At 40.6% G+C, this 288,358-nt stretch overlaps 5 protein-coding genes across 8 annotated transcripts; 1 reads left to right on the top strand and 4 right to left on the bottom strand.

Annotated features, from left to right (window-relative positions):
• Positions 1–57,275: 57,275 nt before the first annotated feature.
• kcns3a (potassium voltage-gated channel, delayed-rectifier, subfamily S, member 3a) lies at positions 57,276–73,685 on the bottom strand. The gene is made up of 2 exons (XM_072278819.1): positions 73,442–73,685; positions 57,276–59,026 (listed from the first exon to the last, which is right to left on the bottom strand). Exon 2 carries the CDS (start codon positions 58,961–58,963, stop codon positions 57,494–57,496), a length of 1,470 nt encoding a protein of 489 aa, XP_072134920.1. The 5' UTR covers positions 58,964–59,026; positions 73,442–73,685; the 3' UTR covers positions 57,276–57,493.
• A 46,863-nt stretch (positions 73,686–120,548) lies between these two features.
• On the top strand, positions 120,549–146,661 carry zpax1 (zona pellucida protein AX 1). Its single transcript, XM_072280610.1, has 41 exons — positions 120,549–120,717; positions 120,804–120,896; positions 122,166–122,290; positions 122,672–122,812; positions 122,916–122,996; positions 124,151–124,318; positions 124,443–124,539; positions 124,954–125,171; positions 125,767–125,920; positions 126,548–126,762; positions 127,275–127,389; positions 127,459–127,661; positions 127,740–127,857; positions 127,935–128,101; positions 128,189–128,265; positions 129,089–129,216; positions 129,430–129,619; positions 129,692–129,836; positions 129,915–130,008; positions 130,077–130,175; positions 130,255–130,396; positions 136,494–136,607; positions 139,335–139,396; positions 139,647–139,774; positions 140,239–140,385; positions 141,769–141,936; positions 142,022–142,118; positions 142,438–142,661; positions 142,750–142,888; positions 142,957–143,165; positions 143,870–143,987; positions 144,059–144,264; positions 144,348–144,465; positions 144,544–144,710; positions 144,805–144,902; positions 144,988–145,097; positions 145,403–145,453; positions 145,536–145,725; positions 145,804–145,942; positions 146,058–146,312; positions 146,584–146,661. Exons 1-40 carry the CDS (start codon positions 120,636–120,638, stop codon positions 146,292–146,294), a joined length of 5,574 nt encoding a protein of 1,857 aa, XP_072136711.1. The 5' UTR covers positions 120,549–120,635; the 3' UTR covers positions 146,295–146,312; positions 146,584–146,661.
• Positions 145,557–160,223, bottom strand: LOC140194022 (protein ref(2)P-like). Its single transcript, XM_072251341.1, has 5 exons — positions 160,119–160,223; positions 151,698–151,815; positions 150,121–150,183; positions 149,622–149,758; positions 145,557–148,219 (listed from the first exon to the last, which is right to left on the bottom strand). The coding sequence occupies exons 2-5, from the start codon at positions 151,766–151,768 to the stop codon at positions 148,143–148,145; spliced, it is 348 nt and encodes a 115-aa protein (XP_072107442.1). The 5' UTR covers positions 151,769–151,815; positions 160,119–160,223; the 3' UTR covers positions 145,557–148,142.
• Positions 160,224–166,604: 6,381 nt separating this feature from the next.
• On the bottom strand, positions 166,605–182,667 carry ttc32 (tetratricopeptide repeat domain 32). Of its 2 annotated transcripts, XM_072251340.1 has the most exons (4): positions 182,483–182,629; positions 179,579–179,742; positions 176,524–176,657; positions 166,824–166,911 (listed from the first exon to the last, which is right to left on the bottom strand). In XM_072251340.1, the coding sequence occupies exons 1-3, from the start codon at positions 182,599–182,601 to the stop codon at positions 176,533–176,535; spliced, it is 408 nt and encodes a 135-aa protein (XP_072107441.1). In that variant the 5' UTR covers positions 182,602–182,629; the 3' UTR covers positions 166,824–166,911; positions 176,524–176,532. The 2 variants fall into 2 exon arrangements, with proteins under 2 accessions (XP_072107440.1, XP_072107441.1); XM_072251339.1 differs by lacking the exon at positions 176,524–176,657 and having other exon boundaries at positions 166,605–166,911; positions 182,483–182,667.
• A 351-nt stretch (positions 182,668–183,018) lies between these two features.
• On the bottom strand, positions 183,019–273,088 carry wdr35 (WD repeat domain 35). 3 transcript variants are annotated; one of them, XM_072278788.1, is made up of 27 exons: positions 272,925–273,088; positions 271,597–271,714; positions 270,786–270,857; positions 260,080–260,172; positions 259,633–259,761; positions 259,042–259,175; positions 258,460–258,625; positions 256,648–256,793; positions 254,705–254,830; positions 251,185–251,370; positions 245,570–245,630; positions 232,332–232,476; positions 230,584–230,653; positions 226,988–227,041; positions 223,325–223,434; positions 222,468–222,678; positions 219,787–219,867; positions 210,046–210,182; positions 205,735–205,938; positions 205,206–205,352; positions 204,426–204,558; positions 203,003–203,113; positions 202,607–202,771; positions 200,568–200,708; positions 200,196–200,352; positions 196,459–196,699; positions 183,019–183,372 (listed from the first exon to the last, which is right to left on the bottom strand). In XM_072278788.1, the coding sequence occupies exons 1-27, from the start codon at positions 272,946–272,948 to the stop codon at positions 183,222–183,224; spliced, it is 3,513 nt and encodes a 1,170-aa protein (XP_072134889.1). In that variant the 5' UTR covers positions 272,949–273,088; the 3' UTR covers positions 183,019–183,221. The 3 variants fall into 3 exon arrangements, with proteins under 3 accessions (XP_072134889.1, XP_072134897.1, XP_072134907.1); XM_072278796.1 differs by lacking the exon at positions 203,003–203,113; XM_072278806.1 differs by lacking the exon at positions 271,597–271,714.
• Between the last annotated feature and the right edge of the window lie 15,270 nt (positions 273,089–288,358).

The raw sequence follows: 288,358 nt of genomic DNA, 5'->3' as shown, positions 1-288,358 counted from the left end.
GTAAGAGATTTGAAAGTGGGAGGGGGAGGGGGAGATCTGAAATGATAGGAGAAGACAGGAGGGGGAGGGATGGAGCCAAGAGCTGGGAAGTTGATTGGCAAAGGGGATATGAGAGGATCATGGGACAGGAGGCCCAGGGAGAAGGAAAAGGGGGAGGAGGGGGGAAAATACCCAGAGGATGGGCAAGGGGTATAGTCAGAGGGACAGAGGGAGAAAAAGGAGAGAGAGAAAAATAATGTGTGTATATAAATAAATAATGGATGGAGTACGAGGGGGAGGTGGGGCATTAGCGGAAGATTGAGAAGTCAATGTTCGTGCCATCAGGTTGGAGGCTACCCAGACGGAATATAAGGTGTTGTTCCTCCAACCTGAGTGAGGCTTCATCTTTACAGTAGAGGAGGCCGTGGGTAGACATATCAGAATGGGAATGGGATGTGGAATTAAAATATGTGGCCACTGGGAGATCCTGCTTTCTCTGGCAGACAGAGCGTAGGTGTTCAGCGAAATGATCTCCCAGTCTGCGTCAGGTCTCGCCAATATATAGAAGGCTACATTGGGAGCACCAGACGCAGTATATCACCCCAGCCGACTCACAGGTGAAGTGTCGCCTCACCTGGAAGGACTGTCTGGGGCCCTGAATGGTAGTAAGACCATAGACCATAAGACCATAAGACCATAAGACAAAGGAGCAGAAGTAGGCCATTCGGCCCATCGAGTCTGCTCCGCCATTTTATCATGAGCTGATCCATTTTATCCTATTTAGTCCCACTGCCCCGCCTTCTCACCATAACCTTTGATGCCCTGGCTACTCAGATACCTGTCAATCTCTGCCTTAAATACACCCAATGACTTGGCCTCCACTGCTGACTGTGGCAACAAATTCCATAGATTCACCACCCTCTGACTAAAAAAATTTCTTCGCATTTCTGTTCTGAAAGGGCGCCCTTCAATCCTGAAGTCATGCCCTCTCGTACTAGGCTCCCCCATCATGGGAAACAACTTTGCCACATCCACTCTGTCCATGCCTTTTAACATTCAAAATGTTTCTATGAGGTCTCCCCTCATTCTTCTAAACTCCAAGGAATACAGTCCAAGAGCGGACAAACGTTCCTCATATGTTAACGCTCTCATTCCCGGAATCATTCTAGTGAATCTTCTCTGTACCCTCTCCAACGTCAACACATTCTTTCTTAAATAAGGAGACCAAAACTGCCCACAGTACTCCAAGTGAGGTCTCACTAGTGCCTTATAGAGCCTCAACATCACATCCCTGCTCCTATGCTCTATTCCTCTAGAAATGAATGCCAACATTGCACTTGCCTTCTTCACTACCAACTCAACCTGGAGGTTAACTTTAAGGGAATCCTGTATGAGGACTCCCAAGTCCCGTTGCATCTCAGAACTTCGAATTCTTTCCCCATTTAAATAATAGTCTGCCCGTTTGTTTTTTCTGCCAAAGTGCATAACCATACACTTTCCAACATTGTACTTCATTTGCCACTTCTCTGCCCATTCTTCCAATCTATCCAAGTCTCTCTGCAGACTCTCTATTTCCTCAGCACTACCGGCCCCTCCACCTATCTTCGTATCATCAGCAAATTTAGCCACAAAGCCATCTATTCCATAATCCAAATCGTTGACGTACAATGTAAAAAGAAGCGGCCCCAACACTGATCCCTGTGGAAAACCACTGGTAACCGGCAGCCAACCAGAATAGGATCCCTTTATTCCCACTCTCTGTTTCCTACCAATCAGCCAACGCTTTATCCACATATGTAACTTTCCCGTAATTCCATGGGCTCTTATCTTGTTAAGTAGTCTCATGTGTGGCACCTTGTCAAAGGCCTTCTGAAAATCCAAATATACACCATCCACTGCATCTCCCTTGTCTAGCCTACTGGTAATTTCCTCAAAAAATTGTAATAGGTTTGTCAGGCAGGATTTTCCTTTGAGGAATCCATGCTGAGTTCTGCCTATCTTGTCATATGCCTCCAGGTACTCTGTAACCTCATCCTTGACAATCGACTCCAACAACTTCCCAACCACCGATGTCAAGCTAACAGGTCTATAATTTCCTTTTTGCTTCCTTGCCCCCTTCTTAAATATCGGAGTGACATTTGCAATCTTCCAGTCTTCCGGAACCATGCCAGAATCTATCAACTTTTGAAAGATCATCGCTAATGCCTCCGCAATCTCCACAGCTACTTCCTTCAGAACACGAGGGTGCATTCCATCTGGTCCAGGAGATTTATCGACCTTTAGCCTATTCAGCTTCCTGAGTACTTTCTCTGTCGTAATTGTGACTGCGCACACTTTTCTTCCCTGCCACCCTTGAGTGTCCAGTATCCTGGTGTCTTCCTCAGTGAAGACTGATGCAAAATACTTGTTCAGTTCCTCTGCCATCTCCTCATCTCCCATTACAATTTCTCCAGTATCATTTTCTACCGGTCCTATATCTACTCTCACCTGTCTTTTACTCTTTATATACTTGAAAAAGCTTTTAGTATCCTCTTTGATATTATTTGGTAAGGGAGGAAGTGTAAAGGCATGTGTAGCACTTGTTCCACTTACAAGGATAAGTGCCAGGAGGGAGATCAGTGGGGAGGGATAGGGGGGACGAATGGACAAGGGAGTCGCGTAGAGAGCGATCCCTGCGGAATGCAGAGGGAGGGAGGGAAAGATGTGCTTAGTGGTGCGATCCCGTTGGAAGTGGCGGAAGTTACAGAGAATAATATATTGGACCCGGAGGCTGGTGGGGTGGTAGGTGAGGACAAGGGGAACCCTATTCCTAGTGGTGTGGCGGGAGGATGGAGTGAGAGCAGATGTGCATGAAATGGGGGAATGCGTTTGACAGCAGAGTTGATGGTGGAGGAAGGGAAGTCCCTTTCTTTAAAAAAGGAGAACATCTCCCTCGTCCTGGAATGAAAAGCCTCATCCTGAGAGCAGATGCGGCGGAATCGGAGGAATTGCGAGAAAGGGATGGCATTTTTTCAAGAGACAGGGTGAGAAGAGGAATAGTCCAGATCGCTGTGAGAGTCAGTAGGCTTATAGTAGACATCAGTAGATAAGCTGTCTCCAGAGACAGAGACAGAAAGATCTAGAAAGGGGAGGGTGGTGTCGGAAATGGACCAGGTAAACTTGAGGGCAGGGTGAAAGTTGAAGGCAAAGTTAATGAAGTCAACGAGCTCAGCATGCGTGCAGGAAGCAGCGCCAATGCAGTCATCAATGTAGCGAAGGAAAAATGGGGGACAGATACAAGAATAGGTTTGGAACATAGGCTGTTCCACAAAGCCAACAAAAAGGCAGGCATAGCTAGGACCCATACGGGTGTCCATGGCTATACCTTTAGTTTGGAGAAAGTGGGAGGAACAAAGCAGAAATTATTAAGAGTAAGGACTAATTCCGCTAGATGGAGCAGAGTGGTGGTAGAGGGGAACTGATTAGGTCTGGAATCCAAAAAGAAGCGTAGAGCTTTGAGACCTTCCTGATGCGGGATGGAAGTATATAGGGACTGGATATCCATGGTGAAGATAAAGCGGTGGGGGCCAGGGAACTTAAAATCATTGAAAAGTTTAAGAGCGTGAGAAGTGTCACGAACATAGGTAGGAAGGGATTGAACAAGGGGGGATAAAACCATATTGAGGTATGCAGAAATGAGTTTGGTGAGGCAGGAACAAGCTGAGACAATAGGTCAGCCAGGACAGGCAGGCTTGTGGATCTTGGGTAGGGGGTAGAAACGGGAAGTGCGGGGTGTGGGAACTATAAGGTTGGTAGCAGTGGATGGGAGATCCCCTGAGCAGATAAATTCAGTGATGGTGTGGGAGACAATGGCCACATGATCCTCAGTGGGGTCATGATGGAGGGGTAAATAAGAGGAGGTATCCGCAAGTTATCGCTGTGCCTCAGCAAGGTAGAAGTCAGAGCTACTGAGCTCGTTGACTTCATTAACTTTGCCTCCAACTTTCACCCTGCCCTCAAGTTTACCTGGTCCATTTCCGATACTTCCCTCCCCTTTCTAGATCTTTCTATCTCTATCTCTGGAGACATCTTTCCCTCCCCCCCCCCGTCTGCTTTCCGCAGGGATCGCTCCCTACGCGACTTCCTTGTCCATTCGTCCCCCCATCCCTCCCCACTGATCTCCCTCCTGGCACTTATCCTTGTAAGCGGAACAAGTGCTACACATGCCCTTACACTTCCTCCCTTACCACCATTCAGGGCCCCAGACAGTCCTTCCAGGTGAGGCGACTTCACCTGTGAGTCGGCTGGGGTGATATACTGCGTCCGGTGCTCCCGATCTGTCCTTCTATATATTGGCGAGACCCGACGCAGACTGGGAGATCATTTCGCTAAACACCTACGCTCTGTCTGCCAGAGAAAGCAGGAACTCCCAGTGGCCACACATTTTAATTCCATGTCCCATTCCCATTCTGATATGTCTATCCACGGCCTCCTCTACTGTAAAGATGAAGCCACACTCAAGTTGGAGGAACAACACCTTATATTCCATCTGGGTAGCCTCAACCTGATGGCATTGTGACGACAGACCAAATTATCAGAAGATTGATGCCGATAAGAGGACAATGGGGGAACATTCAGAAATGTTAATGAGAGACGAGAGGGATTAACGAAAAGGAGACACAGTTCCGAGTATTGTCAGAGACCGGTTGCTTTGAACCCTGAAACTGTTTGAAGTTTGATGGACAGGCGATACCCCAGCAGGGGGATAAAAAGGGACAGGTTCGCTAAGGCAACAGACACACAACTCCACAAGGTAACGAGATCCTGGAAGTGGTGTGCCCCCACAAGTCGGTGGGAGTTTTGGCGATCTGATCACGGGACCAGCCATAGACGCACAGGGTAGAAAGGTACGGGTCGGCGGGAACCTGGTGTGTGTGTGTGTCCGCCCCTGCCTGGGTGCCGGGTTCACCGCAGAAGAACGATCGTATCTGGAACGGAGGGGTCACAGTCGGTGACCTCAGAAGACATTACAAAGGGCTCGCTCGAAAGCTAACTGCGAGGAATATCGAAGGTCTGTTTGGAATCCAATTTGCATATTCATTCATTCTCTCTCTCTCTCTCTCTCCCCCCAACGGCACGACGGCGATTACTGCGAACTGAACTAAACTGAACTCTGTGTCACTTGTGACTGATCATTTTACCCCTAGACTGCGATAGAGCTTGATTGATCCTATTATCATAGTTCCATGTACATGTGTGTTTATTCATTGCTAACCTGTTGCACTTATATCCTTACTATTAGAGTACTGTGTTGCTTATTTCTTTAATAAAACTTTCTTAGTTCCAGTAATTCAGACTCCAACTAAGTGGTCCATTTCTGCTGGTTTGGCAACCCAGTTATGGGGTGCGTAACAGCATGAACATTGACTTCTCAAACTTCCGCTAATGCTCCACCTCCCCCTCGTACTCCATCCGTTATTTATTTATATACACACATTCTTTCTCTCTCTCTCTCTCCTTTTTCTCCCTCTGTCCCTCTCACTATACCCCTTGCCCATCCTCTAGGTTTTTCCCACCCTCCCCCTTTTCTTTCTCCCTGGGCCTCCTGTCCCATGATCCTCTCATATCCCTTTTGCCAATCAACCATCCAGCTCTTGGCTCCATCCCTCCCCCTCCTGTCTTCTCCTATCATTTCGGATCTCCCCCTCCCCCTCCAACTTTCAAATCTCTTACTAGCTCTTCTTTCAGTTAGTCCTGACAAAGTGTCTCGGCCTGAAACGTCAACTGTACATCTTCCTAGAGATGCTGCCTGGCCTGCTACATTCACCAGCAACTTTGATGTGTGTTGCTTGAATTTCCAGCATCTGCAGATTTCCTCGTGTTTACATTTTGAGATTACTGTGCAAACCAGCTCAAACACTCACTCTTCTATTTTTCATTTTAAGCTCATTTCTCCACATCTCCTTCAATTCATTATCCAGCTACAGTTTAAACTATTGAAATAAAAAGAAGCTCTAACCTCACTGTCAAAAATATAAATGTTGACACAATTTTAAGCTTCAACAGTTCTGCAGTTGACAACGGGAGACGGTAGATATCGGGTTACTTTTTCAGTAGCATTCCAAGCAACCCAGTTACTGATTTAATCTGGCTGGAGACCTAGCTTGCTGATTATATGGCTCCACCTAGTCCAACTGGAGACATTTGATTAAAAAAATATTTATTGTTCAACCTAACATGAAGAATTTTTCAGGTGGTTCCTATCCCTGCAATACTCTTAAGCTGGAAAATTGGAAGCATATAACAATCTAATCCAATTTCCACAAATCGACATGAATAATCTGATGCCCTAAAGTGACACTGTAATCATGATTATGTAGGATACTTTACCCAGTTTAAACATAATCAACAACCCCAGTATGCAGGTGTTGTGCCCTTGTTCTCTGGAGTGTACAATCTCCTGCCTAATATTTTGATGCAGAGATCACCAAACGTGTACTCTCTTCTGAACTGCTCCAATGTATCATAAGTCACTGCACAATTCTAATCTTCTTTTAAAAGGTGAATTGAACACAAATTTATCAGTTATGTTGCAGATATGATGTCAACTACATCCCAAGTGTAATTAGAAAAGGACATCTTAAAAGAATAACTTAGATAAGATAAGGAGAAGCCACTTTCCTTCTTGCTGCAGTCATAAACCAGCAGGTTAAATCCAACAAGTGAATCCGTAGTGTTGGTGAGGAAGTCATTGAGAGCATTTTCACTAAGAGCATTTTAAAATGAGCATTTGCTGGATTGGGGCTTCTGCAGCCCAGAGCAATCTGTACAAGGCTCCATTCCATTTGCACAGGAGACACTAAGTTACATTAACGTATTAGATTTCCAGAGGGATACAGGTTCCTTATAGGAAGTTTATTGGATTGGGAGTGCAAGATCTAGCAGAGCAGCAGCTGCACTAAATACCTAAAACAAGAGAAAATTTGCAGATGCTGAAAAATCCAAGCAACACCCTTCTCAGCCCAAATCATCAACTGTACTTCTTTCCATAGATGCTGCCTGGCCTGCTGAGTTCCCCTAGCATTTTGTGTGTGTTGATTAAATATCTGAAGTGCTCGAGTTCAAAATGCCCCCACAGCAGCTAGAAAGATTGAATTCAGCTTCAAAGTCTTTGTGAGAGCCTAAATTTTTTCTTCAATCCACTTTTTGCAAATGATGCCTCAATCTTCTTAGCTGTCCTACTGTGGTTGTTAGATAGTTGTTATTATCTTATTTTCTGAGGCTCTTGTGTAAAAGCCATTATCACTATGATTTGTATCTCATCTATTGCAATCATCTAACATTTAACGCATGCATTGATTAAACACCAACTCAGACACAAACTCAAAATACTGGAGAAACTCAACAGGTCAGCCAGCATCTATGGAAATGAATGAACAGTCGATGTTTTCGGTGAGGTCCTTCTTCAGGATTGGAAAGGAAAGGAGGAAAATGCCAGAATAAGAAAGTAGAGGGGGTGAAACTCAGGCACAGCCTGCATCAGTATAGGAAATCAAATGCATGCTATTTACTACCAATATTCTACAGCATTCATGTGAATTGAATACGTGTGGATAGAGATCCATATTAATAATACAAAACAGAAAATGTTGAAGATGTACAGTAGTCCCATTATCACCAGAAAACAGGGGATAGCAAAGCATTCAGAATCTCTGCAAGGACTTCATTTTGCCCAGATAAAAGAAATAGTATACCTGCAAATATATCTTCAAATGGCCATTCATCTTCTTTGCCTGTTTTGAATCAATGGCATTCAGAAATGATTGTTACTACAAAGAATAGATTTATTTTATTGACAAATTTCTATTGATTTGTTTCATGCATTGCTATGTGTGTTATTTTCCATTTCTCCCAAGCAAGGCAAATTACTTGAGTCATTAGTCATCCTGCAGGCTAATGGGTTGTCCTATTTTTTTTCTCTCAGACAGAAAACAGTAAAAGTGCTACTGATGCTGCAGAGGATTGACCAGGCATGGGACTTATGTGCCGAAGGATGATTTTTGTTTTTGTTAATTTGGAGGAAGTGAAGTTATCTAACAAGTATCTCCGGTGCTACAATAGACAATGTCTGCTGAATTAGCACTGGAAATAACTGGTCTGCTATTTAATATACTCTATTCTAATTTAACTCCTGGGCATGGAATACAACAAAGTGAATTGGCTTGCTATTTAGGAGCAGACTACCAAGTATAATTGCCAGGCCTTCCATACATGCCATTTACAGACAATCCAAATTAAAGCAACTGAAAAGCCATCTGGCGGTGTCTCCCTGATGGAGTTAATAAAATTTTATCCTTCAGAATAATGTGCACAATGGCAATATTTCATTATTACTTAAATTTTGGTTCAGAAGGTGTTTGCAACATCCTATTGTTTTGTTACACCAATGTTGTTTCTACTTTAATATTCCGTTTTGTTCACAATGCCCTCACTGCTCTGAAAACTATTATTAATTTAAAGAAATTAAATTTCTGGTTATTCTCTGGTTATTTCACATTTTCTATCCATCTAAGCTATTACAGTAAGAGTCCTTAACTAAATTGATCAGGACACCCGTCCGCAATTACTCTCATGGAAAGCTGCAAACAATGTGAATGGACAATGAAAAATCCTCAGCGAGTGAGACTAAGGAGACTCCTAAGTCATCCTAAATGTACAATAGAGAGAGCAAGAGGATAACTAGGGAGAGAGTAAGATCACTCAGATAAAGAAGAGGTCTTGGTGGCAGAGGATGTGAGAGTGTTAGGCCTGCACGGACACTCTCTACCCAGTCACAGTCTCTACCCAGCTAACAGGAGTCACCTGCCACATGTTCCAACTCATCACCTGCAGCCAATTTAAACCCAGCATTCATCCACAGTCTCTGTTCACCCACTGAATCAGCCAGCGGCTCCTAGCCTTTGGTTACCTTGTTGCGTTAAGTATTTGTTTTCTCTTGTTTTGTGGCTCCTTGTGGCTTGTTATTTTTCCCGATTATTAGTAAAATATGATTTCATGCTATATTATCCCTGCTGCTCTGCTTTTGGGTCAAGCATCTTCTACATTTGCTGACAGAGATGTCCAAATTGAGTCTTTGCATCAGTATTTACAAAGGAGAAGGAAGTGGAGGATAGGGAGATCAGTGTGGAGTATGCTGATGTGCCATAAGAAAAGGGTTGAAAAATTTGTGTTGTTTTCTTTAGAGGAGAGAAGGCCAAAAAGAGATCTATTAGGCATTATAAGAGATATAGATAGAATCACTTGTTTGTTTGTTATTTGCCTTGCTGTAAAATATGGCAATCGTGGACTTTCCATGACCATGATTGCCCTTGGAAAATTTTTCTACATAAGTGGTTTGTCATTGCCACTTTCTGGGCAGTTGCCTGGTGTCAATGGTCTAATAACCAGGACTTGTGATATGCAACAGCTGCTCATAGGCCCATCCACCACCTGATCCCATGGCTTCACATGACCTGATCGAGGAGCTAAGCAGGTGCTACACATTGCCCAAGGGTAACCTGTAAGCTAGCTACATGAAGGAGTGCCTTACACCTCCTTTAGCAGGGTATATCTCCACCCCACCACCCCAGAGATAGAATAGACAGCTAATATATTTTTCCCCAGGGTCCAAATATCTAATGCTAAAGGGCAAACATTTAAGGTGAGAGGGGCAAGTTCAAAGGAGATGTGCATGGGTGCCTGGAAAGTGCTGCCAGAGATGGTGGTGCAAGCAATTACATAGATACAGAGAATAGTACAGCACAGTACAGGCCATTCAGCCCACAATGTTGTGCCAACCCTCAAACCCTGCCCCCCATATAACCCCTACCTTAAATTCCTCCATATACCTGTCTAGTAGTCTCTTAAATTTCACTAGTGCATCTGCCTCCACCACTGACTCAGGCAGTGCATTCCACGCACCAACCACTCTCTGAGTAAAAAACCTTCCTCTAATATACCCCTTGAACTTCCCACTCCTTACCTCAAAGCCATGTCCTCTTGTATTGAGCAGTGGTGCCCTGGGGAAGAGGCGCTGGCTATCCACTCTATCTATCAAATAAAACAGATATTCAAGAAGCACTTGGATAGGGACATGAATGTATAGGGGAAGGAGGGATATTGGCATTGTGTAGGCAGAAGGGTAAATTAATTACTGTTTAAATAGGTTGGCATAACATTGTTGGCAGAAGTACCTATCCTTTATTGTACTATGTTCTATGTTTTACCTGATTTGTGCTTTTAAAATAACAACCTTTAAATAAAGTTATCTTGTGATGTTACTGCCAAAAAAGTGGAAGATACATTACATTATATAATCAAGAAGCATCAAGGACCAAATTATGGTTCTTGTATATAATAAACATGATTTTTTCAGTGGCCCAGGTGGGAGGAGTACGTGTTGGTGTCAGGGCCCTATGGAAGTCAGGACAGAGAGGGAAAAAAGAGGCCCATTCAGGCAAAGCTGGTCTTTTTGGGCTGTGCAGGGCGGAAAGTGTTCTTGTCAGAGGCCCAACTTCAGCTGCAAATACGGAGGGTAGGCTCAAGTTGAGCGGCCATTGTTAGACTGAACCAGTGATAGAGTATGAAGGCTTTGCCTTAACTGGCTTCGACGTGAACAGGCAGGGGCACAGTTATGAAGAAGGAAAGATTTTGTCTTTTCTGATATAGAGTAATCAGGGTGGAATGCTCCTGCTGTTAGATGATGGAATTCAGGATAATTGACAATTTCCCTGATGACTGCATCTGCGGGAAGTGCACCTAACTTCAGCACCTGACACTAGGTTAAGGAGTTGGATGTAGTCAGGATTATTCGGGAGGCTGAAGAAATTATAGATGAGCCTGTTGAAGAAGTGGTCACTTTTGAAGAGTGGGTGACCACCAGGAGAGGTAAAGAGATTAAGAAGTCAGGCCAGGGTTCCCCTATAGTCATTCCCCTCAGCAACAAGAACACTCCTTTGGACATTACTAGGGGAGGGGCAGGGGGAAATGCCCTATCAGATTATGGCAGCAGCTGCCAGCCTGGTAGCACTATGGCTGGTTCTGAGGCTTGAGAGGGAACAGTATAGTCAGGCAGTGTGGTAGTTATGGGAGACTCATAGTTAAGAGGACAGAAAGGAGATTTGGTGACCACAAAAGAGACACCAGGACAGTGTGTTACCTTCCGGTTGCTCTGATCCATGAGATACTGGAGCAGCTGCAGGATATTCTCATGAGGGAGTGAAAACAGCCAGAGGTAGTGATGCATTTTGGCACCAATGACTTAGGCAGAAAAGGGGAAGAGGTCCTACACATTGAGTATATAGAGTTAGGAAAGAGGCTGAAGAGAAGGACCTCCAAGTCAGTAACCTTAAGATTATTCCCTCTGCACCGGGCTAGAGCAGGTAGGAATAGGGGGACAGCACTGATGAATGAGTGGCTGCAGAGACGGAGCAGGGGACAGAGTATCAAGTTCTTTGATCATTGTAGCCTTTTCTGGTGAAGTGATAACTTGTACAAGAGGGATGGGTTGCACCTGAACTGGAGGAGAACCAATATCTTGGTCACAAGGTTTGCCAATGTTACTCTGGAGAGTTTAAACTGGTTTTGCAGAGGGCTGGGAACCAGGGTCCCAGGTAAGTAAGAGAAGGATCGGATCAGAAGGTAGATGCCAGGGAAGGTATTAAGAGGCAAAATCGAAATAACAAGTATGATGGGTTGGATAGTTTGAAGTGTGTATATTTTAACGCAAGGAATATTATGGGTAAGGGTGATGAACTTAGAGTATAGATCTGTAATTGAACTATGATGTTGTAGCCATCTGAAACTTGGTTGAGAGGGAACAGGAATGGATGATTAATTTATCTGGGGTTTTTGATTTTTTAGAGAAGATAGAGGAGGAGATAAAAGAGGGGTTGGAATTGCACTACTAATCAGGAACAATATCACAGCTGCACTCATTGGAGACATAATGGAGGGGTCAGACAGTGAGTCCATTTAGGTGGAACTCAGGAATGAGAAGGGTGCAATCACACTGATGGGATCGTACTACAGACCCACCCTCCCCCCTTAGCAACTGGGACATTGAGGAACATGTAGGTAATCAGATTAAGGAAATGTGTGAAAATAATAGGGTTGTTGTCACAGGGGATTTCAACTTCCCTCATCTAATCTGGCACCTTTTTAGGAGGGGCTGAATTGGGTAAATGTATCTAGGAAGGTTTCTTAAATCAATATGTGGACATTCCAATGAGAGGAGGGACCATACTGCACCTAGTGTTAGGTATGGAACCTGGCCAGGTGGCTGACTGGGTGAATAGTTAGGGAACAGTAACCATGACTCCTTAATTTTCAAGATAGCTATAGATAAGGATAGGTATGGTCCTTGCCAGAGAGTTTTAAATGGGAGTAGGGCATAAAGCAGGAACTAAGAAGTGTTAATTTTGAACACCTTTTCTCTGGCAAGTCCACATCAGACATGTGGATAGTTTTTAAAGAACAATTGCACAGTACAGGAAAGGTATGTTGGTGTCAGAAGGAAGGATGGGGATGGAAAGATAAAAGAACCTTGGAGGTCCAGAAAGATGGTGTATTTAGTCAAGAAGAAAAAGGAAAAATACGTAAAGCTCGGAAGTCAGGATCAAACGAAGCATGTGAGGAGTATGGACAAGGCAGAAAAGAATTAAAGAAGAGAATTGGGAAAGCAATGAGGGGTCATGGAAAGTCCCTGGCAATGAAGATTAAGGTGAATCTCAAGGCATTCTGTACATAGATCAAGAGTAAGTGGATAACTAGGGAGAAGGTAGAACCACTCAAGGATGGGGGGAGGGGGGCGTCATTTACTTGAATGTGGAGAATGTGAGTGAGATACTTAATGAGTACTTTGCTTCAATATTTACGAAGGAAATGGATATGGAGGACCCGGAGATCAGTGCTGCGTGTATAAATATGTTAGGGCATTTAGAGGTCAAGCCAATGAAAGCATTGGGCTTCCTGATGAGTATTAAGGTGGATAAATCCCCAGAGCCGGAAGGAATTTACCCCAGAGTATTGAAAAAGGACTCAGCTGGTGGCGTAGTGGCATCAGTGCCGGACTTCGGCACGAAAGGTCCCAAGTTCGAATCCAGCCGGCTTTCCACCCATGCTGGGTTACGAGCTGGTGATCTCTATAAAACTCACCTGGCAGAAGGCAATGGCAAACCATTGCTGTAACCTGCCTCGTACGCGGTTCCCCACTATGTCAGAGAGGCGTGGAGAGAAATCGGCCACTAACCAGATGCGACGTACCTTTCCTTTCCTATTTAAAAAGACAAGAGACAAGATTGCTGGGCCCTTGACCAGTATCTTTGCGTCCTCTCTAGTCATAGGCAAGTGCCGGAGTACAAGCCAGTGGCCAATGGTGTACCTCTATTTACGAAGGGAACAAGGAAAAATCCTGGGAGCTAAAGACCAGTGAGTCTCACATCAGTTGTAGGGAAATCACGGGAGAAAATTCTTAGGGATAGGATATTTGAGCATTTGGAAACCCATGGCCTAATTAGGGAAAGTCAATATGGCTCTGTGTGTGGCCTTACAAACTTGATTGTGTTTTTTGACAAGGTGATGAGAGAGCTTGATGAGAGTAGGGCAGTGGATGTTCTCTGCATACATTTTAGTAAGAAATTTAACAAAGTCCCTCATGTGAGGCAAATCCAGAAGATTAAGATGCATGGGATCCATGGAGAATTGGCTGTTTGGATTCAGAACTGGCTTGCTTTTTAGAAGACAAAGGGTAATGGTTGAAGGGACTTATTCAAGCTGGGGTTCTATAGTTAGTGGAGTTCTGCAGGGATCTGTGTTGGGACTTCTACTGTTTGTGATGTATCTAAATGACCTGGAATAAAATGTGCAGTAGGTAGATAGGTTAATGAATTTGTGGATGATATCCAGATTGTTGGAGTTTTGGACAGCGCAGAAGATAGGCAAAGAATGCAGCACAATATAGATCAGTTGCAGATATAGGCTGAGAAATGACAGATAGAGCTTAACCCAGATAAATGCGAGGTGTTGCACCTCAGTGTGGCAAGGTCCTTAACAGTGTTGCTAAGCAGAGATATTTGGGGATCCAAGTTCATAGCTCATTGAAAAAGGCTACGCAGGTCGATAAGGAAGTTAAGTAGACTAATGCAATACTTGCTTTTATTAGTTGAGGCACTGAGTTTCAAAAGTCAGGAGGTAATGTTGCATCTTTATCAAACTGCTTAGGCCACATTTGGAGTATTGCATACAGTTCTGGTCACCCCACTATAGGAAGCATGTTGAGGCTTTGGAGAGGATGCTGCCTGGTTTAGAGGGCATATGTTAACACCAGAGACGGGATAAACCTGGATTGTCCGGAGGCTGAGGGGAGATCTGACAGAGGTCTACAAGATTATGAGAGGCATAGGTCAAGTGGACAGAGAGTATCCATTTCCTAGGGTTGAAGTGTCTAAAACCAGAGAGCATACATTGAAGGTGAGAGGGGGTAGGTTCAAGGTGGATGGAAGGGGTAAGTCTGAGTCATGGATGCCTGGAAGGTGCTGCCTGGTATGGTGGTACAGGCAAATACAATAGGGTCTTTTAGGAGATATTTGGATAGGCATGTGGATGTAAGAAAGATGCTGGGATATGGACGTGGTGTAGGTAGGAGGGATTAGTGTTTGGGCATTTCTGATTTGCTTTTTAGCTGGTTCAGCACAACATTGTGGGCCAAATAGCCTGTTCCTGAGCTGTACTCTTCAATTGTTCTATTAATAACTTTATTTATATGCATTAAGATGCAGGCTCAAAGTGCTTTGCATAGATTGTTATAAAAATATTTGTCTTTACTTATGAAAAAATCATAAGTAAGGAAAAACATCACAGAGAATACAATGTAATTGAATATTCCAAAATTATATAAATAGGCATAAGAGCAAAACACCACATCACCAGTTCTTACATGTTTGGCTCTAGTAACACGAAACAAATCATTATTCACAAATCTAAGATTATGATTAGGGATTTAAGGGGATAGACACTCCAATATATGTGGAGGAGCAAGATTATCCAGAGCGTTATATACAGTTAATAGTATTTTTAAAGGGTGCAGGCAATCGGTGTAATGATCCCAATCTGGTTAAATGTGCTCAGATTTTCTTTTTTTGGTTAAGATTCTTGCTGCTGTATTTTGAACAAGCTGTAGCCAGTTTAAATCTTTCTTAGGCAGTCGAGAAAGGAGGGCATTACAGTAGCCTAATCAGCTAAAAACAATATGGCGTATCAATTTTTCTGCATCTTGAGATGTTGTGAGAATCAAACTCTTGCTATGTTCTTTAAATGAAAGAAAGCAGTCTTAATAACACGGTTAATATGTAATTTGAAATTTAGTTCAGAATCAATAATAATACCTAATATTCTTTATTTGTAAGGCCAGATGATCAGGTTTATTTCTAAGATTCAGATTTTTTTATTGCCACCGATAACTCAAATTTCTGTTTTATTTTTCCTTATGTAGTTTAAGGAAAATCAAAGTCATCCATTCTGTAAAGCTATTAAGACACCAGACAACAGGGTTTAGAGCCTCAGGGATATTTGGCATAATAGACAAATACAGGTAAGTGTTGTCTGCATAGCTGTGGTAATTCACCTGGTGTTTTGAAATAAGCTGACCTAATGTAGAGTGTGAACAACAATGGCCAAGAATTAATCTTTGTGGCACACCAAGCACATTCAATATCATGGATTTTGGACACACAAACACCACAGCTAATAAAGAATTTTCTTCCTGTTATATGAAATTGACCAGCTAAAGGCAGTACCAGAGAGACTGCCTACAGCAGTTTATGAGAATGCTGTGATCTAAGGTATTAAATGCTGCACTTAAATCTTAGACCACAAAAACTGTATCGACATTAAGCCGTAAGTCTTAACATAAACAAATCACTCACTGAGGACCCATGGATTACAACCAAAGGTCAGTATAGCATAGAAACAGGCCCTCCAGCCCACCGTCCATGCTGACTGTGATGCCTATGTATGCCAATTCCATTTGCCCTCATTAAGCCTGCATTCCTCCACTTAACGTTAACTAGCTCATTGAACAACCTGAATACAAGACCTTGGTCAGACCCCACTTGGAGTACTGTGTTCAGTTCTGGTCACCTCACTACAGGAAGGATGTGGATAGAATAAAGAGAGTGCAGAGGAGATTTACAAGGATGTTGCCTGGATTGGAGGGCATACCTTATGAGAATAGGTTAACTGTGCTTGGCCTTTTCTCCTTGGAGAGACAGAGGATGAGAGATGACCTGATGGGGCATTGATCGTGTGGATAGCTACGGGCTTTTTCCCGGGGCTGAAATGGCTAACATGAAGGGGCATAGTTTTAAGGTGCTTGGAAATAGGTACAGAGGGGATGTCAGGGATAAGTTTTTCACACAGAGTGGTGGGTGCGTGGAATGCACTACCGGTGATGGTGGTGGAAGCGGATACAATAGGGTCTTTTAAGAGCTGCTTAGATAGGTACATGGAGTTTAGAAAAATAGAGGGCTATGTGCTAGGGAAATTCTAGGCAGTTACATGGTCAGCACAACATTATGGGCCGAAGGACCTGAAATGTGCTGTAAATTTCTATGTTCTATGTTCTAATCAATGACAATGTTTTAAATCTCTTGATGTAACCCAGCTTGTGCATACATACCTTCCGCTATTTTTCCATCTTGCAATCACCATCAAAAAAAAACTGAGTTGAATTTAAAGCTGGCTGGCCAAGTTTCCCAGGTTCAGAAGAAACAGGAACCATGCAATTAGGCATTTGAGTATTAATAGCTCTGCTTCTGAAGCAGGAGGAGCTGAAGCACTCCATGCCAATCAACCTTTCACTGAACATAGCCTTTCCTGCCTGCTGCAATCTTACAATCAGCAGCCTTTATATAAATAATTACCTCCTCATTGTTATGCTCAATAATTGTGACTTGGCCTTTGTTTCTATTGGTGTCCAGTTAATCAGCATGCCGAACTCGGGCCTCAGTTCTTTAAATCTATTTGAGTTCCATATGTTTCCAACCAAAATGAATTTTTAAAAATTGTTATAAGTTATTCTTGCTGGGATAACAAATCAAGTTACAGGTGTTTAGGAGATAGTCAAGTGAGAGTGGCCTTTAGTCAGAAGATAGTCAGATTAAGGAGAGGTGTAAAAACAATAGGGTTGCTGTCATGAGGGACTTCAACCTCCCTAATACAAACTGGGAAAGCTTAGTTTAGTTTGCCCATTTAATTGCTAATTGATTTGGTTCAGCACAGCAGTGAGGGCTGAAGGGCGTGATCCTGTGTGCTACTGTTCTATGTTCTACGTGATATGGAAGTGTAGTCATACTTCAGGGTGGCGCAATGGCACAACTGGCCGAGCTGCTGCCTCGGCCCCAACGATCCAAGTTCAATCCCGACCTCCGATGCCGGCTGTGCAGAGTGGAGCTTGCACACTTTCCCCGTCACCATCTGAGCTTTCTCCACGTGTTCCTTGTTCCCTCTCAGGTCCCAAAGACATGCTGGCTGGTTGATTAACAGACCACTGTAAATTGCCACCGGTGTACAGACGACTGGTGGAAATGGAAAATAGGTTAGAGGAAATATTGGCGTAGGTTTGTTCTGTGAGCCAGTGTAAACTCAGTGGGCTAAAATAATCTCCTTCTATGTCATAAGGAAATAGTGAATATAGAAATTGTTACTTTTTAAAGCATGTTGAATCTCCTTTACGAGGTGATTTCCCTACACATGGTGATAAATTCTGAACATTCCTCCATTTCTTTATTTACTGCGGGGTTTTTGTCCACTCCTCCTCACGGAGATGCATATGATATAATTGATGAGCACTTAGGATGATTCCAGTAGTTCATTAAAGCTTTGAGTGTTATTCACATAATTTAAGGCAATATTGACAGCACTGAAAACTCCACAGGAACGCATAGTTCACTTCATCAAAAAGCTGCTCATCACTTCAGTGTTTACAGAGGTCTTGCTCAATACTTTTTTTGTAAATATGCTCTTTACTGGCCATTATGTCTTTATTTTCCCTGCAGTATTATTTTTCTGATGAATTAAAAATCTTTAAGCAATGAAAAGTGAAGTGTGCATTTACTGTAATTCCCTTTTATTTCCCAGATCTAAACATGATTTCAGCATTTTACCTACTAGCCACAAGCTTTATGATTTAGATATGGGCCAGTAGCAAGTGGCCAGCAGACTGTTCTTATATAATGGCAATCCTTTTCCCATGGATACATTGAGATAGGTTCAAGAAGTAGTCACCCCAGGGGTGAAAGTGCTTAAACAGTTATGGCATTTCCATACTGCTGGCCTCTAGGGAAGAAGTAACTGTAGAGGGAAAGACACATCAGGTGGTGGAATCTCATTAAAGGTTGCAAAAATTGTGAAGGATAGGTTGTTGAAAGTGGAGTGGAAAGTGAGGACTAAAGAATGCTGTCCTTGCGCTGGCCAGAAGGAAAAGAAAGAACAAAAATGGAATTGCAGGAAGTAGGTGAGTTATCAAAAGGTGGAGAATTTGGTGAATTCAATATTAAACTCTCCCGCTCCATCTCCCTCTCCCCCTCTCCCTGCTCCCCCTCTCTCCCCTGCTCTCCCTCCCCTCTCTTCAACTCTCAACTCTCTCTCTCTCTCTCTCTCTCTCTCTCTCTCTCTTTTCAACTCTCACTAATTCTGAATCTAAACTGACCATTTTTGCCACATCATCATTTTGGATCAGACTTTCAGATTCTGTTCATTAGTCTGACCTGCCACAGACTCAGTGGGATGATTTATATCTCTCTCTGTCTCTCTCAGAACTAGCCATTTCTATCAGGTCATTATTTTGGCTCAGATGTTTTTATTCCATTCATTACTCTAGCCTACCAACCAAATCGTACTGTCTCACCATTTACAAAATGTTAGACAGGCAAAAGAAACCTTCATGTGTGATTACTGCTCCATTAACCCAATTCAAAACTCCAATTCCAGGTATCCTGGTCCCCTCTGACCCTTTCTCTCTCCTCCTGATCTATCAAGTTCCACCTATACCCACCTGAGACCCCATCACCCTGTTTCTTTTTTTCCCTCCCTCCACCCACTCTATCTGCCCTTTACTCACACACTGCTCTGACTGGGCACCTAATCCCCACCATTCTCATCACCCGCCTCACCTCTCTGACTGAATTTGATTCCATGCTCTATCTTCCTTTCCAAACAGTTTCCCATCATCCTCCACCTTTTACTGCTTCCATCAATCACCTCTCAGCATTTCTCACTATTTCTATTCTCCCCACAGCCATCTAGCTATTCCCCCCTCCTTGCCTGGATCCACATTTCACTTGCTAACTCTTCTCTACCCTTCCTTTTCACTGAGTTCCTCCAGCATAATGTGTGTGTTACTCTTGTTGTTTTTTCATATTCTACTTCCTGACAAGGGGACTCAGATTTGAAATGTTAACCTTTTTGCTTTCAACAAACTTAAAGACCTGCTCATTTTATCAATGCAGAATAATTGAAGAGCGGTGCTGGGCCCAAAAGCAAAATACTAGAGATCATGAAAATCAGCAATAAAAAAATGAACGGTTGGAAACACTCTTGGCTAAAGAAGCTCACCAATGCCCCTGCTTTCTCAGGAGGCTAAAGAAATATAGCATGGCCCATCAACCCTGACCAATTTTTGCCAATGCAGACAGTTGAGGACATCGCTCAGAACCTCATGGGAACTTGCCTTCACTCCATGGACTCTGTCTATACTTCTCAGGAAAGCAGGCAACATAATCAAAGACCCCACCCACCCTGAACATCCTGTCTTCTCCCCTCTCCCATCAGGCAGAAGATACAGAAGCCTGAAAGCATGTGCCAACTTGCTGAAGGGCAGCCTCTAGCCCTCTGTGGTAAGACTACTGAATGATTCCCCAGTATGATTAGGCAGACTCCTCACCTCACAATCTAACTCATTATGATCTCACACTTTATTATTTACCTGCGCAGTGCATTCTCTGTAGCTGTTACACTTTATTCTCCATTCTGTTTATGGTTTTATTTTGCTGTACCTGAATGCATAGTGTAACGATTTGATCTGTGTTAACAGCATGCAAGACAAGCTCTTCACTGTATCTTACTACATGTGACAATAATAAACCAATTTCAATTCCAAATGTTGTAGGACCCATGTGCTGGTTTCCATGGCTATGGAAATGGACAGCTAAGGTTGTTCTGAAGCAAGTTTTCCCAACCTAGGGCCCACGGACCCCTTAGCTAATGGTAAGGCTCCATAGCATAAAAATGATTGGGAACCCCGGTTCTAAAACATACCTTGCAACTCCTGTAAGGTCCTACAGCGGCATAAATGTTCACTACACACATACACAATACCCTAGAGATGTCAGAACATACATTGTGTGTCTTTTGACATGACATTGAATATACAGATGATCTATATACTTGTGTAGCATTCAAATGGCAAGCCCAGAGTCAAAATGAGGTCCTGTGAGATTGTGTGCTAAGTGCCTGATCACAAATATATACAAAAAGTGCCATGTCCAATTACTGGATTTAATCCAACAATAAAAGAGTAAAGATCACTTATATACGCAAGTGTGCAGTGCCAAGTTAATGTCTCCTTATAACTATTAAGATATGTCAACTGTAGGCATAAATCTGTTCACTCAGACATTAATTGTTTACAACATTCTACCCAGTAGAAAATCTATAATATTCAGAGATGTCACTTCAATACAAATCATTTCCATATCCTTCATACACCCTCCATTAAATGTAACATATTAATTAAATACAGCATGTCTTGTAATTGTGAGTCCCAAAGTACCCATTATCATCCTGAATGAGCAGAATACATCAATGAGCATATCAAGGGAAGGAATGGCACACAGTCAGTAGCACTGTTAATCAGAACTTGAATTACAGTGGCAGCTCTGATTTTGAAGCTTGCATTTTTTCCCTTTTAACACTACAACATCACTTTGGTTAAACTGGCTGGCTTTTGTTGACCATCCTGCAAGCCAGGACAGAGGCTAACTTAAATTTCCTACCTACCTATATGAATTTATAAATGGACATTACATTGAAGCTAGTTAGACCAGCAGGAAGGATTTAAAAGGTAGACAACTTTATATGAGACTATCAGGCATAAACTTGGAAGCATAAACTGGGAACAGATGTTCTCAAGGAAATGTACAGCAGAAATGTGGCAAATGTTCAGGGGATATTTGTGTGGAGTTATGCATAGGTATGTTCCAATGAGACAGGGAAAGGATAGTAGAGTACGGGAACCATGGTGTACAAAGGCTCTTGTAAATCTAGTCAAAAGGAAAAGAAAAGCTTAGTAAGATTCAAAAAACTAGGTAATGATATGAGTCTAGAAGATCATAAGGCTAGCAGGAAGGAGCTTAAGAATGAAATTAGGAGGGTCAGAAGGGGCCATGAGAAGGCCTTGGTGGACAGGATTAAGGAAACCCCAAGGCATTCTACAAGTCTGTGAAGAGCAAGAGGATAAGACATGCGAAAATAGGAGCAATCAAGTGCGACAGTGGAAAAGTGTATACGGAACCGCAGGAGATAGCAGAGGTACTTAATGAATACTTTGCTTCAGTATTCATTAAGGAAAAGGATATTGGCCATTGTAGGGATGACTTGCAGCGGACTGAAAAGCTTGAGCATATAGATAGTAAGAAAGAGGTTGTACTGAAGCTGTTGGAAAGCATCGAGTTGGATAAGTCATCAGGACCAGACAAGATATATCCCAGGCTAGTGTGGAGGCGAGGGAGGAGATTGCTGAGCCTCTGGCGATGATCTTTGCATCATCAATGGGGATGGAAGAGGTTCCAGAGGATTGGAGGGTTGCAGATGTTGTTGCCTTATTCAAGAAAGGGAGCAGAGATAGCACAGGAAATTATAGACCAGTGAGTCTTACTTCAGTAGTTGGTCAGTTGATGGAAAAGAAATTGAGAGGCAGGACTTATGAATATAATATGATTAGGAATAGTCTGCATGGCTTTGTCAAAGGCAGGTCGTGCCTTACGAGGCTGATTGAATTTTTTGAGGATGTGACTATACACATTGATGGATGTAGACCAGTAGAAACATAGAACCATAGAAAACCTACAGCACAATACAGGCCCTTCAGCCCACAAAGCTGTGCCGAACATGTCCTTACCTGAGAAATTACCTAGGGTTACCCATAGCCCTCTATTTTTATCAGCTCCATATACCTGTCCAGGAGTCTCTTAAAAGAGACTCCATCACTCATCTCAGCAAGTGGAGAGTATTCCATCACAGTCCTGGCCTGTGCCTTATAGCAAGGGTCCCCAACCTTTTTTGCCCTGCGGACCGGTTTAATATTGACAATATTCTTGCAGACCGGCCAACCCCGGGGGGGGGGGGGTAGGGTTGCCAACGAACAAGAGTAGCAGTCAAATACATTGTGTTTACCCAGAGAAAGACTACAATGACCATGAAGCCTTGCACGGGCACCAGTGCGCATGCCTAACCTGCACAGATATGTACCAGCTGATTTTCTTTCTGCAAACCGTTTTTGGCGACTCTGTTCATGGGGAGGGGTTAATCACGACTGGAATATAGGTGGTAAGTGGCTAATACACTCAATTTTGTTTCTAAAATGATTTATCTAACGAATTTAATATTAAACACACAGCACATATTTCCTCGCATGAATATAGCGATAAGTCAATTATCGGGGAGGACAGGGGAGCTGGAAGTAAGTGTTGAACGAACTTCCAGAAAAAGTGGTAGAGGCAGGTTCGATATTATCATTTAAAGAAAAATTGGACAGGTATATGGACAGAAAAGGAATGGAGGGTTATGGGCTGAGTGCAGGTTGGTGGGACTAGGTGACAGTAGCATTCGGCACGGACTAGAAGGGCCGAGATCGCCTGTTTCCGTGCTGTAATTGTTATATGGTTATATAAGTAAGTCAATAGCATCATAACATTTTAAGTAATGTTTGGATATTAAACACACAGTGCATATTTTCCCCATATGAACATATAAAATCATTGCAACACACCAATATCGCCGAATCAATGGGAGCCCTGGGCTTGTCTTCCTGCAACGAGACGGTCCTTTCGAGGGGTGATGGGAGACAGCAATACTCGAAGGGGGTTTCTTATGTCCAGTCTGTTCTGCAGTTTAGTTTTCATTGCATTCATTGCAGAGAACTCCGCTTCGTAGAAAAATGTTGGAAATGAAAGCAACGTTTTCAGTGCTTTCGTGTCTATGTCAGGATACTTAGCCTTGACTTTGATCCATAATGCCGGCAGAGATGTTATATCAAACATACTTTTCAGCCCGCCGTCATTTGCAAGCTCGAGGAGTTGATCTTCCCGTGCTGACATGGATGACGCGCGGGTAAAGACCCCGTGTAAGTTCAAGCTCAACAGTGGGCATGTCAGGGAATGAGGAAAGGTGCAGCTGACTCATATCGCCAAATCATATCATTTCCTCGCGGCCCGGTAGCGCATGCTTTGCGGCCCAGTACCGGTCCGCAGCCCGGTGGTTGGGGACCGCTGCCTTATAGGTACTGGAAAGTCTTTGGAGTGTCAAAAGTTGTGAATCAGTACAAGATTTACAGTCACTGATCTGCTCTTGTAGTTACAACATTTATGCCGCCGGTCCGATGCCAGCTCCCAAAAATGAATTAAAATAATGACACGTTGGAATTGCCATTATTGAGGATGGGATATTCTTGAAGTCTTGTCCTCCCATTAGCTATAATAGCCCACCACCATTCACAAGATAAAGTAAGACTGCAGAGCTTTGATTTGACTTTGTAGGTCTGAGATTGCATTGTGCTGACTGTTATATGCTGTTCCTCATGGTTCAGGATGCATGCTGTCCTGTGTTCACTAGGATGACCACCACTGTGAACATTATAGTGTAATGGAAAGCAGGGTTGCAAGTCATTGTCAAAGAAACAGATATTTCCAAATAAATAGTTACATTTACTGCAAAATATTTATGTAAGGAATAGACAATAGACAATAGACAATAGATAATAGGTGCAGGAGTAGGCCATTTAGCCCTTCGAGCCAACACTGCCATTCACTGTGATCATGGCTGATCATCCACTATCAGTATCCAGTTCCTGCCTTATCCCCATAACCTTTGATTCCGCTATCTTTAAGAACTCTATCCATCTCTTTCTTGAAAGCATCCAGAGACTTGGCCTCCACAGCCTTCTGGGGCAGAGCATTCCATATATCCACCACTTTCTGGGTGAAAAAGTTTTTCCTCAACTCTGTTCTAAATGGCCTACCCCTAATTCTTAAACTGTGGCCTCAAGTTCTGGACTCACCCATCAGCGGGAACATGCTTCCTGCCTGCAGTGTGTCCAATCCCTTAATAATCTTATATGTTTCAATAAGATCCCCTCTCAGCCTTCTAAATTCCAGAGTATACAAGCCCAGTCACTCCAATCTTTCAACATATGTCAGTCCCGCCATCCCGGGAATTAACCTTGTGAACCTACGCTGCACTCCTTCAATAGCAGGAATGTCCTTCCTCAAATTTGGAGACCAAAACTGCACTCAGTACTCCAGGTGTGGTCTCACCAGGGCCCTGTACAGCTGCAGAAGGACCTCTTTGCTCTTATACTCAATTCCCCTTGTTATGAAGGCCAGCATGCCATTAGCTTTCTTCACTGCCTACTGTACTTGCATGCTTGCTTTCAGTGACTGATGTACAAGAACACCTAGATCTCGTTGTGCTTCCCCTTTTCCTAACTTGACTCCATTTCGATAATAATCTGCCTTCCCGTCCTTACCACCAAAGTGGATAACCTCACATTTACCCACATTAAACTGCATCTGCCATGCATCTGCCCACTCACACAGCCGGTCCAAGTCACCCTGCATTCTCATAACATCCTCCTCACATTTCACACTGCCACCCAGCTTTGTGTCATCGGCAAATTTGCTAATGTTACTTTTAATTCCCTCATCTAAATCATTAATATATATTGTAAACAGCTGCGGTCCCAGCACTGAACCCTGTGCTACCACACTGGTCACCGCCTGCCATTCCGAAAGGGACCCGTTAATCATTACTCTTTGTTTTCTGTCAGCCAGCCAATTTTCAATCCATGTTAGTACTCTGCCCCCAATACCATGTGCCCTAATTTTGCCCACTAATCTTCTATGTGGGACTTTATCAAAGGCTTCCTGAAAGTCCAGGTACACTACATCCACTGGCTCTCCCTTGCCCATTTTCATAGTTACATCCTCAAAAAATTCAAGAAGATTAGTCAAGTACGATTTCCCCTTCGTAAATCCATGCTGCCTCGGACCAATCCTGTTACTACTATCCAGGTGTGTCAGAATTTCATCTTTTATAATTGACTCCAGCATCTTTCCCACCACCGACGTCAGGCTAACCAGTCTATAATTCCCTGTTTTCTCTCTTCCTCCTTTCTTGAAGACAGGGACAACGTTAGCCACCCTCCAATCCACAGGCAAGGCTGTTGTCATTAAATTGGAGTATGCACATGTAATTTCAAACACTATCATCTGCAACAATGACTTCAAAAAGAATGAAGTTATCCTATCTACATAAAAGGGTTTATATTTAGGTTACATGTTCATTTATAAAGTAGGAGATTATGAAAATGCAGGAGGAATATTAACTCTCCCCTTCCTTCACCCCTGCGATGGACAGAACTAAATACTGTGATCTCAGCTGTTGGTTTAGCCTTTTACATGAAATTATCAGCCCAGATGTTCTGGTTAGTCACATAGGTATAATAGTGCCAGATGTTGCTGTCAACTTTATGGAGTCATGGCAATGAACATTGAGAGTTTCTCCGTCATTGCAAATGCAAATTTCAGTACATTATTTTTTAGAACAATTAATATAATGACTAATATAATATTCAAGGAGATATTAGCAGGAAAATAATGCAACAGACAAGGGAGTGATGGATGCATGGAATTCCCTGGCAGGGGTGATGGTAGAGACAGATGCATCAAAGACATTTAAAAGCTCATAGATAAGCTCATGGATGACAGAAAAATGGAAGGCTATGTACAAGGGAAGGGTTAGATTGATCTTAGAGTAGGTTAAAAGGTCAGTAAAACATTTTGGACTGTAGAGCCTGTACTGTGCTGTAATGTGTGTTTTATTCTATATATTTAACCTACTGTACATTTATCCACACGCAGTATATTTAGTGACTACAGTATATTTATCCTGACTCATTCCTTTAAAGTTACATCCCTTTGTATTAATCTTCAAATATTGCTTCTGTCTTGGGGTATCTAGGTTTATTATGAATCTTTGCTCTGGGCTAAATAAAATTAAGCTTCATGAATAAACAGAAGTACATGGAGAGGTCAGTTTCCTATAGAAACTGTGCTGATGTAACCAAGTCCTTTAAAAGTGGACAAGATCAGAGCTGACAAAAATAAAAAATAAAATTCTGACATATAAGCTGTTACTTACTGCATCTAAAGGTAATGTGATTAAGCAAAGGCATCAGATGTCACAGCTCGAACAGTATGGACCACATGGGAGGCTACCATCCTTTCCTTGCTTCATTGGGATAAATCTGTCGGAACCCTATACAAATCCTCCCTAAATAACCTCCACACTTCCACTGTGCATTTCCCTGAGTTCATCTGTTCCCAATTTACACTCTCAGTGTTTCTGTCTAATAGCATCATAATTCCCCATTCTGTCTGCGCCTATGCCTGTCTAAGGTAACATAAATGCCAGGAAGTTGTGGTCACTGTTTTCAAAATGTTCACCCAAGTGTTAGACATTAAGACCATAAGAAATAGGAGCTGAATTAAGCTATTCAGCCCACTGCATCATTGCTGATTTACTATCCTTCTCCATCCCATTCTCCTGCCCTCTCCCAATAACCTTTGACACCCTTACTAATCAAGAATTTATCAACCTCTGCTTTAAATATACTCAATGACTTGGCTTTCCCAGTTGTCTGTATCAATGAATTCCACAGGTTCATCATCCACTGGCTAAAGAAGTCATCTTTCTATTCTGAGGCTGTGCCCACTGGTCCTGGACTCCCTCAGCAAAGCAAATGTCCTTTCTATTCTACGCATTTTCAATGTTCGATAGGTTTCAATGAGATGACCACCTCCCCACCCCCATTCTTCTAAACTCTAGCAAATACAGGCCCAGGGCCATCAAACACTCCTCATACGTTAACACTTTCATTCCTGGGATTATTCTCGTGAATGTCCTCTAGACACTCTCCAAAGTCAGCACATACTTCTTAGATGAGATGCCCAAAGTTACTCACAACACTGCAAATACAGTCTGACCAATGCACTCTGAGTGAGTGAGGTCTCCGTAGGTCAGGGTCGACCATGGATGTTGTATCCTAGCTGTCTAGATATGCCAACCTAGGCAGTATGATACGGACAGCAAGCTGTTTCAATGTAGCAGGCTCCCCCTCTTCGTGCATCTGATGAACCCAAAGGAACAGCAGGGACTGATACAGTTTGGTGCCAGTGGTGTCGCAGGAGTTGCCCGTCAGTGTTGAATTCAACATAGGACTGCCTTAAGGAATTCAGCTCCAGAATTTTCCCTGGGGGTTTACTCCCGAAACCTTCCCTATCGGTGGGTATAGCTGCAAGGCAGTGGATGTTCGACATCAAGGTTTTCTTTCTCCTAGATGAGCTACCAACCACGGCTGATGAGCTCCATCTGCCCAAAGCCTTATAAAGCCTTAGCATTACATCCTTGTTTTTATATTCCAATCCTCTGACATTGTATTTGCCTTTCTTACCACTGATTGAACCTACAGGTTAACTTTTAGAGAAGCCTAGAAGAGGACTCCCAAGTCCCTTTGTGCCTCTCAATTCTGAATTTGCTCCCCATTTATATAATAGTCTATCCCTTTTTATTCCTTCTACAAAAGTGCATGACCATACACTTTCCTACACTATATTTCACCTGTCTCTTCTTTGCCCATTCTCCTAAACTGTTTACGACCTTCCACAGACCCTTTGCTTCCTCAAAACCACCTGCCCCTCCACTTATTTTTATATCATCCACAAACCTGGCCACAAAACCATCAATCCTATCATCCTAATCATTGACATATAATGTTAAAGAAGTGGTCCTTTATCAAAAAAGTGTTTCTTTTTTGTGGGAGAAAGAAGAAAGATCAGAAGGAGAAATCAATTTCTCTGCCATCAGGTTGGAGGCTAACGAGATGGAATATGAGGTTTTGCTCCTCCACCCTAAGAGTGGGCTTATCATGGCAAAAGAGAAGTCCATGGACTGACATATTGGAACAGGAAATGGGATAGGAATTTAATGGTTGGCCACTGGGAAATTCTGCTTGTGGTGGATGGAGCAGAGATGCTTGACAAAGTGGTCTTCCTATTTAGGTCATGTCTCGCCAAAGTAGAGGAGGCCGCATGGAGAGCACCAAATATAATAGATGAGCCTAACAGATTCGCAGATGAAGTGTTGCCTCACCTAGAAGGACTGTTTGGGGCCCTGAATGGAGGTAAGGGAGAAGATAATGGTCAGGTGTAGCATTTCTGTCGCTTGCAAGGATAAATGTCGGGAGGGAGATTAGTGGGAAGGGATGAATGGACAAGGGAATTATGGAAGGAGTGATCCCTGCAGAAAGCGGAGAGAGGGAGGAATGTAAAGATGCATTTAGTAGTAGGATCACATTGAAGATGGCGGAAGCTGAGGAGAATGATGGCACTGGACGCAGAGACTCATAAGAAGGTAGGTGAGGACACAAGGAACTCTATCCTTGTTAAGGCAGTCGGAAGATGGGATGAGTGTGAGGTCCAGGAAATAGAGGAGATGTGGCTGAGGAAAGCATCAATGGTGGAGGAAGGCAAACATTGTTCTTTCGAGAAGGCAGGCATCTCATATATCCCAGAAATGAGAGCCTCATCCTGGGAACGTATGCAGTGGAAACAAAGGAACTGAGAAAAGGAAATGGCATTTTAACAGGAGACAGGGTGGGAAGAGGTAGTTCAAGAGTCAAGAGGTATAGTCGACACCCACTGATTCTCCATTTCTATTCTGCCTATCATTTCCTTAAAGAATTCCACAAATTTGATGATGGGATAATGGAAAGGTGACGAGAGAGTGCTTTCAGAAGGTCAGGGGATTATGAACAGATGGATCAGGAGGAGCAGTCAATGGAGGTACATTCGTCATGCAAAGGAGTTAAGATAGTTTCCTAGACCATAACCAGGTTTTCCTGGCAGAAGATGATTAAGGAAAAACTAATGTAAAATTAATATTAAATAATGTAATCTATGAATATCAGTACTTTGGGAAAATCTGCCAAGCAGTCAAGTGCAAGTCCGTGCAAGCTCTGTCTGCCTCTTTAGGTGGAGGTTAAAGAGATCATTCCCTGATCCTTGACTGCAACATTGAGTGACTTCCCTGACATTGCAAAGAACAGCAAATTGTGAGAGGAACAGCAGTAGCTAGAATAAACTTGGGATGATGAGAGTGATCAGGACGCTGACCTCCATGAGAGAAACAGACAAGGCAGACATGTAAGGTTATTTTTGGTGTCACAGAGTGTTACAGATCTCAGTGAGGACAAATAATATACTTTGAGTATCAGCCATTTAAATAACATCACTTCATGACAAGTCAGATTAGTAAACAGCTGGCTCTTCTATGAGTAACTAGGCGCTGTCATTCTTCACATCAGGGAGACAAAAATCTCATTGCAGTTGAGATTAATGTCCTACACTCCTGTTGGTGCCAAGTTACATCAGAAAAAAAGTGCAAGGACAAACAAAAACCCCACCAAAAATTGAGGAGGTGACTTTCCCAAAAGGCACCAAGGTACTCAGAAATGTGCAAAACTTCCTCAATTCTGTATTAACTCTATCTTCAGCTATGCTGTGCGATAAATTTCTAGCTCAAAATCAATTTGTCCTGAAATTAGAGGGCATTGCAAATAGAAATTGGGATAGGAACCACTGTAATTTATCCCAATAAAGATAAGGTAATTTATTCTGAAAAAAGGTAGGATAGTTACATATAAATTGTGTACTGCAAAATATTCAGTGGGCTTGATCGACAGGGGAATTACTCAATCATTCCCATGGTAGCTGGAAATAGTTATTATATACAAAAAACTGCAATTGTTACAGATGGGTCAGAGGTGCCCTTTGATATCTAAACAATACACTGCACATCAGAATTTTTAAATGCTCCCAAACTGATATCCATGTAAAGAGCCAACCTATTTAAGATAATGCTTCCTGTACAATTCATTCCCATGAGAATGCATTCAAGGCAAGTGGCCAGGCAGAAAGTTAATGTAATGATATAACTTCATTAATATCAAAATGGTTTTTGCCAGTCTTAAAGCCATAAAATCGTGCATTCCATCTTTCTGATAGTCCAAACATTAGGAAGATTTACTGTCATAAAGAATAAAGGAAAGGTCACAAAATATCCAAGTATTGCACGTATTACTAATAAAATGTGTTTTGGCAGTTAGAAGTTTTCCCACAAGATTAAAAGAAGTTTATGGGAAGCTGGATTCTTTCTGACAATAGTACGTTTCTTTTTTTATCTGCTCGGCCATTTAATTGGAATTTTAATTTCCAAATGGGGCAGCCCATTGATGCAGCAGATAGCACAGCTGTCTCACAGCACCAGAGACCTGGGTTTGATCCCAATCTTTCATACTGTCTGCTTTTGCACATCCATCTTCTGGCCATTTAGTTTTCTCTGATGTGCCTTAGACATAATAGGGTCAATTAGCTACTGTAAATTGCATCTAGGTAGGAGGGTAGTGAGAGAATCAGGTGGTGGGGGTCTTGTGAAAGTGGATTTAGAAGGTAAAACGAGTGTTCAAAGTTGAAATTTCAAAGTAAGTTTGTTAACAAAGTACATATATGTCACCATATGCAATGCTGAGATTTGTTCCCTTGCGGGCATACTCAATAAGTTCAGTGAAAGACTGCACCAACAGGGTAGAAAACCAGTGTGTAAAAGACAACAATCCGTGCAAATACCAAAGAAAAAAGAAAAAGAATGAAATCATAATAATAAATTCAGAGAAATAAGTATCTAAAACACAGATGAAGACCCCTTGAAATTCCGTCCATAGGTTGTGAGAGAAGTTTGGTGATGAAGCAAGTGAAGTTATGCCCTCTGGTTCAAGAATCTGATGGCTGTGGGTCATATCTGTTCCCGAGCCTGGTGGTGTGAGCTCTGAGGCTCCTGTACTTTCTTCCTGATGGCAGCTATGAGAGGGGAGCATGACCTGGGTGATGATGGTCCCAGATAATGGATGCTGCTTTCCTGAGACAACACCCTGTAGGTGTGTTCGTTGGTGGGGGGGGCTTTATCTGTGATAGACTGAGCCACTACTGTTTGTAGGATTTTCCATAAATGTGCATAGATGCTTTACAGTTGATGAAGCCTTTGCAAGCAGAAGAGCCTGTATCTATGCCTTACAATTCCTTGACTCATTTTTACTGTGGTGCCAAAATGCTTAAAGCAGATTTTTATTTGATGCTACTTGTGGTAATCAATGTATTTTGATGTCCAGGAATCATTTTAGTGAATCAGGCTAATGCACACTATTGTTTATTGATTTGTACATGTGATTCATTTTAATACTTTATGAGCTATGCTACAGTGATCTAATTCAATGCAAATAGGCAGCATTGATCATCTATGAATTTCTGCAAATTTTTGAGGACAAAGTAACAGAGATACATTCAATTTTTTCTCTGCAAGGCATTAAAACCTACAATAAGGACCTTACAGTTCAGAGTAAATTTTATTATCAAAGTACATATATATCACCACATACAACCCTGAGATTCATTTTCTTGCAGGCATGCTCAACAATTCTATAGAATAATAACTATAACAGAATCAATGAAAGACTGCCCAACTAGGGCTTCAACCAGAGGACAGAAGACAACAAACTGTGTAAATACAAATGTTTGTACAAAAGGAAGGAACAATAATATTAAATAAGCAATTACTATCAAGAACATGAGATGAAGTGTCCTTGACAGTGAGTCCATTGGTTGTGGGAACACTTCAATGATGGGACAAGTGAAGCCAAGTGAAGTTATCCCCTCTGGTTCAAGGTTGAGGGATGGTAACTTTTCCTGAACCTGGTGGTGCAATTCCTGAGGCTCTTGTACCTTCTTCCTGATGGCAGCAGTAAGAAGGCTGCCTGTCCTGGGTGGTGAGAGACCCCGATGGTGGATGCTGCTTTTCTGCCACAGCGTTTCATGGATCTGTGCTCAATGGCTGGGAGAGCTTTACCAGTGATGGTTTGGGTTATATTCACTAATTTTGTAGCATTATGTTTCCATGTGGACAACACAGACTATATTTACAAGTGCTCAGAAATTACAGCTCCATTAAATGAGATATTCCTGGGGTTTATTGAAGCATACTATCATGTTTTTGACATTTGCTGCTGGTTGTTTAAAAGGGAATGTGTTTTATGTCTCATCAAGTGGAAGATGCCTCTGTATGTTTCATTTTCATGTGGCTTGGGTATTGCACATCACACACGGACTTGGTCCTGTAGCAAGGATGTCCAAGGTGTTTGGAGATGGCCTTTGATAAGATCTTCATGGGCATTGGCATCAAGTAGCTATGCTTTGAGAAGATTAAGCTTTTTAATACTGATATAAAACACACTTCAAAGTGCACCAAAGGACCAACTCAACAGTGTCATGATTAGAAAGTAGTGTCATTGCCCATTAACTGGACTCTAAACACACACACTCATTCCTCAATCGTGCTCTATTTTACCTGTGCACAAGGAGAACAGCATGGTCCCTATCATCACACTTTCTGAATTATACAGAATTGGCTTATCAGTTATGGATAGTGACCATTTGGCAAACTGTGTTTACTTGAATTCCTTACTTACAAGATTAATTGTCGTTCACAATAGAGGTTAATAGAAACTACATACTAACAATTGATGATACTTTGAACTTAGTAAAACAATTGTCCCTTAGCTAGTGTGTATGTTTTGCGTCCTTCAATTGTATTTTTATCTTTTCTCCAGTAAGCAAAGATGGCTCTGTGAACCTGGTCTGCAAAGGGAAGCTATGTTCTTCAAAGACCTTCCTTACCTGGACTGTTTGCACTCTATTTGCTATTTAACTTGTCTGGACGTAATGTTAACCCTTGCCTTATGGCAATTTCCACAGCTGCACCCTAAATGCCAAACAAAAAGGCCTCAGAAAAAGCAAGGTAGTTACAATGAGTTAATTTTTGAGATTTTGGGAGCCACTAAAAGGCATCTATCAGCTTCATTAACTCAAGAAAATCATTACGATCAGTGCAAATTGGTCTGTTGCCACACAGCTGCTCCTTTGTTGAATGGCAATCACTTGGAGTCAATCGTTTGTTCTGAGACCCTTTAAACAGAGGGCTTGGATCTTGACTTATTTTTAGTTTGGCAAACTACATCAAAAACAATATATAATTATGTGACATTTTAACGCGGAAAATATTCAAAGACACTTCACAGAGGTATATTCAGAGAAAACTGAACAACAAGCCAAAGGAAGGTATGCATTACCAGGGTAATACAATCAAAGGCATACTGTAGCTATTCCTAAATTCTTGAACGGAAGAAGCCATTTTGTCCTTCATTCAGCCACTCAGTGAGACGACAGCCTAACTCTATTTTTTGGCCTTATTTAATATCCCTTACCAGTCCAAATGAAGGGTTTCAACTCAAAACATCTACTGTTTATTATTCCCACAGATCCTGCCTGACACACAATGTTCCTCCAGCATCAGTGTGTAACTTATTTGATAGATATTGATTTGCTTCGATCTTATAGGGAGTGTGCTCTAACAATGTGCATAGCAGTGACATAGTGACAAGATCAGGGAAGAGGCATTTATGTATTTATTTGGCACTAAAGTCCAAGTGTCTCAGATGCGCAACGTAACAGATCTAGCATTCAGTTATTGTATATGTACTGGGGAATTGAAGAGGCATTTGCCAAAGATTCTGAGCCTGAGAGGGCAGCAGTGGCAGAGTGTGCCAGCAATTTTAAAAGCACTGCTGATGAGATCCATTATCCATAGAGTAGTTCCTGCAAATATCAAAGTCATTACAGAATTCAATTGTTATGTCTTTGGCTCCATGAATCCTGGTGCAGAGGAAAGCAGAATCATCAAGTTTTCAGCCCACAGCTACATCAAGGTCACAGATTCATCAGGTAGATCTCAAAAGAGTTATTAAGCAAGGATGGAGATTCCTACTTCCATCGCCAGCAAACATAAGCAGGTGATTACATTATTACAGGAGACTGTTTGAGGCCTAATAATACTGTGAAATATTGTTTCTATTCACTTACTGGAAGTGAGGCGATGCCATACTGAAAGAGAACAAACTCAGGAGCAGCAAGTGAGGTTGTGGCTGAATGCCAAACCTTGCCTCTAGGCCAGCACGGAGATTATAGGCTGCATTTATAAAATCTGGATTGGTCTCAGATTGGCACTGGTTTTGTGATAATGAATCATTGCAAAAACACTCCATGAGGACTGAAAACTACTTCACTTTCCATGTTTGCACATCAGCAATTATGGAAAGAAAAACAGCTAACTTTTCTGATAAGGGATCCTTCTTATTTCTTTAATTCTTCAATAATTTTCATTTCCTGTTTTTATTGCATGTTGGCTCCATTTTTCTTTTATCTGCTTCTAGAAGACTAGCTTGCTGAACATCTTACCATTAATAACACATTACACGATGAAAAGCATAATGTATTAGTAATTGCTCCTATTACACCATTGCAACTTATTCTCTTAGAGGTATTCCCTTTGCTTGACATATTCCCCCCCCCACACACACATTAGCTCCTACTAAAAATAACTTACATTCCTCTCTTTCCTGGTTATGTCACAAACCAGAAACATTCACTGCTTTTCTTTCCACGGATGCTGCTTCATCTGCTGCACTTTTCTGGCAATTCCTGTTTTAGCTTCAAATTTCCATTGCCTGCAATTTTTTTTTTTTGATTTCCAAAAGTCAGCAGCTACTCTAGAACTTGACATTCAATCTGGGTTCCACTACGAGGTGACATTATGTTGCATGTAAGAGGAGCAGAAAACTACCATCCATCATGGTCAAGGTAGAGAACCAAGTTTGTACAGTAAAGATGGAAGGAAATGGAGCTGAAAGCATGCAAAATTTTTCTGTTCTTAGGCTGTCCCTCTAATCAAGGATTGATTTCTGCCTGTCTGGTCTGTAAGGTTTAAGGTGACTTAAGAACCTTCCACAGATGGGCTGGGGGTATTGGTAATTAGGGAGTTGGTGCATTCCCTCTGGGCTTCTGTCCAATCCAAGAACATGGACTGAGTTTAATCCCCATCGTTTCTTTTCCATTTTGAGCAGTTTTTCACCAGGGATTCCCAGGAATCAGTGGGGCTGCTGCATCTTTTCAAAGACTTATTGAAAGCACCTGTGTACAGTACATTTTGCAATTTCTGCCTGGATAATTCTTTCCCATGATACAACTCAGAATATAGCATCTGTGTAGCAGAAAACCCAGAGAACAGCTGCTGAGTATTTTTGATTATAAACTTTGGTACAAGAAGATGATTGCTGCCCTCAAGGAAGTCTCCAAAGATGCTACATGAATTGGAGTTCCAAGTTCTTACATTGTCCCAGTATATTTGGGTGCATCAAGCATCAAATATGAGAATGCTGTGAAGACTTGGAATGGTGCATTAGTAGGTGGTTGGCCATATTTTCTGTCAGTAGCTGTTCATGAACCTGGTGGTGTGGTACATAACGCCTCTGTACCTTCTACCTGATGAAGAGTAACAAGAGGACATGGCAAACATGCTGAGGATCCCTGACGATAGGTCCTGCCTTCCTGAAGCAGTGCTTCCTGTGGACACTATTAATAGTGGAGAGGGCTCTGTATGTGATGGACTGGGCTGACTTTATTACAGTCTGCAACTTCTGGCATTGCTATGCATTGGAATGGTTTTATATGCAATTTGTCAAATGTTCATCGGTCTACCCACCGATGTGATTTATCTTCATTCTTTTACAAATTAATGCCTCTCCAGGATTGCCATCCTCAGGAAGTGTGAAGTCACAGTCACTCACAAGCCTCTCCTTCACCCTATAACAGGACAAGCATCCAAAACATTTTGTGTTCCTCCTCTAACTTTGCCGTTGAAAGCTTCAGGCTGGGTGGTTATCTTATCACAAGGTTGTCAGTGTTATTTTGTGCTGGGAGGACACTAGCCATTGGAAATAAATTGATTTAATAATGGAGGCTTACTCTACAGCTCTGGAGGAATCCTTGGTACCAGGAATCCCTGTTTGGTGATAACTAAACAGGGAGATGGTCCAGTAAGTGTCACTGATGAAAGCATTTAAGTTACAATGAGATGACAATATACTAAATAGGTTAAATTGTGGCAAAATGCTGTATTTTAATAAGAATAATAGTGACCACCTTGAATGTAAAACAAAGAAAGCAGAGTACAATTTAAATACAGTAATGAAAAATTGGACAAAGTAGGGCTACAAAGTGGCAGGAAGGGATCCTTGAATTTAGAGCATTAGTACCTGTGGATCATAAGAGCAGAAGACCACAACAGAGACGGAAACAGAAAATAATCCAACCATTGAGTATGCTGGCTGGTTCATTATCTCTCTCAAGTCCATTCTCCTGCCTTCTCTCCTTTAACATTTGACGCCTGATTGACCAAGATCCTATCAACTTCCGTCTCAAATATACCCAATGACTTGGCCTGCACAGCCGTCTGTGGCAAAGAATTCCACAGATACACCAACCTCTGGCTAAAGAAATTCCTTCCCATCTCTATTCAAAATGGTTGTCTCTTAATTCTGAAGCTGTGCCCTTTGGTTCTAGACTCCCCCATGATAGGAAACACCCTCTCAAAGTACACTTCATGCAGACCTTTCACTATTTCATAGGTTAAAAGATTAACCCCCCTCCCCTATCCTTCTAAACTCTAATGACTACAGGCCCAGAGCCAGGAACCTCTTCTCCTTTATTCCTGGGATCCTCCTCTCCAATGCCAGCACATCCTTCTTAGATAAGGGACCCAAAATGGCTCACAACACTCCAAGTGCAGTCTGACCAATGCCTCACAAAACATCAGCATTAATTCTTTGCTTTTGTATTCTAGTCCTCTCAAAATGAATGCTAGCATTGCATTTGTCTTCCTTACCACTGACTCAACTTGCAAGTTAAACTTTATCATATCCTGCACGAGGACACTAAGTCCCTCTGCACCTCTGATTTTTGAATTTTCTCCTCATTTACAAAATACTCCACACCTTTATTCCTTCTGCCAAAGTGCATGGCCAAGCACTTCCCTACATTATATTCCAGCTGCCACATTGCCCATTCCTCCAATCTGTTCAAGTCCTTCTGCAATCTTCCAGCTTCCTCAAAACTATGTGCCCTTCCATCTATCTCTGTATCATCTGCAAACCTGGCCACAAAGCCATCAATACCTTCATTCAAATCATTAACATACAATGTGAAAAGAAGCAGTCCCAGTATCAATCCCTGTGTGGCACACAGCCAACCAGAAATGGTCCACTTTATTCCACTCTTTGCCTCCTGCCCAGTCAGCCAATTTTCTATCCATTCTAGTACCTTTACCGTAATACCATGGGCTCCTGTTTTATTAAGCAACCTCATGTGTGGCACCCTGTCAAAGGCCCCCTGACTACATCCACTGACTGGCCTTTGTCTATCCTCAAAGAATTCCAAAAGCTTTGTCAGGTAAGATTTCCTCATTAGAAAATCATGATGCCTTTGGTTTATTTTATCATGTGCCTCTAAGTACCCTGAAACCTCATCCTTAATAATAGACTGCAACATCTTTCCAGCCACTGAAGTCAGGCTAACTGGCCTATAATTTCCTTTCTTCTGCCTCCCTCCATTCTTAAAGACTGGAGTGATACTTGCAATTTTCCAGTCCTTTGAAACCTTGCCAGAATCTATTAATTCTTAAATGATCATTACTAATGCATCCACAATCTCTTCTGCTACCTCTTTCAGTACCCTGGGTGTAGCCATTCTGGCCCAGGTGACTTACCTACCTTCAGATTTTTCAACTTCTCAAGCTCCCTCTCCTTAGTAATAATGACACTCACTTTTTTCCCCTGACACTCTCAATTTTTTTCATTGCCTTCTGTGGGTTTTTAAAAACTTCCCAATTCTATACCTTCCCACTAAATTTTGCTATATTATATGCCCTCTCTTTTGCTTTTATGCTGTCTTTCACTTCCCTTGTCCACCACAGCTGCTTCAGTCTCCCTTTAGAATACATCTTCATCTTTGGGATGTATCTTTTCTGCACCTTCTGAATCTCCTCCAAAAACACCAGCCATTGCTATTCTGCCATTATCCCTGCTAGTATCCCCTTCTAATCAACTTTGGCCTGTTCCTCTCATGCCTGTGTAATTCCTTTTACTCCACTGCAATACCGATACATCTGATTTTAGCTTCTCCTTCTCAAGCTGTGGGGTGAATTCTATTATATTACGATCACAGTCTCCAAAGGTTCCTTTTCCTTAAGCTTCATAATCAAATCCCTTTCATTACACCACATCCAATCCAGAATTGCTGTTCCCTTACAGGGTTCAACCACAAGCTGCTCTAAAAAGCCATGTCATAGGCATTCTACAAAGTTTCTCTGTTGGGATCCAGTGCCAACTTGATTTTCCCAATCTACCTACTTATTGAAATCCCTCCTGACTATTGTAGCTTTGCCCTTTGGACATGCCTTTTCTATCTCCCATTGTAATTCATAGCCTATATCCTGGCTACTATTCGGGCATCAGAATATAACTCCCATCAGGGTCTTTTTACACTTGCATTTTCTTAACTCTACCCACATGGATTCTATATCTTCTGATCCTATGTCACCTCATTCTCAGGATTTCATTTCATTTTTTAACAACAGAGCCATGCCACCCCTCAGCCTGTCCTTCCGTTACAATGTGCATCCTTGGATGCTAAGCACATAACTATATCTTCTTTCAGCCATGACTCAGTGATGCTCACAACATCATAATTGCTCATCTCTAACTATTCTACAAGATCATCCACCTTATTCCGTATACTGTGTGCATTCAAATATAATACCTTCATTCCTGTATTTGTCAGACTTAATGATTTTGTCCCCCTTTTACAATGCAACTCATCCCACTGACTGCAACTTTGCCTTAATTTCTTCCTGATAGTCTCACTACACACTGTCTCTGTTTGTAAACAAACAAACCTATCCTCAGCCCTATCACTTTGGTTCCCATCCCCCTGCCAAATTAGCTTAACCCTCCCCAATGGCTCTAGCAAACCTGTCTGCACCTCATATGTTTCATCTTTGTTACAACAGTATGTTTCTCCTTCCCTTTACTGAGAGAATATCTCTCCCTCATTCTTCACTCGCACAATGACATATCCAAGGATTTATATTACATTTGGGTACACTGATGCCCAGTGATAGAAGCCTTTCTCCCTCACTTTGATGCAGCTCCTAGCTCCTTCCAATTTCCTCTTTGGATTAAATGTTTAGAACCCATCTGCTTCTTTATTGCCCTCAAAGGAGGAAATCCACTATGCCTAACAATTAAGTAACTCTAGACCTCTACAACTGCTGTTAATGCTTAATGCTCTCACTATTATAGTTCAGAAAAAGAATAAAACAATTCAATCCACCTGTTAGCAACTTAGGTATTCAAAGATGGCAAAGTTGTTCCCAGACTCAACCTTGAAGCCAGACACAGATTGAAGAGCAACACCTCATATTCAATCTTGGTAGTCTCCAACTTGACACGATGAATATAATTTTCTCTAGCTTCCAGTAACTACTGCTTTCTCCTCTCCCACTCTCACAACTTGCCCATCGCCCTCACACCTTCCTCCTTTTGGTTCCTCGTCCCCCTCGTTTTATTCCATGGTTTGCTGTCCTCTCTTATCAGATTCCTCTTTCTTCTGCCCTCTTCCTTCACCACCTATCTCTTCCCAGCCTCGAACATTATTCTCTTTCATCCACTCCCCACCCTTCTGCTTTTCCCCTCTTACCAGGACTCGCCTATCTCCTCTTCCCTCCTTCCGCCCTTCTATTCTGCCTTCTGCCCCTCTATACCACCATCTACTCCCTTCCTCCCAGACATGTGGAAGGGTCTTGGCCAAAAGCAATCACTGTTCATTTCCCTCCATGGATGCTGGCTGACCTGCTGAGTTCCTTCAGCATTTTGCGTGTACTGATAAACTATTCAATTGCAAGTAACAACATTTCAAAAGTCCCAGGAAATGAACATTTCCAACAAAAGAGAGTCCAACTATCTAACCTTGGCATTCAATGGTATCATCAAATATGCACATTAACACCATGAAGACCACTATAAACTGGAAACTCACCTAGAGCAGCCACCCTGGCTATAAAAGTAGATCACAAGCTGGGTATTCTGAGGCAAGTGACTTTCCTCCTTACATCTCAAAGCATTTCTACTGCCTACAAAGCAAATTAGGAGTACACGGGAACACCCTCCATCCACAAATGAGTGGAGCTACAACAACCCGAGATGTTTGACCTTCTAGGACAAAACAGCCCACTTTAGATTGTTACGATAAACATTCGTTCCCTCCTCCTCCAGTGCACAGTGCTTGCAGTGTGTACCATCTACCAAATACACTCTCCTCGTTCACTTTGTCTACTTTGACAGCACCATCCTAACCTATGACCGCTGCTACCAGGTGTAACAAAGATTTCAGGCTCATGGAAGTACCACCATTTGCAGGTTCACATCCAAGTCTCACATAATCCTAACTTGGAAATATATCATTACCACTGGGTCTAAATCCTGAAACTCCCACCTCATCAGCAGTGAGGATGTAGTTTCCCCAGATGAATTACAGGCTTCAGGATGACAACTCACCACCCGTTTCTCAATGACAGCTAGGCTTGGGTATTAAAAGCTACATTATTGGTGATGCCTAGATCCTGAAAGAATAATTTTCTGTGTTCAGAGGGCAGCAGGTGAGTCCACAACTCTTCTGTATTTGATGATAAACGTATAAGTGGAAGAATATTTATACAAAGTAAACTCATGTGAACATAAAACAGAGCTGAGAAGAATCCAGAAGTCAAGGCTTATAGTGCAAATCTGCTTAGGTGGCAAGATGTGGGAATATACATGTTACTACTGTACAGGCAGCGTGTGAGGAAATACTTTCTAGGGCAGAAGGTAGCTGCAGAGAAAATCATGTAGAGTATACACAAGTGAGTGGGCAGAGATCGTTGAGTCAAACATGGAAATACGTACATAGTCAGATCTACCTCATCAGTCAGGGTGAGAGGGGATGGTCGGAGAACATGCGTTTCCCTTACCAATACATTTGAGTTGGAAATCTTGATGCAGCTTTATAGGAGAAATTTGACAATGTGGCGACAATCTAATAAAGCCTTCAGAAGGAAGCATTGTCTTCTTTCAGTTTCATGGGAAAGAGATAGGTTCTGATCAGGTTTGGCTGAGATATATTCACAGAACTCAGGCCTTATAATCAATATAGTGTTCCATACTTAGCATGCAGGAGTAGGTAAACAACCTGATAATTCTTCAGATGTTGATAACAAAGGAAGACAGCACACTAGCACAACTAGCTTCAGTCCTGACCAGAGGTGCTGAGTGTGTGGACATTCTCTCTGTAACCACATGTACGTATTTCCTCAAAGTGCTTCAGTTTCCTCACACATTCTAAAGATTTGGAAGATTTGAGGATTGGTAACTAATTGCCTCTAATGTGCAGGTGACTGGTAGAATCAACAGGGGTTTATCTGGGGTGAATAATGTCGGGCTGATGTCAGGTGAGGCTAGCATGGGCACAGCTGGCTGAAGAGCCTGTTTCCAGGCTATATGCATCCATGACACTAACCAGTTGTATTATCTTTGTACAAATAAATCTATGTTCTCTTAGAACAAGTGTGGAGTTGAAGCATTGACTCTCTAATATATGATCAAATCTCACAGAGTCTGCACTATTAATAGTCATAGTCATAGTAATACTTTATTGATCCCAGGGGAATATGGTTTTCGTTACAGTTGCACAATAAATAATAAATAGTAATAGAACCATAAATAGTTAAGTAGTAATACGTAAATTATGCCAGTAAATTATGAAATAAGTCCAGGACCAGCCTATTGGCTCAGGGTGTCTGACCCTCCAAGGGAGGAGTTGTAAAGTTTGATGGCCACAGGCAGGAATGACTTCCTATGACGCTCTGTGTTGCATCTTGGAGGAATGAGTCTCTGGCTGAATGTACTCCTGTGCCCAACCAGTACATTATGTAGTACAACCAGTACAATGGGGGACATTGACCAAGATGGCATGCAACTTGGACAGCATCCCCTTTTCAGACACCACCGTGAGAGAGTCCAGTTCCATCCCTACATCATTGGCCTTACGAATAAATTTGTTGATTCTGTTGGTGTCTGCTATCCTCAGCCTGCTGCCCCAGCACACAACAGCAAACATGATAGCACTGGCCACCACAGACTCATAGAACATCCTCAGCATCGTCCGGCAGATGTTAAAGGACCTCAGTCTCCTCAGGAAATAGAGACGGCTCTGTCCCTTCTTGTAGACAGCCTCAGTGTTCTTTGACCAGTCCAGTTTATTGTCCATTCTTATCCCCAGGTATTTGTAATCCTCCACCATGTCCACACTGACCCCCTGGATTGAAACAGGAGTCACTGGTACCTTAGCTCTCCTCAGGTCTACCACCAGCTCCTTAGTCTTTTTCACATTAAGCTGCAGATAATTCTGCTCACACCATGTGACAAAGTTTCCAGACAGGATGTCACTGAAGTTGTGCAGGGTGATGTACTGAAATTGCTTTTGGGGGCTTCCATTCAATAACTCAATCCCCTAATCTGAACAAACCTCAGAGACTTTACTGTGGACAATTTTTTTTTATATATAAATGCTGAATACTTTCAACAGTTTAATCTCTCCACAGACATTTAGAACTCAGAACATACTTTAAACTTAGATATCCAATCAAAGATGACTAATATTGTAATCATGTGTTTAAAATTTTAAAGCTAAACACACAACATGGCTTCGGGATAAGCTATAATTGCAAAACAGCCAGAAAAAAAATGCCTTATAGCTATTATGACTGCAATGGATATATGCAAATCCTGTGAGATTTAAATAACTTTCTGAAGTCGAAAAGCTCTCCAGTAAACTCTTTGGAGAACAGAGACCAGAATGTGGGAATGGGTAAGAAATCAGAAATACAAATTGCCATTCGGAAATGTAAATTTAGCCCCAGACTGGAGGAAAGAGAAACGGAAATCCTATAGTGATCAATGTCAAATATATGTAATTTATATAGATGATCTGGAGACTTTAACATAATATTAACTTAAGAAAATTTACTACCAACTCTAAAATCAAGGCGGCATTGAGACAAAAGGGTTAGAAGGTCACCACTGGTTACTTTCTCTAAACGTAAAATACATTAGCAGGTACTGCACTTCAGTCCCACTGAGAATTTCAGACGCAGAATAGAATGAGCAGCCACTGATAAATTATGCAAACACAAGAGATTCTACAGATGCTGGAAATCTTAAGCACACACGCAAAATGCTGGAGGAACACAACAAGTCAGACAGCATCTATGGAGGGAAGAAAACAATTGACATTTCAGGCAGAGACCCTTCATCAGGACTGAAGAGGAAGAAGACAAAATAAGGTGGGGGGGAGGAGAAGGAATACAAGCTAGCAGGTAATAGATGAAACCAGGTGAGGGAGAAGGTGGGTAGGTGGGAGAGGGAAGATAAAGTAAGAACCTAGGAGGTGATAGGTGGAAGAGGTAAGGGGCTGAAGAAGAAGGAATCTAATAGGAGAGCACAGCCGACCATGGAAGAAAGAGAAGGAAGGAAGAAAGGGAGGGAGGAGATGGGTAGGTAAGGAGAAGAGGAGGAGTGAGAGGGGAAGCTGAATGAGGAACGGATAAAGATAGAAGGGGGAAGGGGGAGAAACCTTCAGAAGTTAGAGAAATCAATGTTCATGGAAGCTACTCAATGGAATATAAGGTGTTGCTCCTCCAACCAAAGTTTGACCTCATCGTAGCAACAGAGGAAGGCCATGGACAGATATACTGGAATGGCAATGGGAATGGAAGTCAAACGTAATGTTATATTAAATTTATAACACGAGAAATTGAGGATTAATTTCTGTCACAAAGACGGGAACTATAGTTTGCAGAAGAGTAGACTGATTAAGTAATTAAAGAAGTAAACGGCAACTGAAATGTAATACAGATGAATAAAAAGTAATGTACAGAATACTAGCAGATGTGTCCTACATCACCTGTACATAATAAATTGTTTAACTCCACTACATGAAAAGGGAAATGGTGACAATTTTATCTGTTTGTTACTTTGGGGGACATATTCTTACAGGCCTGTACTGCTAGATGCTGCTTTACTTGCCAACAGTATATGAAATTCTGCAAGGGCTCTCTGCCCACAATTTTCATATTATTAAATTCAGTAGTCAGAAAAATAAGAGATGTGGGTGCCCAAACTGTTTAACTGCTTAACTGCTTTCCCAGATCAAAAGGCTTTGCTTTGAGATTATCGACTTTGTTATTACCCAGCTAAAGTTTGAATATCATTGTGCGGCACTTTTTGCTTTAAAGAATATCCTGAAAGATTGAAGTCTGGAGCCATTTGCCTTTTCTCATAACCTTATAACTCTATTAAAACTTTCCTTGAACAAGCGAACCAATCAATTTCTTTCTTTCTTTCTTTTCTTTTTCAATCTTTTTATTAATTTCATGGAATGAAAACATAACAAAGCAAAAATACAAGTAGTAGGAGATACATTGTTACATTTAAAATGAGTAATTGTAAAACCAAATAGTAAAAATTGACGAAGCTCCCAATCGTGTAGAATAATAATGAATAATACAAAGCAAAAAAAAACTGAAGAAAAATCATAAAAAAGAAAAAAAAAGCAAACCCCATCACAAAAAAAGCTAAACTAAACAGAATTAGTCAACTAAACTAAAAGACTTGGGCAATACTAACAACTTGAAAATGGGCAAGAAGAAAATCTTAGTGTCAACGACTCCATTCCTCTCAACCAACAGTACAGAGAAATAAAACAAGTTTGGAAATGGTCAAATTACATCAAATGAAAATGCTGAATGAATGGCCTCCAAGTTTCTTCAAATCTAATGGAAGGGTCATAAACCACACTTCTAATTTTTTCCGAATTCCAACATACCATAGTTTGTGAAAACCAATGAAATACAGTAGGAGGGTTAATCTCTTTCCAATTCAGCAAAATGGATCTTCTAGCCGTTAGAGTAAGAAATGTAATCATCTACGTGCTGAAGAGGTTAGATAATTTCTTTCATTTCAGTGAGCAATAAATTATTCAGTGATGTAGGTAAGTACAAAAACACAAATTCCCTGGCCAGGGAATTCATGAAATAGCAGTGATCACAGGGAACACAAGGCACAAAGTATCCATTTTCTCTGATTTTGTGTCAATTGAAATTAATTGCAAATGTAAAGCTTAAAATCTTCACAAACAAGGGAAAATCTGCAGATGCTGGAAATCCAAGCAACACACACAAAATGCTGGAGGAACTCAGCAGGCCAGGCAGCATCCATGCAAAAAAAGACAGTCAACGTTTCCGGCTGAAACATTTCAGCAGGATTCCTCAGCTTTTTTTCCCCAATCCTGCCGAAGGGTTTCGGGTTTCGGCCCGAAACGTCAACTGTGCTCTTTTCCATTGATGCTGCCTGGCCTGCTGAGTTCCTCCAGCATTTTGTGTGTGTTGCTTAACATCTTCACCCCGAGCAAGAGTCAAGTAGTTTCTCTTCCTTGTGGATGGCTATAGCCAGACAATATACATATACAGTATATTGAGGAAATTTTTCAAAGCAGTGGAGAATGGGCTGGGAAGCAAATGGCCAGTTGCTTTGGTAAAAATTTGATGTGGATGGAAAGGGTGGAGAGGCTTCCTTCTGCACCGTAACAATTCTATAATTCTACTGTTTGCACATAGGCATTTTACAGTATTTGAACAGCAGATACTTAATCGTTATATTACCCACGTAATCACAGTTAATCATTTCTTCATTAAGAATATAACAATATTAATGCGCTTGGCATAGTTCTATACATAAACAATTCACTTACTTGTGGAGGTATTGCTTTAAAGATTAATTCTTCCATTCTTTACAGTGGAGGGGCATATCCAGGACATCAACAGTATATAATCTGCAGTCATATGGATTGTGTCAACCGCAGAATTTATTTTACTCTGATTAATGTAATAAATTTCAAACATGCACACACTCATGAGTGTACCAAATGATGGTAATAATTCCAAAAAAAAACTAACTACTGGAAGAACTTAGTGGGTCAGCCACATCTGTGGAAGCAAAAAGTCAACATTTTGGGTTGAGACCCTACACCAAGACTGTGACTGTAGAGGGAAGAGGGCTGATATATACTCATATATCTCCACAGCCATGTATTCTTCATCGGTTTATTGACACTCTAGAATCTCAGTTTTGAGACATGAAACAGCAACTATCCCTTCTGCCTCCACAGACGCTGCTTGACCTGCTGAGTTCTCCAGCAGGTTATATTTTGTGACAGGTTCTAGCATCTGCTGTCTCTTAGGACTCCATGGTAATCATCCCATTACGTCGACAGGAACCAAAACTCCCTGCCAGTTATATCAGCCCCACTCTCTTCATCAGCATTCTTTATTGTAACATACAACACAGCAGGGGATTACTAAAAGGCATGCAGGTTCTTCCACTTGTGATTCAGTTCTGTTTTCTGTCTGCTCTTCTTCACACAGAATATTTAAAAATTCTTTAAAGTATCGTGCAATGATTCAATGTCTGCTTATCCACTTATCCACATTTAAAAACACCAAATGTACCAAAACAGAGTTAGAATAATACATATAAAAATTCTTAATATGACAAAAATTTTTGTCTTTTAGCTATTATCTCATATTGGAGGCAGACCATAATTCTGTCCTCAGTGGCACATTAAAATAACACATTATTGAGTCAGTATGCATTTAGTAGCCTTTAAGGCATCAGGCACCAATATGTAGCCAAGAGATGATAAAGCATTTGATATTAAATTTCGTTAAATATTTTGCTTAAATTATAAGTTCAAAATTCCTTTACTAATCAAATGCATTTGTTTCTGTGGGGAGACTTTCTATATTAACCAGGAGCAGTGATACAATTACCACATCTCTTACTCTGAGACACCCAAGTTAGTTTTAAGTGTAGTCCCAACTCCCCATTACCTAATAACATATGTTTTGGAACCTTGCCAGTTGGAACAGCCAGGAATCTGGAAGCTTTCCGTGCAGAACCAAGCCGGTTCAGGGAAATTTGTGACGGACATAGACTGTGCCTTTAAAAGGGAGAGAGAGAGAGAAACTGACTACAGTACTGCTGCCTGCTTCTGGGTTGCTATGGTGACAGAGAGGCGGAGTTATGTGATGGACAGTTCGATGTTTACAGTTGCTTTGCATCATGTTTATTTAAGCAAGGTCAGATGACTCTCATGGATACAGAGTGGAACACCGGTTAAGGCGACCAGTCAACAAAAGGAAGCCAGTGACAGAAGAGTCACTAGGTGAAACTTTCAAGGGTGGGTTGAGGATTGATCAGGAGAATCGATCAGTGGCTATCACGGTGTGTAGAAGGGCTGACCCTGTGGAGGCTACCAGTGTGTCTACCCTTGCCTGGGTGGTAGCTTACCCTCGAACACGGTCCCCTTTGTGATAAGCTACGTCTAGCTAAGTCGAGAGTGGATTCAGGGTCCGACGACGGAAGACCCACGGCACCTGTTTATTTGTTCTTCTCCTATTGTGGATTTCACCTCAGCTTACAAACACCTCTCTTTCTCCCCCACCAACTCCATGCATTGAACTGAACTTCCTTCCATTGCCATCGTAAGACTTTAAATCTTGCCACCCGAGTTTGAATGAGTTTGGGAATTATATTTACACACATATACATGCATAACACTGCTAGCTTTGGACTTACCTGGTTTAAGTTACTATATTAAGTAGTTACTAATAAATAGTGATTTTAACATCAAAATCAGACTCCAGGTGTGTTCTATTGCTGCTGGTTCATTTAAACTGTTCTGTGTACGTAACATAATTGGTGTGTGCGTCCGGGATATGAACAAATTATTTGGGGGCTTAGTTGATTGATTAATGATCAATTTGATTGGAGAAATCCCTTTTGATTTACTTGTGTGAGGGAAAATCAGCAGCAATGGATGTTGATAAATTTCTGGAAACGCCACCCTCTGAGGCATTAGAGGACGCCAGAAGGTTTGAGTTGTTGAGTATTGCTAAAAAGTTGAAACTCAGTAAGGTGAAATCGACAATGAGGAGGTCACAGGTGCAGAGGACAATAGCTGAGTATTATGTATCTACGGGTGTGTTTAAAGTGGAAAAGTTGGAATTGTTTCCTGAAAGTAAACCAGTTAATCCTGAGCAGCAGTTACAGTTGGAACAAGTAAAGTTACAACAACTTAAATTAGAGGTTGAGGAAAGGCGAAGACAGCAACAGCTCAAGCATGAGCTGCAACTAAAACAGAGGCAGTATGATGCTAGAGAGGCAGACAAACAGAGAGAAGAGGCAAAAAAACAGAGGGAGGAGGCAAAAAAATGGAGGGAGGATGCAGAAAGATAGAAGCAGTTCGAACTGGAAAAGATAAAGAGATTGCGGCAAGGAGGTCTAGTGTTAGACCCAGGCGATAGGTTTAGTGTCAGTCGGGAGGTTAAGTTGGTACCTCCATTTGAGGAAGCGGAAATTGATAAATACTTTTTGCATTTTGAAAAGGTGGCTCAGAATCAAAAGTGGCCAAAAGGCAACTGGACTGTCTTGTTACAAAGTGTGTTTAAGGGTAAAGCCCAGTAAGCTCATTTGGCCCTATCACATGCAGAGACAGCTGATTATAACTTAGAGAAAGAGGCTGTGCTCAAGGTTTACGAGTTGGTTCTGGAGGCTTACAGACAAAAGTTTAGGAGTTTGAGGAAATCTAGGAACCAAATGTATGTGGAATTTGCCTATGAGAAGCTTGTGTATTTCAATCATTGGTACCTCAAAAGGGGTAAATGGGGATATTAACAACCTAAGAGAGTTGGTCTTGATCAAAGAATTTAAAAAGGTGCGTCGCTGATGAAATAAAGATGTACCTAAATGAAAAAGAGGCTGCAACTCCTTCAGAGTCCGCTAAACTAGCAGACGAGTTTGCTTTAACGCATGAGGTTAAGTTCTTCTCGAACAAGAGCTTCCAAAAGGGTAGCAGGGATAACCCACAGGGTAAATCAGAAATTAAATCGGGAACTAGTGACAAATGTAAGGATGAACGGAGGCAGTCGAAGGAGAAATCTTCCAGTCTTGCTTGTTACTTTTGTAAGAAGCCTAGTCATATGATGGCTAGTTGTTCCATTCTGAAGAAGAGAAAGGAAAAGGAACAGGAGGCAGTCCCGAATGCCTGTGTTCAGTCAGTTGAGGCACCGCTAAGGACAGAGAGGTCTGACTGAGTTAAGGAGGGATTTGATCGTTTTATATCAGATGGGTTTCTGTCCATAAAGGAGGGGTCAATCCGGGTCCCGGTGAGGATTTTTCGAGATACTGGGGCTTCCCAGTCCCTTATATTAGTCAGCGTTCTGGAGTTTGGTGACAAGACAAAAACTGGCGAAGTAAACATTGTGAGAGGTATTGGGAAAGGGGCTGTTTCCGTGCCTCTGCCTAAGGTGATTTTGGAGTCCGGATTGGTACCAGGACATGTTAAGATAGGAGTACAACCTGAATTACCACTGAAGAATATTTCTTTATTGTTGGGAAATGACCTTGCAGGTGGTGAAGTTTATCCAGCAGTGCAGCTAACAAGCAAGCCTGCCAATGATGATCCACACATGGATTGTGATATTTATCCCACCTGCGCAGTAACCGGAAGTATGACTAGACAGTTTGCCAATGCAGACAGTTCTGGGCAGTTTGATTCTGATGCCCATGATAGCCACAGTCGGGGTTCAGGTTATGATGATTTATCAGAGACTTTTCTACCTTCTATGTTACAACAGGATTCAGGTCATGACTCTGATGGGAAAGATTTATCTTTGTCCAGGAAGGAACTTATAGAGGAGCAGAACCGAGATCCTGAGATTGAAGCTTTAAAAGAAACAGCTCTCTCAGATGATGAGATTCAGAATGTGCCAGTAGGCTATTATCTCAAGGACAGGGTGTTAATGAGGAAGTGGAGACCACCTACTGTTCCCGTGAGTGAGGACTGGGCAATTGTGCATCAAGTTGTGGTCCCGAAGGTTTACAGGACTGAAATTTTAAACATGGCCAATAGTATGCCTTTAGGTGGACATTTTGGAGTGAATAAGACTGCATAAAAGACTATGAAGGAATTTTACTGGCCTAATTTAAGGAAAGATGTTGTGACCTTTTGCAGGACCTGTCACACTTGTCCAAGTTATCAGTAAACCTAACCAGGCCATCCCAGTGGCCCTATTTTGTCCGATACCTGCTTTTGGAGAACCTTTTTCCAGAGTCATAGTTGGTTGTGTTGGCCCATTGCCAAAGACTGCAGCTGGCCATCAGTACCCGTTAACCATTATGTGCACTGTATCTAGGTTCCCTGAAGCAATCTCTCTCAGTAATGTTAAGGCTAAAACTGTGGTGAACGTCCTCATTAGGTTTTTTACTCTGGTTGGTCTGCCCAAAGAGATTCAATCCGACCAAGGCAGTAATTTTACATCAGGAGTATTCCAACAGATAGTTTATGAACTGGGAGCTAAACAAATTACATCGTCTGAATATCACCCAGAATCCTAAGGAGCTTTGGAGAGAGTCCATTCCACCCTTAAAACAATGATTAAAACATACTGTGTTGAGAATGGGAAATACTGGGATGAGGGGGTGCATTTACTCTTATTTGCAGTAAGAGACTCAGTGCAGGAATCGTTGGGGTTTAGTCCATTTGAACTCGTATTTGGTCACAGAGCGAGAGGACCTTTGACCTTGCTCAGAGAGCAGTGGTCTGATGAGAAGATGCATGTCAGCTTGTTGAGTTATGTTTTGGAATTCAAGGATAGACTCAACAGGGTTTGTAATCTCGCAAAACAGAACTTACAAGGTTCTCAAAATAAAATGAAGGTCTGGTATGATAAACGAGCCCGAGAACAAACATATCACGTGGGAGACAAAGTGCTGGTGCTGTTTCCAATATTGACAAACCCGCTTCAAGCAAAGTTTAGTGGGGCGTACCAAATAATCTCTAAAATTGAATCTTTGAATTATGCTATTAAAACACCCAACCATAGAAAGCCCACTCAAGTAGTACACGTCAATATGATAAAACATTATTATGACTCAGAAACGGCACCTGTGAGTATTGTTGTGAGAACATATGGAACTGGAGAGCCTGAGAAAGGGGTAATTGACATGTCAGAGAACTTTAATAAGCCAAACATAGTCTCAGTGTGGCTCAGGAATTCTGTTATTTTGGGAATCATTGGTACCAAATGAAGCCATCTGGAGCCAGAGCAGCAAAAACAATGAAAAGGTTACTTCTTGAGTAAGAGGATTTATTTCCCGATGTGCCCAAACAAACCAGAGTTGCTGTGTATAATGTGGATGTAGGTCAAGCTGGCCCATTAAGTAGCACCCCTACTGGATGAATTCAGAGAAGAGTAAATTGGCTGAGCAAGAGTTTGAATACATGCTGAAAAATGGTATTATTAGGCCATCAACATCTGATTGGGCCTCTCCTTGTGTTATCGTGCTGAAGCCCGATGGTAGCGTGAGATTTTGTACCAATTATAGGAAGATAAATGCAGTGACAAAGACAGATGCTTACCCCAAATGCTAAACCCAAGGGTGCATGATTGTATTGATAAGATTGGAAAGGCTAAATTCCTTACGAAGGTTGACCTGTTAAAAGGGTGCAGGTGTGTTCCATTGATCGAGAAGGCCAGAGAAATCTCTGCATTCCTAACACCTCCTGGATTGTATGAGTATAATGTTTTACCCTTTGGAATGAAAAATGCACCAGGAACATTCCAAAGAATGAGTAACCCTGTGATTCGAGGGTTAGAAAATACGGCTGCCTATATTGATGATTTAGTCATAGGGAGTGACACGTGGGAAGGACATGCCTTGGCAGTAGAAAAGCTGTATGACAGGCTTTCTAAGGCCAGCCTTTCTGTCAACCTAGCTAAGAGTGAATTAGGCCATGCCACTGTTACCTATCTTGGCTACGTAGTAGGTCAAGGTCAATTGGCTCCTGTTCAGGCCAAGGTTCAAGCAATTGCTGAGGTTCCTGTTCTAACGGGTAAGAAGGCTTTAAGAAGGTTTTTGGGAATGGCTGGATATTACCGTAAGTTTTGTAAAAACTTTGTTGATATCGCTCTTCCCCTAACTAATCTATTAAGGAAAGGTGAAAAGCTTGTGTGGACTGAACCTTGTCAGGAGGCATTTGATCGATTGAAAACTATTCTACGTTATCAACCTGTGCTCAGAGCACCTGATTTTACAAAGCCGCTTTCTATAGCTATGGATGCCAGTGACGAAGCTGCTGGGGCAGCGCTGTTACAAAAGGGTGATGATGATGTTGAGCATCCTATAGCTTACTTTTCAAGGAAATTTAATAAACATCAGAAGAATTATTCCACTATCGAGAAAGAGTTGTTGTCACACATTTTGGCCTTGCAACATTTTGATGTCTACGTTTGTCCCGCGCAGAAACCACTTGTGGTTTACACTGATCATAATCCATTAGTGTTTCTGAGTAAGATAAAGGACAAGAATAGAAGGTTGTTAAACTGGAGTCTGATTTTGCAGGAATATGACATGGTAATAAAACATGTAAAAGGTACAGATAACATTATCACAGATTGTTTATCTGGGTGTTAAGTTAAAGTTTGTATACGCTTCTGTAATGTGTTACTGGGTAGTTACATATGTATTGCTTTACACTCTGTAATCTACAGTGAAAATTTTGCTCCTTGATCAATACTTTCCCTTTTGGAGGGAGAAGCGACAGACATAGACTGTGCCTTTCAAAGGGAGAGAGAGAGAGAGAAACTGACTACAGTACTGCTTCCTGCTTCTGGGTTGCTATGGTGAGAGAGAGGTGGAGTTATGTGATGGACAGTTCGTTGTTTACAGTTGCTTCGCAGCGTGTTTATTTAAGCAAGGTCAGATGACTCTCACGGACACAGAGTGGAACACTGGTTAAGGAGACCGGTCAACGAAAGGAAACCGGTGACAGAAGAGTCACTACGTGGAACTTTCGAGTGCCCACAGGGTGGGTTGAGGATCGATCAGGAGAATCGATCAGTGGCTATCACAGTGTGTGGAAGGGCTGACCCTGTGTAGGCTACCGGTGTGTCTACCCTTGCCTGGGTGGTAGCTTACCCTCGAAGAAGGTCGCCTTTGTGATAAGCTACATTTGGCTAACTCAAGAGTGGATTCGGAGTCCAACAATGGAAGACCCATCTGTTTATTTAACCAACATACATCCTCCCCCTCCCACTTTTAAATCTCTTACTAGCTCTTTCTTCTGTTAGTCCTGACGAAGGGTCTCGGCCTGAAACGTCGACTGTACCTCTTTCTACAGATGCTGCCTGGCCTGCTGCGTTCACCAGCAATTTTGATGTGCGTTGCTTGAATTTCCAGCATCTGCAGAATTCTTCGTGTTTGCACCAGTTTATTTGTTCTTCTCCTATTGTGGATTTCACCTCGGCTTACAAACACCTCTCTCTCCCCCACCAACTCCGTGCATTGAACTGAACTTCCTTCCATTACTTTCGTAAGACTTTAAATCTTGCCACCCAAGCTTGAACAAGTTTGGGAATTATATTTACACACACATACATATATGCATAACACTGTTGACTTTAGATTTACCTGGGTTACTATATTAAGTAGTGAATAATAAATAGTAGCTTTAACATCAAAACCAGACTCCAGGTGTGTTCTTTGTTGCTGGTTCATTTAAAGCATTGAGTGTGCGTAACAAATTAAAATGGGGAACATGGAGAGAAATGGAGAATCAACCAATAGGCTTGAGAAACTGAGAGGGGGAAAGGTAAAGGCAGTTGGAGAAATTATTTTTTAGATGTATTTAAATTATTTGCAAACCATTTTCCTCTTTTACTAAGATGCCTCTACTTAGGGTGTTTAATACGGTGCCACGGTAGCGCTGGGATATCACAGTAACATAGCAGTTAGCATGACACTATTACAGCTAGGGGTGTTGGAGATCAGAGTTCAATTGCAAGTGCCATCTGCAAGGACTTTATACATCTTCCCAGTGAATGTATGGGCTTTCTCTGGGTGCTCCAGTTTCTTCCCATATTACAATAACATACTGGTTAGTAGGTTAATTAGTCACTGGAAATTGTCCTTTTAATAGGATATGGTTAAATAGGTAGGTTGCCGAGCTGTGATGCTCGTTGGGCCAGAAGGGCCTGTTGTACCACATAATCTCTAAATAAATAATGCCCAACCGCAGTGGTTGAAGCATACGGGACACAAACTGAAACTATTGAGCATTCAGAATTACATCAGTATCCTATTTATACTATACGATACCATGCGGTATGGAAAAATTGAGATTCCTTTAAGAGTAACACCATTTAAGATGGTATGGATCTGGGAACCGAGAAGGAAGTACTGCACTGCTGGTTTACTCAATGTATGTTTCCAACCACACCAAGCAATGAAATAAATGAAAAATCTTTTTAACACCAGACATAATTTTAAATAGTCTTTTGTTCCCTCTCCTTTGCTTTTGGATTTCAAGCTTCCCTCTTTTTATTGAGATCTTAAATATATGACAATTGGACGGATTTTATATTCTTGTCTGGTTTCAATTTGCAATGAGGACAATGCTGAAGTGCTGTACCTACTGTACCTGCAATTGGGCTTTAACTCCATTTTCTATTTTGAATTTAAAAGTTATCTATTGTAGCTTAGTCATAAATGATAACACATTTCATAATCAACATTCAACCAGAAATTATATTTTCATTTGTACAAGAAAATGCAACCTTTATTTTGAATAAATTTTGATCTGCATGTTGCTTCCTATATTTCATTCTCATTCTCCTTACAGCTTTATAGATTTTGAACCAGCTACCAAGTAGATTAGGAGAAATGATCATATACTGAATTCCTGCATACCCAGTTCATTTTTTTTTCTGCTTGTCGGCTTAAAATAGGAAAGTTCATGTCAAATAAATTCTAAAATGTATTTCTTAACTACATTGAACTAATGCCACAAGCTGACTTTAGTATTTGACCGTGATTTAATCAAACTAATAACGGGAAACCAGAATCCAGGAACTAATATTGGACAGCTACGCTGTTTCTAATTTTAACCCCATGGTTGATATGGAATATCGTCAGAATGAATTGCATTTATTTTATCAAACTGAAACTTGTTTCGCACATTCACTCTTCCCAAAATTCTTTCCAATTTGAATTGGAATAATCCAATTTAAAATAAATTATGTAAATGAGAACATCAAAAAACACCATATTTATTATGATTCTCATTTGCTTGATTCACAGCAAAAGAGTTTTCTAATTCAGTGGGAAATTTAAATTTGAAACTTATATTAACAAAACACCAATTGTGGTCTTATGATATGTCAAACCACTATCACCCAACAAAGTTTAATCTCAATATATTAAAATGTCACAGTCAATTTGCTGGAGTAAGTTTCCACACACAGCAATAGGATAATTACCAGATTACATTTTAATCAGTTTTCAGACTCTGGGCGTCATTGGCATTAATTGCCAAACCTTAATTGCTCTAAAGAAGGTGGTGGCATATCACTGTCTCAAGCCACTGCAATCCATCTAGGAAACGTACTTCCATATTTCTATTTGGGAGGGAGTTCCAGGGTTTAAAACCATCCACAATAAAGGAGAGGTAACAAGTTTCCAAGTTGGGTTGGTGTACAACTCGGGGACGGTGGTGTTCCCAAGCACATGCTGCCCTTGTCCTTCATGGAGATAGAGGCAATGAACTGGGAAGTACATTCAGAGTAGCCCAGGTGAATAACAGCAGGATGTTTTGCAGATGCTACACAGTGCAGCCACTGAGCAACAACGAAGGAGGAAATAAATGCTTAGAGTGATGAATGAGTTGCCTTGTCCGGAATAGTTGAGATTGAAGTTGTTGGAGCTGCTCTCATTCAATTTCACTCCTGACTTGGACAAATGGGTCTAGATTACTTGGGAATCTTGGTTGGCATGGATCAGCTGGTCTGAAGGGCATGTTTTCATGCTATATGACTTGATGACTTGTGCTTTGTAGACTGTAAAAGGCAAGTGAGTTGATCACCACATGATACTTACCTGTGACCTGCTGAGGTCGGTATGGTTATGTGTTTGGTCCAGTTGGGTTTCACCAGACAAGTGAAGAGTAGTTGATTCATTGATGTTAACTGAAGGATAAACATTTGTCAGGGGTCAAGGGAAATTCCTCATATTTTTATGAACTATGTATTTTCCATCCTTTTGAGGGGGCAGACAGGGCCTTGGTCTAATCTTTAATCAGACAAGCAATTCCTTAATTCTTTGATTGCAAGAGTGGCTCATGAGCTCGCAGATTTTTGATATGAATTTTAACTCTTAATTTCAACCAGCTATTATGATTGGTCAATGGTGATATTTGTGACAGTTTGCTTGCTCCAAAAATTTTCCAGTTCCAATGTTGAGATGACTCTGAAAAGAAAATAAGTTTGCATTTGACTCATACAAATTGTGTTACAGATGCCAAACATTTTTGATATTTTTATACAATACTTACTTCTGTTCTTTTTAACTGCTATTGACAAACTGTGTTTGATGAGTTTAGCAAAATACTAAACATATTGTTATGTTTACATACTTTAACTACTATAATTTGGTCTAATTATTCTGTTAATTTTGGTGCACAATATACATTCTAGAAGTTGCCTCCAGGAAAGATGTCGATTCACACATAGAAAATGAAAATTATTACAGAAAAGATAAAGTCAGAATTTCTGCCAGTTTGCATCTCTCTCCTAAAATAAATAACAGTCAAATCATATATTTCCACAGGCATACAGTATAGTCTTTATCATATGTCTTTGATTTTACTGAATTTATAATTGCATTGACATTTCTTTTAGAAACAGACAAAACATTACGTACTTGCATAAAGTCGAAGTCAGTAAACTAATTCACATGCTTCTTTCATGTTCATGAAGATATTACACTCAGTTAACTAGATATTGTCTGTCAAACATATAATACCCTGAGTACTTTAAAGTGCAACAAATATCTGAATCATAGAACATAATTTTGTCAGGAAAGCAGAGATTCAAGCCAAAAAAAAATACATGTAAGTGTTCAGTTCTCAAATGTTGCTGTGTTATGAACAGTTTCAAGATCTTGGATGCTAGAAGCATCTGTGGTGCGATCACTGGCATCAGTGCTAACCATAGAAGAGATGCTAGCTATGAAAGAGTGCATGTTTTTGGCATATATGTCTCGAATGTTCACGTAAGGTAAATCAGGACAACTTTCTGCAAGTTCTGCATTGCAACGGTCAATGTCCACCATCTTATGCTTCCTGTAGTACTTGGAAAACTTGTTGAAAATGATAGTAATGGGCAGAGCCACTACCAAAATTCCACATATAATGCAAATGCTTCCAATGAGCTTTCCAAGCAGTGTGACAGGGTACGTGTCACCATACCCAACTGTGGTCATGCTAATAGTCGCCCACCACCAGCTCATTGGAATACTGTGAAGTCCTGACTCACTTTCGTCCTTTTCAACTGAGTAAGCAAGCACAGAGAATATAGAGATCCCAACTGTCAAGAAGAGGAGTAAGAGTCCAACTTCATGGTAGCTGTGCCTGAGTGTGGCTCCCAGCGATCGCAACCCCACTGAATGCCGGGCTAGTTTCAGGATACGGAATATCCTCATTAAACGCAGGATCTGAATCACCTTACCCACATTTTCTAACTCTTCGCTGTCCTCATCCATTGACTCCAAGGTCAATGTAAAGTAGAAAGGTAAGATTGAAATAAAATCAATTAGGTTCAGGGGTTTTTTGAAGAATTTTCTTAGACACGGTGAAACTGAGAATCTCACAATAAACTCAATGGTGAACCAAATAATACACGCAATCTCCAGTCCTTCTAGAGCAGGATCAACTATCACCTTATCATTTGCATCAAGTTGTTGGAACTCATGCATGCTGTGAATGCACATGGCCACAATGGATATCAGGACCACACCCAATGATATAATTGTGAAGATTTTGGCTGAGAGTGAATGTCCAGGATTTTCTAACCTGATCCACATATTCATCCTTAGTTTTCCACACCACATGTTCTCAAATTTATCTATATCTTTATCCAAGGCTGACAGTTCCTCAAAGGAAGAGTCAATACTCTCATCACTTTTCTGATCCCAGTCTTTATCCACCACATCCTCCTTCCTCTCTTGGTACCTGTTGCTGCAGCAAGAGTCAATAAAAAGTTCATTAATCCCCCAGTACTCAATCTCTTGACTGAAAGAAAATGCACAGAGCTCTTCCATGACATGCAATTTCCCTGTGTAGTAGAAGTTCAGAATGTACCGGAACAGGCACGGATTCCGATCAAAGTAAAATTCCTTGTCCACAACATTGTAATCATCGCAGAGCTCTAAAATATCCTCCTCGGTGTCACATTTCAGCAGTTTTCCTAACCTGGTGTGAGGAAATCGTAGCAGGGTCTGTTGGTCGATTCTCTGTTTGTATCCTCCCACATTTATGTTGATAAGTTCGCAATCAGTGACAGTCCTTTCAAACAGCCTCCCATAAATCATGGTGACAAATCCTTATCATTTAGTACTTCCATTTACTAGTCCCAAGTAAGAAACAATTGATACCTAAAATAAAGTAATGTTACATAGTCAATGGAGTAAATGGAAGAAAACTCTTTATTTTCTCCAAAGCACTGAAGCCAATGAATGTAAATTATAACTAAAACCATTACATTGTTTGTAAACACAAGTCACAGAACAATACTATAATCATTTACCTTTAATATTGCAGAAAGCAGTTACTAAGTGTTCTCATACTATTTACCTTCAAAATCTATCTACAATATCTGATTTTAGTCAAAGATTTTGTGAAATAATAACATTTCTAAATTCAAAATAATATTCTATAGTTTAGAAAGTTATCTTTTAAAAGTTTAAATAGGTCTTATTTGGTCTGATGTACTTCTAGATTTTTTTACTTGATAATTAATTTTAAGAAGTATGTTTGTATTCATTAGAAACACTGTAATAGTTTTTTGCTTTTCTACATCACTAAATATTTTTCAAATTTTTTCCCAAAACTACTAAAGAGTAAAATATAAATGATGAAAAATTATAAGATTTTATTTAACAATATTGTATGAAACTTTCATAAACTTACAAGATAAGCTTGTGTACACTGATATAAGTAGGTGTGGGCATAACGAAGAGTACAAAACAGCAAGCAAAATTTCATCACTGAGACATGGACATGATCCTATGTGAGAGTACAATCGAACTACCATTGCCATAGGTGGCACGGGAGCATAGCACTTAGCGTAATTCTGTTACAGCACCAGTGATCCGAGTTCAACCCGCCGTTCTTCCCATGACTACAGATTCCTCCCACATTCCAAAGACGTATGGTTAGTAGGTTAATTGGTCAGATGGGCATATCCAGACAGTGCAAGCTCATTGAGCTGGAAGGCCCTGTTACCGTGCTGTATCTCTAAATAAAAAAGGCAACTTAAAAACTATCGTGGAATTTAAATAAAACTGAAAATGTTGGAAATATTTGGCGTGTCAGACAGCAACTGTAAAAAGAGAAGAAGAGTTATAATATTCAAGATCAATAACTTCCGTCTAACTGATGAAAGAGATTATGAATAGACCCCCCAGAATATAAAGCATTAAATAGTCAGCCTTCATTTTCCTATTCCTACTAACACAACTACTGTAAAATTACTGTGCTTCTCCACCATATAAATCATGGTTTTTCTCATGCTTACCGCAGCATGCTTGATGTCTACCGTTCAGTGATGTTTACATTTTAATTAGTATTACTAGGGATTCACATGTAATTGGAATACCTGAGCAAAGTAAACAATCGTGGAAACTATTTTTACCTTAACCCCATTGGTCCCAGCAACTTTAGCTATCAATAAAAACACATTTTGAAAACTTTGTTCCAACCCCAAACATTTCCTCCTGTTTACTTCCTCATGTCAGTTTTATTCAGAGTCTATTTTCCCCTTAATCCACAGTGAAATACCTTTGATAAAGGGAGCTTTATTAGCGTCAATAGTGATTGATGTCACAAAAGATAGTTTTCAAATTGAAAGAAATTGTTAAGGAAATGAAAGTTAAAGAACTGTTCTATAGTAGGAGGAATTGGTGTGCGGGTGTTTTTGATTTGCTTTTTAGCTGGTTCAGCACAACATTGTGGGCCAAATGGTCTGTTTCTGTGCTGTACTCTAGGTATCATGCTTAGGTTATGTAACTTCCCTGTGAGTGACTAACATAAGCATTTACAGTACATAAGTTATTTGTCTACCATTCCATTCATGTTAGCATTTTACTTTGTACTTAGCATCATTGACCTGTTATAAAATAGTGAAGAAATGACTTTATGAAGAATTGGTAAAGCTTCAGACACTATCTAAAGCACCTTTTTTAAGATGGTGGTAAAAGAAAATACAATTGCAGTTACACAGATAAGGGAGTGAACTGGAGTCAGGTAACAACTGAACTGCTCAGATTTTCGCCTCAAGGACCACTGCATAAAGTATTTGAGCTGACGCAAAATGCTGGTCATTTGTGTGGTTATTGCAGAAGAGGGTATTCTGGAGTTCAAATTCACTCCACTTCATGATATCCATACCCTTCCTTCCCACTTTCCGTTGTATAGATTACAATTTCCAGTTGTAGTTGTTTCAAATGAGCTGTTCTCTCCATTTTAGTATGACAAACTGTGAAATATGGTACATAAGTACATACTGATTTGAATTTGTAATTTGTGGCTGAACTATAATGCATAGGATTTTTAAATAATACGTTCTGCAATGGTTAAAAACTTAATTTATTTTGTATCATTAAAATATTATCTGCAATACTATTAATATACAAACTACTATTCATTTTGGATACATTACCAAAATAAGAGCACAGGAGAGCACAATTGTGATTGAAAAGTAAAACAGTCATAGAAGTTTCAAGATAAACATGTTTTAAAAGTCATATTCAGGCAAAAATGCACATACTGTATACTGTACATGAAGAAGGGCTCACAGGTAAAATGAAAATGTAAAACTTTCCACTTAAATTTTTTGAAGAAAAATACTCCGCATTTTACTAAATTATTTGTATTTTTCTGAATTGTAATAATGTAATATCAAAAATAACAAATGGCCACCATTGCAAATTTGGTTCTATTATTGGAATATTTGTGAGGTCAGAGTATCAACTGGTTTTGAATGAATCCTAAGCATCTTCCTCTTTATGGGAGATGACCCACTATACTGAAGAAGGATCTTTGAGCTGAAACGTTAATTTTGTTTCTCTTCCCAGAGATGTGGTTTGACCTGCTGAGTATTTCCAGCACTTTTTGTTTTATTTTAGATTTCCAGCAGTTGCTTTTTTTCATTTTGATTCACGTTATTTAAGATGTGTTGCATGAAAGCTGAAACCAAGGTCATACCTGCAGAACCAGAGTTACTCAAACAAGTTATATTTGCGAATTGTCAATCTGTCCAAAAGTTGTCCAAGGCATCAGATTGAAAGAAAGCTTGAAGTGAATTGATAAAATATTTTATTTCATAGAGAGATGGTTAGAATTGAGCTCATGTAAGTTAAAGAGTGTGGTTTATCTTGCTTCAGTAGCACAAAAGAACACTATAGGTTGTCCTACTTCAATGAGTCTTCCTAAATTAAACATGGTAAGTTTTGATTTTCTCACCGCCCCTCCCTCAGCCTCATCATTTTGGATTTCTAATCTTGTTTTGTTGCTATATGGCTTTATTGTTACTGTTTTCTAGTTGAGACTGTGTATATCAGTGTGTTTCACTCTCTGTTCATACTCACAGAAAGCAAATCCTTCCAGCTGCGAGTCCAAGACTCAGTTTCATAGATGTGATATGTTTATTGCTTTCCTAGCCATCTTGACAAATTACTTATTGTTTATCATCTATGAATAAAACTGACTCCTTAGTGGCTTTATTACTGTTGGCACAGATCCCTTATTAATTTGCATGTAAACACCACATATAAAAAATAAAATTTAAAGTTTATTTTCATTGAAACTTTCCAGTGGAAAAATGTTCAAAGGAACTCAAAATGTAACTACTATATATTCATTATAATCATGCATGTTCTAGCAAGACAAATTCTCATCCATGTTTCAATTCTTCTCTGGCTTTCAACTTTCCAATCTCTTCATGTCTTCTATTATAGCCCTTAACCTTACAAATGCTCCTCAGACTCTGGTTTCCTGAACCCACAAAAATTTAACTGCTTCACAATTTGTGGTCAAGGCTTCAATTGCAAAGACACTAAGCTCTGAATTCCCTCACTAATCCTCTGTAACTTCCCACCTCTTCTTCTTTAAGCTGATCCTTAAAACCTATCCATTTGACCAATTTGTCTTGACTTGACTTCATATGGCTCCGCATCAATATTTATTTCGGAAGACTCTTGACAGCCACCCTGAGCTTTTCACAATGATAAAAGGTATTATTTAAGAGTATCTTGAAATTAATCTCATGAGGAGAACTCTCAGTATTTTGCTGGCAGTTTGATGTTTATCTTTAGAAGCTTTTGTATGACGCATGGCTCTGGAGTTGAACACCTAATGGGTTTTTTCCTCACTTTTTCTTGATCAGTATGGGTTTTTTTTCCTCTTTTTTTAAATCACCAAAAATTTTTTCAATCTTTATGATAATGTTTTTTTTTCTTCAGACATTGTAAGTGTTGTTTACTTCGATGTACTGTTGTAAATTATGGATAATAATAATAAAAAGATTTGAAAAAATGAGAACTCTCAGTAAAATTTAATAGTTATGAAAATCTAGGAAATATTAATATTTTAAATATGATTGCGCTGCTCCTGGGAAACACTGTCTCATTCTGCCCTGCAGAGCTGATGTACGGTTAGAATGAAAATAAGGTTTTTTGAATCTTTGAATCTTGAATCTTTGAATATTTCATTGTTTCCACAGAAGGTTCACAAATGAATCTAAAAGTGCTTCTGATGATCAGAGATTTTACAAGTTTTTTATTCTTAAGAGATTAAATATAATACTGATCATCATCATCATCATCAGGTGCCGTGCCCAGATTGAGCTATGACTGCCATGGCCCACTCACTCCTGTCTCAGGTCAAGTGGATCAATTCATTGATATTCATTTCCAGTTCTCTGGCTGCTGTCTCCATCATCATTTGTCCTTGCCTTCCTTTTGCTTTCTTCCCTTCAATCTTTCCCATAATTACTGTGCATTCTAACTCCTCTTTCTTAATCACATGTCCAATGAAGTTACATTGCCTTTTCACGATCTCATACATTATTTCTCTTTTTGTGCTTGCTCTGTTCTTGACAGATATCATCATCTATTCTGTCTTTTTGCAATTAATAAAAACAAAGTCATTAAATAAAATAACAGCTATGTTTCTCTTGCCATGTTTGCAACTTCATTAACTTTGTATTTCTGTATTTTCTTTGTTTAATTTTACTATTTGGAACATAGAATGTAGAACAGGGCAACACTGACAAGCTATGTCCTACTCTTGTGTATCATCCATATACCTCCATTCTCTTCATATTCATGAATCTATCTAAAAGCCTCTTAAACTCCACCAAACTCCCTGATTACACTATTGCCCCTGGTAATCTATTCCAGATGTCTACCACTCTCTGTGTGAAAAACTTACTTCTCATGTTCCCTTTGAACTTTCCCGCTCTAATCTGAAAAGCATGTCCTCTTGTGTTTGACATTGCTACCCTGGTGTAAAGATTATGACTGTTTACTCTATTTATGACTCTCATGATTTTAAAAACCTTTATCAGGTCTCCCCTTGACCTCCAATGCTCAATGGAGAACATCCAAATTTTGTCCAACCCTTCTTTATAGTACTTACCCTTTTATCCAGGGCAGCATACTGGTAAATCTCTTCTGCACCCTTCCCACAGTCTCCTCATTTTTCCTATCTGGGGCAACCAGGACTGCGCACAATACTGAAAGTGCAGTCTGACTAAAGTTCTATTCAGCAGCAGCATGATTTCCTTACTCTAATACTCAGCACTCCACAACATAGATAAACCAAGCATTCCATATGACCTTATCCACAGTATAGATAAACCAAGCATTCCATATGACCTTATCCACAGTATAGATAAACCAAGCATTCCATATGACCTTATCCACAGTATAGATAAACCAAGCATTCCATATGACCTTATCCACAGTATAGATAAACCAAGCATTCCATATGACCTTACCCACAGTATAGCCACCGTCGGTGAATTATGGACCTGGACCCCAAGATCCCTTTGTACTTCAGTGCTATTGAGGCACTACCATTAACTGTATACTTTCTCTGTTCTTTTGACCTTGAGAGTTTGCAACATGGCACATTTACCCAGGCTAAACTCCACTTGCCACTTCTCTGTCCATAACCATAACAGATCTATATCCCGCTGTATTCTTTGATAGCATTTTACACTCTTCACCATTCTTGGTGTCATTGACAAACTTGCTGATCCACCCAATTACATTTTCATCCAAAATATTGATTTACTGTATGTCAGAAACAAACATGGTCCCAACACCAATCCTTGGGGAACACAAACACGAGGAAATCTGCAGATGCTGGAATTTCAAGCAACACACATCAAAGTTGCTGGTGAAGGCAGCAGGCCAGGCAGCATCTCTAAGAAGAGGTACAGTCGACGTTTCAGGCCGCATCTCTAGGTCTCAGCCCGAAACGTCGACTGTACCTCTTTCTAGAGATGCTGCTTGGGGAACACCACTGGGCCGACAGGACCAGCCAGAGTAACTGGGCCAGATCTTTCCAAATGTGCATAAATCCTATCCCACAGACTCTTTTCCAATAGCTTCCAAACCAGAGACGTGAGGCTCACTGGCCTACAATTGCCTGGATTATCCCTATTTCCATTATTGAACACAGCATTCGCTACTCCTCAGTCCTCCAGGACTTTGCCATTTGCTTGTGAGGACACAAAGATTTTTGTCAAAGCTCCAGCAATTTCTTCACTTGCTTCTTTCAACATTCTGAGATAAATGCCATCAAGCACTGAGGACTTATCCACCTCAGTGCTTTTCAGAAGACCCAGCACTACCTCATCCTACATCTCAAAATATCGTAGCATATTAGCATACTCCATTCTGTTTTCACTGTACCTTAATCCTTGTCCATGGATTAAAAAAAAACAATGCTAAGTAGTCATTTAGTACCTCAGCCACTTGCTCTGACTTCAAGCACAAATTCCCTCCTCTATCCTTGAGTGCACCTGTCCTCTCCTTAGTTATCCTCTACTTCTTAATGCCTTGTGATTATCCTCTACTGTGGCCATGAAGGTCATTTTATTGGCCCCTTTTGCTTCCTAATTGTCTGCTTTAGCATTTTCTTGCTATGTTCATATTCTGATTTTAGCTTCTTAAACTTTATATGTGCTTCCTTTTGTCTTCCTGACTAAAATTAGAATGTCTTGATTCATCTAAGATTCCTTTATCTTATCATCCTTGTCTTCACCCCTTACCAGAAAATCCTGAACCTGAGCTCTGCTCTGTTGGTCTTTAGGAACGAGTCCCACATGTCAGACATGGACTTGCCCCACAGCAGTTTCTCCCAATCAGCACCCCTTGGTTCTGGTGTCATTCAGTCATAATTTGCCCACCCCCAGTTCAAAACCTTCCCACAAGGTCTTTATTTTTATTTATAAGTATCTGAAAACATATTCAGATATAGTCACTTTTTCCCAATTATTCATCATGATCAGATATGTCACCTGGTCTGACTCATTTCCCAAAACTAGACTCAATATGTTCTCTGCTTTAGCTGGACTCTCCACACACTGATTCAAGAACCTTCTTTTGGATACAGTAAAGATATCCCATGCCTTCTAAGATATTTGTGATAAGGAAGAACACCGGGGAAGTTCAAGATCCCTCCCCCAATGACAACCCTCTTATGTCTATATCTTTCCATAATCTTTCCATTTCTGTTCCTCCACATCTCTGGGCTATCGATAATGCAAATCTTCCACCTCCTCTGTTTTCCCTCTCTATCACAACTAAAACAACGAAACCAAGGAACGTTGAACTGCCAGTCTTGTCTGTCAAGTAGCCATGTTTTTACAATGGCATCAACATTATAATTCTATGTAATAATCCAGGTTCACTATGATATGCATCTCATCTAACATCAAATGCAGCTGTTGATTAAACACTTCAACTCAGACACAACACACACAAAATGCTGGAGGAACTCAGCAGATCAAGCCACATCCATGGGAAGGAATAAACAGTCGACATTTCTGGCCGAGACCCTTCTTCAGGACTGGAAAGGAATGGGGAGAGAGAGGAAGGCGGACAAGCTAGAAGGTGATATGTGAAGCCAGGTGGGTGGGAAAAGTAAAGGGTTGAAGAAGAAGGAATCTGATAGGAGAAGAGAGTAGACAACAGGAAGGGGAGGCACCTGGGGGAGGTGATAGGCAGGTGAAGAGAAGAATAAAGAGGCCAAAGTGGGGAGTAGAAGAAAAGGGGAAGGGACTACCTACACGGAACATGAGGTGTTGCTCCTCCACCCTGACAATGACTTAATCATAGTAGCAGAGGAGGCCATGGACCAACATGTCGGAATGGGAATTGTGATAGGAATTTAAATGGTTGGCCACAAGGAAATTTGTCGTGCTGTTTTGGGGAATGAATAGTGCCAGGAAATTAGGAGGGTTTCCAGGTCTTCTTTGAAAAAATACTTCAGATACTTTATTTGAAGTAAGCAAAAATCAAACTGAATTATGCATTCAGTTGTCCTTCTATATAGGGCAGATGCCTCAGTCTAGCACAAGATCCAAAATACGCACTTTCATCGTACCCGAACTGAAGCATTATTAAAATACTTAAATATCAATAATTTAATATTTTAGATCAGAACTCATGTTTAGAGTGCTAACTAATGACCTCTGATATTGATGGCATTAAAGTTAAACAAGACACAGCAGAAAGTTCAATGAACCTTTCACATTCTGTTGGAGAAACAGTTAATTTTAATATTATCAATGTTGTTCTCACAAAACAGATCCATCAAACACTTTAAGCGCCTCATTTTTCTTCTTTTTCAAAAACTGTTAGATGCTCCTGATTAATTTAGTGCAGCAAGCAGATGAAATGTTTAACTGACAAATTTGAATTTTGCACTATAATTCAGCAATCAGTGACCAGGATTGATGACAACTATTCCAACCTTGGAAATATTAAAAAAGTATAAAATGCTATTTTGAATAACACAAATGAATAAAATTGGTTAATATATGACAGCATTGTTACAGTGATAAATATACGTTCAAATCACATTGACACTATAGTGGTTTGGTCTGTTTTAGTTAAAATCTCAAAAAGAATTGCTGACCTATGAGGTACTGATCTCTCTGCCGGCTGTGATTCAGCAGTCCTACCTATGTTTTTAAAATCTTCAGTCTTCCTTATGACTAAACAGGTTCAATCAGTGGATACCAGCAGAGTTTTGTTTAGTCTGGATTGTTGACTGCATTTAGTCCTGTTAACAAAACTTGCTTCCAAAACTCCTGCTGTATAGTAAAATTAAAAATTCAAAGTAACAAAGTAAAAAAAAGTTTCTACTGTCTCTTAATAGCCAACTCTGAAAACAGTACATCCTTTCATCAATATCTCAGTGAAATCTAATATAGCAAATAAATTCTTTGCTTCAATGCATTTATTCATGATACTATTCACTGTCAAGAATATTATCAAACAACGTAATCTCTTCCTTTGTCAAGGCATTGCATTAACTAACACAATTACAGCGAAATACTGCAGATAATGGAACTGTGAAATTAAAAGAGAGAATATTCATCATGCTCAGGAGGTGAGATAGGATCTGTGGAAAGAGGAAGAGGGTTTAAGTTAAGAACCCAACAACAGAGCCAGCTTGTTTCATACTATACTGATGAAGAATTTGGTAGAGGAGGTTATTGTGAATATTTCCCCCTCAGCCTTCAGGTATAATTAATGAAGGAATTATAAGACTTTTATTATAGTGCAGAGAGGATAAGGGGTATATGGGATCTTGGCAAATGAGCAAACTAACTCTGGAACCAATTAAGTAAAAAAGACACAAAAAATAAGCACAGGGATAAACCTTTCAGCAGACAATGCCTTTATGCCAATGTAAGCTAATCTCACTGACCCGTACATTATTGATATCCCTCCATTCGTTGTCTCCTTATGTGACTGTCTCGGTGTCTCTGTACTTTGCTGTCATACCTGCTTCCACAACTTCACTCGACAACGCGTGCTGTGGGCACCTACTACTTTCTGTGTAAAAAAACTTGCTTCATAATCCTCCTTTAAACTTTCGCCTTAAAAATATGCCATCTAGTATCTGACATTCCACTCTGGGAAAAGACCCTGCCTCTCATAACTTGCCTCTTGTAACTTTATACATTTTTTCAGGTCACCCCACACCAAATTTGTCCAAGCTCTCCTTATAGCTAACACTCTAATCTAGGCAACCTCTTCTGCACCCTCTTCAAAGACTCCTTACTGTCATGAGTGACCAGAACTACACACAATATTCCAAATGTGGCCTAAACAAAGTTTTATATGGCTGCAATACTTATTTCTTAGCTATTTGTTTTTACCAGAACCTTGATTTTCTGGTATTTCTTCTTTTATGAAGATAGATGAGTACAGCACAGGAGCAGGCCAATCAGCCCAAAATTATTGTGCTGAACCAGCTAAAAAGCAAATCAAAACACCCAAACACTAATCCCTCCTACCTAAACTATCCCTCCATGTCCCTCCATCTTCCTTACATCCATGTGTGCCTATCCAGATGTCTCTTAAAAGCCTCTAACATATTTGCCTCTACCACCATACTAGGCAGTGCACTCCAAGCATCCACCACTCTCTGCGTAAAAAGCTTACCCCTCACATCCCCCTTGAACATACCATATCTCACCTTCAATGAGTGCCCTGTGGTATCTGACACTTCAGCACTGGGAAACAGATACCCTTTGTTCACTCTATCTATGACTCTCATAATCTTGTAAACCTCTATGACATCTCCCCTCAGCCTCTGATCTTCCAGAGAAAATAACCCAAGTTTAGGTAGCCTCTCATGATAGAATATGGTGTCTAAACCAGGCATCATCCTGGTAAAGCTCTTCTGCACACTCTCCAAAGCCTAAGTTCCTTCCTATGGTAGGGTGACCAGAACTGTATGCAATACTCCAGATGTGGCCTAACCAGAGTTTTATAATGTTGCAGCATAACCTCCCGACTTTTGAACTCAGTGCCTTGACTAATGAAAACAAGCATTCCATAAGCCTTCTTAATCACCTTATCAATTTGTGTAGCCACCTTCAAGAAGTTATAAACTTGGATCCCAAGATCTCACTGCTCAGCAACATTTTTAGGAACCCTGCCCTTAACAGTGTATTATCTCTTTGCATTTGCCCTACTGAGGTGCCACACCTCACATTTATCTGGGTTAACCTCCATCTGCCATCTCTCAGCCCATTTCTGCAACTGATCTATCTTGTATATGTTTCTTTGTGAAGACAGACAGAAATAGTTCTTTAATTTCTCTTCTGATATGTTATTAACCATTTGTAAATCTCCTGTCACTGTCTGTACAGGACCTACATTTGCCTTGACTATTCTATAGATAGTATAGAATAGTACAGCGCAGTACAGGCCCTCCGGCCCACATTGTTGTGCCAACCCTCAAACCCTGCCTCCCATATAACCCCCTACCTTAAATTCCTCCATATAACTGTCTAGTAGTCTCCTAAATTTCACTAGTGTATCTGCCTCCATCACTGACTCAGGCAGTGCATTCCACACACCAACCACTCTCTGAGTCAAAAACCTTCCTCTAATATCCCCCTTGAACTTCCCACCCCTTACCTTAAAGCCATGTCCCCTTGTATTGAGCAGTGGTGCCCTGGGGAAGGGGCACTGGCTATCCACTCTATCTATTCCTCTTAATATCTTGTATACCTCTATCATGTCTCCTCTCATCCTCCTTCTCTCCGAAGAGTAAAGCCCTAGCCCCCTTAATCTCTGATCATAATCCATACTCTCTAAACCAGGCAGCATCCTGGTAAATCTCCTCTGTACCCTTTCCAATGCTTCCACATCCTTCCTATAGTGAGGTGATCAGAGCTGGACACAGTACTCCAAGTGTGGCCTAACCAGAGTTTTATAGAGCAACTCTTAAACTCTATCCTTTGACTTATGAAAGCTAACACCCATAAGCTTTCTTAACTACCCTATCTACCTGTGAGGCAACTTTCAGGGATCTGTGGACATGTACCTCCAGATCCCTCTGCTCCTCCACACTACCAAGTATCCTGCCATTTACTTTGTACTCTGCCTTGGAGTTTGTCCTTCCAAAGTGTACTACCTCACACTTCTCCGGGTTGAACTCCATCTGCCACTTCTCAGCCCACTTCTGCAACCTATCAATGTCTCTCTGCAACCTTCGACAATCCTCTACTCTATCTACAACACCACCAACCTTTGTGTCATCTGCAAACTTGCCAACCCACCCTTCTACCCCCACATCCAGGTCATTAACAAAAATGACGAAAAGTAGAGGTTCCAGAACAGATCCTTGTGGGACACCACTAGTCACAAACCTCCAATCTGAATGTACTCCCTCCACCACGCCCATCTGCTTTCTGCAGGCAAGCCGATTCTGAATCCACCTGGCCAAACTTCCCTGGATCCCATGCCTTCTGACTTTCTGAATAAGCCTACCGTGTGGAACTTTCTGTTCCCTTTAAAATCCTTGAAAGCTCTTATGATTCATTTGTGTATTTGTCAGTTTGCTCTCAGATTCTCCCATGCCTTCCTTTCAAGGGAAAGAAAGATTGAAAGCTTGGAACAAAAAGTAAAAATTAAAGTGTTTAAAAAGTTTAAGGAAGAAGTTACTAACTACTTTCTAATTATAACTATTGTGGATCTCCAAAGCTTAAGGGCACATCCAGATCATAAATCACTCCAATAATAGGTGAAATCATGGAACATTATCCCAAACTTTTTACAATAGTTTATGGTGAAACTCAGTAATGCATTTAGATTCATTGAAAGGTAACCAGTCAGCTCCCTGTTTCACAAGGCAAACATCAGAGCATCATAAATCATTGTGTAGTTTGATTCAAAGGCCCGTCATCAGAAGTTACTTTTTTAAGATGGGCAATGAAAATGATGTTTACCTTGGCTTGCCATTATTTTTCCAGCATATTCTAAATTTTTATATATTAAATTAGATGGACTATAAATTGTTCTTAGAATTCACCATGCTAAAATTGTGCAATATTAACCCTTAGGTCATTCTCCATATGATCTGAATATCATCACTAATAAAAATTGAATTGTTTTGAAGCAGAAAACATCAATTATCTGAGAACTCAAAGGTATATTAATAGCCAATGAAACAAACATTTCCCTAGAAATAGTTCAATGTCTAACCAATCACATTATGAAGCTTATAAACTGTCCTGTTTCCAAAAGAAAAAGATTGTAAAGGAAGCATAATCAAACGAAATGTTGAAAAGTGACAAGATAACGCCGAAATAGGGGAGACCAGCGTCTGTTCTTCTGGCTTTTCACTCTTCTTTTCCAGTCCTGATGAAGGGTATCAGCCTGAAATTTCTACTGCCTGTACTTCTGTATCGATGCTGTTTGACCAGCTGAGTTCCTCCAGCATTTTGCTCTGGATTTCCAGCATCTGCAGAAACTCTCCTACTTTTTTGTTTCCGTCGCTACGTACCCATCAGTTCGATGGAAACTCATAAAACTCATCCTCGACGCATTACATCACTTGTACTGTAGATCCATGGTGTATACATGCAGAAATAAAGGTTGTAATGTCGCAACACTGAATTTCCCGAGTTATGTAACTAACTCTTAAAAATTCAGATCCGCGTAAACTACTGAAATTATATAATCGAAATCCAGTCCCCAGATTCTATTAATGAGGACGTAGAAGCTTATCACCTGGACATCACTGACAATATGGGTTGTTATTTGCCACCAACATATAATTTCTGTTGTGTCTGGCCTGCTGCTGAAGTACATCTAGCAAATTTTCGGTGGAAGTTAGTTGACAAGGCGTAATGCGTTAAAAGGACCTGTGTGGGCGCGTTGCAGAAGTTCAAATATTCGCTGCCACCGCTTTAAGATCACCTCTTGTAAATTCATTGCCGATAGAGAGCAGCTAAACCTTAATACTGAACTGAATGTCATATATAATAATAATAATAAATGTGAATAATTTAACATTTACCAAGTCTGAGTATGAAGCATTACCCGAGCTAACTTACTTAGCTATTCAGTGAAAGTAACCCATGCTCCAATCCATAATCATGCACACTGTGCTGACAAAATAACCTTTAAAGTGGTTTGTCGTATTCAACCTGGCAAATTAGAGGTTGTAAATATACTGCGAGACTTACAAAGATAGCGCAAATCTCGAAATATATAAATATATAGACAACTGAGGGGAAAATGTCACTCGATGGAAAACCAAAATAATTATGTGATTTACAGTATATAAGATGTGAACTGGAATTATAAAATCGGTCTCTAAGTGATATCTTTTTAGGAAGACTTTTAAATATTTTTTATCTAAATAATTCTGATGGACTCTAAGTGTTAACCCATCTGCAGTAAATCACAATTAGGTTTACTTTAAATTCTTAATAATGAGGTCCATCTAACATATATAAATTACAGTTGTATACTTAATAGGAAGTAGATGCAATACCCTTTCAAAATACGGTTATCTCCTCGGCATATATTAGTAGAAAACGCAAAACAAGTTAGCAGACCTTTATAAATCTTTTTTTAATGGAATCTGGTAACTTTGTTTTATAGCAGAAATCTGTAATATAACATTTTTCATGCTACGGGATGTCACAATTATTAAAAATAATCTACCGAAATTAACAATGCAAACTGACCACTAAATATTGAAATTGATAACTTTGAAATATAACAGTATATATACTTTATTACCTTGCACTGGCATTTGATGCTACAGACTTCATCCGAAAGTACACTTTCATCATGCAGATGTAAATATATATAAAATCTTTTGAAGTCCATCCTGTTAGCTTTAACTGAAAAAAAGCGTATCTGACTTGAGCTGGACGCTACCCAGGTAATGCCTCGGGCTCCCAGCTCTGCCGCGGTTGCAGTCCCAACACTGGATTATAAACGGAGGCGGGATTTCACTCATTCGCTCACTGGTAGGCTTGCTCTCGCCTTTCCTCTGGGTTTGATTGGTGAATCTCTTTCTTTCTCTCCTTCCAGATCGAATTGCTGTAGAAAGCTTTGTTGTTCCTTTCACCCAAACTGACATTTCTTGCAATGCGCCGAACGGCTATTAACTGAGCAGAAGAGCGGCTGGAATTTCGCGGAAGGGAGTGTGCTGTTATTGAAGAGTTGCTGGAGGATGTATCAGTAAGAACGGTGCCGTTGCCCTGATAACAGGACTGGATAAAAGTAATGGAACTGTCTAACTCCAACGCGTTTTCGCAAATATCCACCAGTCACCGATTCACAGACCAGCAAAAGCACGTATCGTTTCTACTTCCTTTTATATATACCGAATGTACGCTGAATGACAGTCTACAATGAGCTCACAATATGTGGAACAGTGTTCGCTATGCATGAATGAATTTCAATCATGAATTATCAGAAGTCGTCAAGTAATTTCATAACGGCATATAAAGACTTGAGAGTGCCCGCACCATTATACTAAAGACAGTAAAAAAAAAGTGTGCATTGCAGTTGATAACATAATTTATTTGCAGTTAACAGAAATTTATTTCAACTGCAAAAAAACGGGACGGTGCTGAAAATGATGGCCCAGCACAGAAAGGAAGTGATTCAAGACAAGATGGGGAAAAAAAGCACATTTTCAATAACAAAACCTTCTGGGTGGCTGGACATTCTGCATTGGCTCGTTTGGTCTATAACTAAAATAACTATATTTGATTCATTTATTTTGGATGCTAACTGTTAAACTACCCAGAAGCCAACACTCAGTAAGAGATCTTGCCTCTGACGCAATTTTCCGAACAGGTTGTGATGGTGTAATATGGCATCACGTGTTTACCTGCTCACACCTTTTCAACAGAAAGTTAAGGTTAGAGACATACAAAATGCAGCCTTGCTAAGTAGTTTGTAACTCCATCTGACTGTGGAAACCTGTTCCATCCCATTGCTCATTAACAGGCTAAATGCTCTGGGGCATCATCTGAAAGAGAATGTTAGTTCCAGAATTCAGCCACTTAACTATGCAGTATGTGAGCTCACATCAGAACGTTATAGAATTTGTGGGTTTCTTAGTAAATCTGCCAAAATCATAGAAACAGAAACATCAAATACAGAGCATGTCACACTTCCTATCTGGCTGTGGTATCAATATGTTTGCTTAAGAACCATTAAATTACCCCAGATTTTCCAGATGAGATAGCAGCAAACTTGCTGTTTCTTGTCGTTATTCCTCTAAACCTCGGACTGGGTACGTGGTCAAGTTAAATGCGAATCAGAATCAGAATAAGATTTATTATCACTGACACATGATGTGTTGTTTTGTGGCAGCAGTGCAGTGCAGACATGAAAGTCTATAAATGATAAAGTAAATAGGTAGAGGAAAGTACAAAAATAATGAGGTAGTATTCATGGGTTCTTGGGTGGTTCAGAAATCTGATAGCAGAGGAGAAGAAGCTGTTCCTAAATCGATGAGCGTGGGTCCTCAGGCCATCCTATTGTTGTTTAAAATACTCTCCTCCACAACATACCTGTTGAACTTAAGAAAATGAGTATTCCTGTTCTGCTATCAATTACAATCATGCTCATCTTTTTTGTTAGCCACACTTTCCTGCACAAAACCCATATTCCTTGATTCTCTTCCAATATCTCATAATCCTTCCATGAACTAGTAGCAAATTTGGATTAATTCCCCATTTTGGGGGTGATGGGGGGTTGTAAAATGGGATATGGGAGCGGCACTGAGCAGAAGTATAAAAATCTCAATAATTATTAAGCATGCTAAAAGATTCATGTATTTAAGATGGCCCTTCCAAAGCAGCCATGTTTAATTGATTTATATGCCCCAATGTCCAATAATTACAAATGTAAATATCCTGAAGTTTATAGAGTAAATATTAAGGACACTGAAAACTTGTTTACCAACCATGCATATCCAATCATTCCACAGGAAGAACTTTATGGAAGAAAATTACACAAATAAATAAGTATTGGCTTTTTAAAATCATTTCATACTTAAGTGACTTTTTAAAAAAACACATCTGCAAGGATTTTTCTGATTTTTTAAAGCCCATGCAGGAATTGCTTAAAGACTGTGAGGGAGAGAAATGAGTCTTCCATTTATGGCCACAGTGGTAGCAGATTTATACATAGTGTAAATCAGATTAAAAGATGGAGTCAGGAATCCATTAATGCACTTTCAAAAATGTGCATTGACAGTATCACTTTAGAAATTATATCAAATGAGCTGTGTTTGAGGTGACACACACAAAATGCTGGAGGAACTTAGCAGGCTAGGCAGCATCTGTGGAAAAGAGTAAACCGTCGACGTTTCGGGCCAGGACCCTTCGGCAGGACTGTGTTCTTCAAGCATTTTGTGTGTGCTGCTTGGATTCCCAGCATCTGCAGATTCTCACTTGTTTGTGTTTGAGGTGATGATGCTTTAGCAGAGTTAATTGAAAGCTTCCACAAAATGCTAAGATGTGCATTATATTTAGATTGCCATTAGCTATGATAATTGCGGTTCTCACATTTCATGCTTGTGGGTGATTTGAATTAGTGAGATGAGCAACATCATACATGGTGGGAGGACATTTACTCCTCAGGTTATGGACATCGAATTTACTGAAGTTCACTTCCACAACACATATCTTTCCTTAGGCATGTATCAGTCTTCAGCACTGACTTGATCCATATGGATTTCCAAATGAAAATCTGCCCCACACTTCAGGATGTATCTATAATCGTTAGGATATTAAGTGTTTCCCAAATCGCTGTATTTGTCACATCCTATGATCTTCCCTTAAAGTTGTATGACCTCACTCTCCAGCAAAACCAACTTGCACCTTTTCAGAGCTTCTGCACTTCCTCTGCTACTACATGTGGTACTTTAACAAGAGGCTATATTCCTTCCGTCCAGATGCCAAGCATCAAAAATGTGAAAAGTTCTTGAATTCGTTCCTTCGAACATTTTTTCTCTTCACTTTCTTCTGATCTGCATCTTATCCCTTCCCAAGTTATTCCTATCGTTTTTGCCTCTCTCCTTTCTGATCCCAATCAGTGCCAAAACTTCATCTCCTTACATCTCTGACTAAATGCATTCCATCCCAAACTGGAAGATTAGCTCTTCTGCCACCTTTACCCATTCCTTTAGGTAGAAGTCTCTACACCCCAGGCTCTTTTTCCTGATTTCAGAATCCCCTATCCATTTAGATCCCTTCCGCCAGATTCTTATTCTTTCTAAATAAGGTTAGCACAAATTACCAATGTGACATTAACTGTCTCATTTACTCATTCTAAAGTACCCACTTCTGAAACAGCAGCACTCCACTTACACGGGATCAAGCCCAACATTGTTATCAACCAGCTGCAACTATGGTGCTGTCGTTATTTGGCAAACTAATCATCACCTCACAAGAACTGAATGCTAACTCTCTGGTCACCACTCTCTGGGTCATGATTCTACTTTCAGTCCATTGTTTCCCAAGCAGAAACTGACCTCCTTTCCTCTGACCTGCACACGGACCATATCCCTCCATACACCTCCCATCCATGTATCTGTCCAATTTATTCTTAAATGTTAAAAAAGAAACCCACATTTACCACCTCGTATGGCAGCTCATTCCATACTCCCACCACTCTCTGTATGAAGAAGCCCCCCCTGATGTTCCCTTTAAACTCTTCCCCCCTCACCCTTAACCCATGTCCTCTGTTTTTTTTCTCCCCTTGCCTCAGTGGAAAAAGCCTGCTTGCATTCACTCTATCTATACCCATCATAATTCTATATACCTCTATCAAATCTCCCCTCATTCTTCTATGCTCCAGGGAATAAAGTCCTAACCTATTCAACCTTTCTCTGTAACTGAGTTTCTCAAGTCCCGGCAACATCCTTGTAAACCTTCTCTGCACTCTTTCAACCTTATTTATATCCTTCCTGTAATTTGGTGACCAAAACTGAACACAATACTCCAGATTCGGCCTCAACCATGCCTTATACAACCTCATCATAACATTCCAGCTCTTATACTCAATACTTTGATTAATAAAGGCCAATGTACCAAAAGCTCTCTTTACGACCCTATCTACCTGTGACGCCACTTTTAGGGAATTTTGTATCTGTATTCCCAGATCCCTCTGTTCTACTGCACTCCTCAGTGCCTTACCATTAACCCTGTATGTTCTACCTTGGTTTGTCCTTCCAACGTGCAATACCTCACACTTGTCTGTATTAAACTCCATCTGCCATTTTTCAGCCCATTTTTCCAGCTGGTCCAAGTCCCTCTGCAGGTTCTGAAAACCTTCCTCACTGTCTACTACACCTCCAATCTTTGTATCATCAGCAAATTTGCTGATCCAATTTACCACATTATCATCCAGATCATTGATATAGATGACAAATAACAATGGACCCAGCACTGATCCCTGTGGCACACCACTAGTCACAGGCCTCCACTCAGAGAAGCAATTCTCTACCACCATTCTCTGGCTTTTTCCATCGAGCCAATGTCTAATCCAATTTACCACCTCTCCATGTATACCTAGTGACTGAATTTTCCTAACTAACCTCCCATGCGGGACCTTGTCAAAGGCCTTACTGAAGTCCATGTAGACAATATCCACTGCCTTCCCTTCATCCACTTTCCTGGTAACCTCGTCGAAAAACTCCAATAGATTGGTCAAACATGACCTACCACGCACAAAGCCATGTTGACTCTCCCTAATAAGTCCCTGTCTATCCAAATGCTTGTAGATTCTGTCTCTTAATAATCTCTCCAATAACTTACCTACTACCGACGTTAAACTTACCGGCCTATAATTTCCCGGGTTACTTTTCGATCCTTTTTTAAACAACGGAACAACATGAGCCACTTTCCAATCCTCCGGCACCTCAACTGTAGACAGCGACATTTTAAGTATTTCTGCCAGGGCCCCTGCAATTTCAACACTAGTCTCCTTCAAGGTCCGAGGGAACACCCCGTCAGGTCCCGGGGATTTATCCACTTTAATTTTCCTCAAGACAGCAAGCACCTCCTCCTTTTCAATCTGTACAGTTTCCATGATCTCACTACTTATTTCCCTTAATTCCATAGACTTCGTGCCAGTTTCCTTAGTAAATACAGACGCAAGAAACCTATTTAAGATCTCCCCCATTTCCTTTGGTTCCGCACATAGCCGACCACTCTGATCTTCAAGAGGACCAATTTTATCCCTTACAATCCTTTTGCTCTTAATGTACCTGTAAAAGCTCTTTGGATTATCCTTCACTTTGACTGCCAAGGCAACCTCATGTCTTCTTTTAGCCCTCCTGATTTCTTTCTTAAGTATTTTCTTGCACTTCTTATACTCCTCAAGCACCTTATTTACTCCCTGTTTCCTATACATGTCATACGACTCCCTCTTCTTCTTTATCAGAGTTGCAATATCCCTCGAGAACCAAGGTTCCTTATTCCTATTCACTTTGCCTTTAATCCTGACAGGAACATACAAACTCTGCACTCTCAAAATTTCTCCTTTGAAGGCTTCCCACCTACCAATCACACCTTTGCCAGAGAACAACCTATCCCAATCCACGCTTTTTAGATCCTTTCTCATTTCTTCAAATTCGCTCTGGAATCCACAAGGATTCTCCTGGTGGTACCCACTCGTCTACATTTCAATCCATTCTTGTCCCGCAAAATCTTTGTTGTTCTCTCCACAGAGCCTGTGTCAACTGATGATAATTTTCAAGTTGTCTGCTCTGTGATGCATGACTTCACATTTGTGGTCTCGCGACATTTACTTGGCTTTGTGATAAACTAAGACTGTGGCCAGCTCCAGCTGCATGGCTGACTTTGTGTCTTTCATAAAGCTTCAGCTCTGAAGCTATTTGCTTACTTTTATCGCTGGCACAATTTGTTTTTTCTCTCTCTCTCTCCCTCTGTGTGTTAGGTGTTTGACTGTCTTCCTTTTTTTAATGGATTCTTCTGAGGATTCTTTGTTTTATGACTGCCTGTAAGGAGACAAAGTTCAAGATGCATAGTGTATACAGACTATGGTAAAAAATGTACTTTGAACTTTGAACTCCTTCTGAAGAGATTTGTTTACTATTTGTTGGTTCTCTGAGCAACTGTCTTTTCATTGAGTTCTTATTTGTATTCAAATAAGTATTTTTCTCACTTATTCTGGAAGTTCCTCTTTTACGCTAACTTGGCCTGTTATATATATATTTCTCACTCTTTGAATAATTCATATAGTTCGCACTCTTTGAATAATTCAAACCTATAGTCCTTTTCTGAAGTTGACAGTTTTTATGTTTTTCCCCTCTTAACGTTCTGAATGTTTTATGAACTATTGTATACCCAATATGTTTTGTTTTGGTTAAACAGCTATTTCATCCTGTGCAGCCACCACATACAAATCTAGTCATGCCTCTAGGATGAAGAGCTGAGTTTCTGACAACAGCACTCATTCTGAAGGTGATGGAGCGAAAGATGTTCAGTGTCAGGCATCCATCCTGTGCACTATAAGCTTGCTGATCCCAGAAAGCCGGTGTTAATCACTCCCTCCACACTGAACAGCAATCAAATGGTCTTCCCTGCCACGGCAAAAATAGTAATTTGTTTAGAAAGTTGTAAGCCTGAGTATTAAATTAGTCAACTAAAGCCACAAGTCTTCTCTGCTGCAGCAATATCAATGTCAACTGAAGATCAAAAGACAGGAATAATTGATGCAAGTCATAGCTGCTGCAGATATATCAATTGTAGAAAAAGTTGAAAATAGATAATTTACTGGCAATTTCTCTGATTCTATTCACTCTTTGCAACACTTGGTTGTATTGATTTATGTCAGGCACAATGGTGCAAATAGTAGAGCTGCTGTCTCACAGCTCCAGTGACTTGGGTTAAATCCTGAGCTATGGTGTCATCTATGGAGTTTACACTCTCTACCCGTGCCCTTTTGGGTTTCCTCCAGGTTGTGCACTTTCCTAGTATATCCCAATGGGCTGAGTGGTCACCTTAAATGGTTCCAAGTTGTATAAAGGAGCGGTAGAATCAAGGAAGAATTGATGGCAAACTGGGGGAAACAGAATGGAATTAGTGTAGGATCAGTATAAATTGGTATTTGATGATCATCTTGGACTCCGGGGAAAAAAGGGCATGTTTTGGTGCTTTCAATGACTGTACCTTGTGGTTTATGCAATGCAGTCAGATTGGAAAAGTGATATATTCACCTTATTTAGGAGAACAGAATGCCCAGCAGTAAATATGTTTCTATTTTCTCTCATGAACATAAGTCACTCAAGTTTATCACTATTCTATGTGCTCCATTTTGTGTGAATTATTAAGCAGATAATTAACAGCAGTATCAGAGTGCAGAGATGATTTATTAAGGTGGAAAATAGCTTAATAATAGGAAGTCACTCAAAAACAGTAGAAAAAATGTTTATTATATCAAGAAATACATTAACTTTACAGCAATCTTGTTATTCCAGTAATTTTTATTTACAAATGATAGTTATTCTACATTCAAGCAGGCTAAGCAGTAGAAACTGAAATGTTTTGGCTCCCTCTAGAGGTCAATACAAAGTTGACAAAAGCGAATCATGAATTGAGATCGTTAGTGTGGTGTACATAATATTTCAGTTATATTTGAGTAATCTTGTATATATATTGGTTGATTAAGCATTCTTGTTCTTTAAATAATTAATTACAGGTTATATACAAAAAACATTAATTACATACATCATCTCGCTACCACGTGATACGTGAACACTTTGCTTAAAGTAAACTTGAAGATAGACTCACATTTTCGGAGTCCTGTGTCTTCCTTTGAATTAGTTTAATGTTTCGAAGTTACAAAACATAACAATTAGTGTTCAATTAAACTAAAATACATAAAACAAGAGACTCTGGAAATCTTGAGCAACACACATAAAATGCTGGATAAATTCGGCAAAGCAGGCAGTATAAAAGGAAGGGTGAATAAATGTTAACTGTTTATTCCTCTTCATAGATGATGCCTGCCTTGCTGTGTTCCTCCTGCATTTTGTGTGTGTGGCTCATCTGGAATACACATCTGGATTTGAAATTGTATGGTGGAACTATAATAAATATAATCAATGTGGTGATAAAATAGTTATAATTGAAGGGAAGGTACAAAGGATTATAGCTCAGGGCATCGGGATTCGGAGTTCAATTCTGATGTCATCTGCAACGAGTTTATACAGCTTCCCCATGAACGTGTGGGTTGTCACAATGTGTTCCGGTTTCCTCCGACAGTCCACAGACATACCGGTTAATAGGCTAATCTGTCATTTTAATTTGTCCCATGATTAGGCGAGGGTTAATTGGTGGGTTGGTGGCAGCTTGGCCTGTTGGGCCAGAAGGACCTGTTCTGCAATGTAGCTCTAAATAAATAAATGTAAATACAAATACATGGAGTAGACTACGAGAAAGGCAAGTTAGTTGTTTCATAAGAATCAAAAAGAACTTGTGATGATTAAAAAAATAATTTAATGCAAAATCCTCATTGAAATTAGAAAAACTATTACATCCTTTTTTATCTCTCTCATCAAATTTCAAAGGTTCAAAGTCCAGTTTAATATCAGAGAAATGTATACAATATACATCCTGAAATGCGTTTTTCTGAAATTTTCACAGTAATATTGTAAATGAAGACTAATTAGTAATGAAGCCCTTTAAAATCACTATATCACAGCATCCAATTGTTTCTGATGTCCTTCCTGAAGCAGTGCTCTATATCTGTGTGAAAATCTCCACACTGGCCTTATATTTGCTTTTCATGTCTATGAATGTGACCAATGTGTTCTACTGTAAGAATCAATCTGAATGGACTTGCTTTCTGTTTATTATAATATGGCATCACAGTGTTGCTAGTCAAAATCTGTAACAAGACTTTCAGTCCTTCTTCACAACTCAGTCTTAGTAAAAACCAGCAACACTTCATTCTCCTACAAATTATTTCCAAGTTCTTCATATATTCATTTTTTTGTCTCAAAGACTGTAAAAGTGCTTCAAACTAAAAATCTTTTAAAGTTCCAACAAGCTTAAGTACTTCAGACATCCTCAGATATGTTCATTTTTTATATGATTTTCCTTTTAATTCTGCCTTGGGCAATTCCAGTTTTCAGCATCATGCAGAGCAAATTTATGTTATCCAATATATGATAATTTGTGATTATTATACAATGGATAATTTATTTTCAATGTATAATAATCTGTGGTTTAACATACTAAAGTTAATTAATTAATTTTTCATTCATAATAAATGTCATTTCATGCAATTTAGAATTCATGGCTTCTTCTGAATCAATAGTGCCTTCTAGTTTGGAATCACTTGCAAATTGATGAATTAAACATCTGAGCAATTAGTATTAATTAGAAATAGTACTCCAAAACTGGTCAATTCCACCTATTCATTCTCATTTCTGTCCAGCTTCCTATCTTTTATCTATTTGATTACTCTAGGTTTTACATTAATCGCCAACTGTTTTCAAACTGATGTTTTCTACCTTCGGTTAATTTATCATCCAGAATTTCATTAGCTGTGCTCTAACTTAAACCAAGTCTTGCTTACCAATCACTTTTCTGTTTCCAGTGCCTTCACTGTATAACTCTCATCTTTATTTTCACATTCCTTTAGGCCCTTAGTGTTTTCATTCCCTTATAATCTCTTGTGCTCTCACAAGCCTCAGAAATGTCTGTTCCTTCATTTCTGACCTTTTTAATTATTCCACTATTTACTCTGATTCCATAGGGGCAAAACTCTGTAAATATCTCCCTGAACCTTTCTCTCCTCCTTAAATATAATATTTTAGTCAAAGTCTTAACAGCCTAAATATTTTGTTCAATAACACTTCTGTGAAGTATCTTGGGAGCTTTTGCTAAATTAGGGCTACATAAGTACTAACTGGTATTAACAGTCAATGCTCATTCTTCATTCTTAACTCTTCTATATTCCCTTGTTCTTCAAAAGGTATCAGTGGTCACATAAACATCAACTTCTTTGTGATTACTCATCAAAGTAGCACATTTTTATGTGAGTCTTTGAGTGCTTGTGCAACTGGACCTCAATTTCCTCATTTGCCGACCACAGTCAGTTCAGATTAGCAACATCTCCTCCACAATATTCCCCAGCACCACAAGGTTGTGTGCTTAGTCTCCTGCTCTCTCGCTTTACATTTATGTTTGTGAAGCTAAGCACAGCTCCAAAGCCATACTAAGATTGCTGATGCCAAATCAAAGGTGGTGATGACTTTCAGTCAGATACCTTGCAATTCCCATACCAACTGGTCAGGACACACTCGATGGTGATTGGTTAAAATGGGGGAGGAGTGAATCCTCACTCACCTCAATCTCCACAGGAAGTGGAGACACTGCTATCCATTTTTGACCAAAGAGGTGGCGTTGAGGGACCACGTGAGATCATCCACATGTGCACTGCTAGAAACTTGCTGCTCCTAACTCTCTCCATGCATGTGCAGTGAGGAGCGGTCAGCCTGTACCTTCCTAAAGTCCACGGTCATTTCATGGATGTAGAGAGAAGAGAGATGAGTGTAGAGATAGTAGAGCAGTGAGTTAAGCACACATCCTGGGGTGTTGACTGACAGTGAAGGACCATGTTATTACTAATCTGCACTGACTGTGGTCTCCTGATGAGGCAGTCAAGGATCCAGTTGCACAGTGAAGTAAAGGTTTTGAAGCCTACTGATTTAAACAGCGTGGATAATGGTGTTGAATGGTGTTGTAATTGATAAAAAACAGCCTGGCTTAGGTATTGCTGTTATCCAAATGGTCCAAGGTCAATTGGACAGCCAGTGAGATTGGATCTGCTGTAGGTCTATTGTGCTTGTGGGCAAATTGCAGTAGGTCTCGGTCCTTGCACAGGCAGGAATTAATTCTAGCCATGAACAACCTCTCAAACCTCATCACAATAGATGTGTACACTACTGTCAGTAGTCATTGAGAGAGTTCATTCTACTCTATGAAGGGATTTCTGCTAAAAACCCTTCATATAGCAGATAAGGAGCTTGAGGATGAATACCAGCTGTAACTTTCTAGGGGATACCTCAATTGCAATTAAATTTAGGTACTTTATTTCAATATTGAAAATATTGATTTTAACCAATTAAGCCATGGAAAGATCATTTTCTGGCTGTCTGCTAGGGAGGATATTCACTCATAGTGAATGCCATAATTGGCACAGTTGGCACAAATTTGGAAAACCATTAAGTTTATCTGAAATGGCATTCTTCCTGGAAGTACATAATAGTTGTTTGCATTTCAGGGAACCTCCAAATGTGAAGTTTATAGATGCATGGTAACATTGAGAATAATTTATGGTAGAATAAAATGCATCATTTTCATGCAAATTTTTCTGGAATGGGTCCATATCAACAAATTACTGTACGAAGTTGTTGGTGAACTCAGAAATATTAGTCAGCTCTTTGTGAGTCACTGTCAGCTGGTGCTGCACAGTCACCAGCAACATATATTATTAAAACAATTTCTACTTTGCTTCTTCAAGAAAAATGCAATTAAGATATTCTGTTGCATGGAATAGTATGATAAAATTCTACAATAGTTCTCTTCACAAATACAACTAAAGAATACCAGAAATTTGAAATGAACCATTGCATAATATTTTGGTTGAGATAGACTGTGTAACCCATCTAGTGGGCTCCCTGATTTTACTGGTAGATATGTAAATTCATCTATTTCAACACGCTGGGTAAAAGTTGTTCAGAACTGACAACTTTTAGTATTTCAAAATTAAATTTCAGTTCACATATCAATCCAATTAACTGAAGTTTACCACTTCAGATGGTTCATATATGAGAAAACACTCATTTATTACAATATTTTATATTCAACAAAAAAATCACAGCCACAATAATAATTTCAGTACACTCAATATTCTATCCATATCTGTATTTCTAAGTCTTGCAATAATCAGCTTGTAAATCTTCACCCATGGCTCTAATTTTCCAGATGGCTAATTGATTTGTACTTAAATTAGATGAAGCTACAAACAAGTCAGAAAAAGTGATTGGCTAGTAGGGTTAAATGAATAGAGGCAGAAGTACTTGCCATAAATCACATTGCATTGCAGCACAATTTTGGATCACATATTACCTCAAATAAAATTTAGAAATCATGCCATATTCTCAGTTATCTTGATCTGATTATAGGTTGTTTCTGATCTGCTTTGCTTTATTCTTCAGTAAATCTCTGAAATCTCTTTGCCCCATCACCTGCCCGTCTTTCCTGACATCTTTACTGCTCACTATCTTAGATTTATTTTCCCCTTCCTCCGCTCTGTCATTCCGGTTCCCATTCCCCTGCCAAATTAGTTTAAAACCTCCCTAACAGCTCTATTAAACTTTTCCACCAGGATATTGGTCCCCTTCGGGTTCAGGTGTAACCTGTCCTTTTTGAACAGGTCATACTTCCCCCAGAAGAGATCCCAATTATCCAAGAATCTGAAGCCCTGCCCCCTGCACCAGTCTCTCAGCCACGCATTTATCTGCCTGATCCTACTATTCTTGCCCTCGCTAGCACATGGCACAGGTAGCAATCCCAAGATTACTACCCTGGAGGTCCTGCTTCTCAGCTTCCTTCCTAACTCCTGGAAATCTCTCTTCAGGACCTCCTCCTTTGTCCTATCTATGTCATTGGTACCAACATGTACCAAGACAACTGGCTGCTCACCCTCCCCCTTCAGAATATTCAGGACCGAATCGGAGACATCCCATGCCCTGGCACCTGGGAGGCAACACACCATGCGGGTATCTCTATCAGGCTCACAGAATCTCCTGTCCGTTCCCCTGACTATGGAATCCCCTACGACTACCGCATTACTCTTCTCCCTCCTTCTCTCCTGAATAAGCTAAGCCCATTGGAGATGGTGACATTACCCAGAGGTATTGACCCCAGAGAAGCTGTTATACACATAATGACAGACAGCCTAATTGACTACTGTGCGAAACGAACCCATGCTGTTAAATCTGGCTCTCAGCAGGTTTCTGCCACCTGGAGCAAACTGACAGAAGGAGAACACAGCTTGATTCCTAGAGTGTGGGTTCCCATAAACAAATCACATAAGGAACCATTAGGCACTTGGTGGGAAAGACCCTATCAGGTCCTGTTGATTACTAATTCAGCAGTAACGGTCAAAGGAAAAAGTAGGTCAACTCTGCTAGCCACGGTAAGTGAGTTAAAGTGGCATCAGGAAGTGAAGAAACAGCAGGCACTAAGGTTAATGTGCTAGCAACCCCTGACTCAGTGCCCACACCACTGGGTTACAGTGAATAAATCACTAACCAGCAAAAAGACATCGAAGTTGCTAACCACTGGACAGGATGAAACTCATCCTGATAGATTTTGTTATTGCTATGTTCATTTTTATCGGTCTTGCCTACTGAATTGAAATGACCCATAACATATCCTTATGTGTTTGAAGACTTTGTTATAGTCTCTTGTGGAAATGCCAATAGCTATCACACATCTCACAATAACCCCATCCCTGTAGACCCTGTATATAAACATGTACTATTTTCCCTGAATGAAGTTCAGCTTTAGGGTCTAACAATGATAACATTTGTCCCATCAAGTTTGCTCCGCCAGTTCATCGTGGCTGATCCAATGTTTCTCTCAGCCCCAGTCTCCTGCCTTCTCCCTGTATCACTTCATGCCTTGACCAATCAAGAATCTATTAACCTCTTCCTTAAATATTCATAAAGACTTGGCCTACACAGCTGCCTGTGGCTAAGAATTCCACAGATTCACCACTCCCTGGCTAAAGGTATTCCTCCTCATCTCCATTATGAGGCTGTGTCCTCTGGTCTTAGACTCTCCAACCATAGGAAGCATCCTCTCCACATCTACTCTATCAAGGCCTTTCACCATTCGATAGGTTTCAATGAGGACTCCCCTCAGTCTTCTGAATTGTAGTGAATATAGGCTCAGAGCCATCAAATGCCTGCACTGTTTTGTGCACTTTATGCAGTCCTGGGTAGGTCTGTAGTCTAGTGTAGTTTTGTGTTGTTTTACGTAGTTCCGTGTAGTTTTTGTATTGTTTCATGTAGCACCATGGTCCTGAAAAACATTGTCTCATTTTTACTGTGTACTGTACCAGCAGTTATAGTCAAAATGCCAATAAAAAGTGACTTGACTTGACTTCATATGAATGATAAGCCATTAAATCATGGAATTATTTTTGTGAACTTCCTTTGATCAATCTCCAGTTACAGCACATCCTTTCTAAGACAAGGGCCCAAACATGCTCACAATACTCCAAGTGATGCCTCACTACTAGTCACCAGCAGCTCCCTTTATTCCCACTCTTTGCCTCCTGCTAATCAGCCACAGCTTTATCCATGTTAGGATCTATCCTTGAATACCACAGGCTCATAGCTTGTTAAACAGCCTCATGTGTGGCACCTTGTCAAAGACCTTCTGAAAATCCAAATACACAATATCAACCGATTCTCCTTTGTCTATCCTGTTTGTTACTTCTTCAAAGAATTCCAACAGATTTGTCTGGCAAGATTTTCCCTTGAGGAAACCATGCTGACTACAGCCTATTTTATCATGTGCCTCCAGTACCCTGAGACCTCATCCTTAATAATCGACTCCAACATCTTCCCAGCCACTAAGGTCAGACTATCCGGCCTACAGTTTCCTTTCTTCTGCCTCTTTCCTTTCTGGAAGAGTGGTGTGGCAGTTTCAATTTTCCATTTCAATCAAATCCAATCGCTCATTGACTCTATTCAAAGGAAACATAGATATCCAAGGGTCACATCTCTGACACAAGATCTTAGCCTAGATCATTTGTACTGATAATGCCTGTCTTATCCAGTGATTCCCAACGGGGCGGTTACTTGTCCTAAGGGGATGTTAGGGGAAATAGAAGTTGTCTGGGGGTGTTCAAGATTCTTGGGGGGCAGTAAAAGGCACCCGAATTTAAGGCACGAGACCTGATTGACCATTAGTAGAGCAGGAACTTCCACAAAAAACAAGGATGAGGCACTGGAACACAGGAAGAACCATAGCTCTGCAGGCAGGGAGCACTCATCGTCACAGGGTATCTGAAACTCAGCACTCTAATCCAACCTTACCAACCAAACAGACATTATTGGGGATGCAAATATTAGTGACCAGGGTGCCCAACAGTTCCCCTTGACTGATGCAATTCAACAGGTGGTAAATCAAGTACACCCTCTCAACTTTCTCTACAGATCTATGGAAAACAGGTCACGCAACGATACAGCACTGGCTGGAACCAAACGGTGAAATAGAGCCAATCAGAGAACCTGCCGACCCCATCGATTCCTACTGAGGTGTTCAAAGTGACCTCGTTTCATCCAGTCAAGAGACATCTTTGGGGATTATAAGACCTTATGTGATTGTTCAATTGCACTAACTGGAATAGTATGGAATAGTTTTGAGCTTTGTGACTACACTGTCATACAAAGATTCCTCATCTTTTAAGAAAAGCCAAACTGTTCTTCATTGCATTTCCATCCTCCTACCTTGTTGAAAGAGGCTTCAGTTCGGTGAACCACATACTCACAAAAAACAGAAAGTGCTTGGACATTGTTACACGTGGGGTCTTAAGGCTTTTGCTGTCACAACTTGAGCCAGATATTTCAACTCTGCTAACAACCATCAAGCTCAAGGATCACATCAGTATTGAAGCTGCTGTACAGTGCACAGGTACTGTGTAAGCCAGGTTTAAAGACAAATAAAAATTCAAAGCAAAATCATTTTTCTCATGTTAGCATATGGTAGACATGTTCTAACACTATGGGGGTGCCAGAAAGTCTATTGTACCTAGGAGGGATGCTGATAATTATGAAGGTGCTTTAAGGGGGCATTGGCAGTATGGAAGTGCTTTACGGGGGCATTGGGCTAAAAGAGGTTGGGAAACACTAGTCTAAACTATTGAGTTATATCGAGTCTAATCCTGCCAATGTTTTCACCTGGGATATCTCTATACTCAAATCTGAGGTCTGTGGCAAGCCTGTTAAGTCCTTTCAGGTGTTCACTGTAAAGGCTGCCTTTTGCATGAGTTAATAATGTGCACCTCCAGTTGGGTATAGTTCATCTAACCATACATTACACTCTCCTAAATGGAATAATGATAGCAGTGTTCTCATTGACAATGTTCATTGTGTGAATATCACAATCCAAGAAGGTTCCTGTCAATCACTAAAAAATGGCTTGAATTCATGGAGCAACATGTACTTCATGTGTGGAGTTGGAATTTACCTCTCCCTTCCATTTAATTGGTCAGGATCCTTTTATTTGGGTTATGTCTTCCCTGCTATGAGACACACTCAAATCTTATCTTACTACCTGAATCCAAATATAAACATGACGTCTCAGAAGCAATTCTGTTTCCAATGTATGCTATTGCAATACCTATGAGGGAAATTAAAAATGTTGCTGCTGCTCTGGAAAGGATAAGCAATGACACTGCTTGTGCCTTAAAAAAGTAACAGCAGAAATGGATGCAATGTGTAAAATGGCTCTCCAAAATCATATGTTACTAGACCTTTTCTTAACTGTTTTGGGGGCAACATGTACAGTGATAGGCAAAGAGGATTGTACCTACATACATCTACTTGATGAGCCTGAAGGCATATCTGATTCAGGTATTTGACTTGATCAATCAGCCCTGGGGAGCCAAGGTTACTCCATGTTATGAATTGTAATGTTTACTCTGGTATGCCTTATCATTGTTTTTAATTCTTTCCCTTGTATCTTTAGCTTCTTCTACACTTGCTTATATGTTTGTATAATCGCCTGTTTTTTTCTGTAAACTTTTAGCAATTTCGAGTATATTTATTTCTTTACTTCCATAGTTTCTTTGTCTGCAAAGCTGATGAGTGACTCGGTCTGTACCTGTGCACTGTTTCAAATCGTTTTGTACTTTAAGCAGAAAGCGTAGCTCAAGTTCCTTTGATATTTCTTTACTTGTCTTTCTTCCTGTCTGATCCTGTACCATGATGAACATCTAATAAAACAACTTTAGCCGTGAGATTTTCACCTCATTCTTAAAGTTTGAAGAACCTCCTGGACAACACCATTTAACATTAGACGTCTGAAATAGATGAGAAAACTGGAAATACCCAACAGGTCAAGTAATATAAAACAGTATCAACATTTCAGATCAATGACTTATTATCAGAACTATCTGGGACACCCATTCTCTGGTTCAATTGCTAATCATGCTGTTAATTATATGGATATGGTTTGTTGAAGTTACCAAATGCCATTTTATGAACGAGTGTCTTTAGATCGGGGGATGTGTTATCAAGTTTGCAGATGACACATCAACAACAATGATGAGTCAGAGTACAGAGAGGAAGTGGAGCAGCAGGTGGACTGGTGTGAGAATAGAAACTTATGTCTGAGCGTGGAGAAGACCAAGGAAATTATTGTGGACTGCAGGAAGGTGCAGATGAACCCTTCCTCTCTGCAAATACATGGCTCCTCCATAGGGAGAGTTACGTACGCCAAGTTCCTGGGAGTTCACATCAGGAATGACCTCACCTGGTTCCTAATATCACCCCCCTGAACAAGAAGGATAGCAGTGGCTCCACTTCCTAAGGAGATTGAGGAAAGCAAGCACCCTCCCCCCAAAACATCTTAACTGCCTTTTATAGGAGCACCATTGAGAGCATCCTGACAAGGTGCATCTCCATCTGGTATGGGAGCAGCCAAGCATCAGACCAAAAATCCCTACAAAAGACCGTGAGAAAAGCTGAGAGGATCGTAGGGGACTCCCTACCATCCACTGGGGACATTTATCAGAAGCGCTGCATTCACGGGGCTCTTAGCATTATTAAGGATCCCACCCATCCATCCAGCATCCTCTTTGACTTTCTACCATCACGCAGGAGACTATGATGTATAAAAACAAGAACAGTCAGGATGAGAAACAGTTTCTTCCCCCAGGCGACTAGGCTTCTGAACTCCCTGCCACGTTCCCTAATATTGATTGGCACCTGATTAGTTTCAAGGGTTTAGATGGGGCAGAGTTTGTTAAGTGTGTCCAGAATAGATTGCTGCCACAGTATGTGGACAGGTCAATTAGGGGGAATGCCATACTAGATCTAGTACTAGGTAATGAACCGGGTCAGGTCACAGATCTCTCAGAGTGGGTGAGCATCTGGGGGACAGTGGCCACACTCCCTGGCCTTTAGCATTATCATGGAAAAGGATAGAATCAGAGAGGACAGGAAAATTTTCAACTGGGGAAAGGCAAATTATGGGGCTATAAGGCTAGAACTTGCGGGTGTGAATTGGGGTGATGTTTTTGCAGGGAAATGTACTATGGACATGTGGTCGATGTTTAGAGATCTCTTGCAGGATGTTAGGGGTAAATTTGTCCCGGCGAGGAAGATAAAGAATGGTAGGGTGAAGGAACCATGGGTGTCAAGTGAGGTGGAAAATCTAGTCAGGTGGAAGAAGGCAGCATACATGGGGTTTAGGAAGCAAGGATCAGATGGGTCTATTGAGGAATATAGGGAAGCAAGAAAGGAGCTTAAGAAGGGGCTGAGAAGAGCAAGTAGGGGGCATGGGAAGGCCTTGGTGAGTAGGGTAAAGGAAAACCCCAAGGCATTCTTCAATTATGTGAAGAACAAAAGGATGACAGGAGTGAAGGTAGGACTGATTAGAGATAAAGGTGGGAAGATGTGCCTGGAGGCTGTGGAAGTGAGCGAGGTCCTCAATGAATACTTCTCTTCGGTATTCACCAATGAGAGGGAACTTGATGATGGTGAGGACAATATGAGTGAGGTTGATGTTCTGGAGCATGTTGATATTAAGGGAGAGGAGGTGTTGGAGTTGTTAAAATACATTAGGACGGATAAGTCCCCAGGCCCTGACGGAATATTCCCCAGGCTGCTCCACGAGACGAGGGAAGAGATTGCTGAGCTTCTGGCTAGGATCTTTATGACCTCATTGTCTACGGGAATGGTACTGGAGGATTGGAGGCAGGCGAATGTTGTCCCCTTGTTGAAAAAAGGTAGTAGGGATAGTCCGGGTAATTATAGGCCAGTGAGCCTTACATCTGTGGTGGGAAAGCTGTTGGAAAAGATTCTTAGAGATAGGATCTGTAGGCATTTAGAGAATCATGGTCTGATCAGGGACAGTCAGCATAGCTTTGTGAAGGGCTGATCGTGTCTAACAAGCCTGACAGAGTTCTTTGAGGGGGTGACCAGGCATATAGATGAGGGTAGTTTAGTGGATGTGATCTATATGGATTTTAGTAAAGCATTTGACAAGGTTCCACATGGTAGGCTTATTCAGAAAGTCAGAAGACATGGGATCCAGGGAAGTTTGGCCAGGTGGATTCAGAATTGACTTGTCTGCAGAAGGCAGAGGGTCATGGTGGAGGGAGTACATCCGGTTTGGAGGGTTGTGACTAGTGGTGTCCCACAAGGATATGTTCTGGGGCCTCTACTTTTCGTGATTTTTATTAACAACCTGGATGTGGATAGGTGGGTGGGTTGGCAAGTTTGCAGACAACACAAAGGTTGGTGGTGTTGTAGATAGTGTAAAGGATTGTCAAGATTGCAGCGAGACATTGATAGGATGCAGAAGTGGGCTGAGAAGTGGCAGATGGAGTTCAACCCGGAGAAGTGCGAGGTGGTCCACTTTGGAAGGACAAACTCCAAGGCAGAGTACAAAGTAAATGGCAGGATACTTGGTAGTGTAGAGGAGCAGAGGAATCTGGGGGTACATGTCCACAGATCCCTGAAAGTTGCCTCACAGGTGGATAGGGTAGTTAAGAAAGCTTGTGGGGTGTTAGCTTTCATAAGTCGAGGGATAGAGCTTAAGAGTTGCGATGTAATGATGCAGCTCTATAAAACTCTGGTTCGGCCACACTTGGAGTACTGTGTCCATTTCTGGTCGCCTCACTATAGGAAGGATGTGGAAGCATTGGAAAGGGTACAAGGGAGATTTACCAGGATGCTGCCTGGTTTAGAGAGTATGCATTATGATCAGAGATTAAGGGAGCTAGGGCTTTACTCTTTGGAGAGAAGGAGGATGAGAGGAGACATGATAAAGGTGTACAAGATAATAAGAAGAATAGATAGAATGGATAGCCAGCGCCTCTTCTCCAGGGCACCACTGCTCAATACAAGAGGACATGGCTTTAAGTTAAGGGGTGGGAAGTTCAAAGGGGGTATTAGAGGAAGGGTTTTTACTCAGAGAGTGGTTGGCGCATGGAATGCACTGCCTGAGTCAGTGGTAGAGGCAGATACACTAGTGAAGTTTAAGAGACTACTAGATGGGTATATAGAGAAATTTAAGGTGGGGGGTTATATGGGAGGCAAGGTTTGAGGGTCGGCACAACACTGTGGGCTGAAGGGCCTGTACTGTGCTGTACTATTCTATGTTATGTTCTATCACATTCAAAGTGTCACTGGTTAATCTGTTCTGCATTTTACAGTGTTTAATTTATGCACTTTAGTTTGTTTATTTATGTGTAATCCATCTGTAGATTTCTGTCTGTCTGTATCTTGTTTTACGGCGGTCGGCATCCAGCTTAACGGTGCATTACCGCCACCCTCTATTCCAGAATGTGCACTAGACATATATTCTAAATCCCCCATCTGTAGATTTCATCATTATTATGTTTTTATGTGTTATCTGTGTTTTGTGTACTACAGTGCTTTACACCCTGGTTCAGAGAAACGTTGTCTCATTTGTCGGTATACATGTATATAGTTAAATGGCAATAAACTTGACTTAACTTGTCTCGAGTAATGTCAACTGTATATAATGTAGTGAGACAGCCCACAGGAAAGAAGAAGTAAGTGTATAAAAACCTGATCTTTTATTTATGATATTAGCAATATTCATTTACGAATTTGGCAGTTATAATTAACAAACACTCACTCATTTAGCTTTAATGTTCGCCTTCCAGCCCACATGATCTAAGTATTTAACCCTGTAAAGAAACATTCAATTAAATGTACCAAGATCACTAGAGAACCATTCAGGAATCCTGAAATTAATATTCCCCATTCATTCTAAAGATGGAGAGATAATTAATCTCTTTTACAGCTTTAGTCATATTTGCAATGTTTTGGTGTAGTCTATTGGCAACTGTGGGATTCTCATGCGCTCTTGCACTATTTAAATTACACACGCTGAGGAGATGTTGTTCAGTCTTGAACTAGTCTTTCCATTGATGGTCGTTTTGTGTGCTCTGTATATTTTCGACGATTATTCTATGAACAAACATGTCGATGTTTCATACACGAATTCTCCCGTTACTCCGCGCCTGGGTTCACTAGCCTGAGACATCGTTGCATTAAGACTGAGCCATCATGGACTGATAGGGTTTGATTAATTACGAATGGCAGTGACCTACTGAGAAGAGGCAGTCGGACGGCATGAACGCTTGCTCCAGGAGATACGAGCAGCATTGGATCAATCGGGTACGGCATTCGCCTTGTCAGAGACATGACCGCATGTTCCAGAAGATGCGAACCTCCTTGCAGAACTTCCGAGCCTGGCAGGCGGGATTTCCGTCCTTCCGAGTGGTTCTAGTTCCGAGCACTCGCCCTGTGCGTCCTGCCACAGATTTCCTTAACATCCGTGAAGGATCTTTAAACCTACTGGCCCCTGAGTGAGATAATGGCACTGACGGTATCCCCGAATCTTGCTGGGAGAGGGGTTGGAGTTTGATCTAATGCTCGTTATCAGTTGAGTTGACGATATCCTGGACCCTGGCACCCGGAAGGCAACATACCATCCAGGAATCTCATTCTTGCCCACATCTATCTGTTCGTCAACTAATCCACTATTTCCACAGCATACCTCTCTTTCTCCCCCACCTCTTCCCTTCTGAGTCATAGAGGCAGACGCAGTGCCAGAGACCCGACCACTGTGACACTCCTGACAGGTCACCTCCCCACACCCCCAGACGGTATCCAAACTAATATACCTGTTGATGAGAGGGATGGCCACAGTGGTACTCTGCACTGGCTCCTCAGCCCCTTTCCCCTTCCTGATAGTCACCCAGTTTCCTGTGCCCTGCACCTTGGGTGTAGCTACCTCTGTGTCCTATGTATCACCCCATCAGCCTCCCAAATGATCCAGAGTTCATCCAGTTCCAGTTCCAGTTCCAGGTCCAGCTTCTTAATGCAGTTTGTTAGAAGCTGCAGCTGGATGCATTTCTCGCAGTTGTAGTCCCTTGCGGCACTGAAAGTCTCCCTACCTTCCCCCGTCCTGCAAGAAGAGCATTTCACTATCCTGCCTGTCCCTAGCCGAGCAAGTATAAAGAGAATGAAGAAACTTGAACTTTTCTTTCCTTTGCTTTCTCTAAGTGAAACCTTTCAGAGCTTCAGATGTTGATCACAGGCTGTTTCGTGAAACAAGGTTGTAATGAGGTGATTTTAACTTTCTACATATTGACTGGGTCTCCCATACTGTGAAAGGACTGAATGGGAAACAGTCTGACAAATGTGTTCAGAAACGATTCCTTGATGCACAGAAATTCCAACCGGACAGAGTTTGATAACCAGATCTCCCATTAGGGAATGAGACTGTGTAGGGGAACTCTTTGTATCAAGTGATCATAATGCCATTAGTTTCAAGATAATTATGGAAAAGGATAGGTCTGTTCCTTGGGTTGAGAATCTAAATTTGGGATAGGCTAATTTTGATGATATCAGGAAAGATCTGGCAAGTGTGGATTGGGAAAGATTGATTTCTAGCAAAGGTGTCCTTGGTAAGTGGGAGACAAAGTGAAATTTTGAAAGCACAGTGTTTACATGTACCTGTCAGAATAAAAGGCAAGATAATAGGTTTAGGGAAATCCTGTGTTTTTGAGAGATATTGGGGCCCCAGTTAAGAAAAGGAGATGTATAGTAGGAATAGGCAGGCAGGAACAAATGAGGTAATCGAGTATATGAAATGAAAGTGAACACTTAAGAAAAAAATCAGGAGGGCTGAAGGAAGACATTAGGTCTCTAGCAGAAAAGGTGAAGGAGAGATTGAAGAGCTTCTACAAATATATTAGGAGTAAAAGGATAGCAAGGGACAAAATTGATCCTTTGGAAGATCAGTGGTAATCTATGCCTGGAGCCAAAAGATATGGGGGAGGTCTTAAATGGATTTTTTTTTGCATCCGTATTTACTCGGGGGATAGATGTGATCATGGAGAGAACGTACAAACTCCTTACAGGCAGCGGCAGGAAATGAACCCGGATTAAATGGCCACTGGTCCCAAAGTGATCTCCCACTGACACTTCAGTCAACGAACCTCTCTCACTTCCCAATAGGAGGACATATCCTCTCTAGTAGAACCGTTTACATATTGTTTGAGAATTTTTTTCTGGGCAAATTTAACAAATTCCACCCTATTCAAGCCCTTTGCACCATCAGTCCCAGTCAATATTAAAAAAGCTGAAGTCACCTATTATTATTCTTACAGTGACCTGTAGCTGTAAGCACGAGGATACTTACTGAACGAGGTACAGAATTAACGATGGAGCTCAATGACCTACGGCTCATACAGGAGAATTAGTTGATAGATATGAGCAACAGAGAAGCAGTGACACCTCCTTTGCAGGAGAGAGATAGCTAGGTGAGGGAAAGGGAAAAGGCAGACTGTTATTATCTCTGTGGCTGCAGGGACATTCCTTTGGATACCTTTGGGGTGAATGAACTACCAAGAGAATCAGGTCTGTGGCTCAGATAGGAAGGAGAAAGAAGAGGAGTGCAGTAATATTCATTATTTAGAGGAACAGACAGGAGATTCTGTGAACATGGAGAGAGACGCCTGGATAGTATGTAACCTCCCAGGTGCCAGAGTCAGTACATGTTGGATTGTGTCCACAGCATACTTAAGGTGGATAGTGAACTGCCAGAAGTTGTTGGACTTATTGGTACCAACAATGTAGATAGGATAAGGACCCTGAAGAGCAAATAGAGGGAATTAAGATAAAAAGCAAAAGCACAAGGGTGGCAACCTCTGGATTTCCATCTGTGTCCCTGCAAATAAGGGTAAGAATAGGATGATATGGCAGATGAATGTGAGGCTGAAGAATTGGAGCAGAGAGCAGGATTTCAGATTTGTGGATCATTGGGATTTCTTCAAGGGAAGGTGTGATCTGTACAAAAGGGATAGGTTACGCTGAAACTGAGGAGGACAGACATCCTTGCAGGCAGGCTTGCTAGAACATTTTGCAAGGGTTTAGACTAGGCTGGCAGCAGGATGGGAACTAGAATAATTAAGTCAGAGGATGAGAGCAGTTGGTGTAACAGTAGATGCAATGTGCAGAGAGATTGTGAGGAAGGATAAGCCATGGATAGGGCATAGGTGCAGTCAATTGGATGGGATACAATATGTCTATTTTAATGAAAGAAGTATCAGGGACAAGGGTGCTGAACTTAGAGCATGGGTTATTTCATGGAATTACAACATTATGGAGATCTGACTGTCACAAGAGCAGGAATGGCTGCTGGCTATTCCAAGGTTTCGATGTTTCCAAAGGGACAGGGAGGGAGGTAAAGGGGTGGGGGAGCAGCGTTGCTAATCAGGGACAGTACCACGGCCTCAAAGGGAGGATGTCATGGAAGGATTGTCAATTGAATAAGTGTGGATGGAAGTCAGCAACAGGAAGGGAGCAATCACTATAGTGCCCAGTAGCAACAGAAACACTGAGGTTCAGATTGGGAGACAGATTTTGGAAAGTGAAAAAACAGTTTTGTTGTCATGGGTGACTTCAACTTCCTTGGTACTGATTGGCACCTCTTCATGCAAAAGGATTAGATGGGGCAGTATTAGATATGTATCCAGGAAGGATTCCAGATATAATAGGTGGACTAACTGACTAAAAGGAAGGACATACTGGATCAAGTACGAGGCAGGTGAAGATCTCCCGGTGGGTGAGTATTTCAGAGATAGTAACCACAACTCTGACCTTTACCATAACCCTGGACAAGGATAGGAGCAGAAGGATGGAAAAGTATTTAACTGGAGGAAGGGGGAGTTACGATGCTATGAGGCAGGAACTTGGGAGTGTAAATTAGGAATGGATGTATTCAGTGAAATGCTTAACTGGAATCTGAAAGTTAATTAGGGAGCACTTGGATAGGGTTCTGGATAAGCTTACCCCATTGATAATACCATAGCTGAAGAGACCATAGTTGACAAAAGAGGTGAAGCATTTAGTCTGGAAGAAGGAGAAGCATACTTAAGATTTAGCAAGAAAGTATCAGATAGGGCTCTTGAGAATTATAAGGTAACCAGGAAGGAACTTAAGAAGTGATTTAGGAGAGCTAGAAGGAGGCATGATAAGGCCTTGGTGAGTAGGATTAAGAAAAAGCCCCAGGAATTCCACACACATGTGGAGAATAGGATTACTAGAGTGAAGGGAGAACCAATCAACAATAAAAGAAAAAAACATGCCTGTATTCAGAGGTGGTAGGGAGGTCCTTAATTAATATTTTACTTCAGTATTCACCAGTGAGAAGGGCCTTGAGGAATCTGACAACAGCATAGAACAGGCTGATATGCCAGAAAATGTTGATCTTAAAGAGGATGTGCAGGAACTTTTGTATAAGATGATGAGAGGCATTGATCCTGTGCCAGGGTTTTTTTTTTCCCAGGGCTGAAATGGCTAATACGAGGGGTATAGTTTTAAGCTGCTTTGAAGTAGGTACAGAGGGGATGTCAGGGTTAAGTTTTTCACACAATGAGTGGTGGGTGTGTGGAATGCACTGCCGGTGACGGTGGTGGAGGCTGATACAGTAGGGTCGGATACAGTAGGGTATTTTTAGATGCACTTAGATAGGTACGTGGAACTTAGAAAAATAGCTGTAGGGTAATTCTAGGCAGTTACTGGACGGAGTAGGTTACATAATCGGCACAACATTGTGGGTCAAAGGACCTTTAATCTGCTATGGATTTCTATGTTCGATTTTCTATTTGTCTTTCTTTGACTCTGCTAGAGCTGTGAAACAGCAACCCTTACCTTGCAACAGCGCAAAGCGCACCGCTGAAGCGTACTGGGTTCCACTGACCGCCTTACCTCACGAGTCATGAGTCCGCCACAGTCAGCGCCAGGTGCTAGCTGCGGCCCCGGACCGGTTTAAACAGCGAGCGCCAATCATAGAGAGTTCACGTTTCACTTTTCCTCATGGAGACGAAGCAATTGAATGAGAGACAGGCAGCGCTCGCACGGGCAATTTTGGACTAGGGTGCGCGTCCTGTTAATCGAGTGAACCTTTGCAAAGTGACGGGGGACAGGGTTTACCGTCTTCCTGATGTGATCTCGTTTGTTTGACACGTTGGTATTGGCAGTTCCTGACAGCGGGATGCAGATTGAGTGCTGGTCAGTGTCTAGGTGAAGCCATCGGGGGGACGTGCAGATGCCTGGTCCGTACAATTTAATACGGGTATGCTTTCTGTTTCTTGGGGCCGTGACAAGTGAATTTCGAGTCAGAGTCTTTCGGATTGGGCTGGACAAGTGCTTTCTCGCTGGGAAACTTTGACAGATTATCATTGTTGGTGAGTTCTTCGCGGACTGGACTGTATGGTCCTCTGTATATACTTCTCCCTTTCATGGTCCTCTGTGTCATTTCTCCCTAATCTAAGAGTCAGTAACGTCCCGTTAGTGGAGTAAACTCATGTAGAGAGCGATCACTTTATGGGGAAATATTACGGTTCTGGGCTGGGCATTAGAAGAAGGCAACTATACCTGACCATGGTTGAATATTCGTGATTGCATAAAGTGAATGGGACATACCTGCATTTGGTATTCTTTCATAAGTGATTGAATATGTAAAGGCTGTGATCATTCTTTCCATTCTATAAAAATATTGCGTACTTTCTTCCTCCGTCTACATTTTTATCCAATGTAGCTGGGAATCCCTGTATCTGTATGTGAACCGAAAATGGCTAAATTTGAGCAGTATATTTTTGAAGGGTAGAAACAAAGGAATGGATTTTCTAAAATTTTTCATTTATTTCTACTTAAGATGCAATATGACAGAGCCAGAGTGTTGAATTAGTTGGATATTAATTAAGTTTTTTAGTAACTGAAAGACTTGTTTTTGACATTGGTCTTTTAAGATTATGCCATCTCGTTTTAAAAATCAATTTGAAAAATCTTAAATGTGAGCATTAGATAAGAGGACAAGCTTCCTCTAAAATTTCACTCCTTCTACAATTTGAGTTGGAGTTTAAAGCCTATAATCTTGAATGGGGATATCTCTTACGTGAGTTTGAAATTAACCAATTAACATGTGAGTGGAAAAATTGAACCTTTCAATCAAATTATACCTGTTTAAAAATCGCAATTTTGTTTTGCTAGCAACTAACCTTGTTACCAAAAACAAGACAGTATTACTTTCTATATAACAAACCAGTTCAGCACTTCATCTGACTTAGGATGAATGTATTTAAAGTATGGTCTAATTTGACATCTAAAACGTTCAATACTACACCAATCATTTAACAAAATTCATAAAAAGTAGCCATGAAATCTTGAGTTTTCTTGCCCTATTTTCATGTGTTCCTTAATTTACACTTAATATGCTACCTTGAAGAGTTTAACAGTTGTCTTGTTATCAATATATACTTAACAAAATGACTTGCTATGAGCTGGTACAATAGTTCTGTCTTGTTTTTTAAAAAAAAATTGGCTTAGCTGGTCTGTAATTCCATTCTAACAATTCATTTTCAGTTCCAGAATAGCAGAATGTTTGCACCTGTGCATATCAAGTTCGTAACTTCAGTCCTGATGAAAGGTCTCTGCCTGAAACATTGAATCTTGACTGTTTTCTATAGATGCTGCCTGGTCTGCTGAGTTCCTCCAGCATTTTGCATGTGTTGCAGTATTGATTGCCAATTTACAACAATATGCACAGTAAATGTAGTTAACTTGAATGTGATTTACTTTCTCAGATCATTTGGGTTATATCCTCAGTACTACACCCCCAAGATTTGCACCACAGTGTGGTAACACAATTTCTGTAGATCACCAGAAAGCTTTACTTTGTGCTTCTGTTCTGAGCTGTTGTGTGCATATTCTAATAAGTAGTTGAGAGTGGTGAGGATTTTTTCTCTGCAGAAGATCCCAATGCAAAGATTTGTGACCTAATATGGAACAAAGTAGGAAGTATTTTCAATTACCTTATTACTTTAATTAACCGAGACCAAAATATTTATAGATCAGATGTTCAGCATCTGTCAAGAGTTTTGCCACTTAGATGTTCATTCTCGAAAGACTACTGACCTAATTGTTAGTGCAATAAGGAATCACAGCAATAAAATTGGTAGATAATGGGAACTGGAAAAAAATGGATGGCTGCACATTTGGGTTCAGAATGCAAGGATGCAATCTGCCATTTTAAGGTTATGTCCTATCTCTGCTGTGATCTGCAAGTTGTTTCTGCAAATATCATTCTCTACTAAAGTGGGAACAATACTGGTCAAATGATAGAGATCCATTTAGAAATCAGATGGCAGAGGGGAAGAAGCTGTTCCTGAATTGCTGTGTGTGTGCTTTCAGGCTTCTGTACCTCCTTCCTGATGCTAACAATGAGAAGGGGCTTGTCTTAGCTGATAGGCGTCCTTTACAATGGGCGCCAGCTTTCTGCGGCACCACTCCTTGAAGATGTCCTGGATACTATGGAGGCTAGTACGCATGAAGGAGCTGTTTATATATATGACTGTAGGAGCAGAATTAGGCCATTTGGCCCATTGAGTCTGCTTCACCATTTCATCATGGCTGATTCAATTTTCCTCTCAGCCCCAATCTCTTGCCTTCTCCCCATATCCCTACATACAAGTCAAGAATCCTCTGCCTTAAATAATCATAAAGACTTGGCCCTCACAGCAGTCTGTAGCAAAGAATTCCACAGATTCACCACCCTCTTGCTAAAGAATTTCCTCATCTCTGTTCTAACAGGACACCTCTCTATTTTGAGACTGTGTCCCCTGGTCTTCGACTCTCCCTCCATAGGAAATATCCTCTCCACATCCACTCTCTCAAGGCCTTTCACCATTCGACAGGTCTCAATAAGGTCACCTTCATCCTTAGTTCTAGTGAATACAGCCCCAGAGCCATCAAATGCTCTTCATATGACAAGCTAGTAAATCCCAGAATCATTTTCAGGAACCTCCTTTGAACTCTCTCCAGTTTCAGCACATCCTAAGATCTGGGGCACAAAATTGCTCACAATACTCGAAGTGAAGCCTCACCAATGCTTTATAAAGTTTCACCCTTGCCTTTATACTCTAGTACTCTTGAAATGAATGCTAACATTGTGTTTGTCTTTCTCAATACAGACTCAACCTGCAAATTAAACTTTGGGGAGTCCTGCATATGGACTCACAAATCCCTTTGTATCTCCACACTTTTTTTTGTAGTTTCTCTCCATTTAGAAAATAGTCACCCTTTAATTTTTTTCTACCAAAGTGCATGACCATACACTTCCTGACACTGTATTCCATTTGCCACTTTTTTGCCCATTCTCCTAATCTAAGTCCTTCTGGAGCCTCTTTACTTCCTCAAAAATACCTGCCCCTCCACCTATCTTCAGATCAGCAGCAAATTTTGCAACAAAGCCATCAATTCCATCATCCAAATCATTGACATATAATGTAAAATGAATTGGTCCCAACACAGACCCCTGTAGAACACCACTATCCACTGGCAGCCAACCAGAAAAGGCTCCCTTTATTCTCACTCTTTGCCTCCTGCCAATCAGCCACTGCTTTATCCATGCCAGAATCTTTCCTATAGTACCATAGGCCCATAGCTTGTTAAGCAGCCTCCTGTGTGACACCTTGTCAAAGATCTTCTGAAATTCTAAGTACACAATGTCAACCAATTCTCCTTTGTTTATCCTGCTTGTTATTTCTTCAAAGAATTCCAACAGATTTGTCAGGCAAGATTTTCCCTTGAGAAAACCATGCAGACTATGGCCTATTTTATCATGTGCCTCCCAGTACCCTGAGACCTCATCCTTAATAATCAACTCCAATATCGTTCCAACCACTGAGGTTGGGAGATTACACTGAGATAACTTGTATAATTAGTACAGAATCACATGAGTTAAAGATTATCAAGGGAGTAGAACTAATTCAGCAGGCAGTGAACTTGACCTTTGTCACCCCAGTGATTTTTATTTATTTATATATATATATATATATATATATATATATATATATATATAAATAAATTATTACTATAGCTATGATTACTTTTTATTATAAAAAAAAGATAGTATGCACACCATTGCTATCTGTAGGTTTTTCAAGTTGAACACAGTCCTAAACTGGAAATCCATCACTGATCCCCAGTTGGCCAATCAGATTTATTGCTGGTTTGATAAGGATGATCAACATGAAGAGGTAGATGTTGATCATCCTTATCAAACCAGCAATAAATCTGATTCTAAATCTGACATCTACCTCTTCTCACTTTCTCTGATCCTGGTATGCTGATGCCTTATCTTTGCACCATTCACCACCCTTTTACAACCACTCCAATGTCACCATTTCCCTTCACCTCAGTCCCATTCATCACCTTCAGCCTCTTGCCCCCTCCCTCCATCCCACACTATTCTTTCTGTGAAGCAAGAAGACATTCGCAAACAATTCAGAAAACAGTACCCCATGAAAGTTGCAGGCCTTGATGGTGTCTCATCTGGTACTCTACGGCATTATGTGGAGCAGGTAGCACCTACCTTCTGAGATATTTAACACCTCCCTGCAATTATGCAGGATTCTAGACTGTTTTAAAGTTGCCACAGTTGTTCCAATTCCCAAGAAAGACAAGATTACTGGACATAATGATTATAGGCCAGTGGCTCTGACTTCAGTAGATGTGAAACATTTGTACGTCTGATGTTAGCCTACCTTAAGTCCACTACTGATCCTCTTCTTGATGCACTACCATTCGATTATAGAGAATATCATTCAGTTGAGGATGCAGTTAACTTGAGCCTTCATTACATAATTATCCCACAACACCTATGTGAGGATTTTGTTTGTGGATTTTGGATCCGTCCTCAACACTGTTGTTCCGGTGTTGCTCCACAGCTAGCTGTACCCTACATTATCTGTCAGATTATGTGCTCATAACAACCTGGAGCTTATTGCTATCAAGACAGTGGGATTAAGGATTGACTTCTGACCACAGCCACCTACCTGCCCCCCACCCCCCCAGAAATTAATGGTCAGGTTGTGTCTGTGTCAAGTCATTAAAATTTCTGATGACTACGAATACCAGTACATTGAAATGGGACAAGCACATTACACTCATCACTAGGAACCCCATCAGAGATTGTTCTTCCTAGGCCAGCTTGGGAAGTACCCTGATGAATTTTTACTGACCCGTTATTGAGCTGTGACCACCTCAGTCACCATTTGGTTTCCTACCACGCCCTCCCTCTCCAAGTCCAGGTTGTGGTTCATTCTGTGGAAAGCTACCTCCCTTAAAAAAAAACTGTTCATTACCAGAGTGAAGATGAGCTGAAAAAATAACTGCTGACTCCACCCACCCTAGCAACCGCCTATTCACCAAATTGCCATCAAGTCCATCAACACTAGGACTACATATCTTCTGCGAAGCATCTTTACTGTAGCTATTCAGCTTCTCAACAGAGCTCACTCAGGTGTAATACCCTAACTGTCTCTGCACAACATCTGTTTGGTCTTTTCTGTTCTCCTTGTTCTGTTGTTAATTATTCAATCTGTGGTAAAGCAGGCAAATGCAATGCTGCCATTTTTTTCAAGGGGAGTAGAGTGCAAAGTCTAGGAGATAATGCTGAGTCTTTACCAGACACTAGTCAGGCCGCACCTGGAGTATTGTCAACAGTTTTAGACCCCATAATTTCAGAAAGGATGTGTTGTCATTGGAGAGAGTCCAGAGGAGGTTCACGAGAATGATTCTGGGAATTAAGGGGTTAACATGTGAGGTGTGTTTGGCAGCTTTGGGTCTCTACTCACTAGTATTTAGAAGAATGTGGCGGGGGGGAATCTCATTGAAACCTATTAAGTGTTGAACAGACTAGATAGGGTAGATGTGGAGAGGATGTTTCCTTTGGTGGGGATATCCAGAACTAGAGGGCACAGCCTCAAAATTGAGGGGTGACCTTTTAGAACAGAGGAAAGGAGGATTTTTTTCAGCTAAAGAGTAGTGAATCTGTGGAATGCTCTGCCATAGACTGCCGTGGAGTTGATAGTTTTCTGATTGGTCAGGATATCTAAGGATATGGCAAGAAGGCAAGTGTATGGGGTCAAGTGGGATCTGGGATCAGCCATGATGGAATTGAGTAGACTCGATGGGCTGAATGGCCTAATTCTGCTCTTGTGTCTTGTAGTCAATCTGTTCATATGTTCACATTTATTTAAGTTTGATTATTGATATTGTAGGTGTGACCATTCTGTTAACTGTTGATTGTTCATGGCTGTTTGCACTATTGTAAATTATTGTTGCTAATGTTGTCTGTTATGGTAACTTTCTGTGTTTCATGCTTGGCACTGAACCAGAATCCTCAATCAACTTTGGCCTGTTACACATACTGGCAATAAAGTGATTCTGATTGTTGTGTCTAATTCCTGCACTCCCTAACAACAATACTGAGCACTTTCAGCAAGAGCACACCAGTTTAAGAATGCTCACAAGTTGGTAAACTGCAATAAATATTGGCCACATCCAAATCCTGTACAACTTTTATATGAGATGGACTAATTTTCAATTACTTACATGTCTCTGTTCAAAGAAACATACCAGCTATTAAAGAAGATTATGCTGAAGATGCTTTAGCATTTCATGAAGTAGGATTTTTCATTTTTTTCTAACCTTGTGAAACACTAACTCCATTCCTATTCATCAAACCTAATATTTATCTGTGAAATGCCTCTTCCATTTTGATTTGGATTAAGGAGTGTATTGCAGTTGGATATCCTAATATTTGCCACATTATTTCAATTTGTTCCCATTCACCTGGTGTTTCCTACAGGCAACTGGTTGAGAAACTGGAATATGGCAAGTGGTATTTCACACTTCTAGTGGCAGAAAGAGCACAACTGTGAAAGAAGCCCACTAGTTAAACTACGGAATCAACACCATATCATGCATTTTGTTCCCTGATCCATATAACACAAAAGAGGCTGAAGTTGTTCTGGTGAGTTTATTAAAATTCCTACCCTTGCCCTGACTTCCCACTCCCACTGCATTTCTTATTTGTGAGATTGTCATACTTTGAATTATTCCCTTCTCTTGGGTCCAGAGTGTTCCCTTCTCTGTTATCAGATCAGCAAGCTTCTACAAACAGCATTGGAAGACTCTCTTAATTGACACTGTAGTAGCTTATCCTGGTGTGAAAAAACAAATGTTACATGTTCTATTAATTATAATTGACTCTACATTCCTGGTACTTAATTGGGCAGTTTCTGTTTATAAACTGGACAGCTATCCTGTAATGATTGGTCTTGTATAATAGGTCTGAACAATAGTATCAGATTTTAAGATGTACCTATCTTCAGTCTGTGGTAGCACACTATCACTAATCTCAATTGGATGTGTGCATGTTAATCTAAAATCGTTTAAACTATCATCAACAAAATCTTGCGCACAGTGCAAAGGCAAGTCTACTAATGACAAACCTGAAATGAAACCTAAATTCTGGAAGTTCTTTGGTTATTGACCAACTGGAGAAACTTCCCACCATGAGAACGGCATTAAGCATTTTTGATAGCAACAATATTGGATTCTAGCCTATAATACTTGAGGAACTATCATTTAATCCTTGTCTGAAGTAATTTGGTAAATGGTAACTTAATCAGTTTGAAAAAAACAAACCTGTGTTTTTTGCCCTTCCAAGATGGTACTGCATTCACTGATAACTTCATCTGGACACTATCAAGAGTCTTCTCTTCAGTTGTGACCAGTGTAATTCATCAAGACAACAGTGCTATGGAGTATCAAACTGGATCTAGGAGGAATGGCTCTTAAAATATTCTATAGATTTAAAAATGATGCATTCCTTGTTAATTCCAATTGCAACACAGGATAGATACTACAAGGTTAGTTGAATTTAATTACTTTTGTCGGGATGGATGTCACATCAAGACTTTCTTCATTTAAATAAATGTATCTCATGAATATAGACAGGAGCTAAATCTTTTGCTGGATTTAAGAATACTGTAACTTCACAGCTAAAGCAAATTTTGTAAGCAATATCGTCTAATGGGAGGTATTTGGCATCGCTTTCAACATTTGTCGTGGGCTTGAGCTAGCAGTTTCAGTAGCCCTGCTGATGTCTCCAGCAGTTTAACTTTCAGTAGATTTGCATACCAAGTTCAACATGACCGAAGAGTTGAATAAGCAATCACTATTGGGGGAATGGGGAATGGCAAATGACAAACCTACTGGAGGGTCTTTAAAGTCACTTGGTTCTAACAACTGAATTGTGTTTCAGAGCCACGTGGTGAATGGTCAGTATGGCATCAACTATAGCATTAATCTATTCTTGGAACACTTGTGGGAAGATTACACCAGGGAACTGAATAAAATGAAATTCATCCATCCAGTGACCACTGCCTTTTATTTCTAACCCTTTTAGTTCTCAGATGATGGGTATTGTAAAATAATAACTTTTGTTTGCTTTTTTAACTACAAAATTTCTACAGTATTCTCTAATAGAACATCAATACTTAAATCCAGAATGTATTTTATGATAAGATATGAATACGAGCTTATCGGTAAATGAAGATTTATTAATAGTTGTAAATTCTAGGAGCAAGTGTGGGTTTGGAGAACTCCACCACTTATCACTCGATTATGCTTGATGAATACTTGAATATGCTGGTGTTGATGGAGAGCTACTATATAATTAACTTTCTGTTGCCCCACAGATATGCAAATGCAATCTTATTCCTGGCCAGTGCTGCTGATTGGAGATGCAACAATTGACTGTTCTATTGTAATTGCTGGCCACAAAACTCAAAGGAAAAATATCCATAATTTTATAAAGTAATAGTTCAAACATCTTAAGGCTTTGGTTATCATGGTAAAAGCACAAGCTTTGAAAGGGCATGGGATATTTCTGTAGCTGAAAATACATACAAGCTAGAAGCATTCTGCTAATCAGATGGTATTAGTGGGGAAAGAAGTGGTTAACCTCTAGAGTTGGAGTGATGTAAATGTCAAGTACGTAGAACACAGGAGCAAAAATCCAAGTAGAAAGTGTTTTGGTCAAAACTCCCCGGGGTTTATCAAATTTCTCTTTAATTTCTTGCTAACGATTTTATTCCAGCAGCAATTATTGGGCCAGTACTTGTGTTCTGTGAAAACTTGAGAGCAGAAAAGTATGATCTAAGCAGCATTTGCTTGGCTGTAAAATAACTTTTGATCTTCTGGATGTTGTTTTTACGCCTGGCCACAGCATTTCATGTGGATTTTCATACTTGAATATTTAACTTTAGAGGTCCCACTTTCATTAGACTTAACAAGTGAATTCCATTTGTCACAATCTTTTGCTAATTTTCTATCCAGAATTGAAGTCTGATAATAGCAACTGATAATAACAACTCCCTATTACTGACTTGCATTATTACTCAACCTCACAGACCATTTTCTACAAACTGAAAATGATATTCTTTATTCAGTATGTTTTCAAATTCCATAATTAATGTAGCTAAGGTGGCCTTCAACATTTATTGTGTCCTACAGATTTTATTGGATTTGGAACAGACTAGTCAATTTTATTTGTATCTCCCCTTTCCCTATCTACACTGGGGAAAGCTGCCAAATTTCTGAATTGTTAGCAATACGACTGATTTTTTTCCAGTGTTCATTAACACCTATCTGCCTTGTGATTTGTGCCACCAGTGCAATGTTCTTTAATAATGTTCACAATTCAATTACTCATGCATGCTAATTTACTAGAAATACTGTTGTAAATCATGTTGAATAAAGTTCTGTACCTGATCATTCCAAACCATTTTTTCTCCCATTACTGCTTTGCCTTTTGGCATTTTTATTTTTTGCATTGTAGTTTGTGTGTTCGCTCTTTTGTATGCTTACTACTTCAACATCATTACGTTATATCATGTTTTTAGTGAGACTGCTCCTGCTTGGAGATGTCCATCTCTAATTATAAGATTATAAATAGAGATGGATAATTAGTCAAGTGATGGAAGACTTCTTCGTCATATCTCACTGAGATAATTTCATGGACTGTTAAGCAAAGACTCTTTATTGTGAACCACAAGTCCAAAACTGCTTCAAGTTTGTCAGATTCAGCCTCTCACTGTTTTTGCTAGTGGGATTGAGAGAAGTAAATGATAAAGCAATGTAGAATAGATCCATTGCACTAGTGGTGAAATAACAATGGACGATACAGGTTGAATCACCATTTTTTTGAGGTAATATTCCACCTTTCAGTGTTTGGCATTGACAGAATTATAGATGGAGACATTAATCTGTTTCCCTTCTATACAGTGGTCTGTTGCATTTGAAATTCTGGTAGAATCCTCACTTGTGCATGTTGATATGTTTTTTTTTATATATGTTCATTCACCACAACCCATATCTTCTGATAGAGATGGATTAGAATACTGAGTGACTAAATCAAAATTTGCTTGTTAATTCTGGCCTCCAAGCTCTGACTGCACGCCCCAGGAATTGGCCATGGAATGAGTAACACTGGGCATTAATCTAGTAACCTTTGTACTGAGGGTTAGTTTACTCCAAGTCATTCTTTCCATATTGTCAGTAGAGAAACCGGTTCGGCTTGCTGTCTACCAGGTTGATTGAATAAATCAGAATTTGAGTAAAATCTTTATATTAACAACACAGCTACATATTTGGGACCTTCAAAAACTTGTATTTAGTCCTCTAACCCACTGCCTTCCTAAAGTTTGCACTATTGCTTATTGATGCAACACGTTACACACTAAGATTTTATAAAACGTGTACAAATTTGATTGATTTTGAAAATCTAGCCACAAGTGTTAGCAAACACATTCCAACAACTTTCATGACACCACCTCAATGTTGCATTAATAATGGATTAAAGATCAAGCTGTTCTACCCACACAATTAGCCATAGAATAGTCTTCAGAAGTCATTCAGAATGCTTTCATAATCACTACTTTATTACCAGAAGCCCTCATACACCTAATTCCAGAAGATATGAATTTGATCTACAAATCATCCTTAAAATGGTGCGAATATGCAACAAGATTACCCTGTGCAATACAAGGGTGTACTATGTCTGGCTTCTGGTCCTCCTATAAATAGCTGGAAAAAATACTGTATAAGGTACTCTAGCTTAAATGACTCTCAACCTGCTTGGGAGGGGGGGGCAAAAGTTTAAACCTCAGATACATTTAAAACCCTACACACTAGAAATAACAGAATTCATTATTAATACAAAATTGTTTTTGCCCAGATCCTTTGCAACCTTCCCTTCATGGTAATAAATTAATCAGTCCTTATTGTGGTGGAACATAATTGACGAATTCCTTGCTAGATTTGGAACTTGAGATTGAGCATGCATAATGAACATCCAAAAACCTACTAGCCAAAACGTGGGCAGTACCATAAGGAAAAAAAGCAGCAAAAAATATCAATATCTCTTAATTGCATGCAGCTCCTGGTATTTCACAAGCTCCAGTTCACTGAACTAGTAACGATATTAAACATGATGAAGAGCACAATGGGTAAGTCGAACTACGGATGGAGTGACAAAGTCAAGAAATATTTTGTCACTGTAAATTCTGATAGAGCATGACTTGCTTTTCAAAATTTCTGTTCAAAGTAAATCTGTGAGTTTTTATTGAAATGCTTATTTATACTTGAATAAACATTGCTGATATAATTCACAACAAATTATAATAAAGTTGTTGACTTCATGTGCAATAGTGACAAATGCGCCAAAATTTCCTCTGAGGATTAATTTTAATTTGGCGGAAATAAATGATGCTTTCTCAGTTTATAGATCCACCTCAAAAACTTCTGGGTCAGTGCTTTAATTCAATACATTAAAAGCCTCGTTGCTACGTGTGCATATTTTCAGTCACTCATCAGTGAAATGTACATTAGCTCCTGACTTGTCTTTCCTGAACTTGCAATTCCAGTTTAGTATCCCAATCTATCCCTGCAAGGCAATGTCCACTGCATAGCAGCAAGGCCAAATGTAATGTACTCACATAGGGGGTGGAGAGGTCTGAACCAGCTGTCAGGCATCTGGAGTGCCTTTGAATAATTCTGAAAGGGAGAGAGATTCAAATGCTTTAATCAATTAAACAATTGAAACACTTTAAAATACAAATTCAAAATGTTATATTGCAGGTGGATCTGAGTCTGAGTAGCTCAGATGCAACCCTAATATTTCACTGAAAGATTTTCTGCCATGATACTAGAAAAGATTGTGGTTCTAACAGCTAATGGTAGAATCATTGAAGCATAGAAAGGCAGACGACTGACCACTGTTACTTTGCTACAAGAGTGATCCAATTAGCCCCATTCTCAGACCAGAACTCATGATTCTGATTAGATTTTTTTTTAGATTATGAGAACACTCGGTCCTCATTTATTGTCATTTAGAAATGCATGCCTGCATTAAGAAATGATATAATGTTCCTCCAGAGTGATATCACAGAAAACAGGACAAACCAAAGACTAACACTGACAGAACCACATAATTATAACATATGGTTACAGCAGTGCAAAACAATACCATAATTTGATAAAGAACAGACCATGGGCACGGTAAAAAAAAAGTCTCAAAGTCCCGAGTCGATCAGCTCCTGAGTCCCCGATAGCAGGCAGCAAAGGGAGAAACTCCCTGCTATAAACCTCCAGGCACCGACAACTGCCGATGCATTGGAAGCAGCTGACCACAGCCGACACTGAGTCCGCCTGTCCGAAAACTTTGAGCCTCCGACCAGCCCCCCCCGATACAGCCTCCCGAGTGCCATCCTTTGTCGAGTGCCTTCGACCTCACCCGGCCGCTGAACAAGCAAAGCCAAGGATTCAGGGCCTTCTCCTCTGGAGATTCCGGACCACACAGTAACAGCAGCAGTGAAGCGGACATTTCAGAAGTTTCTCCAGATGTTCCTCCGTACTCTCACGTCTGTCTCCATCAAATCAGAATTGTGCACGGTCCCCTACTTGACAAATAACAGACATCACCACCAAAGTGGCGGCACTTGCTGCATTTAGAGCAACAGTAAAGATTCTCGATCTCTGTCTATCCTTGGCGATTTTCTCTATTTTGCCCCAGGTATGGTTCAGGGTCCTATTTTCTGCCTTTGCAGTACGGCACCAAGTTGTCTTTGGTCTCCCGCATTTCCTCCGCCCTTCAAAAGAAGCTTGATCTTGGTGGTGTTTAGGGCTTCCTAAATCGTACCAAAAGCTTGCTCTCGGTTTTGATTACTGTCAGTCATGTAAATCCTGGATGGGGTCTCAGGAATACCATTGCACACAGATATATGATTCTTCATTGCTGTTTCCATTACAATTTGTTTTGACCCATGAAGGTTGTTAGCCCTGAGTTGAACCCCCGAAACTAGAGGACTGGTGGACCATCCTTGGTCTGTCCCCTACCTTTCGACCTAATTGGTATGGATGACCCTACCAGGAGTCAAAGTACAAAGCCCTGACTCTATCCAATATAGCTCTCTAGGTCATTGAGGCACGCAAGCCTCCAAACCCTACAATAAGGTTGTGGTCCTCTTGGAGGAAGATCAAGAACATATCCTTGTATTTCACCTAGGTAGCTCAATGGTATGGACATTGACTTTTTTTCCAGATAACCCATTCGCTCTATGCTGCCTTCTCCTTCTGGTTTAGCTCCAACCCCTATCACCCAGTTCAATTCCCACTTGGTTCCATCTGCCTATCACCTACACACACTACACATTCCTGATCTTCAATCCCCTTCCCATCAGGTTTTGTCTGTTCATTGTCCCTCCCTTACCTGCTTCCACTTACCCCCTTCCATATTTACCATATTCCAGCATCTATAGCTTCTTGTGTTTCCACTTACGGTCTCCGCCCTCCCATCCTCCACACTTAGCCTCACCTATCCCCTTTATCCCTCCCCGTATCTATATCCACCCATCTCCCACCAGCCACTGTCTCCTGACTCCACCCCTCCTCCGCCAAGCTCCACATGCCCATCATCTTCCTTTTTTTCTGATTTGACCTATCACCTACTAGTCCCTGTCTCACTCCTCCCTCTTGCAATCATATACTGGCTATTTCCCTTCTTGCCCTCTGAGTCTCTCCAGCAGTTTTTTTTTCTGTATCAGGTTACGGTTGATCTTTCAGTGTCACTTTCCTGCCCCTTCATTTACCCATGAAAAATGTATCAATCTTTGTCTTGAATATGCATGACTGCGCCTCCACAGCCCTCTTAGATAAAGAACTTCAAAGATTCAGGACCCTCTAAGTGAAGATTCTTTGCCCAAGAATCTGTGGAGGTTCAGTCAAACATTTTCAATCTTGATCCTTTATAGTGACACTGTGACCTTCAGTTCTATAGAGGTTTCTAAAAGAGACTAAATCAGGAGACTAGATCTGGACACAATATTCCAAGCATTGTCTCACCAAAGCTCTCAAGTATTATCTAGCTTGCATTGATTTTAGGAATATTTCTTCATTGATAAAGACACCAAAAAAATACCATGTGATATATCTGTCATTTTAAGTGGGGTTTTTTCATCTCTAATCAACCACAACCCTTCCTGAAACCAGTTAGTTACTTATCAGAATCAGAATCAGAATCAAGTTTATTATCACCAGCATATGACTTGAAATTTGTTAACTTAGCAGCAGCAGTTCAATGCAATACATAATCTAGTAGAGAGAGAAAAAAATAATAATAATAAATAAAATAAAACGTAATAAGTAGATCAATAACATATATTGAATAGGTTATTAAAAATGTGAAAAAACAGAAATACTATATATTAAAAAAGTGAGGTAGTGTCCAAAGCTTCAAAGTTCATTTTGGAATCGGATGGCAGATGGGAAGAAACTGTTCCTGAATTGAATCACTGAGTGTGTGCCTTCAGGCTTCTGTATCTCCTACCTGATGGTAACAGTGAGAAAAGGGCATGCCCTGGGTGCTGGAGGTCTTTACTACTGGACCTTTAATAATTATATTCCTAAAGACGTATTCAGGGTTCCATTTTGTGTTAATTGCCAATCTAATCTCAGTCTAAGTCTCTGTTTCTCTGTGTCTCTGTCTCTCTCTCCCCTGTGTGTTTCTCTGTCTCACTTCCCCTCCCCTGTCCCCTCCCCCTCCCTCTCTCGCTGTTCACTAGCAATTCAGCTTTTCAATAATTGATACTCATTCCAGTTTCAACTCATCTGAAGTTATTCTTCCTGTGATTGTATAGGTTTCTTCTGGCTTCCATCCACATCCCAAAATTGTGTGATTTATTAGGTTAGGTGGCCATTGTAAATTGCGACTAGTGTGTACGTGAGCAGTTGAATTTGAGGAGAATGGGCAGTGGGAGGAGTTTGATGGTCAGCAAGACCCAGTGGACCGAAGAGTCTATTTTCTGTCACTATAATACAATTGTGAACAGGGAGGAAATAGGATAGAGGTGCGAGGGGTGATTGATAAGTTTATGGCCTAAGGTAGAAGGAGTCAATTTTAGAAAACCTAGCACATTATTTTTCAACATAGTCCCCTCCTACATGTGCACACTTAGTCCAGCCGTCGTGGAGCATACGGATCCCTTCTTTGTAGAAGTGGTCCACAGCAGGGGTGATTGCTAAGTTTATGGCCTAAGGTAGAAGGAGATGAGTTATACAGCTCTCGTTACATGCATGTGCAGTTCAACTTTTTGAGTGATAATGCAGAAAGTTTGAAGTTAATAACTCATCTCCTTCTACCTTGGGCCACAAACTTATCAATCGCCCCTGCTGTGGACCACTTTCTGGAGGTCCAAGATGCTGCCTTCTACAAAGAAGGAATCCGTATGCTCCACAACTGCTGGATTAAGTGTGTAAATGTAGGAAAAATAAATGTGCTAGGTTTTCTAAAATTGACTTCTTCTGCCTTGGGCCATGAATTTATCAATCACCCCTTGTGTAAGTATTATACAATGAAGATATAGTGACTGGCAAAGTGTATTAAAATGTGGGAACAGGAGGTGATGGGCTTGCCACAGGTGTTATCACTGTGGTTGTCAAGGCCTTAAGTGCAAAAAAGGGAAGTTTCAGGCATAAGGACTCCAGGCAGGAAGTTGTAAAGCACATAATGACTATAAAGGTGATGCTAGAAGTGACTAACCATGCACCTTCCTGTACAGAATTAGTCAAGAGTGAATAGCTGAGTATTATTGATGATGTTGTTTATGAGAATACCATACTCATTAAGTCAGAGAGAATGTGTGCATTATGTTCTTGAGATAAATGAGTCTTCCCCTTCTCCCACAGCATATAGTGTAACCTGAATACTATCCTTTGGCTCCACAACAAACTCAACTCTATTCTTTTCCAATTAAATCTTTTTATGGTAAGCTGTTCCTTGTCCTCCTCCATAGTCAACTAAAACCTGATATTAGACAAAAACATAGCATGGCTTGTTCATCTTAATATCAGAAGTTTTCCATTCAAGGATGAGTTTAAAAGTTGCTGCATATCTTATAGAGAGCAACACCTCTACCATGATTATTCTAAACACTGATGCATCCTCAGCCCCCACTCTACTCCCTGTACACTCATGACTGCATGGCCAGATTCTGCTCTAACTCCATCTTGATACAGGGATTCCCAGTCTTGGGTCCACAGACCCCCTGCTTAATGGTATTGGTCCATGGAATAAAAAAGGCTGGGAACCCCTGATCTCGAAGTTTGCAGATCATACTACTGTATTGGGTCATATCATAGATAATGATGAGTTGGGGTACATTCATGACTGCATAACCATATTCTGCTCCACCGCCAGCAACAAGTTTGCAGATTGTGCCACTGTAGTGAGACACATCTCAAACAATGATGGTTCAGAGTACAGGATGGATAAAGAGAGCTTAGTGACAAGGTATCATGACAACAACCTTTACCTTAATGTCAACAAAATGGAAGAGCTAGTGATTAACTTCAGAAAGAGGGGCAGTGCAAATGCTTCTGTCTATATCAACAGCATTGAGATTGAGAGGCTGAGAGCTTCAAGATCATAGATGTGATCATCACCAGTAGTCTGTCCTACTCCAACTGACCTAGTTGATATTACAGACAAGAAAGCTCACAATGTTTCTACTTCCAGGGTAAGCTAAAGAAATTTGGCATGTTCCTGTCGACTCTTACCAATTTTTATCAATGCAACATAGAAAGCATTCTGATTGGATGCATAACAGTTTGGCGTGGTAACTGCTCTGCTCGTGACCATTCTCCAGACAGACTGCACCCTGGATATTCCTCTTCCCCTCTCCCTCCCGTCAGGGAGAAGATACAAACTTCTGAAATCACATTCCACCAGGTTCCAGGAAAGCATCTATCCCACTATTATCAGCCCTTGAATGAATCACTTGTACAATAGGAATGAAATCTTGGCCTCACAATCTACGTTGTTAAGATCCTGCATTCATTAGTTACTTGCAAGGCACTTTTTGGTAGGTTTTACAGTTAATTCTACATTGTTATTGTTTTACCTTATTCTAGCTCAGCACGTTGTGTAATCATTTGATTTTTATAAACAGTTTGCAAGTCAAGCTTTTCACTGTATCATGGTACATATGACAATATTAAACCAATGCCAATACTAATACCAAACCGTATGAAGCTAGAATACATATGGAGCAAATCTGAATTGCTAGATTCTTCCTTTCTGTAAAGTTTGATGTATTTCAACACTTGCCTTTTATCTTAAACTTTTTTATTTCAGCTTGCCTTGCAAACACCCTCCTCAACATGCACAGTCCATTCTTGCACACTGTGCTTGATGAAATTGTGAATGCTTCCGTTCCACAGGGACTGTTACTCAGAATCATAATGTTCATTTGCTCTTCAGAAAACACGCCCTCAATCAGCATATCAGACCCTTGCAACCCTTGAAACAAAAGGCAATGCTAGAAGAATTCAGCAAGTCAAGCAGTATCTGTGGAAACAAAAGATATATAATGAAGTTTTGGGTCAAGACCCTGCAGCTGGACTGAAAGGGAAGCAGAAAGAACTGAATTCAATTGAATTGACTTTATTACTTACATCCTTCAAATACATAAGGAGGAAAAATCTTTATGTTACATCTCTGTCTAAATGTGCAATTATAGTAATTTATAATAAATATTATGTACAACAAGATAGTCTATATAAATTCGAAATGCATGAATTAAGCAGTCTGATAGCCTGTTGGAAGAAGCTGCCCTGGAATCTGTTGGTCCTGGCTTTTATACTGTGGTACCGTTTCCCAGATGGTAGCAGCTGGAATAGGTTGTGGTTGGAGTGACTCGGGTCTCCAGTGATCCTACAGGCCTTTTTACACACCTGACTTTATAAATATCCGGGATAGTGGGAAGTTCACATCTACAGATGCGCTGGGCTGTCCGTACAACTCTCTGCAGAGTCCTGCAATTGAGGGAAGTACAGTTCCCATTCCAGGTAGTGATGCAGCCAGTCAGGATGCTCTCAATCATGCTCCTATAGAAAGTTCTTGGAATTTGGGGGGCCATACCAAACGTCTTCAACCATCTGAGGTGAAAGAGGCACTGTTGTGCACTTAACACCACACAGCCGGTATGTACAGAACATGTGAGATCCTCAGTGATGTTTATGCTGAGGAACTTAAAGCTGTTCACCCTCTCAACCCCAGATTCATTGATGTCTATAGGGGTTAGCCTGTCTCCATTCTTCCTGTAGTCCACAACCAGCTCCTTTGTTTTGATACATTGAGGGAGAGGCTGTTTTCTTGTCAGGGTTATGACTTCCTCTCTATAGGCTGCCTCATTATTAAGATTACCAATATATTTCAGTACAATGGAGAGGTAGGACAAAACTAGCAAGTGTTAGGTGGAACCAGATGAGAAAGGAGAAAACAGATATATGGAACCAGGTGGAGGACAGAGAGAGGAAGTGCTTGAGAAAGCTGAACAAAGGGATATGAATTCTAGGTGAAGAGGTGACTGGGGGTTGCCAGAAATTGGACAATTCAGTGTTCAGATTGTTGGGTTGTAGGCTACTCAAGCAGAATATTATGCATTGTTCTTCCAATTTGAATGTGGCCTAACCATAGCTATGGGCAAGGCCAACATAATTTCTGGTCACTGTGGGAGTAGGAAGGAGAGTTAAAATTTCAACTGGAAGCTTGAGATGTCCATTGTAGATGGAGTGCAAGATTGCACAAAACTTTTGCCTCATCAACAAGACTTCTCTACTGCAGAGGAGGCCACATTGTGCGCACAAAATGCAGTAGACTAGGTCGATAGAGGTGCAGGATTTCTACCTCTTTAAAGTATTGTTTAGGTCCTTTGAGGTGAAGGAAGCAGCATCACACTTCCTACAGTTGCAAGGGAAGCTGACAGGAGACAAGGAGGATGAATGGGAATGGATCAGTAGAATATGGAATTATGAAGAAAGTAATCCCTGCAGAAAGTCAGGGAGAGATGTGACTGGTAGTGGGACCATCTTAGAGCTGGAGGATATTGCCAAGCAATGAGAATGCTAGATGCAGAAGCTGATGGAGTGAACTCTACCACTATTCTGTTTTGGGGGAAAAAGAGGTGTCAATGAAGATATGCGGGAAATGGAGGGATCCATCAGCTGTGATAGTGGGGAAGTTATGTTTCTGGAAGGAGAAGGATATTTCAGAAGACCTAGAGCAGAAGGCCTCTTCTTGAGAACAGATGAGGTGGAGATATAGGAATGGAACTGCTACCATCTGATCAATATCCCCTCTCGCCCCTATCTGGTCCCACTTATCACCCACCACCCTCTGTCCCGCCCCTCCCTCCCTCCCTCCCACTGCTATATACTGAGAATCTTTCCTCGTCCTTCAAAGTCCAGTTGTAACGTCTCGACCAGAAATCTCAACATTTCCCTTCCAAGGTGTTGCTTGGCCTGCGGGGTCTTTCCAGCGATTTGCTTCATGTTCCAGGTTTCAGCATCTGCCGTCTTATTTGTCTTATTTCCAGAGTAAACCCTTGATATTTGTGTCAGCCGACAAATACACCATCTCTTTATCTGCGACAGCATTTTGACTGTTTCCAATCGGATTTCTTCTCCGACCCTAAATAAAATATTATTTCTTCCAAGTCCTCCTTCCTGTATCACACCGTCCGTGTACTCAGCAACAAAACCTTGCCGCATTCCTTTTCAAGATCTTCTAGGTCCTTCCTAAAATCGTCCTTCCTATTTGAGGTTGTCATCTATTTGGGCTTGTAGTCCATATATTTTGTTATACTCGTATCAAGAAAATTGAGTAGCGGAAATGCGAGTGTTCAAGTTCATCAATCTCCGATAGTCACGAGTCATCCTGCCCTTTGCAATCAATCTCTTGACAGTACACTGTACTTATTTGTGCCTGTATTGTTGGCTTTATTCCTACGCCATAGGGACTGTTCTGGAACGTCGATCCTCTGGGGTGACTCTCTATCCCATAGAGAAGAGTGAATTAACCCCACGACAGACATAAGGCAAAGCCATTCCGTGAGCGCAATGCGCAGCCCTGGCTGGTTGCACCTGCACGTGGGTCACGTGTTCGCCGCGCCCCGCTCCAGATCTATTTAAATAGCTCGCACCGTGGCGTTGTTTCCACTCACTGAGTTCATTGTCTACCGTTCCTCATGGGAACGAAACAGCGCAACAACAGAGGCACCGCCCGGCCGGACGGGTTCCGGACCATGACGCGCGCTCTGTTATTCGGGTGAGTCTTGCAACGTGACGGGGACAGAGTCTGCGAGGAAGACAGAGTTTGCCGTCTCGCTGATGTGCGCTCGTTTGTTTGACAGGTTGGTGCTGGTGGCGACTGCGGCAGCTCCTGACAGCGGGATGCAAACTGAGTCTGCAGGTCAGTGTCCGGGTGAAACCGTTGGCAGGGGTGGTCAGGCGCCGAGTCTGCACGGCTTAACACTGCCGTGTTTTCTATTTCTGCAGATTTTGTGAGGACTGAATGTCGGGGCAGTGTCTTTTGGATTGGACTAGACAACAACTTTCTCGCTGGGAAAATTTGGCAGATTGGCATTGTTGGTGAGTTCTCCGCGAACTGGAGCCGTGCTTCCGCTGAATGGCGTTCTACTGTTGCGTCCAGTACCGTGCAGGCCGATCTACACCTCAATCCGTAATGTGTAATTTTATTGATGTTACGGTAATGGCCTGGAGTTGAACAGTCTTATTTGTCTGCGGATATTTGAGCTATAGATTGGCGCTGTAGGCCGTACGCTTTGTCATGGCTCCGATGATCCAGGTTCGATTTTGACCTGTGTTATGTGTGTGAAGTTTATACAACATATTCTTCCTACCGTGTTCCGCTTTCCGCCTTTGGCATAAACTTGCTGATTGTTAAACTAACGGGCTACTGTAAATTCCTCCTCGTGTAGAAATGGTAAAGGGGATGTTCCACACTTTGATATAGGGCCATTTGGCTCTTCCAGTCTTGCACTAGCTCACAGCAAGAGTATTTCCTCACTAATTTGTCATACAATGTATTCTCCCATCTGAGAAATAGGCTGTGGAGGAATAAGAAGGGGTATTGGTAAGGGAGGAAATACTGGATTTTTTTGTTGTTTTGGACTGAATGACAACCTCAAGTTGTAAGGAAACAAGAAATACAAAACACATTTGAAAGGAAGGCCTGATTTACTTGAACTGGTATGCTGACAGTGGAAATTGGTCAGTCATAACTTTTTAAAAATGTGGAGTATTTAGAAGAAACAACTGGTGTATAACTGAATAGATTATTCTCCAATAGCACTAAAAGACTATGGTGGAGAGATGGATAGAAACTAGGTATAGTATTCAGCAAAATCAATGGAATAGGCTTGAAGGCAATTGTAAACAAACTGAACGTGCCCAAGTAACACTTTAAAGTTGATTAAGGTGAGTTAGCAGCTGAGAAGTTGGATTTGATCTTTGTTTTTTGGACCTACAGTTAAACTTGCCTGTATTTTATATCTGGTGGATATTTGTGCAGCTATGTGTAATATTTCAAACCTATTCTCCCGTTCCACCTAATTAAGAACTTGTAAACAACAAAATGGATACAAAACAGGACAATGTAGTGTGGCCTAAAATTGCTTTTCATTTAATCTATTCTGCAAGCTATCAATTATTGCAGGAAGCATGATGAGCCTTGTTTGTATTAAGTTTTGGAGCAAACACTAAGCTTTTTTGGGGAAAAAAAATTCCACAACTTTTAAATACTTGGGGTACGTCTCCACCTTTATTTGAAAACAGAAGCAGTCTTTGGCATTGTTTGCAAATATGGATAGCCCAAATTCTGGTTGCTTTTGCTTTCAGATCAGTCTGGTTATATCTTTTCTGTTACACCAAGATCTGCTTCACAGTGTGGTTACACTATAGCAGTAGATCACCAGGATATTGAATTCCGTGCCTCCATACTCAGCTGTGGTGTGCATATCCTGGTAAGTAGATTCTACAATGTTTACTCACAAAAAAAAGTTTTAAAAGCCAAACATGAGTAAGTATTTCTAAGGTTTCATTTTGATTTCTTAAGTCAGTTTAATTACAATTAATGCAAAAGAGTAGGAAGAAGCAATGGTTCTGGTCATAAATTAATTAACTATTCATACTTAATTTTAATTGATCCTGTAGAATTAAGGGAACTGGGAATGATTGCTACATGCCACCTGTGATTCAATGATGAACATTCAGTTGTCACAGGATGAAAATGTAAATATAGGAAGCTTAATTACAGGAGATATAGAATTTCCATTCACTAGGAGACCTTATTAAATGTGTATTACCTATTCTGGTGCAACGTATCCACTCTAACTTCTTTCCAGAATGATGAGCAGTTCAATCTTACTGTACAAATACAAGTGTTAGGAGCTGACGTGGGTGCTTCAACATATATTGAAACTCTATCTTGTATGTACTCTCCATGGGCTGGAAGAGAAATCTTCTGTGAGCAAAATTACATGCAGGTAACTATTAAACAATTCACCTGATTAGTAAATGGTCAAAACCTAGCTGTGAAAACAACAATGAAAATACACTAACCTCTGCTTTTCAATTCTTTCTTCACAGGTCTCTGTACAAAGAAACATACCAACCATTGAGGAGGATTACATTCAAGATGCGGAAGATTGGGCTTTGGCCATTCCAGAAGTAGGTTTTTCCCCTGACTGTCTTGCAAGAAACATGTTTTAAATATTAGATTAAGGAGGCCATTTGTTCACTGATGGATTACTTAAGCATTTACTTGCATGAAGTACTATCTGTACTTCAACAATCTACTATCACAGTGTGGATACTCATTTGTGGAATTGGACACTGCCTTCAACAAATTAAATAGGAATGTGCCCAGACTGTTTCCCCAGAAAACAAAAGGGTTCCTGTTTCATACAGATGTCCAGAAGTTGATTTTTATTCTGTCAATTGTGTAGGGTTGGGGGTGGGGGGAGAACAGAATAAACCATACCTCGGTACTCTAGGAATGGATCAAAAGCATATGACTAAAGAACAACTGTTGGAAAGTTCAGAGGATAAACTGGTCCTTTTTTTTTCCTGGCTGGGGGGAAACAATGAACAGTATGCACATGCGTGTAATTTTTGAACTTGATATTATTATGGGAGCTCAATTGTATGTGGGGTACCATAATCCAGTTGTTTGTAACCAGTCATGGTCTGTATTGTTCATCAGTTGTCAAGCAATGTTTCAAGACTGGTTTCTTACTTTAAGAATAGAAGTTAAAGCATCTTTTAATTTGTTCTATATAGTATCTGAATGTAATAGCAATAACAATGCTGTTGTGCTTTAAATATTTTGATAATCCTTTCCTCACAGATTAATATTTAAAAATAAATGTTTGCCCAGAATAAAATTTAGAAGCATGTCATGCTTCAAGTAACTCTTGTTTCTTGGAAAATGCACCCAAAAGTGTATGTTAATGTCATTGCATTTCTACACAGAAGCACTTGTTTAAATGTTGAGTAATCTACTCAGGCAGAAGTTTAACAGATTTCTTGATGCATGTCAGGGTCATCCAAGGCACCAGTTGCAGAACTAAGCTTCTACATACAGCATAATAAGGCAGCTTGCTATTGCCTAGATCTATGCACCCCTACACCCCTGCCTGTGCTTTGACTCCTACTGGCTCTTCATTTTCCTGCTTTTTCAAATCCTAAGTTTTTCAAGTAATTTCAAACCTTGAGCTGAATTTTCATCTGCATATGCATTGGTGAGGGAACAACAATTGCATTGCCTAACAATCCTTTGGATGGCATTTGAGAGAATCAATTCCATGGTCTTTGTCATCTAGGCCATTGATGCAGAACGTGGAATATGGCAAGTGGTATTCCATACGTCTAGTGGCAAAAAGAGTATGACAGTGAAAGAAGCACACCGGTTGAACTATGGAATCAACACCACTGAGACTCGTATTTTGTTCCGTGCTCCATATGAAACAATGGAGGCTGAAGTAGTTTCAGTAAGTTTACTAATACTTTCAACTAACATACTTGAGGGTGGGTTGAAAGTGGGGGGGGGAATATAATCTCTATTAGTAAACAAGAGTTTCATAATATTTGCATGACTTCTCCCTTTTCATTTAGCTCCATGGTGTCCCCTTGTCTGTAATAAGATCAACTAGCTTCTATAGACAGCAATGGATGATTCTGCTAATTGATACTGCAGTAGCTTGCCCTCTTGGTAAGGACTGAAACATTATACTATGAAGAGTACCTAGAGTCTATGCTTTCTTCTACCTTTTACATATCAAGTTGTGCAAAACTGAATGATCAAAATTTATCCAGTGCCTAGAATAGACTAATGTGTTCATGTTAATATAGGCCAGTAAATCTGTCCACAATTAATTTTCTCATGTCCAAAAGCAACTGCCATTGAAAATCTGAAGCAAAGCTTTGCATGCTATAAGTTTTCCTGCCCTGCAGCACCTGGGGACTATACTCCAGGAGTAGTTTTCAGTATTTGTTTGTTTGTTTTTGCCCTAAAGTCTTATACATTTTAAGATGCTTTCTGTTTTGATCCTTTTATCAAAAAAAAAAATTACTGCTGTGGAATCGATTTCTTGTCATGTGCCTTCCCCACCATCCCTCCCTCCAGATGGTACATCATTCACTGAAGACCAAATCATCTGGACACTGCCAAGAATATTCACTCCGATTGTGACCAGTGAAGTTCATCAAGACAACAGCTCAATGGGAGTAAATGGTATCAAACTGGACCCAGAAAGAATGGCTGAAAGAAATTATTCTTTAGAGAAAAATGACACCTCCCTTTTTATAAAGGTTCCAATTGGTGCAGAGGATGGATACTACAAGGTTGGTTAAATTTAGCTTTTCTTTGTTGGAGTGGATGTACCTGGAGTAATGCATCATGAAATTTGGTCAATAAAACACCTTTGGATGTAACATAAATATCAACTTAAATTTAACAACATGAAGATTGGACTCCTGTATTCATAAACAAGTTTACAAAAGGGCATTCTGTGGGATTGTAGGTTGACTAGGTGTGTTGTAAACAGTTTGAAACTAAGTCAACCAATTCCCACATTAGAACTTGTCTCCTCAAGATGTGTAAACAAATTGTTTAATCAAAAGCTATATGTGAATCTTTATCTAACTATTCTTGCATTCTCTAATGGTTGGTGCTATATTATAATAAAATCCTAATTCTGAGGTTCAGACCAATGGAAATTATTTGTGCTCCACTTTGGTCAATATCCAAAAATCAGACTGGCAATTGAGACCTTCTCATCTGCACATTAATTCTCATTATCAATTTCAGTGCTACCATTTGGCAAGTTGCAGTGTACCTTAGTCAAACGGGGTGGGGGGGGATTGCAATATTAAAGGCAGGTTTTTAAGTTGTTTGAGCTTGAAGTCACTTGGTTCTAACAACTGAATTGTTTTTCAGAGCCATGTGGTGAATGGTCAGTATGGCATCAAGTATAGCATTAATCTATTCTTGGAACACTTGTGGGAAGATGACAGCTGGGAACTGAATAAAATGAATGTCATCCATCCAGTGACCACTCCCTTTATTCCTAAATCTCTAGTTTACACTGATGGTAGGTATTATGGTAAAATGGTACCTGAAGTTTGTGATTTAAAAAGGACAAGTCTCTTGAGCATTTGCTAGTAGTGCTGGGAACTTTTGTGCTCCAATCCAAAACTGATTTGATGTCAAGTTAGGATGTGTGCTGTTTTCTCCTGCTATTAAGAGAAAAATAATTATTAATGGCTGTAAGTGTGGGAGAGGAGAAACACTGGGCATCCAATAAATGCATCACATAATCAGGACAGTATGCTTGATGATAACTAGGATATAATGGTGAAGAAGTGGGCAATGCTTGTGTTGATGAGGAGGAAAACCTCTTTGTTAGTGTATACATGGAGAAAAGTGCTTTACCTTGCAGAATTTGACTTGAAGCTGTGTATGAATAACTAGAGATTCCACCTTGCCATGTATCTTGTCTTTGCCATTGATAAAATTCATTTGAAAGTATCTTAGAAATTGACTACAATAAAATTTGATAAGGAGCTGCAGCAGTAGAAGGTAGCAGTATCAAAAGATGCTGTCACTACAACCAGTATCTGGTGCGTGTGTGGTACGAACCCTCCTAAAAAGCTATACATAACCAGTTGATGGTGCTTGTAACATATCTTAAGAGTCCAATTCTACTTATCTCTTCCAGATACCAGTCCCGAGCAATGGCTATTTAATGTATCACTGGGCAACTTTCTTCCTGATGTGGAACTGAAGAAGCTTACTCTGGGTTCTCTGTCTTTTCCTGTGGATGAAGAAAATCAATTGTTTGATGTATACCATGGGAGAACCCCAAATGAGACAACCCTCAATAAAATCTTTGTTCTTGAGGTTCCAATGCAGTCTCCAGTTGTGGATAGGAAGGTAATGGACTAACATACACACAAAAAACGCTCTTCTGCTCTCTCACGCTCTCGTAAAAGGAGTCAATTTTAGAAAACCTAACACACTTTTTTCAACATAGTCCTACATTTATACACTACTTCATCTCCTTCTACCTTAGGCCACGAACTTATCAATCACCCCTGTTGAGTAATTAACTGAGCTATTAACTTCAAACTTTCTGCATAATCACAGCGTTACATGCACATGCAGGTCAACGAGAGCTATGTAACTCATGTTCTTCTACCTTAGCCCACGAACTTACTGATCACCCCTGCTGTGGACACTTTCTGGAGGTCCAAGATCCACATGCTCCTTGACCGCTGGAATAAGTGTGTCAATGTAGGAGGGGTCTATGTTGAAAAATAAATGTGCTAGGTTTTCTAAAATTGACTCCTTCTACCTTAGGCCATGAACTTATCAATAACCCCGCGTATCATATGTTTCAATGCTGGCTTAACAGCTATTAAGTCTTGTCAATTTTATTCTTTTAGTACATTGGAGATGGTGTTGAACAATATACCCTTGACATCACCTACACCTTGACAGTGGTGCCAGAAGATAAAATATTCACTTATGCTGTTCAATTAATACATAAACACAATATAGGTGAGTTAATTTGGCTTTGCTGTGAGAATTCATTTTAAGAACAGAGATTAAGCAACTTTCCTCCTGCAGTGCTTCCTGTGGCAAATAGCTTTTGTGATGAGGAGAATATGACATTGGTGATTACTCATGGTACCTTGGATCGGTATTGGATCCCTTTCATTGGAAAAATGCAGCTCTCTCTTCACTCTGGACATGATGGTTATATTATGAGAGAGAATGGCACCCACTTAATAGTGACTGTTCCACGTGATGCAGCTGAGGTAGTCCATGAGGTATGTAGTTTACCACCAAATGGTTTCTTACAACTGTTGGAATGGATTCATTTTGAATCAATTGCTTTTTCATTATAGGAAGTTGGCCACCAAGGCATAAGAAGTAGATTTGACTTCCAACTGAAGGATAATAAAAGCTTGGGGGTGCTAACAAACTTCTCAGTATCCTGCACCTTTCCTACTTCTGATTTCATAAGTAAGCTTTTGCCTTTGCTTCTAAACAATGGCTGCCTTGCACTATTGCCTTGACAACCACTTGTTTCTCCTTTTCAGCATGTTTCCCAAATGGCAAGATGGTAATTACAGCAATGAAACTTGGAACACAGTTGAGAAGGCACACTAATAAATTGATGCTGAAAGACCCAACTTGCAAGGCAAAAGAGAGTAAATCCCAAGCAGTCTTTGAATTTTCTGTAGATTCATGTGGAACAACTAGAAGGGTAAACAGTGAATGTCTGTATAGAATGCTAAGCCTGCAAGAATGTCTGGTCAGGCATTTAGTAACTCTACAAATTTCCTTCCTTTAGTTTGAGAAGGATTACATGATCTACGAGAATGAAGTAGTATACATGGGAGCCAAATCAAAGCAGAAACCAACCTACCGGTAAGAATGAGAAAATAAAGATCAGATCTGGGAGCAGATATGGCAAATGGAATTTAATGTGGGCAAGTGTGAGGTGTTGCAGTTTTTTAGGAGGACAAATACATAGTTAATGGCAGGACCCTCAGAAGCACTGATCTTGGGATACGAGTCTCTACCTTCCTGGAAGGGGCAATGCAAGGAAATAGAAAAGTGGAGAAGGTGTATGCTTCATTGCTAAAAGTATTGTGTATAATTCAGGAAGTTGTGTTTCAGTTGTATAAAACTTAGTTAGCCTGCACTTGCAACGTTGCATGCAGTTTTCTTAATCCATTATAGAAAGGATATGGTGGCTTTGGAGAGGATTCAGAAGAGGTTCACAAAGGTACCTGTATTAGAATGCAATGGGTTAAAAAGTTGGACAGACATGGGTTTATTTTGTCTGGAGTATGAGGTTGAGGGAAGACTTAAATTGATAAAATTGAGACGCAAGTGACTTTTTTCACCCAGGGTAGAAATTGGATACTAGAGAGTATATAGTACCTTTTGGGTAGGGGAGAGGGTCTGTGCAGTTTGAAGTCAATGTGTGTGGGTCTGTTTTTAGTGGCAGCTGCCCGGAGTGTGCAGCAGGAGAGCAGTGGAAACTGATAAAGAAGTAGCATTCAAGTGGCTTTTAGATGGGCACGGAGGTATGGAAGGTTACAGATCATGTGTAGGCTGAAGGGATCCATTTGTTTTGGTAATGTGCTCATCGCTGACATTGAGCAAAAAGCTCTGTTACCTGTGCTTTACTGTTATATGAAGTTTCTTTCATATCTGTGAATAACTGCATATTTTCTCCAACTAGACTTGCAATATCTTGTCGTTATCCCATAAATGATTCTATGCATCTTCAGTTTGAGCATCAAATTAATCCTCTGCCAATTGTTATGCCTGGATTTGGACCAATCCTCTTGAGTATACAACTTGCCAAAGGTAAAACCCTTGAGTTTTAATAATTATGCACAACAGCAAGTATTAAAGGCATTTAAATAACCATCTGTGACTTGTCAATTTGGTGACCCCTTTAAAAATGCAAATGTGAGTGGGAAGAAAGGCAAGTTGTGACTGCCTTTTCACCTCCTTGGGGCCCTCCAACAAATTTCAACTACCTATCCACATCCAGGTGTCTTTGTTTAAAATTTGCAGATGCATCCTACGCTACCTTGTACAAGGACAATGAATATCCAGTCATGAAGTATCTGGCTGACCCTCTCTACTTTGAAGTACAACTGCTGCACAATGAAGATCCACAAATTGAGCTGTTCTTGCAGTCCTGCTGGGCAACTGCATCTCCAGAAAGAGACAGTATACCACAATGGTCTATCATTGTCCAAAGGTATGTGTGAGCCTCTTCTGATGCTGGGCAGTTGGCAGTTAACAACAGGTGACTCAGCTATCTTGTTAACAGCTGTGAGTATGAAGCTGATCCACATATGACCATCTTCCATCCAGTCTCGAGGAAGGAGAGGATCAGGTATCCTAGTCATGTGAAAAGGTTTGAAGTGAAGACATTTGCTTTTACCATGGGAGATATGAATATCTTATTGGGAGAGGTGAGAACTGTTCTTCATATATGTGCTCTGAATCAGTGAGCGATGTCTAATGTTTTCCATGTGTTTTTTTTTTCCAAGGTGTACTTTCATTGCAGTGTAGTCTTGTGCAAAAAGGACCCAATAAATGAGTTGCTCTGTCCTGGAAACTGTGTTCCAAGAAAACAGCGAATGGGTAAGTTAGTCGTCTTCCCAGGAAGTTTGTTGCCAGTAACTTGGTGTTGATGGACTATGTAATTGCAGGTCGGAGTGTTGCTGGAGAGCACCACTTGGAGAGATCTGTATCATCAGGAGCAGTGCTCATCTTGGCAGAACTTTCTACAGTAGAGAATGGGAAAAGGGGTGAGAAAACATTCTTGAACTAGTATTATAAGGTGGATATTATTTCAGAAAAATAATTAATTGTTTTACTGCCCCACAGATATCCAAAGGGAATCTTATTCCTGGCCAGTGCTGCTGCTTGGAGGTGCAACAATTGTTGGTTCCATTGTAATTGGAATTCTTAGTTGTTATATCATGTGCACAGATTATTTAAAATTAGATTTATTCAGGATTAAAATATAGCAAATTTTCAATACTGAATATTTAACCAATCCATTTTATGAGCAAGATGTTCTGTATAAGCCTGTATCCACTGAAATGTTAATTCAAACTATTAACTTGTACTGGTTGCAATTTGTGGGGAGAAGGAAATAAATTGTTTTTCATTAAATCTAAATCTTGTTTACCATACATTTTGTGGGCGGGGGTCTATTGAATCAAAATTCAGTATTTTGATCTGAAGTACTGCTGATCTACTGAAATGGAACTAGTATAGAATTAACAGTATTTGTCAAGTTTCAGTGAGTCAAGACTAAATGCTTCTGAATCTTGAGACAGGTTATTATTCCACTTGATAAGGTGAGGCAACTAATATTTTAGTAAAACTAATTTCAGTAAGATACTTTGCTATCTAAGTATGTGTACCTTGTGTCCTGTATACTATGTGGATTGGGAGGAAATTAAGGGCTGAGGTTTCAGTGAGAATTTTGAAATTCTTTGAATAGTGATGAAAACTGAATCAATATCTGAAACTATCTACTGCAATCACAATCAGTTAAATTGTAGAACACATTGGCATTCACCTTCAGTGAATAGGAGACAGCATATCTGGTAGTTAATACTTTGGAGCAGAACAATTATACCTGGAGAGAGCCTGCATGTGTAACATGGTGATGATACTTTTTTATGTATCATTACCAAGACTAATGATGCACTTGGTGATGCATGTTGGCACTTCATATACCATAGCTCTGAAATTTGGATATAACATTAAAATATGCTTTTGGGATCATTTTAACTAACTGTCAGTGTTTATTTCAAACTTGGGCATTGGAGATCCTGTGTAGTTTAAAAAAAAAATGTTTGGTATTAATGCCATATGGGCAAAAAGCTGAAAGTTTGACAGCTGCCTAAGCTAGACCCCTACATTTTGTCTAAGGGCAAATGTTTCTGGGATATGTAAATAATGCCAAATTTGGCAGTGTACTATAAAATACATTGTCTTGCGGTGAACCAAGACCTACTCTTTTGGATTATATCTGTTACCTCCAGGCCTTTGTAAATCTGCTTTCTAAACTCCAAACTGCTGATCTCCTTGACTGTAGCTAGGAGGTGTGTGAAAGAGATGGGGGGGGGGGGGGACAGAAGAATGAGTTTAAGGTCACTAAACAACAAATTTCATGATATTTGTCAATGATAATGAACCTGATTCTATTTTTGTTTGACATTGATTTCTTTGCTTTAACACCACTCACACTTATTGAAATGTATTCTGTATCCAATTATGAATTGTAGAGTCAGATCATTAAGATGTGGTGCCCTGAAGTGAGTGTGAGTCTTTAGGTGCTCTCACCACCTCTCCCTGCATCACCTCCCCTCCCACCCCACTCTAGATTCAGTTAGACTGGAAGCCACTGTTCCCACACGCTGTTCCTGTGATCCTCTCCCACACACTTTTTGTTCAGTTCTGATTTACAAATATTTGAGAAGTTCTCAGAAACAGAATCCTATCATCACCTTGGGACTTTCTGTATTGTTGTGCCTTTTTCTCTATCAATTATCAGTATCAAATTGCCATCACCATACCAATATTTGGGTCTATTAATAATGTTGTAGGTACTGGATGCAAGAGTTATAGAACATAGAATAGTACAGGCCCTTCGGCGCACAATATTGTGCCGACCCTCAAACCATGCCTCCCATATAACCCTCCCCCACCTTAAATTCCTCCATCTACCTGTCTAGTAGTATCTTAAATTTCACTAGTGTATCTGCCTCCATCACTGACTCAGGCAGTGCATTCCAGGCACCAACCACTCTGAGTAAAAAAAACCTTCCTCTAATATCCCCCTTGAACTTCCCACCCCTTACCTTAAAGCCATGTCCTCTTGTATTGAGCAGTGGTACCCTGGGGTAGAGGTGCTGGCTACCCACTCTATCTATTCCTCTTAAAATCTTGTACACCTCCATAATGTCTCCTGTCATCTTCCTTCTCTCCAAAGTGTAAAGCCCTAGCTCCCTTAATCTCTGATCATAATCCATACACTCTAAACCAGGCAGCATCCTGGGAAATCTCCTCTGTACCCTTTCCAATGCTTCCACATCCTTCCTCTAGTGAGGTGACCAGAACTGGATACAGTACTCCAAGTGTGGCCTAACCAGAGTTTTATAGAGCTGCATCATTACTTCACGACTCTTAAACTCTATCCCTCGACTTATGAAAGCTAACACCCCATAAGCTTTTCAACTACCCTATCTACCTGTGAGGCAACTTTCAGGGATCTGTGGACATGTACCCCCAGATCCCTCTGCTCCTCCACACTACCAAGTATCCTGCCATTTACTTTGTACTCTGCATTGGAGTTTGTCCTTCCAAAGTGAACCACCTCACACTTCTCCAGGTTGAACTCCATCTGCCACTTCTCCACCCACTTATGCATTCTATCAATGGTTCTCTGCAATCTTCGACAATCCTCTACACTATCCACAACACCACCAACCATTGTAACCTGCAAACTTGCTAACTCACCCTTCTACCCCCACATCCAGGTCGTTAATAAAAATCACGAAAAGTAGAGGTCCCAGAACAGATCCTTGTGCAACACCACTAGTCACAACCCTCCAATCCGAATGTACTCCCTCCTCCACCACCACCCTCTGCCTTCTGCAGGCAAGCCAATTCTGAATCCACCTGGCCAAACTTCCCTGGATCCCATGCCTTCTGACATTCTGAATAAGCCTACTGTGTGGAACCTTGTCAAATGCCCTACTAAAATCCATGCAGATCACATCCACTGCACTACCCTCATCTATATGCCTGGTCACCACCTCAAAGAACTCTATCAGGCTTGTTAGACTTGATCTGCCCTTCACAAAGCCATGCTGACTGTCCCTGATCAGACCATGATTCTCTAAATGCCTACAGATCCTATCTCTAAGAGTCTTTTCCAACAGCTTTCCCACCACAGACGTAAGGCTCACTGGTCTATAATTACCCAGACTATCCCTACTACCTTTTTTGAACAAGGGGACAACATTCGCCTCCCTCCAACCCTCTGGTACCATTCCTGTGGACAACGAGGACATAAAGATCCTGGCTGGAGGCTCAGCAATCTCTTTCCTCATCTTGTGGAGCAGCCTGGGGAATATTCCGTCAGGCACCGGGGACTGACCGTCCTAATCTATTTTAACAACTTCAACACCTCCTCTCCCTTAATATCAACATGCTCCAGAACATCAACTTCACTCATTGTCCTCACCGTCATCAAGTTCCCTCTCATTGGTGAATACCGAAGAGAAGTATTCATGGAGGACCTTGCTCACTTCCACAGCCTCCAGGCACATCTTTCCACCTTTACCTTTTCCTGTCCAATTCTTCCTTCTTCAGCCCTTTATTTCTTTCTCCAGTTGGCTTCCCAGCTCTTTGATTCACCTCTCCCCCTCTCCTGGTTTCACCTATCACCTACTACCTTGTACTCCTTCCTCTCCTTGCCCCTCCCCCCCACCTTGATACACTGACTTCTCATCTCTTTTGTTTTCCAGTCCTGATGAAGGGCCTTGGTCTGAAATGTTGACTCTTTTCCATAGATGCTGCCTGGCCTGCTGAGTTCCTCCAGCATTTTGTGTGTATATTTTCAACTCAAGCATTTGCTGATTTTTCTCTTGTTTGTGATATAGTGAAACGCTTGTTTTGCATACTGTTCATGCAGATCAAATCATTGCACAATGTCAAGGTAAAACAATAACAATGCAGTATAAAGTGTATCAGCTGTAGTGAAAGTGTGGTGCAAATGAATAATAAGGTAGATTGTGAAGTCAAGAGTCCATCTTGCCTTACAACAGCAGGGTAGAAGCGGTCCTTGAGCCTAGCTGTATGTGCTTTCAGGCTTTTGAAGGGGGGGGGTGGAGAAGAGGGAATATCAAAGGTGGGTGTGGTCTTTATTGATACTTCTCACTGCCTCAATCAAACTGTCAGAATAATCAGAGTCCATGGAGGGAATGCTAACTCTCATGATATGCTGAGCTGTGTCCACAACTCTCTGCCGTTCCTTGCATGACAGATGAAATCCGGCGTCGGGGAGTGTACAGCCGTGCACTTTGGTAGAAGAACTGAAAGGGTTGACTATTTTCTAAATGAAGAGATAATACAAAAAACTGAGAATGTGAAGGGACTTGGGGGTCCTTGTGCCAGATTCCCTGAAGGTTAATTTGCAGGTCAAGTCTGTGGTGAATATGGGAAATGCAATGTTGGCATTAATTTCAAGAATACTAGAATATAAAAGCAAGGATGTATTGTTGAAACTTTACGGAGCACTGGTGAGGCCTCACTTGGAGTTTTCTAAGCAGTTTTGTGCCCCATTTTTAAAAGAATGGATAGAACATAGAAACATAGGAAACCTACAGCACAATACAGGTCCTTTGGCCCACAGAGTTGTGCTGAACATGTCCCTACCTTAGAAATTACTAGGCTTACCTGTAGCCCTCTATTTTACTAAGCTCTATGTACCTACCTAAATGTCTCTTAAAAGACCCTATCAAATCAGCCTCCACCACCATTGCCAGCAGCCCATTCCACACACTCACCACTCTCTAAGTAAAAAACTTACCCCTGACATCTCCTCTGTACCTACTCCCCAACAACTTAAACTTGTGTCCTCTTGTGGCAACCATTTCAGCCCTGGGAAACAACCTTGGACTATCCACATGATCAATGCCTCTCATCATCTTATACACCTCTATCAGGTCACCTCTCATCCTCTGTCGCTCCAAGGAGAAAAGTCTGAGTTCACTCAGCCTATTCTGGAACATAGAATAGTACAGCATACTACAGGCCCTTTGGCCCACAATGTTGTGCTGATCCTTAAACCCTGCCTCCCATATAACCCTCCCCCACCTTAAATTCCTCCATCTACCTGTCTAGTAGTATCTTAAATTTCACTAGTGTATCTGCCTCCATCACTGACTCAGGCAGTGCATTCCAGGCACCAACCACTCTGAGTAAAAAACCTTCCTCTAATATCCCCCTTGAACTTCCCACCCCTTACCCTAAAGCCATGTCCTCTTGTATTGAGCAGTGGTGCCCTGGGGAAGAGGCGCTGGCTGTCCACTCTAACTATTCCTCTTAATATCGTGTATACCTCTATCATGTCTCCTGTCACCCTCCTCCTCTCCAAAGAGTAAAGCCCTAGCTCCCTTAATCTCTCATAAGGCATGCTCCCCAATCCAGGCAACATCCTTGTAAATCTCCTCTGCACCCTTTCTATGGCTTCCACGTCCTTCCTGTAGTGTGGCAACCAGAACTGAGCACAGTACTCCAAGTGCAGTCTGACCAGGGTCCTATATAGCTGCAACATTATCTCTCAGCTCCTAAATTCAATTCCCTGTGCTGAAACTAGAGAGGGTTCAAAGGAGGTTCATGAAAATGATTCCAGGATTTAATGGCTTGTTGTATGAAGAGCATTTGCTGGCTCTGGACCTGTATTCACTGGGATTCAGAAGAATGAGGGGTCACCTCATAGAAACCCATTGATTGGTGAAAGGCCTTGACAGAATGGATGTGGAGAGGATGTTTCCTATAGTTTAAGACCAGAGGACTCATCCTCAGATTAGAAGTCATTTTAGAATGGAGGAGAGGAGGAATTTCTTTAGCCAGAGAGTGGTGGATCTGTGGAATTCTTTGCCACAGGCAGCTGTGAAAGCCTAATCTTTAAGGCAGAGGTTGATAGATTCTTGATTGGTCAGGGCATGGAAAGATACTGGGAGAAGCAGGAGATTGATGCTGAGAGGAAAATTGGATCAGCCATGAAATGGTGGAGGACCTCAATTGGCCAAGTGGCCTAATTGTGCTCCTCTATCTACTTTATGATACTCATTGGTATTCACATCACTATTAACCTCCGGCGTTCCAGCAAACGGTGCAGTATTTACTGCCGACTGATTCAATGTTCTCCCTGGCGAGTAAAGATCATCATTTAGCGATCAAGATCATTAACAATGACTGAGCATCTGCAGCCTACAGATTATATCGTCATAATGTTCTGGTGCAATGATAATTGTGTGAAAGTTTGGAATTAATTTTGAAACAAGTGTCAGTGAAGTTCTGTTCTTGATGACTCACAGTGATTTAAAACGTTTTCATTTTTACAATAACGCAGTTGAACGAAAGTTGTTAGATGTGAAGTTGATCATAGCAGCTCGTAAACCAAAAGCAACGATTAAACTGCAACACACACAGTAAAACTTAACTCTAACTACCACCGCCCCTCCCCCACACATGCATGCGCGCGCTACCTCCAGGAAAAGAAATCCACAAAAAGAACAAAAAAAAGACGTTCTGCTCACTCGATAGTTCACAGCAGCAATAAAGGAATGCTGAGAAATTTACTCCAGCACGAAAGGATAATCTAAAAAAATACATATTTTAATATATTATAAATATTTGGTAATTGGAATGGAAATCGAAAATCTGTCATTCTAATTCTGCGGGAAAAACAAGCAGGATCAAAATTGCAAAGTTGAGAATTAAAATCAATTATACAAAAAAAGATAATCGTGGGTGTGTGCTTGTGTGGGCGGAGGTCAAAATGAAACTGCTCTCTCCGCTGCCTTTTGTTTGCGAGTTGTGTTCCATCAATGGCTGTCTCATTCTGGCGGACAGTGCTGGCTGTCAGTCCTCATGGGCTCGGCTCGAAACGTCGACTATACTCTTTTTCCATAGATGCTGCCTGGTCTGCTCAGTTCCTTCAGCATTTTGTGTGTGTGTTGCTTGGATTTCCAGTGTCTGCAGATTTTCTCTTGTTGGTACAGTAGCTGTGTTCTCTTTGCCTCCTCTGTAATATAAAGACATGCTGGATTAAAAGGAGACTTTGAGACGGTTACCTGTGCGCCAATGTTGAGCAGCACAAATGTACGTTGGTCAAACGAAATCTCTTTCTAGTTATGAGGAGGGCTCAGCTCGGCATAAGCCAATGACTATCGTTTGGATTTTCATTGGAAAAGTTAATTCGGACAAACAACGTTTATGTCATTACGGATGCATTACCACACAGCTGATGGTTTTATTTGAAATTTTCCATAATTAAGTAAATACAAGAATTAGAACTATTGGAAGAATGCCAGGTTTTATATGAGACACTCGGCGATATAACTATTTCCCTGGTGATAGGCGCCTACGAAAACGAAGCATCCGAGAAACGCCCCAGTAATTGTGTGCGTGTCGGTAGCTAGGTTCGTGTTCTCTCCACTGATACGAACAAACCCAGATTGGAGCTCTTCATTCTCCTTTCTGAAACTGACACACCCAACCCCCACCCCCACCCCCCGACCCCCCGACCCCCCGTCCAAACTCCTCCCAAAGTCACCGCAGTTTAGGGGTGGCGTCCAATTGATACTTTATGAACTCTCGAAATCCAGTTTCAAACAGTAAAGAAATAACATCGGAGAAATGCTCTGAAATCAACATCAGTTAAGAAAGTTGCCGTCTGTGATTATAACATTTTAAATGCGCACTAATTTACAGAATCGAACGGCTCTCATCGTGCTCTTTGAAAGGACTGTGTATTGTATAATAATTATGCTAGTCCAGTATCAAAGCATAGGAGAATGTAGGACTTATCTACATTTTGGTCGCCTCACTACAGGAAGGATGCGGAAGCCATAGAAAGGGTGCAGAGGAGATTTACAAGGATGTTGCCTGGATTGGGGAACATGTCTTATGAGAATAGGCTGAGTGAATTCGGCCTTTTTTCCTTGGAGCGATGGAGGTTGAGAGGTGACCTGATAGAGGTACATGAGATGAGAGGCATTGATCCTGTGGATAGTCAGAGGCTTTCCCAGGGCTGAAATGGCTAGCACGAGAGGGCACGGTTTTAAGGTGCTTGGGAGTAGCTACAGAGGAGGTGTCAGGGGTAAGTTTTTTTACGCAGAGAGTGGTGAGTGCGTGGAAAGTGCTGCCGGCGACGGTCGTGGAGCCGGATACGACAGGGTCTTTTAAGCGACTCCTGGACAGGTACATGGAGCTTAGAAAAACAGAGGGCTATGGGTAACCCTAGGTAATTTCACAAACACAAAATACTTTGCAGATGCCGGGGTCAGAGCAACACTCACAACACGCTGGAGGAACCAGCAGGTCAGGTAGCATCCGTGGAAACGATCAATCAACGTTTCAGGCCGGAACCCTTCTCCTTCCCACCCTCCTCCCAGCTTCTTTATAGGGCCTCTGCCCCTTCCCTCTTCAGTCCTGACAAAGGGTTTCACGGTCGTTTCCACAGATGTTGCTCGACCTGCTGAGTTCCTCCAGCGTGTTGTGAGTGTTCCTTGGTAAATTCTAAGGTAGGGACATATTCGGCACGGCTTTGTGGGCCAAAGGGCCTGTATGGTGCTGTAGGTTTTCTATGGTTCTATGTTACTCATTCTTCCAGAAACTTACAGGTGCTGGAAATCTTGCGCAACGAAATGCTGGAGGCACTCAGCAAATCAGCAGCATTATGGAAGGGAATAAATAGTTCATTCCCCTCTATAAATGCTGTCTGACATTCTGTGTGGATTGCTCATCGTTACATAATGTTTAAAACTTTATATAGCTCAAAAAATGTGAAGTCTGGCTGGAATTAGAAGAATCTGTGGAGTGATCTGCTTTTCGGGAGTGGATTTCCATTCTCAATTTTCAACTGTCCAACACGTTCTTTCGATAAGGTACTCTATCTCGTGACTTACCATTGGTTGGCAATAGCCTTGGAGTTATCTCGTTTTAACGAGGATATGTTGAGCCAATTAGCGTGAAGTGGCTGCTCAAGGTTAAAAAGTGATTGTGGGTGGCTAGTTGTAGTTCCTGTTGTTTGTAGTGCACTGTACCACAGGATGGGCGTACTTTTGAGGTAGGCTGGTCGGGCTATCCCGAGACATTAGTTCGCCTCGCTGTTTTTCTGCCGTCTGTATGTGTTTGTGTATCTGTGTTTTTAGGTTGGCGTTGGTTTGGGCGCTATTTATTACTAATGCGTGGATGCAGCACTCGCTGCCTCGAGGTAATAATAGGTCTTCTAGTGTTGTTTTATAATGGTGTACGGGACATGTCCTATCTTCATTCTGTTTCGTTGTGTGGGTAGGTGTCATACAGAGTCATTGCTATGGGCGCCTATTTTGGATTCAGTTGGACGCTTCTTTACTGCAAGACAAGTCGTGGAGCCTCGGCGTTGCCGGTAAATCTACCTCTGACAAACAATCCTATTCTGTTTTTGTCCTGTCCTATTCTCACTTTTATTTTCCGACTGTTAGATTCAACGGGCAAAGTCTTTCTGCTTACTCAGTCGTTCGCAAATGAGTGCGGTTATACAGTCTCCCAGGATCCGTTTGGTAACGTGCTAGTGCGTGCATCGGTTTTGGCTTGCATGGTAGTTAACGAGGTGAGTACGTGCACCGCTGCTGAGGACCGTGTGGGGGCGACCTGCCTGAAAAACGTAACGTGTGCACTCTACCGGCTCGATCGGCTGCCTTAAAGTGCAGACATCAAAAACCAATCCGCACCTGATCATAGATTTTGCTGGGAACAGCCGCGAAGGCTGGGCTATAGTTTGGGTTGTAAAATAGCAGATGTGTGTAGTTGCGTACATTTGTAGACAAGTCTTACTGCCTTTACAGATCCAAAACCAGAAGTATTTTAGAATGTTGCCTTTCACATTTGTCAACATTAAGTAAGTAAATAGAACACGTTGTAAAATGATACTCTTAAGCCAGCTGGAAACTAATAGGTTTTAAGCAATAATTTAAACTTGCTAAATTAATATTGTACGTAAGAAAACTCTGGCTCTTGGGGGAATTGGTTGCTGTAGGACTGCTTTGACTTTAAAAATTGTGCTCCTGATTCTAGGGTGATGACCTGTTTGGGCTAAGTCTACAAATTAAGATTGCTCCAATTGGTCACATGGAAAAGGCACTGACTTATGTCCATACCATTACGTGTTCATATTTTCCATGGTCGGCAAGAGAAATCCTATGTGAGCCAAATTACATGGAGGTATGCATTTGAAAAATTGTACTTGGTTCATGTACTGTAGTTCAGAGAGGTATTCAAAAGATTTTATTTCCTGAATACTTTTGATTGTGTCTTATGGATTTTAGTCTGCTGATCATGAAAATTACCATGTAATTTCCCTATCATGTATCTTTTTTTACAATCATCTATATTCATTATTTCAATTCATAATTCCAGTCAGAATAACTGATGCCAAGATTAAGGAAGGCATTTTTGATGGTCTTGAAATCAAACAGGTCATCAATGACCAGAGAAAATCACACAGAAGGCATTCAAAGGTGTTGTTGAAATTTTTCTTGGCAACTACAAAGCACTAATCTATGTGCATTGGTTGACAACATGCTTCTAGCATACAAAACCATGAAGTGCAACATGTGACTGAAGATTCATTTTCTGCATTCCCATTTAGACTTCTTCCCTGCTATTGTTGGCAATGCCAGTGATGAGCCAGGACATTGTGGTCATGGAGAAATGGTATCAGGACAACTGGAATCCATCAATGCCATCTGAATATTGTTGGCACTTAAGCGAGAAGCCTCAGACACTGAGTACAAATGAAAATCATACACAAAACATTTTTTAGCTTAGTTGAATTATTGCAAAGCATCAACACCGTTATGCAATTAAATGCATTATATTCAATATGTCAATTTCTTCAATTTCCTATGTGATACAAGTAGTCTGAAATTATATTTGTGTTCAACTTCAAGTAGTCTATCATATACAAAAAAGATTTGAGGGAGCAACTGGGGGGGATTATTAAGTGTTATCTATTAAAAGATTTGCCTACCTTTGTCCATCTCAAGTGATCAGTTGTGCTTAATTCTATCAATTTGTGATATTGTATTTAAATCACTGGATATAGCAGGATTCTAAAGAAATTTGTCACTTATGCATGTAATTCAACTCTGAATTTATACATTTTTCTTGCCTGAACCTGGTAGGAAATGCTTCCTTTCAAATGGGTGCTATCATGACTCAAACTGTTTAGTTCCTTACCACCTGTGTTGCCATTACAGTAAAATGCTGCCATTGCCAGCGATGCCTTCTGCTAAACTCCCTGGAGCTGGGAAACTGGGGCATCCAGCAATTTGCACACTTTTAATTTTAGGATGGCATAATTGCAAATATTTAATTCTTTCCTCAATTTTAAGTTGTGCAAACTTTTTTTTTTGCAACATATAATAACCAGGCTTTGTTCTATGCTTGTTTACTTGGTTAGGTATCAGTTCAAAGAATAATACCAGGGATTGAAAATGACTATAGTGAAGACTGGATGGCTGCTGTTCCATCTGTAAGTTGCTTACTGTTTTTGTCCCCTGTCAAGCTCTGGCTTTTGTATTAATTAACTATTTTTCCTTTAAGGCTCAAGAAGCTGAAAATGCCATTTGGCAAGTTCTGTTTCATCTTCCTGAAGGAATAAAGACTATGACTGTCAATGAAATCTTGCGAACTCGTTATAGAATTGGCACAACAGTTTCTCGGCTATTGTTCAGGGCTCCGTACAATACAACTGAGATTGAACAGTTAATGGTGAGTAACTACAAGTGAGTTTCAAACTCAGTAAATCAAAGACTAGAATGTGAAAATAAGTATTGTCTCTGCTATACACTTCTAGGTAGAAAATGTGCCGGTCTCGAGCATTCGATCAACCACTTTCTACAAACAAGAGTGGATGATCCTCTTAATTGACACAGCAGTGGCTTGCCCTACTGGTAAATCTATTTTTTTTTTGCCATCTAATCTTCCACTCAAACTTGTTTTGCCGATGCATGCATTTAACTGTATTACATTCCAACTCAAAATTAATTTCTGCATTAATCTGGTCCTGATGTATATTGATGCCTATTGCATATAATTATGTGGTGATCTCTGCATGCAATGTTGATCAGTTTGAGTGGTGTTTTTTTTTCAAAGTTCATTCTGGGATTTCATAGGACTCAAACACAAATATTGCATATGTAGTTGGAACCATTTGCTGTTGTATGTTTAGACTTGTGGTTAACATATAATAACTAAAGTAATCCTCAACAGATGGCACAACCTTCACTGAGAATAAGATCAGATGGAGAATTCCAAGAATCATCCCATCACTTAGTTCTCCAGAAGAACAGTTCTACGATGACTCTATTGTTTTGGGAGTTGAAGGCGTTACTCTCAGCCCAGATAAAATAGCACAGCTGAATTATACATTGACATACAATGCCACAGACATCATTATCACTATTCCCATCGGAGCAGAAGGTGGATATTACAAGGTCTGTAAACTTCTCAATAAGATAAATTATTATATGCCCTTATTTCAGTAATGGTTGCAGCTTGATCTACAACTAACTTGTGTTTCAGAGCCGTGCAATTGAAGGACAACATGGTATTTTGTACTTGATACAATTATCTGCAGAACATCAGTGGGAGCTAACCAAATACACAATTGTGCATCCCGTTGCCTCGCCCTTCATACCACGGCCACCAATTTTAACCAATAGTAAGTAATGCAGGTGAGAATACTTAAGTAAAACAAGGCACCAGATAACTTATCTTCATTCCCTGCAGATACCGTTCCAGAAAAGCGCATATTCAACATTTCTTTAGGCAACTTCCTTCCAGATGTAGAGCTTATAGCTCTAACTATAGGTACACAGACAGTCAAGGTGGATCAGGCAAACAAGATGGGAATCACAATCTATGACACGCCACTGCCTAACAACACTAAAGTCTACATAGTGGAAGTTCCATTTGAGAATGCAAACGTGAAGCCAGAGGTAAAGTAACCATTTAATACAATGTGGAAAATGTTCCCATATTACTTGTAATTCTGTTATCACAAGGCTTCATAACAGTTGCTTAAAATTGATCACCGATCATCAAGCAATCTGCTAGTAAACAACTTTGCTATGATCAGTACAATGATACAGGCTTTGGTCCTAAGTACTTGGTGTGCAAGATTAATTTTACCAGATTAATACCCATCTCGTGCCATGGTGTGTGAGTCAGTGGTTCAGTGCTAGAGAACAGTTCCAAGCCATTAAACCATCCCTGGCCTGTCTTCCTGTCCACAAATTCTATACTCATAGTAATAGTTACTATGGCTTCAGAAACTGCTGCAGTGTTTTTAACTTGGAATCACCATGACACAAGTTATTGAGATTTGTTGCCACATTCTGCTGGAAGGGATGTTTGCAGTGCTCCAATTCTTAAGTTTACCCTGTTATGAGTTGTAAGATCAAAAGAGAAACTGCTTAAATTTATTTCATTCCAGTGTTTTTCTTTTGGCCTGGCCATTCAAATCATTTGAAATATAAATGGCATTTCTCATTCTGGTTACTCTTGTGGTTGGTAGGAATGTGGGATTAATTATTCATAACTTTGGATTCTTTAACTTTTTTTTGCTTTATCAGTACAATGATGACAAGATTCTATGGCTATCTCATTCTGGAATGCAAATCGATTTATTTTTGTCTTCCAGCACCTGCATTCTAACATCAGAAACTACATATTTGATGTCATCTATGTATTCAAAATAAACCCAGAAAATGAACCATTTAATCACCATGTAAAAGTAATGCAGGAAGTGCCAGATATTGGTGAGTAAGTAATAAACTCTTTCCTGAAGGAACAGACCTGGTAGTGTAATGTCTCCTTTTATCCTCTCTAGTGTTACCCAAGGCAACAGGATTCTGTGATGAAAAGAACTTGTATCTACTAATAACTCAAGGGAATCTAATCCACTACTGGCTTCCTTACATTGCTCAAAAGCTGGTAACACAGAAATCTGCACAAGATTTTGGGTACCTTTTTGTGGATAATACAACCCATATTTTATTTGGTGTCCCTCTCTTTGGAAGGAGTGTGATTTATGAGGTATAAATAGGTAATTACCCTCTTTTCACTATTTTCCTGTTTGCTATTTCCCCAGAGTAACTGGGTCTCTGATTCCTCTTCAGAAATTGAGTCTTCAAGGAATTACAGCTAGACTTAACCTGACACTGAAGGACAAGAATACATTGAAGATTGAGATTCCATTCACTGTAGTTTGCAATTTTCCTCCTATGGATCTTGCAGGCAAGTTCGAAACTGGAATTGAATTTCTGGTTTATAAACTTGATTATTAAGTAACTGTATTTTTAATTTTCTTGTTAGTGTGCTTTCCAAATGGAACAATGGTGATTACTGCACTTGTGGAGACTGTGCCTGAACTAGATCCTAGTAAAATGGTGTTGAAGGATGGAAAATGCCAACCAAAAGAATTTGACCATCGTAAAGCTCTCTTTGAGTTTAGCATTGATAGCTGTGGCACCACAAGAACAGTTAAGTTGATGTAGATGTGAGGGCCTCTTGTGGTTAAAACCTCTAAAATCCAATTTTAACTCTCCTTTGGCTATTTTTTTACTGTCCTCTTAGATTCATGGAAACCACTTGATATATGAAAATGAAGTCTCATATCCAAGAGAGGCAATTCCTATTGATTTTCCAGTTATAACCAGAGATCCTGATTATCGGTAGGTTGAACTGGACAAAAGATATCAATTGATCTGCAGATGGGAATGGTAACTTTATTTTCTTTACCCTCCCCTTGCCCTGTAGCTTAACAGTCTTGTGCCAATATGAACTAAATGATACTCTAGCTGTTGGAATTGTGAAGAGATACCAGAAAGATTCCTGGCATCGTGGTAATAGTGTACAAATAGTGAGGGGTAAGCATGGTTTGAATCTGAAGTGCTTTTTTCCTTGGAAAGTAGTTCTTCTGTTATGTATTTGCATAGAGCTGTGTTGACTCAATGAAATTGAATATGCTCCTATATATTTAGTTAGTATGGGAAATTGATTCCAGTGCTTGTTTTAAATAATTGACCTTGAAGCAATGCTTCATATTATTTGCATTTTTTTTTGTACTTGGCCTATTAAGAAATTTTGGGCCATTCAAACACGAATCTATTGTCAGCAGGGAAAGGTGGTTTGTCAAACTTGTATGGACATTATTTTTTTTTTGTCTTTTCAGGGGGCAAGAAGCCAAGACATACAGCAGAACTACACTCAAGGATTTACAAAAGTAAGCTGAAACATTTACATGGCAACTGCTTTCTTACCCAAATGTGTCATTTTTTTAATACTTTTTTTTCCTGTTTCTATAGCGGCAGATTACTTGGATTTTTATAAGGATGAAGAATACCCAGTGGCAGTGAATTGGACGCAAGCACTTTATTTTGAGGTTGAACTCATGAACAACAAAGACCATCAGACTGACCTGTTGTTGGATGATTGCTGGATAACTACAACTCCTGATCGCAACAGCATACCACGATGGTATATTATCCAGGCTGGGTAAGTAATGAAAAATCTGTCTGTCCCATTGTGTTGTCTGCTCCTAGCCTGTCTAACTAATATATGTTTACTGAACAGTTGTGAGAGCAAAGAGGAAACATTTGTAACTGCCTTTCATCCAGTATCTGACACAATGCAGTATTCCCACCAACTGAAAAGGTTTGAAGTTAAAATACAAGAGCTGCCTCCAGCAGAACAAACTGTGTTGCCCAAGAAAGTAAGTCCCAGAAGCTGCAAGCATTTGAGGTTTAATAGTTGTGGTATTTCACGTCATGAGTTGGCATTTTCATGTAGCTTGATTCATTAATCTGATATTACCATTGCATTTGTAGGTGTATGGTCACTGCAGTGTTGTGATCTGCCGTAATAATCCAGATACAAACTCTTCTTGCAATGGACAATGTACAGTTTTAAAAGGTAATGAGGATAAACTTGTGGTTTTTTTTTGGTTAAAACTTGAATCTTCTAAGAAAAATTTTAACTCTTCTTCCCAGGCCAGAGCGCTAACCTGGATATGCACAAGGAGTATATGTCACTTGGAGAAGTTTGGCTTCTTGTTGAAATGTTAGAACAAGAAAAATTCGGAAGTAAGTTAACAATTTCTCTAGAATGACTTGCTGCTATGTTGTTGGGTGCAGCATAAAGTGGCATACTGATGAAGTTTGGATCCAATATTTAGCATGATCTTTAAATACAAGCTAAGAAAAGATCATAAATGTGCAGTTTACTATCTTTACCGGCTTACGCACGTACCACCAGACCACAGTAAAGTGACTGGTATCTTTTTGGTATTAATAATTAGCAATGTCCAGAATGAGTTGCCGTTTTTCTGATGGTCTCGTGCTTTCCTTCCTGAAGGTGGAGCTGTAACCACTGCATTTCTTTTGTTTTGGGTGGGGTGGAGTAAATGAGCGTCGGGGAAAGTCACATAGACACCATGTGGTATCCAGACACTTTCCAACTAAGTGATCTTGCAACCTGAGAAATAAGGATTTGGATGCCATTGTGGACAACCCCACAAAGCATGACGTAAGCCTGCAAAAAGTAAAAAACTGCATGTGCAAGATTTCTCCCTTTGATTTTTTTTTAACTCGATTATGTATTGGGAAGGGAGGAAGAATGACTGGGGGAAAGATGGGGGAAAAAAAATCAAATGTTTTCCCTTTTTATTTTCCAGGTGGACTAATATACTCATATTGGCAATGGGTGCTTGGATGCAGTTTGGCAATCTTCTTGATTCTTGTAGTGGTTCTTTTGAAGGTGTATGTTCATTAGGCAAATAAAATGACATGAAATAAACTGGCGTTCCTTTAACTGGCTTGGCCCCTCAACAAAGTTTTAGGTAGATCCAAACTGTGGCAGTTTTACAATGACTTGTATTGAAGATCTCAATTCTCTTTTACGTGGCCTGCTTAATTTCAGGTACATTTCCAGCATCTGCAGACTTTCTCTTGTTGGCTCTTGCCTACTTTCCAACTTTAATGCTCCCTCATTCTTATTGCCATTTGAGCAGTAGCTAACCTGTTGGAGAAATGGATGTTCATCTAACTTCTGGTGTCCTGTCCATCACTTCCCTCTGGTTCTATATCTCCTTCCCTTCGATTCCATTGAGCTCTCCTACTATGTTCCTCCTTCAGCCTTTTACCCCTCCAGTAATCACCTTCTGCTTCTTGCATCATACCCCATCACCATCTCCTCGCCTGGTTTCACCTATCACCTACTAGCTTGTACTCCTTTTTTCCCACCTACCCCACCTTTTTCTGGCTTCTGCCCCCTTCCTTTCTTTCTAGTCCTGTTGAAGCGTCTTCCCTAAAACACAACTGTTTATTCCTCCATAAATGCTGCTTGACTTGAGTTCCTCCAGCATTAACTGCACGATAGCCAGAGTGAATATTCATTTAAGAAGCTCTCCTGCACATGGCTGATTGCTGGCTGATTACTATTATCTTCAGTATGAACTAAATAGCCTATTCTGATTCTTTTTTTTTTTTTCATTTTTGCTTGCTTGGCCTCTGTCCCAAAGAACCTTGTTCCTCATTCTTGGACCTCCCTGCATAGAGGTCAGTATCCTGTGACCTGACTGCAAATGTTTGTTTGGACCTTGTCATTCTCTATAATCTCATACATATCCATTTTATTCTTTAGTTAAAATAATATTTCCACCTTTTTTGTTTTCGACACAAGATTCAGAATGGACATGAGCACCAAGTTCAAAACTACCCAATTCTCCTTCACCCTATATTGTATTATGAGCTCAGTAGAAAGCTACCTAGCTTCCAATATCTACCAATTAATATTTTTCTGTTAATACAAGTGATTTAAAGCCAGTTTATATTTGCATCTTTTGCCCATATGTTCTCATTTTCAGTCATCATTTGTTTTAGTGAAATCTTAAGAACCTGAGACAGCAAATTTTCTTAAATATTTGAGTCAGTGATTTCTTTCCCTTTGGATAATCTGCTTCCTGATCTTCCAGCATAGGATGGTTTTGAGCCTAGAGAGATGAAAAATTAGTCGTGAAGAACAAAACTAACATTGCGCTATCAACCTGTCTCACTAAGCCTCTTATTTTTGAGATCACTCACTCTGCCGTATATAAACAGAGTGTGATTATCTAGCAGACCAGTGCATAACATCTAATATTATTCAAAGGATTGAGCAATAAATCACTTGCTTTGTATTTTCTATCATGGTGATTTAGTGCCCCAAGAGAACTCTGGCTAATTTAAAGAGTGGATCTAATGTACCCAGTCTTCTCAATTCAAAAGGCAGTAGCAGCAGTACAACTTTGGTCATTTTTGCAAAGGCCTGTAGTTTGAATATTTACCCTTGTTTAAAAAAAAAAATGCACATGCTATATTCTAATCTATTTTTCTCACTGCTACTTCCATATTAGGGTGAACTAATCTCGAAATTGCCTATTGTAAATCTATCTATGTTTACTAACTCTGTCCTGTCAGGTTACTTGTACAAAAGAACTTTCCCGGTAGTAAGGAGCCACATCTGTGAAGGTAAAGGGTTGAACTACGTTTTAGGTCAAGACCTTGCATTAGGAAGTTTGCAAATCCTTCGTGGAATAAATGCTAGTGGAGGCGATGACTGGGGGCATGAATAAAACTCTGTGGCAGAACAGGGCCTTGGCAGATGAGAGATTTGCCTTTAGAATGCATTCATGGCTACCCTCCCCCCCCCCCCCCCCCCCCAAACGAGTGGTAATAGGGTGTTCATCTTCGACATGCCATCAAAATAATTTAAACTGGAGTAGGTTGGCACAAACTACATTTAGATTGCATGCGCAAATATATGCATCCTTTTTTTAAAAAATACAAAACAAAACTTGCTGTTTGGATTGTTTTGTTTTGACCACACAGCACTGAGAGAATGGTTCAAACACTTTATTCTGGAGTCAATGTGTTGAAGACAGCTGAATTTTCTTCACGGGTCGCGGTTTACCCTCACTAATGTAACGGATTGCTCAACCCAACCCTCTGCAGCCCAATCTTTGGAAGGAGCCGCACCGTGCTTTATCTTTAGTCAGGTTGGGGAAGCTAGTGTGAGTATTGTACTCAAAATTTTCATTGGTGAGAATAAAATTAATAACATTAAAATTTAAGTGAGGGAAAAAAAACTTGCTGTTTTGCTCATAAGCTCCAGGAAGGAAACTATTCAAGAGTTTACTAGATCTAACTCTAGAATCGGTGCGGAGTAGAGAGAAATGCCAGCCAGAGTAAAGTCAACTCCACACTGGAGTTACAATACCTGCCTCGCCGTTCAATATTGTATATGTTTTCAAGGTTTGGAATAAATTCCATGTCTGAGTTCCTTTTCCAAATACTATCTGAGTGCAACTGTCAAATACATCCAAATGTTGACCTCTGGTCAGAATCCTAACATACCTGGGCAATCAATCCTGGTAAATAAATGGTCTTTATGACTTCTTGTGTGAAAGCATGAAGAACAGTAGTCAAAATTGTCACACTGAGTACAGACAAATCTGGCGCCTCTAATTGGGTCTTCCCCGCAACCATCACACCTATTTTGATCACAGAAGGAAAAGGGAGACTGCATTTGTTTCTCTAGCTTCTTTAACTGTGGTTCACATAATAAATCTATGGTTAAGATTTTACGGCTAGTAATGGTGTTTAAATAATTTTATATTTTGTTAACCTCTTAAGTTGTTATTTTGCGACTTCCTCCTTAGCTCAATTATTCTTATGGTCAGGGTGGGTGACATTGTTGAAATAAGATTGCTACAAATGCAAGTGGTTGTCTTCACTCAACAAAAGCACATGGTGCTGCATGTGGAGGAATTTGTATTTTTTTAAGCATTACATTTTACTTTTGGTTGATCTAGAAAAATAATAAGCTAAATAAATAATCTTGTGGAGCACTTACAAAATAAGGAGCTCAGTTACGTAGTGTATCCATCCAAAATTAATATCATTTTCTTGTGGAATCCTGAAGTATTAAAATTTGTTAGTGAGATATAATATTCTGAGATAAATAAAGCATGTAATGCAGTTTCCCACAGTTATTAACTTAAGGCTGAAGCTATTAAGTTCCATTTTGTTACTAATGAAAGAAAAAGCTGTCCACAAGAAATCACGAATTTTATTTCTGAAATTTAAACTTGATAAAATTGAAATAATTTATAGCATGAATCTGTACAAATTTGGAATTAATATTTCAAAAATATTATTTTCTCTTTGAAATTTAATTAATTTTTAAAAATCTGATTCAGCAGTAAGCAATGTTGTTTGGTTCTGGTCACCTTATTATACGAAGGACATGGAGGCTTTAAAAAGGGTGAAGAGGCGATTTACCAGGATGCTACCTGGATTAGAAAGTATATAAGGAAAGGTTGTGCAAACTAGAGCTTTTCTATTTGGAGAGAAAGGGGATGAGAGGTGACTTGATACAAGTGTACAAGATGATATGATGATCAAAGACAGCCAGAGACTTTTCCCAGGGAGGAAATGGCTAATGTGAGGGGGCATAATTTTAAAGTGATTGGAGGAAAGTATGGGTGGATGTCAAGAGTTAAGTTTTTTTACAGAGAGAATGGTGGGTGTGTAGCTTATGCTGCCAGCTACAGGTAGATACATTAGGGACGTTTAAGAAACTCTTACATAGGCACAAGTATGAGAGAAAAAAAAATAAAGGGCTATGTAGGAATAAAGAGTTAAATTGATCTTGGAGTAGGCTAAGAGATCGGGACAACATTATGGGATGAAGGGCCTGGGCCTACACTACTGTATTTATATTCTAAAATTATGTGCTTCTGATTTTAATAAAACAAAGTTTATATCATAAACATGTTAAAATCAAACACAATTCAAAGTAATCTTCATGTAAATTGTAATTTCTACATCAGTGGTGCTATTTGACAATTCCTAATTTTATTTCTCATTCAGCATTTTTTTAAAAAGTACTTTGGAACTTTGGGATATCTTAATTCTTAGAGTTTGTTAAAGATTTATGAAACAGATATACCAGGTTAGTCACTTTTTAGAAAGATTGTTTAATTTCTTGAGGTTTTTCTTCACTGCTTATAAAGATTTTTTTTATTTGAGCCAGTGAAAATCCATCATTACTTGGGTTTGACTGTTACATTCATGGAATTGCTTTATGAATATTTTGAGTTTAATTCTATTTTCCTGTTATTCCTGGGATTACTTCATGGATTTGATGTCAAAGAAGTCAATCAGGATGAAAGTATTTTTGACTGTCTTGATGATTCGTTGAGGGTCAGCCAGAATTGGCTGGGATTTGAATTATTCTGTGTGCATAACTATTTTGCTTTGTTAAGCTACAAATGATTTACTGCCCAATCATCCCTAATCTCTCAGCAAGCCACTAAAATTTGCTCACTAGAACATGTTGGAACAATATACTCCAGTTTGTAAGTGTCAAAGTCACATGTGGAGATCAACCTTGCGTTACAATAGAACCCTCAATAATACAGAACCTACTTGATTTTCTCCATCCATGACTGAGCATTTTCCGAGCGCAGTAGATGCCGCAGTATTGTTTTCTGACCCATGCTTATGTTTAGATCATCAATGTTATTCGTCGTCAGTCTCTTTATGCCTTCAATTGTGAAAAGACCATGATGTTTCAATAGATTAATTGTGTCATCATTCAGATAATGCCATCGACACCATTCTTCCATGTTGCTTATAACCCTATAACATTTAGCACAGAAAGCTCAATTACGATGACTTTGTGATGAAATTAGAAATTTTTATTCCGATAGATGTCATGTAAATGCCATTTTCTTCTGTGTGTTACATTTTGACTACACAGCTCAATTCAGCATGCATCTTCATTTTGTGTGACCTCTGCTCCCGAGAATGACAAGTGCCGCACGCTCATGGAAACCCCAATGGACTGAAAATTTCAATAGAAATGAAGCAAAAGAGGTGATAAATCCTTTTAACACTGATATCAAATGATGCCCACCTGAACCAAAGCAGCGTAAATGTGAGTAAGAAGACAAACTGGGATTTAAAGATCAGCAGCCAGGTTCAGAACATGCCATTGTTTCAGTGATTAATTAAATCTCAGTTTGGGACTGTGTGTGTATGTTTTAATGAAACCTACTGGGTGATTGCAAAGTTAGAAATATTGAACAATGCAGCACACAATTTTTACTACATTTGAGTAAAATTTATTACTGTATGATTAGAAATCCAGCCATCAATTGTGCTTTGTTAATAAATTCTGTCATTGTCCAATGAATAATTTCCAAACAGAATACTTCTGTGATCTTTAAATGTTGTTTAAACATTTAATATTGTGACAATTTCAGTTCATTAAAAACATTTCTTTAAGGGAGTAATTTGAACTGAGTATTTTGTGGTTGCTACCAAATAGGAAGACTTTGTGATGATTCTGACAGACAGACAGAATTCTGTGTTCAAATTTCCCACCTACCTCAACCTGGCTGAAGCTCAAATTGTTTGAACATATGAAATAAGACTACAATGGTCCTTTCTGCTATTCATTAAAATCATGTTTGATCTAACCTGGTGCTATTTTCCAGTTACAGGTACTGTATATCTCTACATCCCTGCATTCCCGTAATATCCAGAAATCTACTGATCCCTGTATTGAACAAACTCAATGGCCTATACAGCACAGCCCATCTGAGTGAAGAAATTCTTCCTGAGAATTATCTAACTCCCTCTTAAATATAGCCAATGAACTGGCCTCAACTGTTTCCTGTGGCAGAGAATTCCACAGATTCACCACTCTGTGTGAAGAAGTTCTTCCTAATCTCGGTCCTAAAAGGCTTCCCCTTTATCCTCAAACTGTGACCCCTCGTTCTGGACTTCCCCAACATCGGGAACAATCTTCCTGCATCTAGCCTGTCCAATCCCTTTAGGATTTTATACATTTCAATAAGACCCCCCTCAATCTTCTAAATTCTGAGTATAAGCCTAGTTCATCCAGTCTTTCATCATATGAAAGACCAGCCATCCCAGGGATCAATCTGGTGAACCTTCTTTGTACTCCTTCTATGGCAAGGATGCCTTTCCTCAGATTAGGGGACCAAAACTGCACATAATACTCCAGGTGTGGTCTCACCAAGGCCTTGTACAACTGCAGTAGTACCTCCCTGCTCCTGTACTCGAATCCTCTCGCTATAAATGCCAGCATACCATTCGCCTTTTTCACCGCCTGCTGTACCTGCATGCCCACTTTCAATGACTGGTGTATAATGACACCCAGGTCTCGTTGCACCTCCCCTTTTCCTAATTGGCCACCATTTAGATGATAATCTGTTTTCCTGTTTTTGCCACCAAGGTGGATAACCTCGAACTTACCCACATTAAATTGCATCTGCCATGAATTTGCCCACTCACCTAACCTATCCAAGTCACCCTGCATCCTCTTAGCATCCTCCTCACAGCTAACACTGCCGCCCAGCTTTGTGTCATCCGCAAACTTGGAGATGCTGCATTTAATTCCCTCATCCAAGTCATTAATATATATTGTAAACAACTGGGGTCCCAGCACTGAGCCTTGTGGTACCCCACTAGTCACTGCCTGCCATTCTGAAAAGGTCCCGTTTATTCCCACTCTTTGCTTCCTGTCTGCCAACCAATTCTCTATCCACATCAATACCTTACCCCCAAAACCGTGTGCTTTAAGTTTGCACACTAATCTCCTGTGTGGGACCTTGTCAAAAGCCTTTTGAAAATCCAAATATACCATATCCACAGGTTCTCCCCTATCCACTCTAGTTACATCCTCAAAAAATTCTATGAGATTCGTCAGACATGATTTTCCTTTCACAAATCCATGCTGACTTTGTCCGATGATTTCACTGCTTTCCAAATGTGCTGTTATCACATCTTTGATAACTGACTCTAGCAGTTTCCCCACCACCAATGTTAGACTAACCGGTCTATAATTCCCCGGTTTCTCTCTCCCTCCTTTTTTAAAAAGTGGGGTTACATTAGCCACCCTCCAATCCTCAGGAACTAGTCCAGAATCTAAAGAGTTTTGAAAAATTATCACTAATGCATCCACTATTTCTTGGGCTACTTCCTTAAAGCACTCTGGAATGCAGAGCATCTGGTCCTGGGGATTTATCTGCCTTTAATCCCTTCAATTGACCTAACACCACTTCCCTACTAACATGTATTTCCCTCAGTTCCTCCATCTCACTGGACCCACTGTCCCCTACTATTTCCGGAAGATTATTTATGTCCTCCTTAGTGAAAACAGAACCAAAGTAATTATTCAATTGGTCCGCCATGTCCTTTCTCCCCATAATCAATTCACCTGTTTCTGTCTGTAGGGGACCTACATTTGTCTTAACCAATCTTTTTCTTTTCACATATCTATAAAAACTTTTACAGTCAGTTTCTATGTTCCCTGCGAGTTTTCTCTCATAATCTTTTTTCCCCTTCCTAATTAAACCCTTTGTCCTCCTCTGCTGAACACTGAATTTCTCCCAGTCCTCAGGTGAGCCACTTTTTCTGGCTAATTTGTATGCTTCTTCTTTGGAATTGATACTATCCCTAATTTCCCTTGTCAGCCACTGGTGCACTACCTTCCTTGATTTATTCTTTTGCCAAACTGGGATGAACAATTGTTGTAGTTCATCCATGTGATCTTTAAATGCTTGCCATTGCATATCCACCGTCAATCCTTTAAGTGTCATTTGCCAGTCTATCTTAGCTAATTCACGTCTCATACCTTCAAAGTTACCCTTCTTTAAGTTCAGAACCTTTGTTTCTGAATTAACTATGTCACTCTCCATCTTAATGGAATTCCACCATATTATGGTCACTCTTACCCAAGGGGCCTCTCATGACAAGATTGCTAATTAACCCTTCCTCATTGCTCAATACCCAGTCTAGAATAGCCTGCTCTCTAGTTGGTTCCTTGACATGTTGGTTCAAAAAACCATCCCCCATACATTCCAAGGAATCCTCTTCCTCAGCACCCTTACCAATTTGGTTCACCCAATCTATATAACTGCTGTTCCTTTATTGCACACATTTCTAATTTCCTGTCTAATACCATCCCCAACCTCACTACTACTGTTAGGTGGCCTGTACACAACTCCCACCAGCGTTTTCTGCCCCTTAGTGTTACGCAGCTCTACCCATATCGATTCCACATCTTCCCGGCTAATGTCCTTCCTTTCTATTGCGTTAATGTCCTCTCTAACCAGCAATGCTACCCCACCTCCTTTTCTTTCATGTCTATCCCTCCTGAATATTGAATATCCCTGAATGTTGAGCTCCCACCCTTGGTCACCCTGCAGCCATGTCTCTGTGATCCCAACTATATCATATTAATAACAACCTGCACTTTTAATTCATCCACCTTGTTACGAATGCTCCTTGCATTGACACACAAAGCCTTCAGGCTTGCTTTTACAACTCTCTTAGCCCTTATACAATTATGTTGAAAAGTGGCCCTTTTTGATTTTTGCCCTGGAGTTGCTGGCCTGCCACTTTTACTCACCTTACTACTTTTTGCTTCTACCCTCATTTTACACCCCTCTGTCTCTCTGCACTGGTTCCCATCCCCCTGTTGTGAACTAACCTCCTCTCTCCTAATCTCTTTAATTTGATTCCCACCCCCCAACCATTCTAGTTTAAAGTCACCGCGGTAGCCCTTGCAAATCTCCTCGCCAGGATATTGGTCCCACTAGGATTCAAGTGTAACCCGTCCTTATTGTACAGGTCACGCCTGTGCCAAAAGAGGTCCCAATGATCCAAAAACTTGAATCCCTGCCCCCTGCTCCAATCCCTCAGCCACGCATTTATCCTCCACCTCATCGCATTCCTACTCTCACTGTCGCGTGGCACAGGCAGTAATCCCAAGATTACTACCTTTGCGGTCCTTTTTCTTAACTCCCTTCCTAACTCCCTATATTCTCCTTTCAGGACCTCTTCCCTTTTCCTACCTATGTCATTGGTACCTATATGTACCACGACCTCTGGCTCCTCACCCTCCCACTTCAGGATATCTTGGACACGATCAGAAATATCCCGGCCCCTGCCACCAGGGAGGCAAACTACCATCCGGGTCTCTGGACTGCGTCCACAGACTCGCCTATCTGACCCCCTTACTATCGAGTCCCCTATTACAACTGCCCTCCTGGCAGTTGTAATCTTGGTCAATGTCTCCCATCCACTACATAATGTACTGGGTGGGCACAGGAGTACATTCAGCCAGAGACTCATTCCTCCAAGATGCAGCACAGAGTGTCATAGGAAGTCATTCCTGCCTGTGGCCATCAAACTTCACAACTCCTCCCTTGGAGGGTCAGACACCCTGTGCTGATAGGCTGGTCCTGGACTTATTTCATAATTTACTGGCATAATTTACATATTACTATTTATGGTTCTATTACTATTTATTTATGGTGCAACTGTAACGAAAACCAATTTCCCCTGGGATTAATAAAGCATGACTATGCCTATGACTATTGAGCAGTGGTGCACTGGGGAAGAGGTGCTGGCTATCCACTCTGTCTATTCCTCTTAATATCATGTATACCTCTATCATGTCTCCTCTCATCCTCCTTCTCTCCAAAGAGTAAAGCCCTAGCTCCTTTAATCTCTGATCATAATGCATACTCTCTAAACCAGACAGCATCCTGGTAATTCTCTTCCATACCCTTTCCAATGCTTCCACATCCTTCCTATAGTGAGGTGACCAGAACTGGACACAGTTCTGTGTTAAAATAAGTAGTGCAAAAATAAAAAATGTAGAATTTAAAAGGGAATTTAAACCAGGGCAACACTTGCAGCATCCAGGAAAGTGTTGTTGAACAAACAGACTAAGGGGTATAGGTATCCCTGAAAGTGATAACACTGATAGACAGTGGTGAAGAAGGCATTTGGCATGAGTCTTTGGGCTGGGCACTGAGTACAAAAGTTGAAATGTCATGTTATGGCTCTGTACAAGAAGTGATAAGATTATATCTGGAATATTGTGTGCTGTTCTGGTTGTATGACCAGAGGAAGTATGTCATTAATCTGGAGAAGGTGCAACGAAGAACAGAAGAACTTGAGTTATAACAAACTGGAGAGGCTGGCATTCTTTCCCTGGAACATGAGAGGCTGAGGGGAAACCTTTTGAAAATATATAAAACCAAGAACAGAATAGATATGGTCGATGGTCACAGTCTTTTTCCCAGGGCAGGGGGCTCGAAATCTAAAAGGCCCAAGTCTACGTTGAAAGGGGAAAGGTTTATAGTAGAGGCAAGCTTTTCACTTAGCATGGTAAGCATATGGAACAAGCTGCCAGATGAGAGGTAGGGTCAGGTACAATTAGGTTGTTTGAAAGATATTTAGACAGGTGAATGGGTAGGAAAGGCCTAGAGGGATATGCAGACAAGTGACTCTTTCTCTGCTACACTGCTGCTTCCCGCATCTGTGTGGACTCATCAATTGTATCACCTCTGCCACTAACCTACAAACTGCTTTCAATTCTTCTGCACTACCCTTGGCAGTTCCCTTCCTTTTCTGGATTACTCTGTCTCCATCTCAGGAGACAGAATTGCCACCAACATCTTCTATAAACTCACCAATTCGACAATAACTCCTCCCACCCTTTCTCCTGTGAGGAAGCCATCCCTTTTTCTCAATTTCTCCAGCTCCACTACATCTGTTTTAAAGGTGAGGCCTTCTGCTGCAGGGCCTCTGAAACATCTTCCTTCCAGAGGTATAGTTACCGCTCTACCATAGTTAGTGGAGCCTTCATACGCATCTCCTCCTCCTTCCCAGACAATTCACTACCTCATCACCTCCACATCTAAAATATCATTCTTTACTCTGAACTCAACATTTCCCACCACCCCCTTTCTGCTTTCTGCAGGGACCACTGTCTTCATGATCCTGGTCCATTCATCTCCCCTCATATTTCCTTGTCCTTGCCTTTGCACCCATAGGAAGGGTAGCACCTGTACCATCACCTCCTCCCTCATTACCAGTGCATGGACTGAAACAACCTTTCCAAGTTAGGCAAAGGTTCACCTGCATCTCTCCCAACTTGGTCTGCTGCAGTCAGTGGGCATGATGTTAGCTCCTCTACATTGGAGAAACCAAACATTGTCTAGGCAATCATTTTGCAGAAGCCCTGCACTAAGTCGACAAGCTTTAAGTTGTAAATCATTTTAACTCCTTCCCAACCTCATGCTGTTCTGTCTGTCCTCAGCCTTTTTAATTACTGCAGAGAGGCCAAACACAGATTGAAAGTACAACACCTGGTTGGGTAGCCTGGTGCTAAGAACATTGAATATTCCAATTTCAGGTAACTCACACCTCAGAGTTCTCCTTCCACCTAAACTAGCCTGTGCATCTAGCTCGAAGACCTGAAGTTGTAGGAGCAGAACTATGCCATTTGGCCCATCGAGTCTGCCTCGGCCATTTCATTATGGCGATCGATTTTTCCTCTCAGCCCCAATCTCTTGTCTTCTCCCCATATCCCTTCATGCCCTGACTAATAAAGAATCTATCAACCTCTGTCTTAAATATACCTAATAAGTTGGCCTCCACAGCCACCTGTGCCAATGAATTCTGCAGATTCACTGTTCTCTGGCTAAAGAACTTTTCCTCATCTCTGTTCTAAAAGGACACCCTTCTGTTCTGAGACTGTGTCCTCTGGTCTAGAGACTCCCCCACCATAGGAAACAACCTCTCCACATCCACTCTATCAAGGCCTTTCAACATTTGATAGCTTTCAATGAGGTCACACCCCACTCTTCTGAATTCCAGAGAGTACAGAGCCATCAAACACTCCCCATATGACAATCCCGGAATGATCTTCATGAACCTCATTTGACGCCCCCCCCCCCCACAATGTCAGCACATCCCTTCTAAGATAAGGGGCCCAAAACTGCTCACAATACTCCAAGTGATGCCTCTCCTGTACTTTATAAAGCCTCCTCATTATCTCATTTTTGTATTCTTCTTCTCTTGAAATGAATGATAACGAGGCACTTGTCTTCCTCACCAACAACTCAACCTGCAAATTAACCTATAGGGAATCCTTTCCTTTGCCTTTGTTCACCTCTTTCAATCCCCTGTCCCCTCATCTAGTTCCATCATCTACTCCCCATCTGGTTTTACCAGTCACCTACTGGGCTCTCGACCAACTCCCCTCCCCATTATATACTGGCAACGTTTCTTGTTCCATCTCAGGGTCTTGGCCAAAATATTAACCTTTGGTCCCGTTGGATGCTGCTTGGTTCGTTGACTTCATCCAACGTTTCCCACAGTAAACGTTTCCTCTGCTTCATTCTCACTCACTCAGTTTGTTCATTCTCTTTCGTAATCTCAATGCTGCAGGTTTTGGGACCATCGGCGAATTTACAAGTATGATATGTGGCTATCCCTCCGCCATATCGCTTACACAGATTGTAAATATCTGATATGTAAGAACTGCCATCAGCTTTAAAAAGAGGCAGATGAACTGATGTATCACTTTATCAAAGTTGAACTTTGAAAGTAGCATCGTGTATTTGCGCCAAAACAGAAAGATAGGAATAAGCGCAAGTAAAAGATGTTTCGGGTTACAGGCAACCCTTTACTCACCAACCTTCGACGGTGATTTACTATATAGGTCGGGGTGTGGGCGAGTTGGAGTGCAAGGGAAGGAACACAAGGGGTGAAAAGTCAGTGCAGAATGGGACAATAATGGAAAAAGAAGCAGAAGATATGTGGTGTGACCAGCTCTCTTTAACCCATGAACCCTGGGCTTAAATATTTCACCGCCACCAGCCCCGCCTCGCCACTGCACTACTTGAAACTGATAAGTCCTTCAAAATGCGTAACCTTAAATATCGAAGGCAGTGGATATCTTTGGAATCGAGAACACGGTATGGATCCCGGACCAACGAAGTTGTCGCCTTAACTTACACTGGTCGCAGGGTTTGCTGGCGTTTCTCCAAGCTGCGGTCGGCACCGACTGTCCGTCTGAACTACCTGCACTGGTTTCCAACAACACACCGTCACCACGCTCTCTCATCCTGTCTCGGCATCAATCCGCGCTCGGTGTTTACATCTCAATATCTGGTGACTTTCAGCGCGTCTTTCAAACAAAGCTGTCACTTTTACCAAATAACAGCGTTGTCCTTTTTGACGTCACATTCGGGAATTTTAAGCAGTAATTCATGTTATGAGATTTTATTGCATACCAGTTGTTTCAATTTACCGATTTACTACTGCGAAATTCCTCGAATCAGAAATTCAAGAATGTTCCCCTTTGTTTCAATGCCAGTTGTCCCTGGTTCCCAAAAACAATGTAAAGGCCGCCTTTTAAGAATATATATTTTAAGTTTGACTTGGTAATTATTGCAACCATTTCTAAACATGTAACCTATTAGTAGGGCAATTCGAGTAACTATTTCATTGACAATTGAGCATCGTTTTCAAACATGGAGGAATACATCTACCCGTAATCAATTGGCCATTTCCACAGCCTCCATAAACCCATGGGGGAATTCTCATTCATTGCCTATTGAAGCAGAATTCTTATTACGCAGAGCGAACAATTCCTAACTGTCCAGATGCAATGAATCGGAAGAAGCATTTTTTAAAAAACAAGCATAGCTATAAGGAGTGATGAGGTGCTAGAAAGATTTTTAAATAGGCTAAATTGATTGAATTGAGGAACATGAGAAAACAAGTATCACGTTGATTGGATTGTACATTCGGCTCCCTAATAGTCAGAAGGAAATTTCTCATGGTGAAAAAAAATAAGCAGATGGTAATATTAGGGGATTTCAACCATCCTAAAGTGAACCAGGATGGTAACAGAGTTAAAAATCAAGAAGGACCAGGCTTGTTGAAATGTCTTTAGGAGGGTTTTTCATTGTAATAAATGCATAGCAATTCCAGTGAGAGGGGTAAATTTGAGGAAAAATTCAACATGTAGAAAGCATGGACAATGGGAGGCAGTGAGCAAAGATTTTTTTTCAGTTATTTAAAAGGATAAAAAATCGATTCAGAATAAAATTTCTAGATTAGTTATGGTCAATTTTACTGACTTAAAAGTAATTTAGCAAAAATGCTCTTTAATAGGACAATAGGTAGGTACATTTAATGTCAGAGAAATCTATACCATATACATCCTGAAACATGTTTTCTTTGCAAACATCCACAAAACAGAGGAGTGCCCCAAAGAATGAATGACAGCTAAATGTTAAAAACCCAAAGCCCCCCAACTCCCCCTCCCACACACAAACAGCAGCAAGACAATGAACCCCCCCACCCCCACCAGCAAAAAAAGCATCAGCGCCCTCCACCAAGCACTCAAGCATGCAGCAAAGCATCAAAAAGACACAGACTTGCAGTACCCCAAAGATTACTTGTTCACCCAGTAATTTGACATACCACAAGCTCTCTCTCTCTCTCTTCCTAATAAGGTAAAAAGAGATGTCCCCATTTCACCAGCAAGAGAGGAGAGAGACGTAACAAACAACTCGTTGATTTACAATGTTAAAACTCTGGTGTGTCACTCTTTCCAAGCTCTTCACCCAGAAAGTCGGCCCCAGAAAGGTACAGATCTCTGGATACACAACCCACAGCAGCTAACCTGCTACTCTCGATGTTCCGTGTCAGATGCATTCAAGGAGGGGATAGTGAAAGTTTAGAACTTGAAACTTGAGAGCACCCAAGGGGTGCTTCAAGTATTGATTCCCCTGAATACCTAGAACCATACAAGGCATAATAAACACCCTGGACCAACATCAAAACAACACAATATAAAGCCTGGAAGTATATAGAAGGAGTAGGGGTGGAATAAGGAGATTAGAAAAGAAAAGGTTGCAAGGAAAAAGTATTAGTAGTTACAATCACACTTGAGAATATTCTCTAGCTGCATGAAATTAGATTGGAAGAGAGAGGAAATGAAATTAATGACCAAGATTTCAGCCTAAATGTGAAGACATGTAAAGTTTTCAATAAATTCTTTGCATCTGTCTTCATGAAAGAAGGAGTTGATGTACATGTTTGAGGTTAAAGAAGGATGGAAAGATTTGAAAATGATAAATGCAGAGAGGACATAGTGAAGAGACTTTAAAAATGATAAATTGACAGGTCCAAATTTTTAAAAATTCCAGGACATTTAAAGACTCAATGTAAGTTTCTAATGCACTTCAGCTGCAAGCAAATGTTTCTAATCTAATACTGTTACTTTAAAAATAGTAAAAGAGAGACTGAATAACAATATACCAGTCACCTTTACATCAGTGGTGACAATTATTTGGGAATAAGTTCTGAATGACGACATAACATGTGTTCATCAAGGCCAAACAACACAATGTGATAAATTTGACCTTTTTTTAAAAAAAGAGGGAATATAAAGTTTGAGTGAAAATACTACAAATTAGTGTCGTATACAGTATAGAGGTTTTGCCAAGACTTTATGCAGTGGGATCTGTTGCATTTTGTGATGTGTGTGCGATATTAACTTGATGATCCAAAATTAATGAGTTTGCCATTGATAATAAAATTGGTAATAAGGTTAACAGCGAGGAGAGTTAGTGGATGTTGTTTACTTGGATTCTCATAAGGCCTTTGACAAGGTGTTGCACATGAGGCTGCTTAGCAAGCGCCATAGTATTACAGGAAATATACCAGCATGAATAAAAGATTGGTTGTCAGGAGGCAAAGTGTAAGAATAAATGGGGCTTTTACCAGTTGGCTGCTGGTGACGAGTGGTTCTGAAGGGGCTAGTATTGGGACTGCTTCTTTTCATGTTGTATGAAAATAATTTGGATGATGGAATTATATGCTTTGTGGCCAAGTTTGCAGACGATACAAGGAAGGGTGGAGGGACAAGTAGCTTTGATGGAGCAGGGAGTCTGCAGAAGGACTTAGATAGATCGGAATTATGGACAACAAGTGGCAGATGGAATAGAATGCAGGGAAATATATTGTCATCCACTTTGGTAAAAGGAATAAAAGCATAGACTATTTTTCTAAATGAGGATAAAATTCAAAAATCAGAGGCACAAATGGACCTGTGAGTGCTTCAGCAGGATCCCCTGAAGGTTAACTTGGTTGAGTCAGTAGTGAGAAAGGTAAATGCAATGTTAGCATTCATTTTGAAAGGACTAGAATATAAGAGCAAGGATGTAATAATGAAGCTTTTTAAGGCATTGGCCAGACTACACTTGGGGTATTGTGAGCAGTTTTGGACCCCTTATCGAAGAAAAGATCTGCTGGTATTGGAGAAGGTCCTGAAAAGATTCATGAGAATGATTCTGGGAATGAAAGGGTTAGTGTATGAAGGGTGTTTGATGGCTTTGGGCCTGTTCTCCCTGGAGTTTAGAAGAATGAGGGGGATCTCCTGAAACCTATCAAATATTGAAAGGCCTGGGTAGGGTGAATGTGGAGAGGATCTTTCCTATTGTGGGTGAGTCTAGAAACAGAGAATCAGAATTAGATTTAATATCACCACTAGACGTCATGAAATTTGTTAACTTTGCAGCAGCAGTACAATGCAATACATAATAATAGAGAAAAAACTGAATTACAGCATAATATAGCTATAATATAAAATAGTTGAATTAAATAAGTAGTGCAAAAAATTCATACAAAAAATTAGTGAGGTAGTGTCCAAGGGTTCAGTGTTCATTCAGAAATCGGATGGCAGAGGGGAGGCAGCTGCTCCGGAATCATTGACTGTGTGCCCTCGGGCATCTATGTCTCCTCCTTGATGGTGGCAATGAGAAGAGAACATGTCTTAGATGTTGGGGATCCTTAATGATGTGCACTGCCTTTTTGGGGCATCACTCCTTGAAGATATCCTGGATACTACAGAGGCTGGTGCCCATGATGGAGCTGACAAAGTTTACTTCGATCCTGTGCTGTAGCCCCCCCCCCCCAATACCAAACAGGGATGCAGCCAGTTAGAATGCTCTCCATAGTACATATGTAGAAATCAGCAACTGTATTAAGTGGCATACCAAATTTTCTCGAGCTCCTAATGAAATATAGCTGCTGTCATGCCTTCTTTGTACTTGCATCAATATGTTGAGTCCAGGTTAGATACTCAGAAATATTGACAACTTGTAACCTGAAATTGCTCGCTCTTTCCACTTCTGGTCCCTCTGAGGACTGGTTTGTGTGCCCTCGTCTTATGCTCTATGCGCTAGGGAAATTCTAGGTAGTCTCTAGAGTAGATTACATGTCTGGCACAACATTGTGGGCCAAAGGACCTGTAATGTGCTGTAAATTTGTGTTTTATGTCCACAATCATTTCTTTTGTCTTACTGATGTTGAGTACAAGGTTATTGCTGCAACACCACTCAACTAGTTAATATATCTCTCTCTTGTACACCCTCTCGTCACCATCTGAGATTCTGCCATCAATGGTTCTACTGTCAGCAAATTTATAGATACCATTTGAGCTATGCCTAGCCACACAGTCATGGGTATAGAGAGAGTAGAGCAGTGGACTAAGCACACATACCTGATGTGCGCCAGTGTTGATTGTCAACGAGGTGGAGATGTTATTTCCGAGCTGCACAGATTAGTTAGGAAGTCGAGGATCCAAATGGAGAGGGAGGTACAGAGGCCCAGGTTTTGAAACTTTTTGATCAGAATTATAGGAACAATAATGTTAAATACTGAGCTGTAGTCAGTAAACAGCATCCTGACATAGATATTTGTATTGTCCAGGTGATCCAAGGCTGTGTGGAGAGCCAATGAGATTGTGTCTGCAATAGACCTATTGTGGTGATAGGCAAATTGCAGCGGGTTCAGATCCTTGCTGAGGCAGGGATTGATTCTAGCCAAAACCAACCTCTCAAAGCATTTCATCATCATAGATGCAAGTGCTACTGGACAATATTCATTAAGAGAGATGGGTATTTAGAACAGAAATGTAGAGGAATTTCTTTGGCTAGGGCATAGTGAATCTGTAGAACTCACTGCCACAGACCACTATGGAGGGCGTTTCTTGAGTACATTTAAAGCAAGAAGTTGATCAGTTCTTGTTTAGTCAGGGTGTCAGAGGTTATGGGGGGAAGGCAGGAGAATGGGTTGAGAGGGATAATAAAATAATCGTGATGGAATGGTAGAGCATATACAATGGGCTGAATGGCCTAACTCTGCTCCTGTCTTATAGAAATCTGTCATCTTTATTCATTCTGAATAATGAACGACAGTCACTTTTGACTCATTCCACAGATGCATTCCAAATGCCTTTACAAGCCACATAAAATACACACTGTTTATGCCTATTGGTGTGCAGATGCACCCATCTAATTTGCTTTGTGTAAACTATCATTATCACTTACATAGCTGATTAAGTAACTTTGTATACCCCATCAGTGACCCATGGTACATAGGATCAACATTGTGTGGGTTACTGTTCAAGACATGCACTATCCTGATTCAGATATATCTTTGTTATTTTCATTGTTGCTGTTAACATTATGAAACTCTTCACCTAACAGTATTGCATCTTCACCACAAATGCCGCAGCAACTCAAGAAGTTTCCTTCTCAAAGGCAACTGAGATGATCATTAAATACTGCGTTTACAAGCAACATCCACATCCCAGGAATGAAAAATCATCTCTCCTAATATTATTTTTGCCAGAAAGTTAGGCCCACTCAGTGGTTAGCATCAGCATCTGGATAACAAGCAGAGTGGCTCAGATCTTCTGTTGATTGGCAAACAACATGGGGAATCACTGATCGCTCGCCATTTGACCAAGCTGTTTAACCAGCATGCACTAGCTCCCACTGATCAGCAAGGGAGGTGTTCTGCAGTGCAAGTAGTTGGCTGCTTTCAACATTCTATCATTGTTCAAAGTTATTGAACATTGATATTTAGAGATCTTGTTATACAAGATGTACAAAACTTTAGCATGCAGGTACACATGGTAAACTGGTAGACAAATGGAAAGTTGGCCTTTGTTTGCAAGTGTTATGGAGTACAAAAGTAGGAAAGTTTTGAGGCAGCTGTACAGGTGCTCGAGTACTATGTACGGATTTGGATCCCTTATTTAAGAAAGCATACACTTGCCATGAAATCCATGCAGAAGTCAAGTAGACTGATTACTGGAACTAGAGAATTGTCTGAGGAAGGAATGTAGAATTTATAATCTTAATGAAACATAAGGGTTTGTTAAGGTAGAAAATTACTGAATTATACAACCATCATATACTGACTGGTGTTCTGGGTAAACCTAGCAGAATAACAAAGTTAGGGTGCATTTGTCAAGCAATGTCATTTCCAGGCATAAGTCTTACGGAATCCAACTGGTTAATGTTACAGATGCTGGAGAAACAGCTAGCTGACTAACAAGATGTTTTAATCTTTCTGCTGTTTTGAAGTAGAAACTGTTTTGTCTCAATTCACAAGATTCAAGTCAAGGAATAAAAATGATTGATTATATAGATACCACATTTTTATTGTATCATATTTCACAAAAGATACACAATCTGTTTAGCATTATGAGCTTTAACAATTAACATACTAAAAACAATTAAAGTAAGCAATGTTAAAAATGTACATTCAAATTATACACACACAAAACCAATGTTTGTACCCCAAGTGCCATGTCTCTAATATTCTCTACTCTCTCTCTCTTTTTTATCAATTAATGTCTGATCAAGGCTCAATCTGGCATCTTTAAAATCTGGATTCAAGGCCAATGCTTTCTTGAAGTCTTCCAATGCTTGGTCAAAAAATCCTGTAAAGGAAAATTTTACAAGTAATTTCAAATGTTTCATTTGTTAAAACCTGTAGATAATTTGCCCTTTTTCCATAACTGAACTAAATCTAAAAGTTAAAGTGCCCATTTTAATAGGAAAATATAGAACAAAAATCAGTGGAGCCAGAATTCACAAGGTGCATACTAGTGTAAGCTGATACTGCAGATAAAGCACTGACATCAAAAGACAAACTTTCCAAAAATATGCAGTGAGATATTATTGATTTTTAAAGTTCTTCATATGTAGATAGGACAACAAAGTTATATTTATTGCTAATGTGTTACTGTCTTGAGAAATCTGGTGATGCTAATCCCACAATAGCAGGATTCTGTAAATTCCAGGATATTGAACAAGTAACACTGGTGGAATTACTGTCTGTTTGTGCGTGACGTTGGAAGGAACCTCGAAAGTGCTATCTATAGCCAGATGTAGAGCATGATAATATGTTAGGGCATTTCAAGATTAAGGAAGATAGTGTTGGGTCTCTTAAAGTCCCTACGGCCTGATGCAATATAGTCCCTGTTATTCCGAGAGACAAGGGATGCAATTGATGGGGCCTTGATCAATATGTTTTATGTGCTCTCTAGCCAAAGGTGAAGTCCCAGGGGACTGCCGAGTAGCTACTGTTGTTCCTTTATTCATGGGGAAATAGGACTGATCCTAGAAACTGTGGTAGGGATACTATGAGAGAAGATTCTTAGCGATAGGATTTATAAGCATGGACTAATGAGGGACAGTCAGCATGCTTTGTGTGGAGCAAGTCATGTCTTACTAACTTGACTGAAATTTTCCAAGCAGGTCACCAAAGTGGTTGATGAGGCTAGAGCTGCGGATATCTTCTACATGGATTTTAGCAAGGCATTTGTCAAAAACCCTCATGGTAAACTCATCCAGATTAGAAAACAGTGGATCCATGGTAACATAGAAACATAGAAAATAGGTGCAGGAGTAGGCCATTCGGCCCTTCGAGCCTGCACCGCCATTTATTATGATCATAGCTGATCATTCAACTCAGAACCCCGCCCCAGCCTTCCCTCCATACCCCCTGATCCCCGTAGCCACAAGGGCCATATCTAACTCCCTCTTAAATATAGCCAATGAACTGGTCTCAACTGTTTCCTGTGGCAGAGAATTCCACAGATTCACCACTCCCTGTGTGAAGAAGTTTTTCCTAATCTCGGTCCTAAAAGGCTTCCCCTTTATCCTCAAACTGTGGCCCCTTGTTCTGGACTTCCCCAACATCGGGAACAATCTTCCTGCATCTAGCCTGTCCAATCCCTTTAGGATTTTATACATTTCAATCAGATCCCCCCTCAATCTTCTAAATTCCAACAAGTACAAGCCCAGTTCATCCAGTCTTTCTTCATATGAAAGTCCTGCCATCCCAGGAATCAATCTGGTGAACCTTCTTTGTACTCCCTCTATGGCAAGGACGCCTTTCCTCAGATTAGGGGACCAAAACTGCACACAATACTCCAGGTGTGGTCTCACCAAGGCCTTGTACAATTGCAGTAGTACCTCCCTGCTCCTGTACTCGAATCCTCTCGCTATAAATGCCAGCGTACCATTCGCCTTTTTCACCGCCTGCTGTACCTGCATGCCCACTTTCAATGACTGGTGTATAATGACACCCAGGTCTCGTTGCACCTCCCCTTTTCCTAATTGGCCACCATTCAGATAATAATCTGTTTTCCTATTTTTGCCACCAAAGTGGATAACTTCACATTTATCCACATTAAATTGCATCTGCCATGAATTTGCCCACTCACCCAACCTATTCAAGTCACTCTGCATCCTCTCAGCATCCTCCTCACAGCTAACACTGCCACCCAGCTTCGTGTCATCCGCAAACTTGGAGATGCTGCATTTAATTCCCTCATCCAAGTCATTAATATATATTGTAAACAACTGGGGTCCCAGCACTGAGCCTTGCGGTACCCCACTAGTCACTGCCTGCCATTCTGAAAAGGTCCCGTTTATTCCCACTCTTTGCTTCCTGTCTGCCAACCAATTTTCTATCCACATCAATACCGTATCCCCAATACCGTGTGCTTTAAGTTTGCGCACTAATCTCCTGTGTGGGACCTGGTCAAAAGCCTTTTGAAAATCCAAATATACTGCATCCACTAGTTCTCCCTGATCCACTCTACTAGTTACCTCCTCAAAAAATTCTATGAGATTCGTCAGACTTGATTTTCCCTTCACAAATCCATGCTGACTTTGTCTGATGATTTCACCGCTTTCCAAATGTGCTGTTATCACATCTCTGATAACTGACTCCAGCAGTTTCCCCACCACCGACGTTAAGCTAACCGGTCTATAATTCCCCGGTTTCTCTCTCCCTCCTTTTTTAAAAAGTGGGGTTACATTAGCCACCCTCCAATCCTCAGGAACTAGTCCAGAATCTAACGAGTTTTGAAGAATTATCACTAATGCATCCACTATTTCTTGGGCTACTTCCTTAAGCACTCTAGGATGCAGACCATCTGGCCCTGGGGATTTATCTGCCTTCAATCCCTTCAATTTACCTAACACCACTTCCCTACTAACATGTATTTCGCTCAGTTCCTCCATCTCACTGGACCCTCTGTCCCCTACTATTTCTGGAAGATTATTTATGTCCTCCTTAGTGAAGACAGAACCAAAGTAATTATTCAATTGGTCTGCCATGTCCTTGCTCCCCATAATCAATTCACCTGTTTCTGTCTGCAGGGGACCTACATTTGTCTTTACCAGTCTTTTCCTTTTTACATATCTATAAAAGCTTTTACAGTCAGGTTTTATGTTCCCTGCCAGTTTTCTCTCATAATCTTTTTTCCCCTTCCTAATTAAGCCCTTTGTCCTCCTCTGCTGAACTCTGAATTTCTCCCAGTCCTCAGGTGAGCCACTTTTTCTGGCTAATTTGTATGCTTCTTCTTTGGAATTGATACTATCCCTAATTTCTCATCAGCCACGGGTGCACTACCTTCCTTGATTTATTCTTTTGCCAAACTGGGATGAACAATTGTTGTTGTTCATCCATGCAACCTTTAAATGCTTGCCATTGCATATCCACCGTCAATCCTTTAAGTGTCATTTGCCAGTCTATCTTAGCTAATTCACGTCTCATACCTTCAAAGTTACCCCTCTTTAAGTTCAGAACCTTTGTTTCTGAATTAACTATGTCACTCTCCATCTTAATGAAGAATTCCACCATATTATGGTCACTCTTACCCAAGGGGCCTCTCACGACAAGATTGCTAATTAACCCTTCCTCATTGCTCAAAACCCAGTCCAGAATGGCCTGCTCTCTAGTTGGTTCCTCGACATGTTGGTTCAAAAAACCATCCCGCATACATTCCAAGAAATCCTCTTCCTCAGCACCTTTACCAATTTGGTTCACCCAATCTACATGTAGATTGAAGTCACCCATTATAACTACTGTTCCTTTATTGCACACATTTCTAATTTCCTGTTTAATACCATCTCCGACCTCACTACTACTGTTAGGTGGCCTGTACACAACTCCCACCAGCTTCTTCTGCCCCTTAGTGTTACGCAGCTCTACCCATATCGATTCCACATCTTCCCGGCTTATGTCCTTCCTTTCTATTGTGTTAATCTCTTCTTTAACCAGCAACGCCACCCCACCTCCCCTTCCTTCATGTCTATCCCTCCTGAATATTGAATATCCCTGAACGTTGAGCTCCCATCCTTGGTCACCCTGGAGCCATGTCTCTGTGATCCCAACTATATCATAATCATTAATAACAATCTGCACTTTCAATTCATCCACCTTATTACGAATGCTCCTTGCACTGACACACAAAGCCTTCAGGCGCTCTTTTACAACTCTCTTAGCCCTTATACAATTATGCTGAAAAGTGGCCCTTTTTAATGCTTGCCCTGGATTTGTCGGCCTGCCACTTTCACTTTTCTCCTTAGTACTTTTTGCTTCTACCCTCACTTTACACCCCTCTGTCTCTCTGCACTGGTTCCCATCCCCCTGTTGTGAACTAACCTCCTCACGCCTAGCCTCTTTAATTTGATTCCCACCCCCCCAACCATTCTAGTTTAAAGTCACCTCAGTAGCCCTCGCTAATCTCCCTGCCAGGATATTGGTCCCCCTAGGATTCAAGTGTAACCCGTCCTTTTTGTACAGGTCACGCCTGCGCCAAAAGAGGTCCCAATGATCCAAAAACTTGAATCCCTGCCCCCTGCTCCAATCCCTCAGCCACGCATTTATCCTCCACCTCATCGCATTCCTACTCTCACTGTCGCGTGGCACAGGCAGTAATCCCGAGATTACTACCTTTGCGGTCCTTTTTCTCAACTCCCTTCCTAGCTCCCTATATTCTCCTTTCAGGACCTCATCCCTTTTCCTACCTATGTCATTGGTACCTATATGTACCACGACCTCTGGCTCCTCACCCTCCCACTTCAGGATATCTTGGACACGATCAGAAATATCCTGGACCCTGGCACCAGGGAGGCAAACTACCATCCAGGTCTCTGGACTGCGTCCACAGAATCGCCTATCTGACCCCCTTACTATCGAGTCCCCTATCACAACTGCCCTCCTCTTCCTTGCCCTACCCTTCTGAGCTACAGGGCCAGACTCTGTGCCGGAGGCACGGCCACTGTCGCTTCCCCCGGGTAAGCTGTCCCCCCCAACAGTACTCAAACAGGAGTACCTATTGTTAAGGGGCGCAGCCACCGGGTTACTCCCTATTACCTGACTCTTCCCCTTCCTCCTCCTAACCGTGACCCACTTGTCTGCCTCCCGTGGCCCGGCGTGACCACCTGCCTGCAACTTCTCTCTATCACCTCCTCACTCTCCCTGACCAGACGAAGGTCATCGAGCTGCAGCTCCAGTTCCGTAACGTGGTGAGCTATTTGCATTCAGAATTGGCTGGCCCACAGAAGCCGGAGGGTAGTGATGAATAGGTGTTATTCGGGCTAGAGGTCTGTGACTAATGGAGTTTCACTAGGAGCTCTGCTGTTTATGATACTGGTAAATGACAGATGAAAACATAAACAGGAAGGTTAGTACATTTTCAGGATGACACAAAGGTTAGTGGCATTTTTTGATGGTGTAGAAGTTTCCCATATACAAGGGCAGGGAAAGGACAGATAAAAGAATAATTTGGCTAAGTATTAGGTGTGGTATTTTGGTAAATCAAATGTAAAAGGAAAGGGGTACTTGGAAGCCCATGATAAAATAGACTGAAGTCAGCATAGTTTCCTTAAGGGAGATTTTGCTTGACAAATCTGTTGGAATTCTTTGAGAAAGTAATTTCACAACACATGCTGGTGATAATAAATCTGATTCTGATTCTGAAGCAAACTAAACAAACAAGAATTAGTGTACCTCTTCCTATGGATGCTGCCTGGCCTGTTGCGTTCACCAGCATTTTTTGTGTGTGTTGCTTGGATTTCCAGCATCTGCGGATTTCCAGCATCTGCAGATTTCCTCGTTTTTGCAAAGAATTAGTGAATTTTTATTTGGATTTTCAGAAGGCCTTTGACAAGGTACTGCGCATGAGGTTGATAGAGGAAATAGGAGCCTACAATATAGAGGAAAGGAACCAGTATGGACAGAAGATTAATTGACTAGCAGAATGCAAAGAACGGGAATAAAGTGGGCCTTTTCTGGTTAGCTGCTAGCAACTAGTGCTGTCCTGCAGGGGTCAGTGTTAAGTCAGCCATTTTTCACATTATATGCTGATGATTAGGATGAGATAGTAAATTGGATTAGACTTTGGCTTTTTGGGAGAAGCCAGGGCCTGGTAATAAAGGGTTGCCTCTCTGACTGTGCGGCAGGAATTGGTGCTGGGTCCTTTGTTGTTTGTCATCTATATCAATGATTGGGATGATAATGTGGTTAACTGGATCAACAAATTTGCAGATGACATCAAGATTGGATGTGTAGTGGACAGTAAGGAAGACTGTCATGGCTTGCAGAGGGATCTGCATCAGATGGAAGAAATAGGCAGAAAAATGGCAGATGGAATTTAATATAGACAAGTGCGAGGTTTTGCACTTCTGTAGGACCAGCCGGGGATGTCTTACATAGAGAATGGTACAGCATTGAAGAGTGTGGTAGAACAAAGGGATCTGGAAATACAGGTCTATAATTCATTGAAAGTGTCAACACAGAGAGAGGATCATAAAGAAAGCTTTTAGCATATCGGCCTTCATAAATCAATATACTGAGTACATGAGATAGGGTGTCAAGTTGAAGTTGTATAAGATATTGGTGAGGACTAATTTGGAGTATTGTGCGCATTGTTGGTCACCTACCTACAGGAAAGATGTAAACAAAATTGAAAGAGTACGAAGAAAATTAACAAGGATGTTGCCGGGTCTGCAGGACCTGAGTTTTTAGGAAAAATTGAATAGGTTAGGTCTGTATTCTTTAGAACATAGAAGTTTGAGGGGAGATTTGATAGAGGTATACAGATAGGGTAAATGCAAGCAGGCTTTTGCCATTGAGGTTGTGTGAGAGTACAACTTGAGGTCATGTGTTAAGGGAGAAGTTTAAGAGGAACATGAAGGGAAACTTCTTCACTCAGAGAGTTGTGAGAGTGTGGAATGATCTGCCAGTACTAGTTGCTACATGGAAGCGTGATTTCAACATTTAAGAGAAGTTTGGACAGGTACATGAATAGTGGGGATATGGTCCCGGTGCATGTCGATCGGAGCAGGCAGTTTAAATGCTTTCAGCATGGACTAGATGGGACGAAGGGCCTATTTCTGTGCTGCATTTCTCTTTGACTCTATGAAAGAATTGACGGCTTTGTAGCTACGTTTGTGAAGGTGAAGGTCATGTTGAAGAATCGGAGTCTGCAGAAGAACGTGGACAGATTGGGAGAATAGGCAATAAAAAGTAGGAAAGTGTATGATCATGTACTTTAGTACAATTAATAAAGACAAAGACTATTTTCTTAATGTGGGAGAGAATTCACAAATCAGCAGTGCAGAGAATTTGGAGTTAACTTGCATGTTGAATTAATAGTAAGGAAGCCACATGCAATTGAAATATTAATTTCAAGTGGAGTACTATACAAAATCAAGGTTGTACTGCTTAAGTCTTAAGATGTTGGTCACACCACTTCTGGCGTATGATGAATAGCCTTGGATCCTATATCAAAGAAAGTATGTGCTGGTGTTGAAGAGAGTCCAAAAGAAATTTACAAGAATAATCTCAGGGGTGAAAGGGTCAACATATGAGAAGCATGTGATGCCTCTGGATCTGTACTTGCTGGAGTTTCTAAGTATGAGGGGAGGGAGAATATCTCATTAAAACCTACTGAATTTTTAAAGGCCTAGATGGAGTGGATGTGGAAGGAAATGTTTCCAGTAGTGGGAGAGCTTAGAAAGAGAAGGCACAGACTCTGAATAAAAGGACCCTTTAGAACAGAGATGAGGAGGAATTTCTTTAACCAGAGGGTGGTAAATCTAAGGAATTCATTGCCACAGATGGGTACATTTAAAGGGAAGGTTGATAGCTTTTTGATTAGTAATAATATGAAAGATTAATGGGAGAAGACTGGAGAATGGGGTTGGGAAGAAAATAAATTAGCTATGATCAAATGGCAGAGCATACTTGATGAGCCAGATGGCCTAATTCTGCTTCTGTGTCTTATGATCCTATGCAAAGTACAGCATTAATAGCAGGATCCTTATCACCATGTGGGGTATAAGTCAATCATTCCCTGAAAGTGGCTGCACAAGTTGATAGGTTGGTAAAGAAGATATGTGGTATGCCGGTCTTTATTAGTTGAGGCACCGAGATCAAGTGTAAGGAAGTTATATTGCAGCTATATAAAATTCTGGTTAGGCCATATATGGAGTACTGTATTCAATTCTGGTTGGCCCAATACGGGAAAGATGTGGAGGCCATGGGAAAGAGGTTTACCAGGGTGCTATTTGGATTAGAGGGCATGTGTTATAAGGAAATGTTGGACAAACTAGAATGTTCTCTGGAGCAGTGGAGGCTGCTGGGAAACTTGGCAGAAGTTTACAAAATTATGAGAGATATAGTTAGACAGCCAGTATTGTTTTTCCAGGGTTGATGTGTGTAATACTAGAGGACGTGTGGGGCAAGTGTTTTTGACACAGAGTGTAGGTGCTTGGAATGTGTTGCCAGCAGTCATGGTGAGGCTGATGGGCTAAGGGCATTTAAAAAGCTTTTAGATATGCACAGGTATGTGCAGAGAATAGAGGGATATGGACCTGAGCAGGCAGAAGAGATTAGGCATCATTAGGTTAATTAGTTTGGCACAATATTGTGCACTGAAGAGCCTGTCCCTGTACTATACTATTCGATCTTCTATGCAGCTAAACACAATTTAAAGGAAGATCACATTAAACAATGACTTTTAAATGAAACTGCAGAAATAGTGTCATGAAACAGACATTTTAAAAGTTATAGCTTGAGAATTAAAATGGTGTAATTCCAACTTTGATACAAACTTCCACTCTTATTGTTACTCAAACCACCCGCTCCCCCACCCCCCCCCCGCCACTTTACTTTCACTGGGTGGCTGATTACAGACTTCTGTCTCGCCTCTAGATGGCAGACTGCACATATAGGCAGGTTAGGCAGGTTTGGTCCTGCATTATATAGGTATAAATTAATTCTATGGATGCCAACAGAGGGCTATATTGTAAAATCATAATAAGGCTTGGAAGAGTGAAAGCAAAAAAAAACTGGAAATTAAGAAATGTTGACTTTGGAACTCCAAAGTGTTCAATGACTAAATGAAAGTGATGTGTAAAAGAAACTACAATTTACAAGGACTCAAAAGAATGAATAAACATTCTCAAAGCACTGATAATGTAGAAAAGGAAGATAATCAAGTTGAATATATTTTGAGCAAACACCAGGGGAAAATGTTGAGAGAGGCCAAGATCAAAGAAATATTGGAGGAAAACAGGAAGGCAGTGACAGATATAGTGAAAGCTACAGATGATTAAACTGTCATTTCAACAAGTTATAACTTTTTTGTTGTCTCAAGTACTAAACAGCTGTTGAAGAGCTTTCTTGATATGAGAATTTATTACATCATGGATCAAATTATGCTTTATACAAGTTATGAAGAGTTTAAAATAATGTAGGAAGTTGACCATTTTGGATTCAGGTTCAGCAAAGCAATATGCGAGTTCCATTTAGAACGAGAACAAGAGATGGCAGCAGTAAGTGTGGAGTGATTAAAATGAAGGCTGTTTCTCGCACTGGAGGCCAGTGACCAGTGGTTTGCTGCAGGGACTAGTGATGGGTGCACTATTGTTTGTCATCTATATTAATGACTTGAATATCAATGTTGTGAACATGGTCAACAAGTTTGCGGATAACACTAAATTTGGTGGTACAGTGGATGTGAAAAGGGTTATCCTGGCTTACAAGGGGATCTAGAGCAATTTGAGAAGTAGGCCAGAGAATGGCAAATAGAATTTAACTCAGTCAAATCAGGGCAGGACTTTCACAGTAAATAGTAGGCTGTAAAAAGTGTAGAACAAAAAGACATAAGGGTACAGGAACATAATTCCCTAAAAGTGGAGGCACAAGTAGACAGCATAGTGAATAATACATTTGGTTCACTTGCCTTCATCTATCACAGCACTGAGTTCCAGAGCTGGGACACCATGGTACAACTATACAAGACATCAGTGAGACTGCACTTGGAATATTGTGCAACACACTCAAAATGCTGGAGGAATTCAGCAGATCTGGCGGCATCTAAGGAAGGGAATAAATAGTCAATGTTTTGGACCAAGTCCCTTCATCAGGATAATCATTGTGTGCCATTTTGGTCACCTGTGTATAGGAAGGATGTCATTAAGCCAGAAATTATACAGAATAGACTGGACAGACAGGACAGCTTTTTCCCTGGAGTACAGGAGGCCGCATGTGGTAACCTTTATAAATCATGAGGCATACAGATAAGGTGAATAGCCACAGAGTTTTTCACAGTATAGAGGAGTCTAAAACTAGATGGCATAAATTAGAGGAGAAGCAGTTAAAATATATCTGAGAAGCAATTTCTGCCCTAATTTTTTTAAGAGTTGATGAGTATCTAGAACAAGCTTCTAGAAGAAGCAGTAACACACATCAAAGTTGCTGGTGAACGTAGCAGGCCAGGCAGCAACTTTGACATGTTGCTTGAATTTCCAGCATCTGCAGAATTCCTCGTGTTTGAGAAGAAGCAGTAGTTGGGTACAATTACATTGTTTAAAAGACATTTAGACAAGTCCTTGAACAGGAAATGTTTAGGGGGATCTGGGTCAAAAGACTCGGTCTGTGAGGACTGTTTAATTCTAAGTGATACATTTAGCAATTCCACCATTGGTAAATGGTGAAAGTAACACAGCCAAGAAAGTAATTCATTCTTTCTATACATACCTCTTACAAATTTCTTTTGAAATCTTTCTGGTAGATGTGCGTTCTCATCCTTCACATTATCAACTAATGTCCAACATTTTCTAGCAATTTAGTTGTTTCAGAAAAACCTCCATAATTACTGCATAAAAGTTTTTCTTAATTCCTTTTGGTGGTTGGAGACCAAATCTCCAGTCATCTGTGGACACCCAGTTACCGAAGCAAATTGTTTTTTTGCAATGCCTTCTTGGAAACGACAATACTGCCTGCAAAGTTTGGGAACCCCCGGTCAAAATTGCTGTTACTGTGAATAGTTAAGTGAGTAGAAGATGAACTGATCTCCAAAAGTCATAAAGTTAAAGATGAAACATCCTTTTCAACATTTTAAACAAGATTAGTGTATTATTTTTGTTTTATTTTATCAGCAGCCATGGGCTCCTCTAAGCAGCTGCCTAGCACTCTGAAAATTAAAATAAATGATACCCACAAAGCAGGAGAAAACTATAAGAAGATAGCAAAGCATTTTTAGGTAGCCGTTTCCTCAGTTCGTAATGTAATTAAGAAACGGCAGTTAACAGGAATGGTGGAGGTCAAGTTGAGGTCTGGAAGGCCAAGAAAAGTTTCCGAGACAACTGCTCGTAGGATTGCTAGAAAGGCAAAACCCCTGTTTGACTGCAAAAGACCTTCAGGAAGATTTATCAGACTCTGGAGTGGTGGTGCACTGTTCTATTGTGCAGCGACACCTGCACAAATATGACCTTCGTGGAAGAGTCATCAGAAGAAAACCTTTCCTACGTCCTCACCACAAAATTTAGTGTCAGAAGTTTGCAAAGGAATATCTAAACAAGCCTGATGCATTTTGGAAACAAGTCCTGTGGACTGATGAAGTTGAAATAGAACTTTTTGGCCGCAATGAGCAAAGGTATGTTTGTAGAAAAAAGGGTGCAGAATTTCATGAAAAGAACACCTCTCCAACTGTTAAGCATGGGATGGATCGATCATGCTTTGGGCTTGTGTTTCAGCCAGTGGCACGGGGAACATTTCACTGGTAGAGGGAAGAATGAATTCAATTAAATACCAGCAAATTCTGGAAGCAAACATCACACCGTCTGTAAAAAAAGCTGCCGATGAAAAGAGGCTGGCTTCTACAACAGGATAATGATCCTAAAAACACCTCAAAATCCACAATGGACTACCTCAAGTTTTCCCATGGCCCTCATAGTCTCCCGACCTAAACATTATCGAAAATCTGTGGATAGACCTCAAAAGAGCAGTGCATGCAAGATGGCCCAAGAATCTCACAGAACTAGAAGCCTTTTGCAAGGAAGAATGGGCAAAAATCCCCCAAACAAGAATTGAAAGACCCTTAGCTGGCTACAGAAACAGTTTACAAGCTGTGATACTTGCCAAAGGGGGTGTTACTAAGTACTGACCATGCAGGGTGCCCAAACTTTTATTTTGGGGCTTTTCCTTTTTTGTTATTTTGAAACTGTAAAAGATGGAAATAAGAAAGTAATCTTGCTTAAAATATTAAAGAAATGTGTCATCTTTAACTTTATGCCTTTTGGAAATCAGGTCATCTTTTACTCGCTTAGCTATTCACAGTAACAGAAATTTTGACTGGAGTGCCCAAACTTTTGCATGTCACTGTATATATATTGGATGTGTTTGCGCTTTCAGAAGTCCACTGAGAAATTTGTAAACCGAATCACCCATACACATGCCTAGAATGTCTTCTTCCTCAAGTATCTCTGAAGTAAGAACTTGTATCAGGTCAGTCTGTCTAAATGAAAGGACTATAAAGTGCTCTCTCAAAGCCTCTAATTGTGTGGATGTTGAGACTTCTAGGAAGTGGTGAGGCAATTAAGCAGGTGTTCACTATTTTGACCAGGTAACCATAAGGTGGAATTTAATTTTAAATTGAATAGTTCCTAAACTACTTGTTTATGGAATTGCTAAAGGGGGTATAATTGATAAAATCACACTTTCTCATTTCACATTGATGAGGCTAATTACTGAAGGCCTTTGCTGAGTCTCAGTCTAAGTAGATCTCAGCCAACACCTAGATAAAGGTTCAAGATTCTGAAGGCAGCAGAGAATTTACCTGAAAAGTAGTCAAGAACACAAGTTTTCACCATGATTATGACCAGCATGATTGTAAGTACTGTACATTGCAACACATATTAAAGATCAGAATTTAAAGGTAGATATTGATGATAAAACAGATGTAATGTTAATTCTCTATTATGGAAATACGCATAGACTAAAAAGAAAAGCATTACCTAATCTATATTTTATTAGTCCTCGATTATAATATGGAACTTCAAAATCTTCCTTGTTTTCAATTGCTAATGTGTAATCATCCATAGCTTCGTAAAAGTCTACTCCCAAGTACTTGATTTGGCCTCTGTTGTTGTACGCTTTAGCCAAGTCCTGAGCACATTTGCTGGACAACAAAAAAGAGTACTACATGTTACACAAATGTTATTAACACCAATCTTATGCTCTGATTTTAAATTGTTACTGGCTCTAATATGATATACAGCACAAGGCTGAATATTAACTCTCTGCTTCCTGTGAGTAAAATAACTCAGAAAATGACAATTTACATCTTAAGTGCAACCTTTGTGAACCAGAATACTGTATAAACAACTGCACTAGTAATCAAGGAATGCCAATATTTATTCTACTTGGTGTGTGGTGAGCTGTGAGTTGGAATGAAAAATGAAATTGAATTCTATGAGTGTGAAAGGCTAAAAACTTGAAATGTAGAGTGCTGGAAATACTCATCTGTTAAGGATGAGTTAATATTACAAGTATTGGGAAAGTTTGCAATATGAAGCCAGGCAGCATTGCAGACAATAGCACATTCCTTCCCAATAAGCTTAATGCACTCTGTGCACTTTCTGAACAAAGGGGGATTAGAATGTCACCACCACCTCAACAGTGTTTGCAGATGCACTGTTTGCAGATATTTTTAACCTCTCCCTGGTTGAATCTGAGGATCTTACTTAAGAGCACTATCATCCCAATATTTAAGAAAAACAAGATGATGTGCCTTAATGGTGAACACCCAGTGGCTCAACATCCACTGTTATGAAGTGCTTTGAGAGGCTGGTCATTGCACATGTTAACTCCAACCTCAAACCATTGCAATTTGCCAAATGCCAAAACAGGTCTACAGGAGACACCATGTCCCCCTCGCCCTGGATTCATCATTGGAATAATGGGACATTAAAGATGCATATATTTGACTTTTCATTGCATACAGTTCTGCCTTCATTTTAATTCCAAGCAAATTCATCTCCAGACTCCTATACCTAGGGTTCAGCACCTCCCTTTGCAACCAGATCCTTGACTTCTGACCAATAAACCACAATCGGTAAGAATAGGCAGCAACACCTCTGACATGGTTATCTTCAACATTGGTGCCCTACAAGGCTGTGTCCTCAGCCCTCTATTCTACTCTACTCTACTCCCTATACATTTACAACTGTGTGGCCACATTCTGGTCTAACTGCATCCTCACATTTGCAGATGATAGCACCAAGTGAGCTGTATCTCAAATAACAATGAGTCTGTCTGTCTGTATCTTGTTTTACGGCGGTCGGCATCCAGCTTAATGGTGCATTACCGCAACCCTCTGCTCCGGAATGTGCACTAGACATATATTCTAAATCCCAACAATGAGTCAGAGTGCAGGAAGGAAGTGACAAGGTGTCATGACAACACTCCCTCCTTCAATGTCAACAAAAACAAAGGAGCAGGTTATTGACTTCAGGAAGGTGGGGGGTGGTGAGCATGCTCCCAGTTACAGCAGGAGGGTGAAGAAATTTGGTATGTCCTTCTTGACTCTTATTGATGCACCACAGAGAGCATCCTGTCCATTTGTATTATAATGAACTGCTCTGCCTTCATTACAAGAAACTGCAGGGAACTGTGGACACAGCTCAGCCCGTCACAGAGCCAGCCTCCCCTGCTTGGTCTGTATCCATATTTTTTTCATTTCCTCAATAAAGCAGTCACCAAAATCAAATACCCACCCACCCCAACATTCTCTCAATCCTGGCCCCCAAACAGGCAGAAGATACAAAAGCCTGAAAGCACATATCAGGCTCTGGAACAGCTTATTATTATAAGACTATTGATTAGTTCCCTATGATGGTAAGATGGGCTCTTGAATTCACAATTCACCTCATCAAGATCTTGTACCTTACTCTTTTTCAGTAACCCTCTATTCCACACTTTTTGTTCAGCACTCTGCTATACAGAATTAAACTTTATTCTGCATAACCTCAATGCATTGTTGTAATAAATTAATCTGTATGATCTTCACTATACCTCAATACCTATAACAATAATAACCCACATTTAACAACCTGGGTTGGAAGTACAGGAGTACAGGGACAGAGAAAGAGGTTGGATAGGCTGGGACTTGATTACTTAGGAGGCTTCTTAAAATAATGACGGGGCATAAATAAGATGGATGACTATTGTCATTTTCTTCTAGGGTAACAAGTCTAAAATTAGAGGACAGAAATTATGGGGGGGGGTATATGTAAGAAGTTGACCCACGTAAGTTGTGGAGGCGGCTTCAATTATAATGTTTAAATTGCATTCTAACAGCTATATGGCCAGAAAAAGTTTAGAATTTCATGTGCCAAACGCGAGCAAATAGGAGTAGCTCGGTGAGTAAGGACGAGCTGGGCCGAAGAGCCCAGTTCCGAACTGTACAGTCCTGTTAAGTCATTAAAATTGTGCAAGAGGAGAATAATGGGCAAGTGGTCACGGTGGTGAAAATGAAACTGGTAAACAAACTGAGACTAGGGCCCATGATTCTGTATGTAAGACAGTGTTCAACAAAACTGACTGTTGCTCATCCGGATCAATAGGGAGTTCACTGAAAGCCCGTGCTTTTGATTAACGTTGGCCTGAAAGGCACGTCGAATAATCACAAAGACCTTTCACTGGAAGGGGGTAATTCTGTAAGATATTAAGTGGCTGTGCATTGACTTGATTCACTACCGGTGTGTTTTTTATTGTTGCTGTATCACTAATCACATCCGGTCTGTAAAATGCAGAGAGGTCCGACGGAAAGGCCCGATCAGTATTCTGGCCTCTCGCTGCCGCTGTTATTAAAACCTCCATCAATTCCATGACGGGAATGTGCTCAGATCTACACTCACTGTTTCTGGTGCCCTTCCATGCACATGTGAATGAATTCAGTGTAACATTCTTCCGCCGTTCTGAAGTTCTGCTGCTGGAACTGCGTGTCCGCCTTTGCCAGGACAGCCCGACACTCCATGGCGCACAAGGCAGGCTGTGTAATCACTTCACCCGAGCACAGACCCGCCCCCGGGGCGTTGCGCATTTAAACAGTCCGTAGTTGACTGGGGTGGCGAGGAAACTGATATTTTGAAGACTTGATGTATTTCATCACAAAAATGTTTTTCAATTATTTAGCATGTTTAATTGTAACAGTAGATTCCATTGTCTGTAGTCAGTATATTGTTATTAAATTCTCCAAGCCCGTTAATAAACACGGAAATTTCGGCTGACTGTACGAGAGGTAGACAGAAACACCGATAGAGAGGGGAAGGAGTGGAGGTGTTATGGAAAATTAAAATAAGGTTTGTTTTAAACCTATGCCCTGCTTGGTAGTATTGATGTTGAAATTCTAAGACTGAAGACTATAAATCAGTTTGTTTTTTTTTAAACTGCAATGAACTCGAGTATTATTTTTTTTTGCATATAATAGTTTATTTCTACATCCTGCTACTTTCATGAGAAGCATTGTTAAAATGTAAATCGTTTTCAGAAAATATATTTGAAGGCATAAAAATTCAATATAAATTTAACACTTTTACATTAGACACTGTACTATTAATTTGGAAACAAGATCCAAAGTGATTAGTCGATGCTGGTTTATCCCACCGGATTATGACAAAGGGGGCAGAAATTGTAGTTGCTGATATCTTGTTCATGAGCACAATGTTTACAGATGCCACACATCCAGAACTGGTAGTCTGCAATAGGCCGTCCTGTCACAATACAAGTTGGAAGCTTTCCTTCGCCACTGTTGGGGGAGAAAATAAGCATTTACACATTCCTAAGATTTCAATTGTCATAATACAATATGAAAGTACAAATAGTTTTCTCTTTGCATTAATTCTTCATTACTTTCAACATCAATAATGAACAAAAACTGTCAGCTTGCTTATCTTGGAGCAGCAACTGGCAGCAGTGGTACCTCCCATATGCAAGCTACACTGTTCCTCTGGCATTTTATTCGTGTTACACTAATGAAGCCTCCTTAATGTCATTTGAGGGAAACCATTTAGCTGTACTTAAGATGCTCAGATTCAAAATAGTGTTTACTTTCACTGAAGCTTTACAATTGTGTATAATTTAAAACGTGAGAAAAATTGCAGCGATACATTTATGATATTTTTATTACCTTTCTGATCATGCTGTCAATTTTATTGCCTTTAATGACCTAAACTTTTATTGCAAAACAATGAGGAATACAAATAATATTTCTCAAAGCAATCAAAGTGTTCAAATTACCATTCTTAATAGTTTTTTATATTTTGCATTTCTTTTGCACATTGATTGTTACAATCTTTTTGTGTAGTTTATTCATTGATTCTACTGTGAATACCTGGAAGACAATCAATTTCAGGGTAGGACATGATGACATACATGTATATAGAAGATACCAATAATGTCTTTGTCCTTGTCAATACAGTGATATTTGTCTGGAATGATTACCCCAACAATACACAGATCTTCTATGAGATGATTCTTTTGCAAAAAAAAATTCTGCAAACCAAAGCCGAAAAACTCTTCCCACCAAATTCAACGAACAAGTGCTTTCATTTCAGACAAGTACACAAAAGGAATTTCTTCCTCTAGTGGGAGATGGAGAAGGGAGTGGGTGTGAAAAGAAGAGGGGGGGGGGAACTAAACTGGATTAACCCAGTGTAAATAAAAGCGTAAAACATAGGAGCAGAATTAGGCCATTTGGCCCATCAAGTCTATCAAAGTTGAGAAGCTAAGTAATGTTTTAGATTGGATTAACTTTGTTAAGAATAATGACTAATTTATTGAATTTTTTTGAGTTTTAATGTTAATGGGCTTAATGGACCAGTGAAAAGAAAAAGAATCTTAACACATATTAAGAAAATGAAGGTAGATTTAGCCTTCTTACAGGAAACGCATTTAACAGAAACAGAACATCAGAAATTAAAGAGAGATTGGGTGGGTAGTGTTGTTGCAGCTTCATTTAATTCAAACGCGAGGGGAGTAGCAATTTTGATCAATAAAACGTTACCAATTAGAATACAAAATGTAATAACCGATTCTGCGGGGAGATATGTGATTATACACTGTCAACTTTTTTCTGAATTATGGACTTTCATGAATATTTATGCACCAAATGAAAATGATGCAAAATTCATACAAGAAGCTTTTTTGAATTTAGCTGATGCACATGAAAAATTAATAGGAGGAGATTTTAATTTTTGCCTAGACCCAGTCTTAGATAGATCAACTAAGGCTATCACAAAATTGAAGGTAGTAAAACTAACTTGATCATTGATGGAAGATTTAAATTTGATTGATATATGGAGAAGAATTAATCCTAAAGAAAGAGACTATTCGTTCTATTCTAATAGACACAAAACTTATTCAAGGATAGATCTTTTCCTATTATCAATGCATATTCAACACAGAGTGAAAAATATGGAATATAAAGCAAGAATATTGTCAGATCATTCTCCTCTTAATGACAATAATGACTGATAAGGAAGAAGTGGCTTATAGATGGAGATTTAATTCAACATTATTAAAACGTCAAGATTTTTGTGATTTTATGAAAAAGCAGATCCAATTTTTTTTTTGGATACAAACTCTCATTCAGTGGATGATAAATTTATACTACGGGATGCGATGAAAGCATATTTGAGGGGTCAGATAATAAGTTATACGTCTAAAATGAAGGGAGAATATATGGCAGAACTAGATCAATTGGAAAAAGAGATTACAAAATTAGAAAAAGAATCTCAAAGACATGACAGAAGAAAAACGAAGGCAACTTGTCAATAAGTTACAATATAATACGCTTCAGACATACAGAATGGAAAAAGCAATCATAAGAACTAAGCAAAGGTATTATGAGTTAGGTGAGAGAGCACATAAAATTCTTGCTTGGCAGTTGAAAACAGAACAAGCTTCCAAAACGATAAATGCAATTAGAACAAGTGCAAATAAAATTACTTGTAAACCTTTAGAAATTAATGAAACCTTCAAAAGTTTCTATTGAATTATATCAATCAGAATCACAAAATGATGTTAATGAGATAGAAAGATTTTTATCACAAGTAACTCTTCCAAAATTGAATTCGGAAGAACAGAAGGGATTAGATATGCCTTTTACATTAAAAGAGGTTGAAGAAGCTTTAGGATCATTCCAAAGTAATAAATCTCCAGGAGAAGATGGTTTTCCACCTGAATTTTATAAAAAGTTTAAAGATTTATTATTTCCTCCCTTTATGGAGTTAATACGTCAAGCAGAAAAAATACCTAAACTCCCAGAATCTTTTTCAACAGCGATTGTAATAGTATTGCCAAAAAAAGACAGAGATCCTTTAAAACCAGCATCATACAGGCCTATTTCTTTGTTGAACACTGATTATAAAATAATAGCAAAAATTTTTATTGAATAGATTATCTAAATATTTACCAAAATTAATACATAAGGATCAAACAGGATTTATTAAAAATAGACAATTGGCAGATAATGTAACTCGGCTACTCAGTATAATTCATTTGGCACAAAAAAGGGAGGAGATGAGTATAGTAGTAGCCTTGGATGCAGAAAAAGCATTTGATAGATTGGAATGGGATTTTTTATTTAAAGTATTAGAAAAATATGGGTTAGGAACATCTTTTATAAACTGGATTAAAACTTTAAATACTAACCCTAATGCTAAAGTAGTGACAAATACTCAAATTTCAACACCATTCCAGTTAAAAAGGTCAACTAGACAAGGTTGTCCATTATCACCTGCTTTATTTGCACTGGCAATAGAGCCATTAGCAGAACTAATTAGAATTGATCCAGATATTATGGGTTTTAGAGTTAATCAGGAGGAATATAAAATTAATCTTTTTGCTAATGATGTTTTGATTTACTTAACAAACCCACAGCATTCGTTACATAAATTGTCTTCCAGATTGGATGAATATGGGAAAGTATCAGGGTATAAAATAAATTGGGATAAAAGTGAAATTTTACCTCTTACTAAAGGAGACTATAGCCAATGTCGATTAGCAACCCAATTTAGGTGGCCGGTAAATGGTATAAAGTATTTAGGTACAAATCTTGATAAATGATGTAAAGGATTTATATAAATTTAATTATTTACCACTATTGAAAAAAATTCAAGAAGATCTTGACAAATGGATGATACTACCAATAACAGTGGGTAGAGTCAATGTTGTAAAAATGAATATATTTCCTAGATTACAGTATTTGTTTCAAACATTACCAATACAATTGCCACAGAAATTTTTTCAAGAGTTAAATAAATGTGTGAGAAAATTTCTTTGGAAAGGTAAGATGTCAAGAATATCATTGGAAAAATTGACATGTAAATTTGAGTTAGGAGGGTTACAACTTCCAAACTTTAAGAATGATTATTGCATCTTTTTTGATGATCGAAAACCGGCATGGATTAGAATAGAATTAGATAAGATAGGAGAAAATATACCTGAAGATTTTATATATAAATGGGAATCTAAATGAATATGGGAAAAGAAAGAATCTCCTATATTAAAACATTTGATTGATCTATGGAATAAGATAAAAGTTGATAATGAAATAAAGAAATCTTTATTAGCAAGGAGACCTTTGTTCCAAAACAGACTTATTCCTTTTACAACAGATAATGAACTTTTATATAATTGGTACCGAAAAGGGATTAGATCTATAGGAGACTTATGAACGAGGTATATTGATGTCATTTGAACAACTAAAGAATAAATATAAAATATCAAATAACACTTTCTTTTGTTACCTTCAATTAAGGGCTTACTTAAAAGGCAAACTGGGTCAAACACTGTTTTTGCCAAAACCCAATGAAATTGAAATTTTAATTCAAAAAGGAAAAATTAAATAATTTATTTATTTGATTCAAAAACAGTCAATTAAACAAGGAATCCACAAGTCAAAACAAAAATGGGAAACGGATCTGAATATTAATATTGATGAAACAAATTGGTCAAGACTGTGTCTTGACAGTATGACAAATATAATAAACGTTCGACTTAGATTAGTACAATATAATTTTTTACACCAATTATATATTACACCACAAAAAATAGATTAAATTCAAATTTATCTGATCAATGCTTTCGGTGTAATCAAGAAATTGGTACTTTCTTACATTCTACTTGGTCTTGTTCTAAAATTCAACCTTTTTGGATAAATTTAAGAGTCTTATTGGAACAAATTACTGGAACTCAACTTCCACATAACCCTGTATTATTTCTATTAGGTGATATCGAAGAGATAAAACAGAAACTTAAATTGAATAAATATCAGAAAGAATTCATAAAAATTGCATTGGCAGTAGCTAAGAAGTGTATAGCAGTTACTTGGAAATCTGATTCGTATTTAAGTATGAATTGTTGGAACAATGAAATGGCTAGTTCTATTCCACTCGAAAAAATTACTTATAATTTAAGAGATAAATATGAAACATTTTTGAATATTTGGTGCCCTTGTTTACAAAAGATAAGATGGCATATTTAGTTGCTCCGATGATAAAGATCTTGGTCCCTTGGGGAAAGTAATAAATATATATACTAAATTTATTTTGAATCCCATGGAGCATGTGGAAACCTTCCAATATCCAGGCAGTTCTTTTTTTTTCCAGGTAGGAGTATATATTGGGGGGGGGAGGGTTAAGGGGAGGGGGGAGGGTAGACATTATCTTTTCATGTACTCACTTTGAAAACTCTAAAAATTATATTTAAAAAAAAAAAGTCTATCAAAGTCAGCATGGTTTAAGGGAAATCTAGTCTGACCAATCTGTTAGAGTTCTTCAAGGAAGTAGCAAGCAGGGTGGACAAAGGAGAGGCACAGGATGTAATTTACTTAGATTTTGAGAAGGCATTTGATAAGTTGTCTCACGTAAAGCTGCTTAACAAGATAAAATCCTACAGTGTTACAGGAAATGCACTGGCATGGATAGAGGAATAGCGAGTGGGAATAAAGGGGCCTTTTCTGGTTAGCTGATAGTGGTGTTCCCCAGGGGTCAATATTGGGACTGCTACTTTTCATTGTTTGTCAATGATTTAGACAGTGGAATTGATGGCTTTGTGGCAAAGTTTGCGGATGATATGAAGAAAGGTGGAGAGGTAGGAAGTTCTGAGGAAGCAATACGATTGCAGCAGGACTTAGACAAATTGGAAGAATAGGCAAAAAAAAGTGGCAGATGGAATACAATATTGGGAAATGTAAGATGATGCATTTGGAAGAAGGAACTTCTTCCAGGCTACAAACAGAAAATCTGCAGATGCTGTAAATCCGAGCAACACACAAAGTAATGGAGGAACTCAGCAGGCCAGGCAGCATCCACGGAAGACTAGTGCAGACCATTATCTAAATGGGGAGAAAATTGAAACATCGGAGGTGCAAAGGGACTTAGTCTTCATGCAAGACTCCCACATGATTAATTCACAGGTTGAGAATTAACCAGAAGGTAAATGCAATGTTGGCATTTATTTCAAGGGGAACAGAATATAAAAGCAAGGAGATAATGCTGAAGCTTTATAAGACCATGATTGGAGTACTGCCAACAGTTTTGGGCCCCTTATCTCAGGAAGGATGTATTGGACAGAGTCCAGAGGAGGTTCACGAAGATGATTCTGGGAATGAATGGGTTAACATATGAGGAGTGTTTGGCAGCTTTGGGCCTGTACTCACCAGAGTTTGGAAGAATGTGTGGGGTTCTCACTGAAACCTCCCAAATGCTGAAAGGACTAGATATAGCGGATGTGGAGAGAAAGTTTCTGCTGGTGGGGGTACGTAGAACTAGAGGGCAAAGCCTCAAAATTGAGGGGTGACCTTGCAGAAGAGGAAGAGGAATTTTTTTAGCCAAAGAGTGGTGAATATGTGGAATGCTCTGCCACAGACTGCAGTGGAGGACAAGTCCATGAGTACATTTAAAGTGGAAGTTGATAGGTTCCTAATTGGTCAGGACATCAAGGGATATGGTGAGAGGGCAGGTACATGGACTTGAATAGGATCCAGTATCAGCCATGATGACATGGCGGAGCAGACTTCATGGGCCGAATGGCCTAATTCTGCTCTGCTATTTTATCATGGCTGATTCATTATCCCTCTCAACCCTGTCCTCCTGCCTTCACTCCATAATCTTTCACACCTTTACTAATCAATAAACTGTCAATCTCTGCTTTAAACATAGAACTTAGAAATCTACAACAAATTACAGGGCCTTCGGCCCACAATGTTACCAACCATGTAACCTACTCTAGAAACACGCACAACACGCTGGAGGAACTCACCCTATTCTCATAAGGTATGCTCTCCAATCCAGGCAACATCCTTGTAAATTTCCTCTGCATTCTTTCTATAGTATCCACATCCTTCCTGTAGTGATGTGACCAGAACTGACCACAGTGATCCAAGTGGAGTCTAACCAAGGTCTTGTATAGCTGTAACATTACTTCATGGCTCTTGAACTCAATCCCACGGTTGATGAATGCCGACACAACATATTATGTTGGCATTCTTAATAACATGCCTTCTTACCCACACTGTCCACCCGTGCAGTAGCTCTGAGTGTCCTATGGACCACAGGATCTCTCTGATCCTCCACACAGCCAGGAGTCTTGCCATTTAAACTATATTCTGTCTTCATACTTGATCTATCAAAATGAACCACTTCACACATATCTGGGTTGAACTCCATCTGCCACTTCTCAGTCCAGTTCTGCAACCTATCAATGTCCCGCTGTAACCTGACAACCCTCTAGACTATCCACAATACTCCAGACAATCCTCAGTGGGAGAGCATTTTGGAGAATTGTGATCACAATTCTATCTCCTTTACTATAGTATTGGAGAGGGATAGGAACAGACAAGTTAGGGAAAGAGGATGTGTTGGAGCTTTTGGAAGGCATCAAATTGGAGAAGTCACTGGGACCGGACAAGACAGGATGTACCCCAGGCTTCTGTGGGAAGCGAGGGAGGAGATTGCTGAGCCTCTGGCAATGACCCTTGTATCATCAATGAGGACAGGAGAAGTTCTAGAGGGTTGTAGATGTTCCCTTATTCAAGAAAGGGAGTAGGGATAGCCCAGGAAATTATGGACCAGTGAGTCTTTCTTCAAAGGTTGGTAATTTGATGGAGAAGATCCTGAGGGGCAGGATTTGTGAACATTTGGAGAGGCATATGATTAGGAATAGTCAGCATGGCTTTATCAAAGGCAGGTCATGCCTTACGAACCTGATTGGATTTTTTGAGGATGTGACTAAATACATTGATGAAGGTAGAGCCGTAGATGTAGTGTATATGGATTTTAGCAAGGCATTTGATAAGGTACCCCATGCAAGGCTTATTGAGAAAGTAAGGAGGCATGGGATCCCAGGGGACATTGCTTTATGGATACAGAACTGGCTTGCCCACAGAAGGCAAAGACTGGTTTTAGATGGGTCATATTCTGCATGGAGGCTGGTGTCCAGTGGTGTGCCTCAGGGATCTGTTCTGGGACCCCTACTTTTTGTGATTTTTTTTTAAATAAATGACCTGGATGAGGAACTGCAGGGATGGGTTAGTAAATTTGCTGATGACACAAAGTTTGGGGGTGTTGTGGATAGTGTGCAGGGCTGTCAGAGGTTACAGCGGGACATTGATAGGATGCAAAACTGGGCTGAGAAGTGGCAGATGGAGTTCAACCCAGATAAGTGTGCGGTGGTTCATTTTGGTAGGTCAAATATGATAGCAGATTATAGCATTAATGGCAAGACTCTTGGCAGTGTGGAGGATCTGAGGGATTTTGGGGTCTGAATCTGTAAGACACTCAAAGTTACTACGCAGGTGGACTCTATAGTTAAGAAGGCATACGGTGCATTGGCCTTCATCAATCATGGGATTGAGTTTAAGAGCTGAGAGGTAATGTTGCAGCTATATAGGACCCTGGTCAGACCCCACTTGGAGTACTGTGTTCAATTCTGGTCGCCTCACTACAGGAAGGACGTGGAAACTGTAGAAAGGGTGCAGAGGAGATTTACAAGGACGTCGCCTGGATTGGGGAGCTTGCCTTATGAGAATAGGTTGAGTGAACTTGGTCTTTTCTTCTTGGAGCGACAAGGAGAGGTGACCTGACAGAGGTGTACAAGATAATGAGAGGCATTGATCATGGGGATCGTCAGAGGCTTTTTCCCAGGGCTGAAATGGCAAGCACAAGAGGGCATAGTTTTAAGGTGCTTGCAAGTGGTACAGAGGAGATGTCAAGGGTAAGTTGTTTTTATTTTCGCGAAGAGTGGTCAGTGCGTGGAATGGGCTGCCGGCGGTGGTGGTGGAGGCGGAAACGATAGGTTCTTTTAAGAGACTCCTGGGTGGGTACATGGAGCTTAGAAAAATAGAGGGCTATGGGTAAGCCTGGGTAGTTCTAAGGTAAGGACATGTTTGGCACAAATTTGTGGGCCGAAGGTCCTGTATTGTGCTGTAGGTTTTCTTATGTTTCTAACACCCCCAACCTTTCTGTCATCAGCAAACTTACTAACCCACCCTTCTACTTCTTCAACCAGGTCATTTATAAAAATCACAAAGAGGAGGGGTCCCAGAATAGATCCTTGCGGAACACCACTGGTCACTGACCTCTATGCAGAATACGAACCACCTACAACCACCCTTTACCTTCTGTGGGCAAACCAACTCTGGATCCACAAAGCAAAGTCTCCTTGGATCCAATGTCTCCTTATTTTCTAAATGAGCTTTGGAGTCCATTACTTATCAAATGCCTTACGGAAATCCATATACACTACATTCACTGCTCTACCTTCTTCAATACTGAATGACATGGTCCTTCATTGCAATGAATTCCACAGATTCACCACCCTTTGGCCAAATAAATTCCTTCTCATCTCTGTTCCAAATGGATGTCCTTCTATTCTGAGGCGGTACTTGCATGTCCTAGACTCCCCCCACTCTAGGAAACATCTTCTCCATATCTACCCTATCAAGGCCTTTCAACATTCGATAGGTTTCAATGAGATTCCACACCTGTCCCCCCGCCACACTATTCTTCAAGGATCAAGCAAAAACAGGCTAAAGCCATCAAAATGCTCCTCATATGTTAATCCTTTCATTCCAGAAATCATTCTCATGAACTTCCCTGAACTGTCTCCAATGCAGGACATCTTTTCTTAGATAAGGGGCCCAAACTGTTCATGATGTCTAAGTGCAGACTGGCCAGTGCCTTTTCAAGCCTTAGTATCACATCCTTGCTCTTGTGTTTTAGTCCTTTCAGAATGAATGCTAAATTATATTTGCCTTGCTCGTCACCAACTCAACCCACAAGCACACCTTTAGGGAATCCTGCACAAGCACTCAAGTCCCTTTGCATCTCCGAGTTTTTAATTTTCTCCTTGTTTAGAAAATAGTCTGTGTCTTTATTCCTTCTACCAAAGTGTATGACTGTACACTTCCCTACACTATTCCATCTTCCACTTCTTTGCCCATTTCTCCCAATCTGTCCAAGTCCTTCTGCAGAATCCTGCTTACTCAACACCTCCTGCCCCTCCACCTATCTTTGTAATAACTGCAAACTTGGCCACAAAGCCATCAATTCCATGCTCCACGTAACTGATACATAACATGAGAAGAAGTGGTTCCCAAAACCAACCCCCACTAGTCACCAGCAGCCAACCAGAACAGGCACCCTTTATAGGAGCAAAGAGGTCCTTCTGCAGTTGTACAGGGCCCTGGTGAGATCACACCTGGAGTATTGTGTATAGTTTTGGTCTCCAAATTTTTTTTGCTATTGAGGGAGTGCAGCGTTGGTTCACAAGGTTAATTCCTGGGATGGCGGGACTGTCATATGTTGAAAGATTGGAGCAACTGGGCTTGTATGCACCGGAATTTAGAAGGATGAGAGGGGATCTGATTGAAACATATAAGATTATTAAGGGATTGGACACGCTAGAGGTAGAAAACATGTTCCCGATGCTGGGGGAGTCCAGAACCAGAGGCCACAATTTGAGAACAAAGTGTAGGCCATTTAGAACGGAGCTGAGGAAAAAACTTTTTCACCCAGAGAGTTGTGGATCTGTGGAATGCTCTGCCTCAGAAGGCAGTGGAGGCCAATTCTCTGGATGCTTTCAAGAAAGAGTTAGATAGAGCTCTTAATGATAGTAGAGTCAAGGGATATGGGGAGAAAGCAGGAATGGGGTACTGATTGTGGATGATCAGGCATGATCACAGTGAATGGCGGTGCTGGCTTGAAGGGCCAAATGGCCTACTCCTGCACCTATTGTCTATATCCTCTTTGATATTTCATATTTCATCCTTTTTTTTTCTCTTTTTTTTTTCCCAGTTGTTTTTGTTGGTTTTTAAAAGCTTCTCAATCCTAATTTCCCATTTAAATTTAGCTATATTATATGCCCTCTTTTGCTTTTATGCTGTTTTGACTTCCCTTGTAACTCACGGTTGCCTCATCCTCCCTTTAGAAACGCACACAAAATGCTGGAGGAACTCAGCAGGCCAAGCAGCATCTATAGAAAAGAGTAAACAGTTGACGTTTCGGGTGGAGACCCTTCACCAGGACTGGAAAGGAAGAGGAGAGGTCAGAGTAAGAAGGTGGAGGGAGGGGAAGAAGTACAAAGTGGTAGGTGATTGATGAAATCGGGGGAGGGGTGTGAAGTAAAGAACTGGGAAGTTTTAGAGATAAAGGGTTGGAGAAGGGGGAGTCTGATAGGAGAGGGTAGAAAACCATGGAAGAAAGGGAAGGGAGAAGAGCACCAGAGGGAGGTGATAGGCAGGTAAGGAAATAAGGTGAGAGGGGGCAACAGGAATGGTGAGAGGGGAGAGCATTAGCAAAAGTTCAAGAAATTAATGTTCATGCCATCAGCTTGGAGGCTGCCCAGACAGAATATGTATTACTCCTCCAACCTAAGTGGGGCCTTATTGCAGCAGCAAAGCATGCCACAGACTGACAAGTCAGAATGGGAATGCAGACGTCCCACCTCTCCCAGAAGGCTCCTGCATATTGATAGCGGCTCCCTAACACCCGCAAATTATATACAATATCCCGGAAATCGTGCTTTTTTTTTTTTTTTTTGTGACTGAGAGAGTGACAGAGAGGGCATCCTGATAGGTCTACTTAGCACAAAGAGAGACCAATCAGTTTTCTCCCCCCCCTCCCCCCCCCCCATCAGTTTAGTGTCCTGTAGCGCCATGGCAGAGTGTTCCAAAAAGAGAAAATATAAAACATACTTTACCCCAGCCTACCCTAAATTGTACCCCTGCCTAATAGGGGTCAAAAATAATGACAGTGTTGCTCGCTGCACTGTTTGCAACAATAACTTTCCTATTGCCCATGGTGGGTTAAAAGATGTAAAAGACATGTTGAGGTGAGTCCTGGATTATGTCTCAACTAACCTTGAAGGACTGGTGCCAAACTACAAAAGTTTGCCAGTTGATGAGTTCTGGGGGAAGCTGTCCAAAGTAAAATCTGTGAGCACAGGGCAGTTGAGATTCAAAGAGCTCTGCCAGTTGATTTTGGTGCTGCCAAATTCTAATTTTGATGTAGAAAGGGCATTCAGCATGATGCATCACATTAGGAGAGAATTCAGAAGTCAGCTGTCTCACAAAACACTTGTGAATCTGATGTCTTGCAAAATTAACAAATTCGTTCACACAGACTGCTATGAGGTTGAAACTTCCGGATGGGGCCTCCCTGAAATGAGTTTTTGCAGGGTGGGATGTCTGGGAATGAGAAGTAGAATTGAAATGGCGGCCACTAGGAGATCCCACTTTTTTGTGGCAGATGGAGCAAAGGTGTTCAACAAAGTGGTCTCCCAATCTACATCGGGTCTCACCGATATACAGGGGACCACACTGAGAGCACCGGACACAATAGATGACCCCAACAGACTCGCAGGTGAAGTGTCACCTCACCTGGAAGGGCTGTTTGGGGCCCTGAAAGATAGTGACAGAGGAGGTGTAGTGTCAAGGTGTGACACTTGTTCCGCTGGCAAGGACATTACCAGGAGGAATACCAGTGGGGAGGGATGAGTGGACAAGGGAGTTGCGTAGGGAGTGATCCCTGTGGAAAGTGGGGGAGGAGTGCCTCGTGGTGGGATCCTGTTGGAGATGGTGGAAGTTATAGAGAATCATGTGCTGGAGGTGGAGGTAAGTGGGGTGGTAGGTGAGGACAAGAGGAGCCCTATCCCTGGTGTGGCAATGAGAGGATGGGTTGAGGGCAGATGTGCATGAAATGGAAGAGATGTGGGTGAGGGCAGCATTGATGAAGGAGGAAGAGAACCCCCCTTTGAAGGAGGAGGAAATCTCAGTAGTTCTGGAATGAAAAGCCTCACCTTGAGAGCAGATGTACAGGAACTGAGAGAAGGGGATGGCATTTTGAATACTTCCCTTTAGAATACTACTTCAACTTTGGGATGTATCTATCTTGTGCTTTCCAAATTTCCACCAGAAACTCCAGCTATTGCTGTTCTGGCAGATACAGGAGAGAGACAATATATTTTTCCCGGGGTTGAAATGTCTAACACCTTAGGGTGTGCATTTAAGGTGAGAGAGGGTAATTTCAAAGGAGATGAGTGGGGCATTTTTTTTCTAAAACATACGTAGAGTTGTGGGTGTATTAATGTGCTGAATGGAGTGGTGGTAGAGGCAGATACATTAGAGACTTAAGAAATATTTAGATAGGCACATGAATATGAGGGAAGTGAAAGGATATGGCCATTATGTATGCAGATAGGATTAGTTGGATTGGCTATTTGATTACTAATTTAATTGGTTCAGCACAACATTGTGGGCTGAAGGGCCTATGCCTGTGCAGTACTGTTCTATGTTCCTGCAATATAATACTATCAGGTGTTTTATACTCACCCTTCGGGGAGAATATCAAGATCAGATTTCTTGCCATCTTTAGGGCTGTGCTTGATGAAGATCTCAAGAGCCAAGTCCTCGTACTGCTGTCTCTGTTCTGGTGTTAACATATCTAAAGATTCAAGCTTGATAAAAGCTTTGGAACATGTCCCAAACGCTCGGTTAGCACCAGCAGATAGTGCCAGTAAAGAGTAAATCTCCACTGATGGGATTATATCTTCATAGTCCCGCAAATGAAGTGCTGCAAATTTACAAAACAAAATTATAGTTGGTTTCACGACAAGCTATTCATTACAGGAAATAAATTAAAATACCCATTTGATAAATGCATATTTTACAAATTAATCAAGTATCTGATGAATACATTTAGAAAAATAATAAGATATATATCAATTGTTGCAATACACCAATGTTATTGTCTGTCTTCTTGTTGAATCAAGTTCTAGTTTGTCATTCAACAGCATACATGTATTCCAAACGGGACAATGTTCCTCCGGACCAAGGTGCACAACAGTACATACAGTTCACACATATGACACAAAGTAATATTACCACAAATAAATGAACAAATAATAAGATGCATATATGACTCACGTTAAATAGTATAACACAACTGGCTTTTCATATGTGAAAAGACCTGTGTGGCGACGGAGTTCAATAGTCTTACAGCCTGGGGGAAGAAGCTGTTTCCCATGCTAATAGTTTTAGCAATACAGTCATGAATCATGAATGTTGTAGATGTCTGTTAGAACCCCAGTTAGCTGGGTTACACAGTCACTCAGCACCCAAAAATGTATGTTATCAGACTCTGCAGCTTTACGTGGGTTGACCCCGGCTAGGATCTTCCTCACTGCAACCAGACAGAGTACCTAATCTTTGGGGGCCTTCCATGCCAGCACATCACTCCATGCATCAGACTGAGCAGAAAAGAAATTTAGTCTATCAGGAAGAGAAGCATCACTGTCATTGAATTGAATTGACTTTATTACTTACATCCTTCATATACATGAGTAAAAATCTTTGTCTCCATCTAAATGTGCAATTTTTAGTAATAGTATGTTAGCAGGATAGTCAATATAACATAGTTGAGTCAGCAGGGTTAAGCAGTCTGATGGCCTAGTGGAAGAAGCTGTCCTGGAGCACGTTGATATACTGCAGTACTGCTTCCCGGATGGTAGCAACTGGAACAGTTTGTGGTTGGGGGCTCGGGTCCCCAATGATCCTTCGGGCCCTTTTTACAAACCTGTCTTTGTAAATGTCCTGAATAGTGGGAAGTTCACATCTACAGATGCGCTGGGCTATCTGCACCACTCTCTGCAGAGATCTGTGATTGAGGGAGGTACAGTTCCCATACCAGGCAGTAATGCAGCCAGTCAGGATGCTCTCAATTGTGTCCCAATAGAAAATCCTTAGGATTTGGGGGCCCACACCAAACTTCAACTGCCTGAGGTGAAAGAGGCACCATTGTGCCTTTTTCACCACACAGCCGGTATGTCCAGACCACGTGAGATCCCCAGTAATGTTTATGCCAAGAAACTTAGAGCTGTTCACCCTCTCAACCCCAGATCCATTGGTGTCTATAGGATTAGGCTGTCTCCATTCCACCTGTAGTCCACAATGTTTTTGTGACATTGAGGGAGAGGTTGTTTCCTTGACACCACTGTGTCAGGGTGTCTCTGCAGGCTGTCTGTAAGCTCTCTCTCGCGCGCTCTCTCTCGTGGTCGCTCTCACTTGTGCTTACTTTCTCGCTCCCTCGTGCGCACGCATGCTTGCTTTTTCACTCTTGTTCTCGCTCTCTCGCGCGCTTGCTTTCTCGCTCTCACTCGCGCTCGCTGTCTCGTGCTTGCTTTCTTGCTCTTGCGCTCGCTCTCTTGCTCTTTCTCGCACGTTCTCTCACGCTTGCTCTCAAAAAAATCAATTTCCGGGACATTGTATATTATTTGCGGGCATCAGGGAGCCACTATTAATATGCGGGAGGCTCCCGGAACTTCCGGGAGAGGTGGGATGTCTGTAAGAGCAATTATCAATCAGTTTAAAACAAAGAAAGCAGCAGGTTGTGTCTAAAAGCTCTTTTGATGTGCAACAAAACTGGAATTTTTAATTTTACTTCTAAATCCACAGCATATTCCTCCAACCACTTCTAAATCTGCTACTGAGACCTGCATGTTATTTTTGAAAAGAATCTTCAGGCTAACTATTCCAAGAAATCTTAGAAAATGTGGGAGGTAATCTGCATGTCAGGCAGCAACTGTGGAGAAACAGAATTAATATTTTAGGTTGATGACCTTTCAGAGTTAACAGTGGCAAAGTTGAAGCTGATGCAAATAATAAATAATATTTCAGTGGTAAATGTAGGTAGCCTTGATGATGAAATACAGAGGTGGGTGATCATCAGAGGATAAAAAGGTGCAGCAAATCTGGTTCAGGAAGAGGAATGGCGTATGAGAAGAAAATATGATGGGACAGAAATGAAAACAAACGTTAGTTAGGGCTTATTGTGCACCCAGAGCATAGCCTCCATATGTGTTGAAGTTAATTCAAGCAGTTACTAAACAAACCACATGCTGGAGATACACAAAACCAAATCCCAAGTTGAAAGAGCTACAGAAAATAGTTGACCTATGGTGGTTTATAATCAAGGTTATTATATCAAGGAACTTAAACGTTCCAATTCACACATCCAAGAGAATTTACCAACTACATATTCTCCAAAATTAATGTTTTTTCCCATCTTGAGAAGGCATAATACAATTGATATAATTTTAAATGGGTGTTCAGTTTTCCATTTTAAGTAGTTCAAATACATTTTTGTCACATTTCCAGACAGTCTTTAGTAAAAAAAAAAGTCACTTGGAACTGAATCAGAAAATTCTTGAATAATGCAAGAACCAAAAATGATCCTTGTTGTCATTGCTGCATTTAAATATGCTAGATATTTTGCATTTACTTTGTTGGACAGAAATTATGATGAAAGATTGAGACAGTCTATGGAGGTCAATAAGAAGGTAATGACAGGAGAGCAGAAATATGATTCTTGCTCATCAGAACCTTGCTTGATATGAAGGATAAGCCTCATGATAATTGTATAGAAAAACCCAGTGAAGGAAATGCTATAGAAAGCCCAGAGTTTGAGGCACTGAAAACAAAATACCCAAGTTTAAATGAGTTAAAGCCATAAACAGCAGACTCCAAAGAAAGACAAGGCTACTGCTAGAAGCCTACTTACTGTCAAAACCATAATCTGCCCTTCTGTTTGCCTAGCCATATTGCCAAGGGTTATGAATAGTATCACATCATTTGATTAGGTGGAATGTGTGCTTCTGAAGTGCTGCTCCAAGGAATCAACTGGATTTTGGCGTGTCCCTCAGGGTTCACTAGGACTATGGTCTGTGTGGTTGTGTTAATAATTTCTAGTTTCTGCTCGCTATATTTGTTACGCTGTTTCTGAATTGGAGACCGATCAGTTATGATGGAGACTGCAATTGCTATGGTGTACTTTGTTTTTTTTTGGTACATTGGGAGTTTGACAGTCTTTGTTTCTATTGTGCTTCTTTGTTTTGTGACTGCCTGTAAGAAAATGAATTTGGGGTTGTATATAGTATACATACTTTGATAAAAAGATGTAATTTGAACTTTGCAGCTCAAAGCAAAAATTCAATGGAATTTCTGAATCCTGGCAGGAAGAAACAGTCATCCCCTGCCCCAGCTGATTAAAACTGCATTCTAACAATGAATACCTGTTTTCATAGCTGCATCTACATAGCCTTCATAAAGCTGACGCTGGGCTAGCAAAAAAAAGTGATAGGCTTCTGCTCCACGCCAAGCATTGTCAATTATACGATTATCTGACAAAGAGGCATCTTCTTCAAGTAACCCAGCAAGAGCTGTTGTAGCCTGAAACAGTAAAAATTGCATTATTACAAGCTTCATTCCAACAGAATTCATTTCACAGAAGCTGCCTGACCTGCTGCGTCCAGTACCTTTTTACTTCAGATTTCTAGTATCTGCAGCTTATTAATTTTAATGTTTAAATTTAAACTAATAACTTCAAAATCAGTTAAACATGTACAGTCACAATCTGAAATTAATAGCGATTTAGAATGCATTACCTCCGATTTCTTGCCTTTTAATTTTGCTCTTTGTGTATCCTTCATCTGTTCATGGTAATCTTCTATCAGTAACGCAGCCAGTACATAAAGCTTTTTAACACGCAAAGGTTTGGTTCTCTTTTTTGCTTCTTCCTCTGCAATCTAAAGGCAAGTACAATATAACTGAATTTGGAGGAGCAAAACAAGATACAATACTGATAATGTTCCAAATGTACAACAAACTGCCTGAGCTACCTTTATTTGTAGCCAATATCTACCTGGAAGACAATTCACACGTAATAATGAGGCATTTTATTAAATTTGGTTAATGGTGAAGTGCTAGCTCTTCATTCTTTTTCTTAGCTGTTTTGTCGGATCAAAGATGACTTGCTTTCACTTCTTTGTGGATTCTGGTGAAGCAGATGAAAGGCAGGATGTGCTTGATTGGACAAAGTGAGTAGTCTGGGAGGTGGGTGTACTGCTCCTGCCATTTACACTGAACTCCTGTATGCTCTGACAAAAAAGACTAAAGACGTGTTCACTGCCATCCTGAATGTTCTGTCCACAAACCTACTGGAGTGTAGGAGGGCTAGGGTCACCACTAACCTGAAACTTTACTGGACATACAAATCATAGAAAGTCAGAATGCCTGCACCTCTTTTCTGACTGCTCAAATCAATGCCTCCACTTACAAAACATATGTCAGAATTGTAACTATCATCAGCTTGCCTGGATTAGTACTACTCTGTCAAGACTAAGGAATGTCAACATCATTCATGATAACTTTTCCATTTGCCCCTTCCTAAAGTCTGTGCAGTCACCAAAAGGCAATTTGTAACTCAGCAGCACCAACAAGGACAAGGGTAATGGATATCACCCGCTTGTTTATTTCTAAGTTAAATGTCAGTATATGCTAGTAGAGCTGCAGATAGACAGAGTGGCAGATGACTGCTGATATTCATAATTCAGAGCTTTGAGAATAAAATTTGAGGTCATGGTGTGGTTGTACAGGACATTGGTGAGGCAGCACTTTTGAGTACAGTACTGTGTTCAGTTTTAGTCACCCTGCTAAAGGAAAGATGTTATTGAACTAGAAATAGTGCAGAAAAGATTTGCATGGATCCTGCCAGGGCTTGAGGGACTGATTTATAGGGAGAAGTTGGATGAACTAGAACTTTATTCTTTGGAGAGTAGGAGACTGAGAGGTGGTCTTAGAGCTGTACAAAATCATGAAGGGCATTGAAAGGGTCAAAGCATTCAATCATTTAACCCCAGAACTGGAAAATGAAGAAATAGAGGGCATAGGTTTAAGGTGAGAAGGGAATGATTTAAGAGGAACTTGAGGGACAACTTTTTTTTTACACAAGGGAAATATCTATCTGGATCAGTTTTCAGAGGAAGAGAGGTAGGAAAACTTCTAAAGATAGTTGAATAGGTACATTAATTGGAAAGGCTTGAAAGGTTATGGGCTAAATGCTGGCAAATGGGACTTGTGCTGTATAACTGAATTGGAAACATACTAATTTTTCCACTATGTCAAAAGTTTGGAATCCTTTCTCACAGATCCTTCACCACAACTGATCACAGCAGTTTAGGGATATGGTTCACCAACACCTTCTTAAAAGGCAATTAGTGATTGGCAATGCATCCTAGTCTCGCCATTTGGGTCCACAATCCACAAACGCATTTTTTAAAAAAAAAAAAAGGCTATTTTCCTATGAACAGAAGACCTACAACAATCAGGACAATGACAAATAAATTAATGAATTGTGCACCAGCTGGTCACATTGAATTGATATTCAATATATATATATAAAATTTGATTAAATGTAACTATCTGTTACCAAATCATTCCAGAAGTCAATACATTTAAACAGGACAATAATATTCAAAGACAAAATCCTCATAACTAATTTTATAAATTAGATTCTAATTTATTGTTTAGTGCGGTAAAGGGCAACAGTTAAATGTTAAGATATGAGCATTTAAAACGCTTTATTCATTCACAAGAAATCAAGATTGTGTTGAGTTATGTTAATGGTAAAAGACTATTGCTTTACCCTGAACATGAGTTTTGCAGCATCAAGAAAATGATGGGCCTTTCGATAAAGCTCAATGGCTTCCAAGAGCTTATTCTTCTCCAACAAGTGAGATGCATACTTAGCCAAAAGGGATCCAATTTCTTTCATATTGTGATTCTTAGCCAACTCAACAGCCTTATTCCACTGAATTTTTAATAGAAAATATTATTATTAGTTAAACATTATGAATCAAATGCACTAATAAAATAATGGGCTCTAAAGATAAGTAGATAATTTGACTGTTCTTTTAACAATAGTACAGATTTGATCAGTTGAATGGTTAATCTTTTATATTTCAGCAAATGTAAAATGGAAATACTCAGTAGAAAACAATGTCATAAAATGATACATTACTGTTATTTATTATTATCCCACCTGATTCAGATGGATACAGGTTTCAACAGCAGCTTTGGCTTGGTTACACTTCAAGAACGCAAATACAGCTTGCTCACACATACCTACAGTGACAAACATGTGAGCTATTTCCTGTGGGGGGGAAATATCAAAGAATTCACAGAATCTGTTGTTAAAAAATTGTCTTAAACATATAAAGGCACTAGTATTGATCTTGATGATTGAAGAAAATTCTTTCCAGTATCTGAATGTTACAGGAATTCCCAGTGGAAAAGAAGACAAAAATAAATGTTTTCTTAAGATTAAGATTTTCTTCTAAGGCAAGTAGAATATATTTTAAAATTTAGTTTAAAAGAATTAAAATCTAATTTGAACTGGTGCCTTTCTGGACCAGTGTTGATATTAATTATTTAACAGGAATCGCATGTATTTCTTATGGTGTGAATAATGTTAGTAATTTTTACATCATGTATTCAAATAAACTAGTTCAAGCTTACTTAAAACTCAAAATAATTTCATTTCCATCTTAACTTTAGAGAAAAAAAAAATTTAAATGAAATCAATTTGGGCATACATTTGCATGTTCTGCACATAAATTCAATTACTAGTTTAAATTACATCAAATGAAATCAGGTAGCATTGAAAACATTATTTTAGGAAGAGGGGAAAAATCCTAGTGAAAATAATGGAACTGTACCCTCTAGAAATCTCCTGAATGCAAACTGATTGTGTGAATACACCACATCCCTTTAAGAAATACAGCTAACTTTAAAAATTCAACATCAGATAAATCAATCAGTCAATTGCATTTAATCACCACATAAGCAAACTAACTTTAAGAACTCTTTATCTTGTTATTTCATGCTCTTTCATTTCATATGTTATTTATTGCTATTTATATTTGCATTTGTACAGTTTGTTCATTCTGTTTACAGCAACACACCCTCCTGCCGAAGGGTCTTAGCCCAAAACTTTTTTTCCATAGATGCTGTCTGGCTGCTAAATTCCTCCAGCATTTTGTGTGTCACTTGGATGTCCCGCATCTGCAGACGTTCTATTGTTTGTGATCCTGTTTCCTGTTACTGTTCTATAGATTTGCTAAGTATGCCCATAGGAAAAAGAATCTTGGGGCTGTATGTGGTGACATGTATGTACTCCAATAATAAATTTTTACTTTGATCCATGCATCCAAATCACTTAGTTTGACAAATTATGAGCAATTAGTGATCAACATATCCACAAAATGCCTTTGCATCAGTAAGTACCATAGATTTAAATTGATTTTTTTTTTCAAATAAAGATGGCTTAACTAATTATTTAAATTAAATAAGTTCACATTTGTAATTTGATTTATTAGTTGCAACAAAAAGTTACCTCCTTTAACATTTAATATGTGCCACATCTTTAAATTTAATTCTGGAAAGAATAAATTATTCTCACTTACAGGTAGTAGTTTATTATTTTCTGGAAGGGCATTAGCCAGTTTATCCAAACCATCATAATCTTCAAGCATGTAGTAACACTCTGCCAGTCGCTCCTGATTTCGGCCTTGAACATAGTATTGAACAGCATTCATCCTATCAACATAAAAGGATGTTAAATTGCACCTTTTCTGAATGACATTCAGTATCTGAAATTTCCATACAGTATCTAATTAAGTAGTTTGCTAAAAATATCGATATGATTAAAGAGAATAAAAATATATATTTTGTACAAAATTTGCATTACTCTGTAGTATACATAAAAATACAAATTTTATACATACAAAACTGAAATGTGCTTTATTAGTAAATTCGTTGACTTCTTAATGGTTCCAATTAGCCTGTATTCCCTATAGTTTTTTGGTCTAGAAAAATAGCGACTGGACAAATTTCCATTGGGAAAGGACATATAGGGAAATTAGTAACGCATTTACAATATGGAAGCAAATAATTGGAAAGGTAGCTTACATGGAGCAATGGTCTAATGTAGATGACAGTATACCTTTGGCACACTTCACTACCAAATGTACACTGTCAATGAAAATCTCAAAGTTATAACATACTTTAATTCCTTTCAGAAGACAAGTAGAATTGCCAGGAGAAATTATACAAATAGTGATACTGAAGTCTTTCTAAGATCTCTATTAATTTTGCATAGACTGACAAGACTATATCCACGGAATACCAGGACTCCTAAATTTATTTCTAATTTAATTATCTTGTAAGTACAAACATCCTGTTACCATTTCTGACGATCTGCAAAATAGTCTCCAATAGCATTATAGGCCTGCTCAAGCAGTGCATCGTCAGCGCCACCAGAGCCTGTCTTTAGTAATTGCAGTACTCGAAACCAATCTCCCAACTTGATCCTTAGATCAATGGCCAAGTCTCTAAAGAAAGAATTTATAATAGTTACATATTGTCCATAAATACTTGCTACTGCCAAGACCAAACAATTTAAAAGAGAAGATATTGCAATTGGCTTATCATTGTTACATGTACTGAGATAGTGAAAAAAGTTTGCAAACCATCCATACAAACAGTGTTTAAAAAAAAACTGTGCAATATTGTGAACTAGATGGGATGCTACCCACAAGCCCCAACCAGGGATCCCCAGCTTAGGCCAGAGGCCACAAGGTCACAAATGATCCTCCCAATTCTCTGTTCTCCTATAATTCAAATTCTGTATCTATCACAATCCTTGTCCATTTAATGACCTAGCACCCAATGCAGTAGAGAATTCTTAAGAATACTCATCAGTATTGTAAACACCTTCTATCCATGTTTAAATACATCCTCTCAGCTTCCTCAAATCTTCCAAAATAAGCTGCAACTTCTGCTTGTTTCATGGATTCACTCTGAAGATTTCCTAGCCGTTTTACAAACTCAATTCCTTGATAATCTTTACAACGGACAAAGGCCTGTTCTGCTGTTTTAAGGTCAAGTCTCTGTAGAGCAGCTTCTGCAAGAAGGCGCCTAAAATGCAAGATAAAACAGCTTTTTAGCAAACAGAAATACATTTTATAATATTAGAAAAGTACATAATTGCACCAGGGTAAAAGCTCGTTAATATTTATACTGAAAAAGAATGCATCACTTGGTGCTTTGTAAAATAAATAACCAAGTTTGTTACAATTCTGTACAAAGCATTATTGTGGATACCAACCATCTGTAAACAAATAGGCAATGGAAATAATGTTACAAATTCTACACTTATACAATATTCCCTCCAATGATAGTACATATAGGATAGAAAAGTCATTCAGTTCCCTCAAGTATGCTGAAAACAACAAAGATTGGTTGCCAAGATTTTCTTGAAGCTGTTCACACTCCTCTCTTACTTTTAACATCTCCTGATTCAAAAGCAAGATAAATGTAAAGTTGAACTTAAGTTTTAAAAGTATATGTATTATATTCCATTATAGTTATTGATATTATAATTAATTCAACGATATGTCTGCAGTGCCACAAGGCAGTGGCCCATCAGTGCAAGGCTAATTAGATATGATCAATAAATATTAGCCTTGCCAGAGATGCCTGTGTCTTGGCTCTAAAGCACATTTGTTCTGTACAAACATCACTTGTGAGCTGTCTTTTTACATCAATAAAAGAGGAATAGATAGAGTGGATAGCCAGCACCTCTTCCCCAGGGCACCACTGCTCAATACAAGGGGACATGGCTTTAAGGTAAGGGGTGGGAAGTTCAAGGGGAATATTAGAGGAGGGTTTTTACTTAGAGTGTGGTTGGTGCGTGAAATGCCCTGCCTGAGTCAGTGGTGGAGGCAGATACACTAGTGAAATTTGAGTGACGACTAGACAGGTATATGGAGGAATTTAAGGTGGGGGGTTATAAGGGAGGCAGGGTTTGAGGGTCGGCACAGCAATGTGGGCCAAAGGGCCTGTACTGTGCTGTACTATTCTATGTTCTATCATTGCCTATGCAGGTTAATTTGAATTTCAACTTGGAGCAAACACAGTAGAAAGATATCCATCTCCATTCACTGTTTATTTGCCCTTAAAACAGCAATATCTGTGAGTCTTAAGCTTTCTTAATATTGGTAAACATTTAGTATTTTGAAGGAAGTATTGCTTATTGTTCATTGCTATTAAGCTATTGGTGTGCCACAAGTTCACTCTAGTCCATGGCATAGTTATAAGATGTTGCATGTGTATATTATCTTGTTTAATGCTGGTTGTGAGAATAATCAATAAATTAGTATATTTAGGTGTGCAAGGATTCTGTTTTGAATCCGTTTTACTTAACTTTTTAGATTAGATTATGAGGACACGCAGTCCTCTTTTATTGTCATTTAGTAATGCATGCATAAAGAATTGATACAATGTTTTTCCAGAATGATATCACAGAAACACATGACAAACCAAGACTGAAAAAACTGACAAAAAACACATAATTATAACATATAGTTACAACAGTGCAATACCGTAATTTGATAAGAACAGACCATGGCCACGGTAAAGTCTCAAAGTCTCTCGCAAGTCCCATCATCTCACGCAGACGATAAACCTCCAGTGCCGCAAACTTGCCGATGCAGCATCCTAGAAGTATCCGACCACAGTCCGACTCCAAGTCCGTCCGAAAACTCCGAGCCTCCGACCAGCTCTCCGACACCGAGCCCCATCTCTGCCAAGCGCTTCGGCCCCAGCAATAGGCAAGGCCGAGGATTTGGGGCCTACCCTCCGGAGATTCTCGATCGCACAGTAGCAGCGGCAGCAAAGCAGGCATTTCAGAAGTTTCTTCAGATGTTCCTCCGTGTTTCTTCATGTCTGTCTCTATCAAATCAGGATTGTGCACGACATCCTACTTCACAGATACGATATCATCCGGAATGGCCGTGCGCACTGCATAGCGCTGCCATCTTCCCCTCCCTCCTTTTGGCAGTTTTACGAAATTTTCTCACTAAAAACTCCAAACAATGCTCCTGGCTCAGGTGATTTTTGGATGGTGTTTAACTCCCTACCTAGCTTTATACACAGTGCACTAAGGGCAGTAGAGCTCACATCTCATAAATAAATAAAATAAGAAAAGCAAAAACAAATATGGTTTCATTAAGGATTAATGAGCACCTGAGTTATAGGGAAAGGTTGAATAGGTTAGGACTTTATTAGATTAGATTATGAAGACACACAGTCCTCTTTTATTGTCATTTAGTAATGCATGCATTAAGAAATGATACAATATTTCCTCCAGTGTGATATCACAAAACACAGGACAGACCAAGACTGAAAAAACTAACAAAACCACATTATAACATATAATTACAACAGTGCAACAATGCCATGACTTGAAGAACAGTCCATGAACGCAGTAAAAAGTTCAAAGTCTCTCAAATGTCCCACATCTCACGCAGATGGGAGAAGGAAGAAAACTCTCCCTGCCATGCCCGACCACAGTCTGACTCTTGAGTTCTCCGAAAACTTCAAGCCTCCGATCAGCCCTCCGACACAGAGTACCCAGCGCCATCTCTATCCGAACGGTTTGACCTCAATCTCGGTCGCCAGCAGCAGGCAAAGCCGGGGATTTTGATGCCTTCTCTCTGGAAGATTCTCGATCACGCAGCGAACTGGCGTTTCAGAAATTTCTCCAGATGTTCCTCTGTGCTTTCACGTCTGTTTCCATCAAATCAGAATTGTCCACAGCCCCTATTTAACGGATACAATATCATTTTCACCGGAAGGCTGCGCGCGTGTGGCGCGCTGCTCTCTCTCCTCCCACCTTTAGTTTCTGAAGCTTAAGAAATTGAGGGGAGATTTTACAGAGCCAGACAAACTTGTGAGGGGTATAGATGGTGTAAATGCAAGCTGCCTTTTGCTACTGAGGTTGGGTGAGACTAAAACTATTGGTTATTGATTTAAGGGTGAAAGGTGATATACTTAAAGGGAACCTGATGTGGAAATGTAGTAACAAAATAGCATTTTTACCTGTAACAAAATGGAACCTGTATTGTACCAGAGTGTTTTTCTAAGTGTTCATGCAACCTAATGCCAATGGAACTTGAGTCCTTGACAAACTGTAGACCAGCAAATGTGTTACCTTAAGAATGCCAAGTACCCAGATTAAATAGAAGGACAGAATGCACCCTTTGTTTGAATTGAGGTGTAGGTAGCTGTAATTGCATATACAGGAATGACTATACTGTCTATTTTTTTTGTTGGAAGATATCACTGGCTTGTGTTTGGTGCTAGTCTTCCCTTGCTGGAAGTAAAATAAATGTGTGCGTGATTGATCCACTCTGGGCTATTTGTTGTTTGGTATGTGACATAGCGATAAGGTGCTTGACAAGGGGGGAGTTATTTCTTCATCCAGAGGGTGGTGAACAAGCTGCCAGTGGAAATTATGGATGTGGGTTTGATTTCAATGTTTAAGAGAAATTTGGATAAGTACATAAATGGGAGAGGTTTGGAGGGCTATGGTACAGGTGCAGGTCACTGGGACTTAGACAGAATAGCAGTTTGGCATTGACTAGATGGGCCACAGGGCCGATTTCTGTGTTGTATGACTATGACCTACTGTTGGAACAGCAATATCTTTGCAGATCATAATGATCATAAACTTTGGAGAGAATGAACTACAAAAATGCAGGCAACTTGTTAATCTACTGCAATGTTAACTCTTACCCTGTCTTAAGTTGATGTGAAGGAGGCAGATGCAGTAGACATTAATTTAAAAGACCACACAGAATTGTTATCAGTAAAAAATTGCTATTTACCCATTAAGAGATATTTTGTTGTTAGACTAAGTCCAATGTTGTTTTGAAATAAGTTCCATGTTTTGGAGAATTATAATTACTTTCTCCAGTAAAATCTAAAATAAATAATTCAAAGATTTTAAGGGACAGGAGTCAAAAGGAAAACAAAGCTGAGAATACATTTCAGGACCAGTGCTTGTATATTACAGAAGGAGAAGACTATTAATCAGAGTTCTGTTATTTCCTCTGTTGTCAGCCACTCTCTCCCTGTGCCTCTTCACACCATGACAAAAGTGGCAAAAATCCAATCAAGTGCAAACATTGGATAATACATAACATTAGCAAAGAAGCATTATTGTCTATATTTCCTTCTCACCAAAGTCTAGGATGTGGGTTCTCTTCAATGAATGTGCAAGCATCTTCTATGCCTACAGTTTCAATCAGACTCCGACTATCACGTAATGAACGGATTTCAAAATTAATAATATAGTCTTTGTTAGGTTGGCTTGGCTCCTGAGAGAATAATAAAGATGATGAATTAACTGAATTCACAAAACAAATAACTACATCATTTTTTCATTTGGCATCAAACATTCTTGATTTAAAACTCCTAGAAGTGCATGAACAAGTTATAATATTACTGCCGTGTAGTAGAGATGAAAATAACATTATTATGCCGCATAAATTAAGTTTCTGGCCTTAGTCAGCCTTTGGTGGGAAGGTCAATGCTTTTCATTCTTAAAAATGAAGGAATACAAGAGGCAAACAACAGGAATTCTGCAGATGCTGGAAATTCAAGCAACACACATCAAAGTTGCTGGTGAATGCAGCAGGCCAGGCAGCATCTCTAGGAAGAGGTGCAGTCGACATTTCAGGCTGAGACCCTTCATCAGGACTAACTGAAGGAAGAGTGAGTAAGGGATTTGAAAGTTGGAGGGGGAGGGGGAGATCCAAAATGATAGGAGAAGACAGGAGGGGGAGGGATAGAGCCAAGAGCTGGACAGGTGATAGGGAAAAGGGATATGAGAGGATCATGGGACAGGAGGTCCAGGAAAAAAGCCGGGGAGGGGTGGAACCCAGAGGATGGGCAAGGGGTATATTCAGAGGGACAGAGGGAGAAAAAGGAGAGAGAGAGAAAGAATGTGTGTATAAAAATAAGTAACAGATGGGGTACGAGGGGGAGGTGGGGCATTAGCGGAAGTTAGAGAAGTCGATGTTCATGCCATCAGGTTGGAGGCTACCCAGACGGAATATAAGGTGTTGTTCCTCCAGCCTGAGTGTGGCTTCATCTTTACAGTAGAGGAGGCCGTGGATAGACATGTCAGAATGGGAATGGGATGTGGAATTAAAATGTGTGGCCACTGGGAGAATCTGCTTTCTCTGGCGGACAGAACATAGGTGTTCAGCAAAGCGGTCTCCCAGTCTGCGTTGGGTCTCGCCAATATATAAAAGGCCACATCGGGAGCACCGGACGCAGTATATCACCCCAGCCGACTCACAGTTGAAGTGTTGCCTCACCTGGAAGGACTGTTTGGGGCCCTGAATGGTGGTAAGGGAGGAAGTGTAAGGGCATGTGTAGCACTTGTTCTGCTTACACGGATAAATGCCAGGAGGGAGATCAGTGGGGAGGGATGGGGGGGACGAATGGACAAGGGAGTCGCGTAGGGAGCGATCCCTGTGAAATGTGGGGGGGGGGGGGGGGCGGGAAAGATGTGCTTAGTGGAGGGATCCCGTTGGAGGTGGCGGAAGTTACGGAGAATAATGTGTTGGACCCGGAGGCTGGTGAGGTGGTAGGTGAGGACCAGGGGAACCCTATTCCTAGTGGGGTGGCGGGAGGATGGAGTGAGAGCAGATGTACGTGAAATGGGGGAGATGCTTTTAAGAGCAGAGTTGATAGTGGAGGAAGGGAAGCCCCTTTCTTTAAAAAAGGAAGACATCTCCCTCGTCCTAGAATGAAAAGCCTCATCCTGAGAGCAGATGCGGCGGAGACGGAGGAATTGTGAGAAGGGGATGGCGTTTATGCAAGAGACAGGGTGAGAAGAGGAATAGTCCAGATTGCTGTGAGAGTCAGTAGGCTTATAGTAGACATCAGTGGATAAGCTGTCTCCAGAGACAGAAAGATCTAGAAAGGGGAGGGAGGTGTCGGAAATGGACCAGGTAAACTTGAGGGCAGGGTGAAAGTTGGAGGCAAAGTTAATAAAGAGCTCGTTGACTTTATTAACTTTGCCTCCAACTTTCACCCTGCCCTCAAGTTTACCTGGTTCATTTCCGACACCTCCCTCCCCTTTCCAGATCTTTCTGTCTCTGGAGACAGCTTATCCACTGATGTCAACTATAAGCCTACTGACTCTCTCAGCTATCTGGACTATTCCTCTTCTCACCCTGTCTCTTGCATAAACGCCATCCCCTTCTCACAATTCCTCCGTCTCCGCCGCATCTGCTCTCAGGATGAGGCTTTTCATTCTAGGACGAGGGAGATGTCTTCCTTTTTTTTTAAAGAAAGGGGCTTCCCTTCATCCACTATCAACTCTGCTCTTAAACACATCTCCCCCATTTCACGTACATCTGCTCTCACTCCATCCTCCCGCCACCCCACTAGGAATAGGGTTCCCCTGGTCCTCACCTACCACCCCACCAGCCTCCGGGTCCAACATATTATTCTCCGTAACTTTCGCCACCTCCAACGGGATCCCACCACTAAGCACATCTTTCCCTCCCCCCTCTCTCTGCATTCCGCAGGGATCACTCCCTACGCGACTCCCTTGTCCATTCGTCCCCCCCATCCCCCTCCACTGATCTCCCTCCTGGCACTTATCCGTGTAAGCAGAACAAGTGCTACACATGCCCTTACACTTCCTCCCTTACCGCCATTCAGGGCCCCAAACAGTCCTTCCAGGTGAGGCAACACTTCACCTATGAGTCGGCTGGGGTGATATACTGCGTCCGGTTGCTCCCGATGTGGCCTTTTATATATTGGCGAGACCCGACACAGACTGGGAGACCGCTTTGCTGAACATCTACGCTCTGTCCGCCAGAGAAAGCAGGATCTCCCAGTGGCCACACATTTTAATTCCACATCCCATTCCCATTCTGACATGTCTATCCACGGCCTCCTCTACTGTAAAGATGAAGCCACACTCAGGTTGGAGGAACAACACCTTATATTCCGTCTGGGTAGCCTCCAACCTGATGGCATGAACATCGACTTCTCTAACTTCCGCTAATGCCCCACCTCCCCCTCGTACCCCATCTGTTACTTATTTTTATACACATTCTTTCTCTCACTCTCCTTTTTCTCCCTCTGTCCCTCTGAATATACCCCTTGCCCATCCTCTGGGTTTCCCCCCACCCTTGCCTTTCTTCCTGGACCTCCTGTCCCATGATCCTCTCATATCCCTTTTGTCTATCACCTGTCCAGCTCTTGGCTCCATCCCTCCCCCTCCTGTCTTCTCCTATCATTTTGGATCTCCCCCTCCCCTTCCAACTTTCAAATCCCTTACTCACTCTTCCTTCAGTTAGTCCTGACGAAGGGTCTCGGCCTGAAACATCGACTGTACCTCTTCCTAGAGATGCTGCCTGGAATATAAGAGGGCAAGTTAAGCTGTGATCAATTCCTTATGATGACCCAAAACCCTGCATGATTGAGGAATATTTTAGAATATTTTAGCATATTAATGCATTTGTCAGGGATGGCAATAAAAAACAAACTGTTAAGCACAGCACAATCCAATAAATTTTATTTTCTAAACTTGCACTTCAATACAAGACAAATGTATATCCAGAAAACAGTGCATTAGTAAAGTGTGTGCATTCACTTCTGCACCTGCCCAGCACTACTTCCACATTAGTTAAATCACATGCCTGCATCTAGCATTATGACAGCTTCCTGCAGAAACCTAAAGCCAGAACTAGAGGGCACAGCCTCAAAATTGAGGGGGTGACCTTTTAGAACAGAGGTAAGAAGGATTTTTTTTTTTTTTAGCCAGAGAGTAGTGAATCTGTGGAATACTCTGCCACAGACTGTACCAGAGGCCAAGTCCATGGGTATACTTAAGGCGGAAGTTAATAGTTTTCTGATTGGTCAGGGCATCAAATATAGTTATGCACTTTCTTACTATTTTCCCATTCTCTTAATACTGAATCTGGCTCCACGCAACCAAATGGGTAACTTCTTTGATTGCAGAAAATAACTTGCTTCCACTGCATTCTTGACATGATTGAAGTGTGTTGTGCAGGAAATGCAAACTCCTATAGAGGTGGGGCAAACGGTGCTTGACAAGAGTGGGTGAAGGAGTTCTTTAGGATGCCATACACACTTTCCCCTATTTGCATGTAGCCTCCAAGTATTCCTTTTGCAAAGAGGAGGTTGGTGAGAGGTGTGAGGAGGCCAGGCTTGATTCTGACCTCTGTACAATCTGTGTGAAGTTTGTATACCCTGTACATGACCTCAGAGGATTTTCCCCAGGCATTCGTTTCTTTCTAAATGATGGATGTGTCAGAGATGACGACAGAGCAGTGACGGCTGAAGATTCTGGGAGTAGTTCACAAGGTGCAGGATAGATGTGTTCCACAGAGGAAGAAGTTCTCAAATGGCAGGGCTAGGCAACTGTGGCTGACAAAGGAAGTTAAGATACAAAATATTCTGCAGATGCTGGGGTCAGAAAGGGCATACAATGTAGCAAAATTGAGTGGGAAGTTGGATGATTGGGAAGTTTTTAAAATCCGACAAAAGGCAACTAAAAAAATCTATAAGAAGGGAAAAGATGAAATATGAGGGCAAACTAGCCAATAATATAAAGCAGGATACCGAGTTTTTTTTTCAGTTACATAAAGAGTAAAAGGGAAGTCAGAGTTGATATTGGACCACTGGAAAAAGCTGCTGATGGGGGACAAAAAAAAATGGCAGATGAACTTAATAAATACCTTGCATCAGTCTTCACTGTGGAAGACACTAGCAGTGTGCCAGAGGTCTGTGAGTGTCAGGGAACAAGAGAGAATGTCATTGCTATTACAAAGGAAAAAGTGTGAAGCAAACTCCAAGGTCTTTGAGATAAGTCACCTGGACCAAATGGACTACTTTCCTAGAGTTTTGAAAGAGGTTGCTGAAGAGATAGCAGAATCATTAATTATGATCCTTCAGAAATCACTTGATTCCAGCATGGTTCTGGAGGATTGGAAAATTGTAAATGTCACTCCACTCCTCAAAAAGAGAGGAAGGCAAAAGAAATGAAATTATAGACCAGCAAGCCTAACCTCAGTGGTTGGGAAATTGTTGGAGTCTATTAGTAAGAATGATGTGTCAGGATACTTGGAGACTAATGATAAAATAAGTCAAAGTCGGCTTGGTTTCTGTGAAGGGAAATCTCACGACTAATCTGTTAAGAGTTCTTTGACACAGTAACAAGCAGGGTGGACAAAGGAGAGGGAGTGGATGTCATTTTCTTGGATTTTCAGAAGGCATTTGATAAGGTGCCACACATGAGGTTGTTTAACAAGATAAAATATTTTGGTGTTACAGGAAAGATACTGGCATGGATAGTGGAATGGCTGACAGGCAGGAGGCAGTGAGTAAAAGGGGCCTTTTCTGGTTGGCTGCTGGTGACTAGTGGTGTTCCTCAGGGGTCAATATTGGGACTGCTACTTTTCATATTGTTTGCCAGTGACTTAGATAATAGAATTAATGGCTTTGGGCAAAGTGCACAGATGATATAAAGATAGGGGGAACGGTAGGTAGTGCTGAGGAAACAAAGTGATTGCATAAGGACTTGGACAAATTGGAAGAATGGGCAAAATGATGGCAGATGGAATACAGTGTTGGGAAATGTATGATAAATAGACTGGCAAATGACACTTAAAGGATTGACGGTGGATATGCAATGGCAAGCATTTAAAGGTTGCATGGATGAACTACAACAATTGCTCATCCCAGTTTGGCAAAAGAATAAATCAAGGAAGGTAGTGCACCCGTGGCTGACAAGAGAAATTAGGGATAGTATCAATTCCAAAGAAGAAGCATACAAATTAGCCAGAGAAAGTGGCTCACCTGAGGACTGGGAGAAATTCAGAGTTCAGCAGAGGAGGACAAAGGGCTTAATTAGGAAGGGGAAAAAGGATTATGAGAGAAAACTGGCAGGAAACATAAAAACGGACTGTAAAAGCTTTTATAGATATGTAAAAAGGAAAAGACTGGTAAAGACAAATGTTGGTCCCCTGCAGACAGAAACAGGTGAATTGATTATGGGGAGCAAGGACATGGCAGACCAATTGAATAATTACTTTGGTTCTGTCTTCACTAAGGAGGACATAAATAATCTTCCAGAAATAGTAGGGGACAGAGGGTCCAGTGAGATGGAGGAACTGAGGGAAATACATGTTAGTAGGGAAGTGGTGTTAGGTAAATTGAAGGGATTGAAGGCAGATAAATCCCCAGGGCCAGATGGTCTGCATCCTAGAGTGCTTAAGGAAGTAGCCCAAGAAATAGTGGATGCATTAGTGATAATTTTTCAAAACTCATTAGATTCTGGACTAGTTCCTGAGGATTGGAGGGTGGCTAATGTAACTCCACTTTTTTAAAAAAGGAGGGAGAGAGAAACCGGGGAATTATAGACCGGTTAGCCTAACGTCGGTGGTGGGGAAACTGCTGGAGTCAGTTATCAAGGATGTGATAACAGCACATTTGGAAAGCGGTGAAATGATCGGACAAAGTCAGCATGGATTTGTGAAAGGAAAATCATGTCTGACGAATCTCATAGAATTTTTTGAGGATGTAACTAGTAGAGTGGATAGGGGAGAACCAGTGGATGTGGTATATTTGGATTTTCAGAAGGCTTTTGACAAGGTCCCACACAGGAGATTAGTGTGCAAACTTAAAGCACACGGTATTGGGGGTAAGGTATTGGTGTGGGTGGAGAGTTGGTTAGCAGACAGGAAGCAAAGAGTGGGAATAAACGGGACCTTTTCAGAATGGCAGGCGGTGACTAGTGGGGTACCGCAAGGCTCAGTGCTGGGACCCCAGTTGTTTACAATATATATTAATGACTTAGATGAGGGAATTAAATGCAGCCTCTCCAAGTTTGCAGATGACATGAAGCTGGGTGGCAGTGTTAGCTGTGAGGAGGATGCTAAGAGGATGCAGGGTGACTTGGATAGGTTGGGTGAGTGGGCAAATTCATGGCAGATGCAATTTAATGTGGATAAATGTGAAGTTATCCACTTTGGTGGCAAAAATAGGAAAACAGATTATTATCTGAATGGTGGCCGATTAGGAGAAGGGGAGGTGCAACGAGACCTGGGTGTCATTATACACCAGTCATTGAAAGTGGGCATGCAGGTACAGCAGGTGGTGAAAAAGGCGAGTGGTATGCTGGCATTTATAGTGAGAGGATTCGAGTACAGGAGCAGGGAGGTACTACTGCAGTAGTACAAGGCCTTGGTGAGACCACACCTGGAGTATTGTGTGCAGTTTTGGTCCCCTAATCTGAGGAAAGACATCCTTGCCATAGAGGGAGTACAAAGAAGGTTCACTAGATTGATTCCTGGGATGGCAGGACTTTCATATGAAGAAAGACTGGATGAACTGCGCTTGTACTCGTTGGAATTTAGAAGATTGAGGGGGGATCTGATTGAAACGTATAAGATCCTAAAGGGATTGGACAGGCTAGATGCAGGAAGATTGTTCCCGATGTTGGGGAAGTCCAGAACAAGGGGCCACAGTTTGAGGATAGAGGGGAAGCCTTTTAGGACCAAGATGAGGAAAAACTTCTTCACACAGAGAGTGGTGAATCTGTGGAATTCTCTGCCACAGGAAACAGTTGAGGCCAGTTCATTGGCTATATTCAAGAGGGAGTTAGATATGGCCCTTGTGGCTACGGGGGTCAGGGGGTATGGAGGGAAGGCTGGGGCGGGGTTCTGAGTTGGATGATCAGCTATGATCATAATAAATGGCGGTGCAGGCTCGAAGGGCCGAATGGACTACTCCTGCACCTATTTTCTATGTTTCTATGTTTCTATAATGCATTTTGGTGAAAGGAACAAAAGACAAGTTGGTAAATGATAGAAAGAAGCAGATGAGGTGGAGATGATGGGCAAATGAAACCAGGCCAGGGAGAAGGAAGAGGAGATTTTTGAGACATTGCATATTGAATGATAGATGGAAACTGAGAAGCGACTCAAAAAAAATCAAATCTGAAAAGAGTATACCAGTGGTCCCCAACCTCCGGGCCGCGGACCAATACATTGCCGCGAAGAATGCAGTGGTGCAGCGGTAGTCGGAATGCACCCAGCACATCTTTAAGATAAAAGCTGAAATAAACAAGTTAATTAATTAGGTGCCGCCCGGCACGTAAATATCAGCCCAGATCAGAGGCAACGCTGGGTGCGTTCTGGCTACTGCTGTACCGCTGCATTCTTTGCAGCAATGTATCAGTCCGCGGCCCGGAGGCTGGGGACCACTGGCGTGTACTATGTTATTCCCCAGGGAATAGTTGTAGGAATATGGCTCTTAAATAATGACCTAGCCTGAGGTATGCAATTTCAAATTCAAATAAAATGATAAGTATAAAATGAGGTGACGTGTCCTATCAGAGAGAACCCCTACCTCACCCTCCTTACAACTGTAAACTAACATCCTTTGTCTTTCCCAGTTTTAATAAAAGGAGCAATCTAAAATGCTGACTCTTTCTACTTCCACAGATGTTGCCAGACTTGCTCAGTGCTTCCAGCATCGTTTTATATTTGCTCAAATTGAATAGTTGCAAATGTTGATATTTAATTAAATATAGAAGAAAAAGTTTTAAAAAGTGAAAGTCAGGACAAAGCTAACTTGATTGCTTTCAAGCACTTAACTGTGCAAAAACACGTACTATTTTAGTACAAGTTGAATTGCTTTCTGGATATATATTTGTCTTGTAATGAAGCGTAAGTTTAGAAAATAAAATTTATTGGATTGCGTTGTGCTTAATATTTTTTTAATTGCCAGGCCAGTACACTGTTACCCTGATGTACTCGGAACTTCAATGGAGCACACAAATATACACCGATTTTCCAGTGCTTTGGCTGTGCAATCCACCCTTTGAACCAACTTGTGCCTAGGCCTAGTGCCTCAGTGAAATCTATGGGAAGAGATGACTGAACCTATTTTATTCAGTTTTGTTTAATTGTTTAAATTAGTTTTGTTCAGTTTATACTTAATTGCTTTTATTACTTAAATTTCATTTTTTTTACTATATTTATTGATATTCCCAGGTATGTTTGCACACTTGTGACTACCAGCCAAATAATGGAATAGCATTTGATCTATCATAATAAAGATAATCTACTGGAAATAAACAATAAGAGGACATTCATCTCTCCCAATACCTATGTACAAAGATCTTCATTTTAACATCCTCAACCATATGACAAGCTAAAATCAAGGATGGGTTTGTTTAAAAATTTGAGGTATCAAATTTTACATTTGGAATTGAAAAGGATACCTTTTGAACTTTACTTCAATCAGATTCTCAGTGTAACCATGTACCACCTCATCCCACGCTTCATCTATCACACTTCAATCTCTCACTTTTTTCTCCCCTCCCTCTTAAATGTGGCTCTGCCCACACCACCCAAGACCATCAATCTCTATTTTGCTGGGGTTTCAGGCACACTCCCTGCAAAGTTAAGCATTCAAAAATATCCACATCAATTTTACAAAATAAGCCACAGATTATTGTTAGCTGCAGGATGTAATGGATGAATATTAAGTAAATCAGTAATGAAAGTGAAAACATCAAGTACATATTGTAAAACATATTCCTCATTCATATTATTCTGTTAAATTTCATAAGTTTTATTTATAGATACAGCATGGTAACAGGCCCTTCTGCCACAATGAGCCCACGCCACTCAATTGCACCCATGTGACCAATTAACTTACTAATCATATGTCTTTGGAATGTGGAAGGAAACCAGAGCACCTGGAGGAAACCCATGCAGGTATGGGGAGAACGTATAAACTTTTTACAGTTAGTGGCGGGTATTGAACCCCAATTGTTGGCGTTGTAATAGCATTACACTAGCCACTGCGCTGTCATGCTAATGGATTTTCTTGATCCATTATAAATATTTCATCGAAAATTACCTTCAATATCTCATCCAAAAGTACAGACTTGATTTCCAGATTTTCAAAACTGCATATATACCCAGATGTTTGAATTGGTTCCTATAACAATGAATAGAACAAAAAAAAAGTATTAAAACATCAAACAACACTAGGAGCTCAAAACTCCTTTTAAGCTACAACCTGCTATACCTTGCAAGTAATTACTAACATCATTTTTGATCCTTTACCAAATATATCAAAAATTGCATTTAAAAAGCAGCATAATCATAACGATCAGTCAACTAACATGTTAGTCAAGTTGGAAACAGGCCGTTTGGCCCAAATGGTCCATGCTAACCACATATTCCTTGCTAGCCTGCATTAGCCCCATAACCCTCAAAGTCCCTTTCCTCCATGTACCCACCCAAATGTCTCTTAAATTTACCCAGCTCGATGACTTCCTCTGGCACTTAAACCAAGTACACACTACTGTCTGTGTAAAGAAGTTACCACTCGAGTCTCTTAAATTCCTCCCCTCTTATCTTGCATCTATGCCCTTTTATTTTGGATTCCCCAGTCCCAGGGAACACGCTATGACCGCACAACTTATCCATACTCCTCTTCTTCCTGCACTTCAGGGAATAAAGGTCCAGTGTGGCCAACTTCTTCCTATAACTCAGGCTCTCTAGTCCAGGCAGCAACCTCATAAATCTCTCCACATCCTCCCGAGCTTGACAATGTCCTTCCTACAACAAGGAGTCCAAAAATGTATACAATACTCCAAGTACAGCCTCATCAATGACTGATACAACTGCAACATAATGCAGCTTCTACCAAGGTGCATAACCATACACTTCCCAACATATTGTGCCTCCTTCTAAATTCAATGCCCTGACTGACAAAGGCCAGCATGCTCAAATGTCTTCTTTACCACCCTGGTAGAGGCAGGCACATTAGCAATGTTTAAAAGCCATTTAGACAAGTACATAGGTGGGAGAAGCTTAAGGGGCTATAGGGCAAATATGGGCAGGTGTACTAGCTTGCTGGCTTGGACGAGTTTGACCAAAGGACCTAACTACAGATTCAATGCTTCCTTATTTCCCTGTCCATTTTCTATAGGAGAGACATATAGGTGACTGCCACATTTCTATTAGGAACATTAAGTGCTGCTTTTAAGTGAAGCATTATCTTAAACAGCAACTTATGAAATGCATGAATAAATATTTACTGCTCTCTGCTGTTCTTTTGTTGAACACTTACAATATCCAAAATTGTGATTCCAAATTCCATTATGCCGTTTGCCTGTTCCATCCAAACCTTTCCATATAACATAGAAACAAACAGGAAAAAGCCCTTCTGCCTACAACATCTGGGTGAAAAATGATGCTTTTCAGAAATATATCGATCTTTGCCCTTCTGCACTGCTTCATTAAAGATCAATGATGGCACAAACAACAATGACGCATTATTTTAAATCAGCAACTTTACAAATCCCTAATCTCAATGGACAGCACTTTGTTCTTTTTGGTTGCTTTGCCATCAAATACTAGTTTCTACAATCCCTATAGGAGTAAGTGCTTCCATTGTGACTAGGCAATTAGTTATTTAGGGTTGGATGGTTGCTTATAAGACTATAAAACACAGGAGCAGAATTATGCCTTTCGGCCCATCTCGTCTACCATTTCATCATTGCTGATTCACTTTCCTCTTAACCACATTCTCCTACTTTCACCCCCTGACTAATCAAGAACCTATCAGACTCCACTTAAATACACCAGTGACCTGGCCTACACAGCTGCCTACACATCCTTAGGCTAAAGAAATTCCTCCTCTTCTCCGTTCTAAATTGTCATCCCTCCATTCTGAAGCTGCGCCCTCTGATCTTGGACTAACTGATTATGGGGTTCATTCTCTCCACATCCAGTCTATCTAGTACTTTCAACATTCAATAGGTTTCAGTGAGATTCCCCCCTCATTCTCATAAATTCTAGTGAGTACAGGCCCAGAGCCATCAAGCACTCCTCACAGGATAAGCCTTTCATTATAGAACAATTTTTGTGAACCTCCTGGGAACCCTCAACAATGTCAGCACATCCTTTCTTAGACAATGGGCCCAAAACTGTTCACAATACTTCAAGTGAGGTCTCATCAGTGCCTTATAGGGCTTCAGTACTACATCCCTGTTTTCATATTCTAGTCCTCTCAAAATGAATGCTAACGTTGCATTGTCTTCCTCACCAGACTTTAACCTCAAAGTTAACCTTTAGGGAATCCTGCATGAGGACTCCCAAGTCCCTTTGCAGCTCGGATTTTTGAATTTTCTCTCTGTTTAGAAAATAGGCTACACTTTTATTACTTCTACCAACGTGCATAACCATGCACTTCCCAACACTGTATTCCATCCTGACGTTCTCCTGATTTTTGCTCCCCTCATACTTTTAGTTAGCTGCACTCTGCTTTTTTGTTTATAAAAAGTTACGCATACTTCGATTTCAACCCCCTTCACCATCACTCACTTCTTCAGATTTTCATATCTTTTCTGGAACTTTTCAAAACTGAAAGCTTACATTTTATCATATCTAGAACAATAACTCCCATCTTCTCTTCATGGATGCCCACCATATCCAACGGACCTTTCACACATTTTGTTTTGGTTTTCTCAAATCTCACCGCAGTTTTAATTTAAGAAATGTAAAAACTAATTTATATAAAAGCCTTACCTCAGGGTCCAAGTTCCTGAAAACATACATTCTGGTCTTCTCCATCATGGCAAACAAATCTGGGTTGTCATTTGCCCACTTCATATCCCAAACATCCTTCCGCTCAAATTTCAGCTGTTCACCCACTATCTGCTGTCCTGTACTGTCCATTCTTCTTGCTTCAAGGTCAAAAAATGTCAAAATGCCTGAAATATCAATGATGGCAAGGCGGCTGGATAGATAAAAGTTTTTCATTAGTACTACCATTAAATGCAATTCAATTGTCTATATTAACTACAATATTGGTAAATTTAAAATTAAGCATCTGATGTAACCAATGTAGTTGGATACATCTATACTAAAATTACCGCAGTTACTTTTTGCACCTTTTGAGCAAAATAAAATATCCTGAGGAACAAAGTTAAAATGGAAGATGATGGAAGTTGAATTACATGGCAATTTTACTTTTAAACAAAAAAATTGTGTTTGAACATTGTTCATTGAATTCTATTCAATGTGGAAACAAAATTACATCAGAAAGAATTCAAACAAAATTCAGGACTATTCAATAACAAAAACTGTAATTAACAACTTGCATACAATTTGCACAATAACTAAATTTCAAGCTAAACTTAGGTACTTAGTGGTTAATAATGCATTTGACCTTATCATTCTTGGTTTCTCCATGTCCCTGTCCCACAAAGCATAAAGGACCTCTGATCTGTGTAATGGCATCCAGCAACAAGCAGTACATTTTTGCTGGATATTATTTCTGTGATCTAATTTACACTGTTCAACATAAGAGTCTATTTACTCAAAATGACTTTCCTATAAAGAAAGACTGAATTTCACCCTTCATTATTGTTTGAGAAACTCACCTGGAATTACAGTTCAATGATAACTGATAACTCCTGCAGTTCAACTCGTACTTCTGGAGCAAGCTAACATTTGGTAAACTATATTTCTGAAATCTTCCTGATTCACGACCCTGGAAAAATATACATCAGTGTAACTCATTCTGTACACATCTGTTTAAAGCAAATTCATCTTCAAAATTCTCTGTAGCAGGTATTTAGTTTTCAATTCCAGTCCCTAAATAATACTTTGTAACCACTCTACCTAGGGTCCATGTAACAAGAAATAAAGAAGAACTGAAGAGTTTGTGCTTTAAATATTCTGAGAATGAGCACATGATGAGAAAAGATCATCTTGGTAATACAGTGTATTTCCCTTATGGGTCAAATTTGAAGGGACTGTTAACACAGAATGAGTTATAATTATAACTAAAAATATGTTCAGCAGCATCCCACTCTAATATGTTTGGCATAAGCCCCTGCTGCCTGGCTTTTGCTAATAATTGTGTTAATTCTGTGAAAGCAAATCCTGAGACAGGAACATAACTAAAGAGCTCCCTCAAGATGGTAACTTAATCATAACTGGATCAGATTGTCTAGCTCTAATGAACAGAGATACCATTAGGTAAGCCCTTCAAGTTTTTATAGATTTTTAAATTATGGCTTTTATAAAAAGTATTGTTTGATCTATTTCACAGCAAGTGAAAATGCAAGCACCACTTTTGATCAAATTTTACCTGGTTCAATAATATTCGGCTTCACGTGAAAATACCTCTTTTTTTCAGTACTCCATATTGATAAATCACCTTTTTTGATGCAAGTAAAATAACTGCTAACTACTGTCCTTCATTCCAATCTTTCTGGACCCAAGCATTCAACTGTCTCTTTTTCACCAATCTTTCCAGTATTCAGTCAAAAAGGAAACAAATAATTGCACAGTTATAAAGTATTCAGCGAAGATGTATTTGAGTAGATGAATTATTTATAATTTGCAGGGAAATCAACTGAGCTATCAGTTTTTTTTAAATCAATGCTTCACACTGGGTTGTTAACAGCATATTCAAAGTTTGTGGAGAGGGATTTACCTAATAACATCTCTATTGCCTTTACTGGAAAACTGGCATCAGTGAAGTCAATTTTCCATTTAGAAATGTAAAGTTCTGTAGTACTGTGAACCCTACTTCAGAGTACCAATTTTATTAAAAGCAATTTCTAAATGCATTAGATTCCAAACGTAACATTTTAAAGGAAGCGCTTCGTTCAGCTTTCACTTAATAATTTCTTTAAAAAATCACTAAACATGACTGCAATCCCCACCCATTACTGCAACATGCATAAATAATCATACAAGTAATAATAAGCTTAAAAGACTAAACTCGTGGGTATCTCCAGCAAGGCACAGCTGAGTTCCTCAGCAGGTTTTGTAAATGGATCTTGGTGTGCAGCAGTTGCTTCATTGTCTAAGAATGTTGCAGATAATTAATTTTTCTTCATCTTGTATACTTTAAAAGGGGGATATTTTATGATAGGGACTGGAGAGTAGGTTAAACAAAGTGCCTAGAAGATATTTCGAAGTTATTAAGCTTCTGGGAAAAATACGTCAACTTGTATTATTATTGTCAAGGGACTGATTTGATATGCATTTCTATGAACCACCAATGAAGTACAGTTAGAAGTCCTGAAATGCTGCAAATACAATGCCAGCAAAAAAACTTTATTTTTTAAGAATAACAAATATAGTGTGCTACCTCCACATCCCGGTGGTATAACAGTTTCCCTGTCAATAAGAAATGTGTAACATTTGAATTAAGAATGCGCTGGGAGAGTTGCAAAATGCTCTGCAAGTAGCATAGGACTCAATAATCTAATACAGGTTAGCCCCGCCATCCGAAGGTAGAGTGTTCCTATGAAACGGTTCGTAAGCCGGAATGTCGTAAAGCAAAGAAGCGATTACCATTTATTTATATGGGAAAATTTTGTGAGTGTTCGCAGACCCAAAAATAACCTACCAAATCATGCCAAATAACACACAAAACCTAAAATAACAGTAACATATAGTAAAAGCAGGAATTATATGATAAATACACAGCTTATATAAGGTAGAAATACTTTTCCACAATCATTGCCTGAACTGTTCTCTGTAGCGAAAATCTCACGCAAGCGCCGTCGGCAAAAACACGGCACAAGCGCTCTCCAGTAACCTTTAAACTATGAAGCTGCCAAATCAGACCAAATAACACGTAAAAATACACAGCCGATATAAAGTAGAAATAATGTATGTACAGCGTAGTATCACTTACTGGAATTGGGAAAGCGCGGAGCACACGGATGGTGGTGTGTTACACTGAGTCGTCGGAGTTTGGGTGGTGCAGTGACCCCTAGCCTCCAGGCAGCGACCCGATACCGATCCACGAAGCATGCAGGGGTACAGGGGTAGCCGGGAGGCACACAGCACATCTTTAAGAAAAAAGCCGAAATAAACAGGCTAATTAATTAGGTGCCGCACGGCACATAATTGTTGGCCCAGATCAGTGCTGATTGCATCACCTCTGATCTGGGCCGACAATTAGGTGTCGGGCAGCACCTAATTAATTAGCATGTTTATTTCGGCTTTTTTCTTAAAGACGTGCTTTGTGTCTCCCGGCTACTGCTGTATTCTCCGCGAATCGGTTTCTGTCCGCGGCCTGGGTGTTGGGATGGTGGGACACTGGGGTGTCATCTCATTATCTGTTTCCGTTACAGCAGACAGCTCATCTTCTATGACTGCCCACCTCGATGTCGAAGGTCGAGGTTCGTCGTCTGCTGTGGCTAATGTGGAAGGCTTGCTTGTCTGCTGAGCCTCGCGCATTTTTCTATCATACAGTTCTTTGTAAGCACTCAAACCATCCTGCAAATATCCCCTAAACCGACATACCCTTTCAAAATTAAAGTCGTACTTTATCATTACTCATTCGGTTTCCATTGTTATCCTTTCCTCTTCCAAATGCATCAGCTCTTCATCTATCAATTCTTGGTCATGGAATGCCAAAACCTCTTCAACACCATCTTCGTCAGCTTCCACAAGCCAAACTCACTTAGTCCTTACTTCGTTCACCACGATCAAAACGCTTAATTATGTCTAGTTTTACGCTAAGTGTAACACCCTTACGAGCTCTTTCAGGCTTTTCCGATACCATAGAACTCAACTTGCAAACGGCTGCTCACAGGCACGTGTTTAAGCAATGCTGGTGAGATTGCAGTTCCGAATCCGGGGAAGAACGGCTGCTCGGGGCGCGCGGTGCGCTGCCTTTTATCGTGCGCTGACTTTTTCGTTAGCGAAAACGGTACTAATGTAGGTCTTTCGTAACAGTGAGGTTTCGTAAAGTGAACATTCGAAAAGTGGGGTCACCCGTAAACTTTCTCTACCTTTATTGTGGCCTGTGTATGTTTGTCGCCTAAGGAACTTCCCTCCCAAACATGTACCTATCTAGCCAGGAGAATTTCTGACTGATGCTTTAGTAGGCTGATTAACTATTCACCACCTGAAATGTATTGATTACCAGATTTATAAACTTGAACCAGTTAAACTTAAAAGTTTACTCATATAGCGATGGATAATAGGGACTAGGCCCTTCAGCATGTTATAACACATTAATTATTCTTAATTTGAACAGATTCTTTCAAGCTAAATAAGAAAATTGTAGTCACCATGATCAGTATCTTATCAGATGCAGTGATACAACATATTGGATCCTTTGTTGCCTAGGGGAAAGAACAATGCAAAATTAAAGATTTTATATCATGATTTCAGATAGATAGAGCATATACTGTTAATATTGAATGTTCCATACTTCCCTAAGTATATGTTGGCCCACTTTAGATTCAGATGATTAATAGCAGTAATCCCCCCACCCCATATTATAGTGGGGGGGGGGGTTGTGTTCCTAAAATTATATGCAGTTATCCTTAATGTGCATCCATGCATCTCAAGAAATGACAGCGGGGAAAAAAATGTTTATTTATTTATTCTCCTCCACCATAAATTCCATAATAGTATCTCAAAGTTTTGGACAGTGTTTTATTAATTCCATAAGTGTGAATTTCTATGCCCTACACGAATGCAACATAGAGTTCACCAGTAATGTATAAACTTCAAAATCAAGCCAGATTTTAAACACCAGAAGCAATAAAAATATTAATTTCCTTAATAAAAGCTAAAACTATATTCATAATTCAGTTTGCAGGGATAAAGGAGCCCAAGAAGACATAAATCAAAGAGTAAAAAAATTTGAGAAGTTAAGCAAAAGCTGGCTACAATCTATGAAAGGGGTGCTGATAAAGTTGAGACTGTACTCCTGATTAAAGGACAAAGCAGCCCACAGATAGATGCTGAAAGACAATGCAAATCTAACTCTGCTAAGCATGGAAACAGCAAGGAATGAATCTGATCTTAGGGAGTGTGTTAAGTAAAAAAGCTGCAGAGTAGCGGACTCTGCCCAGTACATCACGGGCACATTCCTCCTGACCATCAGCAGTATCTACAAGCCATGTTGCGTCAAGAAACCAACATCTATTATCAAAGATCCCCACCATCCTGGCCATGTCACCTTTTCACAGCTGCCATCAGGAAGGAGATACAGAAGCCAGAAGTCCCACACCACCACATTCAAGAACAGCTAATTCTCTTCAACATTCCGTTCTTGAACCAAACGACTAAACCCTAATCATTACAGTTAGCAACATTATGACCACTTTGATTACATTGCACTGAAATAGACAATGTTATTTTGTTGTTCTAATTGTGTTTTTTTTTGTATCTAATGCTATGTGCCCGTGATGCTGCTGGAAAGTTTTCATTGCAATTGTGCATATATGTAATTGTGCATATGATGATACAACTGACTTTGAATTCAGTCAGTCCAGCATCAACTATAGAAAGAGAAATGCCTCAGTAGAGTAGCAGTTAACGCTATGCTATTACATCTCTGGCCGTAAGAGTTCAATGTTCAACTCCAACGCTGTCTGTAAGGAGTTTGCACATTCTCCCCATGACCATGTGGGTTTCCTCCCACATTCCAAAGACATACTGGTTGGTAGGTTAATTGGTTGTTGTAAATTGTCCTGTGAATAGGCTTGGGTTAAGTAGGTAGGTTGCTGGGTGGTATGGCTCGTTGGGCTGGAAGGGCCTGTTCCATGTTGTATCAATGAATAAATGAAGTGTGCCTTCCGTTGCTTGACTGCATAATGCTTTCTAACAATTGTCCTTAGTACATCTTTACAATATGAAAAATATAGAGCACACTAATATTTTTTATTTGGTTTCCAACTGTACAAGATGCCTTGTACCACATGAAATCAGTATACATGTAATTTTAATTTGTGTTCCCTGTCAGCCATTAAGAGGGATACAGAACAGGTAACAAGGAGTAGAAATTCATGCATTGCCACACGAGTTAAGTGAGCACTGTATTCGCTTTAAATGCCCTATTTCTTTCTGATGTTCAGTTTCAATCAAATCAATGGAACTGAATATTGGAAGCAGAGTATAATGGCCCATAGCAATCTGAAGGATAGATTCAAGATGGCTGGGTGCTCAGATTGGCAACACAAGGGACGAGATTAAGATTTGGCATATTAGAGGTGTTGGCCAGAAAGAACTAGAATCTACAAATCAGTGAAAAGGAATGAGACAAGGGTGGTGGAAACAGATAAGGCAAAAGTCCTATTCTTGCCGTGTAACGGCAGGATTAGAGGGGGCCATTTTGTGAACTGTTTGGTGAATTGATTCTTGACCTGGAATAACTTAATCAGAGCTGCTGAATGTGGACACAAGGAGTTTCTGGTATTGATCTGCTACATCTTATTCTCAAATAAGAAGCTATTTATTATGTACAATAGCAGGTTTAAAGGAGGAACAGCCTGTAATCTGGTTAGTTGGGCCCAGTATTTGGGTGACCTGGTTAGACTGGTTTGAACAAAAACGAAGGAAATCACCTAGGACACGAGGATAGAGAAAAGGCCATAAAGCAATACTGCTTGTAGTTCTGTGCTACATCCAATGATAACTGACACAGGTCAGTCAGATGATCTTGAGCTAACAAAATTGAAACATCATAGATTGATCTGAAAAGGAAAAGAAAAAAGAATGGAGGATTTTGGGAGCACAGGTAGCAACAACTCTGTGGGGACCAACCACTGAAGATGTGGAGGACCCTATATAGGAAACATGGAGATCACATCAGGACAACAAGGAACACTTGGCCAGTGTAGACTCCTTTTTCAGAGCATTACCATTTCTATTCTTCGTTCATGTAAGGTCAGGGAAACCTAGTAAATGTGTACGCAAGTTCTCAGTTGTATAAATTCACATGCTTTTTAGTTGAGACAATAAAGGTTCTTGTTAGTAAATAGATTCTCTGAGCCTAGCTGATCATTAATATTAAGGGGTAATTTATAAAAGAGCTCAGTGGAGGAAGACAGCAGCAATGTCAATAGGGATGAGGCAAAGTGCAGAGGCTTGGGAGGCTGGTCACTGATCATAGCAATTAGGAAAGAGTACAGCGAATAGAACAGGAACCCAAAGACTTTCTGAAGAATGGGAGGAAAGTACTTGTGCTTTCATGGTCTAACAAGGTGCACTATTAAAAACACAAACTTGCTGGAATCTCTGAGGTTCTTGAGTCCAAATAATTGTCAGATATATTAGCTATTGGTTAGCACAACGCTTTACAGTACCAGCAACCCAGGGTTCAATTCCCACCACAGTCTGCAAGGAGTTTGTACATTCTCCCCGTGACAGCATGGGTTTCCTCCAGGTGCTCCAGTTTCCTCCCACAGTCCAAAGACGTGCCAATTGGTAGATTAATTGGTCATTGTAAATTGTCCCGTGATTCAGCTAGGATTAAATTGGAGGTTGCTTGGTGACATGGCACGAAAGGCCAGAAGGGCCTATTCTGCGCTGTAAATCAATAAATAAAATAAATACATTTAAATCAAGCTTGCAGTTTGATTTGAGCCTGATGAATGTGACAACCAAGAAGGTTGCTTTGGAAGATAGGAAAAAGGTAGGCCTCACAATAAATCAAAGAACAAGATGCAGAGTGGTTTGTAAATATGGAATAGGGACACATTTCACAATTTTGCTTTACGGTTATTCTGCCATCCCATTGTGCACTTCTGTCCAATGAAGACTACAGTTGTAATACCTCCCTAGAATTGCTTTTGCCATTTTACTGCTTCTAAACAAAAATAATAACCCTAAACGGGTGCATCATTTCTATAGCAAATTAAAAAGAGACACTTACAGAAAAAGCCCGACTGAAATCTAGGCTTCCATCTCCTGTAATTGGTGTCTCATCATCAATGTGATAAATTCTATCAGAAGAGATAAACAAATTTCTGTTACAAAATTAGTTCAAAAATGCATTAATACAAACTATTTATTTATATCTGTATTTGCAGTTTATTTACCATTTACAGTTTCTGTTGTATAGATCTAAGTATGCCCGCAGTAAAAGATTCTCAGGGTTGTATGTGGTGACAAGTATGTAGTCTGATAATAAATTTTTACTTTGTACTTTACTTTGTACAATTTCGATACAAGTATCCAAGTTATTTATAACTAAAGATACTTATCCATTAATAAAGATGATGACAGAAGTTCAAATAGAGTTAATATTTGTCAGTCATAGAAGAAAACAGCACACACACAGGCCCATCAGCCCAACCTGTCTGTGCTGAACACCGTGCTCACCCAGTTAGTCCAATCTCCTGCTTTTGGCCCATATTCCTCTCAGCCTTGCCCTTCCATGTTTATATCCAAGTGTTTCTTAAATAATACTATTGTATGTCAAACACTACATCTAGTAGTTCATTGCAACTACTCGTCATGAGCTGGGTGGTAAAAATTGCCCTCAGGTCCCTTTTGAATCTTTCCTCTCTCACCCTAAATCAATTACCGCTCGTTTTGGACTCACCTATCCTGAGAAAAGATTGTTACTGTCCCCCTCATCTATGGCTCTTGTAATTTTAAACCTTTCAAGAAGGTTGCTCCTCATTCTCCTAAGTTCCAAGGAATAAAGACCAAGCCTGGAAAATTTCTCCCTATAAATCAGACAGTCTAGTCCTGGAAAAATCCTCACAAACCTTTTCTGCACTCTCTCCACATCTTTCCTATGACAGTGACCAAAACTGTACACAGTACTCCAAGTGCAGCCTCACCAACAGCTTATACAACTGTAACATAATGGCCCAGTTCCTATACTAAATGCTCTGATGAAGGACAACATGCTAAATGCTTTTTTCACCACCATTTTTACCTTAATGCCACTTTCAGTGAACTTTGCACTTGTGCTCCTCGGTCATTCTGTTCCATTACACTCACTAATGTCCTATCATTCATAAATCCTCTGCTGGTTTGATTTACCAAAATGCATCACCTCACACTATCTGCACTGAAATCTATATGCCACTCCTTAGCCCACTTCTTTAACTGATCTTCGTATAATATATAACCTTTCTAACTATCAAAAAACGTTATTGTGCATCTGCAAATGTATTGCCTTGTACACTCCCATCCAAATCATTTATATAAGTAACAAATAACAAGGGTCCCAACAACACGCACAAGACTGGAGAAAATACCTCTCCCTCTCCCCCCCACCCCTTCCCCCATCAGTCTGGTCGCGACTCCAGCCTAAATCTAGAATAACCCTGCACCCCTATACCTTTAAAACATTTACCTTAGCATTTTCCCATGATATGGTATCAGATGGTACCTGTACCTGCACATCATTTTCCTTTCCCAGACAAACATTATGTACTCTCAAGGCTATAGACCAGTACTCTTACTTTCTCAAAACATTCCTACCTCACACCATTTTGACTAAGTAAACACGATTTTGTATCACAAATTTTTTGCATATACAAGACAGGAATCAAATACAACTTCTGGCAAATTTGACTCTTTCCTTACACAGTCACATTTTTATTGCATTATGTCTGTGCTGCCAAGTCCAAACTTGTTATATCTCAAATAACTTTTAATGCTAACCTTTCTCTGCCCTCCTTCCTTGTTGGGGCCACCTGGTTGATTTCCATTGCTGTGAGTTTCTTCGCTACACGATATTGCCAAATGTAGAAAGCTTCTTTAGAGGCCACAATTACATGTGTCTTTGTCATGGTTACATACAAGGGGTCTGTAACAAGAGTAATATAAATTTAATATTCTTAAAAGATGAATAATAAACATGACAATACCACTTAAAATCAGATACAGTAATGGCAGTGCATCTGTTGCTTAATCGTAAACATAGAAAAACTTTTAATAAAATACACTATTTCTCTACCCACACCATTCCTCAACTTTTCCTTGCAGAACACATTTGGAAGATATTTCACAGAACTACATTTCTTCATCAGTCCTTACTGTCACTCTGTCCATCACAGACTATAACAAAATATTAGAATAATATATTCTAAAGTAATATGCTTATTTGATTGTGTACTCAATTTAGATTCAGGGTTGAGAGTTTACAATATATCTGTGGAAAACACAAAACTGGCAAAGTTAGAATGCCCCATGCTTAGAGGCTAAATTGTGGGTAACTACTATAAACTGCTATCTTAAGGAAGATGTGTATTCAACTCCTGGTTGATCAAAAGTTTAACCTACATACCACAAGAAGCCACAATGCCCTTTTTGAAGTAATTTTTCATCTAAAAAGGTAGTATGCAATAGAAAACATAACTACAAATTCAATTACCATCTGGTACTAAAACTTAAAAGGTACACTAAACCATGACATGAGAAGCAACATGCTAACTCAAAGTTAAGAATCTTATGTCATTAAAGACCATAAGAGTATAAAATGTAGGAACAGGGATAGATCATTGAGTTCTCAAACATGTTCGCCCATTTAATACCATCATGGTTGATCTGATGTTCATCAAGTTCACTTGCTTACCTTTTCTTCATAACCCTCAATTCCTAAATTGATTAGAGACCCTGGTCTTAAACACACCCAAGATTCTGTCCCTCAGATCTCAGTGGTAAGGAGTTACCAACTCTCACAACCAACTGAAAAAAAAGGAAATTTTTATTTCCAGTTTTCAATGTATGCTCTCTTATTTTGAAACTAGCAATTCAATTCTGGACTTCAAGAGAAGAAACATCCTCTCGGAATTTATTCTTGCTAGTCCCTTAAGAATCTTGTATTTCAATAAAATCACCTCTCACTCTTTGGAGGCAATTGAGAGTCCCAACCTATTGAAGTTTTCCTTATAAGACAATATCTCAGTACTCATGATCATCCAATGACATGATATTTCTTCTCAAGTAGACCAAAACAGTTCACAACACTCTACAAGTAGTTTTGCCAGTTCCTTGTACATTGCAAGCTTCTCAATTTTTATACTCCAAACCCCTTGAAATAAGGGCCAATATTTCATTTCCCTTATACTTTACCTGCTGTACTTGTGTACTGGCCTTGTGATTTATGCACAGGGAACCCCCCCCCCCCCCCCCCCGGCTCCCTCCACAGGTGCCGTAGTTTTTTGCAATTTGCCTCCATTTAAATATTGTACTTTTTGGTTATTCATTCCTAAATAAAGGACTTCACATTTTCCAACATTATGTTCTGTTTGCAAACATTTTGCTCAATTGCTTCACCTCTCACTAGATGTGTAATCTGTTTGCATTCTTATTGCAACTTGCCTTCCTACTATCTTAATAACATTCACAAATCTGACTAACACATTTTCTTCCTTTCCTCCAATAGTTGCAGCTCCAGGATTGATCCCTGTGATACTCCACTGATGAAAGGCTGCCAACCTGAAAGTGCCTGCCCTTTTCCCTAACATTGCTTTCTGTGAGCCAAAACTCCATCCATGCCAATATGTTACCTCCAAAAAGAGGGATTTCTCAGAGTCTAGGTCATTTCTTACATCTGTAATTATTTAATTTCTCTTTTACAATACCAATCTTTTCCTTCCTGTATGTCCTTGCAAATCAAAAATCCCTAAAAATTAATTTCCTTTCCTTGATCGCCATCTCTATGATGGCAATCAGATCATATTCAATCATATTTATTTGTGCCAATTATCTACATTAAGATACCAAGTCTTTAGAAAGGCTTTTGGCCACTTTTGACTACCTTACTTTAAATTCTTTCTGTGATCCTATTTGCCCCTAACCCTCCATTACCCTGTTTCCTGCCCTTTCATTTCACTGTTCTTTCTTTCATTTCTGTCCTCATTTCTCTCTTCCTACTTATTCTCTTTCTATTCTGGTTTAAGTCCTACACAAAATACCCCAGCTGGGACATCCATCCTGCACAATGTCTGCAACTATAGTAATGGATAATAGAGACTTCATAAGTAATGAAATGCAGTTAATATATGTATATCCTAAATCATTTTTGCTCCTTGGCCCCAGAGGAACACTGTCTCATTAGGCTGCATCCATGTATGGTTTGAATGACAATTAAACTTGATTTGACTTAAACTAGTTATTCTGTTTCTAATAAACAGCAGGTTGTTTTAATTCAGTATTCAGTCAGATTGGATTCAGGGACGAGTGTGCAAGAGACATCGAGAAAAGAAAATGTGTACACATAGGGGGTCCTAAGTTAACATACTAAGATGTGGAAGGAGAAATCTATATTCATGTCATCAGGTTGGAGGCTACCCAGAAGGAATATAAGGTGTTGCTCTTCCACTCTGAGGGTTGCCTCATTTTGGCACGTCGGAAAAGGAGCGGGAATCCGAATTAAAATGTTTGGTGACGAGTAAGTTCTGTTCGTGTTTAACTGTACAATTTCCACATGATGGAGTGGAGGTGCTTGACAAAGCAGTCCCCGAATTTACGACTGTTCATTTCAATAGGTAAGTGGTCACTTTGATAGGTCAAATTTGAAGACAGAAAATTATTGGCAGTGTGGAGGATCAACGAGATCTTGGGGCCTGTGTCCATAGGACACTCAAAGCTGCTGCGCAGGTTGACAATGTTGTTAAGAAGGCATGTGGTATATTCACATTCATCAACTGTGGGATTGAGTTCAAGAGTCGTGAGGTAATGTTACAGCTATATAAGACCTTGGTCAGACCCCACTTGGGAGTACTATGCAGTTCTGGTCACCTAACTACAAGAAGGATGTGGATACTATAGAAAGAGTGCAGAGGAGATTTACGAAGATGTTGCCTGGATTATCGAGCATACCTTATGAGTATAGGTTGGGAGTACTTGGCCTTTTCTCCTTGGAGTGACAGTGGATGAGAGGTGACCTGATAGAGGTGTATAAGATGATGAGAGGCATTGATCATGTGGATAGTCAAAGGCTTTTCCCAGGGCTGAAATGGCTAACATGAAGGGGCACGGTTTTAAGGTGCTTGGAAGCAGGTACTGAGGGGATGTCAGGGGTAAGTTTTTCCACACAGAGTAGCGGGTGCGTGGAATGCACTTCCAGCAAAGGTGGTAAAGGCAGATACAATAGAGTCTTTTAAGAAACTCTTAGATAGGTACATGGAGCTTGGAAAAATAAAGGGCTATGCAGTAGGGAAATTCTAGGCAGTTTCTAGAGTGGGTTACATGGTCGGCACAACATTGTGGGCCAAAGGGCCTGTAATGTGCTGTAGATTTCTACGTTTCAATGGTCTCGCCAATGTAGAGGAGGCCACATTGGGAGCACTGGACGCAACAGATAAGCCCAGCAGATTTGCAGGTGAAGTGTTGTCTCACCTGGAAGGACTGTTTGGGGTCCTGAATGGAGGTGAGGGAGGAGGTATATGGGCAGGTGAAGTACTTAAGCCACTTGCAGGGATAGTGCTTGGTGAGAGATTAGTGAAGGAAGGATGTATGTGGAAAGTTGGGGGGGGGGGGGAGGGAAGAGGTAAAGATATGTTTAATAATAGGATCTCTTTGGAGATGGTGAATGTTCCAGAGCCATGGCCTGGGAACAGATGCGCAGAGGCAAAGGAACTGAGAAAAGGGAAGAGATACAGTCAAAATAACTGTGGGAATCCATAGGTTTATAAAGGATGTTGGTTGACCATTTGTCTCTAGAGATGGATTCAGAAAGACCGAGAAAGGGAAGGGAGGTGTTTAAGATGTGGTGAATTCAAGGGAAGGGTGGAAGCTAGATGCAAGGTTGATGAAAATAACATGTTCAGGATGGGTGCATAAAGTAGCACTAATGCAATCATCAATGAAGCAGAGGAAGAGTTGGGAAATATTACCAAGAAAGGCTTCGAACATGGACTGTTCTACATAGCCAAAGAAGGGATAGGCATAGCTGGGGCCCATACAGGTGCCCATGGCTACCCCTCGAGTTTGGAGAAAGTAGGAGGAGTTGAAAGAAAAATTGTTGAGGGTGAGGACCAGTTCTGCCAGATGGAAGAGGGTGGTGGTGGAGGGGAATTGGTTGGTTCTTTTGTCAAGAAAGAAGCAGAGAGCTTTGAGGCCTTCTTGATGAATGATATAAGTGAACATCCATGGCGAAATTGAGGCATTCAGGGCTGGGGAGTTGAAAGTTACTGAGGAGACTGAGGACATGAGAAATGTCACAGATCTAGGTTGGAAAGGGCTTAACCAAGGGTCATAGAATGAAATTGAGGTAAGAGGATATGAGTTCAGTGGGACAGGAGCAGGCAGAGACAGCAGACCGACCAAGACAGTCTGGTTTCTGGATCTCAGGTAGGAGGTAGAAGTGAGCAGCGTGAATTGATAAGGTCACTGGTGGTGTCGGAGAGAGTTTTCTGATGGTCCAGAGTAGGGTCCTCTTCAAGGGGTAGGTATGAGGAGGTGAATGAGAGTTAGCAAGGTAGAGTTCAGCGTGCCACACTACAACAGCACCTTCTTTGTCTTTGCGTTTGGCAGTAAGGTCGGGATAGGTGCGAAGAGAGTGGAGGGCAGTGAAAAAAGTTGTACGGTTACTTTTTTAAGTTTCAATTTACAATCTTGTGTGTGTGTTTGGCTAGTTTATCCCACCAGGTCAAACACTTTTCTTAGGTATTCTGGATCACTACCAATTTTGTTAGTTCAGGTGTGCATTAACGTTGTCACTGACCCATTTAAAGATTGAAGATTTTTATTGCGTATAGCCACACTCCTTCATTAAATTTTACAGCTGTATATGCTTTAGCACTTGCACTTTAAAGTGAAATATTCTAAATGAAGTACCCACATACAGGCAAAACATGTGGTAATCACAGAGCCAAAGAGCATGGAAACAGAACCTCTGGCCCACATTCAATCATCAAACACCCATTTACACTAAACCAGGGGTCTCCTATGTGGGGTTCTCAGACCCCTTGCTTAATGGTATTGGTTCAGGGCATGAAAAAGATTGGGAACCCTTGCACTAAGCCAAACTATTACCACTTTGTTCTCCCATATTCTGACTAATTTGCCCCAGATTCTACCATTCACCTACATAAGAGGCCAAAATACAGTAGCCAATACCTATCAAACTGCATGCTTTTGGAACAGAGGAGAAAATGTATGAAGTCACAGTAAGACTCCACACAGGCAACGCTGGGAAGCCAGGATCAGACTCTACAAGCTGCATCACCATGCCACTCTATCCTATCTCATAAGAACAGAAGTACTTAATTTTCCATTGAAGTTCAATTACATTTAGAAAGTAATATATAATTAAAAGTCGATGGCAAATTCCTTGTCAGCTCAATAATAAAGTTCTGGCTGCTGGAGAACCAGAGGTACCTCATCAATACCAGGCAATATCAACTGAGCAGAAGCATAATAAAGCGGATATGTCCATTTAAGTTCACACACAGAAAATCCTAATCATGCTAACATTCTACTTCTGCTGTCATGATAGAATCTACCAAAGTTTGGGAAATGACACATACAACTATCACCTAGCAAATTCTTTGAAATACTGCTGCAGAGTAAAGCAGCAAAAACAACTCTGAATTTTAGCAAGAAAAAATACCCAAAGTAGATTGATTTTCAGGAAATACTAAAGTCTTCCATTGATCAAACAAACTTCCATCAATAAAGCACTTCCTTGAGTATTCACAACAGATTGCTCAGTTCCTCACCTCCTTGCAATTTTTGTTCTTTACAATTCTACTGAGTCAGTAACATAGGAGAGCCCACTGGTTCTCCAAAAGTTTCCACCTTCAAATGCAAAAACATCACCATCTTTATTACCATTCATTTCAGAGTTAATATTTCTACATTTCTATCCATAATTGGCCAAAATAAGTTGTGTTCCTTCTCCAGATGCACAATGTATTCACTACACCAAAAATGTAAATGTGCCTTAAGTTTTCTTTCTTATGGAATGAAAATATGTATCACATATACATACTATTCCCAGTATGATGGCAAAATAAAAATAAAGCTCTATAAGCAGGCACTGCTCTTCCGTTAATATGAGGGTAGCCAGCTATTGCTGACTTTTAAGTTTATTAAGCATGTGCTATAAGCAATAGTGCTATACTCTACAATGAATGAATGCTACTCTTCTACAGGGCTGAAATACAAATCAGTATACTATGACCTCTTCTCAAAATCTAAAACCATTATTATTTTTGATACTGACACAATTTAGCTACTAACTATAATCAAAAGTCTTCATTTGAAGGCCAGCTTTACACAAACAATATGCATTTCAGTATATATTTGTAGGAAATAACATCAGATATTTATCAAAAATGCACAATTAAAAATAATTTATATAATTTATATTTAGTTACATTAAGACCTGAATACATTATATCATGTACTTTTTGCCATAGATGCTGCCTGGCCTGCTGAGTTCCTCCAGCATTTTGTGTGTGTTGCTTGGATTTCCAGCACCTGCAGATTTTCTGTTCTTGTAGATAGCATACTTTTCTATTTTGTATTGCTTGGATTTGCCAGAATAATAAAAGTGCACATAAACAATTACATAATTTTATAAAAGTAATTAACTACAGAAGATGGAAATACTTTTAATAAGTAAATTTTGTATGAATCTTTCTCCATGGTGAAAAAATAACCAACTAATACTTTTATAAAATTGTTACCGTATAGTTAAAAGCAAGACCATAAGATATAAGAACAGACTTAGGCCATATGGCTCATCCGCTCCACCATTTCATCATGGCTGATCTAATTTTCCTTTCAGCCCCAATCACCTGCCTTCTCCCCATAAGCCTTCATGCCCTGACCAATCAAGAATCTACCAACCTCTGCCTTAAATACACAAGACTTAGCCTCCACAGGTGCCTGCAGCAAAGAATTCCACTGGTACACCAATCTCTCGCTGAAGAAATTCCTCCTTATCTCCATTGTAAAAGGACACAACTCTATTGTGTGTCTGTGTCCTCTGGTCTTAGACTCTCCCACCTTCTCCACATCTACTCTATCTAAAGGCCTTTCACCATTCAATAGCATTCAATGATGTCACCCCTCATTTTTCTGAATTCTAGTGAATATAGGCTCAGAGCCACTCAAACACTTCAAAATGACAAGCCATCTAATCCTGGAATTATTTTTCTGAAACTCCTTTGAACTCTCTGCAGTTTTAGCACATCCTTTCCGAGATAAGCAGCCCAAACATGCTTACAATACTCTAAGTAAGGCCTCACCAGTGCTTAGCAAAGTCTCAACAGTGCATTCTTGTTTTTATATTCTAGTCCTCTTGCATTACTAACATTGCATTTGCCTTCCTCACCACAGCTTCAATCTGCAAATTAACCTTTAGGAAATCCTGCGCAAGGACTCCCAAGTCCCCTTGCACCCCAGTTTTTTTGTATCTTCTCTCCATTTAGAAAATAGTCAACTCTTTAATTTCTCCTAGCAAAGTGCATGACCATACACTTCCTGACATTGTATTCCATCTACCATTTTTCCCCATTCTCCTAAGCTGTCTAAATCCTTCTGCAGCCTACCTACTTCCTCAAATCTACCAGCCCCTCCACCTATTTTCATATTGTCTGCAAACTTTGCAACAAAGCCATCAATTCCATCATCCAAATCACTGACGTATGACGTAAAAAGAATTGGTCGCAACACAGAGACCAGTGGAGCACCACTAGTCACTGGCAGGGAGTCAGAAAAGGCTCCCTTTATTCTCACTCTCTGCCTCCTGCCAATCAGCCACTGCTTTATCTATGCTAGAATCTTTCCTGTACTACCACGGACTTGTACCTTGTTAAGCAGCCTAATGTGTGGCACCTTGTTAAAGGTCTTCTGAAAATCCAATATATTGTGTCCTGCTTGTTACTTCTTCAAAGAATTCCAAAAGATTTGTCATAGAACATAGAAACCTACAGCACATTACAGGCCCTTCAGCCCACAATGCTGTGCCAACCATGTAACCTACTGTAGAAAATGCCTAGAATTTCCCTAGTGCATAGCCCTTTATTCTTTTAAGCTCTATGTACCTATCTAAGAGGCTCTTAAAAGACCCTATTGTATCCACTTCCTCTACCACCACCGGTAGTGTATTCCACGCACCCATCACTCTGTGTGTGAAAAACTTACCCCTGACATCTCCTCGGTACCTATTTCTAACCGCCTTAAAATGATGCCCCCTCATGTTAGCCATCTTAGCCCTGGAAAAAAGTCTCATGCTATCCACATGATCAATGCCTCTCATCATCTTGTACACCTCTGTCATGTCACCTCTCATCCTCCATCGCTCCAAGAAGGCCAAGTACACTCAACTGATTCTCATAAGGTACACCCTCCAATCCAGGCAATGTCCTTGTAAATCTCCTCTGCACTCTCTCTGTAGTATTCACATCCTTCCTGTAGTGAGGTGACCAGAACCGAACACAGTACTCCAAGTAGATCTGACCAAGGTCTTATAGAGCTGTAACATTATCTCATGGGAACAACAGGAATTCTGCAGATGCTGGAAATTCAAGCAACACACGTCAAAGTTGCTGGTGAACGCAGCAGGCCAGGCAGCATCTGTAGGAAGAGGTGCAGTCGACGTTTCAGGCCGAGACCCTTCGTCAGGACTCACGAGTCTTGAACTCAATCCCACGGTTGATGAATGCCAACACACCATACACCTTCTTAATAACACTGTCAACCTGCGCAGCAGCTTTGAGTGTCCTATGGACACGGACCCCAAGATCTCTCAGATCCTCCACACTGCCAAGAGATGTGAGAGGAAACCAGAGTATCTGGACACAGGCAGTACTGAACATGAGCCTCTGATCAAGCAAGATTTTTCCTTGAAGAAACCATGCTGACTACAGCTATTTTATCATGTGCTCAGTATCTAGTGATTCTTGACCGACCATTACTAATGCCTCTATGATCTCTTTCAGAACTCTGGGGTGTACACCATCTGGTCCAGGTGACTTACTACCTTCAGACCTTGCAGTTTCCCAAGAACCTTCTCTCTAGTTATGGTAACTTCATACACCATGCCTCCGATATCTGGAACTACCAACACTGCTAGAGTCTTCCACAGTGAAGACTGATGCAAAATACATATTCAGTTTGTCTGCTGTCCAGCACTGTTTTCCAGTGGTCCAAAATCCACTCTCACCTATCTTTTACACTTTCTGTATCTGAAGAAATTTTTGGTATCCTTTTCAATATCATTCACAAGCTTAGATATTTCATCTTTACCTTCTTAATGACATTTTTAGTTGCCTTCTGTTGGCTTTTAAAAGCTTCCCAATCTTCTAACATCCCACTAAATTTTGCTCTATTATATGTCCTCTCTTTAGCTTTTACGTTGGCTGTAGCTTACACGGTTGTGTCACACAAAATGCTGGAGGAACTCAGCAGGTCAACTGCGTCAACAGGAATGAATACACAGTCAACATTTTTGGGCAGAGACCCTTCTTCAGGACATATACTGTATAAATAAGTGTCAGCTGAAATTTGATTTTGAAAAAAACATGTCATTAATTATTACAAAATGCCAGCAATGTTTAAATAAATCATTTGAAGCTGTGCACAAAATATGTCTGAATGAAGAAGCTGGCTAGGATTCAAAATACTGTGGCTGAAAACTCCAACATTATGACAGCTAAATACATCAATTCTTCTCAGCATCCAAGAAATCTTGTGTACGGATGGATTACCACATTGAAGAAGAATTTTACAGGATGTCACTGAGACAGAAAAAGAGAAGAATACTTGGCTGCATCTAAAACATACTCCTGAAAGGTCTCACTGTTAAAATGAAGGCCAGTGAAACAACAGAAGTCATTCATTGCTCAAGACTAAATTTACCATATTTACCTTTCAACCAAGTAAAAGAACCTGGAAATAAAATGTCTGCAGTTCTCTAATAATAATTAGCATTATCAAAGACTCAGTTGTCTTTCAAGGCAGAAGAAATTATTGACTAGTAGAAAATCTGCAAGAATATGGGGCATAATTTTAAGATAATTGCAGGAAAGTATGGGGTAGGATTCAGAGGTAGTTGTTTTTTTTTAACACAGGGTGGTGGGTGTGTGGAATGCTCCACAAGGGTGGTGGTAGAGGCAGATGCATTAGAGGCATTTATGAAACTCTTAGATAGGCATATGGATGATAGAAAACTGCAGGGTTATGTAGGAAGGAAAAGTAGGTTAAAAGGTCAACAGAACAACATGGGTCAAAGGGCCTGTATTGTGCTGTAATGTTCTAGGAATACCAAACACCACATTTGAGGGCTGTTTTTTTTTTGCAGAAGGGAGCTTGGGATCAGGTGGGCAGTGGAGTTTTTCTCTAAGCCTGATTTTGGTTAATGCAAGGGGGTGGGGGCTGGAGAGTCCAGACTAGGATTTCTCAAGAGAGGTACAGAAATGGTCTTAGTACATGTCAAGAAGACTGGAATATAAAGACAACGATGTACTGCTGAGGCTTTGTAAAGGGTTGGTCAGACCTCATTTGGGATGATGTGAGCAATTCTCTTTTTATTGATTTTATTTTGAGAAACAGTACGGAACAGGCCCTTCTGGCCTAACATCACACCTATCAAACACTAGCCTCATCACAGGACAATTTATAATTACATAGAAACATAGAAATCTACAGCACGTTACAGGCCCTACAGCCCACTATGTTGTGCCGACCATGTAACCTACTCTAGAAACTGCCTACTGCATAGCCCTCTGTTTTACTAAGCGCCATGTACCAATCTAAGGCCTCTTCAAAGACCAATTAATCTAAAAACCGGTATGTCTTCAGACTGTGGAAGGAGCATCTGGTGGAAACCCACGCAGTCACGGGGAAAACATACAAATTCCTTACACCTTTGGGTCCTATTCTCAAGGAATGTTGTGCTGGTACAGAAGAGGTTTGCAAGAACAATCCAAAGGATACAAAATAATGTATGAGAATCGTTTGATGACTCTGGGATTGTACTTGATGGGATTGAGAAGGATGAGAGGGAAGTGGGGTGGAGGTAAATCTCACTGAATCTACCGGATATTGTAAGGCCTGGATAGAATGCACACGGAGCGGATGTTACCTATAGTGGGAGAGTTTAGGACCAGTGGCAAGAACCACAGAATGGAAAGACATCCTTTTAGAACAGAGGTGAGGAGGAATTTCCTCAGAGGGGGGTGGTGAATGTGAGGAATTCATTTCCAGAGACAGCTGTTGACGCCAAGTTATTTGGCAAATTGAAAGAAGTTACAGCACACACAAAATGCTGGTGGAACACAGCAGGCCAGGCAGCATATACAGGAAGAAGTACAGTGACGTTTCGGGCCGAGACCCTTCGTCAAGACTAACTGAAAGAAGAGATAGTAAGAGATTTGAAAGTGGGAGGGGGAGATCCAAAATGATAGGAGAAGACAGGAGGGGGAAGGGATGAAGCTAAGAGCTGGAAAGTTGATTTGCAAAAGGGATACAGAGCTGGAGAAGGGGGAGGATCATGGGACGGGAGGCCTTTGGAGAAAGAAAGGGGGAGGGGAGCCCAGAGGATGATGGAGAACAGGCAAGGAGTGATTGTGAGAGGGACACAGAAAGAAAAACAAGGAAAAAATAATAAACAAATAAAGGGGGGAATAATAAATAAATAAGCAATGGGGTAAGAAGGGGAGGAGGGGCATTAACAGAGGTTAGAGAAATCAATGTTCATGCCATCAGGTTGGAGGCTACTCAGACGGAATATAAAGTGTTGTTCCTCCAACCTGAATGTGGCTTCATCTTGACAGTAGAGGAGGCCATGGATTTACATACCAGAATGGGAATGGGACATGGAATTAAAATGTGTGGCCACTGGGAGATCCTGCTTTCTCTAGAGGACAGGGCGTAGGTGTTCAGCTAAACGGTCTCCCACTGTGTGTTGGGTCTCACCAATATATAGAAGGCCACATTGGGAGCACCGGACGCAGCTGACTCACAGGTGAAGTGTCACCTCACCTGGAAGGACTGTCTAGGGCCCTGAATAGCGGTGAGGGAGGAAGTGTAAGGGCAGGTGTAGTATTTGTTCCGCTTACACTTGTTACACTTGTCTTGTGCTACACCTGCCCTTACACATCCTCCCTCACCACCATTCAGGGCCCCAGACAGTCCTTCCAGGTAAGGCGACACTTCACCTGTGAGTCGGCTGGTGTGATATACTGCGTCCAGTGCTCCCGATGCGGCCTTCTACATATTGGCGAGACCCGACGCAGACTGGAAGAACAAACTGAACACTATCAGTTCCCGATGAAACTACCAAACACAATCAGTGCAATTTAGTCTGATTTTTGTTTCTCTAGAAAACACCACGATGCTCACTAAAAACCATAATTAATCCAAGTGCTCTGCTTCAAGCAAAAATGCTTTAGTGTTCACATTCAATGCAGGAACATTTTTACCATATTAGTTCAAATATAGTAGAACTCTGATAATCTGGTAGCCTCAGGGCTTTGATAGTATCGGACTAACAAATTTTCCATACTATTGAACGTTACTCCTATTAATACCAAGTCATACTTTTATTTCATTTTATTTACTGTATAATAAAGCTTCCAGTGAACCTAGTAAGTTAAAAGGGAGCAGAAAAAGATTAAGTACTCCAGACCTCAGCTGCAGCTACAATTCTACCCAGGTTCTTAACCCCAGTGTTCTGGACCCCAACCTTCGCTCCAGCTACATACTCGACCCACACTCTGAACACCTGGCTGTGGCTGTATGCCTTGCTTACTGGTCCCCTTGCTTATATTACAGCAAATGAGTAAGCCAGATCTTTAGGATTTCTTAACAATCAAGTTTTGGAGCTTTACCTTAGAACCAGGTCAAAATAGGTCACCAATGAAGAAAATCATATTAAAGGAGCACAGTGGAATCAATATATTTCAAAATTTCATAAACAAATACAATTTTACACTCACCAATATCAATATATTTTGAATCCAAGGGAGTTCCAATAGAATTGCAAAGCACAAGAACATACTAAAACAGGGGAATAAAAGATAACATAATAAATAATCAAAATGTGTAATTAGAAATTAACTAAAAGCCACTGCCCATATGGTCATTTACAGGCAGTTAAATTGGAATAAACACAAATGTATTAATGTTACAGTAACATTTGTACTCAATTTTGTAAATGGTTACCATAGCAGCTACAGGTTCCATCTCATTCTCGTCCTTCCAAGAGCAGCACAGAAACAAAAGAAATCATGTTAAACAGTGACATGTAATCATGATGAAACAGAATAAAGGCGACAGCATATTCATAGTTGGTGTTAAAACTTGAAACATATCAAGATTTGTGTTCTTCTCCACGCCTTGTGGCGCATCGGGCGGCAACCTTGATGTTTCTTTAGCATTTGTATGTTTTTTTACAAGGCAGAGTTGCTAGCTCAATGCTCGACCCATGGATGGAAAGTGTGCAAGAAGCCAGCTGGATTTGAACCTGAGACACTCACCCCAAAGTCAGGTGCGAATGCCACTAAACCACCAACTGACTATTTCAGAGAAGGTTAAAATAATTTAGATTATGAGAACACTTAGTCCTCTTTTATTGTCATTTAGAAATGTATACATGCATTAAGAAATGAAACAATGTTTCTCCGGAGTGATATCACAGAAAACAGGACAAACCAAAGACTAACACTTACAGAACCACATAATTATAACATATAGTTACAGCAGTGCAAAGCAATACCATAATTTGATGAAGAAAAAACCATGGGCACGGTAAATAAAGTCTCAAAAGTCCCCGAGTCGATCGACTCCCGAGTCCCCGATAGCAGGTGGCAAAAGGGAGAAACTCCCTGCCATAAACCTCCAGGCACCGTCAACTTGTCGATGCCTTGGAAGCAGCCGACACTGAGTCCATCAGTCCAAAAACTTCAAGCTTCCGACCAGCCTCTCCGATACAGCCTCCCAAGCACCATCCTCTGCCGAGCGCCTTTGACCTCGCCCCGGCCGCTGAAACATGCAAAGCCAAGGATCTTGGGGCCTTCTGCTCCGGAGATTCCGGTTACCATACTGTAGCAGCGGCAGCGAAGCGGGCATTACAGAAGTTCTTCAGATGTTCCTCCGTACTATCATGTCCGTCTCCATCAAATCAGAATTGTGCACAGTCCCCTACTTGACAGATAACAGACATCACCACCAAAGTGGCCGCGCGCGCTGCTGTCGCGCCGCCATCTTCTCCTCCTCCCGGATGTGCTCCTTTGTACTTCTAATAATCCACCATCTAATTACTTGAAAATTCTGATGGTTTGACATCTAGTTCAACAGGGTGCCATTTCCCAATTTCCCTTTAAATTCACTAGGATGTCATTTCCCATATTCCCTTTCAACTTATCATGTCCACAAGTCACAAGTGGCAAATTATTAGGGTTTTAGTGTAAATAGCTTATATAAAGTTGATATTAGTCATCTGGGTTGTGTTGATAAATCAGGAGCATGTATAAATCATTCAAATTCATAAGTGTACAGGTGTCCCCCACTTTCCGAATGTTCTCTTTACGAAAGACCTACATTAGTACCTGTTTTCATTAACCGAAAGAGGATTTTCACTTTTACTAAAAAAGACGCTCGCTTTAAACTTGTGTTTACCCCGAGAAAGACTACCATGACCATGAAGCCTTGGGCAGGCAGGTGTGTGCGCATGTGTGACGTGCTAATGTGTGTACGTGTGTATGCATGACGTGCATGTACGTGCAAATGTGTGACATGCACATGCGTGTACGTGCCAATTTTTTTCGACAAATCAATTTTGGCTCAAACTTCCCGATTCTGTTAAGTACAACTACACTGTACATACATTATTTCTACTTTATATAGGCTGTATATTTATCATATCATTCCTGCTTTTACTATATGTTAGTGTTATTTTAGATTTTATGTGCTATTTGGTATGATTTGGTAGGTTACTTTTTGGGCCTGGGAATGCTCAAAAAATTTTCCCATAAAAATTAATGGTAATTGCTTCTTCGCTTTACGCCATTTTGGCTTATGAACGGTTTCATAGGAGCGCTCTACATTCAGATAGCAGGGGAAACCTGTATTCCAGTGACTGAACCTGTCAAAATTTACCAATACCAGTGCGTATGCTCCACTGCTGACACACATTGTGACAGAATAAACAAAAAACTAAAAACAATATGGATTTTAGTAAGGCATTTGACAAGGTTCCACACGGTAGGCTTATTCAGAAAGTTAGAAGGCATGGGATCCAGGGAAGTTTGGCCAGGTGGATTCAGAATTGGCTTGCCTGCAGAAGGCAGAGGGTGGTGGTGGAGGGAGTACATTCAGATTGGAGGATTGTGACTAGTGGTGTCCCACAAGGATCTGTTCCAGGACCTCTACTTTTTGTGATTTTTATTAACGACCTGGATGTGGGGGTAGAAGGGTGGGTTGGCAAGTTTGCGCACAAAGGTTGGTGGTGATGTAGATAGTGTAGAGGATTGTCAAAGATTGCAGAGAGACATTGATAGGATGCAGAAGTGGGCTGAGAAGTGGCAGATGGAGTTCAACCCGGAGAAGTGTGAGGTGATACACTTTGGAAGGACAAACTCCAAGGCAGAGTACAAAGTAAATGGCAGGATACTTGGTAGCGTGGAGGAGCAGAGGGATCTCGGGGTACATGTCCACAGATCCCTGAAAGTTGCCTCACAGGTGGATAGAGTAGTTAAGAAAGCTTATGGGGTGTTAGCTTTCATAAGTCGAGGGATAGAGTTTAAGAGTTGCAATGTAATGATGCAGCTCTATAAAACTCTGGTTAAGCCACACTTGGAGTATTGTGTCCAGTTCTGGTCACCTCACTATAGGAAGGATGTGGAAGCATTGGAAAGGGTACAGAGGAGATTTACCAGGATGCTGCCTGGTTTAGAAAGTATGCATTATGATCAGAGATTAAGGGAGCTAGGGCTTTACTCTTTGGAGAGAAGGAGGATGAGAGGAGACATGACAGAGGTGTACAAGATAATAAGAGGAATAGATAGAGTGGGTAGCCAGCAGCTCTTCCCCAGGGCACCACTGCTCAATACAAGAGGACATGGCTTTAAGGTAAGGGGTGGGAAGTTCAAGGGGAATATTAGAGGAAGGATTCTTACTCAGAGAGTGGTTGGTGCGTGGAATTCACTGCCTGAGTCAGTGGTGGAGGCAGATACACTAGTGAAGTTTAAGAGACTACTAGACAGGTAGGTGGAGGAATCTAAGGTGGGGGCTTATATGGGAGGCAGGGTTTGAGGGTCGGCACAACATTGTGGGCCGAGGAGCCTGTACTGTGCTGTATTATTCTACGTTCTATGTAATTGATTCAACAGTTCCCCGTTATTATACTGACTTTGGTCCAACTTTCTCCCTTATTCTATTACAGTTATTTTGCAGCTCTGTCATTACAAATAATTATTCTAATTTTAATTTTTCCAGTATTATTTCGCCAGGGAGCATACAAATTTTACATTGTATGGTACAAACTTCAGTCATTTTCAGTTCCTACAGTAGTTGTTTGAAGTAGCAGTCAAATAGGGCTAAGACTATTTTAAGAATGGACCAGCTTGAATAATATTCTATTCCACTGCAAAAGTCTCTTTTTCTAAATTATAGCTTTCCATTGTGGACAATTTTTGTCACCTTGCAATGCTTTGACCAAAAGAAGTTGGAGATGGGTCAATAACAATTGGCAGCAAGAGGCAGTGATAGATTGGGCAAGAGTGAACACAAAGGTCAAACGCAGAAATAAAAACAGCATGTTCTGGTCAGAAAAAAAATGATGCTAATCTTGTGCTTGATTATTATAGTATTGAACTTCTTTCTGTGGGAATACCAAGGAAAGGTATATTTAAATATTTAAATTCATTCCCACCTTTTAGTGCATTTTAAACTTGTCCATTCGCCTGTCCCCAGTGATCTCCCTCCTGGCACTTATCCTTGCAAGTGGAACAAGTGCTACACCTGCGCCTACACCACCTCACCACCATTCAGGGCCCAAACATTCCTTCCAGGTGAGTCCGTTGGGGTTATCTGCCATATCCAGTATAGCCCCCTGTATGTTGGTGAGGCCCGATGTAGATTGGGAGATCATTCGCTGAGCACCACTGGGAGTCTGCCAGAAAAAATGCGATCTCACAATGGCTACCCACTCCCACTCCCATTCCGACATATCAGTCCACGGCCTCCTCTACTGTCAGGATGAAGTCACACTCAGGTTAGAGGAGCAACACCTTATATTCCATCTGGGTAGCCTCCAACCTGATGGCACGAACATCGATTTCTTGAACTTTCTTGCCCCCTGTCCCACTTCACCATTCCTCATTCTTTTTTCCCTCTCTCGCCTTGTCTCCTTACCTGCTCATCTGCTCCCTCTGATCTCCTCCCCATCTTCTTTCTTCCATGGTCTTGTCCTCTCCCATCAGATTCCCCCTTCTCCAGCCCTGTATCTCTTTCACCAATCAAATTCCCAGCTGTTTACTTCACCCCTCTCTCCCCCAGCTTCACCTATCATCTTGTGTTTCCTCCTCCCCCCCACATCTTCTAACTCTGACTCCTCATCTTTTTTCCTCCAGTCCTGATGAACGTCGACATTTTTGTTTTCTCATAGATGCTGCCTGGCCTGCTGAGTTCCTCCAGCATTTTGTATGTGTTGCTTGGATTTCCAGCATCTGCTGATTTTCTCTTGTTTGTGAAACTATTTTTTGCTTGGATTAAAGAATAAACATTCCTCCATGTTCTTTTATCTTGACATTTAAGACCATAAGATATAGGAGTAGAAGTAGGCAATTCAGCCCATCGAGTCTGCTCCGCCATTCAATCACAGAAGAAGAAGAAAGCCCTTAACTCCAAGTGGAGTCATTGGAACACCGTCATGACGCCGTTTTTTTAGCAGGCATTCGTACTTTTACGAGGCCGAGTTGCTAGCTCGACGTTCAACCCAGCATGGATGGAAAGCATGCAAGGGAGCCGGCTGGATTCAAACTCGGGAGCCTTCGCTCCAAAGTCCGGCGCTGATGCCACTACGCCACAAGCCGGCTCATTCAATCATGGGCTGATCCAATTCTTCCAGTCATCCCCACTTTCCTGCTTTCACCCCATACCCTTTGATGCCCTGGCTAATCAAGAACCTATCTATCTCTGCCTTAAATATACCCAATGACCTGGCCTTCACAGCCAGTCGTGGCAACAAATTCCACAGATTTACCACCCTCTGACTAAAGTAATTTCTCCGCATCTCAGTTCTAAAAGGACATCCTTCAATCCTGAAGTCGTGCTCTCTTGTCCTAGAATCCCCTAGCACAGGAAATAACTCTGCCATTTCAGAGGACATACAATGTTTGCTGCAGGATGTCATTTGTTCTTTCAAATGCGTACCAATTATTCAATTATTTTCCGTATCTCAATTTAATTTGCTTGCTTTTTTAATATAAACATTTAACAGTCCACATCTTTTTACAATAATTAAATTCTTCAGTTACAGTGCCATTGATTTCCTTTTGTGGCATTATATTTATGTAAAATGCAAAAATTGCATTCAAAATAAAATTCTTACCTGAAGAGAAGTCTCATCAGCCTTAGTTGCTAAAATACAGAAGTCGCCACATGTGGTTATTGAAATCAGACTCTTTACGTACTTTATATACTTCTCATTGTTCTTGGTGTCCCAAAAGACTACACAGTACTCTAAACGATCTGGTCTGGTATATGCATATACTACCGTGTTGGAACAATAACCCCACTGCCAACAGAAAAAAATCAAAGAAGTTATTTATTAAAATCATTTAATAAAAATTAACTTAATGGATTATTAAAATAGCATACTAAAAGATTGCATCAGAAAGTTTATTTCTCAAACAATATCCCAAAACATTAGATAATCGTTACAACTTGTGGGAATTTACTTTGAAATCTTCAACAAAAAAAAATTATAGCCTTTGGTTATCTGAACAACTGACAGCTTGATTCAGTGTGAAAATGTGCAAACACAAAAAACAGTAAAACATAGTGTTGTGTATGTGGCCTGGTTACACAACAGTGCTATTAATAAAAACGCTGGAGACAGGAGCTAAGGTTCATGGTTCTTTACTGGCAGAAACCGAACACAGCACGTACAGATTAATACTCACCTAACAGCGCATGCAACGACGTGTTACTAAAACATAAGGTTGTCCCTTATTATAATGTAGGCTATATGGTACATATAGAGAAATGCAATAAAATACAAAAGGATTTTGTCACAGGAATGGGCCCATGCATTACCACATTTCATTCAGGTGAAATAATTGGAAGTCAGATTTTGGGTTATTGCACAGAGATTACTGGTTTTACGACCAATGTGTAGGAGAATTGATCATAGATTTATATAGTACAGTGGATTCCAGTTAACTGGGACACCTCAGGACCAATACATTTTGGCCTAATTAAACAGCTGCCCAATTAGCCAGTTTCAAGGAAATAGTAAAAAAGGTAGAAAAAAGATAAACTACCACCTGAGTAACAAATTATGCATTTAAATGAAATACAGAACAAATTAGAACAGCTTTAGCTCCTATTAGTTATCAACAGAGGAATTCATCTGATATACGCTGCTGTGCATGGGGTGCCCAGGGAGGAGCAGCACCTCCAGTAGAGGCTTGTCGTGTTCGTTCTGGGGTAGCTCACTCATCTTTGGTGCATACCGGACACTCAGTTCTCACCTATGGCTCTAAGCAGCTGTTTGACGCAGTCAAACCCCAGTACACCACTTTGGCAGGCAGGCTAAACCATTTAAGAGTAGTTAACAAGCCTCATACTCTGATAACAGAGTATGATAATAGAGACATGTCTGTTCTAGCATGTGAAGTCAGCTCTGGCAGACTGGGCGGATGGGATCATCAGTGAGATGCAGCGGACAAGGTGGTGCTTTTGCAACTCTTCAAGGAGAGCCAAGGCATGATAAGGCACTGAAGAAGTCATGGTTATCCACTGTAACCAAGGAAGACCCCAGTTTGTGACGGCTACTCATACCACTGGACTCATTTCCAAGGTCGAGAGAGTCGAACTGTCCCAGTGCAATGGCTTCTCCACTTTGCAAACTCTCCCACAGGAGGTTTCACTGTCATCGTCAGATAGGATGGACAACCAGCATGCTGCTGCATTCTTTTCATTGACTGTAAATGAACAATAGTGCAGATAATGGATGCCTTCATACAATGCTTTCGACAATTGCATCTCCTGAATTTTCATTTTCATTGTAACTTTAAAGATGATTATACTTTCAAATTCTTCGTAGTTCCAAACTTTTTGAAATAGTGAAATTATTTCATTTTCACTCCTAGCCGTTTCTGGCATCTCCAAGCCTGAATGCTTGAAACCACAATGAGCAAAACTCACTGCAGAATTGTCTTGCTGCTCATTTCTTGCCATCTATCAGTGACAAAAATCGTTGCTTTTTGAACACAAACACACACAACTGACACTATTTAAAAACTGTTCGCTCTAAGCATACTGTAGTGTCTAATGGCCACACAAGTTCACACAACTGACACTGTTCAGCAACAGTCTCCTTTCACAATTAAGCAGCATAGCGTCCCAAATAAATGAAGGGAATCCCAGCTATTATCTCAATGAAACTTTGTTCTTTAAGACTCATCCCAAATAAACAGCTGCCCCAAACCGATGGATCATTTAATAGGAATACACTGTACTTGGATGTATGACAAGTTTAAACATTGTTTAAAAAAGCTCTCAATCAAATATCCTATGAACAAATAAACAAATATGAATCAAATAATTTTCATACACCAATTTAACTTTCTTACTTAAACTATATAATGACATTCTCCTTTTCGTCACAGATCTGGTTTCTTCCTGAAAAGGATCTAGTCTCAGCAATGTTTTATGCATTAATAAATCTTATCCCTCCTTTAATATAATAAACTGTGACAATAATAAAACTTTCTAAATCTAATTTAAAAGCTCTGTGAATTAAAAAACATCTATCCACCAGCCTAGAAACTCAGCCGGCACTTTAGAATACAATTTGCATTTCCATGGATCAGCGTTTGGTGTCTCCATGTGCATATAATGATGTTGCTCCCTATAGAATGCTGTTAAAGAACACTCCCAGGAGAAATTAATCTGTATGATTCTGAAGCGGAGCTACTGTTGAGTCATCTCAGTTCAAACAGTTTATAATAAGGCTACTTAATTCACTGTGTTGCGATACAAGTGGGTCCTCCCTGAGTTATTTCTACCAGGTGCTAGAGAGCCAACTCTTATTTGTGCTCTGTCTTTTGTTTAATTGATTTCATTTGGTTCCTCTCTCCAGCATCTATACAGTGCTGACACATCACACCCATACCACACCACAGACAGCAACTGACCCCACCTTCTTCCTTCCTCCCACCTAACCATGCTCATAACCTTCTCCCAATCCTCCCCTTCTATTATAACCTCTACACCCAAATCTCCCAAAATGACTCCTAAGCATTGTTCTTTCAACCCCAGATATCAATCACTCACCTGAGTACCATATACAGGTAGGAGGCGACTGCCCAATACAATTTGATTTGACTCAAAGGACCCTCAGCTCTACAACCACATTTGTATATGTAAATATCAATATCACTATTTAGCCTTACATTTCCAAGGACACATAACTGAATGCCCAGTAACCTGAAATGATGAAGTCGTTATTTGTTTGCATAAATTCACTCTAAACCATCTCTTTTATAGGCTTATTTGGTTCACTCATTTCTTTTTAAGTATAATACACATGAGAATTCTCAATTTAAACATTTCAACAAGAGATTAGTTGTTACTTGATGACAGACATTCCCCCATCTCTCAAATTTTAGGAACTATTTTCATCAAGTAACCTACTCTTTTGTTTTTGGAAATGTGTGCAATTACAGTACATCCCACATTACCACAGTCATTACACGTTAAAAATGCTTATTTCTCAGTAAAACATGTGCTTTAATTTCAATTCTTAACTGCATTAAATATAAGCAATCTTTTTGAAAAAAAATAATAAACACATCGATATCCTGGTGATAAAATTAAAAGTTTTGAGTGTTGGGAGGTTTTACCTTGTAATCTGGTCTAATGTTGGCAAAATATATAAAAGAATCCACTGCAAGGGCAATTCTCAACCCTCCTCCTTCCCACGAAGCCGCATACATTTGCTTGCCAGGAACTTTTAATGTACGCAAATGCTTGAAAAAATGGTAAATAAGGAAGGTAACGTATTATTGTAACATTCCACAAATATAGGCAAGACACTTTACTTACAAAACGGATTTTGATCTGAATTATTCTGTGTATAATACATTTACTAGATAAACCACAAATTATCAGAATAGTTTGGTGCATCATTAAAAGTTAATGAATGAAGGAATCAGATTCAGAGAGCCCCAGGAATTCTTTCATATTGGAGTAGACATTGAACTCTCCTTGCACTGGGTCTGTGAAACAAGAAAACATAACAATTCTGCTGCCTCTTTTAGAGCCTCTACACAGAAACCTAATGCAAGCCTGTCAATGAGACTGACTTGCAGATGGGACTATTTTAAGGTAAAAAGAAACATGTTACACTAAAGAAAACTCCAGTTACCATATGTTGTACGGAAAGGCCTGTTCCCATGTTATACTGTTCCATGCTCCTGTTTCCTATCAGAAATTCCACCACACCTCTAATCCATCCTACATGAAAGCCTCATTAAAAACCATGGTTCAGAATATCAACTTCTGCTGTAAGTATACCCACAGACTTGGCCTCCACCACAGTCTATTGTAGAGCATTCCACACATTCACCACTCTTTGGCTAAAGAAATTCCTCCTTACTTCTGTTCTAAAAGGTCAATTTTGAGGCTCTGCCCTCTAGTTCTGGTTACCCCCACTAGGCTATCTGACCTACAAGTTCTTTTATTTTGCCTCCCTCCCTTCTTAAAGGGTAGAGTTACATTTGCAATTTTTCATCTTGAACCATTTCAGAATCTAATGATTCTTGAGAGATTATTACTAATGCTTCCATAATCTCTTCAGCTATCTCTTTCAGAACCCTGCAGTGTAGACCATCTGGTACAGGTGACTTGCCTTCAGATGTTGAAGTTACTGACCGAGAATTCCATCTCCCTCCATCTCACAGCCCTTTCGAAATTTCCAATGTTAGTGATTTACCATCTTTGCTATCCTCTCCCTCTCCTGTGATCCGTTTTTCAACTCACCCATCCCTCCCATACAGTCTTCACTGAGGCCTGATGGGATGAAGAGGCTACTTAACCAAGCACACGTTCCATAGTTGTTATGCAAGATAGAATATCCCTTCAGCATGAAACTGCAAGACTTCTAACATAGGCCATAGTGTGACTATCCCTGACTTACTTTGCATTTTACACCCAATCATTTTGATATATAGACTTTCTAAACAAATATGGAAGAGAACTTTTGTGCCAATAATTTCATCATCTTTCACCAGGTTATTTATTTTGCTCTTCTGTTTACAGTAAAACTCCAATCATTTAGTCTGGCACCAAAGTCCTGCTGGTGCTATCTGATTTTCTGTACTATTTAATATCAGCCTAGTTAATACCTTATAAGACACATTTTTATTTCATTTTCCACATGCTGCACACAGTATAATAAATTTTCCAATGAACCCAGTGAATTTAAAATGAGTGGCAAACTGAGCCTGGCGGGTTTGTAAGGAGCGAGAAATAAAACCTGGTCAGTTTTGGCATGTTTCTGGTCTCTCATGTCCCATGGCCTCACAACCAGTCTATACCTTGGACTCCCTGGTTCAGACCATAAACCCCATTTCACTTCTGATCCCGACTTACACTCTGGAGTAAGGAGTGAACCAGGTGCTGACCCACTGGGTTTCCAGAACAACTGGATACCAGATTTGCAAAATTTTACAGTAGTTCTAAACAGACATGATTCTTCCACTGAATATCACGTTTATTTATTAAATGAATAGTTGGCTTCATTTTCCACTCATAAAGCTAATGATAAAGAAGGAAAAACTCTTACCTCACCAAAAGGAGTGTAGAATTGTACAACATTGATCTGCTTGTCTTGACCAGGTGACATCTGGGAACCAGCCACTGCCAACACACTCCCACAATAGTTCCACTGAATGCCAACCACACTTATACCAGTATCAAGCAGGATAGGATCTATCAGAAAAAAATCCTTATTCTCTCTATTCACTCTGTCTCTGGAGGGCAAATATTTCACATAGGCAGTAATCAAAACATTACAAACACAATTGCACTGGTTAGGGTACAATTGAGATGAACATGTTCACAAATCTACAATTCAAGTTTGAAACCCTGCTATGCAATGACTTTTTTCATTTTACTTTAACAATATTTCCACTAATTTCATCAAGAGGATTTTTAATCAATAAAAATAAGGTTCTTAGTAAGTGCTTGGTCTTCCGGTTTTCATAAGAAATCATTAAAAGTGACCTGATTGAGTGGGATAGGAAAACTACTGAAACATTTAATCACATGAAAATATACACTAGTTAGTGTCTTGGAACTTCAAATCTATTAATATATACTAAATGTGCCTGAAGGTTTACGGCTGCTGAAGGAATTGAACTATTTCTGAGCAACTTCAGTAAGAAAAATATTAATGTTTTGGCTATTCAATACTTAAGTACCATTCATTCCCACAATGAAAATATACAAATTTTAATTACACTGCCATCCTCTGATAACACAATGATCAAAGTTGCTGAGCTGGAAAAGTAAAAGGGGAACGATTCAGAATAGGTTGTGGTGGGTGGAGTGTGTAGGTAAAAGGTGTAGCATCCCTGTGGTGGTGGTGGTGGTGGTGGGGAGATTCAACGATGGCAAGTGTGTAGGGGAAGGAAATTATAGCAGCTCTAATGTACAATGCAAGGGGTTCTTCTCTAGTAACAGCTGGTGCTTCAAGAATCATGAATGAATCTTCACCAATGCTCCTTACAGGGAATGAACTCCCAGGCTACACAAATACAGAAACAGCTCTTCAGCCTGATACTGGCGTCGACAATAACATTTATATTCGGACAGTACTTAAGGCCACAATAGCTCTCAGACTCCAAAAATGTTGCTGCAATGCGAATCATGAGATGCAGGATGTATTCACTTCTCTGTCCAATGGGTAGACAGGGAGTGCTTCACCAAAACAGCTTGAAATTTCTGAAGAAGAGGTAGTAGATGATCAAGCACTCAACTAGGCTCTGTGCCCAGGGCAAGCAGACCTACAAATCTAGCATGCATCTCTACACTGCATTGTACAAGCAGTAGCTCAATTCCAGGAGTATGGCTGTTGCTTCCATTTCTATTAGTGACCGTAATGCTACCCTCAACTTCAACCATGCAGCTCCAGATATATTGCCAGTACCACATGGAAAGACAATGCTAAACTTGAAATCTCAAGCTGGATTGCAGACAGCAGAAAACCTACTCCAAAAGCAGATCCCTGTAAAAGTCAATGAGTCACAGGACACAAGATTATCAAATAAGGGTTATCTTATCGCCTATCACATTAATATCTGAATGTTCTCCTGCTCTTAACACTGAAGCGAATGGGGAGATGAGTTGCAGAAGGTGAAAATTATCAGAAAAAACAATTTGGAGCCAACTTGAACCGTGCAATGCCCTTTTATTTAAAAAAAAAACACCTTTGCTGCCATTTTCAAACTTAAGCTAATACTTTGTTCTAACCTTGCTCTCTACCTACATTCCCCTACTCCTTTCCAATCACTAGAAAGAATATCTCCCAATATGTTAACATCCACATTTTCAAAATAACAATAATTTTGCATCCATCCCATACGATTGTACTTACTCTCATCATGCTCATGACGCATTATCTGACAACGACCATTATCTAAGCAGATTGCCAAACAAGGACAGTCTGGTTCAACATAGCCTTCGGTTCCAGAATACCAATGGATGCCAACAATGCTGACTGCACCAGTTACATTAATAAGGCATTGGAGCACAAGCTTCATCTGAAAGGTTTAAAGATATACTGAGTGCATTGGAATCAAATTACAGACATGCAAGTATTAAAAACTACAATATCTAAATTCTCTCCAGCTTATTGCAGTGACACATTTTGCAATTGCACTTACTTAATACAAATACAAAGTAGGCAGTGGCTGAAATAGAAATTAAAAATTTGATTGTTCCCCATTGAGTCACAATAAAAATTGTTTATTTCACCAATGCACACAAAAGAATATTAACCCTTCTTTATGCTGTCTTCTTCCAACTTGAAATAGTCTCAAATCATTACAAGTAAATAAAAATACATTTAGCATATTTAGAATTCAACCTATAAAGATCCAGATCAACCAAGCAGCATTATAAAAATGACAGCAGCATTTAGTAATTTATAAGAAATCGTAAACAGCAGTAAACGTACAATGAAATTTCCTTGACTGTCATATATATGTATTTCTCCATTGGCCATGCCAAATATAAGAATCTTGCTGTCTGGTGACCAGGCTACTTGACTCAGCTGTAGGCCCTTCAGTTCCTTACCCCAGATTCTGTTACCTGAGAAAATATTAAAGAAAATTTGAACCCATCATTAAGAAAAGATAAATTAAGAAGATACTCTTAAGGCAATTAGAAACAGACCAGTAGCAAAAAAAAAACCTTTTTTCCAGTTAGTGTTAAATACTGTATGTACAGGGCTCCTAGCTCCACCTTGGGATCAAATAATGCTGATGGTTGATATTCTTTCACATCTACAGTGCTAGTAACCAAAGCCAAATTTCTTGCTGAGTGGCTCCAAAAATGCTAATTTATAATACAAAGTAAGTTTGGGAATAATTATGTATTTACCTAATGTTGGATTACATATGAATTAATATGCATTAACTGACAAATCAATTAACCTTTATTCCAAAATAAGATTCAAATGAAAATATTACCCATGAGAGATCACTACAGATAAATGAATATTGAAATCTTTTTCATAATTACATTTTCTTAGTATAAAATAAATTACCATCCACTGAGCCCACAATGACAGCACCATCTTCATAAACAATGCAGATTTTCAATCCATCAGCATTCCAACTCATACCACGAACAACAGATTTATTCCTATTGTTGATCATTTCTTCAAACCAAGAACCTGAAATCAATTCACAAAGTCAATTTTCATTAAAAATTTCAATAATATTACAAAAACTGTTGCAATCATCACCGTCAATTTAAGATCATATAACACTGCTGTCTAACACTTTCTAACACAAATATGATTATGTCATAAATACAGAGTTTAATCTTGCATCTAACCAGATATGACAAATACAAGTTTGCAATTCATTTCATCTACTGAATTGACTATTTATTTCTTAGGTTTATCTAACACCAAACTTAACTAAATCGTTTAGAAAATGTTAATGTACATCAAACTCAATCTTACACACCACAAGAAGAGTTAACCAACCTTTGTATAGCATCCATACAATAATTAGACCATTCTGGTCACTAGTTGTTAATTTCTGGTAATGCTCATTCCAAGTCACCACCTGTACAGCACCTAAAAAACACAATTCAATTAATATACTGTGACGATCAATCAGAATCTTAACTACCAGAAAACCAGATATAATTTGTGGAGGGCTATTTCGAGGACTAAGCGACAATTTTGAACAAGGTTGGAGGCGACATCGGATGTACGACAACTCTGGCAGGGTTTGCAAGACATTACTTCCTACAAAGCGAAACCCAATAGCACGAATGGCAGCGATGCTTCACTACCAGATGAACTCAATGCATTCTATGCCCGCTTAGAAAGGGAGAATATAACTACAGCTGTAAAGATCCCAGCAGCACCTGATGACCCTGTGATCTCAGTCTCAGAGACCGATGTTAGGCTGTCTTTAAAGACAGTGAACCCTCACAAGGCGGAAGATCCAGTACCTGGTAAGGCTCTGAAAACCTGTGCCAACCAACTGGCAGGAGTATTCAAGGACATTTTCAACCTCTCACTGCTACGGGCGAAAGTTCCCACTTACTTCAAAAAGGCAACAAGTATACAGTGCCTAAGAAGAATAATGTGAGCTGCCTTAATGACTATTGCCCGGTAGCACTCACATTACAGTGATGAAATGCTTTGAGAGGTTGGTTATGACTAAACTGAACCCCTGTCTCAGCAAGGACCTGGACCCATTGCAATTTGCTTATCGACACAATAGGTCAAAGCAGGTGCAATCTCAATCGCCCTTCACACGGCCTTGGACAAAACAAACACCTATGTCAGGATCCTGTTCATCAACTTAGCTCAGCATTTAATACCATCATTCCCACAGAACCTGGGCCTCTGTACGTCCCTCTGCAATTGGATCCATGACTTCCTAACCAGAAGACCACAATCTGTGTGGATTGGTGATAACATCTCCTCGCTGACGATCAACACTGGTGCACCTCAGGGGTGTGTGCTTAGCCCCCTGCTCTACTCTCTCTATACCCATGACTGTGTGGCTAAGCATAGCTCAAATACCATTCATAAATTTGCTGATGATACAACCATTGTTGGTAGAACCTCAGATGGAGACGAGAGGGTTTACAGGAGTGAGATATGCCATCTAGTGGAGTGATGCCACAGCAACAACCTGGCACGCAACGCCAGTAAAACGAAAGAGCTGATTGTGGACTTCAGGAAGGATAAGATGAAGGAACACATACCAATCCTCATAGAGGGATCAGAAGTGGAGAGAGTGAGCAGTTTCAATTTCCTGGGTGTCAAGATCTCTGAGGACCTAACATGGTCCCAACATATCGATGCAGTTATAAAGGAGGCAAAACAGCGACTATAATTCAATAGGAGTTTTAAAAGATTTAGCATGTCAACAAATACACTCAAAAACTCCTATAGGCGTACCGTGGAGAGCATTCTGACAGGCTGCATCACTGTCTGGTATGGAGGGGCCTCTGAACAGGACCAAAAGAAGCTGCAGAAGGTTGTAAATCTAGTCACCTCCATCTTGGACACTAACCTACAAAGTACCCAGGACATCTTCAGGGAGCGGTGTCTCAGAAAGGCAGCATCCATTACTAAGGGCCTCCAGCACCCAGGGCATGCCCTTTTCTCACTGTTACCATCAGGTAGAAGCCTGAAGGCACACACTCAGCGATTCAGGAACAGCTTCTTCCCCATTGTCATCCAATTCCGAGTTGGACATTGAACCCGTGAACACTACCTCACTTTCTAAATATATATTATTTCTGTTTTTGCGCAATTTTGATCTATTCAATATGCACATTCTATAATTGATTTACAAACGTTTGTACTTATTTCTTCTTCTTCTTCTTCTTCTATATTATGTATTGCATTGAACTACTGTGGCTAAGTTAACAAACTTCACGGCACATGCCGGTGATAATAAACCTGATTCTGATTCTGAATTACCCTACACAAAAAAAAAATGGATAATTTATAATGAATTAAACTTGGTCAGAAACTTTTTATTTAATAATTATATATAATGAAGAGAAATAAAAGAGATTAAGGAAACTTAACGTCAAAACAGTAGAAGAAATGCATGACTAGACTATCTAAACACAATTAAATATTTCAAGTAGCAACAGCACACATTCACATTTTTTCTTGTTCCTCTGTGCATCATTCACACAGAAGAGCTGCAATAAAAAAAACTGGAAGTGTGCTGTTGCCACATATACATTTATTAAGCTGATAATGCCCTGCATCTTCATGCCACTCCCGTTTCGACCCCCAACCTTCCCCCCACTATGCCCCTGTTCCTACATACATATTCCACAACTTAAGACTTTACCACACAATTCTCTCATCCCTAATCAACAGCCTAACTGATTTTTTCTGTGATCTCTACCGTCTGAATTAGTGAGAGCTCTCCAATGAAACACCTTATGCAAGTTTCTTGCTGTAACACCTTATTGGACATAATTTGTACAAAACTGTCCCATGCATACAAGATCAGCATTGTCACTGTCTTGAACTCTGAAAGAGGCCTTTATCCCAAGGGCTGAGGGCACCCTTGGAATAATTTAAGGAAGCCTAATGTTATCGGTTTCCCTGCTAAAGTCTCAAATGTTCATAGTCCAGATGGATTTCTCCATTGGTGGTTTTTTTTTTGCTTTCTCCTACCCAATATCTTCAAAATTTAATGATCCTTTTCCAAGCAGCTCAACCTTAATCTTCCTAATAAGACAGACATTCTCTCTAATAACCCTTTTCACCAATGTTGACTCCCATAACTCCAACCTAATCCTCTCCCTCCTGAGACTTAATTCACTGACCAACTGATTTCCTCAAGATCTGTTCTTCACATCTCCTTTTCACATTGTTACATTAAGCACATTGGACTGTTATCAATGGATTCACCTAACAGAGGGATGAACTCACCTATGCAGTGCCACTTTAAACATTTTACAGTTTCAGAGTGTGCATCTCCATTATGTCAGAAAGAAGTTATTCATAAAATGAAATATCTTTATGTTGAGTCATCTTTAATGATGAACCATTCAGGGAACCACATTACCAAGTTAGAGACAAAATATACTTCACTCATCATACTAACAATGAGGCCAACTTTACATATTCTAATAACAGAGAAATTTCAAGTCAAGTCAAGTCACCTTTTCTGTCATTTCGACCATTACTGCTCGTACAGTACACAGTAAAAATGAGACGACATTTTTCAGGACCATGATCCTACATGAACAATACAAAATCTACACTGCACTATGTAAAAACAACACAAAACTACACTAGACTACAGACTAGGACTGCATAAAGTGCACAAAACAGTGCAGGCATTACAATAAATAATAAACAAGACAATAGGCACAGTACAGGACAGTAGATTGGTGTCAGTCCAGGCTCTGGGTATTGAGGAGTCTGATGGCTTGGGGGAAGAAACTGTTACATAGTCTGGTCGTGAGAGCCTGAATACTTCAGTGCCTTTTGCCAGATGGCAGGAGGGGGAAGAGTTTGTATAAGGGGTGTGTGGGGTCCTTCATAATACTGTTTGCTTTACGGATGCAGCGTGTGGTGTAAATGTCTGTAATGGCTGGAAGAGAGACCCCAATGATCTTCTCAACTGATCTCACTGTCCGCTGCAGGGTCTTGCGATCCGAGATGGTGCAATTTCCGAACCAGGCAGTGATACAGCTGCTCAGGATGCTCTCGATACAACTTCTGTAGAATGTGGTTAGGATGGGGGGTGGGAGATGGACTTTTCTCAGCCTTCACAGAAAGTGGAGACGCTGCTGGGCTTTCTTTGCTATGGAGCTGGTGTTGAGGGACCAGGTGAGATTCTCCGCCAGGTGAACACCAAGAAATTTGGTGTTCTTAACGATCTCTACGGAGGAGTCGTCGATGTTCAGCGGAGAGTGGAGAGTAGTGGACAGCGAGGAAGCCTATCAAAGCTTACAGTGGGATATGGACCCGCTAGAAAAATGGCAGATGGAACTTAATGCAAATAAGTCTGAGGTGTTGCACTTTGGGAGGACCAACCACGATAGGTCTTACAGAGAGCGGTAGAGCACTGAGAAGTGCGGTGGAACAGAGAGATCTGCGAATACAGATCCATAATTCCTTGAATTATGGTGTCATAGGTAGATAAGGTCATTAAGAAAACCGTTTGGCACACTGGCCTTCATAAATCAATCTATTAAATACAGGAGCTGGGATGTTATGCTGAAATTGTATAAGAAGCTAGTGAGGCCTAATTTTAAATTTCAAAGTAAATTTATTATCAAAGTACATTTACGTCACCAAATACAACCCTGCAGACATACTCAGTAAATCCTCGAAATATAATAGAATCAATGATAGCCACAACCAACAGGAAGTACAAATGACCAGTGTGCAAAAGACAACACACTGTGCACATACAAAAGAAAAAAAATAATAAATATCGAGAACATGAGGGAAAGTGAGTCCATAGGTTGTGGGAACAGTTCACTAATGGGGCGAGTGAAGTCATCCCTATTTGTTTAAGAGCCTGATGGTTAAGGGATAACTGTTCTTGAACCTGGTAGTGTGGATCCTGAGGCTCCTGTACCTTCTTCCTGATGGCAGCATCAAGAAGAGGGAATGACCTGGGTAGTGAGGGTCCTTGATCATATCTGCTGCGTTCCTCCATAATGGACTGGGCCATATCCACTAAGTTTTTAGTATTTTCCTTTCAAGAACATTGGTGTTTTCATACCAGGCCATGATGCAACCAGTTAATATACTTTCCATCACACATCTATATAAACTTGTCAAAGTTTTAGATTTCATGCTGCAACTTCGCAAGCTTCTAAAGTAGAGGCACTGCCATGCTTCTTCACAATTGTTCTTACGTGCTGGGTCCAGGCAGATCCTCTGAAATGAATACACTGAGGAAATTAAAGTTGCTGACCCTCTCCACCTTTGATCCCCCAATGAGGTATGATTCATGGACTTCCGGTTTCCCCCAAAAATCAATAATCAGCTGACATTGAGAGGTTATTGTGGCACCACTCAGCAAGAGTTTCAATCTCCTATATGCTAATTTGGGGTATTGTGTGCAGTTTTGGTCACGTACCTATATGAAAGATGTAAATTAAGATTGAAAAGGTGCTGAAAAATTTATAAGGATATTGCCAGGGCTTGATAACCTGAGTTATAGGGCTTGTACATGCTGGAATTAAGGAGATTGAGGGGGGATCTGATTGAGACATATAAGATTATTAAGGGATTGGACAAGATAGAGGCAGGAAATATGTTCCAGATGCTGGGAGAGTCCACTACCAGAGGGCATGGTTTAAGAATAAGGGGTAGGTCATTTAGGACAGAGTTGAGGAGGAACTTCTTCTCCCAGAGAGTTGTGGAGGTGTGGAACGCGCTGCCTCAGAAGGCAGTGGAGGCCAATTCTCTGGATGCTTTCGAGAAGGAGCTAGATAGGTATCTTATGGATAGGGGAATCAAGGGTTATGGGGACAAGGCAGGAACCGGGTGTTGATAGTAGATGATCAGCCATGATCTCAGAATGGCGGTGCAGGCTCGAAGGGCCAAATGGTCTACTTCTGCACCTATTGTCTATTATAGGGAAAGATCGATGGAACTAGGCAGTTTAATGGGTCAGCATGGATTAGGCGGGCCTGTTGTTGTGATGTACTCTTCTATCCATAGCAACAAAATTTACTGACTATGGAAACTGGTGAGAGCTACTCACACAAATTGCTGGAGGAACTCAGCAAGTCAGGCAGCATCGATACAGGAGAATAAACATACAAGATTTCAGGCCAAGACCGAGGTCCTGATGAAGGGTCTCAGCCTGAAACACTGTTTATTCCCCTCCAGAGATGCCCCCTGTCTTGCTGAATTCCTCTAGCAGTGTGTGGGTGTTGGATATGATTTCCAGATTCTGTACAACCTGCCGTGTTTATGGTAAGAGCCATTTCCTTGCGAAAGATAAAGAGAAAATTAAACAGTTGGTGAAAGAAAGTAGAAAATCTAACCACCTTTATGCCTGCTCACAAATAGTTCAATAGTACTCAGACAGAAATCAGAGAACATCATTCACCCTACTGATTTTAAATATCAGGAGGTTAATTCACAACAGGGGGATGGGAACCAGTGCAGAGAGACAGAGGGGTGTAAAGTGAGGGTAGAAGCAAAAAGTAGTAAGGAGAAAAGTAAAAGTGGCAGGCCGACAAGTCCAGGGCAAGCATCAAAAAGGGCCACTTTTCAACATAATTGTATAAGGGCTAAGAGAGTTGTAAAAGAGCGCCTGAAGGCTTTGTGTGTCAATGCAAGGAGCATTCGTAACAAGGTGGATGAATTGAAAGTGCAGATTGTTATTAATGATTATGATACCGTTGGGATCACAGAGACATGGCTCCAGGGTGACCAAGGATGGGAGCTCAACGTTCAGGGATATTCAATATTCAGGAGGGATAGACATGAAATAAACGGAGGTGGGGTGGCGTTGCTGGTTAAAGATGAGATTAACGCAATAGAAAGGAAGGACATAAGCCGGGAAGACGTGGAATTGATATGGGTAGAGCTGCATAACACTAAGGGGCAGAAAACGCTGGTGGGAGTTGTGTACAGGCCACCTAACAGTAGTAGTGAGGTCGGAGATGGTATTAGACAGGAAATTAGAAATGTGTGCAATAAAGGAACAGCAGTTATAATGGGTGACTTCAATCTACATGTAGATTGGGTGAACCAAATTGGTAAAGGTGCTGAGGAAGAGGATTTCTTGGAACGTATGCGGGATGGTTTCTTGAACCAACATGTCGAGGAACCAACTAGAGAGCAGGCTATTCTAGACTGGGTTTTGAGCAATGAGGAAGGGTTAATTAGCAATCTTGTCATGAGAGGCCCCTTGGGTAAGAGTGACCATAATATGGTGGAATTCTTCATTAAGATGGAGAGTGACATAGTTAATTCAGAAACAAAGGTTCTGAACTTAAAGAGGGGTAACTTTGAAGGTATGAGACGTGAATTAGCTAAGATAGATTGGCAAATGACACTTAAAGGATTGACGGTGGATATGCAATGGCAAGCATTTAAAGATTGCATAGATGAACTACAACAATTGTTCATCCCAGTTTGGCAAAAGAATAAATCAAGGAAGGTAGTGCACTAGTGGCTGACAAGGGAAATTAGGGATAGTATCAATTCCAAAGAAGAAGCATACAAATTAGCCAGAAAAAGTGGCTCACCTGAGGACTGGGAGAAATTCAGAGTTCAGCAGAGGAGGACAAAGGGCTTAATTAGGAAGGGGAAAAAAGATTGAGAGAAAACAAGCAGGGAACATAAAAACTGACTGTAAAAGCTTTTATAGATATGTAAAAAGGAAAAGACTGGTAAAGACAAATGTAGGTCCCCTACAGACAGAAACAGGTGCATTGATTATGGGGAGCAAGGACATGGCAGACCAATTGAATAATTACTTTGGTTCTGTCTTCACTAAGGAGGACATAAATAATCTTCCAGAAATAGTAGGGGACAGAGGGTCCAGTGAGATGGAGGAACTGAGCGAAATACATGTTAGTAGGGAAGTGGTGTTAGGTAAATTGAAGGGATTAAAGGCAGATAAATCCCCAGGGCCAGATTTTCTGCATCCCAGAGTGCTTAAGGAAGTAGCCCAAGAAATAGTGGATGCATTAGTGATAATTTTTCAAAACTCGTTAGATTCTGGACTAGTTCCTGAGGATTGGAGGGTGGCTAATGTAACCCCACTTTTTAAAAAAGGAGAGAGAGAGAAACCGGGGAATTATAGACCCGTTAGCCTTACGTCGGTGGTGGGGAAACTGCTGGAGTCAGTTATCAAAGATGTGATAACAGCACATTTGGAAAGCAGTGAAATCATTGGACAAAGTCAGCATGGATTTGTGAAAGGAAAATCATGTCTGACGAATCTCATAGAATTTTTTGAGGATGTAACTAGTAGAGTGGATAGGGGAGAACCAGTGGATGTGGTATATTTGGATTTTCAAAAGGCTTTTGACAAGGTCCCACACAGGAGATTAGTGTGCAAACTTAAAGCACACGGTATTGGGGGTAAGGTATTGATGTGGATAGAGAATTGGTTAGCAGACAGGAAGCAAAGAGTGGGAATAAACGGGACCTTTTCAAAATGGCAGGCAGTGACTAGTGGGGTACCGCAAGGCTCAGTGCTGCGACCCCAGTTGTTTACAATATATATTAATGACTTGGATGAGGGAATTAAATGCAGCATCTCCAAGTTTGCGGATGACACGAAGCTGGGCGGCAGTGTTAGCTGTGAGGAGGATGCTAAGAGGATGTAGGGTGACTTGGATAGGTTGGGTGAGTGGGCAAATTCATGGCAGATGCAATTTAATGTGGATAAATGTGAAGTTATCCACTTTGGTGGCAAAAATAGGAAAACAGATTATTATCTGAATGGTGGCCTATTAGGAAAAAGGGAGGTGCAACGAGACCTGGGTGTCATTATACACCAGTCATTGAAAGTGGGCATGCAGGTACAGCAGGTGGCGAAAAAGGCGAATGGTATGCTGGCATTTATAGCAAGAGGATTCGAGTACAGGAGCAGGGAGGTACTACTGCAGTTGTACAAGGCCTTGGTGAGACCACACCTGGAGTATTGTGTGCAGTTTTGGTCCCCTAATCTGAGGAAAGACATCCTTGCCATAGAGGGAGTACAAAGAAGGTTCACCAGATTGATTCCTGGGATGGCAGGACTTTCATATGAAGAAAGACTGGATGAACTAGGCTTGTACTCGTTGGAATTTAGAAGATTGAGGGGGGATCTGATTGAAACGTATAAAATCCTAAAGGGATTGGACAGGCTAGATGCAGGAAGATTGTTCCCGATGTTGGGGAAGTCCAGAACAGTTTGAGGATAAGGGGGAAGCCTTTTAGGACTGAGATTAGGAAAAACTTCTTCACATAGAGAGTGGTGAATCTGTGGAATTCTCTGCCACAGGAAACAGTTGAGGCCAGTTCATTGGCCATATTTAAGAGGGAGTTAGATATGGCCCTTGTGGCTACGGGGATCAGGGGGTATGGAGGGAAGGCTGGTGCAGGGTTCTGAGTTGGATGATCAGCCATGATCATACTGAATGGTGGTGCAGGCTCGAAGGGCCGAATGGCCTACTCCTGCACCTATTTTCTATGTTTCTATGCTCCTTTCCTTAAAAAAAAAGTAGTTCAAATACTCCACTACCACTCTCTGCATCCTATCACCAAGCTAATTTTGTATTCAACTAGCTGGCTCACCCTGAATCTCATGTGTTCTAAATCTTCCAGACCAGCCTATAATGCAATACCTGGTCAAAGTCCATGTAGATAACATCTACTGCCCTGCCTTTATCAATGCTCTTAGTCACCTCTTCAAAAAACTTTAATCAATTTCATGAGACATGATTTCTCACAGACAAAGCCATGCTGACTATCCCTATTCAGTCTTTACCTTTCTGAATGCAGATACAGCCTGCCTCCCAGAATCCCTCCAATAACTTTCCCCATTACTAATATGGTGGGAAAAGGCCTGGAGTCACCTGGCTTTTCTTTGCAGCCCTTCTTGAATAAAGTCACAATACCAGCCAACCTTCAGCCTTCCAGTGCCCTACCCGTGGCTAAGGAAGACATACACCTTTCTCTTGTCATCTCAGCAATTCCTTCCCTATCTTCCCACTGTGTTTCAGGATACGCTTGGTCAGGCTGCAAGGAGTTACTTGCCTTTACTAATTTGAAGTTAGCCAGCATCTCCACTTTTGTAAAGTGGATATTTTCAAGACATCACTATCCTCTTCCTTTAATTTCCTAGCTTTCATGACCTTCTCTATAATAAATACAGAAAAGAAATATTCACTTAAGATTTCATCCATTTCCTGTGGCTCTGCACATAGACGACCACATTGCCCTTAAGGTCTCTAACTTCCCATTGGTTATCCATTTGCTCTTAATAGACTTACAACAACTTTTATTCTCCATTACATGATATGCTAAAGTTATCTCATGTACTGAAATTGCTCTCCTCATTTCCTTCTCAGGTGTGCTCCTACATCCTTCATACTCAAGGAATTCACTTCTCCCAATTGCCTATAGCTGACATATGCCTCCATTTTCCTGACCATGAGCAATGTCAACCAGTTCCCTAATCCTGACAGCCTTGTCCTTTACCATCTGAACTCTCCCTATGCAACTTGCCAGACATCGCTTTACCTGCAAACAGTCTGTTCCAATCAACCTTTGTGCAATCCTGCCAGTGCCATCAACTTTAGTTTGCCCAAACTGATTGTACCCCATCACATTTTCAGCACATATTTTTCATTCCAAATATAAACTAAACAAGTATATGACCATTTAGATACAATTCTGAGCTAAAACTAAATTATGCACAATTTGCCAAATATCTCAAAAGCATACCAATATATTATGTCCTTTCCACAGTACCTACTGCAGCCAGCCATAACAACCTGCTGCAATAACTACACTACTATAATGTTCAGCTGCGCAACACTATTGAGAGTATTAAAACCAAGGAACAGATTAAAATTGTTTCAGAACAGGGAAATCAATAAATGGATTTTACATTCTAATTACTTTGTAAACAGTTTTGCATAACTAAAAATGATATTACAAATGACTATACACTAGACTTTCATTTTGCATCAAATATATGGAATAAAAGGAAAACTTACCACTGTGCCCTTCTAATGTCTGATTCATAGAAAGGTTGCTAGGTGCTGCCAACCCTTTTAATCTTGTATCATCTGCAGAAACCCACAAAGATCAAATTAGAAACTGAATAGTAATATTTCTTATGGTTTTAAATAGGGATACAAAATCATAAAACAAGGAGGCCAAAACTTAGCAGGCAGTCAAAAGTAATAAAAGTGCCAAATGCATTTTTCATATCATTTTTCCTCTCCTAAACAAAATTGTCTGTGGTATCTTCTGTGGAGTCAGAGTGGAACCTAAAGAGGATTTTGATCCCAGGTTCATTCCCTCACTTAAGTAGATTTCCAGTGAATAACATTAAAACATACCTTAAAATACAGATTGCTGCTCATTGGATAAAAACGAGACCCAGAAAAAAGACAAATTGTTACTGTATATTTAACATGTGCAAGGTTGCATATGAAGATCTGCTAGCACTGTATATTCCGATAGATGTTCCCAGCACCCAAAATTATACTCAAATCCCAATTTCTCTAGAAACAAAATCTGAAGAATTTGGAAGCCTAAAATAAAAAGAGGAAATTCCAAAATATTCTGCAAGTCAGGCAGCAGCAAAGAGGAAATTTTGTTACCAATTCAACTTAATGGTTTTTCATCACAACGCTTTTGAGAACTCAAATGATTGAGTTCAGATGAAAGGTCACTGAGATAAAAAAATTTAATTTCTCTATCCACATTGCCAAGCATTTCCAGCGTTTTGTATATTTAGTTTAGAGCACAATTTACATAAAAATGTTGTTGAATGCTATTTGGCTTTATGACTTTCTCTACCTGTCTGTGTTTCAAGCTTCAGCACTTTTAAAAGGCCATCTTCCCCACCACAAGCAATAAATCCTTGGTCTTTATTCCAGGAAACACATCTCAATTGAATGTTACTTGGGATGGCAATCTGAATAAAATACAATAAAAAGGAAGCTTATATATAACAATCAGCACAAATTAAAATTAAGCAGTCGACTTATTGCAGGTGCTGCAATCTTTATCTTACTTCAACACGCTCATTCTATCCAATAGCAAATCCTACTCACTCAGCACCTTCAGACTTGCTGACCTGTTGGTTCTTTGTCTCCCTAAATTTGATCTTTAAACCTTCATGCTGTTGTCCATTTCATATGAACTTCTTCTACAACATCCTGCAATCATTTGTACTGAAGCTCGCTCTACTATCAGCAATAGAAATTTCAGGAAAACAAATTTCCATGGCCTTGAACTTCTCCCATCAAACTTCTCTTACTACATTTCTGTCATCAAAGACCTTCTTAGAAATTCTTTTCCCAAATTTTCAGTCATTTATTTTATGCCTGCCATGATGGTTTGCCATTAGCTTCTTTGAGCTCAGATGCAGAATGCAAATTCATAATACTGTGATTTTCATCAATACTGACAAAACAGGACATCCAGCTAAGTGGACAGGGTTTGAAACTTAGTTCAAGTCCTAACTATACTTTCCATGACAATTACAATGAACAAGGAGTCAACATGTCTCTGAAATTATACTAACAACAATGCACTTTTCACCTTTTCGAACCGTGCCCCTTCTTTCTGCATAGTTGTTTTTGTAGGCTATACAATAGTAAATCAAACACCCAATCAAGCATGCCCCTGTACATTTAAACCAGGTAGGGTGCATGAGTGGAGCAAGGTAAGAAAAATTCTCCTACAGTTGAAGAAGTGCAATCATAATGTTTTATATCGTTGAATTTGGCAGCTCCTTTACTAGGTGAACTATTAGGACACGTTGAGCGGAATGAAATGATATGGATGGTCCTTGTTCAGCAAAACAAACTATTCCAGACAAGTAAAATAAATCGAATTTCTCAAAGAATAATAATAGTTGGGCCTTGAAGCAATATCCACAAACAATCTAGGACCATAGCCATTTCATAAATTACACTTCAAAGTACCCATGATCAAAGATAAACAACCCACCTCCTGAAAACTCAACGATAGAAGTTTCAGCACGCTAAGAGCGTACACAGTACGCATGCACCAAGCTCCCCGCAGCCCTCGGCGCCCTGAGCCCCAGCTATTGCCGTCTAAATTTCACCGACCTCCCGTGGCCTAGTCAGCGAAAGGACCCAGAACGTCTGCAGCCTTACCTTCTTGCTCAAGTAGATAAACATAGTACAATCGTCGATCCGTTAATCACAAAGCGGGCAGATTATCGGCACTTCAAAGCAGGCTCCGCCGCGTCGCCTAGAGTAGGCGGCAGGCAATCAAACCGTGTCTCCTGGTAACCACGGCCAGCGAATCACTGCAATGTCCGTCACCCAGCTGCTTGCCAGTGCCCGGCCAATCAAAGCGTGAGAAGGAAAGAAGAATTTAGCCAATCACCGACCAGGGAGTTCACCGTCATTCTGACAGAGACGGGATTTCAACGAGAGAATCTGCGGATGCTGGAAATCAAAGCAACACACACAAAATGCTGGGATTTGTTTGGGATGTTGGGCACCTTGCAAACAATCGTATTGAGGTCAGTATGTGGAAATCAAATCAGTTTAAGTTTAATTATCATTCAACCATACATAGATACAGCCAAACGAAACAGTGTTCCTCTTGGGCCAAACAGCACATTCAAAATAGTGAGCAAATAAGTATATTCACACAAAAAAAACATATATATATATATATATATAGTCCAAGATCTTGAGCGACATCTCCTGCAATTGACGGTACAGTCTTCCGGTAGTGTGCAGATGCACACAATCCAGCCTGTCATCCACTAATGGGAGAGGCCAGCCCCCAGCTGAGCGTGATGCCATGCTGCACCCCATCGGCGACGCCTCACCTGGTCTGCAAGCAGGCAAGCCCACAGCTCAAAGTCTAGTCCTCACTACGACCGAGGCTGCACAGCTTCCGTGTCGTCTGTCCCGCCACCAGACAAGGGTAGCAGGCCTGCCACAACTTACTTTATCACTGTCCAACAGAGTCTCGCGTTTGCAGGTGAAACGTCCAAGACAATCACGCCCGGTAATACTGTACACTGCGTTCGCACACCAACTCCGATGTGTTGGGGAAGCACAACGAGATCTAGGTGTTCTTGTACATCAGTCACTGAAAGCAAGCATGCAAGTACAGCAGGCAGTGAAGAAAGCTAATGGCATGCTGGCCTTCATAACAAGGGGAATTGGTATAAGAGCAAAGAGGTCCTTCTGCAGCTGTACAGGGCCCTGGTGAGACCACACCTGGAGTACTGTGTGGAGTTTTGGTCTCCAAATTTGAGGAAGGACATTCTTGCTATTGAGGGAGTGCAGCGTAGGTTCACAAGGTTAATTCCCGGGATGGCGGGACTGTCATATGTCGAAAGATTGGAGCGACTGGGCTTGTATACTCTGGAATTTGGAAGGCTGAGAGGGGATCTTATTGAAACATATAAGATTATTAAGGGATTGGACATGCTGCAGGCAGGAAGCATGTTCCCACTGATGGGTAAGTCCAGAACCAGAGGCCACAGTTTAAGAATAAGGGGTAGGCCATTTAGAATGGAGTTGAGGAATAACTTTTTCACCCAGAGAGTGGTGGATATATGGAATGTTCTGCCCCAGAAGGCTGTGGAGGCCAAGTCTCTGGATGCTTTCAAAAAAGAGATGGATAGAGCTCTTAAAGATAGCGGAATCAAAGGTTATGGGGTTAAGGCAGGAACTGGATACTGATAGTGGATGATCAGCCATGATCACAGTGAATGGCGGTGCTGGCTCAAAGGGCCAAATGGCCTACTCCTGCACCTATTGTCTATTGTGTTAAAGTGGCAGGAAGCAACACAGTATGCAGCCAGGTCCGCTCCTTCAGACCTAATCTGGCTCCCCTGACATCCCATCCAGCTCTTTCTCCAACATCCCAAAACATACCATTGAGTCCCTGTACGTGGATGATGCTGCCATCTTCTGCTCAGATCCATGGTCAGTTTACAGATTATCAGCATCTGCAAACAGCTCAAGATTAGAGTTGGAGATGGAAACTACCCAGATGGAATAGGAGGTTTTGCTCCTCCAACCTATGTTTGGCCTCATCATGACAGTAGGGGAGCTGTAGAGTCTATCGATGACATAGACAGACATGTTGGTCTGGCAATGGAATGTCAAATTGAAATGGGTGCCACTGGGAGATCCTGCCTGTTATAGAGGACAGAGCAAAAATCCTCTTCTTCCCTCTATTCTCTCCTATCAGACACACCTCTTCTTCAGTCCATTACCTCTTCCACCTGTTACCTCCCACCTTCACACCTGGACTCACCAATCACCTACCAGATTGTATTCCTCCTCCTCCACCCACCTTCTTAATCTGACTCTGCCTCCTTCCTTTCCAGTCCTAATGAAGGGTCTTGGCCGAAAATGCCAACCTCTATAGGCCCTGACTGCCTCATATTCACCATACATGTTCAGTCCCTATACACTTCCATTCCCCATCAGGAAGGCCTCAATGCTCTCTGCTGCCTTTTTGACAAAAGAACCAATCAATTCCCCTCCACCAGCACCCTTCTCAGTCTGGCAGAACTGGTCCTCACACTCAACAATTATTCCTTCGGCTCCTCCCTCTTTGCTAAACTCAAGGGGTAGCCATGGGCACCAGCTGGGGCCCCGGCTATACCTGCTCCTTCATTGGCTTCACAAAACAATCCATGTTCCAAGCCTTCCCCGTAATGCTCCCAACTCTTCCTCTGCTACATTGACAACTGCATTGGTGCTGCTTCCTGCACCCATGCTGAGCTTGTCATTTTTATCAACTTTGCCTCTAACTTCCACATTGCCCTTAAATTCACTTGGTCCACCTCTGACAACTCTCTCCTTTTACTCAATCTCTCTGTCTCCATCAGTGGAGGCAAACTGTCAAGCATCGACATAATTGATTCCAGTAGTTATCTCAGCTATTGTTTATTGCTGAAGATCTCCAGCATCTGCAAAATCTCCCCGGTCCAAAGCTCAAAGTAAATTTATTATCGAAGTGTATGTATATATGTCTATCACTGTATACAACCCTGAGGTTTGTTTTCTTGAGGGCATACACAGTAAGTCCAAGAACCATAACAGAATCAATGAAAAACATCACCCAACAGGGTGGACAAACCAATGTGCAAAAGACCACAAAACTGTGCATTTACAAAAGAAAAAGAATAATAAACAAATAAATAAGCAATAAATATCGAGAACATGAGATGAAGAATCCTTGAAAGTGAGTTCATAAGTTATGGGAACAGTTCAGTCAGGGGGTAAGAAAAGTTACCCCCTCTAACTCAAAAGCCCGATGGTCGAGGGGAAGTAACTGTTCCTGAACTCAGCAGGGTGAATGCTGAGGCTCCTGTACCTTCTTCTTGATGGAAGCAGTGAGAAGCGAGCATGATCTGGGTGGTGGAGATCCTTGATGATGGATGCTGTTTTCCTGCGACAACGCTCCATGTAGGTGTGCTCTGTGGTGGGGAGGGTTTTACCCATGATGGACTGGGCTATTGCTACTACTCTTTTGTACGATTTTCCTTTCATTGGCATTGGTCTTTCCATACCAGGCAGTGATGCAAGAAATCAATATACTTGCCATCACACATCTATAGAAGTTTGTTAAGGTTTTAGATGTCATGCCAAATCTTCGCAAACTTCTAAGGAAGTAGAAGTGCTGCAGTGCTTTCTTTGTAATTGCTAGGACCAGGACAGGTCCGCTGAATTGGAATTTAAAGTTGCTGAAACTCTCCCCCTCTGATCCGCTGATGAGATCTGGTTCATGGACACCCAGTTTCCTCCTCCTGAAGTCAATAATCAACTCCTTGATCCTGCTGACATTGAGTAGGAGGTTGTTGTTATGACACCACTCAGCCAGATTTTCAATCTCCCTCCTATACTCAGGTTTGTCACCACCTTTGATTCGGTGAATGACAGTGGTGTTGTCAGCAAACTTAAATGTGACATTGGTGCTGTGCTTAGCTGCAGTTATAAGTATAAAATGAGTGGAGTAGTGGGGGGGGCAGGGTTTCTAAGCACACAGCTTTGTGCACCTATGCAGATGAACACTGTGGAGGAGATGTTGCCAATCTGAACTGACTGGCATCTGCAAGTGAGGAAAGCAAGGATTCAGTTGCACAAGGAGATACTGAGGTCAAGGTTATAAAGCTTAATGATTAGTTTTAAGAGGATGATAGTATTGAATGCCATGCTCTAGTCAATAAAAAACTTCCTGATTTATGCACCTTTGCTGTCCAGATATTCCAGAGTTGAGTGAAGAGCCAATGATATGACATCTGCCATTTACCTGTTGGGATACACCAAGTAGCAAAGAAAAACAATATAAGTGTAAAACAGCAGTCAAGCTTATTAGGAATGGTCATTAAATGACAAGAAGAATGACAGGAAAACGGGCTGCCCAGAATCCATTCCTCTCCCTTTGATTTTTGCAATGGCCAACTCATTCATACGCAACTCATTGGTATGTCTTTTTAGTTTATAGGAATTTTACCTGTGCTTTGGAAATCATTTGTGATTTAGAAATAGTTTGTCATTTGGAAATCTCTTATAAGATAGAAATCATCCGTACATTTTAAATGTACTTTAAAACATTTATCTAAATTTAAATGTGTACCCTCAAAAATAAATGTCCTGTTTAAAACTACATAGTTAGCGGGAAATATCTCCTGCTTGGTGGGAGGGGGCATGAAACAAATAGTGGGTATTAACAGCTAAACCCACCATAGAGGATAAACAGGTAAGTGAACTCGCATTTGAAGATTAGGTGGCTAAAGTATAACCTCCCTTTAGTGAGGGTACAAATAGCTATCTATATGGGATACAGCTTAAGATCTTCATTTGAGTAAGGAACTTTGCAGTCAGAACCGACGCCATCACAACAGGGGACTGCACTCAATCTGACAACGTTTGTCAATGTGGCAAAGAAAAGTGGGAAAGTATGTCTTGAGGAATACTAAATTCCCTAGTAAGTGAAGTTCACCCTTTTATTTGTGTTGTTATGCATTTTCTGCCTAAAGCAATAATATCCACTCTATAACATGCTGAACAAAATCATGAAATTGGGGGGAGATGGAAAATTATGAGTTAATTTGTTGCTAAAAGTTTTGATGTTTCCCATCAAAACTTCTATTCAGAGCTTATGTGTTATATCATTGCTATACTGACCGTAGAGAAGCAAACTCTTAATATCATGCCCCGCCACATTAGAAAAGAAGATGCCATGAAGGGAAGGAGAAATGGGATGGGGGTGGGGGTGGGGGTAAATGTGAAAGACTAGCTGGAGGTGAGACTCTACACTCCAGTACAATTGAAACGCCTTTCAGGTGATGAACTGACACATTCAGCTACTGTGACACGTGGCCCCAAGGTGCAGCAAGCTAGGGGCTTATTAGCACAACAGTCATTATAGCATGTTGCACTGAGGCATGAAATGCATCATTGTAGGATCATTGAAGGAAGGCTCAGTGGCACCCATGCTGTTCCAAAGTCACTTATAATTTATGCAATAAAGTATAATTTGTTCATGGCATTTTACAACAAGCCACACTTCCATCAAAATAATCTGAGGTGATAGGTGGAAAAGGTAGGAGAAGGTAGAAGCTCCTCTCCAATCAAATGCAGATCCTATTTAATTAGGACAATGATAAGTTCAGTATGTAGTTCAGCAAATAAAATTGATGTACAAAAGATTCCCCAAATGATTGGATAATGATCGGGTACCATAAGAAAGAAAAGATGATGCCTTATGCCACGTTTGGAGACATTTTTAATGTATGTACAGTAATCGATTCAGAAGCGTGCCATTTCCTGTATGAACTACAAATTATAAGTAGTTTTACTTTAAATTACAGGATCAGAGAATAAAACACACCACATAATTTGTTGATCTCCTTTACTGTCATATATACGTAATTGATACTAAAAATAGACATTAACATTTCATTCAAATATACATTATGCATTCTCTTTTTAGTAACATTACTTTATATCGGTGACTAAAAATATTGTTACCAGAACCCTATGTTTATGGAAATCCGTTTGGTAGCAATTATTGTACATAACATTTTAGTATTTGTTTATCATAAATCATTTCAATAACTAGCAACCTAGTTATTTGTATACAGTCAGGTCTAATTCTAATATATAGCTCTTAAGAAATGTATCACAGTAGTAAAGTCAGTACCTTCATCAGCTGAGTCAATGCATTGTCTAGTAATACCAGTTAGAAAGATTTGGGTAATACACTAGTTTCTGTTTACTTCTTAAATATGTTAATTTTATATGCCTTATTACAGCCCTTACAACCTAGTTTTAATCTGAAAGTACAAATGTTGGGATTATTATGAATATGATTAGAAGTTCAGAATGAATTAGCTAAACAACTGCAAGAAATTAGCATAACACTCTTTAAACAGAGTATACACGCAATGTTCAATATCGTCCCAGCTCACGTTCAAATCTTTGTATCCTTTTTGTTACTTGATCTAGTATAAAATAGTTAAGGATAATTACCACTGGTCTGTAAAAATCTTCAATTGTTATGTAAAATATAGTCTTCAACCAAATCTTTCATTGAATATACATAAAACACTAAGAAGATTTTATTTTCTTCACTATCTTCTGATTTTAGCTATCTTTTTAAACCTTCCCTACAGATATCACTGTGGGATGACATAAGATGTAATCCATCTGTAATCTTTAGCTCCTAAAGTGCTCCAGATTTATGCAATTCTAGAGAAAGTTCTGAATCAGTTGTGAGTTATTTCACTACCAAGAAGTACTTCGCGTGAATGGGTACCAGCTAATCTCATCCATTGAGAGCCTCTGTGTTTTAGGAATCACTTTATACTGAGCATCCAGTATTGTTACATTTATCAGGCTGATCAGTCATTATCTTGAACCATCCATTACCTCAAAAACTGTTTTCTGCTTCTGATAGATTTACAAAGCTTATGCAAAGTAACCCATTAAACCATAACAAATAATCTAAATGGAAATATGAACCACAGCAGTAAAAGGATATACTTGCTTGACAGTTTTTGAAATGTAGATTGGACATCCCTTTGGAAATCAAGAAGAGCTTCACACTGGCATGTATCTTTAATAGTGATTCTTCTCTGAGCTTCTTCTGCAAAGTAAAGTTCTAACTTGTGAATATAGGCATCATTAAGAAGTCATTAACAATTTTTAAAAAACAAGAGAAAATCTGCAGATGCTGGGAATCCAAGCAACACAGACAAAATGCTGGAGGAAGTCAGCAGGCCAGGCAGCATCTATGGAAAAAAGTTTAGTCGACATTTCAAGTCAAGACCCTTCATCAGGACTGGAGAAAAAAAGATGAGGGGTCACAATAAGAAGGTGGGAGGGAGGGAAGGAAGACATACAAGGTAGTAAGTGATAGGTGAAATTGGGAGGGGTGAAGTAAAGAACTGGGAAGTTGATTGGTGAAAGGGCTACAGGGTTGGAGAAAGGGGAGTCTGTTTGGAAAGGACAGAAGGCCACGGAAGAAAGAAAAGGAGGTGATAGGCAGGTAAGGACAACAGGTGAGAGAGGGAGAAGGGAATAGGGAATGGTGAAGTAGAAGGATGGGGGCATTACTGGAAGTTCAAGAAATCGATGTTCATGCCATCAAGTCGGAGGCTACCCAGATGGAATATAAGGTGTTGCTCCTCCAACCTGAGTGTGATCTCATTGCTGCACTAGAGGAGGGCATGGACCAGCATGTCAGAATGGGAATGGGAGTGATTGGGAGACTGCTTTGCCGAGCACCCATGCTCAGTCCACCAGAAAAAGCAGGACCTCCCAGTGGCAACCCACTTCCCATTCCCATTCCGACATCTATCTCTTTCATCATTCAACTTTCCAGCTCTTTGCTTCACTTCTCCCCCACTCCCAGTTTTACTTATCAGCTTGTGGGTCTTCCTTCCCTTCTTCCCCTCCGCCCCCCAGCTTCTAACTCTGACACCTCATTGTTTTTTCTCCAGTCCTGATGAAGGGTCTCAGCCCAAAGCATCGACTGTACTCTTCTCCATAAATGCTGCCTGGCCTACTGAGTTCCTCCAGCAATTTGTTTGTGTGTCACTAATATTTTAATTACTTTCATAAAATGCAATTGCAAATGTTTCAGTGCTTTCAAAATAAAGATTAATAACAGAAAAAATTGTGTTTATGTATTTTACTCACTTGAAACAACACAGCAGTGGAAAAGGTATAGAAAAACTGATCAACAAAAATTCTCTTTCGTATACTCTGTTTAAGTCAATCATCAAGAAATGGAAATAATATGGCACAGCTGTAATTCTGCCGAGAGCAGCCGGTTTCAAAAAGTGAGTGACAATGCAAGAAGGGGACTAGTGAAGGCGGCCACCAAGAGACCTATGACAACTCTGGAGGTGTTACAAGCTTCAGTGGCTGAGATGGGAGAGACTGTGCATACAACAGTTTTTGCCCGGGTGCTTCACCAGTGGCATCTGTATGGGAGAATGGTAAAGAGAATGCCACTGTGGAAAAAAACTGACATGAAATCTCAGCTAGAGTTTGCCAGAAGGCATGTGGAAGACTCTGAAGTCAGCTGGAAAAAGATTCTATGGTTTGATGAAACCAAAATCGAGCTTCCTGGCCATCAGATTAAACGCTGTGTTTGGCGTAAGTCAAACACTGCACATCATCAAAAACATACCAGCCCAACCATGAAGTACAGTGGTAACTGCATCATGCTGTTGCGATGCTTCACTGCAGCAGGCCTTGGAAGGCTTGTGAAGGTAGAGGGTAAAATGAATGCAGCAAAATACAGGGAAATCCTGGAGGAAAATCTGAGGCTGTCTGTAAGAGAACTGTGACTTTGGAGAAGATTTGTTTTCCAGCAAGACAATGACCCCCAAGCATAAAGCCAAAGCTACACAGGAATGGCTTAAAAGCAACAAAGTTAGTGTCCTGGAGTGGCCAAGTCAGAGTCCAGACCCCAATCCAATTGAGAATTTGTGGCTGGACTTGAAAAAGGCTGTTCACTCACGATCCCCATGCAATCTGACAGAGCTTGCCAGTTTTGTACAGAAGGCAGGGGAAAAATTGCACTGTCCAGATATGCAAAACTGATAGAGACCTATCCACACAGACTCAAGGCTGTAATTGCGCCCAAAGGTGCATCTACTGACTTGAAGGGGGTAAAGACTTAAGCAATCAATTATTTTGTGTTTTATATTTGTAATTAATTTAGATCACTTTGCAGAGATCTCTTTTCATTTTGACACGAGTCCATTTTTCTGTTGATCAATGTCAAAAAAGCCAAGTTAAATCCACTGCGATTCAATGTTGTAAAACAGTAAAACATGGAAATTTCCAAGGTGTGGGGATGAGTACTTTTTATAGGCACTGTACATACAATGTTACAAAAACTGCCACTTCATCCACTTCAACTCTTTCAGGGTTCTTTTGAGGATTCTGACCTGGAGTTACACGCTGACTACGGTTATTTGTGGGGATGGGACCCGCTCTCAGGGTTTCATAACCGGCTGTTGTTGCTCGGCATGCCAAGAGCTCGGCCTAAGTATTCAGGTTGGTTTTAGAAGCCTAAGATCTCGGGGCTCTGGAGACGGGCAGATTGAGGGTCGGTGTCATGACAGGAGACCCGTGTGTCGTCGGGGGAGTTGGAATACCTGCGGCTGTGTGCCCAGAGATTTATGATCTTTGGGCACAGAGCTCAAAAAAAAGTGATGTAGCAGACTTTTAACAATGTAAACCAGCGAGTTGTTTGTCATGTCTCCCCGCTCGCTGTGAAAACTGGAGACACTTCTTTCTCCCTTATTAGGGAGAGAAAGAGCCTGTGGTATGTCGAATATCAGGTGAAATGCGAAGTCTTAGGAATAACTGCAAGTCTGTGTCTTTGCTATTGCCTTGCTCATGCTTGAGTGCTCGGTGGTGGGTGCCAATGCTTTTTTTGGCCAGTGGGAGGAGGGGGGAGATCGTTGCTTGCTGCCGCGAATGCACGGGAGGGGGGAGCTGGGGGAGACTTTGGGGTTCTAACATTTGACTGTCATTCGTTCTTTGGGGAACTCCTCTGTTTTCATGGATGGTTGGGAAGAAAACCATCATACATTATACATTTCAGGATGTATAATACTGATGTATTATTTGTCTGATGTTAAATATACCTTTGAAACCTTTGAAATAGAAAAATTGAGACATCAGTTGAGAAAACATTGTTTTATTTGATCACCAATCTGAAAAACGGATAAATGTAGGACAAATAAACTGCCGTTCTCTTGTTGCACTAAACCAAATTATACTTTAAGATTTTTCTTCTAACTGTTGATAATTAAAAAGATGAATGTAAAGTATCTGACTCTCATCTGATAAGCAATTCTTTCATTAGCACTAAGTATTGTCCACACCCGTAGCATACATTTCTATTCCGAGTTTAAAGAAAATGAGCATCAAATACTGCGAGTGGTAAGTGACTTACTTGCACAGGTTTTCAGATCCTCATTTAGCAGAAAACCAGAATGGCACTTGCAGTAATAGCCTGTGGCAGTGGTGACACATATCTGTTCACAGTCGTGATTTCCATTCGCACATAGATCCACCCCTGTAATATTTAATTAGTTTTATTCTTAAAAATGTCTGAAATATTTGTAGTTACTTTAATGTGGACAATAATTACTGAGGCCCAGAATTTACAAGGAAATGTCAACAGTCATTGCCACAGTTATCAATGTTTACTTGCATAGCTGACAACAACCTCAACATAATCACGCGGAAGTCTGCCGATGCTGGAAATCCGAAGTAACTCACACAAAACGCTGGAGGAACTCAGCAGGTCAGGCAGCATCTATGGAAATGAGTAAACAGTTGAGGTTTTGAGCCGAGACCCTTCTTCAAGGCTGAGAAGGAAGCGGGAAGATGCCAGAATAAAAAGGTGGGGGGAGGGAGAGGTTAGCTGGAAGGTGATAGGTGAAGCCAGGAGGGTAGGAAAGGTAAAGGGCTGGAGAAGAAAGACTCGGGTAGGAGAGGCGAGTGGACCATAGAAGAAAAGGGGAGGGAGGAGGGGACCCGAGGAAAATAAGAGGCTGGTGAGAAGGCCAGTGTGGTGAATAGAGGAATGGGGGGGGGGGGGGGAATTTGTTTCCCAGAAGAAGAAATCTATATTCATTACTTCAGGTTAGAGGGTACCCAGATGGAAAATAAGGTGTTGCTCCTCCACCCTGAGGGTGGTTTCATCTTGGCAGCTGAGGAGGCCATGGATGGACAAGTTGGAATGGGAATGGGAATGGAAATTAAGATGTCTGGCCACTGAGAATTCCCACTGGTGGCGGACGGTGCAGAGGTGCTTGACGAAGTGGTCCCCCAATTTACAACAGGTCTCACTAATGTAGAGGAGGCACATTGGGAGCACCAGATACTACAGATGACCCCAGCAGATTCACAGGTGAAGTGTTGCCTCACCTAGAAGGACTGTTTGGGACCCTGAATGGAGGTGAGTGAGGTGATGTATTTGCAGGTGTAGCACCAAGGCCACTTGCAGAGATAAGTGCCTGGAGGGAGATTAGTGGAGAGGGATGAATGGATAAGGGAATTGCAGAGGGAGCGATCCCTGCAGAAAGCCAGGGGGTGGGGGGAATGTAAAGATATATTTAGTGATAGGATCCCTTTGGAAGTAGCAGAATTTGTGGAGGATAATGATTTGGATGTGAAGGCCAATGGGGAAGCAGGTAAGGACAAGAGGGAAGATGGGGTGAGCGCAGAAGAGCAGGAAATGGAGGAGATGTGGGTGAGGGCCACATCAATAGTAGAGGGAAGGAAACCCCCATTCTTTAAAGAAGGAGGACATCTTGGATGTTCTGGAATGGAAATCTGCGTCCTGGGAACAGATGCAGCAAAGGCCAAGAAACTGAGAATAGGGAATGGTATTTTTACAGGAGCTAGAATGTGAAGAGATATAGTCGAGATAATTGTGGGTATCAGTAAGTTTATAAAAGACATCGATTGACATTTTGAATTGAAAACGGGTATGGAAGTGTCAGAGATGGACCTAGTGAATTTAAGGGCAGAGTGGAAGTTAGAGGCAAAGTTGATAAAATTGACAAGCTCAGCACAGGTCCATGAAGCACCACCAATGGAGTTGTCAATGCAGTGGAGGAAGAGATGAAGAGTATAACCAGGGAAGCTTTTGAATGTGGACTATTCTACATGAACAGTGAAGAGGCAGGCAAAGCTGAGGCCCATGCGAGTGCCCATAGCTACCCCTTGAGTTTGGAGAACGTGGGAGGAGCCAAAGGGAAAATTGTTCAGGGTGAGGACCAGTTCTGCCAGACCAAGAGGGTGGTGGTGGAGAGGGATTAGTTGGTTCTTTTGCCAAGAAAGAAGCGGAGAGTTTTGAGGCCTTCTTGGTGGAGGGTGTAAGTGTATAGGGACTAAACATTCCTGCTGAATATGAAGATGAAGGAGCCAGGGAATTTAAAGTTATTTAGGAGATTGAGGGCATGAGGAGTGTTGCAGATGTAGGTGAGAAGGGTCTGAACCAAACGGGATAGAATGGAGTCAAAGTATGAGGACTTGAGTTCATGCAGGAGCAGGCGGAGAGCATATGCCTACCCAGACAGTCCAGTTTGTGGATCTTGGGTGGGAGGGAAAAGTGAGCAGTGTGGGGTAAGGGAACTATGAGCTTGGTGGCAGTGGTTGGGAGATCTCCAGATTGGATGTGGTCAGTGATGTGTTGGAGACAATTTACGGATGGTGTGGAGTTGGGTCCTCCTCGGGGGTAGGTAAGGGGAGCTGTCTGAGAGTTGCCACCTGGCCTCAGCAAGGTAGAGGTCAGTGTGTCACACTACAATAGCACCCCCTTTGTCTGTGGGTTTGATGGTAAGGTTGGGACTAGTGCGACGAGAGTGGAGGGCAGTGCCTTCTGAGGGGTAAGGTTCGGTGAGGAGAGAGGAGTGCTGAAGTTGAGACGGTTGATGTCACATCAGCATTCGAGATGAAAAGATCCAGAACAGGCAGAGAACCAGGTTGGGGTGTCAAAGAAGAGGAGGAAGGTAGAAGATAGGAGAAGAGTTCAAGGTCATAGCAGGTGTGGAACTCGCTGTGGTGCGGGTGAATGGGGACAAAGGTGAGGCCTTTACTGAGGACAGAATGTTCCGCCTCAGAGAGGGGAAGGAGAGGGGATCAACCTTTACATTTCTGTGTGAACATGGAAATTCCAAGTTGGTGTCAGTTGTTTGCAAAATTATTCCTGACTTTGGATTCCAGATTTTAAATTCCAGGTGCTGAAAGAAGTACTGGTAGATTTAGATCTTCTACAATAATTAAACTGTGCACAACGTTTTAAAGTTTTCTGGGAGTGGTGGGAGGAAATGAGTTACTCTTTCAAACCTGTTCATTATTTGAAAATTTTCTAATGGCTTTTGTTTTGTCAAAAACATACAGAAACATTTCACTTTTCTATCAAAAAGCTAAGCATAGGAATGTAACTTAGCACCTGTCAAAAGGTTTCTTTAACAGTAATTTTAGGGAAGAGGTTGTTCTGACTGCCATCATTCCTTTCCCTTTGAAAGCAGTGTTGGGAGATGGAGCAGAGCTACTTCTGCACCATTTGCCACAAGCGGGACTTTCCGATGGCCAGACATTACTATTTACATAGCTGAAGCCTTCTTGTTGTTTGGAGTCTTTCTACTGAGGCTTCTCCAAATTCACTTGGCAAGTTCATATTTTTCTCATAAGTCAGCAATGACAAATTTTGGGTCAACATGGTAAAATTCCCCATATAAAATTTATAAAAATAATCTAAAGCAACACACAAAATGATGGAGGAACTCAGCAGCAAATATGGAAATGAACAAGCAGTCAACATTTTGGGCCAAGATCCTTCTTCAGGACTGGAAAGGAAGGGGTAAGATGACACAATAAAAAAGTGGTGGGGAGGGGAAGGAAGATGCTATAATGGGTAAAGCCGGGTGAGCAGGAAGGTAAAGTGCTGGAGAGGAAGGAATCTGATAGGAGAGGAGAGTGGACCATAGGAGGAAGTTAAGGAGGATGGGGAGCCAGGGGGAGATTATAGGCAGGTGTGAAGAGTTAAGAGGCCAAAGTGGGAGAGGGAGGGAATTTCATTTTGCCAGAAGGAGAAATGGATATTCATGCCATCAGGTTGGAGGCTGCCCAGATGGAATATAAGGTGCTGCTTCTCCACATTGAGGGTGGCCTCATTGTGGCACAAGAGGAGGCCACTGATGACATGTTGGAATGGGAATGGGAATTGGAATTAAGATGTTTGACGACTGGGAAGTTCTGCTGTTGGAGGGTGGAGCAGAGGTGTTTGACGAAGTCATTCCTCAATTTACGATAGGCCTCACCAATGTGGAGGAGGCCGTATCGGGAGTACTGGATGACCCCAGTAGATTCGCAAGCGAATTGTTGCCTCCCCTGGAAGGACCCTGAATGGAGGTGAATGGGCAGGTGTAGTACTCAGGCCTCTTACAGAGGTAAGGGAGATTAGTGGGGAGGGATGAATGGACAGGGGAATCACGGAAGGAGCAATCCCTGTGGAAAGTGAAGAGGGGGGTAGGGGCAGTAAAGACATGTTTGGTGATAGGATCCCTTTAGAGATGGCGGAGTTGTAGAGAATGATGTGTTGGATGTGGTGACTCATGGTGTGGTAGGTAAGGACAAAAGGAAATAAACTATGGTGGTAATGCAGGTAAAGTTATAAAGAGCGGGTTTGATAGATTTTGAAGTGGATTTGGAAGTGGAATTTAATGTTAAATTATAATATACCAGAGGTAGCTAAAAGACATTTGCATAAATTGTGCAATTTTGATAACATTGTATATCATGAGGACAATGTCAATTTTAAAGTTCAACATTGCAAACTACAGTAACTATGACTTCACAGAGCAACTAATTCATCATGCCAAAGCATTCAGCCCTGCTAATAAATTACTTACTTGAACAAGTTTTCTGGTCTTCATTTAATATAAAGCCTGGATGACATTTGCAGTAGAAGCCTGTTTCAGTTGTCACACAGATTTGCTCACAGTCATGGTTTCCAGTGGCACACATATCCTCACCTGAAACAAATCATTGAGTGTAACATATCCATAAAATTGTTGAAGTGACCTAAAATTCATTGATGCATTACAATGGAGGGTATGTCTATATACAGTTAACTTCCATCATTAAAATATTACGTTAAACACCATTTATGTGGATAATGTGAGGCAATCTTAAATTAATGCTCTTAAGAGAATATATTTTTTATCTACAATAAGAATTATTTACCAGGCCATGTCAGAAGCCACGAAGAATTCTGTACATTAATCCATTCCCTGAACATGTAGATATCAATTTCAGGACTGATATGTCAAGATAGAAAATATGAACTTGCTGACTTTATTGGAATTAAGTTTAGTTCCCAAATAAGGAATCCCAAGGCGCTTGGTTCAGCAACCATACTCCCACTGACTGGCAGAGGAGACTTAAGGGACCTTATGTGCCTACTATAACTCTCAGCAACCAGAAAACTTCAGCCCATTCTATTCTAACAGCCTTCATAAGATAAGCCTTTCTCTGCAGATCTAATCCAGTGAACACAT

Source organism: Mobula birostris, chromosome 2 (genome assembly GCF_030028105.1).
Source record: "Mobula birostris isolate sMobBir1 chromosome 2, sMobBir1.hap1, whole genome shotgun sequence".
NCBI lineage: Eukaryota > Metazoa > Chordata > Chondrichthyes > Myliobatiformes > Myliobatidae > Mobula > Mobula birostris.
Note: the sequence above shows the minus strand (reverse complement) of the source record. Positions and strands in the feature narration are given on the sequence as shown.

Coding starts and splice junctions, on each gene's coding strand:
- kcns3a (XM_072278819.1), bottom strand. CDS start 58,963: ATGATTTATGGGAGGCTGTTTGAAAGGACTGTCACTGATTGCGAACTT.
- zpax1 (XM_072280610.1), top strand. CDS start 120,636: ATGTGCGCTCGTTTGTTTGACAGGTTGGTGCTGGTGGCGACTGCGGCA. Junction 125,921..126,547: donor ATCTCTAGTTTACACTGATG/GTAGGTATTATG, acceptor TATCTCTTCCAG/ATACCAGTCCCGAGCAATGG. Junction 145,943..146,057: donor AAACTGTGTTGCCCAAGAAA/GTAAGTCCCAGA, acceptor TTGCATTTGTAG/GTGTATGGTCACTGCAGTGT.
- LOC140194022 (XM_072251341.1), bottom strand. CDS start 151,768: ATGGGTCAGAAAACAATACTGCGGCATCTACTGCGCTCGGAAAATGCT. Junction 150,184..151,697: donor TCATGGATGGAGAAAATCAA/GTAGGTTCTGTA, acceptor TTAATACTTCAG/GATTCCACAAGAAAATGATA. Junction 148,220..149,621: donor TACCAGGATTGATTGCCCAG/GTATGTTAGGAT, acceptor TCATCTCTCTAG/GCTCAAAACCATCCTATGCT.
- ttc32 (XM_072251339.1), bottom strand. CDS start 182,667: ATGCGCAACGCCCCGGGGGCGGGTCTGTGCTCGGGTGAAGTGATTACA. Junction 179,743..182,482: donor ATGGAAGGGCACCAGAAACA/GTGAGTGTAGAT, acceptor TTTGTTGTCCAG/CAAATGTGCTCAGGACTTGG. Junction 166,912..179,578: donor ACTAATAAAATATAGATTAG/GTAATGCTTTTC, acceptor TTTCCTTTACAG/GATTTTTTGACCAAGCATTG.
- wdr35 (XM_072278788.1), bottom strand. CDS start 272,948: ATGTTTATCTACTTGAGCAAGAAG. Junction 270,858..271,596: donor GAAGCTTGAAACACAGACAG/GTAGAGAAAGTC, acceptor GGGTTTCTGCAG/ATGATACAAGATTAAAAGGG. Junction 183,373..196,458: donor CTTGATATTCTCCCCGAAGG/GTGAGTATAAAA, acceptor CTCCCCCAACAG/TGGCGAAGGAAAGCTTCCAA.